Raw genomic sequence first — 285,438 nt, 5'->3', positions numbered from 1 at the left:
ATCATGGAGCTTGAAAATAATAACTCCATTAATGCAGATAAGGTAAGTGGGTATTTCTCTATTGAAGGTTCTGTAATGGGTTTACTGCAACTAGCACACATGAATTTAGTCGTCTAGTGTTTTTTTCTTTTTTCAGGTTCAAGATCTGGAAGCACAGATTGAGCGTTTATACAAAGAGAATATGATGCTCAAGTTTTCTCTTGACATCATGAGCAAGAAGTGCCAGATCCTTCAAGAAACAGCTCTTGCTGGTGTTTCCCAGAGCGTTTCAGGTGAAGACTTCAATAGAACCAGGAATGAAGTTGCAAAAACAAAGGTGTCACGACTCCTTATCAGAACCGATCCCGGCGACTTTAGCCTTGTAAGTTATATTCTTAATTATTTTATGATCTGTATGGACTTTTTTTTTTCTTTCTTTCTGTTGTGGCATTCTATCAAGTGGGTTTGCTTTTTACTAAATTTCATCAGTGCTTGCTTTGATTCCTTGTTCAAACTCATGGAATCTGAACCAATAGAATTGTAGTATATTAAAAGTTAAATGTTTGATTAGTTTAGTTTTGTGAACTGATTTAATCTTGGAAATTATCATGATTATGTAAATCAAAATTCTTCTTCATTCAAGTCAACGTAGAGAAATTCATCTATTTAGATCAAACCAATAATTTTTAATTTTAATTTTAGAAAAAAATTCATAACTCCTCGATGATCAATCATTTAATAAAAGTAACCAAATGGTTATTAAAAATCATATTCATGATTCAACAAAATTTGAAATCTCCAGTAAATTTTGTAGTGAATCTTTTTTTTCTTCTTCTTCTACTTTTTCCTGTTCTCTGTAATGCAATTGGAAAATGGAATATTAACTGTTAGTTCATTTGTTGTTTTAGGTAGTGAAAGATGGATATCAGTGGAGGAAATATGGACAGAAAGTTACTAAAGATAACCCATCACCCAGAGCTTATTTTAGGTGTTCCATGTTTCCTACTTGCCCTATCAAGAAAAAGGTATGAGAGAGAGAGAGAGAGAGAGAGTTTTGGTGAGTTTGAGAGTGATTACACAGCAATATTTAACAAACCCATGTCTGCTTTTATTGTGATTAGGTGCAGAGATGTGTAGAGGACAAGTCCATATTAGTTGCAACATATGAAGGAGAGCACAACCATGAGGCTATTGAATCATCAACTGGTTATATAGATTTTCAAGATTGCACAAGCATGGTCACAACTGCTGCAAATTCCCGTACTTCTTTCCCTAATGATCTTAGTCTTTCCCAACCCAATACAGCTCTTGGTTTAGGTCTTCCTCAGGTTTATGAAAGCAGCAGCAGAAACCCTAGCCATGATTCCAGTGATAACTACAAAATTGAAGAACATTTGGCTTCCTTAACAAGGGATCCTAACTTCACCTCAGCGTTAGCTCTAGCAGTTGCAAGATCCATTGTGCCCCTCTCAAATCATTCTTCTCAAATGTAAAATTTCCTCAGCAGAAACCCTTGTATGACTTTCTTGCTAGCCAAAAGTGACACTGTTAGAATCAATTGAATGTAGAAGGTAGCTTGAAAGCTCAAAGTGGGTATTAAGCAGTAATCCTTGTAAGCCAACTTGCAGTATTATTTTTATTTTGCGGCAGAAAAGCTGTTTATTTAGGCAGAGAGACCCAAGCTACGAAGCAAATATCTTTGAGCCAAGGAGTGGAAGGTGAGCAAACAGACAATATTAGTTGATTTATTATGAATTGATAAATTCATATATCTGCCTTGTTATTTATTTTTTATTTATTCTTACTACACTCTCAAAAGTTTTATCTCTGATTCACCACAAAAGTGAAGTCTTACTTCTCATTCTCTTAATATTTTAAAATGGTCAAATTATCATTTAATTTTGTCCCTTTAGTCGATTAAAGCAATTTTTTTTTCTTTTCTTAATCATTTTTTTTTATTCCTTCCTTTACTCCTTTTGTTCATAAGTCCATTATATTTGATTAGGGGTGTTCTTTCTTTCTTTCTTTTTTTTTTTTTAGAAGTTTTTTAGTTTAGATTTTATCTATATTTTAATTTTTCCTTTTTCCAGGAAAAAGGAAAAATTAAAAAGGATACATCTTATCATGTTTAATGGACTTTGATAAAAAATGGAGTAAGAGAAAATTAATTTTATAAAAGAGGCTGAAAGAACTGTAAAAAAAGACTATTGTCCCCCTATATTTTAGTTTTATTACTAATTAAACCTCCTTATTTATGAAATTACTATTGTCACTCTCACTTCCAATGGTGTTAAGTGGCTATTAACATTAAATATGTAATGTCTACTTTATATTTCATTAAAATTAAGAAATAAAAAAGATGACATTACCCTCGTTTGTAAAAATTATATCGAATGCCAATTATATCCTTAAAATCTTATATTCTATGATCAATTTTGGATTTGAAAGAGAACCACTCGTCTTCATTTAAAAAGTGATGAAGATGAATCAAGAAAGTTTGTGAATAAATTACCTTTTGAGATCTTGCTTCTTCGTCCCTAACTCCATCAAAATATGCATCATGGTAAAAACAAATTATTTCATAGTATAAATTTAAGTTTTAACAACATGAGAAATGATCTGGGAGAAAAGAAATGAATCTTTGTGTGTGTGTGTGTTGTAATCTTGAAACTTACACAAAAGAACAAAACAACAATGATCTCTGCTGCAGCGTGATACTTGTTGATGAGGGCCTTACTATTACACTAAAAAAATATAAATCATATTGATTTTTAGATAAGATTCATCTTTAATGGGAGTGCTATTATGAAATTATTTATTTATTTATATTATTTGTTTTTCATTTGAGAATTTAATTCGGGGATTGGTGCGACCACACGCTTATGGATGTTGAAACTCTCATGTTCCATTTAAATTTTCCATAATCACAATGATGGATGTTTACAGACAAATTAGTATATAAGATATTAATTGATAGAAAATTTGGTAGCATGCACAATGGCTAGCATATATTAAGTGATTTTCAATTTTCAACTTGGAATTAAATTTGGTATTTCCTCATATTTAGTTTATATTTTTGTTAACATTGAGTTTCGTTCAGTACCTAGTTAAATACATACAACCTCAACAGAGTGATATACATTTCATAGTCCAGTTTAACAAAACATCAGTGGCAAAAAAAATTCTCCTCCTTTACTTTAAATTGTACTATTGGATGCCAGTACCTTTGCCCTTGTCATGTATTTGTGGACCTGTCAACATTTACAATAATAAACTTTGTAGGCCCAACAAGCGAGATAGACAACCAATTAAGTTAACAGGAAAATCATCATACATCCATTATCACATCAAAGTCTTATAACATTATGCATTCCAATTTTTTGTTTCATTTTTTTTCCTTTTTCTTTACTAATCTAGACCTAAGCGCTACCTGGAGAGAAAACACCTTCAATCTAAACCACAAAAGTGGCATCAATCTCAGTTTCAGTCTTAGAGGTTCTCATTAAGAGATTCTCTTTTCAATCTCTTGACACAAAGTTAGGTGTTTTCAACATGAGACCATCAACGATCTAATCTATCTTTCCACTTTTCAGTCTCGCTTCATGTCTTCCCATTTTAGTACACTAGGTACCATGACTTACAAAAGCCATTAACATTTTATTTATTTCTTTAATCTTATTATTTCCCTTCATTTTCTTTCCTCACATTGCATTATTATACCTGGTTCATTTTAATGTATCTCTTGCATTTCAATTATCACTTAGCCTTATTTGAATAAGACTTGACACAATTCATACCATCTCATTATTTAAGTAAGAAAACATGATAATTCTAAATTTAATAACCATAAATATCATTTCAAATTCCTAATTTAACAGTTCAAGAATACTATCAGCATTTCAATTCAAACATTTCATGTAATCAAGGTCTTAAGCTGTCATTTGATCCCATGCACTTTTGTTCTATTCACAAAACAATATATCATGCACTTCCATAAATTGCATAAGTGAATAACTAAGATAAAATTTATATTAACATGTGAATGTTACATGTTTACTAAATAGAATCACTCATTTATAAATATACACAGATTAATCAATATCACTTACATATTATGGATATCTTGATTTTGACTTAGTTAAAGCCCACCCTTTCTCTTGTATTTAAGATGATTATCACCTATTTCTGAGTACGCGGGAACGAAACAGCTTTTATGTTCTCTCCTTTTTCTTCTCTTTCTCTTCTCTTTCCTCCTTAATGCTTTTATGTTCTCTATCTACTCTCTCTACTCTCTCTCCTCGCCACTATTCCTCTTTGCATTATGTCTCTCCTCTTGCCCTTTTTCGTATGCTATGTTTTGTCTCTATGTTCTTTCTTCTCTTGTCTTTCAATTCACTCTTTTTACTTCTTCACTTTCCTTGTCTCTTTAAAATCTCCCTTTCCTCTTTACTTCTTTTTCTATTTTTCTCCTTCTTTTCCTTTATGTTTTCCACGCATATGTTGTCTTTACCACTCCAATCTTTTATTTCACTTCTCCTTCTTTCCTTTTCTCTTTCTTATCTCTTACCATATATATATATATATAAATAATAACCATGACATGTGTATGCAATTGCTTTCTTGACCATGTTGTTAATGCCACCACCTCCTTCTCTTTCTCTTTCTCTGCCTAAATCACACTTCACTTCTCTTCTCTCTCTCTTTTCTTTATTAAGGTGACACCTCTCTCACCTTTAATGGGAGGGAGAGAGGGAGGTGTACCTTCACCTTCTCTCTCTCTCTCTCTCTCTCTCTCTCTCTCTCTCTATATATATATATATATATATATATATATATTTTATAGGCTTGTGGATCCACTCTATTTTTTTATGTGGAGCCTACACAGGATGTAAATATTAATACCTCTAGGTTCAAACAATTATACTGATCATTTCCTCATTTTTAGTTCAATCTAGTTTCATTGTTGTGGGACCTACAAGTGATGTCGGATCTAAACTAAAATACTAATTGAAATCCAATTCTATTTAAGCTATCATTTAATTATACTCGAATTATTTGGTTAACTATATTGACACATGGTCCAACCACCATGATCCTTTAATTATCTTGATAATTGAAACATTCCAACACAATGATAAAATAATAATATAAAAACATGCAAGGCGTCACAACTCTAGATCCCCAATTGCTGCTACGGTTCTAAGGTTTGCTATGTTATAGGCCACGGCTAAAGGACTGGAGAAAGTAATATTCGAAATAACTGCAATGACCTAATACGTGTGCTTCAACCCCCCCCCCCCCCCAAAAAAAAAAAAACAAAAAAACAAAAACAAAAGAAGAAGAAGCTGACAATGGCCCACTAGATGCGAGCAGTCTTTATTTGAGCTTCACCCTTGAGGAATGTAATTTTCAATTTGTTCCCAGACTGATCAATGTTGTAGCTAATCACCTAGCTAGGAAGGTCAAGTTGGTTGCACACATGACTTCTTGGCATTTATTCCATTTTTTTATCAGAGACCCTTTGTTATTTTGTTTTCTTGGCTTTGCCACTTCAATAAGATTCCTCTTATGGAAGGAAAAAAAGTTTCACTCAGAGGCAAATGATGCCTAAGGGTGTTAACGATGCGTTTCAAATGATGGTCAAGTTTGTTTTGGTTCGGGCTTAACAGTTTCGCATTGAAAAACACCAAGCCAATCACAACCCATTTGCAAAATAACAATTTCACTATAGTGCAGCTTGAATTTTAGTTGGTTAATGGTTTGTGCTAATTGTTGGATTCGGATTGTGAGAGTTTTGAGACCATTACAAAATATTGTTATTCACTCTAACAATAAATTTTTAGTAAAAATTTTGAAGCAAAATGTATTCTGATGGCACTCGGTGTAAGTAAAACTAGAAATATATTAGAGAACTGACTCAAAATTTGAACCTTTGAATGTTATATAAATGTAGTTGCTCTTGGATAGAAAATTCTCTATAAAACTATATCTTAGTAGAAAACTAAGACCACACCCAATAAAAAGAAAGAAGAAGAAGAAAGGAAAGGAAAACTAACGGGCTAATGGGCCATACACGGGCTAGCCTAAACTAGCTCAAATTATTCGAGCTTTGCCCTCCTAAACCCAAACACAACTCATTAATATTTGATTTGAATTTGGTCAGGTTATAATTATTGGATCCACCAGGATCTATATATTATTCATATAATAATTAAATCATAGTTATGAATATAATCACAAAAGCGTAGAAATAAATACTTGTAGTGCGTTATTGTTATAGATCCTCCTTTTGTTCTCCTTGAATTTTTTGTAGCCTTTCAATCTTTGGAATCCTTCGTTTGAGTGTATATGGAAACAACCTCAAACCCAAATGTATCGTATGACGGCTACGAGAACCCAAGAAGTTATTTATAATATAAAACCCTACCATTTAACCACTCCTACAATAGTAAAGGTCAGTAATACCCCTGAATGAATATGGATCCAGATAAAGAGACCATATTAGTTAAGCTCACAAAACCCAACAATAACTAGTGGTTTAATTTGATTTTACCGATTCAGGTTGCAAATTGACGCGCGTAATGATCCCTTACAATGTCGCTTCATTCCATTTTCTTTTTCTTTCCTGGAAAAGCCCCAAATGTCATTGTTGGTACTCTTTCCTGATTTTTCCAAAGTATCAACCACCATTTCTTGGACTCTTGTGAAGACTAATGGGTATTTTTGTATATTTATATTTAATAAGACTTACCTACGTTAGCTTGCTGAGGTAATCATACCAACATCATCAGCACAGAGTTTTCAAAGTCCGTGAGCGTCATAAAAAGCCCGTACCTGTTACCAGACTTCAATGATTCTGTCTGAAAGTCTCCATCTCTGTCTCCCTATCGAACACGTGTTAAGACTAATTTTGCTTCAGTCCTACGCTTTAAATACATAAATAATCATGTCTTTTATATTGGCCATCGGATTTAGATTTTGACCAAAAATCTTAATTTCGCTGTTAAATCAAATGGTTAAGATCGAAATCTCAGTCAAAATCTTTACCAATTCCCGATCAGACGGCTGACAGTACCGTCTGGTGTCATTATAGTGCTGGTCTATTTTTACAAGACTTGAGCAGACTCAGTGAAGAAAGACTACCCAGCCGCCTTGAGGAGCTGGAATGTTATATTCAGCGTGTATCAGACGGTCCTTGGAATAACTTTTCTTTTGCTCAGAATTCTTCTTTTCTTTTCTATAAATCTTTTATCCGTTCTTCACTCATCATCTAACAATCATGGAGTTTGAAAAATGGAGTTTGAATAAGGTAAATGGGTATTTCTTCATTGAAGGTTCTGTAGTGGGTTTAGTGCAACTATCACACATGAATTCAGCTTATAGTGTGTTTTTTTTTTTTCTGTTTGATTTCTTCAGGTTCAAGAACTGGAATCACAGATTGAGAGTTTACACAAAGAGAATGAGATGCTTAGGTTTTCTCTTGAGATCATGAGTAAGAAGTGTCAGATACTTGAAGGAACAGCTCTTGCTGGTGCTTCCAAGAGTCTTTTAAGTGAAGACTCCAATAGGAGAGCCATGGATATTGCAAAAACAAAGGTGTCTCGAGTCCTTAGTAGAACCGATCCTCGTGACTTAAGCCTTGTAAGTTTTCTTCTTATTTGATGATTGATACAGATCTTTCTGGGTGCTAACTGTTTATGGCTTCCATTCTTTTCTTGTTTTAGGTAGTGAAAGATGGGTACCAGTGGAGAAAATATGGACAGAAAGTTACTAAAGATAACCCATCACCCAGAGCTTATTTCCGGTGTTCCATGTTTCCTGCTTGCCCTGTCAAGAAGAAGGTACAAAGAGAGAGAGAGAGAGCAGTTATATTTAACAGAACCTGAATTCTATTCAACTAACCCATGCTGCATTTATTGTGATTAGGTGCAGAGAAGTGTAGAAGACAAGTCCATATTGGTTGCAACATATGAAGGAGAGCATAACCATGAGGCTAATGAAGCATCTAGTGGTTATATAGATTTTCAAGATTGCACAATTATAGCCCCAACTACAAACTTCCATAGTTCTTTCTCTAATGATCTGAGTCTTTCTCAACCAAATACAACTCTTGGATTATCTCCTCCTCAGGTTTATGAAGGCAACAGCAGAAACACTTGCCATGATTTCATAAATAACTGCAAAATTGAAGAATATGTGGCTTCTGTAACAAGAGATCCTAACTTCACTTCAGCTTTAGCTTTAGCAGTTGCAACCCATAAAGAGAAAATATATTAGATACAAAGAAGAAAACAAGATATTCAATCGTATTCATTCAGTTGAGTGCATTACATATTTATAGTAGAGGGCATCTCTCATTGAATACAATATATGATTCTTGCACACATAAGATATTCTTGATATGGAACATAGATTGTCGCCCAGATTGAGGTGCATAGATGAATATTACTCCAATATTGTGTATGAGATGGTTGTGATCTTCACCAATATTGCATCCCGAGGTAATTGAGATCTTCAATTGGAAGTACAATCTCTTTGGGGTAATGGACATCCATAATAAATATTATTTATAACACTCCCCTTGGATGTCCATCAATAGATAATGTACCTCGTTAAAACCTTACTAAGAAAACCCTTGGGAAAAATCTTAGTGAAGGAAAGAGTATACATATCTAAATAATACGTATTGGTAGCTGCCTCATTAAAAACCTTACCGGGAAACCCTGGGACAAAACCTTGGTTAAGGAGGTGCGCGTATTTTACTCCCCGATGATAACATCATTGAGTATCTTTGAATACGTACATTCCATTATCATATACCAACTTCTCAACATTTGAAGTAGGCACGCTTCAATAAATAAACCTGTCAAGTTATCACTTGACGAATTCAATGACATATATTTCACCATTTCATTGAAGATCAAGAGTGAGAAGAATTTCGTGAAATATGCTTCGTTCTATCTTCTTTGATGTATCATCCCTTCAATTGGCTTTGCATGCGCATAATCTTCATATAATATTGTTGAAATTCCTTCTTCTAGTAGAGCTCATGCTTCATGATTGTGTTGTATCATTGATCTTAACCAAATATAAAATAGTTAACATTCACTTGAAAATAAATAGCATGTTTGAGATCTAGTTTTATGTAGATCGATAAATATCCCGCATCCGCAAAACTAGTAAGTTGATATCCACATTCATAAAATAATATCATGTCAATAATTTCTCGAATATCTGAAATATATGTTTTATAACATTTCAGTGTCTTCGTATTGGAGAATAAATAAATCTTGTTAATACACTTATAGAATGCTACATCCGATTGTGTATTATCAGCAAATACATTAATGCCCCAATAGCACTAAGATATGGTACTTCGGACCAAGAATTCTTCCTTGTTTTCTTGGGGTCGAAATGAATCTTTCTTTATATTGAGCGATCTCACAACCATTGGGGTACTCAATGGATGTATTTTATCTAGATAAAATCTCTTCAAAATATTCTCTATATAAGTTGATTGATGACATATTTCATTCGTCAAATGCTCAATTTATAAATCAAGACAAAACATTGTCTTTTCAAGATTTTCATTTCAACTTTCTTAAAATAATCTACTACTTTTGGAAACTCTTCGAGTTTCGATGATATTTAAATCATCATCATATATACTTACTAAAATTAGATCCATATCCTTTAATAAAGGCACATAATAAATTGGATCATTTTTATGCTTTTCATTTAGTAAATATCACTAAGGAGATTACCATATTGCCTTGATAATCTTTGAAGCCTTATTGGCAAACTTCCTAGGAATTTTTATATGCTTCTTCATTTTGAATCCTTCAAGGATTTTCATATATATATTTTACACTCGAGAGCCATATAAATAGGCTTTAATAATATCCATTAGCGCATGTCAAAATTTTCATATCTCTGCCGATTAATAGATATCTCAGGTGATTGCATCCACCACAAGAGAACATGTTTCCATGTAATCAATGCCGCATCTCGCAAATTCTTGTGCCATAATTCATACTTTATATATCACGATTTCATTATTTTCCTCATTTCATTTTTCGCAAAAACTCATTGTCCCCCTGGCTTTATACCTTCGGATGTTGGACTCGGGTCCAAACTTTAATTTTGCGCAAATTCAATTCCTTGAATTGCGTCTCTACATTTTGGCCAATCATTTCTTGATTTATATTCATCAACAAATTTATATTCAAGATCCTCGTCTTGATGTATTATTTCAACAATAACATAATTGCAAAAATGTTGTCGACAACTTTATCTTTTCGGTTCCATCTTTTTCCGCAATGACATAACTAATCGAGATCTCTTCATTATTTTCGTGACCTGAACCTCTTCCGGGGTTTTATGAAAGTTATGTCTTCGGATCTTCTAATCAATTGTCTCCATATTATGACCATCTTGATCATTTGCTCCTTTCATTTTCTAGGATTTTATCCTTGGAACCGATTGATCTTCCACGTTTTAACGTGGTTTAATTTCATTTGCACCGATAGATTATCCTGTTGGGACATCAATTCTAATTGGAGCATTTACGTGGAATATGAGATTTAGTAACTCTTGCGTCCATCGCAGTTGATTTATAATATTTATTGCATTATCCTTTGAACTTCAAGTTCACGTCTCTCCGATCTAATGAGATAATGATAATGCATACAATCAATCTCTTTTCCAACTGTTTATTCTCTCCCCCTCATGTTGGAACTAATTCATCAAAATAATACTTAGCAAGTATTGCATTATTAAATCTCCTATCCTTAGCAATATATTGAATTATATGAGATTTATATCCAACATATATTCCCAACTTTATTTTGGGACTCATCTTTGTCTGTGGTGGAGCAATTGAACGTGCCGTACATCCAAAAATTTTAAGATGAGAATATTTGCTTCCACCATAGCCAATTGTTGGGAATTTATGCAACCTTTTGGCCTCATGCATACAATGATGCTTTGTTCTCATAAACATGGTTTAGCAATTAATTGAGACAATTAATAAATAATTTTACCAAACCATTTTGGATATAAACATGAGTACAGGCTATTTACCGTGATCTCGGTTGTTATACAATAATCATAGCCCGAGATGTAATTCACCATTATCAAGACAACTGTCTTTATCTTATAATTCATAAATTATGCTCTTAATCTCATTATTTGAGCAAACAATCTCGCAAACACCAAATTGCGAGTTCATAATGAACATACATGTCCACTTTATAGATGCATCTATTAAAATCATATATTATCTGAATGGTCCACATGATGGGTGAATGGGCCCATACATTTCACCCTCTATACGTTTCAAAAACGTAGAATGTTCAATCTCAACTTTAGCTGGTGAATATTAATAATAAATATTTCTTGAGAACAAACAATACAAGAAAATTCACTTAATTGAAGAATCTTCGTTCTTCAATGGATGACAATTGAATTTTCAATAATTTTTCGCATCATACTTGATCCGGTATGGTCCAACCGGTCATGCCAAATAATAAAATTATTGGAATCAATGTTCATTTGATTTACCCAAGCATGTGTTTCAACCATGCGATATTCGTGTAGTACAAATTGGGAGAAATATCTAATAACTTTGTATAGATATTTACTTATACCATTATTTGTAGTCTCAATCCGATAATAATTTTGGCAAATAGCTTTGAAACTTAATAAGTTTCTTTGAGACTTACTACAAAATAATGAATTATTTATAACCAATTTTATCTCCCGATAATAATAATAGATTAGCTCTTCCGGAGCTTCCAATCAATGTTGTACTACCGATTTTATATGAACATTGGCTTCCGTATCATCAAATAAGAGAAATATGTATATTTTTCTCTCAAGATAATATGCGTCACAAAGATATAAGAGAATATTCACATTCTTCATCAAAATGAAACAAAATATATTAAAAGATATATAGAAAGTCAATAAAAAAAATTTATAGAAGAAAAAGATTAAATTTAAGATAAACTAACATATGAGATGAGATTTGAAGAGAAAAGAATTACATAATCAAATCTTCAACTATTATCTTCAAAGAAGTTTGCAGCATCTAGATATGTAGTACATGTGAGGCCATCAAAATCATTCCTTTTATAGGCAAAAATTGCTCAAGTATCATGATTTTGGAAAATCTAATTTATCTCCACATTATTTTTATTTCTTTAATTAAGGCTTGACAAAGCTTAATTAAATATTGTGGAGTATGATAGATACATGTCTAATAGCTTTCATACCAAATCGGTAAAAAATATTATCTTCACTTCTTGAATTGTTATATTGAGAATCCTTATTATTCTCTTATTTACTTCCATAATAATGACGGTAATTATTCCGTCTTTTGCCTCATCCTCTTCCACAGTCATGACCATAATTTTAATTTTGCCTTCTTTCAGGCATATCATGAATTGTTGCATTCACTTCAGGGAATGGAACAGAACCAATAAGACGAGCTTCATGACTTTTCATTAATAGTCCATTATTTTACTCAGCCACAAATAGGCATGATATCATTCAGAGTATTTCTTAAAACTCCTTTTACAATATTACTATTGTAACAACAAATCTGAAACTTGAAAATTTGTCGGGATATTTTCATGAATAATATTTTCTCCTTATAATTTCAAAAGAGAATTAATTTCAAAACTACAGAACCGTATTTATTTACGGCTTCAAATCTTGCACTTCATGTGCATCTCAGAGAACGTATTTATTTACGCTTCAAATCTTGCAACTTCATGTGCATCTCAGAATCGTATTTATTTACGCGGTTTCAAATCTTGCAACTTCATGTGCATCTCAAGAATCGTATTTATTTACGCTTTCAAATCTTGCAACTTCATGTGCATCTCAGAACGTTATTCATTTACGGCTTTCAAATCTTTCAACTTCATGTGCATCTCGAGAACTATATTCATTTACAATTTCAAATCTTGGAACTTCGGATGCATTTAACAATCTTTGTGGTGCAAAGCTAGCGGCCACTATATACAATAAACAAAACCACAATCATTAAAGCAACATAATATCTTATTATTTGATTGATTCTTATATTCAATAAAACACATACCTTTTATCATGATGCACTTACATTTCAAGATGGACAAGGTAAACTCCATTGTTTACAAAACGTGCGAGGAGATCGATCATTATTTTCACTTTGGAATAGAAAACATAATGATACATTGTCTCCTGTCTTTCTTCTCAAACGCAATACTTCGAGCGGATTCGTTCTTCGAGCGGAATGGTGCGATAACGTGTTATAAAATAAAGAGAAAATATATTAGATACAAAGAAGAAAGACAAGATGAGTTCAATCGAACTGATTCATTCAATGAGTGCATTACATATTTATAGTAGAAGGAGCATCTACTCTGATATGGAAATACAATATATGATTCTTGCACACAATAAGATATTCTTGATATGGAAACATAGATTGTCGCCCAAGATTGAAGGTGCATAGAATGGAAATATTGACTGCCAATATTGTGTAATGAGATGGTTGTGATCTTCACCAATATTGCATCCTGAGGTAATTGAGATCTTCAATTGGAAGTACAATCTCTTTGGGGTAATGGACATCCATAATAAATATTATTTATAACAATAAACAAATAAAAAAAAAAAATAGAAGAAAAGCGGGGGGGGGGGCGGGGCCCAGGAGGGCCGGCCCCTTTTTTAGGGGGGTACGAAATAGGGGGGGGCCCACCCCCCAAGACTAAGCCCAGCCCATACTGTAGAAGGCCCAAAAGCGTTTTAAGCTATGTATGGTAAACTAGTGATTGTGGGCATCACTTTCTGGGGGTAAAGAAGGTTAGTTTTGGACCATTCATTTTCCTTTGGATGAAGGACATATGTCCATCAGTCACATTCAAAGGTTGAGATAAAACAAGAAAATGGACCATCCATTCTCTCTGGATGAAGGACACATATCCATCGATTACATCCAAAGGTTGAGATAAAATTTAAAAGATATAATTTATTTTATTTTAATTTAATTTTAATTTTTAGATATGTTTTTTTTCCCTCTCTCTCCATCTCTTAATCAATACTTTTCACTAAATAGTTTTTCGTTTGTGCAAATAGGGTAGGTCTAATTTAATTTTATTATTTATTTATTATTATTATTTTTTTTATTTTTTTTGTGTTGGGGTCACTCACAAATAGGGTCATGTCATGATGTAGTTTCGCGACTTCGCAAATATTGGCCGATTGCGAAACGAAACTAGGGGCGAACGAATCATATACGCCAATCCGGCGTTCCCCGATATCGCGTTCGGATACATTTTTTTTTTTTTTCGATTTTTATATTAATCTTGCCTTTTGCGTTTCTCTCTCCATTCTATCCCAATCTTACCAATTCTATTCAATGATTCAGACTCAAGTTATGTGTTAATGTTTTGAGGAGAATCTACATAGAATAATTTATGTGAAGCATTTTATAGCAAATCTTCAAGATTAATGAGCTCTTCCAACTATATTCTGTGTATATCCTCAAAGTCAACATGCCAATGTGGTTGGGTATATCTGAAATAATTTTGGAACAATTTAAATTATGAAGGTTTTGTAATAGTCGCGTTAATCATTCCAATTATGTCCGTGTTTGGTCTTAGGGTACCGTTATGTGGTTGGCGGTTTTGGATATTTATGAATAATTTAAATTCACCACATCTTTTTATGGAACATTTAAATTATTATGAATCTTGTAATAGAATATTCGAGTGAGGATAATCATTCCAATTATGTCCGATGTGTGGCCTCGGGTAACATATTATGTGGCTGGTGGAGTTTATAGAATATTTTAGAATAATTCAAATTTACCACATATTTGCATTAGATTAGGATAGGCATCAAATTTACCAAATTATCGAATTCCCCATCGGCCTTTTCTATTGGGGGCGGATCTCGGCGTCGGTCCGGGTGCGACCGGCCTTTGTTCCATGGTTTTGTTCAAGCAAAGGAGCCTTTTTTTTTTTTTCTTTCCCCCTCCGGGTGAACATCACATAAAAATCATTTGAAAATCTGAATGTAACAATGCATTTACCATTATTTTCTCATTCAAATTCAATTTCTAACCCTGAACAACTAAAGCCAACGACTAAAATCTTTCATCTCCTTCCTTAATTTTTATTTTGGGATGCAAGCAACCCTTTCTTCTACCCTAGATAACCCTCTCATAGGTAAACTTATCTGAAATTCAAACCTTTGACATGACACTGGCTTTGATACCAAATGTTAAGTATCTGGCCAATGCATGCCAAAAACTATGAAGTTGATGGAATAAGTTGAATCAAACCCTTTAACCTATCTCATACTAATTACTAACACCCATATACTAAACTGAGTCTCATTGGTACGTAACAAAGTGATGGCCCATATAACATTATACCCTTGAAAAGACTAACATGTTGGCTATGACAAAGAAAATTAAATCTAGTGAGCAAAGCAAAGCAACCAGTGAAAACCCCTAGCCCATCTCTCTGTCCATAGCTTTAAGCTTTTAAGTATCAAATACATTCTGCCTTCACAATGACATATAGAACTGGCTAAGTTTCCTAGATATGGGGAAACTTAAAAGGGAGTACCAAATACATAAAGCTTCTACCATTGTGGGTTCTCAGAGAACTCTATGTGGCTTTTATCCTGCTTTCTTTATGTGTCTATTTTCATACTCAAATCCATGGCCACTTGATTACGACACCCTCTATTGAGAACCAAACTCTCGATAGCAAAATCTGGAAATACAGTTGATACCGGCCCAACTATCCATCTGAATATATAAAATCTTCAGAGACAATGCTTTTTTTTTTTTTTTTTTGGAGGGGGGAGGGGATAAAACTGAATTTCAAAATTTCTATTTCAAATGAAGATGTTGTTAAGGTCCATATAATTAAAATAAGAAACTGAAAGGTTATTTGAACCAACAGTCAATCTCAAGCTGTGTTTGGGTTATTAAGCGTATTATGTGTATATATAAAGGGTTGGGTTTGTAACAAACCTTATCACAATAAAAACTAATTCAAATTGGTGTTTATTGAATTTGAATATAGTTGACACCATCAATTATTTTCTTCATGCATGTTACCAGTGCCTTCAATGTAGTAGGCATTCAACAACTGGTTCAACAGAAGTTGCAGTTCCATGTACAGAATCACAAAAAGAAACTGTCTTTTCTCCTGGATTTGTACGTCTCAGATGAATTTCCTCCAAGAAGATATCTTGGCAAGGAACAGTTCGGCTACATGCAAGATGAATGGCAACTTTTGTATTGGAAGACCCATTTATCCTACTGAACTTGACATCCCTTACTTGAACAGCCGATGTCTTTGCATTCATCACAACACAACCGATCACAGAACAACTACAAGTTAGTGAAGAAGAATAATCCTCCAGACATTGAAATGCAGGAAATATTCATATCATCAGCTTAAAAGGAAATGGGGGGAGGGTTAGGAAGTAGTACTTAATTACCTGGTTCTTACATACTTTGTGTCCTTCATGATCACAGTAGTACTGATCAATGACTATTGGATTATCAACTGAATTCATGGTGATGTTCTCAAATGATATTCCTCTAGCAAAACCAGATCCACCCTACAAAATATAAACCAACTCAGGAAGATCATCTCTGGACTTAAAAGTGTAAAATTTCAACAACCCAAAAGCAAAGCACATCTGCAGATGTGTTACGGTGTTAGTAATGAACATTACAGCTAGCTAGCAGTTAGCTTATCACAGTAGTAGCAAAACAAGGATAAGCATGCAAGATTTTGTATCTTGTTACCTGCCATGTCTTAATCCGTGCCCCATTCGTTGTTCCATTGAATTGACAATTGGAGACATGAACCTCTCTTACTTGAGCTTCTGATGAATAATCCCCTAAGCTTCCAATACTAGTAAATACAGTGGAAAGATGATTAGAATCTGACCCTAGAAAAACCCTATTACCATAAATTTTCAAAACTCATTGTCACACTATAATTTGTTTAAACATTTTGAAAATAAAGCTTGTATGATACACCTTATTCCATGCCCAGGGCCACATTTAATTCCAGTGATAACCACATGAGAGCTCCCGGTTTCAATTGAAATACAGTCATCTCCTATAAGACAAGATTGAGCAAAATTATAAGGAGATTTGATACATGGGTTCATTTCATCCTTAGAAACATAGTGAACATTGAGAATGAAGCAGTACCAGTTCCTATGATTGAATCTCTGATCACAACATGGTCAGAATTTGATACATGTATACCATCTGTGTTTGGACTGTCTCCATGTGCTACAATATTAACATTTGAAACATGAACCCGAGAAGAGTATTTGATCACCAAATGCATTCTTGGGCTGTCTATGAACTTCAAACCATTCATATGAAGTTCTCTAGCACGAGCGATTACCATTGTCTGCAACAGGAGAGTAGAAAGTTAGGGCATAATTAAGGAGAATCAAAACTAGACAATTGTGTATTTTAGGACTTGGAAGAGATAACAGTTGTAGTACTTACATTGGGCAAGTTAGAGCATTTCTGCACAGAAAATTAATAAATGAAAAGAATGCGTTTGATCAGTCACTGCAAAGAATTCAAAGATTACATTTTAAAGATTGGACAACATAAGCAGAAATTTACATTTTTTCTTTTGCAATTCCACCAGGACAAGCCACGTCCATCAACCTGGGCAGTTTCTGATCCAGTGATTATTAATCCATCAACAGAATTAAATTCAATCCAGGAATCTGTTCCAGAAGCTTTCCATTCTGATGCTTCACTTGGAGCAGTTACCTTTCCTGAAATCTGCATCTCAGCATATACCATAATTAAGTTAGAAGCAGAACTAAACAACAGAAAAGAAAAAGAAAAGAACTTTGCATGCATGGTTTGTTAAGTACCTCAACAGTAATTTTAGATGATCTACAAGGACCAGAAAATTTGACTGGATTCAACAAGAAGGTCTTGTCTGGAATGCTCAAGGTGGAAGATGTAGTACTTCTGCAAGCACTAGCCCATGCACCCAAGAATGCCTGCAAGTAAAATATGGAAATATCAATAAAAGTAATGCCTCAAAAACAGATGATTATATCCTGCAAAAACTTTGAAGACAGATGATTTTATCTTCAAAGAAGATCAAAGAAAGAAAACTCTTAAGTTAACAAATTTTACCTGTGAGTCATCAGTGTGGCCATCTCCAACTGCTCCGAAGTTCATCACATCAAAAGTAGTTTCTGCCTGGCGATGTGAAGGGACAAATCTTGAACAAGTCCATGCAAAGATTGATGCCAAAGACAACAAAAATGTAAGAATGGAAACCCCCTACACAGAGGAAAGAAACACATTATATAATATTTAAAACCACTGAATTCCATTTCAATGGAGAATTTCTAGCTGTGAATAATAAGCGACTTATGAAAAAGAAAGACATGACAGAGAGAAATGATTTTTTGTTTGTACAGTGAAGAGAAAGAAGAAGAAGAAAAGAGCATCACAAATGGATAGATAAGGAGAAAGGAAGAAAACGCACACTGTTCGCCATGCTTTCTTCACTAGATTATGAGTGTTTGGTTCTATATATTTCTTTGTCAAAACTATTATGAACCTATGATGTGAACTGATAACTAGATTTCTGTTCACAAAACTATTTGTTATGATTTTGTTTTATTTTCCTGGTCGATTCTATTACCACTTCCACCCTCTCTTTATTCTTAATTTCAATATGTTTCTTCTTATATGAAAGATTCCTCATTTAAAGTCTTAGAGATATAGTAGTGGGGCTTTCAACAACTAATTGTAGTGCCGTACAGTATAGTATTTATGGACCATGTGCATACAATAAACCTAACTGTATAAATACAAGAATATAATACTACGTATTCCTAACACGCCCCCTCAAGTGTTGACGATCCATGACCGCAGGCTTGTCACGTAAGAGGAGGAATCTGGGCCGAGAGAGAGAGAGACTTAGTGAGAACATCTGCAATCTGATCAGGTAGAAATGAAGCGCACCCCCAAAAGCTGCCAAACAATAAGTTTCGACATATAATGAAAATCAATCTCGATATGTTTGGTAGGAGAGTGAAATACTGGATTGACAATGAGAAAGGTAGCAATTAATTATCACAATACTTTAGAGGGAGAGTGGCTTGAAAGACTCCAAGCTCATACAAAAGTGATTGAATACTACCAAAAAAAGGGGGATTATTCTCAATGGCATTATTTTGACATGTCTGCTTTGAGTCTATATTGGTTGGAATATATGAAGGAGAGCATAACCATGAGACTATTGAAGCATCTACTGGTTTTATAGATTTTCATGATTGCACAGTCATGGATCAAGTATAAATTCTCATGTTTCTTTCTTTAATGATCTGAATCTTTCTCAACCATATTCAACTCTTGGTTTATCTCTTCCTCAAGTTTATGAAGGCAACAACATAAACCCTTTCCATTGTTGGTGAACCTCTACGAGTCCCACAGGGACTTTACCACAAATCGCAGAGCTCAAGCTTGAAGAGTTAATTTAATGTCAAGTGAATTACCTCAAGTTGTTTCAATCAAAGGTGGAGATCTCCTTTCAAATAAATTCAAATTTGAAACTCAAAATCAAAGAATACCTCAGCAATTGACTCTCTCAAACGATTCAAAATTCAAATCTCAGCAGTTGGACTCTCTCAAACAATTCTCACTGTTCTCCAATAAAGATTCGAAACTCAAATCTCATTAGTTGGAGTCTTTCAAACAAGATTCCGAATTCAAGAGTTGTAAATTAGTTGGAAACTCCTTATGAATCTTTTCATGTACATACCATTCAATATCAATATACGAAATCACAACCACTTTACCATCGTGGATGTAAGTTGAATCAAGCAACCGAAACATGTTAAAACCTCACATACAATATCAATTTCCAGTAATAACTAAAAAAATTTGAAATTATGTGGCTTACTTAACAAGAGATCCTAACTTCACTTCAGCTTCAGCTTTTGTAGTTGCAAGATCAATTGTGCCCCTCCCAAATCCTTCTTCTCAAATATAAATTTCCTCTTCTTGGACCTGCTGCTGCTAACTGGCTGGACCAAATAAGGCCAGGGCTTCCAGCTATGGGCCAAGTATTGATGTCCTGATTACTGACACCTATGCTGATCAGCTTATTGATCTTATATTCACTTATTAGTTGTTGACCCCAAAAAAATCTTAGATTGAAGAGCTGGTCCTGAAGTGGACCCAATTAAACCAGCCCATGCTTTATGGGCATATGAATTAAGAATAGGCCCAAACTCCGAGTCTAAGCCCAGCCCATACAGTAAAAGGCCCAAAAACATTTAAATTCGTGGTTGTGGACATCACCTCTTGGGTGTAAAAGGGTTATATTTCAGCCTTTCCATGGAGGCAAGGTTGCAGGCTCAGAATCCTTTATCCTTGAGGGTTGAGGATATTAGTCTCTGATGCCCATTCCACCACAAATTTAAGAAGAGAACTAAACATGTATGTTGGCGGAAGGCAGAGCAGTATTATCTTCTACCCTCGAGAGTAGAAGAATCGCACTCAAGGTTGGAGTTTCCAAAGAGGCTGTTTCCAAACCTTGAACTTGCTACGCACCGTTTAGCAAGTGAGCACTTGACCAACATATTAAATTAAACACCGAAAATCTTATATAATTATCGGTTAACATTTCATTGAAGAATTAACTTAAGAAAATCAATAATGTGTAGGTTGTTAATCAACTTTAATGTTTGGTGAACTAGATTCATCTTCAACAAATGCTTTAGCAAGTTCTCTATATCTTGGTCAATATCTTTTATTAAATGATTTTTTGTTTTTTAAAGAGAGACTAGATTTAAAAATTCATTTCATGATGTGGCTTTGTTAAAGCAAAACAAATTTTTTTTTTTCCTCTCTCATTTGGGTGATAATCACATAAGAAACATGTCAAACTCTGAAAGTAATCATGCATTTAGCATTATTCTCATTCAAATTTAATACCTAACCCTGAACAAATAAAGTTGAAAAAAAATCTCATTCAATCTATATATTATTTTAATATGGTATTTAATTGTTTCTTATTGTTGTCACAGAATCTCCACCTTCCGCTTCGATCACCTTAATCACTAGACTAGTTACCTACAGCCAAGTAAACGAGTGAGAGTGGGCCGCCTCAGGGGGCAGGAAACCACCTTCAAAATGTAAATCAGTTTACGGACCACATAAACCCTTCCAGAGACCTTCTCTGGAAGGGGAAATTGAATGAACTTGAGAATGTTTCTTTTGATAGGTGTAGAAGTTAATACCTTTCTTCGTTTTTGGTTTACCGTTATATAGAGGAAGTTGGACCCAGAAAATGCAACATTCTCTCCTCCTTGGAGCAATCTTCCAAAAGAAGCTTGGTGCTCGATGGCTCACTTTACAAGGGTGGCAGAGGGTCTTGCCAGGTGTCCCCTTCGAACGTGACTTCTCTTTGTGAAATGACCAAAAGCTAGATCCGTAGATCTTTGCGCAACACGCATGTCCTCTGATAAGTGTTGCTCATTTAATGTCTATGTACGGTGCATTAAATGCCATACTTAATGCCTAGGCACACATGTCCTTATTGGGGGAAGATCGGGACTTGTCACGTCCCATCCGTGAAGTGGGTGTCGACAAGTGCACCGAAGATTAAGGTGGGACTTATCCCCGCCAACTGGCGAACACATCATGGTGGGTCCCTTCTCAGTTTAACCAATCCTCTTGAGCTGCCTCCTCTAACCAGTCTTTGGTCCAATTGGTTCAGAGTTCCGGTTTAGACGCATAAGGAATTTCTTGACATAACACTTATACTTACATAATAATAGACCTTTGTTATAATTTCCCAAGTACACTTAGAGTTCAATGGATTGCTATATGTGTCAATTGAATTGGTCTAGTTCCTTTGTGGTTTCGATTCCATGACAACCATACTGGATCTGAACCAAGTTTATTGGCCTCAAATATGAGACTTTGAAACTATTGACTGATTTAGGTGCCTTTGTAATTCTAATTAATTCAATACAATACTTTTCCCAAGCTCCCCCACCCAAAAATAATAAATAAATATAATCCTACTGGCAAAAGCTTCCACTCAAGTAAAATTCACAACAAGGGCTGAGCCAAGATTTAACATTGAGAGAGGGAAAAAAGGGAAAATAAGGAAACCACATAAAAAGACGGCCTACTGATAATTTTTCACACATGAAAAGAATGTCACAGGAGTCTCTATAGAGAAAATGCAAAAAATCAAAGGCAAAAGAGAGGTTAAGTTCTAAAGGAGAAAAAGAAAAATGTAAAAAGGACGATAAGGGTTTTTCCAAACAAATTTGAAAAAAATCGGGGGAGGGGGCCATGGCCTCCCTTCGCCCCAAGGTGGCTCCTCCCCTCATCCGAAGCAATTTTTATTTGCAATTTTACTCCAACAATTTTACTCCAACATTTTTACTTAGAGACTGTTACGATATCTTGACCATCATATCATTATCATATATTTTCAATAGAAGAAGATGATTGTTTGATGGAGGTAACATGACAATGTGCATCAATTGGAAATTATTTTTCCTCCTCTGTGAGTGATGTATTCCTCCTCCGTGAGTGGTGTTTTCATCCTTTGTGAGTGATGCTTAGTATCATTGTGGTGAGTATTTTCACAAGTGAAATCTTACACTATCTCATCAACAGTAAACTAGTATGAAATAGAGTTAATTATAGTAATTTTATACTTGAGATAGCTTGATTCAAAAGTATCTTCTCTTTGTTTTAGTGTTAATTCTCATTAAATTTTGTTTTAGTGAGTCTTAGTGTTTTAAATCTTGTAAATGTCTTTTATGTCATTTATGCTTGAATTTCCCTTGGATTAATGGATGGAATTGATTAGTCTTCTTTTTTTTTTGCGATTGTAGGAAAAGAACTATAAAGGATGAAGAAATGACAAGAAACATAGAAGAGGAACAAAGAGCAAGTCTTCTCAGTTTGCTGTAAAGATGTTGTAACAATTGCAATAGCATTTTTTCCCAAATTGAACACACTTGGCATCATCTAGTGAAATTACTGAAAATAGCTAACTAATTAGATATTCCTCTTGTCATTACATGAAGGATCTCAGCTGTTGATATCAAAAGGAAAATTTATAATCCTACAATCCATTTCAACCCTATCACTTAAAGAAAGTTTGGGGGAATTGAAAAGGAGGCAGATGAGCTACTAAAAAACAAGAGAAAATAGAAGAACCAGAGAAGGAGAGGGAACTCATGCATGAGGAAGAGCTACTGGAGATAGGGAGCTGGAGCATTGTGGAAGCATTCTCCTAGTTCTATTTGGTTTTATATTTCCTACTTCTTCATATCCTAGTTGAACTCTATTAATGGCTGCATTTATTTCTCTGTATTTGAACTTTAATATAAGCTAATTCCTTATTATATTGAGATGATAATAGTACCCAAACCTATGATTTAAATTATGATTATTCAGTTTGTTATAGTTCTGTTGTAGCATAATTTATTATCAATGTATTCAGCATACATGTTTTTGAGTAATTTCATTTATCAATTAATCATCTTTGAGTGAATGCTGTGGTTTTAATTAAATGAAAAGTTAATTAAAGCTAGATCAATGTTGAATAGCGTGAGTTAGCTTCATCCTTATGTGGGTTTAGCTAATCACTATTGGAACTCAGGCATAATTTGCATCCTCAATTCAATTCTCCATAGGAATATGATGGTTTTGAATTAGCATGTTAACGCATATGTGGATTGGAAGATACCCATGTGCAATTTTGTTCCAGGTTCTTTGATAAGCCTTGTGTTACAGCTTTATTGTAGGATTCACAACCCAAATTCAAGGGAGAGGAAATTGAATTCCAACATTCATACCACTTATTTTAGTTCTTTTTGTTGTGTGCTCTCCATTTAAGGTCTCTAGTTTAATTCATCTATCCTTCGTTTATTTAGTTCATTAATTACAAAGTAACTTTTGTCAATCTTGTTTAAATTAGTCTTCTTTTTACATTGATATTTAACGATAAATTTTTCCGTAGAATCAATATTCTACTTATTATTTACTACTTGATTGCGACACGTACACTTGCGTAACATTTTCAAACACAAACAAACAGTAGTCCATTAACATTGAGAAGTTTTCATAGAGAATTCACTACAATGGCCGATTGGATGAAGACTTGGGCAGATTTACAAACACTAGAGAAGAAGGAGAAAAAGTGAAAAGCCTAATGTCTTTCATCTTATGGTCCTTGTGAAAAGCTTGAAATTCAAGGGTAATTGGCGAAACTTTGAAATCACCAATTAAAGTAATGCTAATGGCGATTCAAGCTCACTCAGAATTTTGGTCATCAGTCAAGAAGGTAAATCAAAATGCCATGAATGAAAAAAGAAATATTGTGGAGAAAAGAATGGCATGGAAACATCCAAACCATCCTTTTGTTAAGATGAACACCGATGTAACCTATCAACATAATAAGGAAGGGAGGCATGGGAATCTTCATTAGAGATTGGGGAAAAAAACATTTAATGGCAACATCTCTTCTCAAATCATTCTCGTTTGTGATCGAAAGGAAAGCCAAGGCCATGCGAATAGGGATGTTATAAGTTATAGCAAATGACTTCGAATATGTGGAGATAGAGACTGACTCTCAACTTCTAGTGAATTATTTATTTGAGATAGCCTTAATTACCCCTTACTCTTATACTACCTATAATTTAAGATATCAAATTTATAGGTAGTAAATTTTTGAGCTTTAAACTCATTTATGTTTCTAAAAAATCTAATTGTATTACAAATCATCTAACATGGAATGCCTACTCGGTTCAGGGCCCAAATTATTGGTCATGTTACTCTGATTAGTTACGAGTTTATGTTCAGTTTCTCCTATCTTTTTATGAAAGTTCAATTACCAGAAGAAAAAAAATTAAAAAAATATCACTATCATGCATTGAAATACACCAACTTATTAATTAAATGCATAATTTTCCCTTTTCTTTCACTTTCTCTTTCCCTTATGTTACACAACTGATGGGAGCCAGCAAAAATCAAGGAACCAAAAGATGCTTGGCTCATCAAAAAAAATGCTTTTCTTTCTCTCCACAAAAATGTCTCTCCGCGTCATAACCACATGCCATGTATGGTGTGGCCAAGGTTGTCAAAGTAGCTCCGTCATCTTCGGTGGCTAAAATGCGCCGTCTGCTCCTTTTTCCATGGCACTTCGACGTCTCTTCTCTTCTCTTCTCTTCTCTTCTTTCAGCAATTCCCACTACTGCGGGCCCCCTTAGACCCTTTGTCTCTGTCCCATCAATCTCCTTCCCTCTAACTGGAATCTTTTCTTTCTTTCATCTCTTTCTCTCCGCAATCCTCACTTGATTGTGATTGTTGATGATATCGAACGGCCACGATCAACATGAATACTGCACACAAGATGAATAATTGATGCATATTATCAATACGACTCTCGAATTTACTTAAATAGCCCTCTCTTGTTTGATATGACAATGATGTCCTTACCTGCCCAAATGCGAACCACGACTGAAGAGAAATACCACGTGATAATAAAAACTGTTGTTGCCACGGCTTCCTTGTGGGTGCACCAACGCCAAGCGTTTCTACACCGTCCGATCCAAAGCTTCCCTACAAGCAAAAAAAAAAAAAATTATAATTTTTTTTTCATTGAACAACACCTCAGTAATATGATTTCAAGAATTCTAATTTTCTGGACTAAAACTGCATATTAAGACCATCTGATTGCTAAGTGTGTCTGGAAACATTCTCAAAGAACAGTTCTGATATTCTTTTCTTCTCAAAGAAGAGAAGAACTAATGGAAAGTATTTGTTAAAACAGTTTCTTCCTCAGGGAACCAATGAGAAAACTGGCCTCAAGAACAATTTTACTTGTTCAGAGACAAGATTCTATTAATTAAATTATAAATTTAATTTAAAAAATATTTCCACAACCGACTAACCATAGGCTCATTTCCAAACACATCGGCTAGTGGGAAATCTATGGATCCACCACATTGCTTCCATTTTTAATAGGTAGACCTCATAACTTTACAAACAGCTACAGCAAAAAGAGAGGTTAATGATTTCACTTGGTTCTGAAATATCCATAATCTAACTCTGTGGCACTGACCGACAGAGTTATCATCATTGGGTTTGGGAAATTGGGTGTGAACCAATGAAGAGTGGGTCCATCATATCCCATTGATTAGTCTCCAGGTCTGTTCTTGACTATTGAATAGTCTGCATCAGCAGATATTATAAAGAGAGAAAAAAAAAAAAAAACAAAATGGGAGGCAATAATAGAACCTCATTACCATGAGCTGTGAGTTGATAGCCACAGCAAGACCAAAATTTGGGGACTGTCAAGGCTGCAAAGAAACCTACACAAAGAGGAGAAAGTGAAGAATAATTAATACAGCAACAGTAAAAAGGTTCTTCTTTGGATAGTTCAACTGTAAAAGTTTTGAACAATTCAGAAATCTGATCTTACCCAGTTTGGCCATCCCCCAAATGGTTATGGAACTTCCATATCGAGCCAAAACAAACAGCAATATTGCTAGCTGCCATTATCAAATTTTTATCTTTCTTAGTAAATCTGCTTCCTTAGAGAGAGAGAGAGAGAGATGTTTATTTTACACTTCACCTTCATTGTAGAGGCAGGATCCCCTGATAAGAGGCCCTTGAGATTCACTAGAAACTCGTTCAAGTAAGGAAGGATTCGTTTTAATAACCTGATTGCTTCTTCTTCTTCCACTTTACAATCCTTGTTTGATATATCCACACCTATATTTCCCCTGTTACATTTGGTTTCTCGTATAAGGAATACAAAATCAAAAAGACAGAAACAGGAAAAATGGGAACTTTTTACTGAGATTTGTTGTTTGGGAGGATTACCTGAATAGAATTGATTTAGATAAGAAGTTAGTAGCAATATAGACAAGACCCAGGTAGGAAATTCCAGAAATCAAGCTGTAGAAATCAGGATTGAAAATAGAATTCAGTCATGGGAAGTGATAGAAACAGCGATTATTGGAGAGTTGTAATGACTGTGGCTTGTAATGTTTACCTATAATTAAACTCTCCTATGAAGGATGATAAGAGCAGGAGGAAAATTCCCCCTCCAAAAGCAAAAGCTGATTTTGAAACGTCTCTCCACATCACCAAGTCCACTAACATTGAAAGAACCACTGTAAAATTGATGGTGCTTTTAAAGTAAATAGATAAACATAATCATATCAATTTAGCCAAGAAATTGGTAACTAACCCATGTTCTGCAACTTGTGTGATGTATACGGAATACTGTCGAACACCTTTGAAGCTGAAGCTGAAGCTGAAGATGCAACTGAGGAAAGACATAATAAAGAATTGAATACCGAAACAATCAGAATCAGGAGTTGAAATCTCTAAAATGGTACAAGAAATAATTTACCAGGCGCTGTTTTTCTGAGAGAAGGATCGATGAGAGGAGGAAATCTAACAGGGCTTTGCTGTTTATTATTCACCTTAGAAAAAATGTGCTTGGGTTTTTCTCGATTCTGATGATGAACTTTCTTCTCTTCATTCACAAATTTCCTGGGTTTCTTCTCTTCATTCACAACTTTCTTGTTCACATTAACAGAGATAGGTATAGTCATAGGCTTTTCATGAATCTGGAGAACCTTCTTTGTTTCTTCTCCTATTTCTTTAGGTTTTTGTCCTGCAAAGCTGACTTCCTTATCATCATAAATCTTCTTCTCAACCTCAATCTCTAAATTACCCACTTCATCCTCTCTTTCGTATTCACCATCAGCATCAATACCTTCATCATCCGTCAAAAATTTTCGAGGAGAATCAAATGAAACAGAAACATCAAGCTCCTTTCGAGACGCTTCATCGCTTAATCTCTTCAATTCCGATTTCGTCTTCCTTATCTGAGATGGGTTTCTGTCATTCCAAGTTCTCCTCTTCCCAGAGGTTCCATCATTGTGATTCCGCTTCACCCGGTCGTAAAATTGAAGCCCTTTATCCTCACCAACGTCTCCTCCTGAATTCTCTGCTCCACTGAACACCTTAATCCCACCATTGACTGCATCGCTCTTCATTCTAATTTCCCAAACAGACCCAGCAACCACAGAATTTTTAGCTGCTGGTCTTCGTTTAATAAAATCCATCTCTGTTTCTTCACTCTCTTGCTATGATTTGCTTCTTTGCTAAGTTTGCATCAGAGATTATGCAAATTTCCTCCTTCGAAGAACACCCAAAAGACCCAGAGCAGACTTCTCCTCTCTCCCTCTCTTTCTCTCTGAGATAAGCAACATGCAGATGAAGGAAGCTAAATTTAGGGGAGAAAATGGGGGAGAGCGAAAACGTGGGGAAAGATTCTCCTCCACCGTCTAAATTTCTCTTATTCTTTTCTGAGAAATCCTCAACTGGAACCAGGCTGTTGGGACGCGTTAATGGATACCTAGAACGAGCACAAGGTAATACCTTCCGAGTTTTTTTTGCTTCTTTTGACAAGTAGTGGTGGGAAGGTCACATCCAGGAAGTTCCAACTCCAGATCCCTAGATGAACAAAAGCTTAGCGTTAAAGTATTATTTTCTACGGCATCCATCGTTTTTAAAGAGTAAATGAGAAAAATATGTGAACGCCACTTACAATGGAGATGACTGATGAGGAACACAAAAGAAAAGCAAAGAATTTTGAAAAGCAAATGTGAGACTCACTTACAGCAACGGAGGTGAAGAACAGAAAAGAAAAGCAAAGGATTTTGGACTTCCAATTAACTTCTTGATGTTTTTGAACCACATGTAGCAGGTGTGGATGATTCCGAAAGACTCTCTTAATATCTATTCCTTCGCATTTGTTTTTTTAGTTAGTTTCTTCAGCATTGACTTTCTTTTCATATCTATAGAATCTCATGGGATTCTCGTTCATTCAAAGATCATTTGTTTGATGGAATAAAATCAGGGGAAGAAAAACAAAGAATCCTTTCCAATGAATATTAAAATCTAGTTTAGTTTGCTTAGGTGAGGTGAGATTAAGGATGTCAATTGCGTATTAAAACTGTTTGAATTGGTTGGTTCTTCTGATTCCCTTTCCCCATCGGCTTCTTCAGCGGACTAAGGTGGTCCAGACTCAGCATCTTTAGCATCTTCCACGGGTAGTGACACAGGGGAGTGATCAATCGAATCGGGTTCAGCAGTTGGCCTTCAATCACTTTCCAATGGGTGGAGGTCTTGACAGAGCCTTTGCAGATAGATGGGTCGTGCCACCCGGAATGGTAGGGTGTATACCGTAAGGGATATAAATTCGGTAATTTTACAATTAAAACACTTTACCTTTACTCGGTCCTTTCCCTATTTCAGGTACTTATACCGTCGGTTTTCTTGTAAACCAACTGTCATAAAGTTAACCGTTTTGGTTAGTTTGACCTCTATTAATCAGATTCATCTTAGATGTGAATTATTGGTTTTTCTTTTCTTTTTTTTTTTTTTTCACCCCAAGGTTAATTTGGAGGAAACCATGGATTTAATTTCAAATCATGAAATCCAAATAATTTCAATTTATAGGAAAAATACATTCCTCTAGTGATTCTTGATTTTGAAGCAAATCATTTAACAAAAGTAACCAAATGGTTATTTCAAATGGATTCATGACTGAAAGGGTTTGAAATCTCTAAAATAACATAAAAAAAATACACTACTAGCGTATAGGAGACAAGGCGGACCCAGGATTCAATATGGGGGGGGGTGAAGAATGGAAGTCGAAGCACAAATGCTTTTTCGCCACACATATTGTGTGGGTCCTAATAAGGCCCATTGAGGTCCCACCTATGAATTATTTTAAGGAATATGCACACATATATTTTGTGGGGCACACACATATTTGACAAAAATAGCTAAATTGTTGATAATGATATTTTTTTTTCAATAAAATCTAAGTAAATTGAAGCATCAGTACAAAAAAAATACATATGCTACCAACCCTAAAAAGTCATAGGCAAATCAAACTTTTTTTAGATAAGAGATGCAAACCAATGGTAGTTAGTTACTTACTAATTGTAGATATTTTATTTACAATATAAAATCCAATAACAAAAATTGCAAAAGAAATAAAGAAAATTTGAGAAAGAGAAAGAGTATCTTATTGTGGAGAAGATTTTTTTCCAAATTTTTCTTAACCCACGCCTTATAGAAAGGGAAGAATAATAAATAGGAAAAAAGAAACGGAACAGAATAAACAGAAAAGAAAGAGGAGAGAGGAGAGAAGAGAGAATAAATAAGAATTGAAGAGGTAGTTTTTAATTATGAATGAAATTTTAACTTTCTAATAGGATTATTTTTCAAAAATTTCCTTTTAACCCACATTTATAGAAAGAGAATAGAATAAATACGAATAAAATATGTGAGAGAGAGAAGAGAATAAATAGAGATTGAGGAGTTAATTTTAACCAAATATGATATTTGATCCGACCCATTATTTTACCTTTAGAAAAAATTTGTTCTCAATATTTAGAGGGCCAAATAGTGACATTTCACATGTGCGAAGAAAAAAAACTGAAAAAATAAAAAATTAAGAAAATTATAAAAAAAATTTAAAAACTCCGGGAATTGGCCATAAAAAAGCTCCCAAACCCTTAGTGGGTCCGCCCCTGATAGGAGACTCTGCAGGTTGTAGTTTGGTTGGGGATTTCACTTCATTTTGTTACAATGTTTCCATTTATGTACCGAATTTATATTGAAACCATATCATACAATTTAATATCATACACGTACCATTTTTACATACCATTTTCAAACTGAAACCATATTGTATCATCGTGGTATATGATAATAGTTTTATAAATATATATATATATATATACAAAACGGTATGGTACAATTTTAATTTTCGATATTGATTTTTCGTAACCATGTACTATTTGTCATCTTTATTTGGTACTGAGTTTCCTTTTTTTATAATCGTTACCCCGTAGACAAATAGACATTCAAATCTCTAAACCATTAAAATTTATCCATAGCATCATCACACATTCACACATAATGTGTTGTTCTATTCTTAGAGAAAAAAACTTTCAACCATGATATAACCAATCTAAGTATCATTATCAACTTTTTGTAAAATTAAACCATGATGTAACCAATCCAGAATCACTATCAACTTTTTTAACTAGAATTTTTTTTTACTTTTTTTGGGATGTGTGCGAGTCCAACTTGGGTGCTGCATATTTCGTGCAGCGTAAGGTGGAGATCGAAATGAGGGTCAAGATTTCAATCTTGACTGCTCGTTTTGCATAAAGTGGTTCAAAGCAACTTTTGCAAAACGAGGTCTCAACCCTCGTTTCGATCTCCAACATACCAGAACCCACGCAATTTAACATGCATGAAAGGGGGGAGATTGTTTAGGAGTCCGAATCCTCTATCCGTTGATTGTACTCTCCTCATACCATACGTTTAATGAGAAACCTCTGAGCGTTTATAATCCACTTTATTAATGTTCAGAAGTGAACTACATTCCAATGTGTGATGAAAGAAAACCGCGGCGGTCTTGTCGAGAAGTCGACGGTCACCACTTGGCCTGAAGCTGTCGGATACGTTTTTCTTGCCCTCCTACTAAACTTTAAAAAAAAAAAAAATACATGAGATCAGGCAGTATATTCCTATATTCCAATGGATAAGGAATCCCAATGGAATTGAGGGTTTCATCCAAAACCACATGCATAACAAGGCTTGTTAGGTAAGGGAACAAATGAATTAGGGCAACATTTGGTAGCCAACAAAAAAAAGAGAATTGAAATTTGAAGGGTGAAAGAGATTAGATACCTAAAATAATCATTGCATCACCATATTTTGGTTTCATTCTTTTATCTTTTTTGTTACACAATCAACCCTTTGCAAACCTAGAATTGTTGGGTTATATTTAGGGTTTTTTGCTTTTTACCAAAACCACACCTATAAAAAAGGATTTGAATTCACAAGTTAGGCTGGCGGCTCTCACCAACTTCCTACGTTAGGCTGGCAGCTTCTCACCAACTTAGTTGTTAAATATCTTATGAATATTCCCCCTCCCCCTCTCTCTTAGATCAGCTTTTTTATGAGACTCCTTACATCAGTTGGTTTACTGGAAAATAAAAAATGAGTTTAGGCTACCCAAGTTGTGTAACTTGTGTTCCTTGGGTTTATTGTCTCATTGAGAAGTGTTCTTTTATGAGAAACAGAAATAGATTAAACTACAAGAAACAAAGGTTCAACCAGTTCTCTTGGTAAACAGACTAGGAGACCTGCTGGTTTTTCCAAGAGGATGAACTGTATCAGGTACTGATAAGATAGAACATCCAGAAAAACACAAAAAGACACATCCGAGATAGATTAAGCAAGGACAAACAAGATTGGTATGTGTTAATAGTAAGGCCAACTCCAACCTGATGGACTAGGCAACAGTTCTGCATAACATCATAGAATTAGATAAAACAGCAGTTAAAGAAATACCCGTTTCAGCGGCTTTACGCTGTCCCTACCCAACCCCCTCCAAAACCGGTTTCAGCTTTGTATCATAAGACAGCCAATAGCTTTATGCACATATCGTCCTTCATGGACCAACAAGAACCCCCATGACTAACTTGCTAACCCAGTGGTGTACGCACCTGCAACCATTAAGATAGAAGGATCAAAGTTACACCAAGTTGGAGAAAGAACACAATAGAACTAAGCCTTCGTGGAGACTCGATGCTACAACAGAGTACTTAATCCTGACACCCTATATCAGAGCAACTACTCACAAGGGGAGAAATGTTAGCTGTTTGAGCCAAAAATGGATGCATTCAAAATACAAACAAATTATGAGCCCCTCAGGTATGATAAAATGAGATAGCCAAAAGTGAGAAGACCCAATTAAGAGTGGAAATCTCCCATTTAAGGCAAAAACACCAACTCACAGAGACACCTGAAATATATGCAGCTGTAATAAACTCAAATCTAATACGCACAGGTCCTGTTGCTAAAATTCTCTTAGAAAAATCATACCCAAAACAAATGCCAAGTCAATTCATGAAAGGCATAACACATAACACAACTGGTAGAAGAATACCATTTACCAACCAAATCCCCAATAGGTAATCCATCATGCAAAACCCTCCATATATCCGTACCTGTTTAGAAGAATCTATATATAAAAAAAGAAAAAAAATTACTATCCGAGTATCATACGAATCCAATTGAATCCATCCAAAAACCAATAGGACATATATCCAAATCCTTCTGAATGCAATAAGATGTGGACATGATATTACCACTATCCTATCCATCTACACCCCAAAAAAACTGCAAAGGGAACCATCCTAACAGGAAGTTATAATAGACCTAACAAAAATGGATTCTAAATTGTTGAATTATTGCAGATATAAATACAGGTAATTAAGCCAATGAAAAAGAGCGCATTAGAAAAGCAATCTAAATACTACCATGATGAACCGCTACATGCTCATCTTCCGAAGCGTGTTCACGTAAGTGTAACTGGAAAGAGACACAAACAGCTTTCGAAACCTGAAGAAATAGTATCAATGATTATAAGAAACTCAAGGAAAATAAACCCAGGACCCTGTTTTCGTTTTTGCTTTTTTGTGATAAAGGAAGTGTCCTGCATATTGAATGCTTAAATGCTGCCTAATTTTTACAGAATGAGTGCACACTGCAGAATTATCAATTTAGTAGTTTTCACGGACACAATGAATCACAAGTTATTATGTACTGACCCATTAAATATTAGTGATTCCACAGTGTATGAATCTTCTAATTCCTCTGAACAAATGAAAAAAAAAATTCCTGATTTGTACAGTGATCACATGTTGCTATATCTATTGATTTTGCAATTAACAATCTGTAACTCTGTCAAAGAAAGGATGTCAGTTACTTCTCACAGCAAAGCCATAGTGAAGTAACAATATATCCTATGCCTTTAACAGCACTTTCATGAAAAGTAGCAAGACAAAATACATACCAAACCCATTGGCTCTGATGTTGCGCCATTGCAAGAAAACTTTTATGGGGATGCTCATTTAGCAAACAGTACATTTGTCCTCTTGGGTAACCGAAAGCACATAGGATAGATAGCCAGATATCCAATGGTCCGCTGTACTTGCGTATTATATTTGTACTGATCTGGAAGTTAGCAAACACCATAATTATATCATGATAGCTTCAGATTATTTAAAAATTATATTGACTATCAAAAGTAGTACATTGCACATTAGAAGAGTCTTTAACTCAAGAAAAAAATATTGGATTTCTAGTTCTATTTCAGCATGCTGACATGGGCAGTGCCAGGCAGAGGGAGGAAAACCCCACTATGAAGAGGATTTTGCAGGAGTTGAGGATAATCATTGGTCCCATTGCCAGGAATCTAATGAACAACCGCAAGGAAGCTAATGAACAACCGCAAGGAAGCCTTCTGTAAGAGGCTTACTCAAGAAGCAAAGGGAAATAAGACCACTACCTCAAGATAGAAAAATGAAAAGAGGGGCCAATTCCTGGTCAAACTTAACCACTGGTGATCGTAAGAATTTGGTCAACATACACAGGAATTTCATAAAATGTTTTGGTCAATTCTATGGGAATACCATTTTACAACCAAAGATTCCATCATTTCAATCTTTTCCACACTATTTTGAGATTTCAATCCTTTCCATACAGAATTCTATAACTACAAGAAAAACTCAAGTTTCTAGTGAACTAAGAACTATGGAGCACCCAAAATAGCATTTTGGCTAACCAAAGCAATTTTTTTTGGTAGATAAAAATATCAACAACAAAGGGGGGGGGGGTGAACAGCCTCAAGTCTGGATGGAAGGATGCAACAACGAAGAACTATAGGCGTGACCACTGAGATGCTAGGATTGGGTAGTGGGGCAAAGAGTTCTCCAAACTGTGTAAGCATTATTTTTGCCAGGGGAGGGGATGGTTTAGTTGGCCCTATAGTTTGAGCAAAGTCCCAAGTAGAATAGGAGCAAAAATATCATTAGCGGAGGCCAACGAGTTGGCTTTGATGCAGTTCAGTATGTCCAAATGGGTCAACGTGGTCTCAGAATACATATTTTGGGAATTGGTGGGTTCTATACATTTTCAAAGCGTCCGCCTAAGCGGCTGCCTTGTCGCCTCTGCCCATTTCTGGGTCAAGGCGATTTTGTGTCACCTAGGCGATGGCTTGTCGCCTTGGTTTTTGTTGCCCTCGATCACCTAGCGTCGCCTTGACAACCATGGTTCTATAGACATTAGGCTTCTTGTTTCTGAGCTTATTGGTATAATGGGCCTAAGTTATAAATCCCATAAACTGGAACTAGCACAAGGGATTAGCAATTAAATTTAGTCTTTAGGTCAGATTAGGATATTAAGTAGCTGATTAACTTATGTTTTGATTTTGTTTACCTTATTGAGTTTTGTTGAGTCTTTAAAGTGATCAGGTTTCTTTTTATAAATCAAATTAGGAAGGTCGAAGGTCTACATGTATGCAATGCTTTCCCCGTCAATGGTAACTCTTTTACAAGAGTTCTGGTGCTGTTAAGGGGACTGAATCCCAAGTCTAATTCCTCTTCTTTCATTATTCTTCCTTCTCTTCCTTCCAAGAACATTTTCTATCATTCAAGCAGTTGTTCTTAGGATATTTTCGAAAACAGTAAGTTGAATAATCCCCAACCCCAATTCTTATTCTCTAATCTTCTAGTACTACATCATTCCATCAAATATTATTATTATAATCTCAGTCCAAATTCTACATATGCCATAAAGCATCCCATATACCCCAACCGAATGAACCTAAAACCTATATTTTCATCCCATCTAAGTTGGTTCTTCAAAGATCCTGGTTAATTGGCTATCCTTCATTTGAGGCTACATCAGAGTGCTATCAGAACTGAAACTTCCTATTAACTATGTCATTCTCTGGGCCTACTACTCATTGGGAGTGTTAACACAACTTTTTTGTTTAGGAAGGTGAGTGTTAACATAATTTTTTTGTTTACAAAGGTCTGTCCAGTATCAAATCAAATTTTGGAGATCTTCGATCGGACTAACAAGATCTTCAGTTAGATATGCAAAAGTCTAGCGCAAATATCAGGCATATATGCTTTAAATGTGCAGTGTGCTCAAAATCTCAAGGGATGAAACAGTGGTGATAGAAAAGGTAGACACAGGAAATGGTGGCGAAGCAGAACACATTCCAACCAACATTACAATTGAAGACTAGAACGACGACCCAACTTTACTTGTGAAGCCTTATGGTTAGATTCCCATCAAAGAGGTGCCATTTCCTATTGCCGTGAAAAGATTGCAAAGGCTTATTGTGAGATGCATTGGATCATCTTCCCTCCAAAGCAGATCTTGTGGATGCAGATTGAGTGGTGATGATCCTCTCATTTTTACAAAACTATTGGTCCAGTTTTCAAGACTGGAGAACTGATGCAGTTAAGAATTCTAAATAGGTCAATTTGGCCAACCTTGGAATACTTTAATTCTTACCCACAGTGGGTTCTATAGGCATTAGGCATCTTAACTTTGGGTTCATCTTCCCTCCATTGGATGAACCCACTTTGGGAGATGCATTGGATCATGTTCCCTCCAAAGCAGATCTTTGTGGATGCAGATTGAGTGGTGATGATCCTCTCATTTTTACAAAACTATTGGTCCAGTTTTCAAGACTGGAGAACTGATGCAGTTAAGAATTCTAAATAGGTCAATTTGGTCAACCTTGGAATACTTTAATTCTTACCCACAGTGGGTTCTATAGGCATTAGGCATCTTAACTTTGGGTTCGTTGATATGATGCACCTAATTTGTAAGACCATATAGTTGAGGTAATCCTAGCACATGGGATTAGCAATTAAATTAACGTGAGTTTTTCGAGTTAGATTACAACATTTAACAACTAGATATAATTCTGTTTTGATTTTAATTAACTTAGTGAGTCTTTTATAGTGAGTTGTATTATGAATCAAATTAACATTTTTGGAAGGTCTACACAAATGTAATGCATCACCCATCCATTAAAGATGATTTGAATAAATAAATGACTTTCTATGAGAGTCATGGTGCTGTTGAGCAATGCATATTGGTTGGGATTCCACGTCTGATTTCTTCTCTCCTATTTTCTTCTTCACTTTTCTTCCTTCCAAGAATATCTTCTATCATTCAACCGGTTATTCAAGAATATCTTCGACAACAATAAGTCTAGCTGTCCCCAACCTAATTCTTCTCCTATAATCTTCAACACTATGTCATTCCATCAAATAATACTCTTTTTACACCCCATAAGGTATCCCATATACCCTAAGCGATTTAACATAAAACCCTATATTTTCATTCTGTTTGAGTTGGATTTTTGAAGATATTTGGTTAATTGGCCTCATTCAATTGCGGCTATATCATATTTTGCTTGAGAGGGTGGGGATTAGGGACAGAAGAGAGGCAAATTGAAGTATTATTTGGCCGATTTTTCTCAAGTTTCAAAATTTCCACCTATAGGACTTTTGAAATGGGCTATGCAAGATTCTTCAAAAGAGGTGGCTACATGTCGTACAATCTAGAAGATGAACTACCAAGTTGGGTCTTCATTTTTGCCTTTTTGGGTGGGTGAATAAAATTATCATCAACAAACCCCAAGAAGGGGAAGAGGGAAAAAAGGGGGTGCAATGTACAAGAAAACCAGGGGCAAAAGGGTGGAGGGAGGAGTCTGAAGGGGTGCTAAGCGGCCAAAACCGAAAGAGAACTGCAATTTAGTAATACTACGACCCCAGGTAAGATAACCATACGCTTGTTTCTTGGGGTGTATAAAAGATTTTGGAGGGGGGGGGTAAAATCCGCATGCTCGAGGTAGCATAAAAAAAGATGGCTATCCAAATCAAGTTTACTGTCCTAGAGTTGGAGGTCCATCTAACATGACTGTGCTCCATCCAAATGTGAGCAAGCATAGCCCCAAATACCAACTTGCCAATTGTGCGGTGAATAGTGTTACCAACAAATTTGCGGGCAAAGCTGCAGATGACTTTGAAGTGAGGCCAAATAGAGAAAAGACATTTCTACCAAATGAAGCAGATCAAGAGAAAAATAAATTATCACTTTCTTAGGTACATTCCAACAAAGGGATCCAATTACAGGGAACAAGGATATGGTGGTGAAGAAGAAAAGACTAAGTAGGGATGCAAAGGTTAAGGGCTCTCTATATAGTGCTGACAGTATGATGTTTAAACGTGATGGCACGATAGGCTAGAGGTGCGAGCTAGGCTCCAAGCCAAGGCCATAATAAAGGAGCCAGAGGGGGAGAGGAAGTGTTGGGAGGGAGGGGGCCCACCAGTGAGATGAGTTAGTGACAGAAGGAGAGGGTGGTAGACTTCGAGATCCTAGAGTTGTAGACGACTGTTAAAGGGGATACCTGACAGGTGCCAAGGATCCATCTAGAAGAAGATAGAGGATCCATTAGAGATGGAGAAGGCAGTAGCTGAAAGGCCAGAGGCCTAAGAAGAATTGGGTTGCTCCAGACCCAATAGATGGGTCATTAGGCATCTCAGACATTCAAAAGGAGTTGGACTGAGGAGGTAAAAATAAACCTGGTTGACCCAGATAGATTCTCTTTCAAACAAATCTTTTTAATGGTTCAAAGATATGCAAACATGCTTAATTGACAATCTCTATCAATTGTCTATGATGACACTTTTTGACTTTAGCATATGATCAAATGGTTTTTCCTAATACAAAGTTCAATTTCTTATGTTGAATGTTAAATTATAATTTTTACTACTAAATAATGTGTAGAATAGATTATATAAGAGAAAGCAAGCTGAAATATACGCCATTCAGTACTTAGGGCCAGAAACCAAACTACCATGCTAGGAATTATTTTGACTAATGTTACAGAACAATATGTTTGGAGATTCTTTCACTCAAAATGTTGTCTCGTCAGAGAAAAACACCCAGTCCTGACATCCTTTAGCTGGATGAGAAATATTAGGAATCTTGCCATTGCTGCACTACACGTCCCAAAATATGAGATATTACTTGGGCGTACATGGGTAGGAACTTTTCTCTGGTGGCAGAGGCTCCATTGCCCTTTTCAGGTGCTGTGCTTGAGAGGTGCTTAGGTCTGCCCCCTTCTTTGTACATTCTGCCCATCCCCTCTGTACACATATATAATAAAATCAAATATAATGCTTTGATTACATAACCGATACCAGAATACTTGTTGACCTGGTTTATGGAGACTGGAGAAAGCGACAGCAATGGCGTCTACCATCTGGCATCCATCACAGAGTCCTACTCCTAAATCCCAAAGTGAAGTGCAACTCAGACCAGGCAATAAGGTTGGCGCTGTGACTCATGATGCCGTGGGGTCTCAGTCCCATATATATATATACATGACCAAGTGTACCATGGGGGTACACTTTGTCATGTACACGTTAGTTGTAGTTACTAATTTGCCCCTCTCCCTTTTAGCTTCGTCAACAAGCAATCCCATATCAAGGATAGTTTCTATTTTTGAGGACAATATTTACTTTCTATTTCTGTGTAAACCTGTTTAGGAAAGTTTTCCTAGACTATCTTTGATTGAGATACTATAAGAGTAAGTGGGTGAGGTGGAAGCGTGGAGCCTAGTTTGCGCAGATCTCCATCTCCTCTTCTCCTCTCCATCTTCTCTCTCATTCATGTCTACCCTTTTCTTTGATTCTGTTCATCTAAACTGCAGTAAAGTTACATATGTATATAGATACACACAAAACGAAGACAGAGACCTCAACCACAAGAAGGAAAAATACAAACAAATGCAAACAACAGCAGGAAGTTGCATAAATACCAACGAAAGGGAGACTAAAGCAATTACGACTATCAAAAGGAAAAGAAAAGGATACCAGTTCCCAGGCTTCAAAATTTCTTTGCTCATATAAGGCCATGCTGTTCATAAATCCAAAATAAATGAAGTTACGATCATAGATTACAATAAAGCAGTCACAATTATTGATTGCTGAGAGATTCATTTTGAACTGCAACAGATTAGTATATCAATGGTAATTCACTGTTATAAAAAGCCATGGTGGGCTTTTAGTTAAACTGAGATAATTAAACAGGAGGACAAACATTATATTTGACAGTTTTGCCTTTAAACAGTTTTGTTTTTGGATACCCCCACTCATAGGGATCTGATTACAGCCAAATTCACCATTAGAATTCATTCAAACTCAACCAACACTACCCCCATATCATAACCTACATTCAGTCTACCCAGCTGCACCAGCTAACTACCATATATCCAAGCTTCAAGTTCTGTAATTGTAAAATCAACTTTGCATCTTACCATTAGAATCTGTTAAGAACCCGCTAATCCAATATGACAAAATACAAAATACAGCAAGAAAATATAAAGATAATACTGGTTTTAATGATGCCAGTCACCCTCTACAGGACAGCTGCCCTCAGCCAAAGGCAACATTCCTCCAAATTTCAGCATGTGTTTGGTTAATTAAGAGGGGCAATTTTTGTCCTTACTCCCCCCCCCCCCCCCGATTAATTAATTTCTAATTTCAGCATGTGTTTGGTTAATTAAGTTTTCACTTCAGCATATGAATCTTTCGTATTTAATTCCAGCATATGTCAATTAAAGTCTTTAGTTATTAGGATTTAGTTTCAGCATGTGTCAATTAGAGTTTATTAGATCTTTTTTTTATTTTTTGTTTGGTTGTGATTAAGTGTAAGGGGATCCTAAATCTATAATGGAAACACAATTAGTTTAGGGTCTTTACGTAGGCTATAAATAGCCTATTCTTTCTTTGTAAGTTTTTAAAGTCTGATTACTTATTGGGGACCATGGTTTCTGTTTGAGGAGGCCACAGCGGATTTTAAATTAAGTTCTTCAAAGATCAGCACCTTTCTTCAAGAATTCCAGCATTCTTCTGTCAATTTCCTGCAGCCATTAACAATCTCAGCAAGCTCCAAGTAAGTACAGCAATCCCCACCTTTCTCCCTTCAATTCCAGCAACCCTCAGCCCCTCCCTCACCTTCCCCACCACCGCAAGACCTCCCCTAAGCCTCCACTGTTCTGTGCTACCACCCCCTTTCCCTGCTGCCGCACCTGGACAGCAGCATGCTCTAACCCCTCCCCTGCCCCCCCCTACAATCCCTTCAGGCCCATTCCCCACCCCTTCTCTTCCCTACGACACCCCCCCCCTCTCTCCTAACTTTCTTGGCCCCTCTCTCTCTCTGTCTCCTCTTCCTTTCAGCAACAGAAAAGAAAAAAGAAAGAAAGAAGAGGAAGAGTAAGGAAGAGATAGAAAAGCTCTTGCCTTCTTTTCAAGATCAACCCATATTTCTTTTGTGAAGCCTTAAACTTAATTCCCTTCCCTTCCATCCCATCGAATTTTATTAAACCCATAACCTCTACAGTTGAATCTCCGGCTTTATTTAACTATATCATCCATCCCCCATTATTTTGTTACATCCCCATATTGATACCCTACTACCAAATAAACCATCCCATCTTAGATTTTGTTAAAACCCTAACCTCCCCATATTTTCCAAATTATTCAATCTGAATTTAACCATATTATTCATTAGATTGCTGGAAGATTCTAGGCAAACCTTAATTTTAGGGAATCAATTCAAGAAAACATAACCCTAAAATTGGGTTTCACATCATCAATGTCTTCAAGAACAAACCTCCTTGGAATCCAACAGATTCTATGCCATATAACTCCAAGCAGCCCATATGAAGAAAATCCTTGGAGTCTTCAGCTGCTGGGAAAAAAACACACTAGGAATAGCCATTGGAATTGGGTTCAGCTGAGAACCAATAACATAAGGATCCATACAGAACACAACACCTGCTGCACTGAGTTTTGCGGCAATATATGAAACAGGGACTTCCAGTAGATTGGCAGCACTGTTTTCCATATTGTCATTGGCAACCATTTTCCCGTAAAATATTGAAACAATGTGTATATTTTCTTCAAATGTGCATAGCTTTTCCATTTCAAGAAAAGGATTTGGTGGCCAACCTTTGCTTCCAGAACCCCAAAAAGAGGTTCCAACGACATAAAAGAGAAACATCTTGATGCAACCATAGTACTACATTTTGGCGAAATGAGGCAAAATTTTGCCAAAGTTCTTCGAAAACGAAAAGTTTAGAATTTCACCGAAATATCGGCGATATATCACCCAATGTTCGAAATCTCGGCAAAATTTCGACCGTTGGGCGATATATCTTGAGAAGGTCAATTTCTCAGTGTTAGATTGCTGAGATTTCAGCTATAAAAGGCAACCAAAAATTGAAAATTTTCCACTTTTGGGCAAAATTCCAATTCGGGTTCCAGAGCTTCTCTCTCTTAATCCTGCTTGATTTTTGAAACTTTTTAGTTGATCTTCCACATTTGGGAATGACTATGTATTTTTGTTGGAGAGACGATCATAGAGGCAAACTTGGGCTCGAGACAGAGGATGGATCCATCAAGGCACTCATCTTAGAATTGAGATGATGGAGCCACCACAGCACATCAAGCAGCAACATGTCTCAGGTTATTCTTATTTTATTCTAAACTTGACAGTTGTATAGTTGTACTTGACTACTTGTATAATGAATTTTAGTTTTTTTTTTTTTTTCTTGCAATTAATTGAAGATCTTTGTGTTCTCTTGCATCACTTGCATATTTACATTGGTTTAAATTCATGTTCCAGACTTCCAATTTCCCCGCAAACAGCCGGGCATGTACCGATCAAGAACACTACTTTAGGTTAGGTTTTAAGCAAAAATAACACTCCCAATGTGTTCAGGACCTCAAATTAGGCTAAAAACAAAAAACCAGGCCAGACGGACCCCAAATACCCCCGAAACTTGGGGTCGATATCTGGCCCAAACATTCCAAAATTTCATACGTTGGATGCAACTTCAAAATATCCAGCCTTCCCTAGCATATCAGCCTCGAAAGCAGTATCAACTTTCAGTTTTGCAATATTGGCAGCCTCAAAAAAGTTCCCACCTTCTTCCGCCAACAGCATAACTTCAAGAGATAATCCCGTGATCACATAGAATTAATGGAGTGAAATTCCCTCACAAAATTCATCAAACTAACTTGCACAGTTGTCAAGGAAAGTTTATTTGATTTCATCTAGTCTTTGAATTTTTTAAACCATATCAATGGCAGGATTTACATTTTCTTTCTAGCATTCAATGGTTTGCAGACCCATGCCAAATAGGTTTCCATTGGTGCAAGTAGCCAAGCACTTTGAGAAATTGTTTCCCTTAGGGCACGTTTGGTAACAGGCCAAGGAACAGTTTTTGGTGTTCTTTCATTCTAAGAATGCCTAAAAGCGTTTGGTAAAATGGGTCATTCTTTCATTTTCAGGAAACAAACCAGTCCAATTTTCGTGTTTGAGAAGGCTTTTTGCAAAACAACTTTGACTTGTTTCATCGTTCTCAAAAACAAAAAAGCATGTCAAAATTACGTCAAAGATGGACACTGAACCCAAACTTCATTCACGCGCAACTTCTAACTCCTTCCTACGTTCATAAGCATTTCTTGTTTTGCTTTTTTTTTATAAGTCCCCATCGTCTCAAGTGTTCTCAACACAAATTTTACCAAACGGTAAAAATTGTGCTCAGACCACCGTTATTTGATAAAAACTCAAGAAAACGATTCTCGCAAAGAACATTGTTCTTAGAAAAGACCGTTACCAAACGAGCACTTAGCATATACATTAGCAGCAAGATTCCAACAATGTACCAAGGAAAAACAATTGCTAGCATCCTCAAGACTTGATTCCCCACATTGCACCTTATAAATCATTCTTGAGTTAGGTAGCAACCCAAATGCTTCATATGTGGATAAGATGCAGAAATACGATGGCAAGAGACCTCCAGATCAGCACCCATTATATATTCCAAATCATCTAGGACATGTGAATCCAAAGAGGATGAGTCACTTATAATACAAGCCACGAACACGCCCATCTTCTTTCGGGTTGAGTTTTAGACCTTCTAATGGTCCTTGTGGAAGTCGCAGTTGGTAAATATCCTTCTGAGGTCGTCTTTGACAGCGAGAAGCCACTCTGCCGCTGTCTAAATCACTATAACCATCCTTAACCCCACCCTTGACTCCTGTGGCCTTTGGTTTGCAGCACTACTCATGGCGGTGAAGGAAGAAGAAAATGAAATAGAGGGCTTCCAAAGTTGCCCCTGTTCGCTAAGTCTTAAAGATGGGCCGACCAGTTTCTGGGCCCAACTTGCGTCACTCCAGGCTTGTGCATTGGGTTGTGCCTAAATCGCTTTCTAAAACCCAAATGTGGGATTCCATAAAATCGGGCCGATGCAACATCCTTAGGGCCTGGTCTTTAGTAAGGCCCTTCAAAGCCCACTTTTTGTTTTTATACACTGACCCATAATCATCGACCGAATCAGGGTGATTGATCCAACCACGTCTTCTCCTTCTTTTCTCCTGTGATATCTATATCTATTATGTGAATCCTAACCACCTCTTTCATTATCTCCGATGACGTTGTATGATAAGAACCCACGAATCAAATGCAAAACTGATATTATTTAATTGATATAATAACGAAGAACAATGATAAACTGGGTACAATGGTGCCAGTCACCCCCACAACACATTGCTGCCCCTTACCCTACGGCTGCCCAAACACTCACCTAAATAATCCTTTTTTACTACTCACATTGCTGCCCCTTAGCCTACGGCTGCCCAAACACTCACCTAAATAATCCTTTTTTACTACTCACATCTAACCCCTATTTATAACCCCTAATCTCCCCAAATCTCTCTCATTCAATAGTGAATATTCTACAATATTCTGTCTATCCCCAAATCTCTCTTATTCAGTAGAAAATATTCTGCAAGTCATTCACAATATTCTATCTGTCCCCAAATCCCTCTTATTCAATAGTAAATATTCTACAATATTTTGCAAATCATTCACAATATTCTGTCGATCCCCAAATCCCTCTTATTCAGTAGTAAATTATTATGTAGTATTTTGCAGATAATTCTTTATTCAGCAACCTCCTTCTTAGGACCAGATCTGATTTCTTTCCCTAACTGTTGTTCGCCAAATATTCAACAAATCATTCATCTCTCAATATAGCATAATACTGTGATCCCAGGGCTCTATCATTGTAACTCTCAACTCTTCTTAATCATGGCACAAGGACACTTGGAATCAAACGGTAACAACCTTCACTGCACAACGTGGTGCCTCCAATTGCCAAGTTTGCAACCCAACAAGTGATGCGACATTCGCCTCCACCTTCATAAAAGGTGGTTTCGCCGAGGATCTAGCAACCCAACCAAGAGTCTCCCTGATCTGATGTTGCTTCCCCATTTTCCATTCCCTTCGACCTCTTTTTCCTCTATGGGAAACTCAAACGGAGCTTCACTGCCACTATTTCGATTAGCCTTATCCTCCCCCTTAGTTTGAACACATCTGAAGTTTTTTTTGGTACTGATGCTTTTTTAATACTGGAAATGAAATTTCGTCCGCAAGGGTCGAACCCAAGACCTCTCCACTGAGAAGCATGGATCTTTACCACTCAACCAACCCTCCATTGGCTACACATCTGAAGTTACTCATGACATCATCTGCAAGTTCAGCCTTCACTATTACAATGGTTATGCATATTGATGCTTTATGTACAATGATGCAAGAAGTGCCCTAAACCTGTAGAACCCTATGTCGTTGGCCTCTCCCGCTACCATAGTCCTTTGTTCAACACTAAAGTCCAATTTCAAGGCTTCCTTGAAGCTTGACCAATTGAATCCCGGCCAATTTCTCTAGTAAACCCAATCCAATGTTTCCCCTTCTGAGTGTTGGAGAGCCACAACCAATCAATCCTCATACTCGATCTGGTGTGCCCAACAGAAGAGTATAACCTCTGAAAACAATTGTTGCACATTCTTTGCCGACAAATGTGGACAATCCAAACTCCATCTTCCTTAACTCAGTTTGAAACGTGCTATGATACCTATTTGTTAAGAACCCACTAATCCAATATGACAAAAGACTACAGCAAGAAAATATAAAGAAAAATGGTGGTTTCCAGATCTTGTAGAAAATGCTTCTTTTATGCCTCAGGTATTAGCCATAGCTCATATTCACTCAATAATTCTACGCCTTCTTAATTCTTGAACCTCGCTTCTTAATATGTGACTCTTGCATGTTGTGTCTCAGGAACCTCTTCAATACAACCCGGTTACCTGTTTTGATGATGTTAGTTACACCCCCCCCCCTATAGCATAGGCTGCCCTCAGGAAAAGGCTGTTGATGCTCACATAAAATTATTCATCCCCTTTCCCACATTTCCCCTTACAATCCACCAACCAATAGGTGGTTCCCCCTCTCTCTTCCTCATGGCGTGATCCCAAGGCCCTAACAAATTGGTATCAAAGCACATTTAGATCCGAGGGAAGGAAGATGGAACCAGATTATCCATGTTTTCAGTAAGCAGAGTGTGAATGCATGGCTTATGGAGATTACACTCTTTGTTGGCAACACCAAGTTGAGTATGGTTATCAATTGGGCGTGCCTCTCCAACACCTGGAAGGAGATGCCTTAGATTGAGTCTACCAAAGAGTCGATTGAGCAACCTTCAAGGAGGCCGCCCTGCAACAAGATTTTGGTGATGGGAAGACGACACAAGCGAGTGTGGACTAGGAGCACTGAAGTGAGCCTTCCTTCCCTCATAGGGACCCACTTAAAGCCAAATTCACCATTAGAATTCATTCAAACTCAACCAACACCACCCCCATATGATAACGTACATTCAGTCTACCTAGCTGCACCAGCTAACCACCACAAATCCAAGCTTCAAATTCTGTAATTGTACAATTACTTTGCATCCTACCATTAGAATCCTTCCTCACTTGAACCACATCATCCCCATACCTCCTAATAAAACCATTCAAATTTGTTGTCAATCTGACTAGCTGAAGCCCAAGAATTGGCTCTTACCAGTCTCTAGTAGGAAGAATCAATTTTCAAGTCTTAGAGTCTAACCATCCATTTTGGCTGATTTTTTGTGCGCATAAGCATAACCCTTCTCCACCCATTAGAACTCAACCGAAACCCAGCTCCAAATTCCATCCATAAACCCTTTGGCCCCAAATATTGGATTTCACAAACCATTATCCAAAGTTTCCAGAATCCAAGTTGGTTCTTAGTTTGGATATCTTCGCAAACTGGCTCTTAGTTGATCATATTCAATCTAAGGCTACATTATTAACTGTCCATAACGTTTAACCTCATTCAATATGCCATGTGGAGTATGTCATCAGCTGAAACTTCAAGGCTTGCTCTTGGTTATGAAGGGAAGTTAAATACTATTCTAAGGATACTTCAAGGTCTTAGAAAGGCATACAGTAGGCATACAGAAAAGTTCATCATTAAGGAAGAGCTCTTCATATTTCCTCACTCTAGGCATCCCCACCATCTTCTTACCCTCAATTCTAGGCTCGAAGTTCCTCATCTTAAATTCTGTTTCTTTAGCCTGTTGACATGTCTTAAACCTCTTTCTTGGTCTTAATGATTATGTGGGCTCTCTTATCCCACCGCCAAGTTTTTCTAGCAGCCAACACTTACCCTTATAATACCCCAAGTACTTCTTTGGAGACCCTCTTAATACAAATCATCATCTTCTTCCACATCACATTAGTGTCTCCTTCCATGCTTCCTTTTTAGCACAAATAATGAACTCATTCTACTATAAAACAAGAAAAAAGTTTAAAACAACATCACAAAAGTTTGACATAATACCTTAGAAGAGGTCAAATCAAAATAATAATAATAATATCATTAATGCACTTCAACAACAACAACAAGCCTTGTTCCCAACTAAATCGGGTCGGCTATATTGATTCTTGCCTTCCAATCAGCTGTATTTGAGGCCATACTACATACAAGGCCTGAGCTATGCATATCCTTTCTCACCACGTAAAGTGAATTATTACTACACTTAAAGTGAAAAAGTCAACTTACCGTACGCCATGATGGACATCACGGTGATTCTTATGACCAGAAACTCCATGATTGTCAAAAGTAATTATCTAGAAACCATCAAATGAAGAAAAATTAGGATACAAGATATGCTACACATTCCATTATAAATACAACAATCACAAAATGGCATTGCACAAGCAACAATGGAACCTCTTATAGAGTCATCAGATAATATCTAACCAAGTCAATGCCTTTACTTGAAACCTCCTCTTTAACAATATTCGCCAGTAGTCTATGGCTCCAGATTTTGTCAAATCCATCCTAGTAGCAATAGGTACCAAATTGTAACAACATAAGCTCAGAGGTCATTATATCAATCAAACACTACGACCTTCTGAAGGAGAAAAGAGGAAAGCCTTATCATTTCACAAGGATTCTTTCTCATGTGGTATGGGCATACCTGTAAATCCGGATGGTCCAAGATCTTCACATGTTGAACTGGAACCTGCATAACTATCTAAATTATAATGAAATTGACAACAAACTATCCAATGCTGAGAAGATGTTCAGTACGCACAGATATATCTGCTCTTTGAGGTTCAGATATACAACCTAGTAGTTCCAAATTACCAGGTAAACACTGTTTTTTGATGCCTATGACATCACCACTAAGAAGGAAAACCCAGTTATTTGTGTCAACCTAGATTCTTATCTGATTGCAAAGTAACGAAAACTGAGTTTTAAAGGCTTGAATTCTACAAAAACAAATTTGCATCACCTTGAGAACAGCACACGCTTGGTAAAGCTCTTCCTTTCTAATATTTCCCTTGCCATCTATATTACCTTCATGTCAGATGATGCAATCACAGAACAAGTAAATGTCAAGAAATGAGTAGTTAAAAGTTGAAAATACTGACTCTTAAAGTAAACAGCATTTAATATGAGGACTTTTGGAAGGAGAAAATTGAAAAGAGCCATCTCACAATGACATAGTTGTCACCAGGGTTCGAAAACTCATTTCATCTCAATGTTTCAGTCATTTATCGATGACCGAAATACTGAAATTCCAGTGAGATTTTGAACAAAATATGGTATTTCTGATTGAGTCAAAAGAATTGGATCCAGGGATAGTAGTATATTCTTGATCCCCATGTATAACTACATATTTAGATAATGTCTAAGCTCTAAAGACGAAGAATAAATAACCAATTTAAAGTTCCAATCCTATTGAGGTTATGTATTTTGCCCTCCTATTTCAACCACTTCAGGTAAGAAGGTTTGCATACTTTAAAATCAACCACTTAAACTGTAGATAAAATGCAAAATTCTTATCCACAAGTCGTCTATTTCTCCATTCAAGTTGGATGTTACATACATCCAGAGTTATTGTTGAATTATGGTTGCTGCATTAGCATACCTGTTGACATGCATAGTAGGTGAAGATTATGTCCTTTTGATGTCAAGTAAAGAATTACTGGTAGGAAAAACCTGCAAAGATGAAATATAAGGGAAAACAAACGAAAAAGCCTAACAGGGTCCTGCTATATTCAAAGAGAAACTACAGATTATAAATAAATGTTGAAGTTACTGAACAAAATGTGCATGACAAATGACCAATACAATGCAGCACTTTCAGAAACAGAATACAACTGTAAGGTTTAATGCCTTTAAAGAGAACAGAAATTTCATATCTATGTACATATAATTGACTGAACAACAAATGCATGACACAGGGCCAATACTGATGTCAGCAATTCCAGGAACAAAACACAACGGGAAGTTTGATGCCTACAAATAGATGGCAAGAATATTCATATCTATCTAAATATAAAAGACATCATAGGAACTCTTCAAGTAAATGTGGGGATGAACTTCTTCCTGTGGGCAATGCTAACACTAACAAAAGAATTATGGGGTACAAACTCTATTAACCACTCCTCCCAATTACTAAAATGAGCCCTAAATGTTTACCAGATATTTCCACAGTTTTAAACCCCATGTGTCAGTGGGAGGCTTGTTCATTGTGCTATCCATTCATAAGTGCCAGCATTACGGTCATTACCATTCATTGCCAGTAAACTTATCACATCCATATATTTCACTTTTCAAGCTTCATTTTATCTTTCACCTAGTGCCACTAAGTCTCTTCTATTCACAAGAAGTTCTGTCTCGCCAATTGCCTCCCATTTCTATAAACCACATAAGTTGTCATCATCTAATAATGATTGTGCACAGACTGATCAGAGTTTTTTAACAATGCCTGACAAACTTCTTTTTAAGTGTGCTGGAATCCATTAGATCAACACCCTGTTTCTTTACAGGTAACATTTTGGTCCATTACAGCCATAAAATTTTTGGCAGAATGAACAATACATTTCACCCTCTACAGAATGCCGACCATTACAGCAACCAATGGGAAATTCATGTTATCATTTGAACTGGTTATCACACTCAATATTTCTTTGGACTCATATGGTGTTAGAAGGCTAGCAGAAGGTTTTCCTTAGAACAAAATTTACTGCAAAAATCAATCAAATAAGCAAGTTTTAATGTAAGCATCCAGCACATAATAGATAGGGACTTCATCATCGAGGCAATATAGGGATGAAAATCCAATTTAAGATGACTGGGGTAAGAATGGAATAACGATGTGCACTCCTAAAACATAAACTGGGACAACTTGGAAGAGTCAAATGGAACTAGAGACCTGTACAGTTTGGTAATGTTAATAACTGTTCAACGAGAAAGAGTAAGGACAAAAAAATTCATATAGCCAATCCCAAGTGATTGTGAAGAAATTGGAGAAAGAAGTTGATTGCAGTGAATGAAATTTGGTTGTACCCCACTTAAAAAAAAAAGGCAGAAGATAGACAACAAAGTTCTACAATAAACACTACACTGAAAGACAACCACAATGACTACCAACAGAAAATAAACAGCCATAAAAAAATTTAAAAAAAATTATAAAGGAACAAATAAATAAAGTCAGCAACTTCAACTTACATGGATTCATCATCTGGGTGGGCTATGACCAGCAAAACCTTTTTCTTGGAAGCAACACAACCTGATTTTCACATATCACCAGATAGTACTAGTCAGCAACATAATGGTATACGGCATCAAATTTCAGAGAACAATCCACTTACCATTAGATAGAAATGCATCTTTGACTGGAAAACAACATTTAAAAATAGCGATACATAGAGAAGCTACCCAAATTGAAATCAGTAGGATGATTATCAATAACCAACCCATGTAAATGTACCTGAAAAAAGATTTAGGATTGCCATAAAATCAAGACTGCTGTCTAGCAACTCAACACATTAGAAATAGTAGAGAAAGAGAACGAGTTGATATAAAAATGCGAAAACAAATTGGAGGAACTTCTAAATTCCTTCCTTGACTAGAAAAAGAAAGGCTGCATTACCACGAAGAACACCCTACGACTGCATCCCCTAACAACAAATTCACCAGCAAACCAAACCCCACAACTGTCCCACCCGCGGATCCACTTCTGCCATCGACAACTGATCTCTCATGCAATTGAGAGAAGAGATCAAAGTCTGCCAATTCCAGAGAACTGGCAAAGATTGTAGGTTGAAGATGATCGAAAGGGTACTTTGGACTTTCTCATTAATTTATTGTGTATCAGTTATAGTGTATAATGTGTATTCCATGTTAACCCCAAAAAAAAAATAGTGTGTATTCCATGGTATTTTTTGCGTTTTCAAGTTTCACTTTCATGTACTATATAGGCAGAATTACTATTTTATTCCTTCATGTTTTAAAATTACAAATCAAATGCTGAACTTTTACAAATTTTAAAAGCTTTTGTTTTTTTTTTGTCGCACACCTCGCTGTGGTGGGTGGGTCTCCCAGCGGAGAAAAGCTTTTTTTTTAGGCAGCAATTTTATCTTCATAGGGAAGGGGCCATTTCATATGTTGTTCACAAGTGTCGAATCCGTAGCCTCTTCACTAAGAAGTACTAGTATTTACCACATCAACCCTGTATTGTTAGAGTTGAGATCTTTTATTATGATATTCTACCCAAAGAAAAAAAAAATCTTTTATCCTTGTAGATAAGTAGAAGACTATTCTTCTCTCACATTCTTCCATTATATACATATGTTTTTCACTCCTGAGCATTGATAAAGTGCACTATAAGTGTGCAATCATCCATTTACCTCCTAAAAATGTGCAAATGTGTGAAAAGCATAATCTTCCACTTGTTGGTATAATAAACAAGTGATTCAGTTACTTCAAAAGATGTGATTCAGCAAACACAAAAGGCAGTTGTGGAGTACATCAATGTGCAGTTTGTAGGTCATACCGTTTAGTCCGTTAACCATTTCCAGAGACCTCCTGGAGTAGGCATCTCATGGTATCCTCCTACACAAGGAGTGATTAAAATTATTTCTGATGCAGCTCTCTAGAGGGATAGATCGGCTGGTGGCATTGGTTTTGTAGCAAGAAATTGGAGAGGAGATCCACTTTTGGCAAAATCAATTCCATTAATCTTTGGTGAAGCTGAGGTAGGTGAGGCTCTAGGACTCAAACACAGCTTATGAATGCAATCAAACATGGATGGCTACAGGTTATCGTTGAAACAAATTGTCTCTCTGTGATACGGTTACTTCAGCAACCATCACTCCCTGTGCCAACCAATTTGCAGAATATCATATCTGATATTCGTCACCTTGCCAATGCCCCCATTTCATGTATCTTTTCTTTTACTCCAAGGGACGCCAATACTGTGGCTCATTCCTTGGCCAAGGAGGCCCTCACGCTTGAGACGGCGTTAGTTTGGCCAATTTCCACTAATTGGTTGAAGGAACATGTTCCTCAATCAGTTCCTTTGTCTCCCATTAACTAATCTATCTTTCTACCAAAAAAGAAGAAGTATAAAACCATGAACCACTAATCCTACATTCCCTAAGTATTGATGTAGATTACATTGTCACGCGGCTTAGAAACCTTATCCCTTAAATTATTTGGCTAAGGGAAAAAAATAAAAAAGGAAAAGAAAAAAAATCCACATGGTTTTCCTTTGGCAATCTAACCATGCAAATGCATTGGGTCTCCAAGGCCAAGAATATACTATTGAAAATAAAATGAAAATATGATGGATGTTTCAATGATGCTTAGTGATGAACTATTGAGTCCACAATACACACTACCAGCCCAACCTTATGTAAAGAACTCAACCGTTCTATCACATGTTCAAGAAGGAATCCACCTCTTATCCATCTTGTCTAACACAATATATATTACATCAAACGCTATTCATATTGTATCGTTGGTGCCCTCTTCTCAACTTGTCCTTAGAAACAGGCCACAGCTGATTAGTACTGCAATGCCCTATCAAAACAAAACACTCCCAACCCCCCAACACACCCCCCCCAAAAAAAAAAAAAAAAAAAGGAGAAGAAGAAGAAGAAGAAGAAAGAAAGAAAGAAAGAAAGAGAAGAAAGCCTTTTGGGTGATACCCATCTATAGTTTCAATCCCCTCTCAAACTGATAATTCCACCCTCAATTTAGATAAAAGAGGCCATTTTTCTGTCAGTTATGCCTTAAACAGGTTGGGTTCCCCCCCCCCCCCATTTTAAAACCGCAACTCAGCACTAAATCTCAACACTGACCTGACCAATTCAAGCTGGGGCTATGTAATACATCCTTTAACATTATTTAGAGCTTTTGAATAATAAAAAAATTAAAAAAAACATTATTTACAGCAAAATCTCAAGATTTTGGTTATCAGATACGATTGGTGTAATATGAAGAACACACACTAGGTATAAGAAGGTGTTCATGCTATAAATTAGGAGTCGGGAGAGAAGGGAGGGGAGGCCTTACTGAAATAAGACAAAAAATTGATGCTAGAGTTCCAGAGCCTGTCAATGAGGTTCCTCTCCTTCCTTTGCCGATTTCCTTTAGTTCTTTGGAAACAAAATTTGCAAAAGATGGGAAGCAGAAGACGAGGAGAAATCCCTAATAACATTTTTGAAGAATGCTTCGTGCATTTACTACTGGGTTGTTGGTATGATCGTTCCAATGTCTTGTATGCTCTAAATTATATGTCACAATTAATTACAGGTAATAAAGATTAATGGATATCTTCTATCTTGTTCGACGGCTTTGATTACTCTTTATGATTATGGTTTGGGCATTGACCCTCATTTTTGTTTTGATTCGCTAGGTGAACCAGCCTGAACGAGACAATTGGGTATCTTATCCATAAATCCATAACAAGTAGCAATACTCAAAAAAAAAAAAGCATGAAAGGGAGATTATTCAAGTGACGGGTTTGTTTGTTTTTTATTCTTTTTTCTTTTTTTAATTCATAGAAAATGGAGGGTGATGTTAATGTTTTTTTTTTTTTTTTTCCCTTTCCGGGAAACTGAGGTTCATCCGGGCCAGCTTGTGTGCACCTTGATTACATCCTCGAAGGGGGAGACACAATCAGCAAGGATCAAACTCACGATCTTCTCTACTGAAAAGTATGGATCTCTACCACTCTACCGCAGTCCTACTTTGGTAGGGTGATGTTAATGTTGAATCACTAGAAACCCAAAGAGCAATAAAAACAGAACTGGGTTTGCACCCACTCGGTGCATATATATAATATATATATATATATATATATATATATATATATATATATATATATATATATATATATATATATATATATATATATATATATATATATATATATATATATATATATATATATATATAAGTAATTTAGTTTCCACCCCATAGTAAAAACTACCTTAAAAAAAAAAAAAAAATACATTTCCATAATAAAACACTTGAAAATGTCCTCAATTTGAGATCAGCTGGGACAACTTACTATTTAGAATCCGTCACTATTATATAATATTTTTGCCTGTGGTGAAGCTCTTCTGAATTCAAGCAATTTTTTTACAAAAGTCAAGGGATCAGTATTCCTGCATTTTAGATAAACGATTTGCATTGTCTCAAGCACTGGAGAATTTGCAAGGAAAATTTCCATTAGAAGTAAATGGATATGCAAGCCAATGAATCCAGCAAACTTTACAACCCGAAGATTGTTGAATGTCATATTTTCCAACCGATCCTTTGTATGTTGCAGCAGATGATGAGTCTCCAAAACTTCAAAAAACTGGAAGGATTGAATCAGTTAATGAGTGTAAAGGAGAATATATAGGAAAGTAAAAAAGGAAAACACAATACATATATGTATACTACACCTTACCCAAAATCTAAGCTTTTGCAGATTAGGGGACCCATTAAGTATACACAAAGCAACTGAAAACGGATCCGTATCAGAGTTGGACCATCTGTTTATATGGAAGGTTATGCTCTTCAAATGATGAAAAGTATAAGAAAGTCTCCTTGGCACATCACTCAGAGCAAAAGACTGTAGTGAAGAAACACAAGAAAAAAACCAAAACATGCATTAAATATTTTCTGTATTAATACTTAGCTGAAGTGAATAAATATGGAAACCAAAGTGTTGTATGTATTTTTTACCTTTAGAAAGTCTGTATCCAAGCGAAGCTTTTGAACACCAAGCATGGAGCCAAAAATGTTGTTGAATTTGTTTTTCTGCATCTGAGCAGAAGAACATGTTCCTGTAAAAGTTGCATTAACCAAAAGTTTCGAGTCTTTGTTAAGGCAGATATCGTTGCACTCTCCATCTATATAGAGGTAATTCAACATTGGACTGCTAACTTGGATATGTAGTGGATTACCATCAAGAGATTCGAGTCCAGACAATTTTAGACTTTCTAGTTCATGGCATGAAGAAACTAGAGATTTCAATGCTGCATTCGAGAGTGCAACACTTTTAAGAGACAAAGTTCTAAGACTGCTAAAGCCTTTGAATGACAAAGATGGAACAGGAATAATACAGCCCACAAGTGCTAGGCTAATCAGGTGCTTAAAGGAGAATAAACTTGGAAGAACACTATGACGACTAGTGTTTCTACAATAAAGTCGAAGTTCAAATTCTGTCAAGGATAATAATGAGAGTGCAAAAACCCAGTTGTCTATCTCTGAACAGGATTGCAGACATGAACTAGAGATCCTAAAGGATAGAATTGGGCGTTTATGAGTTAAGAGAACTTGATTCACAATTTTGACAAGTTTTTCATGTCCAGCCGAACCATCTAAACCTGCAGGTATGCATTCATCGTTGAATACGAGATATGGAGATGAAGTCCATTTGTGTTTCCAACTAGTTGACAGAACGCTGGTTCTCCCAACTTCTCTAATTGTCATTCTCGAAAATATGCTCTCTAGTAAACAGTCTGGAAGATTGCTCAATCTGTCTTGGCTCGAATTTGGATCCATTTTCAATCCGCCCTGGTCAATAAAAACTTATTCATAATTCAAACAAGAACTATCATATCATACTATAACATAACACACATATCATAAAAGCTTCTACTACTACAGTAGGAACGCAAATTATAGTTGGTTCTTAGGAACAACTAACAAACCTGGTAACGCTTTTTTTGAATCTGTAGGTATTGTAATAGAAATTAATGACCTGATCTTGCAAGTAATTGATGATCGTTTGAATCCAAAGTTCCCTTCGTCTTCCCTTGCTGATGATCTTGCAAGATTCATTTGAAAGGTCACCCAGTTAATTTACTGGCTTCTGATTTTCCCAGAGAACCCTATTGGTTATAAAGATTCATGAATGGTTGAAGGATATGAGAATAGGATTCTTGTTTGGAAACTTCTTAATTGATTCGGATAGAAGAAGAGTTTTTTCTTTATAATACTTTTCAGGTATAAACTCTAAATAATACAAGTCCAGATATGAGACAATTTATTTGAATTTGAGTTTATAACAAACTCTAGAATTCAATGTAATGATAGAGTTTGTTTGAAATATGCAATCTATTTGAATTTGAGTTTGAGTTTACAACAAACTCTAGAATTCCATGTAGTGACAGAGTTGTTTGAATTTGAAAATTATAATCCCAACATAGATTGTTGCTAGAAAATTTGAATTTTAAAAACACTGAAATTCAAATGTAGGTTTTTCTTTTTTTTTTTTTCCCTAATTGTTTTTTGAGTAACAGGCGTTTTATATGGTCACCAGAAAAACGAAAAAGCTATATTAGGTGACGGGGTGTTAGATAAGGTAGCAGACCGTGGTTAATTGAATTTTAATTGGATCATTTTTCCGTTCCCTTCTTTTTAAGATAAACTATTTTTTTTTTTTTTTTTTTTGATAAATCAAAATTACTAGTAACTCTTTGAGTTGTGATTGAATAGTAAATAGTACCAAGTTATCCAAAAAAAATAATAATAATAATAGAAAGAGTAGCCATATACGTGTATCACTTAGTATACCTCCACATCCCGTCCTGCATAACGACCATAATGCTTGGTAGAAACCATCATATTACAACAACCCTATGACAGTACCTTATGCAAGGTTCTTTTTAATATTGAAAACCCTAAATTTTGTATAACCATTTGGCAAAGACATATAAACTTCCTCATCTAAATCACCCTTAATAAAAGCATTGTTAACATCCATTTGAAAAAGAGGTCAACCTTTAATTGAAGCAATGGCAAGGAGGCATCGTACAATGACTAATTTCGCAACAGGGGAAAATGTTTCTTGGTAGTCAATGCATTCAATAGAGTAAAGCCTTTTTGTAGCATTCAATAGAACCATTAGCTCGATATTTAATTTTGTATACCCATTTACACTGGATAGCGACCTTGCCAGGGAAAAGAGGTTGCAAGCTCCAATTATGGTTTAGCTCAAGAGCCTTAATCTCATCAGTCATTGCAACACACCATTTGGGATTGTGGGAAGCCTAAACAAAGGAACAAAGTTCAGAATCAATAGAAATACTATAAAAAAAGCACGGTGAGTAGGGAAAAAAACTGAATACGAGAAATAATTATTGAGAGGATAAGGGCAAGAAGAAAGAGAAGCAACATTGCACTGATAGTCGTGGTTGTTTGAGTTAAACTTGTTTGATCAGTTCTGTTTCCAACATACTTTTAGACACTGAGATTAGGCTCTTTTAATCTAAAGGAGTATGCTTTAATGGATATTTATCAAGTAGAAAAGATGGATCTGATTTTGATTATAGAATGAAGAAGAAATGGAAGTGACCCTCTAAGATTTGGTAAACCCACTTTTAAACCCAACCCTATCTTTAGTGAATGAAAATGGTCATACCACCCCATCATTACTCTTTGGCAATTGTCACAAAAGTATTCGAGGGGTGGCTCAATTGGTACAAGACCAACACCTCCAAGCAAGAGGTCAGAATTCAAAGTTCGAATCCTATCATGACCAAGGGCAAATCCGGACTTTATATTATGTAATGCTCCCATTCCCGACACAGAAAATTTGTTACATTAGGATTTCTCATTTCAGCATAATAAACCCAAAACTTAATGCCCATAAAGTGAATGCGATTTAGTGGAGGAAATATAAGAATTTTTAAATGTTACCAGAACATATTCATTAGAGCTCTTCGTGAAGAATTTGTTTCAAGATATGGTATTCAAGTTGATTGAAGGTGGAGTGTTTGATGAGATACAGGATCCTAATCAAACAGGAGATCACACCAATTCAAAAAGTCCAATGAATTTAGTGATATTCTGCAAATGATCATCAAGATTATTATAACAATAATACCCAAATGCTTGAGTGGGGGATTTAACACCATGAATGTAGATTCCTTCTTCAGCGGAACAAGGTCATATCTTTTAATATCCTGCAACCCAAAATGTAAAACCCAAAGGAAAAGGAGAAAATTGCTTTTGGAAGAAAAATGCATTAGATACCAAGATGACATTTACATCACTATAATTCAAATTTATACAAAAGAAGATTCATTTCAAAAAGATTGGAAACAAAAAGAGATTAATCAAGGCCAAAAAGGTGGTGGGAAAAAAAAGAATTATATCCCAAAAACAATTTTACAAATCACTGAACATGAATATCTTACAACTGGCCTAATTGAAATCTAAAAATGACTGAAACGGCTCCCGTTACCCTGTTCAAAAGACAAAAACCAAATTCAGATAATAGCATGGAACAAAAGAACAGCACAATCTTTCTCTTAGTTTATCTTTTTTTCTTTCCTTGGGTGGAAGTGGGGCTGAGAGTATACCTTTTAAAATACAGGCTGAGCCTTCATATTTGGAGCTCACCATTTAAATCTTTTCCCATCCGTTATGCAAAGTCATCAACTATTCATTCCCTTGTTATCATCAACAACAGCCTATGTACTGCCACTGTCTTCTATCTTTCTGGGTCATACGGAGTGTTTTAAGTGATGACGAAGACTAACATTTTTCTCATAGATGGGGAAATTGTTCAAGCTGACCAAATTCACTAACATATCAAGACCATCAAATCATTTGATGTTGCCACTTTCAATTCAAGTCCATAACAAATGCTGCTGTTCTTTTTTCGCACCAGCAGTTTTCGTCTTTTCATTTTCCACTTCTTTCTGTTCTCTCTTCCTGTCAAGTTCAACCTGTAAACTTTCTGCTTCCTTGTTCATAGCAGCAGTTTTCGTCTTTTCATTTTCTGCTTCCTTTTGTGCTCTCTTCTTCTCAAGTTCAATCTGTTTAGAGTTCTCTCCATGGGCTCGTCCAAACATCCTTACAAAGTTGAGTAGAGTAGATATAACTGAAATAACATATAAGAAGAATGTGAAGGAGAATAGATGCAAGCTTCGAACCAAATAAAAACTAAAAAGGAAAAAGAAAAGACTTGAAATTTGATGGGAAAAGCATAACAGATATTGCACCAGAGTGCAAAGGAAAATCCAAACTGATGAAAATGATTGGGTTGATCACCAAAATGTTGCTGGATAATAGGATTCAACAGTAATATTGTGCTGATTGTATCAGCCACATATCCACATATCCTAAGATCCCAGAGTCAACCAGATGCAACTCCTAGACACCTCTATTAAGTATTACATTTCCTAATTTGCCTATGCATCGTGTTCATCAAAAAATACTAAATGGTTTTCCGGCTGAAACTCTTAACTGCCCACTTAAGTCGAAAATATTTCAGATTACCGACTTTATGCTTTTTGAAAAATTACAAGCTACCCACAGTTACTTTCACTTAACTTTGAGAATGAAATGACCATTATGCCCATGGGGTGAAGGTCCATTGATTATGAGAGTTAATTACTTCACAAACTATGGGGTCTTTCTTTTTGTTTGTTTGTTTTTTTTGTTTGTTATATAATTTGTTTCCTCATGTTTTTTTTTTGGGTTTTTTTTTTTTTTTTTTTTTTTTTTTTTTTTGGTTTTTTTTTTTTTTTTTGTCTTTTTTTCTTCTTTTTTTTACTTTCTGTCTTTTCTTCTCTGTTTTTTTTTTTTTTCTGCTTTGTCTTGGTTGTTTGTCGTGGTCGTCTTCCGTTGGTTTTGTCTTATCCTTCATTATTAGTCATGGTTTTGGGTCCTGTGTTTGTTGTTTTGGTGGCTTTTTTTCTTTCTTATTGTGGTGGTTGGTTTTTTTGCTTTTTGGCTGCTTTTTTTTGTTTTGGTGTCTTTGCTTAGTTGTATTTTGCGGGGGTCTTTTTTGCTTGGTGTTCTTCATTTTTTTTGGTGTTTTTTTGTGGGGTTTTCCTATTTCTCTAGTTTACTAAATGAGCATTCTTCAACACTTATGTTTCCGATTACACTTTTCACCAAGCACCAGGTCCGAACTTATATCGTATTTGATGTCTCTTTGTGCTCCCCGGTCTATTCCTTGGTATGGCTTGCCTGGACTGTTTGTTGCTTTGTTTTTTATCGGTGCATGTTGGGGGTTTGTGTTCCAATTTACAAAAATAAAGGAGATATTCAAAGTTGTAATAACTATGGGGCTTAATTGATGAGCATCGTTTATGGGTTTCTTAGACACTTAACTCATTCAGCCTTTGGTTTATGGGAGATCTACACGGCTATTTACTTTTGAGTCTTTGGGTATGATGTGGTCTTCTTGTATTTATTGACCTGCTTATGATAGTCCCTGGCTTATTTGGGTACTGAAGTTTGTTATATATATAGTTGGTTTGTATGTGGTTTGACTGTTTGGCTGGGCGTTGAATTCCTCATTGGCTACATCAAGGTCAACTTTAGCCCATATCTATTTGCACTAGTAATGGATGAATTAACCAAAGACATTCAGATGAGGTCCCTGTGTATGCTTTTGGTGTATTGTGTTGTTGATGAGTAGTGGTTTCCATTAGTCTGATTGCTTTATCGCTTTACTTAGTAGTCCGATTTTAGTTTGTACTTTAGTCATGTCGGCTGATGGGTGTTCTTGCGTGTTTCTGTGTTGTTTTAGGTCCTGGTTCAATCTGTGGTGATTTGGTGATTTCCGTTTAGGGTGGTGGTGAGTCTCCTCTTATTGTCGCGTATTCCATTAAAGCTTAAAGGAAAATTTTATAGGACCGTTGTTCGACCAGCTATGATGTACGGTGCGAGTGTTGGGCTGTTAAAAGAATCATATAGATAAACTCGGTGTAGCGAGAAATGAGGATGCTAAGATGGATGAATGGCAAAACTAGGATGGATAAGATAAGAAACGATCATATTAGAGTTGGGCTGGGAGTTGCTCCCATAAGTGATAAGCTTAGAGAAAGTCGTTTGAGGTGGCACGGCCACGTTCAACGGAGACCTATAAATGCTCCTTTACGGAGAAGTGATATAATCCATATTGAAGGAACTAGAAGAGCTAGGGGTAGACCTAAGATAACCTTGGAGAAGTGGTGAGAAGGATATGTATGCTTGGCCTTGATCAGCATGGCCTCGAATGGGGGGGGGGGGGGGGGGGGGGGGGGGGGGGGCGGCGGTGGGCGGGGGGGGGGGGGGGGGTTGTTGTTTTTGTTGTTTTTTTCCTACCCCCCCTCCCTTTTTTTTTTTCACAAACAACCCCCCCGCGCCCGGTCCCGGCGGGGCCCCCCCCCCCCGCTTCCCCCCCCCCCCCCCCCCCCCCCCCTCCCCCCCCCCCCCCCCCCCACGCGCCCCTTTCCCAAAACGGATATACGAAATCCATTACACACCCACTTGAGCTCGCATATGGCGCGAAAGCATATAACCACCGTGCTTACCATGACCTTCAAAAGATAATTTTACAAAAAAAATGATGAATTACGAACAAAATCAAATCAAGCACCAAAACAAGACCCTGGAGAAGTTAAAAAAGCCCTAATTTTTCAAGGAAATTACACACCAAAGTTGCAAGAGAGAATTCCTTAGCAATGGTGGTGCGGTGGTGGAAAACATGAACATCCCCCAATAAAACCAGAAAAAATGAACTCTAAAGAAACACAAAAACGTAGCCGACGATTCAAAATAGACGAGGTTGTTAAAAAAAAAAGAGAAATGAAAAGACTGGGGAGAACATTTTGGGAGGCGTAAAAATTTTCATTCATCTTGCTCATAACAATTGCCTTGCAACCTGTGTAGCGCATCTGTCGATTGACAGAGGAAAGGATAGTTACTCTTGATGAGAGAAACTATAAGTTCATCGAAAAAGTGTTGTTACAGGCTTACATTCACAGCTGCTTGCTTTACTTAAAAAGAGTGGAGATGCAGAAAAGGAACCTTGTAGGCGGCGGAAGTCGTTTGAGCCAAAATAACCAAAGTCACGGGGATCCGTGATGAAAATCCCTCCATCTTCCAACAGAACCTACGGCATCTGACTTCTCAAGCTTCTTTTCCTTCAAAAGATCCTTCTGATCCCAGTGAGATGGCTCTGGCGGCATGAGAAACGGCCAATAGCATCGGCAAACAGAATAAATTATGCAGAACACCACAGCTACCTCTGCCTGCCCCTTCAACACCCTCGAAGCCACAACACAGCAGTTTCCACAACCAAAGCTGAAGAACCTCTCGTTCTAGGGTTTCCAGTAACAGATCCAAAGAAAAAATTACTGAGCTGCTACCTACAGTTAAATTCTTCTATCTGGAAACAATTTCTCCCCGTACAGAGTGAACCCAGGGAGTTTGTTTGTAACTTTGAAAAAATTGAGGTTTGATAAAATAATAAACTTATATTTCCCTTCACCCCATGGGCAAAATGGTCATTTCATTTTCAAAGTTACAAAAAAGTAACTGTGGGTAACTTATAAGTTTTCAAAAAGCATAAAGTGGGCAATCCGAAATATTTCCCACTTAATTGGGCAGTCAAGTGCAGTCAAGAATTTCAGCCCAACTTAAGTGGGGGCCCTGAAAAAAACTCTAAATATAATTTATGATGTAGTTCTCTCCTAAATACTTCCAAATGAAACAGCTAAACAAGGAAAAGGCCAAGTCTAGTCCTCACATGAATTCAACAATAACCTCTATTTACTCTTTACGCAGCCTATTTGGGTTAAGCTACACAACTACTATACCTATCCAATCTAAGGCACATCCCCCATATTAACACATGTACCATCAATTCTCTTGATCTTAACCGTTTACCTACAAATCAATGCTACCTCATACAGTGGCTAGACCAGCAGCATCAGGTCTGGAAACCCTAAACCAAGGAAAATGAACCCAACCCAGAATAAAGGAAAACGAATATTGATGATGAACATGTGCAATGTATAGTATAATATAGTTTTTTGAGAAAAGAACATTGATTCTCTAGGACTGTCATGCAGCTATCTATGAAGTATGTAGTGGAGTTTTGGGCTTTTCAAAAGCATCATATATACTCAGTGTCAGAAATGAGAATGCTAAGAATGATGAGTGGCAAAAGTAGGAAGGATAAGGTAAGGAATGTTCATATTAGAGCTGGTCTAGGAGTAGCCTCGATAAATTATAAGCTACAGAAAAGTCGAATGAAGTTGCACGGCCATGTTAAACAGAGGCCATTATATATGTACATAGCTTAATCCAGATCAAAGAAACTAAAAGAGCTAGGGGCAGATCTAAGATAAACTTAGAAGTAGTGAGAAAGGACATGCATGGCTTAGGCCTTATACCTAGTATGGCCTCAAATAAAGCTGATTGGAAGGAAGGGACGCATGCAGCTGACCCCATTTAATTGGGATAAAGCTTAAAGTTGTTGCTGTTATTGAGTTTTGAACATTAGCGTATTCATAAATAAAGCATATGATGTGTACAATAAGTTTTATAAGTGTGGAACTTCAGAGCAGGGGTTTTAAACTTGGAATCACAAGGGGACTGACATATACAGTTGTTTTCTCATCAATCTGGTCCCCACTCTGTCTAGAAGACCAAAAATAGGTTGGACAGCAAGTCATAGCCCCAAAAGACCCTATAAGTCACTGAGTTGGCAGGAAAAAAAAATTCACCAACTCACCAAGACCCTGGTTTTTGGCCCAGCAAGATGGCTAGCAAGTTACAAGTTCTCAAACCATGGTCGGAAGCACATGAAACTGAAAGAAGCACTTTCATAAGCTTCTGTCACTCTTTTGACTGTTAAAAATCAAATTATAACAGCAAGTCAGGTTGATCAAAATTATCCAAAGAAATACCTTGCTCAAATGGACAACGAGCTGGATCTTCGCCAAAATAAAGGGCCAATGCATCAGCATTCCTACCCTGTACAGATATTAACTCAAAAAGATGTAATGCAAATTCATAAAATGTGGAAAAATTCATACACCACTATTCTGAAGTTTGAATTTTACTCTTTGAGGCCAAAGAGAAACATACCACCCCAGAATATAGTGAAGCCAAAGACCTAACATCAGCTTCGGCAAAAATAAGAAACTCTTTCAATGTCTGCAAAATCATAAAAATTTTGATTAGAATGGAAAATGGGGGAATATCAAATGCACAAATGGACAAATAGTTTTCTCCTTTTTCCCCAGTTGAAGGTAATAAGTGATAGTTAGAAAAAGACTAGTATAAAACATCCAAACTCATATGTCAAATAAGATCAGTTAGTACTGGGTGCTCAGTTTCTAAACAACTGAACCTCCAAATTCTGAAGTCACCATTTCTGTAAGTATCCAACTGTACATCCCATATGTTGAGGCGACTATTTTATCATTATACATGAGGCTTATGAATATGTAATTCCATCACGATTATTTTTTTAAGAAGTAAAGTTGTTTGTAACTATGGCAGCTACAAGTGATGGTAGTAACCTTCTTTCAGAAAAGGGTGAAGTTGGTGCTCACAGCTTCTGCACAAGCAGTGTACAGGGGAGAATTTTTTTAAAGCAGTAGTAACCTTTTTTTTATTTTCCTTTAGTATCCTTGAGTGTCTATCTTCTTAATTTTTCCCTTCCACTTCTCTCCATTGTCTCAGATGACTCCTCTTTCTGTCGTCCACCTCATCTTCTACCTCTCCCTTGTCTCACCAGTACTAGGTCCCTTTCTCCGTCTGCAACTCTCTCCTTTCACCTTCCCCTAACAAATCCACCCCAGCGACACACCCCCTTCCCTTAATGCAAGACCAACACCAAAAGAAGGCATTTGCACTTGCTGCTGGGCAGCAAGTACTGGCAGGAAAATATTCCCAATGGAGGACATAATAGAGAAGAAAGAAGGATAAAGAAGATAGGAGGAAGAAGGGGAAACCTGAGAAGAATCAGACTCCTCATAAGGAAACAAGAAAAATAAGGGGGAAAAATAAGTTGGGGGGGGGGGGGGGAGCAGTGCAAACGCACATACAATACTTTTTTAATCCATGTAACATTCCAGCAGCTCAAAAACCCAGAAACAGAGAAACGAGAAGATGGACAGGAGAACGTGGAGAGATCTTGCACAAACAAGACTCTCCCTCTACTTCTACAGAAAAATAGGATGTAACCATTGTTTGAAAAAAGGAAACTTTGTAAAACAAACTATCCTAGATATGATATGATCCTAAATTGATCTTGCTTGTCAACCAAGCAAAGGAAAGAGGCAAGCTAGTAAAAACAATCAGCATCTGTACATGACTAAGTGTACCCCGTAGTACACTTGATCATGTACCCCTTTACATAGCACGACTTCTAACACTCCTCCTCAAGCTAGTGTATACATATCAAAGGCTCCAGCTTGGAATAACAAGAACTTATATCAAATTTTTTTGTTAATTTTGATCACAAGTAGCAATAACAGGCACCTATGGACATTGAGAGAACTTCACCCATAAGATAGTCAACTATTTCAATAAAAAAATCTTCATGTCAGATGAATCATCCAACAATGAGAACGATAGTGCAGCTCCAATGTCCACACTATATAAATCTATAACTCCAATGACCACACAAGTAGACAAAAGTGCAGCTCCAATGTTTGCACATGAGCTCTTTGCAAGAAGGCAAGTAGTAGGTAAAGAATGGATAGGTGAAAAGGCGGTATGGTTACTACAAACCAAGTACGTAGGTAACAGGCAACATGGGTTACTATGGACCAAATAAGTAGGGTAAAGGTATTATGGCTTACTACAGAGCAAATATGTAGGTAAAAGGTAGTATGTGTTACTATAGATCATGTAGATAGTCATTGTTGTAGAATATCATCTTAAGATAAAAGTTTTGAGCAATGCTACGATACATAACTTCTACCATAAAAATCAAAATTTAGCCACATCAAGCCGTCGAAAAGCAATATTAAGTCAATCAAGCCATCAAAAATCAACATCAAGTCATAGTTCAGAATTTCTACAAAAACTCATCAGCCCGAAACGAAATATACCTCAACAAAAAAGTGCAAATATTTCAATTAAAATTTAGGAAATTTTAAAGTCTTGGAATTTCAAAAATTTCAGTTTACATCTACCCAACCCACCAGCCATAAATGCAACAAGGGGCATAGTATGACTTGTAACGCTATGGATCAGTGGGTCTCATTATAGTTTGGTTATCCATATCCTATAATACGTACTCAAAAGAATGACACACACTAACACAAGTTCTACTAGGCTTTTAAAAGTAGTAAACAGTATTAGAGCTTTGTTATTATGGCGTCAGCTAGGCGCTCAGTTTTTTGACCATGTAGGCACTAGCTTTTTTGACATGCAAGATTTCAGCCACTTTATCACCTAGGCACTACCTCTTTCTCCCATTATGTGTCATATTGCTCCCTAGGCGCTAAAGCAATCATTGTTATGACATGTACCTAAACTTTTTTTAGGATTTTTTTTATAAACATCAAATTTTATTCTACAAAACTATACGCAAATACAACAGTTATTCATTTCGCATTCGTGTTCCTTATATGGAGAAATATTCGGAACAATGAGATTTATTAATCAGTTAGGTCAAAAAAGCGGTAAAGAAAACAGACAATTTAATTCGGATTTGGATTCGAGAATTGTTCATTTACGTAATAATATAAAAATTGGATGTTTAAGTTGAGCAACACGCAAGGATCGAAATGTCGGCAACATTTGCAAGGATTTCGGTCAACTTTCTTTTTTTATAAATAGCAATTATATTAGGAGATACAAATATTACCTTATGATTTGATTTCTAAATATAAATTTTTAGATTTAGTCAACCTTACTGAAAAATTTCAATTACATATTTGCTTCCAATTAATTTTAATCAAGCTTACATAATTTTAATTACATCTTTGTTTCCAATTATAATTTCAATCAATCTTGTCGGTTTCTAATTATGCATTTCAAATTTTCAATCAACCTTACCTTACTTTGTGTTTCGGTCAATCAACCTTACCTTTCGCCCTAATTTTGTATATAAAGAAAAAAAAAATCTTCAAATAATTTGTTTGACCCAAAAAAAAAGGGAAAAATCACTACCAATTTCTCGGCCATGTATTGCCAACATTTGGCAATTCTTATGTCAGGGTCTTGTGTCATGTCAAGTCCCCATCGACACGGCAATATATCGCCGACATATGGTACCATGGCAACAATTCAATATATTGTAGACCACATCATACATTCCTCCCCAATACAACAAAAAGTATTTTTCCCATACTTCCATTTTTCTATTTATAGTTTTATATAATTCATAATCATATGCTATAATGTTATTACATTATGTTGCTAATAGCCATTGTATATTTGTATTATGATGAGATGAACCTATGTTTGTTTTTTTATGATAGTCTTTCATAATTATGATTGTTTGATATTTGTTTAGCTTATAGTAAAAGTATATCAATTTTCGGTACTATTTGTGTTAGATAAAATAGTTGTATTTAAAAAATGTGCCCCAACCGCATAGGTCACTTTGTCACCTTGACAACCTTGATTAGGAATATGACATGATGAAGTCCTCATAAATTACGTACTTAATTATTATAGCATGCATTATTGATTTACTTCGTTACTTGTTTATAACTTTAAATTGCTCATCATTTATATCCATTAGTACTTGAACAATGTGTAAATGTGTAATTATACATGAAGATTAAATCATATACTACCAATTGAGGCACAAATATAAAACTCCAATTTATGTAACTATTTTTGTCATATGATCATTTGAATGTATCAATAGCCTAAAATAGGGTTTCCACGAAGTTCAATGCATTTTCCGAAATTATCCACTCGAAATTATCCACCAATTGGTAGAAAAATACCCCATCTTGGCAGAATTTCACAACTTTGATCATCTTGGTAGGACTGAATGGTCCAAAAGACCAAAACAAAATAAAAATTTGAACCTTATCCAGTCATCAAACATCAACATAAAACAAGAAGATAATAAAAATTTAAAAATAAAAATAAAAAATAACTAAAAGTTCAAAATAATTTCACTGTTCTTGGAATTGGCCATTCGCTTGTATACTCAATCCAACATTTTTCTTATACTATTCTCAGAAAACAAAATCTTACATACAAATGACTAAACTGCTCTTGATTCAGAGATTTGCCACTTGAAAAGTTCAGATGGTCAAATGACTTTACTTTTACATGATATTTTTGTATTAGGTAGAACAAAACACTAGCTCCCAACAAATCTGAGATTGCGTAAGTCTATTTATATTAAAGGAGTAAATATATCAAGCAAGTTTGAACTGAAAATACATAACTACTCCATTAGCAAAAAAATTCAACTACCACCAAAAAATCAAGTTTTGTCCTTAACCTGGGGGTTTGATTTTTTTTTTTTTTTTTTGGATGATTAAATAATTCATTACCAAAGAGAATAAAATTAATTACAAGAGCACAAGGGACAGAGCCCAAACAAAGCGAGAAAGAGGCCTCAACTAACAAGCAACCTAAGAGGCAATGAGCCTAGCAGTTACCTAAGAGCAACAATTAAAGCAGACTAGTTTCACAAGCAAAGGATGCCTAAACCAAACTAAGAAATAAACTAAGCGATAACGAGCCAAACAACTATTTAAGGGCAACAAAAAGCAAGCTCTGAAGGGAATAAGTCACAAGCCAAAGGTTTGGTAGCGTGAGCGATTGCTGAAGACAGGAAAGAGGGGTTGGAGGAGGAGGGACAAAGGTGGAGAGAGGGTGGGGATTTGAGGAATGGGCCAAGAGATCCCTACCGGGGAGGGGGAGGGATGAGGAGAGGAGCAAGGCCCATGGGCCATAGGGCCCAAAATGGATATAATGGGTAAAGGATATTGATCGTGGAAGAGTGAGAGAGATGGTTTAGAAGCAGTGGAGAGAGGCTTCCTGGAGTTGGTTACCGAAATGGAAGGTTTGAGAGGAGGAAAGTGGTTGACAGAGTGCTCAAAACAAGAGATTTCATGGAAGAAGGAAAGCAGAGCTCGAGGGTCATGGTAGAGAGGCAACACCTCCTGAAAGGGAGGACCAACTGCAGCCGATGAAGGTACAGTATTCCAAGCAACGACAGGGGAAGTAGAGGCTTTGACTGCAGAAATCTGACAGAGAACCTCGAAGAGGGGAGCTGTGCAGGGATTTGTCACAATCGGAGCAAGCTTTGGCCAAGATCTACATCTCCAGTAAGAACTAGCTACCGGCGGCAAGCGGGAATCAAAGATCGCTAAAGTTGAAGAAGAGGGATTAGGCTAAGCTATGATGGTAGTAGACTAAGCAATAGTTGATGAAGAAGGAGCTGAAATAGGAGAAAGAGAGATTTCCCTTAAACCAACAGAGGGTAAAGGGAGATGAGCAATAGCGGTTGCAACAGCTACTTGAGCAGCAGAGACAGCATTGGCTTCATCAAGATTTTGAGTGGTGGCAGCAATGGTGCTTTTGTGGTTTTGAGCATCAGTGGTGGCAACAGCTTCAATAAGGTCATCGGCGACGGAGCCAACATGGTCTTGAGCATCAGCGGAGGCGGCAGCCTCTACTGGGTCAGCAGCAATGGCGATGCAAGTGGAGAGGCGGCATCGGGCTTCTACTAGATTTTGAGCAACAGTGGCAGCAACGGAGCTTTCGAGGACTTGAGCAACAGCGGTGGTGACATCTTCTTCAGGGGCAGTGTTAACAGCCCATTTGTTCTTGAGCAAAGTTAGTACATCTTTCTCCGCCTCCAGAGATACCGGATGAGGAGAAGAGTGAGAGAAGAAAGAGAGGAAGAGAGAGGAGGAGGCGGAGAGACACAGCGAGGACCGCAAGCATCTCTACACTTCCAGAACCGCCGGATTGCAAATCTTCCAAGCCCTCTTTTTTCAAGAACCGCCGGATCAAACTAGTTGCAGTATCATTGTTCATGAAGACTTTTGTGGGGGTTGATTTTATATCCTTTTAAAATTTGAATTTTAACTGGATTCAACTAAAGGGGAGGGGGTATCTGCCAATTTATGAATAGTATCTTAAGTAAAAGCCATTTACTTCTATGATATTGGGCATAAAAAGAAAAGGGCCAAATCTAGGTTGTTTAACACTAAGGGCCAATCGTTCACTTTTGATGATTGAATAAAATAATTGAGTTCAGGATCAGGGTTTCCTAGTAAAGGTGGCCCTGGTTGAGCAAAATTTCTACAAGATCAAGACATTCACCACCAATTAAGAGCAGCTTCTTCATTCCAGCCTTCTAAAATCAAGAAACAAGCAGCCCAGTCGACTACAGCAGCAATCCAAGTGAGTACAGAGTCTTCCCTACCCTTCCCCCACCTCCCTCAGGTCCCTGCCCTCTCCCTGCCCCCCCCTGTCTGCGCACTTCCCCCCCCTGCCCTGCTGCCGCCCGTGCGCGCACCCCGCCCCCCACCCGCCCGCTCCTCCGTCCCTCCCCTACCCTCCCCGCCCTCTGGCCCCTCCCTCCCTGCGCCTACCCTACGACCTCTCCTTTGCCCCTTCCTACCCTCTCAAAACTCTCTTTCGGCACGACAGCAGAAACAGAAGACAGATGAGAAGAGCAGAGAGAGATTGGCTGCCCAGTTTTTCAAGAACCCTTGAACTGTTTTCCCTCCAAAGTTTCCCTAATTTTCCCCTTTCAACCCATATCCATATGGATCCAAAAATTAATTAATTTCTTCCTATCCATCCTAGGAATAATAGTTTCTCTTACTTTTTATTTTTGTTACATCCCACAGAGATAGAAATAATCTAATTTTACCTTCCCTTCCAAGTTCCAATTACCTACCCACATGGATTTTTGTTAAAACCCTAAACTTTCCTTTTTCTCCCAAAGCCTTCCCATATAATTTTAGGTTGATCCCTTCCAACCCATTATAGTCTTAAATTCACCCTTGGTTCTTTAGATCTTTTCATTAAATTGCTGGAATATTCTGGGCAAATCCCAAATTTTAGGGAGATCCACTTAGAAACCCTAACCCTAGAATTGGATTTACATCACAAATATGGTATGTATTGATATGGAATAAACATTGATCATTGAGAAAACCCAAAAAGTGATATTTTAAATACAAAATGTCAAAAAAGTAACTGCTTAGCACATAAGGCGTCATATGGCATACAAGGCATTGCCTTAGTGTAGCCTGGAGACACAACGCGTACATTTTTTTTTACATACACCAAAAATGGACGTTGCCTTGGACCTCCTAAAACGCCTCAATGCCAAGGCATTGCCTTGGCAAAACGGCAAAACTTTGATAACTATGCTGAAAACTTTCAACTAGCTTATGTCTACATCTGTACATAGGACTCATAGTACCTTACTACGGACAAACTTATTCCTTATAAGTTGATATATTTCCTAAATGTTAAGACTGTGGAGAAGATTTAGCCAGTAAATTGTTTGATGCCGGAAAGCCTTAGTGATGTCTAGGACTTTTTGATGCGTGAAAGGGCATTTTGATGTTCAGCTATCAGTACTTCTACATATTTAGGAAAGTTCCAAAATGGAAAAATCTGCAGCATGCAATGGTTATTATTCATGAATAACTAAATATTTAGCCCTTAGGACTTATTAAGTATTGGAAGTCAGCCACCAGTAAGTACTACATTTAGAATGTTTTATTTGTACCACTTCCACTTGTACTTATGTGAATGTGTAGGACCATGATTACACTTATCCATTGTTAATTGTTATCCCTTTGTCGTTGATACAAAGGAGATTGGGACCTATCACCTAGTCTAGGTTCCAGTCATACCTCCAGGTCTAGATCAACTACAGTGCTTTCTGTATTTGATTTATATTCACAACAATCACAACTGAAATCTTTCAGGGTAATAATGTAATGTTTATTTTTAGTCAATCGTACTCCCAAGCAATCATGCATGCAACTAATCAACATCTATAACTAAAATCAAAAGGCACAAACAAACTTCGAACTGTATACTCACAAAAACAAGAGAAGCATGGGATCACATGAACAGCAACCAAATGAGACAGATGGCACATGCTGATAGGAAGATGGTCACAAACATGCACAAGAAAGCAGACCAGAGCTGAGACACTGAATGTGGGGCAGCTGGACCACTACAATTGGAGAGAAGGGAGAATTCATTAAGAGAGTAACTGCTGTATTGTGGGGAGGGAAGAAAGAGAGGGTATGCTGGCTATTGCAAGGGAATGCAAGGTAGTCTTGCAGCGGGAGAGCTGATGCTCTTAGGTAGCTTGTAGGAGAGCAGCTCGGTTGATGAATTAGTGGAATATTATTGCTGAATTATTGTATTGTTCTACTTTAATGGATTGTTAAAGAAGCTATTTCCTCTACTTTATATCTAATGTTCTATACTGTTTTGGGCAGTGTACATGTGGTGATTGCTGAGTGAGGAGTGTGAATGCATAGCCATTATCAAGCTGGGATTTGGGAGCTTAACAGTACTCAATCATAAAAATCTGAGAAGTGTATCATGCTCTACAATTGTACATCAATCAACAAGGATGCACGATTGAAGGAGAACCTCATCAACAAAAGATGACTATTTGATAAGGGGCACACAAAGCATCTTATGAGAAAAGAGGGTTTACCTTGCGAAAAATATCTGATACAGGCCCATCATTTTCGGAGGCAGTTAATTCCTGTTCAACTTTCTCCAATCCTTTGCTAATGGCTTGCATCTCCTCTGCCAAATATTTCAATTGTATCTGTAAAGAAGTCAATAAGAAGAATCAGCATGTGGTAATTGTATTGTCCATGACCCAATTAAAATTTCCCAAAAATTAAGACGTTGAGTTGCCACAAGGAGCCTCCACCGCGGAGTGTAATAGGTTTCTTAAAAACATGAGATACCAAGGAGGCAATAAAGATACAAGACCATCTTGCCGTGAAAAGGTTAACCAAAGGTCCTCCATTTTCAAGAAAACAATCCCCGTAAACCATCATGATACAGCAAGAATACCTTTGACGCAGCTTCCATGCTTACAAGATCCTTTTGAAAATCAAGAAGTTCAGGTAGCTTATCAGCAAGAACCTACAGCTTGCCAATGAAGAAAGATGAGAAATCATCATATCACATGAAAACTCTCAGAAAATTATCAAGGAGCAATGCCGCAGGATGATAGAGAAACAAAACATATTTTTTTATTACAACAACATAATATGAATTGTTGTTGTTTTTTTTTTTTTTTTTTTTTTTTTCTTCCCGTTTTATAAGGTAGTCAACTTCACTGAAAATCCAGTTAGCATTGATGATAGGCAAGATCCCTTAGTGGGATAGCTTTTTATTTCTAGGTTCGATTATAATAAAACAGAAATGAAGAGACATTGCCAAAGAAAAGGGACCTTGAAAGCAACACAGCAAGCAATACGTTTGTCAAATCAAATTCTAGAGGCATTTGAATAGATTTTGCAGAAACACGTTTTTAAGTTTTTAAAGGCATTAATATTGGAAGTTCCTTTCTGCAAGAAAACCAGAGGAAGATAGCATGCCTATCAACAACAAAATGCAGGTATTTGTATGAACTATCTCAATACACAGAAACACAACTAGGATAACTCCACATAAGTAGGCAGAGATGTGCACCTATGCATCAGAAAACACAAACTTTAGATAGATAACAATCCAATTTGAAATTATTTTATGTCAAATATACAAGTCAGTTATAACTTAAAACAAAGCTAATTTATTTGATACTACAAGAATAGGCAACCAATCTTGGAGAACAAATAATTGCCGAGACAAAAGACTTGTACCTTACACAGATAATGCATCAGAGTCATCTTGTTATTCCTGGCACGTGTATCAGTGAGTTTAAGGAGGCTGTCCAATTTAAATCCAACAGCAGAACCTGCAGGAGTTAGATTGGCTTAGTACAAACACAGCATATATAATCAGCAAAATCTACAAACAGGAAGAGTAAGCCTTTCCAATGAGATGTGCAAAACATGGTATAACAGTAGAGAAAGGCAGATTGAGAGGAAGAGGAGTTGCAAAAAACAGAGGAAAGAAGAAAAAGAAGACTGAGATTGAGAGGAGCCCTCAATCAATTGAGTCACTCCCATGAAACATCTTCAATATTTATAGTATAGCTGCAGTACTTACAATCGAACTCAAAAACAGAGAAGGAAGAGTCCAATATGGACTCTAAGAACTAAAGCTCTCAGCTCAAGATTTAGCGGCCGCTAAATCTCAAGTCTACTTTTTGTTGCCTAAAATGCCCTCAAAGAGTCCCCCTCAAGCTGGAGAATAAATGTCAAACATTCCCAGCTCGTTACAAATATACCTCACTCTTTCTGGCCCTAAGGATTTTGTAAATAAGTCAACCACTTGTTCTCCAGTTCGTCCATGATGAGTAGAGATCAGTCCTTATTAAAGCTTCTCTAGAACAAAATGGCAATCAACTTCTATATGCTTTGTACGGTCATGAAAGACAAGATTCAATGCTATGTGGATAGCTACCAATTGTCACACCACAGAGACACAAAAGACTCGTGACTAAAGCAAAGCTCACCCAAGAACTGTTTGATCCACATTAGTTCACAAGTGACAAGTGAAATAGGCCAGTACTCTGATTATGCACTAGATCGAGCAACTATTGTTTGCTTCTTACTTTTTTAAGACACAAGATTTCCTCCAACAAAAGTACAATAGCCTATAGTGCACCAGCCCAATCAGCATAAAAAAAATCCTACAATTCTTCTATGACCATGATCTGTATAGAGGAGCCCACGTGCAGGAGTTTTCTTAAGATATCTCAATATGTGCACAACTGCATCCCAGTGAGTGGTACGAGGACTCACAACACTGACTAGAAAAGCAATTTCAAGTTGAATGACTCGAATCACAACCAAATAGTTTAACTTTCCAATCAACTTTCGATACTTCGCCATAAGTTTTATATTTGGATCCATTGGAGTATCCAAAGGCTTTGAGCCAAGCATAACTATTTCAGATAGTAAGTCAATCACAACAAATGCCCTTCTTAGACAGGGCCCCTTCTATCCCCAAGAAGTACTTAAGTTTTTCCAAATCTTTAGTTTGAAATTTTTTTCTATAGGTAAGTCTTCAATACACCAATACCAGCTAAATCATCTCCAGTAATGATTATATCATCCACATACACAACTAAAAATATCCTCCCTGTACCAAACTGACTATAGAACACAGAGTGATCACTCATGCAATGAGACAAACCAAACTCTATCACAACTGAAGTAAACCAGCCAAACCATACACGTGGGGACTATTTTAGTCTCTACAGTGATTTCTTCAAATGCAAACCAAACCATTCTCCCCCTGAGCAACAAACCCTGGAGATTGCTCCGTATAGACTTCTTCATAGAGATCCCTGTTGAGGAAGGCCTTTACATCCAACTCAAGCATGGGCCAATGATATGTAGCAACTAAAGAAATCAAAATTCGAATAGAAGCAAGCTTTGCAATGGGAGAAAAAGTATCCAAATAATCCACACCATATAATAGAGCATATCATTTTGCTACAAGTCTAGCTTTTAATCTAGCAAGTGTACCAACAGGATTTACTTTCACTGCAAACACCCAACAACATCCAATAGGAGTTTTCCCAAGAAGTAGAGGAACAAAGTCCCAAGTATAATTTTCCTCTAGGGCAGCCAACTCCTTAATCATTGATGCCGTCCACCCAAGGCTAGACAAGGCTTCAGACAAATTCTTAAGCAGGGTGAGTCTAAATGGTAGATAATCACGCGCGAAAAGTAGGAGAAATATTCGTGTATGAAACAAAGTTAGAAACGGGATACTGAACACAACATCGAGTTTCTTTACGAAGAGCAATCGGAACATCAAGGTCAAAAACAAAGGGACGTAACACAGAATCCACGAGGGTGAAGGGGTGAGATTGATACCAACTCACGCAGAACACCAGTGAAGGTTCGTGCAGAGCAAATAGGGCATCGAGTATATCGATTCTCCAGCAAAAGTCGACCAAAATATGATGTTCAAGCAGTTTGATCGATACTACTCAGTGCATTCAAAAGATATCCCTCAAATCTATCAAGAAACAATATTAAAATAAGGCTCTTATCTCTTAAAACCAAAAGACAGTGCTCTGCAGCCACTCTTTCATCAAAACAAAGACAAAAAACAAAGCAAACGAAGCTCTGGGTGCTTCTTACTCCATCGATTCCACAAACTTTCAGAACTACAGCGTAAGGTGCTGTCTCCCCCTCAAACGAAGCCCTAAATCTCCTTCAAAGCAGCAGCAATTGGTCTCCAGAGATTGCAGGTATGTGAGTGAACTTTAATGATTTTGAAACAAAATTAATCTAGAGAACTTGGCTCTGATACCATGTAAAATATGGTATAACAGTAGAGAAAGGCAGATTGAGATGAAGAGGAGTTGCAGAAAACAGAGGAAAGAAGACTGAGATCGAGAGGAGCATCAATCACTTGAGTCCCACCCATGAAACATCTTCAATATTTATAGTATAGCTGCAGTACTTACAATCGAACTCAAAAACAGAGAAGGAAGAGTCCAATATGGACTCTAAGAACTAAAGATCTCAGCTCAAGATTTAGCGCCAGTCTATTGTTTGTTGCCTAATGCCTTCCAACAAGATGTAACAGTGTTGAAAATTCAATCCCAAGGGAGTAGCTCAGTTGGAAAACGTTCAAACCTTAGGAAGTCAAAGATTCAGGGTTCAACTCTCCTTCACCCTAGGAGCTTATTCTCTTTACTATTCTTAGTTAAAATAAGAATCAATCCCAAGCGTTATCTAAAAATTCTTTGTGCAGTCAACCAAGATCCTTCTTAGGTTGTGGTATTCAACCTTCATCAATCCAGTCCAGTTCTTCCATAGTTCAAGACAGGCTCTTCCCTACATGTTGGCTGGACCTCTCGCCTTTGATGCAGATCCAACCCCAAATTAGATTCTTTTTCCTAGGATTAGGCCTAAGATTGGGTCATACAGGTATTGAGCCTCCATTGGATGGGTTTCTTTTGTATCGACCCTTAATGGACTAAAAACATCAGTACATGAGTTGAGCACGAAAATTACCTTTACTCGGCTTTATTTGTGTCTCGTCCATATTATAGCTGATGTATGTTGTTTAATTAGTCCTTATTGAGGCTGATGGAAGTTATCTTACTCCTTATTAGAGTTCATAGGGAATCCTTGTAAGGGTTCAACTATAAAACCCAAGTCCTTAGAACTTCTAACTTCAGTTCAAGTCAGTCAGAGTTAGTTTCTAATTCAATCAAGTAGTTAGCACTAGTTACAAATTTTATGATGAATAAATTCAGCTTTTAAGCTCAGGGTTGTGTTTACTATGTTGATCCATCAAGAATAGTGTTATCAGCATTGCAAGGAACCTCCAAGTGCATGAGATTAGGGTCTCTTGTGAAGCCAAGCAGGGATTCCTCTAAGGCTGTAAGAGTCAGCCTTCACTGAAGTCATTCCATGTCCTCCACAGTTCAAAGCAAGGCTCCTACATCTATGTAAGTGGCAGCCAGCATATCCCATCCCCATTCCCTCTCAGTTTTTCCTTCCCCTTGAATCCTTGGACTTCCTAAAACCCTGAAAACTACATCCAAACCCAACTAAACTTGGAGGTTCATTCCCTGCTACATTCCCTCCCAAGTTTCTGCTCATCTAACAGCCACAGACACTAGTTCACATCTCCAATATATTCATCCCATATCTCTAAGATTCAGCACATAAGTCATATCCAAAATTTCAAGTCTTTTGGATTGTAAAAGGTAGGTTTTTATAAGATCTTAAATGAAATAACCTTTCATTCAATTGAGGCTACATCAACCTTTTTATGTTTTTTGAATTTTAAAACTCCAACCTACAAACCCCATAACCTCCAATTTATCCATCTAAAACCCAACCAAACTTAAGAGGATCACATATCCCTATATCACTACCAACGATCCCTCCATGTTTCAGACCTCTCTACTATCCAGATCCCAGAAATATCACACACCGATTCCCAAAATTTCAAATTCTAATATCTTTAGGATTGAGCTGTTGGAATTCAACCAAACTCAAAGCGTACCTTCTAGGCATTGGAGCATAGGCCTGAACAAAGTTGCAGCCCCAATTGAGAAACCTGAATCCCCAAAACCTAACTTAGGAAGTTTCCTCCTCCAATGAGGAACATTTTTCCCCATTCACTAGAACTGAACCAAACTTTCACAATTGCATTCCCAACACCATCAAACCCTAGCCCAAAGTTCCACCAATGACACAACCTTAAGTCCTAAAGCATACTCATATACACCCTAAGTTGAACTTCAAGCTGGTTCTCTCATTCAATTGAGGCTACATAAGCCAATACTGCATGGGATATCCAAGTAGTCCCACAATCCCAAGCCTCTATTTCAATCGCAGTGCAAAATGGCAGTGCCTCCTTCCACTAAATTGTGGTCTCCATCAATAACCAAACATATGGAGGAAACACTCGTTGCCAACTTCTGAGTGCCTGCCCATGGAATACCTGTCTTGGTCATAGTTTTCAAAAACAGGAAACCGCAAAAAAAGGGAAACTGGACATACATGATACATGTTCTAAACAGAAGAAAAAAAAAACAAATGAATAGCCAAATAAACTGTCAAACAAGCGGAGAACAGTAAAAGGAGCAAACAGACTGCATGTACTTAAATGTGTAGGCCAATACTGCACACAAAGCCTTGCCAATGACAGCTTTGTTGATGCTTACGGCTCATCAAGATGCTATTCTAGTAGCCATATACCCAGGGGTGTGAGACATACCAAAAACCCTCCTCAAGGTAACTCTTACACTTATCCTGGATTTCCAGAAGATACCATCATTGGAGAACAAGAAATCACTAGGCAAGGGACTCTCCCTAGTCACCAATAATGCTTATTCCAAGCTCCACTATAAAACACCTTCAAGCTACCATATAAGCCTATGGCATGCACACCAACTTGCCACGAACATAACATTTTTCCCCACTTGAGAATGTTGAGAACCTTGTCAACACTTCAGCACTTCAGCTCTTCAATCCACCTTCATGTCTGTATCCCAGTCAAGCAACCACTCCTTGTTAAGGACAGTTCTCTTCCATTTCCAACTAAATTCAACGAAATTTTTAGTAAGACTTAAACAAGATGGACCACCACACCTACAGAACAATCTGGTTTTTGCCTGAATCAAACCACTGATGTAGCCCTAGATTGAATAGTTTCTGTTAGCTACTCTCTCAAAATGCTAACAAACAAGCTAGCAAGGGGATCTGACTTGGGGTTTCAGGACAGTAGGACAAGCTATAACTTGTATCAAGTATGGAGGTACGCACTAGGTGCATGTGGTTTGAATTTCGGAAGGCTCCAATGATCAGATTGGGTAGATTTAGGTTAGAAATCAGGGTTTATTGAGGAATCAGAAAATAAAAGAAAGGGGCTGAATCTAGGGCTTCATTACTCAGATGGGTTTGTGAATTAGGTTCATGTTGTACAAGCCCTAATGAAGAACTGGTTGAAGTTTGAAGGTGTTAGGAAACCTCCTAAAATTTAGGGGTAAGATGAGTGAGATGAAAGATGCAAGGTCAATGGGGTTTTTATGGGAGTTTAGATAGGGTTTGTATTGAGTGTAGGGGCTACGATGGTGCTAGCTCAAACTTAACCTGCCCTAAATCAGTCCTGATGTGAACCAGGATCTAAGGTTTAATAGGATGATCCACCCTCAGGATCCTATTCAAGTGAATCATCAGCAAACCAGGGTTTATAATACCCTACAGTTGAAGGAATTGTGCTGAATAGTGAGGGTTTTAGGGTTGGGAATGGTATAGGGTTAGGTTCAGCTAGGTTTAGAAGCTGGGATCATGAAATCCAAGTCTGAAACCTTGCTGTAATCTTAGGTTCAGAGCCGAATTCCAAGTCTAGGGTTTAGGAAATTAGGGCTGCTTAAGATTCCAGGGTTTTCAGGGTTTGAACTGACGTTAGGGTTAGGGTTAGGGTCAAGTGTCTCGTAGGGTTGAAGGAAGTTGATTCTAGAAGGGCTTAGGCTTTGGATGAATGGTTGAAAAGAATTAGGAGTTTGAAATTGTCGGGTTTTACAGTTTCTAATGAAGAAGATAAAGAAGAGTAGGGATTTCTAGGTTTTAGACTTTTAGGTGAAAGGGAAGTGCGGAATTGGGAATTGAAAGTAGATTAGGGGGAGGGAGTCTAGCTCCTAATAGGGGGTATTGGTTAAGGGAAATCTAAGGTTTTAGGTTGGGGAAATTCTGATTTAAGAAGTCTAGAATTTCCAGGAATTATCAGAAGAAGGAAGGAAGAAGAAGAGGAAAAGATAGAAGAGAGGGGCTGACATTGATAACCTAAGTTTGGGAAGGGAGGGGATTAAGGGATTGAGGCCAAGGGAGGGAATAGGAGCTATAGGAAGAAGAGGAGGTGATTTGCGATGGGGAGGGGGCTGCAACTACAAAAACTAGGGCTGGGAGGGAAAGGGGAAGGGTGCGGATGGGAGAAAGAAGAAGGAAGGGGCAGGGGATGAGATTAGTACTTACTTGGAGAAGGCTCACGGAATTCAAAGTTTCACAATTCTGCAGACTTCTTTGCTCTATAGCTGTTACAAGTTCCTCTCTATGGAACCCACGACTCCAACTCTTGCTCCTTCAAACCTCAGTTTCATCCATTAATCATAGTCTGAATTTTTACAAGCTAGAGAGGCTTATTTATATCCTTCAAAAGGATCTCACACTAGGACTCAACTTTAGAAAATCAATCAAACTAGAACTCCTACTTTTGATTAAGACTCATAATCATACAAGGACTCTTTCATATCTTACCCTAGAAAATCCAAATTGAAAAACAAAGCAGATATGGAATCCTTGTGCGAAGCAGACTGCAACTAGGGGACTCCCTTACTACTTAAGAATCCCAATCTAACTAGGACTCTTCAATAACTAGACAAATAAGGACTCAAATTCAAAAAATAAAAGTAGAACTAGGATCCCACAAACATACAAGACCCAGTGAAACCCTATGTTGACTCAATGAAAATGTAAAGTTACCAAAATACCCCTGGTTGTACTTTGGTTGCACTAGAGGGTCGTAGGGTATGGGGCTCTTGCCCTACGCCCTATTTCGGCCCAGATTCTGGTTCCATCAAGTCCTGCATTAGGTAGTGATGTCAATGATTAGTCTCATTGATTTTGTCCAACTTCAACTTATCATTTTCTATATTTTTGGGTAAAAGAGAAATTGTTGTTCCTCAAGGTATACATTTTTTTATGACTCTAACCTAATTGCCCAAGTCAACTTTATAGTTTGGATGTAAACCAAAAGGATTAGGATACAAGGAGACGAAAAATCATCTCTGTGTGGATCTGAAGCATACACTACTATGCTGCAGTTTCAGTGTTACCTAATTTTTCTAACTAGCAGAATTTTAATTGGAGAAAATTTCATTCTCTTTTCCATCTTAAGTCGTCAAAAACTCTACATCAACCGGCCAAATCATCCTTCATTGATGCAGCACAGCCTCAGGACAATCCAAACCCACTTGGGTATCCAAATGGAGATGAAAAGCTTCCAACTAAATTGTAAGTTTGATAGGATATTTAATAATTTGAGGTTTATCCATTGAGCTAATCTTGTAATATTTGTTTTGGTATCCTGTTTGGGTTTTAATCAAGTATTAGGGTAATTACGGTTTTAATCATCACTTATTTTTAGATTAGGAAAGACTGAATTGAGCTGACATGCACTTGCACTCTCTTCTTACCCCCCCCCCTTCTTCTTCTTCTGTGCAAACTCTTTCTCTCTCTTTTCTCTATCAGTTCTTCAAACCCCCCCCCAACCCCCAGGGGAAGAAAAAAAACCGTGATCCTTCTCAGATTGCCGACTTCTGTTCATCTTCTTCTTCCCTTCTCCACTTTTCTGATTCCAAATGGTCATGGCTCCAGGATGTTAGGGCTCACAGCACTGTCAACAATTCCTTGAAGGGAAGATCTCCTGCTCCCAAGTCTGACTATAAAACCTTCACGCGCGCTCCTTCTAAGAGAAATTTCTAGCTACTAAGAAAGTCTTCAAACCATTCGCAGCTCTTAAATGAAAAGCAAGTTCATTCTTGTATCAATCCCACTTTGGCACATTAACCACCACAAGTGTTTCCTTTCTTTCTTTCTTTTTTTTGCGGGGGGGGGGTGCAGGTTGGGGGAAGGGGATGGCATCACAATATGTTCCCAGATTCAAATCATACATTTTCATTGCAAAGTTTCTATATCATTCAAATGCCAACTCACCCCTTGCAGTGCCTTGGTTCAGTGCATTTCCCAGTTGAAGAATTGTTTGCATGATCCTCTTCAATTTAACAGAACCACGTATCTGATAAACACTTAAGCACAGTGGCTAATGAGATGTGAATCTCAACAAGAATACCAAAACTAATGGACGGTGGAAAATGAATGAATGAAGGGAAAAAACTTGCCTCTTCTGATGCAGAATTGACAATGTTTAAATTTTTTCTAAGGTCAGAAACCTGAAAAAGAGAAAAGCGTAAGCATATTGTTGAATGATGCCATTACGATATGTACCCAGAAAAATATTGATACCACTACAAAATATGCTGACCTGGGTACGGAACTGTATCTTAAATGAAAAAACCCTAAGTTTAGATTCCACCCTTGGTACTTTCATCAACTCTAAAAAAAACTGTCACAAAAATACGTTCTGTCAATATAAACAAAGAAGTCAAACAATAAAAGTAAGGATACTAATGAAAGAATATATCTCAAACCAGGTAGAAATGGAACTCCTGAGAATAGGCAGGCAGTTTAATGTTTTAACTCTTGAGTGTATAAAGAGGCAACAGAGGTTCACCACTCAGTTGATTAGTCAACTCCAGAAACATCAAAACTAAATATATGAGCAAGGTGAATATTTGCTCTAACTAAAAGGGCGTACCCAGTGCCGAAGCTCCCACACTGTGGGGTTTGGGGAAGGGACTTTCTAGGCAGCCTTACCCCTGCTTTTTGCAGAGAGGCTGATTCGAACCCACGACCTCCAGCGCACAAGGTGAATATTTGCTCTAACTACAATGTTTAAATAATTGAACCCATTTTGCTTCATTCCTTCCATATATTGTCTTCAACATCTACTCCTTAACCCATTCTGATTTCAACAACCAGCATCTTCCCAAAGAAGTCAAGCCCAACTAATTCATCAACAGTGGGATGTTATTCCTACAGAATGACCAACCAGGCAACCAGAAGATGATAAGGAAAAGAAATGGAAGCAGAAGTCCACTAACCTGTTCACATTTCCCTAGGTTTTCTTTGTCTCCACTGTAGCCCTGAGCATGGAAGTGTAAGCACATTATAAGTTAAGAGGAAGTAAGAATTCTATTTAGTCTACACCAAAAGTATAAATGAAATAATAGGTGGAATTGATACTTCTACAAGAATATCAAAATTTTAACCATCGCTAATCATGATAATAATCTTCAATAATACAAAAAATGATGATGCAACATTTAGCCAAGATTCTCCTCACATGCTGAGTTGTGCCCCCTTCCTCTTACTTTCACTTTTATCCTCCATTTTCCCTTTTATCATCCATTTTTCATTTCTCATCCCTCTTTCCCATCTCTGTGTTCCCCTTGTTGTATCTGTTGTTGTTTGGATCCACGTAGCTGACCCATTTAACTGTGTTTGTTGATGCGGTGGTTGTACTATTAGGAAATGCACATCTAACTCTCATGTTTATGATTTTACCTCTACTTGTATTGGTTACCCAAGGAAAAGGCACATTGTTATCTCTTTGAGCCGTTGTTCCTACTTTCTTCCCCCCCCCCACACACACAAGAAATAAACCCTTCTCTCACTTCTAAAGGGTTTTGACATACGTGTGTATGTAATATCTTTCTCCTACCCCTTCTTTAGAAGGCTGCAGTTTTCTTCTTCTCTTTGGTAATGAAAATTAAATTAACCCAAACAATGATGATGTAATAACAATAGTAAGTCAAAAATTGCTCCCACCTTAAGTAGCTCCATGTCTTCTTTTGTTGGACAAAACTTAATGAGGTTATCAACCTGATCAACATCTAATGCTGAGTCATCCAACGTAAGCACTGAACTCTGTAAACACCCATAGAAAGGAAAGTGAGAGAAACCATCAATCCTATACCACTGCATAATGCATTAAATAATTAAACATAATTTCTACCCGTTCAATCGCAACGGTACACATCCCAGGTAATGAAGACAGCATGTGCAAGAATAATGAAGTAAAATGGAGATAACGACCATATCGATCAAGACTCGAATTACTAAATCTTTGAAGTTAAAGAAAAACTGTTCCTAGCTTTTCTATAACAAACGTGACTAACTTTTACATTACATGAATCCCAATTCAAACTAGAATAGTAAACTCATCCAAGTCTTACGAAATCTATGTAGACAAATAAATACATGAGCAAAAGCACTAGTCTGAAACACTAAAAAGAATCCACTTTCTTACCAACAAATCAGGCAGTGGCATTTTAACCTTTGTAAGCATGATTTCACAATTGTAAGCTCTCCTAAGTTCAATCTGCAGGAAAAAGTAGACAGGGATTTGGTTATAAGAAAACATGATTCACAACTGCTGATAATAATTAAGAATAATTTAATCACCAAGACAAACAAAAAAAATAAGAATAAGAAATGAAGTAAAACAAATAACTCAATTACCAGTTGGACTTTATCAGATTTAGGGCCAGAGGCACGCTTGGATTTCTCGCCTGAACCTCCACGCTCAGAGCTTGGAACTGCTGCAGAGAAGAGAGTTTCCAGTTCTGACATGTCTATCTCTGGAGCCCTACAATAAAAGAAAGAAAGATAAGAGGAGACATAAAAGGTCTGTGAGGTTTAGAAGATGAACCAGTATATTAGTAATAAGATGAACGGGGGCATATACATCCAGGAAAGTAAAACATACTTGACAGCTTCACCAGATTTTTGTGTCTCCTCCCATAAACTTCCTTGCATTGCTCGTGTTAACTTTAACCAATGATATGGCCTCAGAGAAGCCTTTTTGGGTTGATTCCTAGGAACTGTAGTACGTGCTAGACTTCGACTCTTTGCACCAAATGGAGCACTAGGAGGTGGTGGTCCAGGAGGTTGTGAAGAAGCACTGCTGGTTTTCTGAACCCCTGCAGGAGGAGGGGGCACAGGTGGAGCATGAGGAGTATTCTGGGATGCAATGCCAAGACTCTTGGATGCGAACCCTGGAGGCGGAGGAGGTGGTGGCGTCGAAGATGTGACAGTAGAACCTCTGACCCCAGACTGTAAAGAAGGAGGCGGAGGAGGAGGAGGGCCAGCTGCCACAGATGTTCTCATAGGTGGGGGAGCCGGAGGAACGACAGCAGCACCCTTCATTGGCAATGGAGGTGGAGGTGGAGGTGGGGGTGAAGGTGCCACAGAAGCAACTGGACTCTTTATTGGCGGCAGGGGAGGAGGTGGATAAGCAGAAGCCGCTGGATTCTTAATAGGTGGTGGAGGTGGCGGTGGAGGAGTCGGATAAGCAGTTGGGATCTTAATAGGTGGAAGTGGAGCAGGGGGAGGAGAAATAGATGGTTTCATAGATGGTAATGTAGGAGGTGGTCCAGGTGGAGAGGGTATTGAAGAAGCAGCCACAGGTCGTGGACAAGGAGAGGCAGAAGGGATTAACAATGAGTTATTGACAGTTGCACCTGTTGACTGGGTCGCAGGTGGAGGACAAGGAAGATTAACATCTAAATTAGCAATGGCTGAAGAAGCTCCTGAAGAGGAAGGTGGTAGGGGTGGGGGAAGAATCGATGACCGACCACCTGCTGAAGAGGTTCCAGGATGCTGGGTCAATGAAGAATGTCCTTCTGAAACTGACAATTGATGAGTTGGAGGTGGTGGAGGGGCATTTGCAGAAATTATATTGCTTGAAGCAACTAGAGTAGGCCTTGGCGGAGGAGGTGGTGGAGATGGCACTGGTTTTGAAATATTATCATGTGCCATAGATTTTGGTAAATGTAGAACAGTGGAAACTGAAGGAGATGGTGAAGATGGAGAAGTTGCCCTTGGATTAGTGCCTTCTGCATTTCCATATGAAGCATGATCATGCAAGAGAGCTGTGATGCCAAGAGCTGAGGAAGCACTCTGATATCTTGATGTGGGCACTGGTGAGCCTTGCGAAGAATTAGGCGAAGAAACTGGACTCGAAACAGAGGTCTGAGGTTTTCGTTGGGATATAATCTTAGATTGACCAGGCCGTTGAAGTGCAACCTGCAGGTCCTGGGGCTGAACCTTCTTTTTCATTGAATTTGAATCTGTAGATGGTTTGACTGAAGGCATGGACTGTTTCTCCGCATCCATGGACAGGGAAATCTTGACATTATTTTCTGGCGCTCCCTGCTTCACTATCTCAAGAATTTTCTGAGGATTTTTCTGTGAGTCCACTAGAGCATTCTGGAGAGAACCAGTCTCCAACTTCTCCTGGATGATGTTTGATACAGATATTTGCTGAAGCACATTTAGGGCTACATCTGCCTTTGGATCTAACCAATCTACACTGTTAAAAATCTCTTGTACCTTAGCAAACGCTTCAATCGGAAGGCCATCCCTTTCCTCCAAGCCAGGTGAATCCACCGTGATCAGTGAAGCCGCAGCATCCATTTCAGAGAAAAGAACCTTTACCAAGACGCAATGATATGTTTAACATCACGAAAATGCTAAATGAAAGCTACTCATTGAGGAGAGGGAAAGATACATACCTCTGCCCTAAAGTCCTTAGGAAACCTGTCTTTGGTATCCCATAATATGTCAATTTCATCACGGTTAAGAATCAATATGTTTGATCTGATAAAAGCAGTATTAAACATGACGCGAAACATCATCTCTTCGCGCACAAGATCTTCATCCAAACTAATACACTCAAGCACAACATCACCTTGAATATGGCAGTTGATGTCAATTTTAACTAGTTCACAGTCTGCCTGAAACAGAAGGATATAGAAAGTCAAAGTTCAGCTTGCATGAAGGAAAGCAGTTGTTCCTAAACTTACTTCCCATCCCAGAAATCTCAAAAGAAAGAATCAGTTTCCTGCAGGAAGTAGTATCTTGACGTAGAGAAATGCTGTCACATCAGCCTTATGCCTTTTGGGTCTTCCAAACATGAATAATCAAAACTCAGCTAAGTTTTAACTTTTAACCCATCTAAAAGGGATAATCTACTTGGATCCTACATTGCCAGTCAACTCTAAACAAGGCTTCAAGTCATAACCATCCTTTCAAACATGAAAAGGAAAAACAAATGACTAACAAGTTTTTTTCTTTTTTGGGGGTGAATAAAATGACTCATAAGTTATTAATATTAACCAGACATCCCCTTTTCTACTTGTTTTGTCATCAAAAGCCTGCCAAACATAAATGATATTATGTTTCTATCTCCATCATTATTTAAAATCGATAAATAAATAATGCTTTGGTTATTCTTAGTCACAGTTAGCGAACCCTACTAAAGCAATCTCATGAGTACAAGTTGGCCGAAGGGGCAACCATGCCAATATTGTGCACAATAGTGACCTTAAAAGGCATTGAATAAAATTCATGAATGGCACAAATTGGGAAAATAACACATAAACCAAAGGCATGTGAATGCATTCCATGTACTCCAAATTTAAACTAAATTTTGGTCGAAATAAAAACTGAGACAAAATTACAACAACAACAACAATAAGCCTTGTCCCAACTAAATGGGGTCGGCTACATGGATTCTTGCCCTCCAATCAGTTATGTTCGAGGCCATGCTAGATACAAGGCCTAAGCTATACATATCCTTTCTCACCACTTCTCCTAAGGTTATCTTAGGTCTACCCCTAGCTCTTCTAGTTCCTTCAATATGGATTATATCACTTCTCCGTACAGGAGCATTTATAGGTCTCCGTAGAACGTGGCCGTGCCACCTCAAACGACTTTCTCTAAGCTTATCACTTATGGGAGCAACTCCCAACCCAACTCTAATATGATCGTTTCTTATCTTATCCATCCTAGTTTTGCCACTCATCCATCTTAGCATCCTCATTTCTGCTACACTGAGTTTATCTATATGATTCTTTTTAACAGCCCAACACTCTGCACCGTACATCATAGCTGGTCGAACAACGGTCCTATAAAATTTTCCTTTAAGCTTTAATGGAATACGCCGATCACATAAGACCCCGGACACACCTCTCCACTTCATCCACCCTATTTTAATTCTTTGGGAAACCTCATCTTCCAAATCACCTCTTTTACTTATGATTGAACCTAGGTACCTAAAACAATCACTCTGAGAAATCTCTTTATCGTCAAGTATCACCACCTCATCATTTGGCCGATCATGACTAAAGTTACAAACTAAATATTTTGTCTTCGATCTACTAAGTTTAAAGCCTTTTGATTCCAAAGCTAATCTCCATGATTCTAATTTGGTATTAATCCCCACTTGGGTCTCATCAATCAACACAATATCATCCGCAAAAAGCATACACCAGGGGACCTCATCTTGAATGTCTTTGGTTAATTCATCCATTACCAGTGCAAATAGATATGGGCTTAAAATCTTCCCAGGTTCTGACCAGACTGGCCCATATACACTTTAAAATCCCCAATCTCACTCGAGTTCTCCAAGATTTCAATGAGATCAAGCAGTACCATCGTGTTTTTTTGTGATTTGTGTTTGTTTCAACCCCATTTCACCCAAAATACAACACTCCTTTGTCCTTCATCACATTCTTTGCTGCTCCTTTGGGGATTAAGATTTTTGCAAGGTTCATCTTTTGCAATTTTGTATCAAATATTGAAGAGTAAATTACAGATTGCACGCTTTAGTGTGGCTTAAACTCTAGGTTGCACACTTTAGTGCCCTAAATTACAGATCACACTCTCTCAAATTTACAAGTTGCACGCTCATCACTTTCCCTCCAAGATTCTGTTAAGTTAGGAGTAAAATGTCCATATTGCCCTCATATGGTATAACAACCAACCTACCCCCATTTAAATTCTCTCACACCCAACCCTTAGGACATATTTAGCCACCTTTTTTATACACAGCCATCTCATTCCACATCGCATTAGTGTCCCCCTCAAAATTTAACTTTCCTTGTTTGACTATTTCATTAGCAAAGGATTTCAAGAACTCTCCTTTAAAATTCCACCATCTTATCCTAGGATAGTTAACCTTGCACCTTTTATGAGTTTTTGAGGTTAGGCACATATTCAAGACCCCAAGTCTATGTTGTGCAATTAAGCTTTCCCCTGGTATCACCTTGCAATCCTTGCATAACAATCTATCAGTCCTTCTAATTAGGAAGAAATCTATTTGGCTTCTATGATGTCCACTTTTGAAGGTAATTAAATGCTCATCTCTCTTTTTAAAGTAAGTATTTACAATAAATAGATCAAAAGCAACAGCAAAATCTAAAATTGAGATCTCTTCCTCATTCCTCTCTCCAAAACCATAACCTACATGAACACTCTCATAGCCTCTTTGATCTTTTCCAATGTCTATTTAGATCACCCCTATGATAATCTTTTCTCCTTGACGAATTCCTTGCATTAATCCATCCATATTTTCCCAAAATTCTAACTTCAGACTTTCATCCAATCCTACTTGAGGTGCATATGCACAGATTATATTTACAATCTCTTTCTCCATTACAAGCTTATTAGCAATAATCCTATACCTACTCTTTTAACATCCACCACATCATTCTTAAATTGCTTATCCACCGTTATACCTGCTCCATTTTTATTAGTTTTATCCTCAATATACCAAAGTTTAAAGTCATCCAATTCTTTAGCTTTTTTACCCTTCCATCTAGTCTCTTGAATGCATATTATATTAATCCTTATTTTTCTTATAACATCTATAATTTCTAAGCCTTTACCTATTAAAGATCATATGTTGCAAAATGCCAATATAATCCTACGCTTATGAACTAGCTTCTATACTCAACACTAGTCCACGGCACGGGAACCCTTGCCTACTTATCATCGCATTCGAGCGCCGATGTGACGGGTCGCTTCCAAGGGACACCCTAGCTAACCATTGCCCACTTATCACTACACCGAGGTTATAGTGTAGTGCGTCACTTCTTTCGTCGAGGGACACCTTAGCATAGCATTTATCATATAAAGTTGAATCCATGAAATGGGTTTGGCTAGATTTTTTCCGATGCCGACTGTCGACCTAACACACCAACCCTCCTCCTTTACCCGAGCTTGGGACCGGCAGCAAACACTGGCGAAGTTTATTAGTGGTGACCAAGTTCAATCTAATTAGTTAAGACTGTTTTATGTCCTAACTTGGAGTCTTAGTGGTTGAATAATTGTGGTACTTGTTTGTCTCCTTTTTTGCTTGAAATTCTAGATTGGCAAGAGTCTTGTTGGGTTGTTTAAATTAGGAAAAAAAGAGTTATTTCCTTTTAAGAGTCTTCAATAAGTTTTTTCAAATTAGGAAATGGTATTTGAGTCTACTTAGAGTTGGTTGGTTATAAATGGCCTAAGTCTTTCATGTATTTGGCCGTTTTGATTATTGAACAAACCTGAGTTTGAGAATTTGGCTTGTAGAAGCCGTGGGATCCTAAGGAACACCTTGTGGCTGGCTATTTGAGAATTGTTCTTCAACTTCAAGGTTCTATTCACAGCTTTAAGCATTCCAATCACAGAATTCTGCAAGACCTTCATCCACAAGTAAGTAAGAAACCCCATCCGCAACCCTAACCTACCCTCTCGGCCCACAGCCTTCACAGCCCATTCCCTCAATCTCAGACCTTGGTCCCCCACCCAAACCATCGCAAATCATCCTCCCTCCCTTTCCCCTTATCTCCAGTCCAACTCTAGACAGCACTAAGCTACCATGGCCCTTCCCCTTCATCCCTTTCTTCACTGCGATACAGCAGGTTTCCCCACACTAGTAGAACTCAAATCCCAGCCCCTTTCCTCCCCCCTTTCCACTTCCTCTGAGTCACCCTTAACCTTAGACTAAAGTCCTAGTCTCTAATTCCCCAAAGCTGCCTGATAAGCATGCATTTATCATTATTTATTTGATTTAATTTCTCATACTTAGTTAATTAAAAGAGAGCTAATTGATTATTTTTGTGTATTTTTCAGGAATAAAGTGATTTTGGTTATTAGAGATAATGTGGAGTAAAGTTGGCAAATATATTAGATATTGGTGGATTTTAAATCATGGCATTCAATCTTGCTGCCCAAGAAATCATGAAAAGTGAGATCTTAGCCAAATTGGAAATAGGTGGAGGTCTAAGGAACAAAATTGGTAATAAATCTGAAAATCGGGTAACAGACCCACCTTCAGTATTTTGGGTATATCTCTCTTCTATGAGCTCGGATTGTTGTGATTCAAGATGCTATGGAACGATATCGAAAATATCTACAACTTTCTAGTTTTGAGTTTTTCAAAAATCCGAAAGAATAAAGGTCGAATTGAAGGGTAAAGAGAGGGGATTCATTGTGTGCAGGAGACATAAAAGAGAAGCCAGCCACAGAGAAGAGAGGAGACGGCTCTCTCTCTCTCTCGTTTCATCTCTATTTTTCTTATGAACTTTGTGATAATGAGTAGCTAGTTTCTTTTCTTTGGGATGTAGATGAACCATGCTTATTTCATTATTTGATTGTTCTATATCTTCTAGTTGATTGTGTTTGAGTTTGGCCAAAGATGTTCTATAGCTCAACAAACTAAGCATGCCAAGCCTCGGCCAAGGACGATAGTCTTGCGAAGATAGGGTATATCTAGGAAGACCATCCCTAATTTGCTTTGAAGTGTAGAGTTATATCGGTTAGGGAAAAGCATTGGGGATTCGAAATCCCAAAGATCTTCCCGTATTCATAGTTAAAGTTTTTGCAGTAATTAATAGATTTAATTTAAATTTAGTTTGTTGAAATCTTAGTAATTTAGCCTTTTAGTTCCCCATAGTTCGACTCTGTACTTTCTGCTAGCTAGATTAGTATAGAATTTTATTTTTGATTGGTTAGCGACCGATCACTGTCCTGTTTCTGGAGTTGAAAATTTCCTGCACTTCACCTTCTTCATGGAGAAGTTGCAGAAACTTGAAATTTTCCAGAAATTCCTAAAACTTCCCAGACCTCATCCCTACTTTCTAATTCTGTTCTGGACTATAGATTACCCTCAACAGTACCTATAACCTACAGAACCAGCAGCCTAGCCCCTTTTAGAACCCTAGCCAAGACCTCAAGAACCCTAGTTAGTTGCTGCAACTCTATTTGAAGATCCTGGAAGCCAACCCTAAACCTGGGTTTACATCACTCTAACCTTGGACATGAAGCCTTCATCATTCCCCTTGGTTCTTTGAAAAGAAGACTCCCACACTAGAAGATTACATCACTTATTTTGTCACTTTCCAAAAGTTCTATCTTTGAGCAGTCATAGCAGCAACCACTTATTACTCCCTCCCCACCACAAGATGCAGCGACGAGTCCATACTAGACATTTCTAGAAAATCAAACTAGGAGCATTCTATGAGCACATTCATCAGGAGATGAATGCTTCCAAGAAGGGGATAACTGATTTGAACAGAGCTGACCCTTGATGTGAACACAAAGACCCCCTAGCCAAATCCCAATGTGGGCCCCAAGATCCACCTAACATGCTGGCTGAACCTCATTTAAAGGATATTTTGGTCATTTTCCAGCCTTTTGGAGCTCAAGATAGCTACGGTTGGAACCCCTTCGATCCAAGGGTGATGGATCTATCTTTTTCTTTTTTGGGGGTGGGTCAATATTTTGTGAGTTATGAAAGAGTCCCAGTCCATTGTAATTTCTTAATTTAGTTGAGTTTGGAATGGTTAGGCTGTGGATAAGACAAGACTCTTTAACAAAAGGGGTTCTTATCTTTTAGGAGCGTATCTAAGTCTTAGTTGAGTTTGATTCAATTTCTTCTTTCTTTGTAAAGGCTATAAATAGTCAAGTATTCTTTGTAATTCTTCAGTTTTGATGATTAATAATATTGTTGCGTTTGGGATCAGGGTTTACTAGTTGAGGGGGCCCTGGTTGAGTAGAATTTGTTCAAGTTCAAGCTTCCCCTTCTCCATTCCAGCAGTCTACAAGCCATCAGCAAGCAGCCAACAATCATTCACAGCTTCCTACAAGTAAGTACCAACCCCAGCCCCATTCCCCTCTTCCTCCTCTCATGCAAACCCTTCCCCACCCTTCCCTGCCTTGTGCAGCCCTTCAAGGACCTCCTCACCCCATCGCACCCTCTCTCTTCCTTCCCATTCTGTTCCAGCAGAACCCCAGCCCTCCTCCGCCCCTTTCCTTGCAGCCGTAGGTTTCCCCCACTGCTTTTCTCCCCTGTGATAGCAGTAACCCCCCCCCCGGCAATCCTACTTCCCCAGCCCCTTTAGCTTTCTTTTCCTAGGATCACATCTACCTCTAGACAGTAGTCCAACTGTTAATTACCCAATTGAACCCTATCTCCCTAGCTTTAGAAAATTCTGCATATCATCTTCTTCCTTAGAAAATTCTGCAGAAATTAAACTACTGAAAATCTGAACCTGTTTCAATTTCAGACCTTCCTCAAGTCTCAGAATCCTCAAAAACAAGTTCTGAAATTGCAGAACAGCAAGGCAATCAATCAATTCTGAAATTGCAGAAACAGCAAGACAGTTTTCCCTTCCTAGCCTAGCTGAAATCCCCTCAAAACCCTAGATTTGAATTTTAGTTAAAGACCTAAAAGTTCAGACCTGAATTACTGTTACAGCAGGGTTTCAGAGCTAAAAAAATATCCCAAACATCCAGAATCAACCCGCCTCTTTGCTGGAATTCCTGGGCAGCCCTTAGATTTAGGGAAATCCCAAAAACACCCTTAGCCCCAATCTGGGTTTGCAACAATCCCTAGACTGAAATCCCCGAGCCACTACTAAGGTGTTCCTAGGGCTGGAAAGCCCTATAGGGGGTATTTTGGTCAATCTAGCCCTAATTTTTGCTTGTTTGTTTCTCAGAATTTTATTTTGAATTTTGTTGAAGAGTTTATGTCAGTCAGGAAGTCCAGTTTAAGTTAAGTAAGAGTTCTTAAGTCTTGGGACTCTTCTTTAAAGATAAGATTCCCAACAGTTTTTATTTGCAAGAAAAGTTCCTTCAGTATTTAAGTCTTATGGGAAATCTATTTTCAAAAAGATTCCATTAGATCTTTTATTAATTAATTGGACGGTGGTGATTAATGTGGTGGGATCCTAGTCTTTAAAGGAATCCCACTTAGAGTCAGGGTCCTTAGTAGGTTATAAGTAAGCCTATTCTTTCTTGGTAAAGTTAAGTCTGATTATTGAATAAAATTGAGTTAAGTTAGGGATCATGGCCGAGGGGGCCACAGTTGAGTAATTAAGAGTCTTATTCAAGGATCAGAATCTCCACAATATCCCATATGCAACCGTACACATATGGAATACCATCAACCTCCCTCACAATTTATTTTGAGGCAAGAGTTCTCTATGGAAGGAGCATGGGGCCCCTACATGTGCAAGGGACCAATAACCGCCGTGTGCATGGTTGCATCAACAGGGCAGTCATTAGCACCTTTCATGGGGTTGGAGGGTCATTTCACCCCGCACCCAAAATCCAGTGTCTAGCACAGAGCAGTCCACCTCCCACAAAACATTTCTCCAAACATACCATATATGATTTTACAATGCATACATACATACAAGCATAGATGGATGCATGCCTACATACATACATATATGTATATACATAGCCAAAAAAAAAAGGAAATATACAAACAAGCATTATGCCTCCTCTTGAGCATCTGAAAATTTCTTGATATTTAATAATAATAATAATAACTAATAATTACAGAACTAAAAGAACAAAAGGTCCAAAACCATGAAAAAAATTCAAAGTGAAGTTCATATGTCACAGAGAAAGTGAATTATGAGTATTAAGGGGACAAAAATGAAGATTTTATTTCTAACATGGCAGAAACAAGAACGACTTACGAGTAAGAGCAAAGGAAAGAGCTAATGAGTAAGTGCTTATATTCACCTGCTTGTAAAACCGAGCAAATTTGCCTATTTTTGGTGTTGAGAACAAAACTTTAGGAGTCCGATCGGTAGTAATATAGGGATCCTGCCCATATAATCGAAATATTGGCCTGCAACCTTCCTCACCATCAAAATTTGGAATTATTCTAAGAATAATGCAATCCAATGTAAGTGCCCTATCCAAAGGAGGCCATTCTGAGGCCACATTCCTCCTTGAGATATACTGGAGATATCTAAGCTGTGATGGTAGTGGATTCAGTGCTGAAAGCAATTGCAGAAGCTCACGAGGGGCTTGTTTATAAATCATGTCCAAGGTTTTCTGCTCCCCAGTGTACTGTTTCCTGTAAATCAGAAGTCCAGCTAGCATGAAAGCCAACACTGGCCACCCACCTCGTTCACAGTGCATTAACAGCACATTCGTCGATGCAAGAGAAAGCCAGTTTTCACTAGATCTCAAAAAATGATGGATCACCTCCATTGTAAGTAATGGACAACCTTCATATTGCCGGGGGTAGTCCATTACAGTCATATCATACTCAGACAAAATGTTGGCAATCTGACTTTGCCGTTCTCCCTCCCGAAAGTTGAACACCATATATGAAGCATCAGGGAAGTGGCCACGAAGTTGTCCAACTATGCCATCCATATAGACTTTATAGTCATCCTCTTCCAAAACATCCGTGGAAAAGCAGGAGTCAAACACTGCATGTGGACAAAAGTTAAAGAACATTACATACATGAATACCTTTTGTGGATGCAATTGAAGCTAACAATGGTCTCATTCATTACGAGCCAAATTAAAGAAAGTTTCCATATCTATAACAAAAATTTTAGAATACATACAATGATCTGTTTGTTCTGAATTAAAACCAGAACATCATTACCATATCAGGCAAACAATCTGAGTGGGTCAAACAGAAGATTTTCTCATAGGTTGGTAATCTAAAACTCACCTCATGAAAATGTGCAATTAGAGCAAGTGATTCTTATCCAGTTATCATAGTATCAAACATAAGATTCCTAATGAACACTAGAAGATAATAGTTTATAGTTAAGCATTACAAATATGGTGCGAAGTATCTAGGAAAAACTGATATTCTTCACTGATCTATATTTGTTGAAACCCCACATACCCTGTAAGAATGGTGCAGGGGTACATCTAGCACAGCATAGTTAACCACTGGTGGCTGTTAGAGTTCTAGATTCTACCCTTCAATAAGGAACATCAGCTCTCTGATATAACCCCCAAATGGAGTGCCAGTCTTCAGGATCTTATTCAAGCAAACCAGCAGTAAAACTAGGGTGTTTTATACAACCCTGTGGTTGTAGGTTTAGGGCTGAATAGGGTGGTTCAAGGGTTGGGACCAAAGTCTGTAGGGTTTAAAGGTCTAGGTTTTAATGATTCCCAGATCTAAAGCTTGCTGTGAATTAAAGCCCAGAACAGAATCCTAGGTTTAAGGTTTAGGAAAATTTAGGTTTACCAAAGACATTCAAGATGAGGTCCCCTGGTGTATGCTTTTTGCGGATGATATTGTGTTGATTGATGAGATCCAAGTGGGGATTAATACCAAATTAGAATCATGGAGAATAGCTTTGGAATCAAAAGGCTTTAAACTTAGTAGATCGAAGACAGAATATCTAGTTTGTAACTTTAGTCATGATCGGGCAGATGATGAGGTGGTAATACTTGACGATAAAGAGATTCTTCAGAGTGATTGTTTAGGGACATAGGTTCAATCATAAGTAAAAGAGGTGATTTAGAGGATGAGGTTTCCCAAAGAATTAAAATAGGGTGGATGAAGATGAGAGGTGCGTCCGGGGTCTTATGTGATCAGCATATTCCATTAAAGCTTAAAGGAAAATTTTAAAGGACCGTTGTTCGACCAGCTATAATGTACAGTGCAGAGTGTTGGGCTATTAAAAAGAGTCATATAGATAAACTCAGTGTAGTAGAAATGAGGATGCTAAGATGGATGAGTGGCAAAACTAGGATGGATAAGATAAGAAATGATCATATTAGAGTTGGTCTGGGAGTTGCTCCCATAAGTGATAAGCTTCGAGAAAGTCGTTTGAGGTGGCACGGCCACGTTCAACGGACACCTATAAATGCCCCTGTACGGAGAAGTGATATAATCTATATTGAAGGAACTAGAAGAGCTAGGGGTAGACCTAAGATAACCTTAGGAGATGTGGTGAGAAAGGATATGTATAGCTTAGGCCTTGTATCTAGCATGGCCTCGAACAAAACTGATTGGAGGGCAAGAATCCATGTAACCGACCCCATTTAGTTGGGACAAGGCTTATTGTTGTTGTTGTTGTTGTTGTTGTTGTTGTAAAAATTAGGGTTTCTAGGGGGTCACAAGGGTTACATTATTGTGGAAGGTCAAGTAGGGGTTGGGGAAGGTAATCCTAAAAAAAATTAGGTATAGGATGAAGGGTTTAAAAGATTACGTGAAAAGGAAGGCTAGGGTTTCTAGGGTCTTGGAAATCTATGGAAGCAAGGAATTAGGGTTAGAATAGGGCTAGGGTTAATCCAATTGGGTTGAAATTGAGAGGGAAGGTCACTAAGGTTGGGCAATAAGGTTCTTAAAGTTTGGGATAGATCCAACGGATAGATTGCGTACATCGTACCTGAATTTTAGGTTGTAGAAAAAGTCCTAAAATTCCAGAAAATAGAAAAGGTGATATGGGAATCAGGGTTATGGTCTTAGGGTTTTGGGGGATGCATAAGGATGCTTCTAGGATTCAATTGTAATGCATTGTTTCCTTAATGAATTTGAAGTGGGGTGGAAAAAAGTTAACTTTTCATTGAAATCCCAAAGTATGGTTTGTTTGGTTGAATGAGGTGGGAAAGTGGGCAGACACTAACGTTGTATGTCACTTTTCCCACCCCACCCTCTTCTAAAGTTCCACATATTTAGTGGGGCTTTGTGGAAAAGTGAGGGATATAATAAAAGTGGGACCCACAATTACAACTTTTCCACAAAAGCCTTTCCTTTCCTTTCTTATTCCCCCCTCCCAAATACAAGTGGATTCCATATGTTCATTTTTCCCAACTCTTTTTATCTAGCACACAAACAATGCTTTAGGGAAGGGAGGGAGGGGAAGACTTCCTAAAGGAATTGGGATTGGGAGAAGTGGGGTTTGGGGATGGGGAGGCATTGCCGCAAGCTAGGGGGAGGGGAAACAAAAGAGCTGCAAGTGAGAGAAGAGTGTAGGGGCTGGGTGGGGGCTTCTTGTACTTACCTGTGGAAGAGGCTGGGAGCTGAAGAACTTTCAAATTGCAGAAACAATGAACACAATACAGCCACAATTCTCCCCTCCTAGGGAAACCCACAACTCTAACCTTGACACATTCAACTCTCAAATTTTATTCATCAATCATAATCTGTTTTTTTTTACAAGTAATGGGATATATTTATAGCCTTTAAGAAGGAACTCGCACTAGGACTCAAACATAGAGAATAAATCAAACTAGGACTTCTATTTGGACTAAAGACTCACATGCAAACAATGACTCTTTCATAACTCAACCTAGAATGATTCAATTACATAGGTATAGGTTCCTTGTAAGAAGTGGACTCTAACTAAGGGAATCACTTTTTAATTGGGAATCCTAGCCTACTGGAACTTTTCAATAACTTGTCCTGAACACAACCAATTTCAAAAACAAAAGTAGATATGGGACCCCACTAACATACTAGATCCAACTAAAGGAATACTTCTCTAATTAGGACTCCTAACTAGACTAGGATTTAGACTCAAATGAAAAAGTAAAAGTAGATTTGGATTCCTGAAATTATGCTGCATCTATTAGACTAACTAGGACTCCAAGAAGGAAGGAAAATCACTACTTTGCCCCAGGCCAGGTTAGACTTCCTGGAGGGGCCGCAAGAAAAGGGCTTCTCAGAATCTCAGGAAAGGAGGGTCCCCCTGGTTTTACATCGCTCTCCCAATTTCATCTCTGTCAACCAAAACTACAGCAAATGTTTCAAAAGAAAGCATGCCTACAGCATATAAAAAGCTGATGTCCTGCATCTCTAAGAGACTTGTATAGTGTACCTACTTTGAATTTTAAAGAAGGATATTATCATCAAAGATCAGACCATTTTATACCAAACAGAGATATATTCTATCTCCTTAGAAGGAAACCAAATCAAGTAAGTTATGTATTCTTCGACTTATATATATACGTTCAGGCAGAAAGAGGAATCTCAAGCTGATGAAAAAGGAATGTAAGTAGAAATGGTCACTGATGTAGCTCAAATCATGAAGAAGAAGCATCAGTAATTACTAAGCCAGCTTCAAGGACCCGCCCAACAGGCCAGTCCTTGGTCTAGCCAGATTGAAGCCCATTATTATGACTTAACAGGTGCTTCCACAAAGAGATTCTAGGAGATCAGCATGCTGATTGCAGAAAGCATTTTTTTTAGATGATATGGGGCCATCGAATCTGCCACACAAGGTGACGGACAAGAAGAGATTTGACTATATATTTGTCCATTACACTTATAAGACATTAATGAGACTTGAGTTGCTAGATTTTGTTTAGTAGCCTCAAGAGCTGTAAGTCAATTCTTCAGGTTGGTAATGAATGCCTATACAAAAGGATGCTCCAAAGTGCATATACCTAAAAAGATTTACATAAGGCTTTCCTAGTATGACAATATGAGAAAAGGTTCAGTTTCCAATCATAGATTCCTAACAATAGAGCTCTCCACCATATCAAGTATGGCACAGCAGATCTGAGAAGTTAATAAGAGGATTGTTGTGGCCTCCTTTCACTCAATGGAACCAAAGTTTGAATTTTCACATTTGCCAAGAAATGCAGTGAATATAATATATTCATCGATCTCCATCCCTCGTGGAATTGTATGCCAGACATTAACAGACTTCGAGTTTTTACAACGCATACAAATTTCAAGTAATGAAATATTATGTTCTGACTGTCAAGTACAAATGCTTCAGTTAATTGTCAATGGGAGTTGAAATTTCAATTTATTTCCCTCTTCATTTCTGTGTTCCAGAAGTAGATTCTGCCCTACAATACTGACTTTTTGTCATCCGCCTATTACTGCCAACCAACAATATATGCATTATGCAAACCTGTCTGTTCAGAATGAAAATAGATGCATACCCAATTAACATAAATACCCAAGGACAGTGAAAAATAGAAGTCAACAGCATAATGCTAAGACTTATCCTGTGTAAAGAAGATTACAACAGTGTCAATATTGATAGCATATGCAAGGTAAAAATACCAATATCACGAGAATCAGACTGTGTTGAAAACCATCAACGGTTGAAAACCACAAAGTAAGAAAATTCGCGACTACCATCACACCCAATCAAACAAATGTAGAGAAGAAACAAAAATTCGACGGAAGTCAGAGGTCATAGGTGAATCAAAAAAAACTAAACCAATTCCAACGTACCAAAAACTCTCTCAGTTATCTCCAGAAGTCCTTCGGGAGGTTTCCGGTAGAAAAATTTACGAAACAACGCCATCTCAAAGGAGATCCAATGATCCTTCTAGCCGAAACCCTAGCAAGTGAAATAAAGATTCAAGAGTTCCAACGGTGACCACATTTAATCAACACTTTCATATACCAAACTGATTCAACAGTTCCAGCTCAACTAATAAAGAAATGGATATGAGATGACACTTTGAATCAATAGAATCATCACAGAAGGAGAGTGTAGATTCAGGAACCACAGAAAAAAAAGGATCAAATGAAATAGATTTTGCTGCGGCTTTACGGGATAGTTTTCTCCTTTCTTCTCTCCTTTACACTTCTCTCTTCTGTTATCTTTATTTTTTTCTTTTTCTCCTTTTCCTTCCTCCTCACCAGAAGACTTCGCTATCAATCACAGAAATGAATGAGAAAAAGAGAGACAGAAAGAGAAGCTTGTTTCCTTTTCATTCATAAAGAGAAGTCTTTCTGGTTTGTTTCATTCTCAGAAAAAAAGGGTTCGTTAGTAATTTGGATCCGAGGATCTGCTCTTTGTTTTGTTCTCTTTCACCTTCTTCCCTCCTTCTACACTTCAGAGCTCTGCCACGTGGCCTTCAGAACGTGCTTGTTCTTCAAGACATTTTACTCATTTGGGTCACTCTAGCTAACTATGTGGGACTGTCTTAAGGGTGTAAAACGATACGATACCGGTACCGTAACAAAATTCTGATTTTGCTTGAGAGCAGCGTTGCTCCCAATTGAGTGAAGTGTTCGGTCCAAATTTGCTCTGGACCCCAAAATGCATCTAGACAGTGCGTTGCTAGGAGCGACGCTGCTCCTACACGATCTAAAAATTTCGGCATCTAAAGTGAATATCGTATATCAATGGTATGGTTTTAATATGAAAATTCAGTATGAAAATGGAAATGTTTCAATATGTAAACACCAAGGTTTAAAGTATCCACGATACCATGCGATAATAGCATATACGTATCCAAATTTGATCCAACCGATGCGATACATCTCAATACGTCTCTCCATTGAATTACACTCAAATACATTGCTAGAGGCGATACAATCGATACAAGACGTTACGTCTCTTAAAATCACATGACTGATATGATACTCGATACCAATACTTAAAACCTTGGTAAACGGTATGAAATGAGTAAAAGCGTCGCAAAAATATGTCATTGGGAACTGATATCATACCTTACCTAATTAGAAACCGTTTTTTAAAGTCCTATGAGACCAGTTTATGAAATGATTTCATATGATATAGTTTTATATGGTCAAATTTGCTTTCGCTATATTGTTTCGATACCACACTCTATTACATATTACCATGGAGAGTTGAACTTTGACTTTTTTTCATTAAGAGGTGTTGATAATTAGCAATTGAACCAATTCACCGACTTGTTGATGATTATATGTTTATAATAATCTTGTTTTGCAATTGGATGTTCATACTAGGAGAGATACGTCAAACCTGTGACTTCTTCATTAAAATGTGGCGATCATAACAATCTGAATCCTTTGAGGGTATAGATTTATAGCAATCATTTGAAGCTTTTGTTAATGATCCAGACTCCTAGAATCTAGTAATGTTTTGATCCGTTCAATTGGTATCTAAGAGGAGTGATACTAAATGATCCAAGCAAACAAAGATTAATGTCGATTTTGTCAATGATTAGAAAAAAGATTAATTTTTGGATTAATTAATTATGACAACATGAAATATGGATTATGGGGCCCACGGAGAATTAAAAATTTAAAATCATAAGTTGACTACGTAATTTGGAGCCAAAAGCGTGTTCGTTGCAGTCATGATGGCACGAACTAACATATTTCCCCTTTTTCTTCATTTTATTATATTCATTATTTCTTTATTTTATTTTCTTGTCTTTTCAGGTTAGATTGCGGACACGTTTCCTTTGCAAAGGAGTCCTTATGGGCTTGTTTGCTTTTGGGGAAAGGTTTGAAAACTCTCAAGCAACGTGGTTCCGGCCGTCCGAATCTAAGAATCATAGGTTCCATAATGCTGCCACGTCAGATTCGTCATTTGCATGGGAAATTCTATTGAAGCGGCTCGACCGCGGCAACCGGTTTATCACAAAATTCTCTTAAATCATTTTTATGGTAATATGGTCTTTTCTTTTCTTTTCTTTTCTTTTTTCTTCTTGTGGGAACAACTCAAAAAAAATTTGTATTCCAGGATGGTAAAGTTTACAGGAGCACATTTACAAACCTACAGGCCTTACTTACATTTCATACTTGTCTAGCTGTCCTCCCCATATTCATGTAGCCGTACGACAAGATCCTGAGACACTTGTTGTATATCCCAGAGGACAAAAGACAGTAGACACACTATCAACCTAGAGTAGGTTATAGCTAGAAATATTACATGACTCAATTTATGAGATAGCAACTTAGTTAACTTGGTTTTTACTGTTAACATATCATGAATAAGTCTCCAAAAGAAACATTTATACCTATGATGGAGTGGGAATTTTTTGATGAAATTCCACCACTTTAATTAAGATACTTAACTCATCAATGATTAAGATTAAAAGCAAGATTCCTAGTAGTGAATTTGTTAGTCCGAGATAACACACATTTTCAAGAGTCCTCATCGGTTGTGATCCTAGTTCCAATAATCTTATAAACGAAGTGAGGAGGAATCAAATATGATAAAAGATCAACATTCCAATATCCATTAATTGTTGCTTGATTAACCCAAGTTAACCTAGAATTAGAAACACAATCTTTAGACAACTGATGGAATCCAGAGATCCACCCAAAAGTGGGTTGTTTTTCCATTCCCAAGCTTCCTTATTACCACACTTTTCAGTGTAGGTAGAGAAGAAGTGATGTCGTTCCAAAACCTAGACGGATACAGTAAAAACCCAATCAAGTTCATGTTTGCACTAAATGTGCACTATTTGCAACATATTCACTCCTCTCTAAGTTGCCTTAACAATTTTCATGGCCAATGGATGAATTAGTCTCATTTCTCTATAAAAAGTTTTATTTTTTATTTCCTCGAGTTTTAGAGTCAAACGTGGCTGCTTAAATCTAAAATACCTTGAATGTACAATATTAATCACATTTTATGTAGTTTGTAATAACTCTAGGTAGTTTTATAACACACAAAAAATGTTTATTTTGAGATAATTACTATTACCCCTTTGTACTTTGGTTTTGTTACTAATCAAACATTTTTCTTTATGAAATTACTATTGTCACCTCACTTCTAACAGTGTTAAGTGGCTGTTAACATCAAATATGTAATGTCTATTTTGCCATTCATTAAAATAAAGAAATTAAAAATATGACATTACCCTCATTTATAAAAACTATATTGAATGTTAATTATATCCTTAAAATCTTATATTTTAGAATCAATTTGGCTTTGGTGGGACCACACACTTATGGTTGTTGAAATTCTCATGTTATACTTAAATTTTTCACAATTACAATAATGAAAGTTTTACAAATAATTTAATATATAAGATGCTAATTAATAGGAAATTTGGTAATATGTATAATAGTCACCATATATTAGGTGAGTTTCAATTTCCAACTTTGAATTACATTTGATATTTCATAATATTTTAGTTTCTATTTTGAGTTTTCTTTAATCACATATTTATTTTTAGGCGATTTCTTTTTAGGAAAAGAAAAATCAAATATTTCCTTTATTGGGTAATTTCTTTTTAGAAATGAAAAGTTAATTTTTTTTCCTATAGTAAATTAAGGATAGTATTATAACTTGACAAAAGAATAACTAAGTAAAGAGATAACTGCAAGGTTTTTTTGGGATTTAAAAAATATATAAATGCCACATCATCAGTAAAATAATGGACTTTAGCGGTAGGGGGCATTAGTAATTTTAGACAAAGTTAAAAGTTGGATTAGCAATTTTAAAAAGTACAAGAGATAAAGTATTAATCAAAATTAGAGTACACAACAATAATTATCCCTTTATTTTTCATATTGAATTGTACAAGTTCTTGTTATCTTTTACATAATCCTTATTTTTCCTGTGTAATTATACATGATTCCGCATTTAGGAACAAGTACAAAGAAACAAGAAAAACTATTAATGCGTTTGGTAACGTTTATGTTATGATAAACCAGTTCTTATGCAAAACCGTTTTTTAATGTTTATGTGTTAAAAGACCATTCTTTCCTTGAAAATGGCGTTTGATAAATCCGTTTTGAAAATATTTTCAGAACACTAATAATAGAATAAGTTTGTATTTTTTTATTTTATTTTTTGGATTGAAAAATAAAGTTGGTGTTTGATAAACTCGTTTTAAAGCTTCAATTTGAACCATTTTTATCACTTTCGTTTATGTTCTTTGGTAAAAACAATTTTTTGATGTTCTGTAAAAAGCGTTATTTATAACACTTTTTTGTCCGGTTCGTTCTTAAATAACAAAAGAACGAACCGTATTATCAAACGCCTCTAACCCGTTCTTCCGTTCTCAAATAACATAAGAACGCCAAAAACACTTTTTAAGAATTACCAAATGCGCCCATATGTCTAGGAAAATCAAATGGAAACATTTTCATACAACCACTAGTTAATGAGATGTGAGAATTAAATTGGTTTAATTAGGTTCCTTTTTTTGTCAAGGGCTTAATTAGGTTCTATTGGTGACTTTTCGCCTTTAAAGAGGTGTATCCAACCATGTGATGCCAAGTGGCACTCCAATAATATTCTCGTTGCCCAAGTGAAAGAGGCTTATATGGGGTTTGAATCTTGAATTAAAAAAATATAAAGAATAAGGTAATAATTTAAAGATAATACAAGGGAAAGTAGTAATTTTTCTTCTGTAAAAAAATATAACTATTTATAATGGTTATCATGTCGCTATTGTAAGTAATTATAATGTCGTTATTTGGAGTATGTATTTTTCTTTACACTTAATATTATTTATAGTGCTATAGACTTATTTGTAAATGTAATTAGCACACTTATTATTAATTCTATCATATCATTTTCAATTGTTGTTGTTATATTAATACCTTTACCAAAAAAATAGATTTTTTGACAAGTTACCAAAAAATAGATTATGATATCATTACAATTTTAAGAACCTATTTCAAAGCAAACTCATGGACAAATTGCTTGTTTACCAGTAGACAAATTGTTTGGTTCACATATATTATCCCAAAAAATAAAATAAAATTCATTAGATATAATATTTTTACACAAGAGTTTAATAAAATAATATTAAAGCAAATACGTGCTCACAAAATAAAATATGTCAAATTATCTAGAAAATAATAAAGAGTTCTACATTCGCACGAAATTCCTAAACTCATATGGATAAACATTCTTTTAGTGTATGCTGTTAAAGTAGGGAGAACTCTTTAATTATAAAAAATAAATTATTTTTTTAAGAAAATTGGTGGCATGCTCAGTCCTATTTCTTTTCTTTCTTTTTTGTACAAAATGGCTTTATTAAGCCGGGTGATGGAGATATTTAGATTTATTTAACTAAGAGGTGTTGATTTTTTTTTGTTGGTAAACTGATTTCAATTATCAAACGGGCAAGAAAAAGCCAAGACATCCTGAGTACAGACTTCAATGAGCCAATGAGCGGAATTAGGCCAAACAGTTCTACTTGCAACGGACTGGGCCTTCCTAGCTAGACAATCAGTTACAAAGTTAGCCCATCTAGAAACGAAATGAACCGACCAAGCTGGTTCAATAGAGAGAAAATAACGAATGTCCTCAACCGCATGGTAAGCATCAAGATCAACCGGGAGGAAGGGATCCTCAAAAAAGTGAATTAAGACTTGAGAGTTCGATTCAAACAGAACACTTTTCAAGCCTTCTTCGATCACCCAAATGCAAGCTTCCCTCAACGCCATCGCCTCTCTAGCAAGAACAGAGCACACCGAAACTAGGATTGAACTCGCATACAAGCAAATACCTTATGAATTTCTCCGATAATAACCGATCCGAAAACCGTGGAGCTTTTTCCTTTTATTAAAATTCCCGCCCCGAATCCGAGACCGAACCGTATTATATTTTTTAAAGAAAAATGTTAAATAATTGATCTTTACCAACCGATAAGCAATTCCGCGAACCGGCGCGGCGGACGGACCGGAGTGGAGACCAAAACCTAGGCACTACATCATGAGTAAAATCAATCGATTTTGAGGCATTCCAAAAATAAAATTTTAACTTTTATTTTTTTGAGTAATATTTTTAACTTCCATTTAATATTTTAGAAAAAAAATTAAGTGAATGGGAAAAAAGAAGAAAGAAGAAAGAAAACAAAGATAATTGGCCTTCTTATTTCTTTTTCTACACTTAAAGAGTTTACTCTTATAGTATATTACGTTGGGTAATTTAAAATAGGAACCTTTATACACTAATATTTCACTTTATCTTTTACATGATTTCAACTTTCAACCTCAACGGGTTGCTTCAGTTGGCAACAGAAAGATAAAATGCAATAATAGTATATAAAAAATTAAAAGCTTCTATTTTGGAGTGCCGGAGCAATTTCTTCTTAAGCTACTGTTGTTTACAAATTTTGGCAATTAACCTGAATTTATTCATGAGACAATCCCTAATTCTAAACGTGAGTTTACAATCTGTAAATGGAATAATGAGACTTGTTATATTATGTTTTTCTTGTTACCATGTAATATTTTATGGAATGTTTTATAAGGACAAAAAATATATTTCCATGGTCATAATGTCACATAACTTAGTATCTAGAAAAAAATAAAAGGAAATTCCCAATGCTACCTTTTAAATTATTTTCTAATATTAATGCAATTTTTGAGTTATTCAATTTATTTTTCAGTGAGTTTTTACTTATTAATTTTCAATATCACCTCTACTTCATTCAGGACTATTGTTGTCCTTTTGAAGTATTTAACTTGTTTGCATCAACACTTAACTGCAATTTTTTCAACTGCTGAGGAGGCATTTGATATATTTTTACTTTATAGGGTCTGATTAGTAAATTGAATAAGACAAGGGTGGAAAATACTGTCAGAGAAATGGCGGAAGCCCTCAGGATTTAAATTATTTCATTCCCGCATGAGATTTTTCATTTCGGTTAGAGCGCAAGATATACGGTGTCTGAAGAATTTGCAGGTGACAGAGAAAAGTTTGGTGGGCGACTTAAATTCAATAATTTCTTTTTACCAGGAGACGAACTTCTCATTGAAGAAGAAGATTTGATTTTGTTGTTGGGTTTTCTTTCATCTTGCGTTATTGCCCAATCATAAATGCAATATGATAGAGATGGATCTAGTGCAGCTTTGGAAAATGAGTCAGAGACGTCAATTTCTTTATCTGTGCCTCCTTAATCTCCCAGATTTTAAATGTGGAACGTCTGGCAATCTTCTTTTATTAGTTTTATAGGAATAGGATCGAAAAAAGGAAGAAATCAAGAAAATGAAGATTAAGAATATGAGGATCTTTCGCTCCCGCAGAGAGCGAAAGCATGATATGCGAATCGCCGATATCCTTGATTCTGGTGGGAAGAGACGAAGAAAAGGTTCTTCTGGTGGTTCTTTGTGTTCCTCTCCGAGACGGGTTTTGTCTCGTTGCCTGTCTTATCTCAAGTCGGGGTCAAGGGAGCCAAGCAACTCCGAAAGCAAGGTAGAGCTAGTGGAGGCAGAGGAGAGGAGAACAGACGAATCGGGAAGAGGAAGGGAAGATGAGAGCAAATCGATTGATGGGTCTTTATTATTAGGGTGCCAGATAGATGGAGAGAGATGCGAGTCATCATCTTCTCGCGTGGAAGATTCTTCAAGAAATTTTAAGATTGTTGAATCGTCAGGTAATTTTTTGATCCTTAGTTTATGTTCTAATTTTGCCAATTGTTTGTGGAGCTCTCTATTCATATACAGCATTTGATTTGGTAGTTTGTCATTGTGGTTCTCAATCTATCCGGCTTATGATCTCTTCTGTTTTGCATTTCCTGCTTCTAGAAAATTAATTATTGAGTAGAGTTTCACATTTGAGCTAAACTGATCAACTTGGTCCCTATTAGTTGAGTTAAAACCATGTAGATGGTTTGCTATCTCGGTGCTTGTGAGATTTACAATCATGAACTTGTGATACTGTCATGGGTATTCAGATTGATTTCAATGATCTGAATTGCCCCTTAGATTGCACGATCGGACCAGGGTTTCTTCTCTTTCCTTTGAACTCATAGGGGAATCAGAAAGATAATATTTAGATTTCTTGGATTGTTCAGAAGGAGCCGTTGCAAAGAAAAAAAAGGGGGGGGGGTTGGATTTTCTGATTTGTTATGCAGAAGTGATGAGGAAGTTTTGGTAACTGAATGAAGTTATGCAAGCGGAAAAAGAATACTGCTGCATTTAATTGCCACTGCACCAATTCAAATTGCTGCCGATACTGCACTAGCTAGATCGAGTTCCACTGGAGCGTTGATATGTGTCCGTTCTTGTTTGCAGCCATGGTGTTGCATGTTGTTTGGGCGTTTTGTTTCCGCCAGGTTTGGTCAACTTACAATCAGTAATTGCTGTTCACGTGTCAGCTGTTTGATGTCTTTTCCTTTTCATCTTTATGCTGTGTTTCATCTTGTAATGTTCATCTTCTTGGGCTTCTTTGTTTCTATTCTTCCTCTGTTCTTGTAATCCAGTTGTTGTTTTATGTTTTCATTTGGTTGTTGTCGTTAAACAAAATGAGTGAACTTTGTTCATCTTCACCATATTGTTTTATGTGACTGTACACGCCGTTTGCTTGCTTGATGTCTTGTTGTTGTTTGTTTTTTCCCCTTTTTGAGTAGGTTATTCAACCCTTAAACAATGTGACGAACCATGATGTCAACCTACTCAAGCTCAGGGTTTCATGTATTTGGTGGTTCAGGACTCATTATCTTGATAAGAGGTTAACAGCGCCCTTGCCATCAGTATCTTATAATCATTACCAATCAAGCATTCTAAAAGAAAGCAGTTTAATGTATGGCGATATTATTTTTCTTTCATAGATCATTTTGCATGCAAATGAAATGGGAAAGGAGACATTGATTCTGCATTTTTTTTCAGCAGCCACATTAACTTTTTGTATTTCTTTTGCTTGGTTGAACATTCAGGAATATGTACAAATGAGCTGTCTTTCAACTTGGGTCTTGGTGTTGGCCTAGGTTTTCTTATTGCTGAAAGCAAAAATGAGTTCAAGAGGATGACAGAGCTGCGGATACAAATGGAAATACTTGTCAAAGAAATTAAAGGTGGAATGCATAGGAGAGATCTATACTCTGTTGAGTCTGAGGCAAATAATGAGCTCTCTCATTCCCCTGGAAACTCCAATGGTGTTGGTAGGATTAACTACCATTCTACCATTCCAAATCATCAAACATCTAATGCTTTAGTAGAGACTGAAATAAGAAAGGATTGCAATCAATCACCAAAATGTGATTCACGGAGAAGAGAGGCATGCCCAGTGGCAATTGGTCAACTGGAAGCAGAACTTGAAGCTGAACTAGAACTTTTGCAGTACAACTTTTGTAATCAAGATTCACCAAGGGATCTGCTCCCGGAAAGGGGAGAGGTATGTGGCATGCTGAGCATTTCATTAGTCATATACTCGTACATACAAGTCACATTGTTGCTTTTCGATCCAAGTGTATTAATATTATTTTCTTCTTTCGTTTATCAACAGCCTTCTGTGTCCATTTTGAATTCAACTGAGGGCAATCAATTGATGTTTAACATTGACTTCTGTTTGTTTTTAGTTGAGGGACCATTTAGTATATCTGCTGGCCACCTCATGTGCAGCGTATATTTGATCTAGAGCAGCATGAAGAAGACTGAGGCAGAGTTCACCAAAAAAAAATTAAAATTAAAATGATTGATTCATGGAATAGTGTTAGTTCACATGAATGGGCTCAATTTTTGCTGCAGAGTGGGATGAGATGCTGCCAATTTCTTAGAATACGATCTGTTGGTTTTTATTTTTTTAGCATTGGTATTGAGTGAATAGCTAGAGTTTCCATTTTACAGCAAGTTTATTTTTTGGCTTCCAATCAACCTTCCTATACTTGGGAGTTGCTAATTTTGCAACCATTGATGGGATGATTATAATAAGTGTATGTGGCTGAGCAGAAAGGGGAGAAAGACTGAAGAGAAGAGAGCTATGGTTGAAGATGTGAGAGGCAGTAATGGAGATCACGGATGGGAGGCCCTGGACTGAGAGAGTCTCCTATCACCACTTCTATTTCTCCTTTTCTGTCTTCCTAACCTTTTATGTTCTTTCATTTGTGAAGAAAAAAGAGTAACAAAATTTTGGTTAGTTAATTTTATCCTTCCTTTTTCTTTTTTTGCATTTGATCTCCCAATGGTTTTCCCCTGATTTGAGGTCAAGTTTTATTTCCATTACAGTAGTTAATTGTTGTTTCCTTCATATTGTTTTTGCCTATCTTGTTGCTGTATACCTGCTCATTTGATGCAAACCAACAGTTAAGTGTTCTGCCAGTTTACCTATATGAGTTCTGTCCCGGTTTGACGCGGGATAGGTTTATTTTTTATGGGTTTATTACTTGTTTTAGAACCTGTCATATTTGTGTTAGTTGTTTACATGTTTTGCTATGTAAAATACAGCACTTTAGGCTTTATCAAACTTACATGATTGGTAAGGTATTCACTTGAGAACTTATGGAATTGATGTTCCAAACACAAATTTCGTACTGCAAATTTTCTTTTCAACTGCTATCAATATCTTTGTATACTAGAATGACTTGCAAATCCTGGATTCATCTAAACGTGAAGGATAAGTTCTTAAGTATTTTAAAAGTAAATGCTTTTTAAAGACAGAATGAATGTTACCAGCTCTTTTTCTTGTAGATTACTGCTCTCTGTGATTTTTAAGGCTTTTAATTTAATATCACTCATGATTCCAAAAAGTAAGTTCTTGGTTAAATCTTGGGCTTAACGATCATGTTTTCCACTTAACCTTTTGTTTGTAATTGGTATCTTACTTAAACCACTAAATGTTGATAATAACAGGTCATCGTTGAGAACGATGCGCTGGTAAGCAGATGTTTTGAGGAAGTGAATGATTTTCGTGATTCAGATACCACTGAGCACAATGGAATTTGTCCATTTGAGCTTGAGAGGAGATTACATGAGGTATTGGAAGCAAGACAGCAAGAGAGAATAGCTGAGCTAGAGTTTGCTTTGGATTGTTCCCAGCACAACCTCCTTGAGAAAGAAATGCAGATCTCTTGGTGGAAGGACACTGCAAAACTCATTTCTCAGCGTGTTCCAAAAACATGCTTGTCAAGGTAAAAGATGTCGGGAAGTTTTAGGTCATGCCTCCTTGTCTTGAAACAGACGATAGTCTCAAATGACTTCGATTCTTTTACTTCAAACACTACATTCTGGATCATAATTGGCACAGATGAAGAGTGAAAAATGAGAAATACTTGTAAGTTATGAATTGGCTATTACTTGGAAATAGTGTAGCTTGTTGACATATGAATATCAAATAATATGTGCTTTCATTTACGTGTTATTTTTTTTCTATTGCACTGCATAACTTTTATCTTCTATTATTATTATTATTATTATTATTATTATTATTATTATTATTATTATTATTATTATTTGTGGATGTTGCATAATGTGTCAGTTGGGGTGTCTTAAGTACCAAAAACTTTTGGATGAACCTACCTAAGAAATACTAATTTGTGTGAGTTTTGAAACTTAATTGGATACTTCCTGTCTCAATCAAGAGCTGGACCATAGCAAGCTAATCTAGATATTATCTAACATAAATTCATGGACCTTTTTCCTTTTCCTTCCCTTACAAGAACCAGATTTTAATGGGTCCCATTGCATCATCCAGCATAGCTTGCAGGCATCCGAGGGGCAAATGGAAGCCTTCAAGTTCTCTGCTGACTTTCATCTGTAGTTTTGCTGGTACTTCCAAATGTTAGTATGCCTAGAAGCAAATCTTGTGTTGGTGCAAAAAGAAAAGGCTTAGGGTTCATTCCTCTACATTGAAACTTGCTAGTTGTTTTTGTTAAGCCCCAGAATCTAGCTTTACAATGGCAATCCCACCTCCCACGTACGGTCCACAATCAATCTCAGAAAATGCAGTAAGCACATAACAAAATTAGCTTAAGAAAATGTTATTACTAGTTTTATTAATTACTGAATTGAGGAACAGAACAAAACACAGCAACTTGAGGTAATAAACAGCAGTAGAATCTCTCCTACCTTCCTGAGAGCAGCAGCTCTCCCCCTGCAAGGCCTACCTTGCAATTTCGCTAACAACGATCAGAGCTTCCTAGCTTGCTAACGTCCCCAATATAAATAGTAAATAGTTTCCTAGTCAGATTCTCCCTTTCCTCTCTAATTCAGTTTTATTTCCATTCAAGAACAGCAATATCTGTCTTAGATCTGATATCTTTCCTTTCTTGCTGCACACAAGATCCCTTTCTTCTCTTTCTATATTTGCAAATATACACTTGTGATACAAGGGGCCCATCAGTTTTTCTTTTGGTGGGCCCCCAAGTCTAGCTTTTGCAAGGAGATAAAATAGGAGAATGCTGTTCTGTATGCAAGTTTTAAAGATAATGAGGGATTTTATCATTAATTTATTGGGATAACTGTGTAATCAGATTTTAAATTTGGGTAGGATATATAGTATCAGTTTTAGTTTGTTTTAAATTGCTAAGAGTCTAATAGGATCAGTTTTAGTTAGTTTAAATTGCAAAGATTCCTACTATAGTTGTTTTCTTATTGATGTATGTCTATTTTATCATTTAAACACTTGTAATCAACTTATTGACGATAACCTTGAAAGGATGAATTACAGCTTGAACTTTGTATGTTCACAGCCCCCTTCTCTTCTACTGATGAGTGTTCTTCTCCCCCTTGTCCTGATACAACTCAGTCTTCTTATGTTTCTTTTTTATTTTTGTCCTCTCTCTTCTATCCCCCATTATATCTCAATTCAATGCTCATTAGTAATTTTTGGGTATTGGATAGTTTCTTATCTTTATTAAGTCAGGAAATTCTATGACTGCATTAATGACAACTAACAAGGGTAAAGTGTCACTGAGCTGCCACCTGCTCCTCTTTCTATTTCCTTTCTCACTTCTCCCCACACCCTACTGATGAATCATCTGAGCTCACCCTGGTTGGTTTTGTTGGCCTGTATGACCTAGCTCAGGCCTCAGGGGACCCTCTTCTAACAATAAACAACCTTGGCAATTTATTGTGTCATTTCATATGCAAACTGATCTTTTGCACCCATGCTATAGGTTGGGACGCTGAGGTGTATCTACTATGATTGGTTTTTTTAGTCCAATCCAAGTTGTTCCATACTTGAAACTTACTGGCTTGAGTACTGATGTAATCATCAGCGACGTTTTTTTCTTTGAGCCATCTAATCTGTGCCATTGCCATTCATGCAGTACACACCTCAGTACCTTTTGTGAACTGTACTGGTAAGAGTCTCTTGGTTTTGGTTCTGTAATGTATCAACATCACTGTTTGTATCGTAATCCCTTTGAATGATTCAGCAAAGATAGAGATTCAAATATCATCCCTGTAACATAATTGCGTCATATTGTGAGATTTCTAACAAGAATGAGTCTGGGTTCTTTACTCACAAGGATATAGGTGGGAAGAGATCTCCATGATTCGTGAGATAGACGATTCAACTGTGAGATTTTTATCCCATGAAAGGTGGAGATCTGCTTCCCTCTATACTCATATGGGTAGAGACTGAACTCAGTGAGAATTTGGCACTATGGTCATCTATAATTATGTTTATAGTTCCTTCACTTCTTAATGACTGTTCTTTTTCTATTTTTTTTGGGAGCTAGAATGATCAAACTGATGTTTCACACTTCCAAGCCTCTTTTTGACCCAGGTTTGCACCCGACAACTGATGTTTCTGGGTGCAACTGAAGACACATTTACAAAATCTTCCATACTGAAATGCTGTAGAATGCGTGTGGCACACCAAAGGTGCTCTCCCTTGAGTGATCATTATTAGTTTTGTTTAATGGTGATTCCTATTTTAGTCTACTTCATTGCCTTAGTCATTAATCTCAATGAATGCCTAAATTTAGCGAAAGCTATCCCTCCACTTTCATGAGTTCCATCTTGTTGGTTATTATCAATATAAAAATAATAATAATACTAAAAAAAAATTCCATCTTGTTGGCCAAATTAGAATTTGAAACTTTATCGGATATCTGATAATAAGTCAAATTCGAATATGCACAACAGATACTTGATCTCCAAACATGGCGACCGCCCCCTTCCCCTCACCCCATTTGTATCTCTGCTTGATGAGTCACAAGCCCATGGAGCTTACGTTGGTACTGTTTCCTTGCTACCTCAATTTTTTTACAGTTGAAACCTTACTATCTCATTTACTGATAAATAATTAGTCAATTGTTTTGTCACATTTACTTTTGTTTCTTCCGTATTTTAGGACCAACAGTCGCTTGAGACTATTACGTAGGAGTGTAAACGGACCAGATTCGGATCGGATAGTGGCAATACCATATCTGCATCTTATTATATTTGAACGGATTCTAGAAAATATCTTATCGGTTTTTGGATGGATTTAGTCGGATTCGGATGATAATCGGATAATTATTTTCTTAAGTAGATTCTTCTAAATGGGCATGAATACATATTGAATATAAGCTTTCAACTACCTGTTTATACAATTATATCTTTACCATTTTATTTGTGAGGGCTAAGTTTGAAATTTAAGAATTCAACAAATTTGATAGCTATTTTAGTAGAAAATCTAGAAAAATAATCACATATCACGGGTAAAAAAATTATAAAAATAAGAAAAATAAATCTAAATAAATAAGTAACTTAATTGGATGATGTTATCAGACAGATAATAATCGGTAAGAAAAAGGTATACTATATTCGTATCCTATTAGTAATCTGACGAATTCAAATACCCCTAAATGGATGCTGATACGAATTTAAAAGCGAACTTCTCTTTCACTTTTTGCTGCCTTTGTTGTTAAATAGTAAACACATTTTTTTTTGGGTAAATAAAAAGAGGGGATGCAGTAGCGGCGACCTAGCGCCTCCCGCTACGCAATGTTCTGACTTTTTATCGAGTGCGACCTATGCAAGCATTAGCCCTGTGCACTACCAGCGCAAGCACTGTCCCTGTTGGTGGAGCCCCACCGGAGGCCTAGTATAGTCCACAGAAGCCGGTAGCACTCATGCTCAGGTCAAAGAGCACAAAACTGTCCAATGCAAGAAACAGAACAGAGGGGATTCGAACTTGGGACATGAAGTTTTTTACCAAACCACTTGAAAGTGAGCATGGAACCACTAGACCACCACTCCGGGTTCAACCTTTGGAATTTGCGTTTGGGCCACTTTAGTCTCAGTTCAACTTTTCTTTCTAAACATTTGGACTCTAATATTTTATTACTAAATAAATGCACTTGTTATTGTGTGTCATTTGGTAAACCACACAAGGCACAAGCCTATCGTTTCTACTCCATCTTAAATTTGAACCATAATAAGATCTTGATATAATTACCAAAAAAAAAAAAAAAGATCTTGATATGATATGATATGTGGGTCGCATATTACTTGCCTTTTATTTTGGGTGCTCATTATTTAATAGCTATTAATGATTACGGACGACGCGTCAATTATGACAACCGTTGGTCATCTTCTTTTTTAAATGCTAGGCTTGTTGGAAAGAAGTATCACTTCCAAGGGTTGAATTTCAACAAAGAGGATTTTTAAAGTCTATAGATTTCCGGAATCCCTTCTCTTTTTTCTTGTCCTTGTCGTTTACATGTCATTGTCAAATTACCTGTTCCGGTGTATTAGGTACAAAATTCCTTTAATCATGTCCATGACACTCAAGCAAGATTTTGTTCTCTCATATCCAAAATCTTGGTCGAGATTACTGTTGAATTTTAATAGTCGAGCAAGATTTTGATCCAACGGACCAAAATATTTCGCTTGATAGTCTTGCGCATTAAATACATTGGATTGGTAATATAAACTAATTTAAAATGAGCAAATTGCTTCCACATTTCCACAATGGGTGAAGAGTGTCTAGATAAAGACGATGATGCTCGCTACTTTTTTCTTCTTCTTTGTTTTTTGAGAAGGGCATTCAGGTTTTTTATATCATTCAAAGTATAGTTGTGGAATTTTAAAAAAAAAAAACAAATTACATGTAATTACATCTACTACCTTTGAAAAAAATTAATTACAAATACTCTTTACGATTAAGAATTGAAAGTCATAAATGGATAGCTCTGTTGAACTAGTAAGGGGTATCTTTAATTGATTTTTTCCCCCTAAGAATAGTAGATATAATTGATTGCAAATACAAGGGGTTTATATATAATTTACCCTTAAAAACCATGTTAGACAAAAATCAATAATAGATTGAACTAATGTCTCCAATGAAAGTGCAATTTTAAAGTACCTATGCTTATAAATGGACCTTTATTTTTAAGAATCTCCATTGTAAGGAATAAAAATTGTCTGTTGGGCACAGCTATGCGTTACGCCACACGAAGAAAATGCTAAACAAAAGGTTGAGATTAAAAGAATGATTTTTGAGAATCCCCTTCTTCCGGCACGTTGTTTCCTACTCTCTTTGCCTTTCCCTTTTCATTGTTCCTCTTCTCGATTGATGGGCAAATCTCAAATGAAATCATGGAAATTAGTTTTCCAACTGGAGTTTTAGAAATAGGCAGGTATAAAGTAACGGGGATTCCGGATCATCTCCCCAACGTCTGCTCCCGACATCTATTTTATTATTTGTAGGCCCCACATAGTTTGTGGTTGTAAACGAAGTATTCTGTGCTCCCCGTCAGGGAGATGATCCACACTCTGTACACACTCTGTAAAGGGTGTCCAAAAGTGAGTTTTTTTTTACTTAAAATCATTCTTTTATCTTAATAATTTATTTTTAGTATATTTCACGTTTTCCATTGTAGACAAGTATTATTTTAACCCATTGTGGAATGTGGAAGCGATTTGCTAATTTTTAATTAGTTTACATTACTTTTCTGTTTTTCTTTTTCCCTGAAAGTTCTCTTAAACAGAACTTTTTGTTTCAATCTTGAAGGAAACTCCAACCAAACTTTCGTGTGAAGTCAATGTATCTTTTCTCCTTCCCACCGAGCCGAAATCATATTGATTGTGAACATCGACAGTGTGGTCCATTTATTCCATTGGATATAAATCTCAAATTGGTTTCGTACAAAGTAACTGAACCAAAGAATAACTCTTCCTGAGTTCTTCCTCACCTGAATCATTGCTCATCTAAATCAGTGGTCCTTCTGCTCGTTTAATGGCTACAACTCGTTTTTCTTTTGAGGGCTCTACTGGGTTTGTTTCTTCGTCTTTCCTGAAACTTAAATTCTCAATTTTGTTCTGTTTTGATCATTTTAATCGTTTTCATTCATCTGTTGTTGCAGGTACTCAAATAATGAGACTCCTAATTCTTCTACTGATGCATTGACTTTAGAATCGATTAGACAGTCTTTGATTAGGCAGGAAGATACAATTGTCTTCAATCTCATTGAGAGGGCAAAATTTCCGCTTAATTCTCCTGTTTACAGTGACTCTTTATTGAAGATTCCAGAGTTTAATGGATCTTTGGTTCAGTATGTCGTCAAGGAAACAGAGGCAATACAAGCCAAGGTCTTTCAAGCTTTCTTCTCTTCTATCTTCTTTATTTTTTTTTTCTTTCTCTGTTGCAAGGTTTTCAATTGTGGAATTCGGACAGTGACGATTCTCATATTTAGAGGTTGTTTGTAATCTTGATTTTCTGAAGTGGGTTGTATATGTTTAAAGGTCCACTCTTGATTGTTGTTTTTGATCTGGGGTTTTTCAAAATGATGGTTCATATGCTTCCTTCTGATACTTTAGATCGGTTAAGTAATTCAGCTTCCTTGTGAACATGTTGTTGAAGCTCTTTTCCTTTCTAATTGCTTATGTTCCCTGCATTGGTTGTATCCCATCCATAAAGAAACCACCCTTTTTGTGATTTGAATGGGGAAACTGAAGCAGAAGATGTAGAAACATAGAAGAGCAAAGACTTAGAGAAACATGATATGCTATGTTTCTTTTATTGCTTCATGTTCTCTGTATATCACACAGGAAAAAGTAACAGTGGCAGAATAGAAGAAAACTTTTAGCACTGTGAGCTTAACCTGTTAATGATTGAAGCACCAACCACTTTTAAGTTCCTGACAATGTCTTTATTTTCAGGCCAGGAAATACTTCTTTTGCAGTTTCCTTCTTCTTGGGATACTGATAGACATGGAAAATAAATAAGTTAATGATCACCTTGTAGATGAGTTACCTGTGTCCTATTTCCATGTTTGTCTTGAGTTTGCAGAAATGCTAAAAGACCATTAATATTTAATAGTATGTTCTGCAAAAATTTTGTAATTGGGGAACACTGATTGATGAATTGGATGCCAATTGAGCTGCAGATAACATATGCAGGGTTTTTCTAATATTTTCAGATTGGTAGATATGAAAGTCCAGAAGAGCATCCTTTCTTCCCAAATGATTTACCAAAGTCAGTAGTGACCCCTTATGACTATCCACAGGTCAGCCTCTTCTTCCAAACATTAATAGAAAGGGTTCCCCTGGTTGAATCTTTTAGGCAAACTTGGTTTTTGCAATGTAGGTATTCCATCCTGCAGCTGCTTCCATCAACATCAATGAGAAGATATGGAATATGTATTTCAACGAACTTCTTCCTCTATTCGTCGCTGAAGGCGATGATGGAAACTATGGTTCCACTGCAGCATCTGATCTGAATTGTTTGCAGGTATGAATGAGTAAATCATCTAAGGAACACTTACAAGTGTGTTGAATGTTACTGATTATGGATGTAAATCTGTCAGGCCCTCTCAAGACGGATCCATTATGGGAAATTTGTAGCCGAGGCCAAGTTCAGAGAAGCTCCACTGGAATATGAACCTGCAATTCATGCTCAGGTACTGCAACTAAAGGGAGTATTAGCAAGCATAAAATCAGATAGCTTCATTTGGTGGTGCTGATAATTGGTTTTGGTTTTTCTTCCAGGATAGTGATGCTTTGATGAAACTTTTGACATTTGAGAGTGTTGAAGAGATGGTGAAGAAGAGGGTTGAGAAGAAGGCCATGGTGTTTGGGCAGGATGTAAGCCTCAATGAAAATGAGGACAGTAGAAAGTACAAGATCAATCCATCTATAGTTTCTCTATTCTATGGAGAATGGGTGATGCCTCTAACCAAGAATGTTCAAGTTCAATATCTCCTCCGGAGGTTGGACTGAAATCCTCCTTTGCTGTACTCCTTGATTGTATCCCAGAACACTCTAAGATGCCCTGTACTTGGATGCCTTATTAAGGCTCTCTTTGGGATAATTTTATTTATGTTTATGATGTATTTATGAATAATCAATTATTGTAATAGGTTATGAGTGATAAAGAGTTTTCATTTGGTTACTTCTAGATGTAATATGCTATGTTATATAACAAGAAATAAGTTTGGTACCATTAGGTAGATAATATATTATGTATAATCAGTTTGGTTTTGATGCCAGCTGCAAGAGATCAACAGTTCCTGCGCTAATCCCTCATTTAATCTCAACAAGACAATGCAAACTTGAGGCTTACGTGAACTCAAACATGTTTCTTGCCTGTTTTATATAAAGATAAACATAATTTGAAGTACAAAGGTGAAATCATACTGTCCTGATGCTACTCTTTCTAGTCTTCCACATAACTGTTAGTTCTGGGAAGTCTAACTTAGGGAACAGAGCCTCTCTGGAGCTCAATCTGGTTGGCTCTTCAGCCTGGTTTCTTGGCTCTTGTATGTTGAAGTACTCTTCCAAGAGTAGGAAAAGTGGATTAGTTAATCGCCTAATCCTGAAGGTAGAATTTAGATAGATTAGAAAAGGGAGGCTGGAACTAGAGACTTCTCAACTAGAAGAGATGAATGGATAAATACGGACCGTATGGCTACATTTGATGACAGGAAATGGCCTAGGAAATTCATGGAGATAAAGCTGGAAAGGATTCTTGTGGTATCTTTAAGAATAAGGGCAGACAAAGTTATGCTCAAGGAAATTCATACAGGGAATATTAGGTGCTTGTTGTGTCCAAGAACACTCATGATTGATTCACTGCAAGTAGGATCCTGCACGGAAGAGAATCAAGCGAATGAGCATTAACTAAATAATACTGAATGTTAACCTTTCTGACTACGCATTCTGATTACGCAGTTCCTTATGATGTGGATCCTTTAGTGAAATTGGATTCACCATACATGTATGATCCAAATCCCCAGAAGGTAATGATCAATGAGAGGATCTTGAAACTACTCATAGGGTCATTGAACAGGATGACTGCAGCAATGCTTGTTAAAGGCACCCTCACTGCATTTAGAACACCAGCCAGCACAGTGGAAGCCAAATAGAGCACAGCAGTGCCACCCAAAACACCAAGTTGGAAAGTGATAGCAGCCCAGACGAGAACCATGTAATATGAGGCTTGTCCATGCTTGAAGCTCCTAGCTTCCTCTTTCATGTTCTGAAAATCTCTATTGGCAACGACTCCAATCGTGGTAAAACAAAAGGCAATCAGAGAAACCATTACCTGTTGCTCCAACACAACATGGAATGATCTTCTCCCAAGTAAATTCACAAATACTAGTTCTGAAAGAGCAAAGATGAGTCCATGGAGAGCAGAACCTAAGATATCCCAGATGAATCCCATGATATACTGTCTATTGCTGACACTGCCATATCTATCTGATCCTGAATCCAATCCAATGATAACCATGGCAGCAGTAATGATAACTATAGCATTTACTGAGTCACTGTTTAATTTGTTGCCCACCAGAAAATATCCAAATATGGCTGAGAACACAAGGGAAGACGAAGCTAGAAGAGCAGCAGTCGATGCTGGGAGGTAGGCATAGGCCCATGCATACATAAGGTTGTCAGCAGCACTTAGAAAACCCAGAACAATGTAAGACAGACTGAGTTTGCAGGTGAGAGCAGTAGGCTTGTATTTACCCAGAAAGTACATGGGAGCTAGGAACAGAGCAGTTACAGGCCAACCTGCCACTGTCACCCATGAGATGATCCACTTGCTCTTGCCCCCATCAGCATAATAGAGACGGGATAAGAGGCTGGAAGCAGGAAAAGCCACAAGCATTGCTCCACTGCTTATAAATAGCAGAATCCAATATGAAATTGGTTTCCTTCTATATGTTTCCCAAGCCATTCTACCAAATTTGGAGAGCTTGTCCTGAAGGAAAACTGAAGGTCTTGCTGATTCTTCATCCTCTGTATTATTTTGCAAATAAACAAGTCAAGTTATGCTAGGTTTGATAAAAAAAGATGCATTAAGTCAACTAAAAAGGGTGAAGCCTGCCGAAGGCTTCCGCACAAGCAGAGTCTGGGAGGGTAATTTTCCTAGTCCCCTCACCCTAACTGTGGTGCATCAAACATTGTGCCAAAGGCCTGCCCCTTAGATGCAATGCTAATAACTGAGAAGTAGATTAAGCTCAACTAAGTTACAAATTGATCAATCGGATTTTTCTGTTTACAGTGCTAATAATGGAGAAGTAGATTAAACTCCACAGAGGTGTTAGCCTACCTAACAACTCTCTGTAAATAAGCCCATAAAATGAATGCCATTGGAGATCAAACCAGGTGTCAGTTAAAGAGCTTGTCCATTTTATTATGTATGATATGATCCAGATCTTCTTCGTGCAGTGTTATAAAGACTCGAAAAGACCTTTATTTGAGTATGATTACTTCAAAATTACTAGATAACAGAAAAATTTGAGGATGGCAGGCCTAGGATAGAGCTGAACTCCAACAATGAATTTATCTATTTTGTTAAAACTTTTTTTTCTTTCTAAAATTAACTGTGTTTTAGAATAAATTAATCAAAGAACATTTGGCTTATACCGAAGGAGCTATTACCACAATTGACAATAATATCTGAAACAAATACAGATCTAGTTGCCTGGAAAACTGAGTTGGTTGGAACTGAATACCTTCTAACATCATCTATTAAACCCATTTGATAATTTGTTAGGAGTAAGAAACAGAAACTAATCCCTTATTTTGTAGTTGCTTTTATTGATTTTGTTGACAAGTTGTTCAACTACCATATGATTGTTCAGAACAACTAATTAACAGTAACAAATAATTAGAATCTAATTAAATAATAGGTCAGAAATAAATAGAATATGCTAAAAATTAAAAACTACCATTACAAAAGAAAACCCAGTAGTTTTTAGATTCACTAGAATGCTTTCACTGAACTGGACTAATTTTGGGGATGAACACTATAGACTTTCCAGAGTCCCAGCCCACCTGATCCAAACTATTAAAACCAGTAACTGAGCTTTTCTTATGACACCCAAGAAGAAACCAAAGTCAAGAGTCCTCACAACACAAAAAATGGGAGCAGAAGCAACAGAAAAATCAAAATTTGAGTAATTTTCAAAGATTATAACACTAACCTTGCACAAATCTCAAAAAAGATTTGAGAAAAAAATCCTAAAAAGAAAGGCAAACAGTGAAGAAATGCTAAAAGTGGGGATTGTAAAAAGAAAAAAAATTAGAAAAGAAACAGACCTAATCTGGAAGAAGAGTCGACCTCCATGGGAACTGAACTGAAATTCCACCTCAAGCAACAATGGAGAACTTCTTTCTGTTGCCGCTTGTTTATAGAGACTTACCCGACAAACCCAATTGCGGAAAATTTCCAAAATTACCTGTAAAATGGATTTTAAATTCCAAAATGAAAATTTTAATATTTCGCTGAGTACCATTCACAAAAGATGTCAAGCCTCCAGATTTCACGATGGCTGTAAAAAGAGCTAGGAACAAAAGTCCTTGTCAAGCGGAGTATAATAATGAATGGGTAAATTGAAAACTATTCAGCTCCAAAGCTGAAATGAATGGATCACTTGTTTATATGGATTTTACTTCCAATTCTCGAGATAGTTAAGTGAAGTCTCGATCTCTGTCGATGGTCGTCCGATTGTAAGATTTCTTATCAATTGCGGTAAGATTTCCCAGATCTTACTGGATTGATAACCAAAATGCGACGCCTTTATGATCATTTAATTAGAGTTTGGTGGGTCCCAGTTACAGTCTAACCTGGCTGAAGATTATGAGCCCAGTCTATGGGTTCGGTGCAATTTTTCTCGTATCAGGTTATTAGAAGTTACCTTACGCAATTCGTAGCTCTCTCCTCAGCAACCGTGGCTGTGGCGAATTTATGGCGCTCTTGGGGTTTCTTGCCCTCAGGTAACACATTCTGTTGAGGCCCACGTGGTATAAATGTATAATAGCCTTTTTATTTTATTTTATTTATTTTCTAAGGTAAAACTATAGATAATTTATTAGTATACATGTTACATGGGAACATACTTTGTCTCCAGGGGCATCACGAGACGAGCATTATTTGTTTGAAGGAGAAAAAGAATGTCAAAGAATGTTGTCTGCCACATTCCATGGGATATATTCCATGGAATTAAGTAATGCCCATAAAAATCTGAATGGAAATTGAGAGTTTGAGAGCACAAGAACCTGATCAAGGTTCAGCAGGGGATGGATTTTATTCTCAGAAATTCAGATTGCTCAATGGTCTTGGCTACCTCAGATTCTCAGAAGTCAGAACAGCAGCAGTTTTCTTCCATTCTTGGAGAGGAAGCTGTAGCAGTAGGGTTGGGGCTCATCAAGCTATTGGAGAATGCTATCACAGAGCTGAGGTGTTCCATCTCCAACAGCAACAGTCCCTATTTTCAAGGAATGAAAGTTTGCCCGGTTCGCGGGTTCGCTACCCGGCGAACCGGGTGAACTGGCGAAATATTTCGGCGATATTTCGCCCCTCAATTCAAAAAATTCGCCCCTTGTTTCGGGACTATTTTGGTCAATAATTTTGATAAATTTGATGCTAAATCATAATTTGATGCAAATATGTGGTAAATTTAAATTATTTCCTATAAATATTTTCATTTAAATCTCCTGCCTAGTCACATTTAACGTGTTATCTTCTAAGACCTAAATCATTCGGACATAGTTGGAATGATTAACCGACGATTCTATTACAAAATTCCTTCATAATTTAAATTGTTTCCATAAATTATTTCATGTATATACTCTTCCCTGACCACATTTGGCATGTTGACTTTTGAAGACTAGATCATTAGAATATAGTTAGTAAGATTGCTTATTAATCTTGAAGATTTTGCTATAAAATGTCTTCCTATTTATAAATTATTCTATGTAGATTATCCTCCTCCTAATTACATTTAGCACATTATATTTTGAGTCTTGAATCATTGGGATAGAATTGATAAGATTGTGATAAAATCGGGAGAGAAATTGCCTAAAAAGTGCAAGAAATAACATAAAAATCTGAAGAAAAAAATTTTCCGATATAGCACGAGATATCACCAGATATTGCCCGTGTTCCATCTCCAACAGCAACAGTCCCTATTTTATTGTTCGAAGTCAATCTTGTTGTAGACATCCCTAGCAAAAGGGTCTTGTCTTGTTAGAGAAGGTGATTAGCCAGATTCCATTACTTGGCCCTAGAACCTTGTCTCAAAAATGCCCTGCCCTGTTTTACTACATTTCCAGTTCCTACCCAAAAAAAATTTAAAAAAATGATTCCTACCAGGAAAATAAAAGAATCTAATCAAGGTGTAAGGTGACTATTAGGCTTCTAGCTGTCCCTAATTTAAATTATTTCACTATAATCTCGTCCTTCCTTTCATTTAGAATTATTTTCATATTATTTCATCATTCCATATCATTAGTGTCCTAATTTGACTTGATTGATTTTTTTATTGAAACATTTTTATACATGTATTTCATTTAAATTTTTTTTTTTGTTGCCAACCCCGGTTTCCAAGGCTTTGCCCGACTAATCCGGTGTTCGATCCGGGTAGCACACTTAGTTGTGGTGGGTGAGTCTCCTAGCAGGAATTTTTTGCATCCACAAGGTTTTGATATCGGAACCTTACTTAAGCGGACCAAGTTGCTTACTACTTGGACCAACCCCCGATGGTTCATTTAAACCTTTTTATATGTTGTATTGTAATGTTTTAAACATTTCCTTAATTATTCATAGTTACCTACCAGCATAAGATGTATGGTGTCTATTCATTTGAGAAGTCATTCAACCATTTTTTCTTTTGAGATTTTATCTTGATAGTGATCTTAAACTACCATAAAATGATTGACAACAATTCTAGCATCGCTGCGTTGTCTTTGTCCACCTTCAATTGATTTTTTTGGGGATTGACACGGGCGTGCCCTGTGATGGGTCTTAACTCTTACGTGTGGGAGGATGGTGGCACGGGAAGGTTGGATGGAAAGAATTTAGATACATACACATGAGTATACATGTATTGTGAAAATTACGAAACATGCAAAATACATGAAATCCTCAAAATAACGTTAGAGACATAGAACTATTGAAGGGACATGGAATCATATAGTATAATGCATCAATAATGAATCAAGAGAGTCAATGAAGAGGGGATTCATCATTTATTAATATAAATTCAACACCCATGAAAGTAAAGAGTGGAGTGTGACCACCATCTATTTGGAAGATGGGATCTCACTCTCAAAAGAGAAGATAAAAAAGCAATGAGAAAGTGACTAAAATGCATTTATAATATGAATTGAAAAAGAAGGGGAAGAAAATCATTGAGCTAGTTGAAGGGGAGAATCAAAATAAATATAAGAAAAGTAGAGGTTGGAGATGTCAGGGATGGTGCCAGCCTTTCTCTTCTTGTTGTTGCTAAGCACAAGCTAACTCCTTTACAATCCTCTTCCTTAACATAATAAGGGATGTGTTTAAATATATACAGAGAGGTCTGTTTGGTATCGAATTCGTATAGGGAGAGTTGGGTTGATCTAGATCATGCATAAAGGATTAGAATAGGGAGTTTATGATGTAAACTAAAGATTTGGATGTGAGATTAGGCGATAGGCTTAAGTGTATATCTCACCTAGATGGCTAGACCCTAACCCAATGTTTTTATGTAAGACCCAAACCTAGAAGATCAAGAATGAACATGTTATGGTCCATCCAAATGGACAACATTGTACCAGGATCCGTATCCCCGGAGATTGAAGTGGAGGACTTCATAGAGGTAGTTATGATTGAAGAAAAGAGGAGGAAGGGCCCCAATACACTAGTATGGGAAGGCACATTGCATATTTCTAGGGAATGCATATCGACGAGGCTCATGATCTGGCAAATTTATCTATTAAAAACATCGTTGATTGTAGGTCATTTGAGTTCTAGGACAAGATTAGGGTAGAGGCTAGAGCAATAATTGAATCTTGAATTCTTAATAAGAAATTAAACCCTATAAGCCTAGAAATCGATGCAAAAAAAGAATAAGATCAATCAACTTTGCAACAAGGGAGCAGTTATGGACCAACTAGTGTCTAGGGGTCACTCCTTGTTGCTAGCAGAAAGTGGGTGGTTGGTTGGGCCAGTCGATTGCCAAGCAGCTGCCCAGTGACCCATTAGATTGAATTAATGCACGGAAATTAACCCAAAATGACCTAAACACCCCTAGAGGCTACCCTAAAGCCCTACCTAAACCCTCAATCTATTTTGGGAGGCTAGAGGCAAGGGGAGTTGGAATCTTGTTGCTGGGGCTCCAAGCTTTATGGAATCCTTCAATAAACCGAAAAATCAAGTAACCCTTGCTGTTTTCATGACTAGGTACTACATTTGATGAGTTTGATGAATTCTAGAGGTATCCAAGCAAGTTGTTTCCTATACCAAGGTGAGGGGAATTGTAAACTAGATCCTAGAATTTGTATCTTCTTGTTTCATTATACCTATATTGTATGATGTAGCTAGCCAAAAGCAATAGCTACATCCATGAGGGTTAGTGATGCGTCTAAAAACTGTTTAGTCTTCGGATCCCTTAATGCTTGTCTATAAAACAAGGTTAGATATGGGTCAACCGCGCGATTGGGAAGCCACCTCGGAAGGTTAAATTAACAATGGATCACCATAGTGCTCTAGTTGATTACAAAGCTTAATTGACTAACATTGATGGATTAAATACCTTCACTGTGTGCGATCCCTTAATTTATATAGGGGTTACCTACTATTCTCGACCATTGGATGATTTCATGCTCTTTCTTGGTGATCATCCGATTGTAGGGTTTTTATTTATCTTTCTGAGTCGGTTATAACTTTGTTGTATGATACTATTGTATATTCTGAATTTCACATTCTTTATTCCTTATGCTACTTGATGGTCCATCTTTTGAACCAGGACTAACGTGGCCAAACCTTGTTCGGTGTTATTTTATCCTTATCAATTAGTATCCTCTAGTCTTGAGTAGATGACATATGCATAGCTAAGTATTTCTAGTGTGATAAAATCTACTCAGGTGTTTCTACTTTGAAAAACACCGAATCAATTCTAATTGTTTCTAGGAGTATAAACACGTTGAATTGTTTGATTAAACTTGATTTAGAAGCAAAATACTATTAGCAGGTACTTATATTTAGAATGTCAAATTTCATAAATACCCATTTCTAAACTCTTTTACTCAAATCTAGCCCCTCTAACTTTCCCTTTCAGAAACAAAGGCAACAAAGTTGTTGCATGATTGCATCAAAACTATTTCTTGAAATATAAATTTAATAAATTTCAAATTACATTTTGAAAATCACCTGAAACAAAATAATTTTTATCAAATGATTTTCATTCCATTTTTTTTATTTCTCAAAGCAGGAAAAACATCAGAAAGTACCTATTCACAAACGGATCCTAAATAATGTACTCAAAGCATTGAGAACGGAAAGATCACAAAATCATCAATCAGATTCTGTTACTGTGTACGAGTCAAAGCCAGTAATAGACGGCTAACTGCACCGTCAGTTATCAAACGTCATCACAGTATCTCAATTAGCGGTGAAGCCCCGTTTCGAGTTCCAACGCAATAAGTAAAGTAACCTTAAAAGACAAACAAAAATAAAACATTACAGAAAAACTAACGGCGTTAGTTACAACTTACAACCTAAAACTACCTGGTCAATATGAGTCAAAGAAGTTCTCTTCAGTCTTCTCTCTGTCAGAAGTTAGAACTCCTCTCTCTCCTTACAATCTCTTCTCCCTGAAATTTAAAACAAAACCGATTTCCATGCAATTGCAGAGGTTTCATGGCGGATTGTAATAAGCAAAGTATCAAAGCTTCCAAGGTTGAAGAAAGTAAAAATATAGAAGAAAACATAGAGAAGATAGAAGAAGGTAAAGGGGAGGAACAGAAACCTCAGCAAGAGTTTGAGGGTTCTGTGGGTTCTCCTTCTGAACATGATAATTCTGAGTTCAGAGACCATAATTCTCTAGTAGAAACCCTAGTGGTGCCTACTCGTATTCCTCCATCGTCAGGCACTGATCATGAATCCGATTGTCGTTCTTTCTCTCAGTTACTCGCTGGTACGATGGCTTCTTCTTCTTCGGTTGAGAATTCGACAAAGCATCTTTCTGAGGGAGTAGATGTTAAGACAATTGTTACTGATTCAACTGGGTTCCCAATGGTTTGCCCGGTAGCTTCGTTCAATCCAACTGGATTCAAGGTCGTTTACTTTTCCACTGCGAATTCTCTCATTTTTATGTTATTCTTTCGAGTAATGGATACGTGAATGTTGTTTTGATTCCGAATGGTTCTATGTATTGTGATTCTTTGGTTGTCTGAGCATATATGCTTGAGTTAATAAAGATTTGATCTTTTTCTTTTTAAGTTTTCCCCTTCCATTTAAATTGAAAATGCTTTACTAGTCTTACGAAATTTGGACAGATCGCTTTATTGCTTGTTGGTAAAAATACGTTGGTTCTGTATTGAATTTTATACTTATTGCCATGAGAAAGTTGGTAGAGTGGTCTGACTTTATCATCGGTTCTCCTCTGCATGATCGCTCATGTATATATATATATATATATGTACACTCTGTTTCTTCAGTTACTATTTCGTGAGATTGATTCAAGTAAAATTCTTGGGTACCCGACTATTTTAAGTTATTGAGACTGTGGCATTTGCATAATCACAGTTGATTTGGACTTGCAGAAATTTGCTCCGTAACAGTAAAATCTTTCAACATGCTTAGTGTTTAATTATATTCATCTATTCTCTAATATGATTCTTCCTTCCAAGCTATGTTTAGGCTAGCGGGTGATTCTGATCACACATATAATATATTCATCTAATTCTCCTATTTAGTTTTATCTACAGATAAGGAAGCCATTTTGAATGGTTTTATTGTGATTACTAAGGATCAGGTTGTGGGGTTGGATGTGAATTTTCTGGGGTACTGTTATGGTGATACCCATGTACTTCGACTGATTCTTGAGTTTCCAATATTATTTTATTGATGTGGATAAGCTGGAGAGCATTGAAATCCTTAATACTGTCTGTGAATCATGTTGAGACAATTACTCTGCTACTTGGTTTAGGCTGAAGAATATGGATACAACAAGCCATGATTTTAAAATTTAGATGCATACATTTTAATTCTGTACCAGCCCACAAATGCTTTAGCTGCAGGACTACATCAATATATGTTGACAATATTTTCTTGTTTCATTATTTTCCCCTTTTAGGGGCAATTTGGAATGTCCCATCAGGAAGCCTTGGCAAGTGTGACAGCTCAGGCACAGAAGCAGCTTAAACTTGAGTGTATGCCATCTACATCAGAGTTGTCAACTGTTTCTCCATCAAATGTTTCACCATCCTTGGTTTTGAGCCCACAACAAGAACCAGCAACAGTTGCTCAGGAAAATAATATTTCTACTCCAGAAGTGGAGCAGCAGCATTCCTCTGATGAGAAAAGCAATGCTGCTCTTGTTGATTCAAAGACACCTGCTAGTGATGGGTATAACTGGCGTAAGTATGGGCAGAAGCAGGTGAAGAGCACTGATAGTTCTCGAAGCTATTATAAATGCACATGTTTTGATTGTCATGCTAAGAAGAAGGTTGAACGTTGTGATCACACTGGCCGCGTGACTGAGATTATATATAAAGGCCGGCATAACCATGAGCCTCCTCAAAAGATAAGGTGCACCAGAACAAGGAGACTTGTGCCATCTGCTGGGCCTATCACTGATAATGAAACAATAGATTCAATTAAAACATTTGATAATTCTGAGCCATCTACATCTAGGGTAGAACCTAGTCAACCAACAGTACCTGCACCTGTACGGAAACATCATAGCCCAGATGCTTCTAATACAGGTTCTGAAACTAAAGCTATGGACAAAAATGGTGATGAACCAGAGCCAAAAAGAAGGCAAGGAAGGATCCAAGAGAATGTTTTTGTTGAAATTTTTCCCCATTTAAAATATATTTAATTAAATTTTATTTTTTATTTTTTTTGGGTTTTCAGGATGAAGGAAGACAATGTAGCATATCCAGGCCCTATATTAAAAACAATCAAGGAGCCTAAGATTGTTGTTCAAGCTGCTGTTGATGTGGGGATCTCAAGTGATGGCTACAGGTGGCGTAAGTATGGGCAGAAAATGGTCAAAGGAAATCCTTTTCCCAGGTGCCTCCTTCTGTCTATATACATTTGGCTTCTCTTATATTGAAGTCATAGGCTTGAAAGTTCTAGTTTTATTATTCTATATAGCTGGTATTATGGGTGTGTGGAAAAACTAGGAAGGGTAACATAAGGAATAACCACATTAGACTGGAATTGAGAATTGTAACAATATAGGATATGCTTTAGAAAGCCATTCAAGGTAGTATGACCATGTTCACCTGAGGTCTTGTAATGTGCTAGGAGCAGGTCTGAATGATCATCAGAGAAATTTTGAGGAAAGACCTGCATAGTTTAGTTTTTTTCTCTAGTATGAGCTCATCTAGAGCTGATTAGAGTTGAAGGATCCATAACCAAACCCCTTAAGGTGGGTATTGCTGAGTTATGATGTTGTTTTGCTCTTTCTTTTTCATTTTTCTTTTATTATTTTCATTTTTTCTTTGCATGGATCCATGTTGCTGACTCCATTTAGTTTGGATAAGGCTCAGTTGTTGTTGATTCTTACTTTGTGTTGTTTCTTTTTTCAGTTTGTTTCCTGATAAGCTAAAAAGCATTCACTTGGGAAAATGTTTTCATTCTGATACTACTATCATCGTTGTGTGACCTAGCAAGAACCATCTGTAGATGTCTTTCTCTCACAGATTCATTCTGCTGAAGATTATTTAAAATTTTGTTTTACGCGAATATATGAAAAATAATTTATTTAGCTTAAAGAATGATGCTTAGATGGACTCGTGTAACATTAGAAAAGGAAAATGGAACAAATTAGAGCTAATTTAGGAGTGGCTCTGATCTTGATGAGTCGTGAGAAAGTTGTTTGAGGTGGAATGGACAACAGTGACCTTTGAATGGTTTAGTACGGTTAGGGGGTTTAATTCAGAAGAAGCTAAAGGGCCAGTAGTGGTGCATTACATGAATTAGATTCAGGATTTCCTTGTAAATTTTGCAATCTTTTATACCAGGAGAGTTTTCATATGCATATGGGATTTGTTAATTTTTCTTTTAGTGTCCTACCAAGCTTCACCTCTCCTGCAAAGTGTATTAGGATGCTTTTTTCTAGTATATAAATGAATCCCATCATTAGAGCACAGCTTTATTTTGGATGAATTTTGAAGGATTACTCCATGACTCCATGTCCGTGGATGTACTTCTCCCTCATCTCAGTTAACCATATCTATACACTCTCATCATGACTTTCTTCCATTGAACCTTTTTATCTTTCCATCATCCTTCTTTCTTGCTTATTATTTCAAGTTTCTTCCTTCATTCTGGCTGCCATTTTTCCTCTGAACTGCTAAGGACTACTTTTTTTCTTTTTCTTTTTTTTTTTGGGTACAATAATGAAGGACTACTTTGCTCAGATCATTTCAGTACAGATTGCACTTTTCATTTGTGACTTGAACTAGAGTGTTTCGTCTCCTAGTTCATCTGCTATTGTGATTTGTTACCATGCAACCAGTCTGGTTGTTACAGCTACAGCTTACCAGATTTCTGAAAAAGGGTGAATGACACCTCCCTCTGCCTCCATATGACAAGTACCTCCTATCTTGGTTTGAGAAATTGACAAATACACCCTGCCATTAGTGTTGGATGTGAAGTGGTATGAAATGAAAAATTTACGCCTGTTAACCTTTGAAGACTATATTCCTCTTCACTTAATATTAACTGAAACACATCCTCTTTATTTATTTTGGTGGTTGAAAGATGTTCATCTTCTTAAAATGGGCAACATTTTGACTGGGTATGCCAAGATTTGAACCAGCAATGCCCCCAAAAACCTCCTCATTTGTAAGGGAAACTCTTAATTCTTTTGTACTTGAGTTTCTAATTGGTTGTTAAGTTATGAATGAGTCCAAGTCTAGCTAGGAGTCCTAATTAGAGAGGGATTCCTTTAATTAGATCCAGTATATTAGTAGGTCCCACATCTACTTTTGTTTTTGAATTTGGTTGAGTTTAGAACTAGTCATTTGAAGAGTCCCAGTTAGGTTGGGAGTCCCAATTAGTAAAGGATTCCCCTAGTCAAAGTCCACTTCTTACAAGGAGTCCATATCTACCTTTACTTTCTAGTTTGAATCATCCTAGGATAAGCTATCATAGAATCCTTGTATGAGAGTGAGTCCTTAGTCCAAGTAGGAGTTCTAGTTTGACTTATTTTCTAAAGTTGAATCCATGGATGACTTCTTTCCTAGAGGCAATAAAAAACCTCTCTAGCTTGTAAAAAGTCTGATTATGTTTTGATAAGAAAATTTGAGATTGAAGGAGCAAGAGCTTTGTAGTCATGGGTTCCCTTGGAGGGGACTTTTGGCTGCTACTGTGTGAAAAATTCTGCCAAATTTGAGAATCCATTGAATCCTTTGCATTCTTCAAGTAAGACACCCCTGGTCTCTTCTCCTAAAGCAGCTTCCTCCATCACTTTTTTGCCAAATTTTTTGCTGGAATCTTGCTGGATTTTCACCTACGACACTTCTAAGGAGTACTTCTACAACAATGCAACATCAATCAAAGGGCATTTGAAGGTGTTCTTTATGCAAGGTGAATTTTTCCCCCATGGATGCATGGCAACAAATGATCAGTTGTAGCTACTGCAGTAAAGTTCTCATCGGAGGCAAAGTGAGGTGTAAGCAACACTTGGTTGGATATCATGTGGATACACCTAGGTGCCTCACTATCCCTAATTTTGTGAGGGATGGTATCGAGTTGGCTGAATGACGTAGGGCCAGTGGAGGACTTGCAGGACGTGGTCGTGGTGCTGGTGGAGGAGCTGCTTAGTTATCCTTGGGCCTAGATTGATTTCATTTCACCTTGTTCTTATTAGTTATGGAGTTATAATGCTCATACTACTATATTCTCAAGACTAATGACGTTGTATTGTTTTATTGAGTACTGAACTACTGATATGGATGGAATTTTGAACAATTGAAGTTATTTGATGTATCTTATCACTTGGTTTCCATTTTTATCAATTAATGGTTCTACATTCCATGTTTTAGAAGATTGCATATTCATTCCTGCAGCAATTCGGTTTCAAACTTAGGCCCCCGGTGTGTTTAGAAGGCCTAAAATAGGCTAAATACCATGTTTCAGTTCAACCTAACCCTTAAAACCCCCTGAGATGGGCCCTCGAGTTGGATTTTACCATATCTCGGCTGATATCTCGCAAGATTTAGGTTTTCTGGCTGATCTAGATTGGCCTCAAGACCAATACTTCTTACCATTGACTTGCATGAACAGGTGTTTCTTAGGTGTTGAAGATGATGATGAACGACTTGCAAACGCTCAATAATTCTTTATTGTTAAATGCTCCGAGATTAAGATGATAACTCATAGGAGCACCTGTAAGTGTAAAGCATAATATTCATATCTTAGGTAGAAATTAAAGCACATACTGTATGATGAGTGACTTCAGTGCCTAAGATTTGCAAATGCTCTGGTATTTCTAAGGTATTGAAGTCATTCATGGTACAGTATGTGCTTAAGTTTCTACATAAGATACAGATATTATGCTTTACACTTATGGGTTTTTCTATGAGCCATCATCTTAATCTCAGAGTTTTTAATGATAAGGAATTTGATTTTGAACTTCAGCATAGGAGACTTGTTGGAAAACCTGTATACCCAATTGTTACTTGGCTGGGTGTTCATTTATTGTGGGTATTATCTATCAGTTCAGAGAAAATCTAGTTAGGTTCACTAAAATGTGGTTTGTGCATTTTGATATATCTTAAAGGTGCTTCGGAGAGGTCTTGCTTATCTGTGTCATGTTTGTACTGATACTATGGGTAATATGATGCTTTTAGATCTACCATTGAATATTGTGTGTGTGTTGATGGAGTCTTGTTACCTGAAGAAGTAATGAGTAGATTATAGTATTTGATAGAGTGCAAAGGCTGGATAGAGATCTATGGGACATACAACAACTTAAATGATGTTGTTTCAGGAGTTGGGATTCTCAGTTACTAAACCTGTAGAAATTTATTATGACATTCAAGCTTTGATTTAAGTTGGAAGTAATCAGCTTATCATGAGGAAGAGTAAGCATATTGAAGTCTACTACCATTTTGTGAGGGATGGTGTTATGCAAAAACTGATGTCACTCCACTTGTCAACTCAAGCATTCAGCTTGGTGATGTGTTCACTAAGGCATCATTTAAGCTTGTGTTTCTTGGTGGTGGTTATGAGCTGGGTAGGGGATATATACATGGTTTAGAGTTTATCCTTCTGCATCCACCAGTACTAACTGATACATATCTTATTTTTGAGGTATTGGTACATTGCTTAAAAAACAGGTATTAATACATGTGAGAAACCGCACTTTTATATATAATCAAAATAATATCTTGCCTCTCTTTGAAATGATATGATATGTCCGCTCACTTACACAAGGTGGAATAACTCAGGAGGAAAAAGGGACTTTGAATAAAGTTGAATAAAAACATACATTCTACCGCGGGTGATTCCCGGCTCCCGGCTGGCTCTCCTACTTCTCTCTCTCCTGTCTCTTCTCTCTTCCTTCCCCTTTTGCTTCGTTCCTCTTTCGATCTCCCTTCTGGCTCTTCGTCTTGTTCTGGACTCTTCGTCTTGTGTAATTGACTCTTCAATCTTCCTGTACTGAATCTGGACTCTTCATCTCCTCGTTTCCTTCCCTGTTTGGTTTCTTTCCCGTCGTGTGCTTGTGTTCTGGGCCTTCTCTCCCCTCCGTTCCCTTGTCCTCGGGTGAATCTGTCTCTTCTGGGGGTTTTGGGTGGGCTTGCCCGGGGTTTCTTTGGGGTCTGCGGCCCTCTTTGTGTTGGGTTTGTTTGGGCCTTGTTTGAGCGACATCCGTTGGGCCCTCCTCTTTGGCTCTGGGGTTGGCCCCCTGCCGGTTTGGGTGCCGCCCCCCCCCTTCTCCTCGTCTTCTTCCTTTCCGGCGTTTGCTGCCCCTGCTGCCGCCGGGTTTTGTGGCTCTTCTTCTTCGATTCGGGCGTCCTCGCGCCCCGCGTTATCCGGTGGCATCGCCCCGCTCTCTTCGTCGCTTGGTTTTTCCGTGTCTTTCTCGCTTCGGCTCGTTTGTCTCGCCCCTCGGGGTTGTCCGCCGGTGGTTTCTTTCGCTCTCTCTCTGACTCCATTCTGGCCTCCGTGGTTCGCCCTCCGGTTCGGCCCTCTCCGGCCCAATCTCGCATCATCTTCCGGTGTTCGGTGCTACTCGCCGGTTCTTGCTGATCGTGTTGCGCGAGGCTTGACTTCAATCCTTTCCTCCGCTCTCTTCGCGGAAGATCGCTGTCTCTCACTTCCCGGGTCGTGTGCTCGATCCATTTGTTGGTCCGATGGGCTCTTACAGGTGGTACTCGAGGGGACTTTGATAGTTGAATGACATCATTCTCCGCGGGTGTTCCTCGGCTCCCGGCTGGCTCTCACTCTTCTCTCATCTCAACATGTCTCTTCTACTCTTCCTTCCCCCTTTTTGCAATTCGTTCCTTGTTTTTCGATCATCCCAATTCGTGGACTCTTCGTAACTTGTGTATTGACTCTTCAATCTAATCCTAGTAACTCTGTCATGGACTCTTCATCTGCGTCGTTTCCTTCCCTAGATTTGGGTTTCTTTCCCCGTCGGTGTGCTTGTGTTACTGGGCCTTCAATTGTCCCTCAAATCAGCCTTCTTGTATGATACCTGGTACTTTAAACCTCCTCTCTCTCTCTCTCTCTCTCTCTCTCTCTCTCACACACACACACACACACACACACACACACACACACACTTTTTTTTAGCTTGAGGGAAGTGTGTAATTGAGTTGGACCTTGATAAGGTTGTTAGTGGCCTCTACTACAGCAGCCGACTTTGGACTACGGAAACCATCGGGAGATCGGTTGTAGTCAGGAATCAGGATCAACACAAATAGGCTGAACAAACTGAATATAACTGAATTTTTTTACTTTTTTCCTTTTAAACATAGTAAATAAGAAAGAAATAAAAAAAGATAAGAAGAGAATAGAGATAGTAGGCTATCTCAGCTTCTGCCTTCACCTGCAGCTCTCCCAGCAAGACTTCTCAGCCCATACATTTGCAGGCAAGCCATAAAATTCTAGTTATCAAGTCTTTAGTTCTAGTACAACTGATGGGGCCTATCAATAGCTTGGCATAAGCTTCACAAAAATAGAAAATCTTCAAATATAGAAACTACTAAATAAAAGCTAAGCAACAAAATTAGAAACATCCTATAGATCTGGTTGCCAAATTCAAAATAGAAACTTCTTAAAAAAAAAAAAAAAAAAAAAACAAAAACAAAAGCAGTGATTTTTAGAATTAGAAATTACATAAGATTCTGGAAAAAAGGGCAAACCCAGTGCCAAGGCTTCCACACAAGCGGAGTCCCCTGGGGGTGAGGTGTTGTGCAATTTTCCTGCACAGCCTTAAGCCCAGCAATTTTCGCTTAGTGGCTGTTTGTTACCTTCTGCTACTGAAAATAGAAAATAAATTTTGGTAGTCCACTTTATGAACTCACAAGAATTTTCTAGAAAGCATCCCCAAAGAAGGCGTCTTGGCTGTGACGCTGTTCATGTGAACACTGTTTTGCTCTCTCTCTCTCTCTCTCTCTCTCTCCACAACCGCCCCCCCCCCTTTTTGTCCCCCCTTTTCTTGATATCTTGATCTGCATCAACTAAAATGAAAGACATATATCTGTATATATTGGATTGCCATTTATGATGCTCCATCCAACCAACTAAAACCCCCACACCATAAAACTTGCTGGGCTGGCTTTGGGGCTTGTTCTTGTGGGTATACATGGACCTGTGATATGCATCAGCCACGGTTTTGAGTTGGGGAACAGCCTTTTTGTTAAGCTAGGTAAGTAAGGCTTTGTAATTTATCACCCTCTCAAGGCCTGACAGGAGGCTTATGCACTGGGTACACACTTTTTTTGGGGAGATTATCAGTATGTTGAGTATGCAGTTTATCTTAGAGTTTGAGGTTGAGTAGTAGTTTTGCTTTTAGTCTTTTCTGTTTACTTTTGAGTTGTCTGTATTAGAATTAGACTTGGGCGGGCTTTTAATAGGTTTCTTAGGATATTTGTTTTATGATATAATCTAAGGTGTGGCTAGACGAATATATTCTGAATCCTTTTGTGGCCTTAATTCTCTCTTCATCTTGTCCATCATATAGACATATACCACTCTTCCTCTGTTTTCTTCTCCCCCTAATCACACGTGTATGTCCATCAGGTTCTTGTATTCTTACAGCATCATTCATATTAGAGCTGAAATATGAAGAATCTGACCATGATATTACCCTCTCCCACATCAGCTCTACTAAGTCTTACATGAAAAGTATTTGAGAAGTGAAGCAAAATTTGACATATTCATCAAAAAATCTTTCTTCTACTTGATACTTTATGGGTTATGGATGTGCCTTTGAGGCAGTAGTGGAACTAGATTTTCTCCAGAACGTCACATGGCAATTCTTAGGGATTATGGGATTGGTGTTGAGCATCCCAAGTTCAAAACAAGAAATGTTCAAGGATTTCCTTGACTGGCTGAAAAAAGTTGAGAGAGCATACACAAATCTTTTCCAGAAGATGAGAAGGGTGAGCTCATCCTCTCCAGGTTTATTAGTTATGCTTGTTCATGGTGGAATGACATGCTGCAGTTGAGATTCAAGCAAGTTGGATCGTCACCAATTGGGAGGTTATGAAACAAAGATTGAACAATAAATTCATCCCCCCAATTATGAGAAGGCAGTCTTATGCAAGCTGGTTACCCTCCATCAGAGTAATAGAAATGAACGCTTACACCATGGAGTTTCACAAGCTACTGTCCAATTGCAAACTTCAAGAGAAAAGGCCAGTACTTGGTATTGGGATCCACTAGGGCTGAACATTGAGAACACAATAATAATGCTTTCTAGTGGAAGTTCCTATCAGTCAACATGGATGCTGCATATGAGTCTAGTTTTTGGTTTTAAGGCTGGTTATGGCAGAGGTATCTTAAGTTTCAATTGAAACTGGTCAAAACTTGGCATTCTTTTGGGGCCAATCAAAACCTAGGTTTTAAAGCCTAGAAAATGGTCTGTTGACCAACGTTTTTTTTGGCTGCCACAATTCTATAAGCTTCATTGCCAAGTGCATTTCTTAGGCCACATTGTGAAGTTCTCTTAGGGAAACGTTGGCAATAAAAGGCTGACATGCTTTCTATGATGGTGAATGGAACACCATCAGGGTGAAATGAGTGTAGTGGACATTTTTTGAACTCACCTCATGCATCCACAGTGGTTTTTTCTCCTACTGCACTGTTCTAGTCACCCTACTCATGAAGCTGTAGTTCAATTAATTTTTCCAAGGTATATATGCCAAACCAAGGAATAGATAAAGATAAGGCAATCTTGGGTTTGCAACCTTGCTCTACGAAGTTCAGTTCTTGTAGGAGACTTGGGATTATGTTATAAATTTTACAAAATATCATGGTAGTTGGATGTGTATGAGCTTTTGTTAGTAGTTTCCTACTTAGTTTATGGTTTCTATTTCCATTAAAGGTAATTAGGTGTTTGTCAAGGCATTGCCTAGACAACTGCCTAGTGCCTAGTTTGGGTGGAATCTTTTGGGGTCTAGGTGACCATCGCCATAGTGATTCCTGGAATTTTGGGATCTAAGTGATTGTTACCTAAATGGTATCAAACCAGGTTTGGCTCTTATTTATGTCAATTATCATTTTAGTAATTTATTATTTTGTTTACTTAACTATGTGAATATAAGGCACATATGACGGATGGTGACGGGTGTCAGAACTACAGAGGGATAAGTTAGTGACTTCCCAATTACAATTAGGCTACACCGAAGTTCAGCACTAACCCTTATTTGTTTGCACTTATCATGGATCATTTAACTAGGCTAATCCAAGATGAGGTCACTTGGTTTATGCTTTTCAGTGATAATATTGTGTAGATGGATGTGATAGAACCTTTACATATTCCTCATTAATCTCCACCAGTAACAAACATGGAGGAATTACTACTGAATAACTATAATTTCAGAACAGTAAGAACAGCAGTGAAGTAACAGCTGAATTCATTAAGCAACACTTAATAGTTAACACTGATGAATACAAGCTGATTCTACTAACTAATAGTTGATTCTGGAGATAGGAAAAACAAACTAAAACTCCCTGATAACCAAGAACAGCCCAATACCTAGACCATTGCCGAGAGGTTCCCCTCTCCCACAAGCACCGCTTGCTACTTCTTTCTTACCCCTACCCTCTCTCCCCTCCCTTACATAACCGAACAATCCTAACAAACTCTTACACTTCTTCCCAATCTTCTTCTGCCACCTGGACTGTCCCTTCTGCACCTCTGCTGTGAGCAGAGTAGTGGTTGCTGTCCAGTAGAAGGTTGCCATCTGTCTTCTCTTTACTTTGATCCCCTGCAGCAGCTGGAGGTGATATTGTGTTCTTCCCCCTATTCTTACGCCTGTACACCCGAATGATGAGGGGCTTATCAGGATGAAACAACTAAAGGGGCTTATGTGAAGCTCAAATTATGGGGATCAAGTCTGGAGTCAAGAGGTTTCATATTAATTAGAACAAAGACAAAATATATGAGGTGTAACTTCAGCCAAACCATGATAGATGACGAAGTGGTAAAGCTTGAGGAACGAGAGCTAGCACAATGTGAATTAGATACCTCTGGTAAACCTTTAACAAAGGGTTATGTGGAAGATGATGTTCCCCATCAAATTAAAGTAGAAGGGTTGAAGTGGAGAGGTGTGTTGAGGGTGTAACATGACAAATGCATGCTAGCCAAGCCTAGGCAGTAGTTGTACTTGTCAGTAATAAATCGACCATGACATATAGAGAAGAATGTTGGGCAGTTAGAAGATCAATATAGATAAGATGAGTGTAGATTGGATGAGGAAGTTGAGGAGGATGCGAAGGCAAGACCATGAGAGACCAAATTCAGTTTGACGGAACTAAAAGAGGTAGAGTTAGGCCTAAAATGACTATTGCAGAAGTAGTAATAAAGGATAGGCATGCGGTGGGACTTGGTACTAACCGTGAATAGAGCTGTTCCTAGGATGCTTCTTTTACTATTGTTTTGACTCCTCCCCTTGTTGTTTTTATGTTACTTTGTTTACTTAAGATATTACTAATAAATAAAACACCCTATTTTGCTCCAATAATGGTTGAAATTCAAATTCCATGAGGATAAGAAATCAGACCCCTAGTTCAAGAATAAAAGCTGGAGTTCCAGAGGTATGTGGAATTTTTAGAGTTTTTCCTGAACTTTGAAAGTCCATAAGCCTTAATATTGAAAAGCATGGTAAAAACCAAAAGAGCAATAAAGTATTCATATGTTCTGAACATAATTCATTCTATAGAAATTACATAGCTAAATTGGATTTTTTTTGAAAGCTGATTTTATGTTCTGACTTGAGTCTCATGTAAAAATAAGATCATTTTACTTGTTTTTCACTTGTTAGACTTCTTAGTGAATAAGAAGATTTCTCACACATGAAGTACTACTTAAAGATGGAATGTAAAACATATGATAAATGTGATAGTAATTCTCACAGTTGAGGAATGAAGAAATGGATAAAGTTCAGTTAGATGAATCAATTCATCTAGCCTTTTAGTATATCATCTATAAATATTCATCTTCTTTTTTATTTTCACTATTACTTCCAGAAATGTTTCAAGAACATGCCTTGTGGTCAACTGTCGACAAAAGGGTTCTCATTCTATCCCTTGCTTGGTTACACACACTACCAACCTAGATTATGGCCTTGGATTTGATACGGTCAGTACTTCAGTTCAATGCAAACCTTCAGAATCATCCTTACTAAAATAGTTTTGAAGTGTCCTGTTTATAAGGTAGCATTACTATTGAGATGGCTGGTCTCCTGGGTTGGCCATTTTAGTCAGTTTGTATAGGATCACCATTGCATCTTCTAGTTCATGCCATATTATTTGCACCCATTGCAAATCACTACAATGGAACGTCTGATTATCAATTCATCAATCAAATCTGTGAATGTAAAATTCAGTTTTAACACCTCTAATTTGCATGACTTGTGAAATTATTGTTTTTATGCTAAAACCCATAGATAGTCCATTCTCCGATGCTGATCCTTGTTAATAAACTTTCAGGAGCTACTACAAATGCACATCTGCTGGATGCCCAGTTCGCAAACATGTTGAGAGAGCTGTAGATGACTCAGCAGCTGTCACAATAACTTATGAAGGAAAACATGACCATGATACGCCGGTACCTAAGAAGCGGCACGGTCCACCAAATGCTGCACTTCTTATAGCTGCTGCTGCTGCCATGAATGGTCCACAGTTAAAGAAACCTGAAGCTTTACCAAACCAAAGAGATACTGGAACCAAATGGTCCATGGATGTGGAAGGTGAGTTTCCTGATGAGAGGGCAATAGAACTTGAAGGTGAGAAGGCCTTGGAGTCTGCCCGTACCCTTCTAAGCATTGGAATTGAACTGAAGCCTTGTTGATGTCAGTTGAAGTTTGGAACCCTGAGGTTATCCATGTGCCCATGTTATTCAGAATCATGGAGTTTTCTCGGGCTAAATGAATTGATCTATAGGTTTGCAGAGATTTATTTTTCAACCCACATTCTCTTCCATGGGTCTTTCTGCAAACAGCTCCTTATATGTGATCTTGCACATTCTTATAGCTAATCTAATGCCATTATAGGATATGTGAGCTGTCTTCTCAGTATTTTAGCCTTAGAAAAGTTACAAGGAAGGGTTGAACGGCAAGATAATGTCAATCTAACCATCTAGGCTGTGAGAAGGTTTCATGATCATTCTACTCAAGATCTAGTGTGTCTTGGGCTATATCTCACAATCACACCATTATTCTTAAATATAAATTATATATAAGAAAAACCAATAAATCATAGTAGCGGAAGGAAAAGAATTACTACCAGTTAGGTGCTTTTTTTTTTTTTTCTTCTTTTCTTTTGGGGGTCATATCAAACCTGTCAGAAGGACTGGGAACCATAGGTCCAGGAATGGAAGGAGGTTTATTTTGCCTCTATATACGATGTTGTCACCTTTGTGCCAAAAACACATTAAGCTATTAAACCCAGGAAGGTTGTCAAATGCATATCTTTTTGGGTTTTGAGGTATCCAGATAAATATGGTATGGTATTGCCATATTGGTATGATATAGCTACACTGTACTGTTTGATACTTTGATAACTGGTAGTAGTATGGACAAAATTATACAAATGAACCACACTCCATCGATATTGTATCAAATATCAAAAAATTTTTATACTGGTATGACATAAGTTTACTATTTATATTTTATACAATAATGATATGAAGTAAATTTATTTGATACTTCATACCGAATATCGATTCTATACCAAATTAACATGAAGTTTAGTTAGGACCCGTTTGATAATCCACCAAGTTTTTGTTCAAAGAACACCACAAACAGTTCCGATTTCTTGAAGCAGAAACATTTTTTTTAGGCGTTTGATGAAACTTGTTTTTGGAAGTGAAAATATTATCACTAGGATTTTAGTAGAGCTCTTATGTTTTGAATATTAAATTTCATAAATACCCGTCCTAACTCTTTCACTTAAACATAATCCACATCCAACTTTTGCTTTGAAAAATAAATGCAGCAAACAAATAGTTGTGTTAAAACTGTTTATTTGAAGCAAAAATTTTCATAAATTTTAATTTATAGTTGAAAAATTACCTGAAACAAAACAGTACAATCAAATGACTTTGATTTGACTTTGATTTTTGATTGATTCTAATTCTCGAGAAGCACTAGAAACTGTTTTTTCAAGGGGTGATTATCTGTAAAGGATGGATTTAGTCCTAATCAGATTTTGCTTCAGTTCTGTGCAATAAATGTGTAGTGCAGTCATCAGATCGAGATCTCGATCAACATTTTCGATATCGACCGAGATCTCAATCCTACGGCTACAAATTTCTCTGAATGTGTCATGCATTTACTGCATAGGACTGGAGCTCAATCCATCTAGCCAGCGCCCAGTGGCAACGGTTGAGCGGGCTGTGATAAAGTAGCCGAGCACTCACACTGGTGCTGACGACTGCGCTTACGAGGTTTGCTGCTTATCATTTGGGTTGTCAATAAATATATTGACTTCACTGACCATATGATGGCTGTTGCCTTTGCCTCACTTTTTCCTTCTCTGCTTCGTTCCTCCCCTCGAATTCTTTTCAAACTAAACCCTTCTCCGATCTTGCGTTTTTCTCTTACTTCCCGTGTCAGTTCTGGTAGACAATTTCGCATGGCCCATGCCATCACTCAGGCCGCTCTCGGCCTCACTAAGCCTGCTAATGCTGAATTCCCCAAGGTAACGTATAGGGTTCATGAATCTGAATACCTGAATTTAAGTTGGTTAAATCTGAAATGGGTTTTATGTGTTTATCAAAATTCCTTACAGATTGATTTCTCTGCGAAAGATGTCGATTTGGTGGAGTGGAAAGGGGACATTCTTGCAGTTGGGGTCACAGAGAAAGATATGGCCAAGGACGAGAATTCCAAGTTTGAGAACTCGATTCTGAGAAAACTGGATACCCATTTGGGTGGTCTTTTGGCTGAAGTATCAGCGGAGGAGGATTTCACTGGGAAAGCTGGGCAGTGCACCCTTCACAGGTTTCCTGGTTTGGGATCCAAGAGGATCGGTTTGATTGGGCTAGGTCAGTGTCCGCCTTCTTTTTCTGCTAGTGTTTACAAGAGTCTTGGTGAGGCTGTTGCTTCTGCTGCCAAAACTGCCCAGGCAAGTAATGTGGCCATTGCTCTTGCTTCCTCTGAGGGGCTCTCTGTCGATTCAAAGCTTCTCACTGCTTCGGCCATAGCTTCCGGTACGTACTTGATGCTTCCTGTGATGGACGCTGATTTTATTAGATTCAAAATTTTGGAATCTCATTTTGGTTTTTAATTACAGGAACTGTGCTGGGAATTTTCGAAGATAATAGATTTAAGTCAGAGTCGAAGAAGCCTTTACTGAAGTCGGTCGATATTGTTGGTCTTGGATCTGCTCCCGAATTAGAGAAGAAGCTCAAGTATGCTGGTGATGTTTGCTCTGGGGTAATTTTTGGAAGAGAGCTAGTGAATGCACCCGCAAATGTACTTACCCCTGGTCCGTAATGGTTATCAAATTTTTTTTTTTTTTTAAGTTCTGATTTTTTAATGTTTTCTTAAACATAGTGTACCAGAAAATGTACCAAGGCAACCATCTGCATCATCGATATGCATTGTTTTAGGGTTGTGGCCAACTGTTTGATGGATTGAAGAGGAATGTGATTCTGCTATTATGAATTTATCCGTTGCTATTTGGGGTCAGAGTTAGTGAGTTTTCTGATTGTTAATCGCATCTGTTATCTCAGGTGTACTGGCTGAGGAGGCATCCAAAATTGCTTCCATGTACAGCGATGTTCTTACTGCAAATATATTGGATGTGGAAAAGTGCAAAGAGTTGAAAATGGGATCTTATTTAGGTGTTGCTGCTGCTTCCGCAAATCCCCCACATTTTATCCATTTATGTTACAAACCTCCAACTGGGCCTGTCAAAGCCAAGTTGGGTCTTGTTGGGAAGGGTTTAACTTTTGACAGGTACTTGTTTCATTTCTAGAACTGCATTTTGTATTGCCATATTGGTTTCGAATTTCTTAAGATGTAAATTCTGGAAAGTGTATGCATGTGTTGCCCAAAATAAGAAACTCTTTGGGTTTCAAATGCTCTTCACATCATTCAATAAATACTAGGTTTTTGACATTTTGATGTTTCTGTTTCCTTTTGAGACTTTTTGTGAATAGATTGTGGTGTAAATTGGATGTTTGCTTGACTTTTTTCCATTAGTGGTGGCTATAACATCAAGACGGGACCAGGCTGTTCAATCGAGCTTATGAAATTTGACATGGGAGGTTCTGCAGCAGTTTTAGGTGCAGCAAAAGCCCTTGGTCAAATCAAACCTCCAGGAGTAGAGGCAAGCCTAACTGATCCTTACATATTAACTGAAAATTGGAGTATGTGTTTGAAAATGGTTGAGGGTGTTCTACTTCCAGGTACATTTCATTGTTGCGGCCTGTGAGAACATGATAAGTGGTACAGGAATGAGACCCGGTGACGTCATTACAGCCTCAAATGGGAAAACAATTGAGGTAAAACTTTCTTGTATAAAGAATTTTCTACAAGTTGTTTATGTTAGGAAGGACTATGATACTTTGTTATGTATACATGTGAAATGACTGGATTTGTGCTCATTGTAGAAAAGTGATGTGATAACTCAAAGTTTTAGATAATGGGAAAGAAAGAAAGTTATGTGATAACTCAAGGTTTTAGATAAGTGACTCAAAAGAGAAGATCAGTGGCAAATGAGTGACATGAAGAACAGATTCAAGGAAAATAATAAGATGTAATAGAGATCCTACCCTTAGACATTCAAGATAAGATTACTTGGTGTGTGCTTTTTGTTGATGATATTGTTTTGGTAGACAAGATAGAAGAAGGGATAAATACCAAGTTAGAATCATGGTGAGCAACTTTGGAATCAAAAGGCTTTAAATGAAGTAAAATGAAGATAATATCTTGTGTAACTTTGCTCATGCTTTGGCCATAGTTGTCACGGCGATGAGGCGATGTGAGGCGATTTAGGCTAGTTGAGGCAATGAGTCGACAAGGCGCCCTCCAAGGCGCTTTTGAGACGGTTGAGGCGTTTTAAGTGAAATTTTTAGCGTACATCTCATTCACTCCAATTCATTCTAAATCTATCATATCTTATATAATAAAAAACTAATATTAGCCTACCTCAAGTCATCCAACATACTACAAACCATACATAGTAGGTCCTAAATAAAAAGTTGGGGAAGAAAGGAAGAGAAGAAGTCATTTGTCGCTGGCCGCTGCTTGCCAGAGTGTCGTCGCGGGAATGGAAGAGAAGAAGAGAGGAAGAGAGAGAGAGATTAGGGATTAGAGTGAGAATGAGAGTGAGACTGTGAGACTCGAGTCAAGAACTTATTCTCTTTCGACTTTGTTTGTTTTTTTTTCTTTTTTTTAACATTTGATCACATGTTGTCGTTATAAATATGCATATAGGTTCAAACAATAGATACTTTACAATTGGAATCTAATAAGTAATTTAATGTATGCCTTCGATTTGACATCTTTCATGTGATTTAAAAAAAAAAAAAAAAGCGGACGCGTTGGGGTATAAGGTGTCCGAGGCTCTTGAGGCGGCGTCTAGGCAATGCCTCATATCCCAAGGCCGTTGCCTTATTGCCTGAAAATGAGGCGACACCGATTTGAGGTGCTCCGAAGGTGCCCAGACGCCTAGGCAACGCTTAGGTGACGCCTTAACAACTATGGCTATGGCAAATGATGAGGTGTTGAAACTTGATAATAAGGAGACTCTTAAAAGCGATTATTTTAGGTACATGGGCTCGATCATAGATAAAGAAGGTGATTTAGAGAATGATATTTCCAAAGAATTAAAATAGGGTGAATGAAGTAGAGAGGTGCGTCGCAGTCTTGTGTGCTTTGCGTATTTCTTTAAAGCTTAAAGGAAAATTCAAGAGGACCATTGTATGACCAATTATGATGTATGGTGCAAAGTCTTACGCCATTAAGAAGCATCATATAAATAAACTCAGTTTAACAGAAATGAGAATGCTAAGATTAATGAGTGACAAAACTAGGAAGGATAAGGTAAGGAATGATTGTACTAGAGTTCTTATGGGAGTAGCTCCGGTAAACAATGTAGAAACCCAACCTTGGCTGACCCATATGTAACCAGGTTTCCATACCAAGATGAACCGAATCCGAGTTTGGGGATATAATGTCTTTGTTTATTTTAATTAATTTATTATAGAAGTTAGATTCATAGTTTATTTAGTTTCTAATTACTTTTAGTTTCCTTATCTGAATTGGTTTCTTAGTTATGGAATTAATCTTAATTTTTGAGGTTCTTTAATCTTCTTTATAAATAGGGAAAATTTTAGGGACACCCCAAGATATATGGCAAAAAGCAAAGACACCCCAAAATTATCTCAAATTGGCATAGACACCCCAAAATGGCACTTGAAATTGCACAATAGCACACTCTGTCAGTATTTTCTGTTAGGTCATCGTTATATAATTTTTTAAACCCCTAAACTACCCCTTTATTCTTATGAGCTTACCGTCTCGCCCTTGACAACATTAAAGAAAGGGTACAAATGAATCACACACACTGGTGGTTGATCTGGCCGAACTCAAACCACTGCACATGAATCTCACCTTGTATTCTGGAGGCTCATCCCTTGGTTGATTCTCCCAATCGATCTCACACAATCTGAAGAAGAGTCACTGAAGTTACAGACAGGAAGAATAGGAGTGATTCTCAATCTGCAAGAAATAACGAAATGCTTCTCCCATATAGAATCCACCCATTTTTTTCGAATCCAAGAGCTGAAAGAGAAATTGCCTAGAATCTTCAATGAAACAGGGAAAATTTTTCTAAAGCTCTTGTTTGGGTAATTGAATTCTCAGATAATATTTAGAATGACACACCCACACATCTTCTTCCTCTACCCAAGACGTAATCCTTAGTGTAAACTGCCCAGCTCTCAGTTTGGCTCCTCCACCATTGCTGCAAGCATGTTGGGGGAACCCTCACTGTAATCTCATTTTTTTAATGTTCTTTTATAGGCATAATTGTAATTTTGCTTTTAGTAAATGGATATAATTAAGGGCATATATATCTTTTTATCTAATCAATTAACGGTTCTAACAGAAAAGGGGGTGATTGCCACTTTTGCATACTTGTGGGTTGTCTCTCTGCTTTTTGCCAATTGTATTGGGGTGTCTCTGAAATTTGTAATCTCCCATGGTCAGACAGAAACTGAAAATATGAATTGAGTTTATGGTTTTGAAAGCCAATGTGCACCCTTCTCCCCCCCCCCCCCCCTCCTCTTTCTCTTGTGCGATACTACTTTCTCTTCTTGCTATTCTTCTAATTTTCTCTCTGTGAAGGCTCACCATAGCAGCCTATTCATAAGGTTTACATTAAGAGGGAGCCGTCAGCCACCCTTACTTTATCCTTACCAGAGTAAATGGTATAAGATTCATAGTAATTGGATATACTAGTCATATGGTTGGTGGCACACAAGTCAATGATCCAAAAGGAGGCTGTTTAGGAGTAACTATGGAGACTTACAAAGCTGATGATGATTAGGAGTCAGCCATTGTAGAGGATGGACTGCTCAAATAAGACATAACTCTTTGGGATGCTGCCAAGTCCTCCTTAGTAAATTAATTGGAGTCTGATGCCTATGAACTCATCAGGGACTCCAAGTGTCAGAAACAACCATTACAGAATGTGCGTTAGCTCCCCATTATGATCCCACGAGCAGTAGTACTTCCACCACGTGTACCAGGAGGATGTCCATATAAAACACATCACTTGTCCTTACTCCTTGGTATGCCAAAGTTTTCCACAACAAGTGCATCTAAGCTTCTCCTGGTCGTTGCCCTAACACTGTCTTTTGTCAACATTACACCAGTTATGCTGAAAACTAGAGGAAAAAGCTGATGGCTCAAGAGAGAAAGTAGGTCCCCTAGCAGTCTCTCTCGTCTCCTCACTTTGTAAGTGACTGCATACTTCATCCAGTAATGAAAGAGGAAAGTCGTGCAAAGTTTGTATACTGATGGGCTCAAAGTTGGGGTTCAATGCTCCAATGAGAAAGCTGTGCAGTGCTCGTTGTTGTGCCAGCATCCTTGCATAGTTGCCAAGTTGGTGAGGCAGCTTAGGTGTTTGGTGGCTTCCTAAGCACCATGGCTATTAGGTGGCCACAAGGCGCCACCTTAGTGAACAGAGCATTTTAGCGTACATTTTATTTAGCATGATCTTTTTATGTGGCACAAATAGCACACTGAAACTTACGTAATTCTACTTATAAGCTAAACAAACATTAAGGAGTCATAATGATGCAAGATTATCAACAAGAAACAAGAAGAAGAAGAAGAAGAAGAAGAAGAAGAAGAAGAAGAAGAAGAAGAAGCCTTGTCCCTGACTAAATGGAGCTGGCTACATGGATCCAGAATGCAAGATAGCATAAAAGATAATAAGTTTATCTCACATAATACAAGTATACAATAGCATAATAACATATGATTATGATTTGAAGAAATATGAAAATGAAAGCAGTAGTTAGACAGGGGGGGGGGGGGGGGGGGGGCTTTTTTTTTAAAATTATTATTTAATTTAAAAAAAAATTTAAAACAAACCCCCCCCCCCCCCCCCCCCCCCCCCCCCCCCCCCCGTCCCCCCCCCCCCCCCCCCTCCCCCTTTCCCCCCCCCCAGTCCCCTTTTTTTACCATGTTAGACTTACCTCTCTGATGAAGTAAGTCCTAACCGATTTGGTCTCTTTTACAATTATGAGTTTATTTTTTTATTTTTCACCCATTAATCTTCAATTGATCCCATGCTTCTTGTTACATGGTAACAAAGCATACAACCAATAATATGTGGTGCCATGCAATAAATTTTGATCATTTTAAAAAATCCAAAAAAAATAAATCTGAGTACGAAACATCCAAACGTCGACTGCTCAGCCCAAAAGCCATCAATATCCCATACAAAGCCTTGTCTAGAGAATAAAGCATAGAGTTCTTTGCTTGTACAAAATGGAGATCATAACCTTGATGCCCATAAAACGCCTTGCAACACTTTGATAACAAAGAATTCTTGTATCAAGAGGCATTAGTCATTTGGTTCTGATACTTTAAAGTTTAAACTAATTTCTATTTGGGTAACTGGTCATTTATTGATGATGACTTGGATTTAGTTTTAGTATGGACAAAACTTTGATGGGAACCTCAAATCAATCATTGGATTAAATGGGTAGAACCTTCGAATGAACTCCCACTCGTATAGCAGATTCACTTGAACGCCAGCTCATGGCAACAACCTGTAATGTGTTCACTCCCACACACACACACACATTGCAGTTGAATAGTACAGACAGGAAACATAAAGGGAAACATTTAGTTAATTCAGCACTACAAATGACTGGATTAAAGTTGTTATACAATGCTTCCTGATCCCTTGAATACCCTATTCAAGTTCCCCCTAACCTGAGAGTCCTCTCCCCACTGGCAAGCTTGCCCCAAATAATAGTATTCAATCCCTGCCCCAACCAAAAAAAAAGAAAAAGAAATCACCTGATGTCCCTCTAATACAGCTCCAACAAATCCTAATTAATTTCTTTCCACACAAGCCAGCATGGGAGTGGATGCTTTCAATAGGACCCTTCCAGCTGTGCTTGTCCTTTTGTGGCTGAATTTGTCACCCATTCCCACCGCACATGGTTATTTGGATTAGACACCCTACAGCCGTTCTATCCCTACACCCTCAATGATAGTGTCTTAAGAAATTTGTTTCCTTCTTTCTTTGGATTCTGCTTGTGTTGGTGTTTTGTTTTGGACTGTCATTGCTTTACAACATCAACAGAACTAGTATTTTCAACCTACCAATTGTTGGCGGCATCTGGTTTCTTGTCAATGTGTGCTTGGTACTTAACATTGTCCAAGACTACTGATTTGACTAAAGCATTTTCTCCCCCACCTTTGTCCCTTATCCGACCCCAAATATTTAGGTCCATATTTTGTCAAGAATTTATACCATCAGTATTTAAACTTGGGTGTCCAGAATTGCTAACCTATGAGTTTTGAGGAAAACAAATTTGTTGTTTGGGGATTTCATTTGGCCTTCTTAAAATGTCTGGATTGTTTCTCAAAATCTTTTTTTGTGGCAGGTCAATAATACTGATGCTGAAGGCAGACTCACCCTTGCAGATGCTTTGATTTATGCGTGCAACCAAGGTGTTGAGAAGGTAAGATCGTTGTGATTTTGCATATTGTTGCTTAGAACAATGACGACAACCGTTGCCATTCCTGCAGTATTGCTGGAAAACTGCAGAATTTTTTTGCCCCTTATAAATGTTTAGATATTCTGTACTCATTTTTGTTTAGAAGTGTTAAAATTCAGTTACTCTTTGATAGTGCCTGACAAACGTATGGTAATTTGGCTCCTTTAGTATTTACTTGTTTGGTCTTTAACATTTTACAGTTTTCCTTTCTGATATCCCCTTCAGTAAATATTATTTTGATTTTTCTAAGGTTTAGATTTCTTGCTAACACCTTCTAAACCTGCTATCTTCAGATTGTTGATCTGGCAACATTGACTGGGGCCTGTGTAGTTGCCCTTGGGCCCAATATTGCAGGTAAATCCACTTAATGCTTCTCCCACTGTTATCCGTTGCCCTACTCCAAATATTTGGGCATACTCTTGTTCAGAATTTATATGACCAGATGTTTTAATGTGAAAATTGTGAAATCATTTTTATGACAAAGCATAATGTGGCCTTGTGACTTTATAAATGATCACCCTTTGAAAATGCTAAATTTTCTGGATAAAATTATACTCAGAACATTCAATTCTTAAACAGGAGTCTTTACACCAAGTGATGATCTGGCAAAAGAGGTTCTCGCTGCTTCAGAGGTTTCTGGGGAGAAGTTTTGGAGAATGCCATTGGAGGACAGCTATTGGGAGTCCATGAAATCAGGGGTCGCTGACATGGTGAACACAGGAGGTCGTCAAGGTGGTGCCATCACTGCAGCTCTCTTCCTGAAACAGGTATAGACATGTTTGATTCTCTTCTCTTTGAACGATGGTCTAATTACACAGAAAAAAAAGGCACCTAGCATTATGATAGTGATGCATCTATGGTAATTCCATAAGTTAACAAATCTTGCCATGGACTTCAGCAAAATTCACTCTCAATTGCTAGTCTTTGAGGAGAGGGTACCCAAGTACCTATTAACACACTCACATGGTTATTCATATTTGATATGAAACTATCATCTTTGTCCATCACATGGAACCATTCTGAGATCTCCCCCGTCATGTGGGATCTACATAGATCTCTCATTTCCCCCTCCACACAAGACTATTCGAGATCAAGTTGGGTACTCCACGCCAATTGGCTTCCCCCAAGTGTGGCCATTCCCACAACCTTAGCTCTGATAGCATCAATATGACTTCTCTGTTCTGAATTGATCTGGTTTTTGGAGGGCTAGCCATGGATCAATGCTGTCCACCCATCCCGCTCCTCCCCAAGTAGTGGGTGAAGGAGATATTGATCGAAAAGTAGAATGCTGAGGGTTATGATTTGATTCTGAAACTTAGTTTTTTTTTCTTCTTTCTTTAATTGTTTCAGTTTGTGGATGAGAAAGTCCAGTGGATGCATATAGATATGGCTGGTCCCGTATGGAACGACAAGAAGAAGTGTGCAACAGGGTTTGGTGTCTCAACTCTGGTGGAGTGGGTTCTGAAGAACTCTTCTTAGGCTGGGTGAAAAATTACTAACCCAGATACGTGATTGGTTCCCAGTAACAGGTATGGGAATGGTTCAATGCAACTATAGATAGACCAAGGCCAATTGACGTATTTATTGGAACGATATCTGTTTGGTGTTTTGGTAAAATTTACTGGAAGAATTAGGAGATGCTTGGGGTGATTATTGTGAAAATTTTCCTTTTGACTTACTGGGATAAGGAACCTCATTTCAATGTTAATTCGTCTTGTTTGAATCTTTTGATTTTCTGAGGTAACTTGTCTAAAGAGTAACACCACCCCCTTCCAACTATAATTCAATCTGATTATCAGAGAGCCACTCTTGGGAGAGAAATGGGTATGAAGAATCTCTCCCATTGCTCTCTCTCCATTCCCATCAAGGATACTTATACTTTTCCCATATGATAGAACACCAAAAATTGAACTTTGTAGTAAGAAACATCATTCTGGGAGGGAAATTCTTACATTTTTTTTTTTGGTAAAGGGAAATTCTTACATTTCAGTTGCAACCAAAGAGAGAAATTTTCATACAATCAGATTCAATCTAGGGGTGCATGTCTTGGCATAAAGTTAAATGTTCAAATGGCCATGGGTTTGAGTTTTGAAACAATCTTTTTGCTAAAGCTCGCTAAAGACTGTGTACTTTATACCCTCTCAGGTCTTGTAACATGTAATAGGTATGCCTACTTTCTAAGGCTCAATCCAGGTTGGTTAGGTTTTCAAACATTTGAGGGGTGGCAGTGGATGTTTTCCGGCGGGCGGTGGGTGATTTTTGATAGGTATTTTCATTTTCCGGTGGTTCATCTTAACTAATGAAGCAAATAAGGGATTCCCTTTTACCCATATATGTAAAACTAAATTTTAAAAATAGGGTTTAAGTTATGAGGCATTTGAATCATTTTAACAAGAAGACTATTATAGTTTATTAAAAAAATATTGGACTTCCAAATTCCAATCACGAATTGGAAACACTGAGTTCTCCTCTGTTCTCAGGTTTTGAGAAAAACTGAAACCTGATCAAACCAATTTGGATTAGAAGAAGACCATTCCTATTCGAACCTTTTTCAGAAGCCAAATAACAACCCTTCTCTGGATTTATTTATTTTTTCTTAACTTATTTTGGTAGTTGATCACTACATGAAACTTATTATCTTCAATGGTAACAAAATGAAATCAATCAACTCAACAAAGTACATATAAATGAGCAATGATATCCTTCTTCTTAGCAAGCTGAGACTCTTGATTAGTCTCTGCTTGACTTAACTTTAATTTCCTTATAATGGTTGAACTGGAGTCGTATAAGGTGAGTTCCAATCTGCATCAAATACTTGTTGAAGCTGTGATACAATGGCAGGATTATATGTACCAATGCTCACACCTGCAGTGTTATAGAAGTAATCCCATATAAGATTGTTGGTTCCAATGTGAGCTCTCACACCACTAACCACATATTTTGCATGGTTCACTCTGGTGAAATCTGGATAAATATTCCCAGTGCTTTGCCCATTCTTCAGGGCTGGACCAGTCATATTATACCCTGGAATAATAGAATACTTGATCTCCACTTTGCCACCACAGTTGTTGTATTTTGAAGATGAACAGAGGACATTGGAGTATAGAAGGGACTTCAGGTACTGATCTGTGCCATTAAGGTAATGCGCCCAGTAGGCTGCTATTACCCTGACTGTTGCATTCTTGGAGAAGACAACCTTACATACAGAAAGAAAAAAATTTAGAAGATGCAAAACTGATCAGGTAACATTACAAGAACTCCTAGAGATAAACAAAAATTGAAACAGGATCGTGAATTACCTCTGATATTGCAGATGAGAAAGATTGCCAAAAAACTGGTGGATTGTAAAATTGACTTTGACCAAGCCAGTCCATGGTATTAATTCTAACAGTTCCTCCAACCCCAACAGATTTTATTGTATCCAACCATCCTTGTTCATCTGCTTGGTAATTGCCAAATAGCATCTGCATGGAATCAATATTTCAGGAAAGATTAGAAGCCATAGATAGACATGGTTTAGAAATGAAATGAAAGTGAATTGGATCTATAATGGGGGAAGACATGGTTAAATTCTTGTACTGGGAGACCAAAATCTTTGAATGTTAGTTCTTTGGGTGGAGGAAATTTTGTAAGAAATAGAAATATGATTTTTCCTTCTGTATACAAGAATTCACTTTGAAATTTCGGATATTTTTGTGTATCTTTGTTATAGTTCCATGACTTCTATCGTATTACAGATAGGTAAGAGTCCACATGGTAATATAATTGGAGAAGGGAGAAACTCAAGAAGGCATGTCAACATGGAGTTGGTGTCTTCCATTTGAATGATCTCTTAATCCTGAGGCTCCACGGGTTCACAAAGATCATAGTTTGATTTGGAAATTTTTACATGGTTTTAACTTTGAACTTTACAGCATTAAAGATGCAAAGATAACTGCAATTACCTCTGGAGGAGAAAAGGATAGATAGGTAGTCTCATTCTGTGAAGTTGTGTTAGTGTAACCAGGAGTATCGATGGCAACTGGAAACGTGTAAGGGTTTGTCAATGGTGGATAGCCTGCTACATTGGGGGTATCCACATAATATGGCAGAGGTGAACTGCAAACAAGAAGAAAAATTAGATATTTGCTGAACATAATGAAATTTCAGGAGTTTTCAGCCTGTTCTTGGAGTGGAATAGATAATTTGAACTCATAACTGAAGATGAAACCATACTCCAGAGGCAGAGGGGTTTAGATCTAAAACTTAATTAGTCTATCTTCTATGAAGAAACATGGAAAACAGAGATGAACGCAGTCTATATAACATACCTGCACCTCTCTTGGATGGGGACAAAATGTGACCAACAAGGAACTTTTCTCTCAATTTGCCATTGCTGATCCCACACTGTCTTTGTATAAGCTGAAGAATTAAGGAATGCAAGCTTCAAGAGGTTGTTAAAGTATAATTCCACCTTTGTTGCTACACTTGAACAGTTAACAAGATAAATCCCAAGCTCTTTTACCTGTTAAGTACAATTAGTTATTGAAAACAGCATTAGAGTACAATAAACCTAGCTTTTAATCACATACTATCTTGCCTTACCCCTAAGGCACTGACATGATACAGCAAGAGTCCATTAATATAGTATTTGAATGTTCAGATGCTGGATGCCATTGGAATGCGAGACATAGTATTTATATGATTGCAGAAAAACCAGAAACTAGTTAAGAGAACATTTATTTTTTGAAATGTCCATAATCAACTAAACAGACCATCTAGATCAGTGGTTGACAAAATAAGCTTCTTCTTCTTTTTTTTTTTTTATAGATAACACCGAGTTCATAGAGGAGGAAAAAAAAGTTATGAAATTACCTGAGTTAGAGATTTCCAGTCATTGTTGGCAGATCCAATATAGATGTCTTTGTTATCTGATATCCAGACCTTTGCATGGACAATGCCTCCACCGATACCAGTTGCTAAGTGGTAAGGTGATGTTCTGAACATTTGGTCTTCCTGCAGCAAGGGCTGCTGATTCATTGTCATAATCAGGGTAAAACCCGGAGTATTGTACAATCCTGAAACACATTTGATTCCACAACAAAGACAGAATCATAAGTTACTGGAATAACACTCTATAGAACTTATTGTGGAAGCAATTGAACCCTTTGAAGGAAGCTTGATATTCATGCCTTTCTGGTTTTTACTGAAATAGGTCAGTCACAGGTTTGAACAACCATGAGTTGTTCTCTACAAGTGATGTAGGCAACCCAACTTGGTAATGAATGACTATGGAACTAGCTGACCTCAATGCTCTCTCAATCCTTGAAACTTCTTAAATACACTATACTCAAACAAATGACAAAAAATCATACATTTAAACTAGAAAACCAGCAGCAAAAGAATTCATATTAAAGCAAACTCCAGCAACCAAGTTCTCACTCATGAATCACCAAGAGCTGAAAGCTGCAGCTAGTGGAGGAAGTTTCTAGCCTAGCCCAATCCCACCCAGCCTTTTTTGGGTATCACATATGGCCTAGGCTTGCTCTCTGTCTTAAGGTTCATGTGAGAAAGAGGTGCATATTATGGAGGAGAAGAGCTTCAAACCAAGTTACTCATCTCATGCTTGGTATAAATTCGAAAAATAGGCTTTAGGTCTAGAATTCATAATGAAAGCCTACTCTTCACCATTTTCTGATATGTGATCATCTAGATCCAAAAAATATTTCAGATATAATGCATATCAAACACAGGCAACGGGTGTATTCGGTCGAATTGGAGGGGGAAATTGCTGTTCGACCGCATAGATCGTGCATCCAAAGATAGGAGTACCCAAAATTACCACTTCACCCCCGGCAAATTACCAATCATAATCATAGAGTAGTCGGCTATCAACCGGTAGGTGGGCATTTGAGAAAGGTGCCCAACATTTTCCTTGGGATAACTAGCAAAAAAAAATTCACGGGTTGGCTTAGTTGGCAATGACTACCCCTCTTAGTGATTGGGTTCAACTCTCTCTTAATATATATAATAGTCCCCACCCCCACCCCCAAGGAAAAAAAAACCCCATAAAAGCTCCCTTGAAAATAAAATATTTAACTGGCAGAAGGAAATAAAAAAAAAATTAAAGGGGGGCTCCTAGACATTTTGTAGGCCAATCAGCTCAGACTTGTTTCTGACCTGATATTGACATTGCGATCAGCAGCATTTTGTAGAGACTGATAAACTTGAAGACCCTCATTAGCACCGAAGCTCTGCAACTGGGCTGCAGTGTATCCATAGTCTCCTGATCGAGGATCGTTGGGGAGGGCTAAGAGCTCCCAGTACTGTGCAAGTATGTCCAGATTTCTAGTTGAGTTCCCAGCCAACCACCGGAACACATCCGCTGATGTGTGTTAAGAAATGTTAGATTTCGTGTTCACTGATTGAAACTCATCAAAAGACACAGAAAAAAAAGAGAGAAAGTTACCTGAAGAGAGAACGCCTGGAACAAGATGGAGTTCAGTCATGTTGGTGGGAATAGATTGGACCAGCCATGCCTTGCACTGAGATTGAGAGAGAGATGTGAGAGGAAAAAGAGCAAAGCAAAGACTGACTAAGAGAAGAGTAACTTGAGAAGCCATAGCAGAACAGGGCAGAACAGGGCAGAACAGAGCAGAGAAGTGGATCAGTAGTGAGTTTCTTCCAATCCTGCTAAATATAAAGAAAGTCAAACGAATCTCGAAACTGGGTTTAGAGTTTATTCCTCCACAGATTTCCCAACTACGTGTTTCGTGCTTTCTTTTGACATTTTCTCAGTCATTTTCTTACATTTTGAGTGAGAGAGAGAAGCATGCTTAGAGTTGACACCAGCGTTCCTAGCCTGGTTTTGTACAACGAAGAACAGCATTATTCTTCTTATATACTTGTTATCTGCAACAAATTTTTCTTAGAGAAAAATAAGAATATTCACAACATATATATATTTCTTAAAAGAATAAAATAAAAATGCACTACGTATTCTATTTTATATATTTTTATCATTTTCATTATTTTATTAAAATAAATCTTTCTTATTATAGTTTCAAAATTCAACTTTTGACTTGCTTCCTAGTAATCAAACCACAAGAGGCAGGCATTTAAGAAGCTTCATGTATTTTTTTAGGGGGAGAGGATATTCTTAACAACGAGATTTAACTATTCTCTCTTAAATATGCAGCGAGTGGAGTTTGGATTTTTTTTTGTGTGGGCCTACAAGTAAAAAATAATAAAATATTAAAAAAATCCTATCACCATAATCCTGTGGGCCTCCCTGTTATTCATGATCAATAGCCATCAGGGGAACACAAAGTGCTTCTTGTCGGGGAGACTATCCAGACTCCTACTCACTAGGAAAGAAGTTGTACTACCCTCCACATATGGGGTCCATTGGAAATCCTACCTCTGATTATCTTGTTGGCGCTGAGAGGTAGACTCTACCTTTAATTTGTGGTGGAAAAATATATAAGGAATATACTTCTATCCTAAGTAGAGGATCTTGATTCAAGCAAGCAAGCTATTCTCTCTTAAAAGACTCGGCCATGAATACTTCTGTGATGGAAAGGATCTATCTTCTGGTGAGTGGATGCATGTAAAATTACTGACCTAATCGTTCCTAATTAATGCATGTTGGTTTGTCTTGTTTAAGGTCTTTGGCTGTTTAGTTTAGAACTGAAGGGTAAAATTTTTATTTTTCTGTCTTAAAATTCTTAACATAGCAAATGTCACAATATTTTAAACTCAATCCTGGAAGAAAATTGGTTTACATATCCTGTGCCTCTAAGCTCTGGAAGTCTCTTATATTTGAAATCCATCAACAAGAAAAAGGTGAACTTGAAGCTGAAGGTTTCCACACAAGTAAAATTTAGAAAATTGATTTTCCTACATATATTTCTACTCCAATTTTTTTCCAAAAGTTTTTTTGATACCTTGACTTTAAATTACAATGCCTTATTCACCAAAACCCACCCATAATTGGAAACCCATCAGTTCAATCCCAAAACACTTCCCTCATGGCAGATTTCCATCTAAACCAGCCATCATCAAAGGGAGGGCACTTTTGAGTTTCTGAAATATCCTTCGGAAACCATGAGAGATGGATAAGATAGATACGTATTTTGATACTTCTAAGAATGACATCATCATTTAACCCTAAGTAGGAATAGGGTTATGGATGTGCTTCTAGCACGGTGATGACACTTTCCCATTCCGTCGGCTTATGAATTCCCAATCCTCATGAATGATTTGACAATGTCCATAAAAAAACAGGTTGAGGGTAGGTTGCAGTTGAATTTTTTCTTCAGGATAATAAATATAATTTTTAGCAAGTCTTAAGGGTGTAATAAGTTCGAGGGTCAATAATGAAAACCTATCAAATCCAGTTTTCCCCTTCTCTTGAGGTTCACAATTCCAACAAAGAACAAGCTACAAAGATGGGAAACCCCCCCCCCCCCCCCCCCCCCCTTCTCCTTTTTTTAAAAAATTAAACTTGACCACAAAAGATATCAATAAGGTCCAAGATTACACAAAGGAATGCTCAGTCCTAATACAACAAAATTTTCCTTCTGATAAAGAATGCCATTTTCCTCCAATAAGAAAGAGTTGCTAATTGAAGAAACAACCATTATCAAGGAAGCAATCAAGCTAATGGCTTTGCACGAGTTGCTGGATCTTCGTTGGACTCTACCCAAATCATAAAAACATAACCCAGAACCCATAGGAAGATATATAGGAAAGGAACCCAGCTCATACATGCAAGCAGACTCATGATACTACCTATATATTGTGGATCCTGTATATACCCAAAGGGAAATTCTGTCACCCAAGGTATATTCTTCCCGAAGCGCACGCCGTAGTAAGTACCCGACTCACCAAGCAACTGATATACCCTGTAATTTGAGTGTTTAAGCATATCAGAAGATGACACATGATAGTTAATATATTCAACACATATAAGTCAGAAAGAGAAGCTCAGAATTGAAATGCAGAAATATAGAGCTCTGCAAAACCTAATCTCATAGTAAACAAGTGCTTAAGAGCAAAAGTTCAAAACATTTTGGCAGACTCATCAAAAACAATTGACAGAACTTTCACTCAGTTGGATCTTTGTGAACTTCTGACAGGTCTCAGTTAGTCACCCTACTTTAGTTATCAGACTCAAAAAGGCATCCTCATGTTAAGGGTGTCCATCATTGGTTTCCTACTCCCTTCAAAGACAATGAGATGCAGAGCTTCCAACTCTTTTTCTTAGAGATTATTGAACCTGCAAACAGAGATATGGTTGACTTTTCTGAGATATCCTAGAATATGAGCAAGTAATGCTTGGAGCTGGAATGCACTTCCAACAGTCCTTTTTCTTGTTCCAATAACAGTTATGAACACATGTCTGGAGCTCAGTCTAGAATACCCCATAGAGTCTGGCCTAGGATATCTCAATAGTGCCTTTAAGGAGATCAGTATAGGACACCTCTAAGGAGGTTGACATAAGGTGTAACCAAATATATCACCAGGCGTCCTCTAATGACATCGGTCCAGGGCATCTTAACATGGTCTCAGCTAAGGCCAAACCGCCAATGTACAAAGTCGGCCCTGACATGTTCCCAGATGTAATAAGCTGGGTCATTTATGCTATATCAGGATGCGAAGCCAATAACAAGGAGAATTAGTCAGTGAAGCATTGAAGATAGATTTATCTCAAATTTAAGCATCATAAGGTGATCATCTATGCAAGCAGAATTAAGCAGCATATTATGCCTTCATCTCCTAACTTCTATTCAATACACCCCAATATCCTTGTTTGACTTTAGTTCAACTGTTTTAATTTTAAGGATTGTATGCTTTCTCAAGGCTTCCACTTCCCATGACAATGAAATGCTTTAAGCAGTGTACATGGTTTATAAAACTGATTTGCCATATAAAAGCATGTATAGTATGACATGAGAATCATGATAACAACAGAACTGTGAAAGATCCAGACCATAATCAAGCACCATCATATGAATGAGAACTGACGAGACTTGTAGAACAAAAAAAATTGTTGCAACTTACAACTCCCTTCAGCCTCTTCTCTCTAACTTCTCTATACTCTCCCCCCAAACCTCTTCATGGAGTGACACAGAGCAGATATAAAAGGAAAGGTTGATGACTCTTACTATCAAGAGAAAAAGACAAGCAAATAAGAGGAATAACAAAAAATAGCAAATAGGACATAAATCAAGATGTAGACAACATAATGAGTATGAAAATACTGAAATTCATCCTTGTAGTTACTCTCCCCCTTTGCCCCCCCCCCCCCCCCCCAAAAAAAAAAAAAAAAAAAAGAAAAAGAAAAGAAGTGATGATAGCCATTCCAAAAGGTATTAAGCTCTTTGGAAGATGATGGAGAGGCAACAGACTTGGACATCCTGAGAGGTAGTTCAATGAAAAGGGCAGTCAGCAAAAAAGGTGTCAATTGGCTTGGGGACTTAAAAAGAAAAAGAAAACAAACAGCTTCAATCCTATTTCAGGCCAACAATATGCCATTTGTATTAATGACTATAAGCACTGATTATGTGATATTTCTTTCTTGAGAAAGGATAGGTAGTAACACAGTGAAGCATATTGCACTGCACATAGTTCAAAATTTTAGTTTCCAGCCTAATTTCCAAAATAATTTACAGAACATTACAGAGTTGAAATCTAAAAGATCCCTGCTGCAAGTTTCAGTGTAGGGCTCTAAGGCACAAATAACCAAACTAGGTCCTCAAACTTCTAGGAACCCTATTTTAGGACCTCTAAACATAACCCTTAGAAAAATCCAAAATGTAGGATGTCTCAAGACCCTTATAGTACTAAATGTTGTAAACCATGGTTGGAGAACTTTTGAGATCTCACCCAAATCTTGTAAGATATCTCTCTTTTTCCATTTAGGAAAACGAGATGTGCGAGACGAGACATATGCTTATAGCGCATGGGGTCTCAAGTCTCAACTCTCAAGTTATAACTTTGATGATTGGATTATCATTTGAACTTGGTAACTTGAACTATGAACACGTGTAATGCATTAAACTTGTTTGAACTTTGAACATCAAGCATTAATATATGAGTAAATGATGTGTACAATAGGCCATTTTAAGGTTTCATTTCAGCATAGTGGTTTCCCACTTGAGGTCTGAAGTGGAACTCACATTTACCCCACTTTTTTCATAAACCTGAGATCAACAGTGTGCTTAGAAGTGCTGAAATAGGCTGAACAGCAAGTTTCAGCTCCAAATGACCCCCTAATTCCCCTTGAGTTGGAACCTCAAGTTGGGGTAAAAAAATTCCGCCAACTCAGCGAGCTCTAATTGAGATCTCAAGCCAACTCTCTTTTTTGAGTCGGCAAAGATGGGCCTTGAGATCAAGTTCTAGAACCAAGTCGTCAACTATTGAATACATTCGCTAATATGACATACTTTCATAGTTTCACTCAATACTGGGCACTAGAATGCACATAGTTAAATTAAGACAACTGATTATGCAACAAATTGCTCCATGACTGTGTGGGAGTTATTTGGCCAAAAACCACAAATATCTGTTTTTTCAATTTCCTACCAAAACCAGCAAAATGGATCCAAATTGCAACCGATATCATTCAAAATATGGTGTTTATAAGGAAGCTATAAGATCATTTTATGTAAAAAAAGTTCATGAAACAATAAATATTGTAGGAGTTTCAGTAAAAAACTAAAATTTTGTATTCCTTCAGTAACACAGTATGTTTCATATGAACAACTGTTGAAACTGAAATAAATTTGCAAAAATCTTGAACCACGAAGGTGCATGCTTTTTCATCGTAACACAGGAATTAATCTGTGGTAGCTCAGCCCATGAATCTGTATTAGAGAAACAGATGATATATTGATAAGCATCAATTAGGGTGTGATTGTTTGATGGAGAAGAGTGGGAAAACTAAAAAGGGACTGGAAATATGTTCTTGTATCCAACAAATTGCAACAAATGAGATTGCTTGGTTGGTTGGGCAGGGAAAGTTACTTTTGAGTCCCCCCCCCCCCTCTTCCATTTTCTATTATTCCCACAAAATCCCACCCCATCTCCATTTCCCGTCTCTCCAATTAAATCCCACCCTAATCCAGAGTCCATAATCCATTATTTCCTATCCCTACCTTTTCTAGTCATCCCAATCCACAACATGTGACACACCCTCATCAGTTTCTCACACCTTTTTAATCTGTAAAAACATTTCTTTTAGGGTGAGTGGGTAAAGTTGAGTATAAATTAACTTTTGTATAATGAAGTTTTCTCTGAAATGTAGAATTATATTCAAATTTCAAACTATCTGAGATTAAAGAAGTGAATACTTCCTAAAGGTACAAACATTACAGACCAACCCAAGGAGCAAAAGACCACATTTGATATTTCATTCAGAGTACCATAAGCACCCTTTCTCATCCTTATACAACTTCCGCATGCAGCATTCCATTCTCAGTGCGTCAATATTCTGGTTAACAACACGTGGTAACCGAGCTCCCGCAGCAGGAAGCACACGGAACAAACCGCATTCAAAACTAATCAGAAGCAGAAATATTATTTCATGATAAACGACAATATATTTCCGAAATAAATTGAGAACATAATAAAAATCTGCTCTTTCAGTGATAGGAAATCAAACTGAGGTCAAAGATAGCCCAAATTCAAGCAAAGCAAGCAACAAAGACGCGTATTGGATCATGGGTTCAATATTTCTAAGCAAAGTAGCAAAAACCCGATGAAATTTAGGTAAAACTAGAATTAGATTTGATTTCGAAAGAAATGGGACTGTAAAACTTACCTGAAGTTAAGGAACTGACCCAAAACAAAGAGAGGCCAGAAGTAGAGAGGAGGAGGCCAAGAGATAGAAGCTACAGAGATGAGCGTGAGAATCTGAAGGAGCTTTAAGAGATGAGAGACATAAGCCATCACCTTTGAAGGGTCTCTCGCTTTCCCACACAAATCCACCCATGTCTGAGGATATCTCCATAGCCAATAGTAGAACGGGAAAGGAACTAGCACGCCTATGGAAGCAACAACACCCATTCTGTAAAATGGTTTCGATCTCAGCTTCAACTGCCAAACCTTTCCTGGCTTAAATATGACCGTTTAAATGAATTACTCAATTAGCTGATTAGGTCTTTCTTTTCTTTTCTATATTTTATTCATTTTTTTTTTTTATTATTATTCTTTTTAAATTGACCTTCAATGTTTTTCCCATGACTTCTTTGGCTTTGAGGATGGTGTATCCCTTCCACTCAAACAATATGTAGCTTGTTAATTAAAACAGTCAACCATATTTTGTTCCTCAATGCCTGTACAATCTAAATCAAATGTGAAGTTATACAAATTCAAGCTCTATATGTTTACTATCAAAGTCTGCAATCCCCTCATTATCTTATCTTATGATATCAATTGTTAGAACGAACACAAGAAAACATGAATAGAAACAGAAACAATAACATAACACGCTCTCAATACAATGCAACTAGCTTACTTTTCCTTCTCTCTTCTGTTCTCTTGCTTACCTTCTCTATCCCTCTCAAATCTCTCTGCTTCCAACACCAGCGCCCCCTGGGGGGCAGGTATGTAGTAACCATCATGTCGGGTGAAAGAGAGGAGCGCTTGGGTACCCAGTGGGTTGACGAAAAGGTAAGAACGGTCCTCTATAGCTAGCTCATGGTAAGTTCATATCTTCCCTTTTAAAGTCCAGCCAACTTTCAGATCCTCATATCTGCCATTTATGGCATTTACTATCCCCCACCGAACCCACTTCTCATTCTTTTTGTTTCTTACCGTACCTTTTGAGCTCTGAACGAAGCTCTTTTATTTCTTGATCCTGTTGGTCTATGTTTTTTCACTTATCTGCAATTTCCTTTATGCGATTTACTGTCTTTACAATACTCTACATCTTCTCCTTCCTTTTTGCCTTTTCCTACTCCATTTTGTTCTTTCCATTATAGGCATAAGTATGATGGGGCATCAGCTATCGTCCTCACCCTGACCGAAGCAGCAAGGCATTTGCAGCCTAGGATGTCTACACCTTTTTGGAGGCTGGCAAGAAGGCCTATTTCTGATTGTCCTCCTGAAAGAATCCTATTTGGGTATGCACTGGGTTTTCCTTCCATCACAATGGCTTTTCTCTGTGGTTCCCTTGCTGAGTTTTGGAAAGAAATGGGTGCTCTTAGTGTTGTTTGTGGTGGACACGATAATGTATGAACTACCTTCTCCACTCATGAACTTAGGAGCAAGGTGATGTCCTTGTCACCCTGGTGGGTTGGGAATCACCTTATGCACCTCTCCGTTGAACCCTTTCCTAAGACAATGTTGCCTCCGATTGTAGTCTGGATACAACTTTGCGATGTCAGACTGGACTACTACGCTTTTGAACAATGTTTCAACGCAACATCTGCGATTGGAAACATGCTTGATGTTCAACTGAATTTTCATGATTTGGGCCTACCAATCAATTGTGCAAGGATGAAAGTGCTGATAGATATTAATCATCCGATTAAAGTTATAGCTTCTATTAAAAACATGAAAGGGGCGAATGGTTTAGTCTCAATGTTCTATAAGAGTTGTTGTTTATTTGTACTAACTGCAGAAAGATCACTCATGAAGTTGATTTCTATGACTTGTATGAAAGGTGTGCCACTCTAAACCTCAGTCTTAACTCTGATGAGTTTTATAAAAACGTCATCACTGACCCCATTAGAAGGGGTGCCCCAGTTTTGGGAGTAAGAACCACAAACACGTCTAAAAACCCAAGTGAAAGAAGGTTCTAATGAAGGGATTTCTGAAAATCTGAAGGCTGAGATCCTCGTTGACCCATCTGTTATGAAACTAGTAAAGCTGCCAAATAATAAAAAAGGAGGAGATAATAGCAATGTCCAAATCTTCAATATTCATATTATAAATGTGAAAAATTGTACAAGCATGGACAAAGCCTTGAGTGGTGATAACATTTCTAGGGATGAGTTAAACGATGGGGCTGCTGCTTGTGTTTTATCGTTGGGAATGGAGGATGGTGGCACCCAGAGTTGCAAACGCCTAAGAATGCCCCTCCACAGGATATCCCTACCCCTCTTGATTCCTTTCAGTTAGCATTGAACTCTCTCCTTGCAGCATCACCTGGCCTGTAGCTCAATTCCTAATCTTCTGGGAGGACATGAAAGCTCGCCATTTCAACTTCTTCGGATACATGTCGGCAGAACCAATGTTTGCTCCAACCTTTTGGACCACTAATTTGGGAACTACTGCCATCACCCCCTAGGTCTTTCCTTACCATTGCTATAGTGAATTTATTGACTTGTGCTTTATCTACTTCATTTCAGTTGTGGCTATCCTTTTTAATTGGTACAAAAACAGTGACCAAAAAATGAAGTAATCGTTCTCAGCCTAGGTCGGTTGGTTCTTCTTTACTAGCTACAAACACTTACTTCACGAATCCTACAAAATGTCCAGACAAACAAGGAGTATCTCTCTTTCTCTCTACCACTACAACTCAATTTTCAATAACCTCACCTTTCATCTACAGATAACAAATGGGTATCAACGATTTCATCAACAGGCGATTTCTCTGCCAAATTGGCAGGCAAAGCATTGATAAAACAAAAACAATCCATGATTCTTTTGGAAATTACCAATTCACCCAACAGTTTATTTTTATCCTTCTTTTGGCGCCTAATAAATGCAGGAATACCAATTAAAGTTGTCTTATCACAATGGATGGCAGTGGACTAATCTGCAAGCTCTGTAAAAACTCAAAAGAAACCACATGGCATGTATTTATTTGTTGTGAGTGGACCAAAAGGATTTGGGCAGCAAGGAGGCTTCACTCAGAACAGAATCATTAGCACAAAGTTCACTCACCCACTGGTACAATACAGTCTTAAACAATGCACAATTAGATTACAAAACAAAGCAGTGGTGTCTTTTCCAAATTCATCATAACCTGCTATTTTATTTTGGATAGAAAGGAACAATTTGGTTTTCAAAAAACAATTATGTACCCAACCCCTATAGGATTCTCAACAATATTAACACATGGATAGCTAGTTTGAAGTTGGAAAATGGGTTGTTAGAAATGGTAGAAGAGACAAATCATAAACACCCTTCTATTTATCAAAATAGTAGCAATGATTTAAATGTGACTTGCACTGTTAACAACTTTATTGTGTGCAAGGGTATATCACAAATCTCTAAATAAAGCTACTTGGAGTGTGGAGGTTGCTATGGAAGCTGATATCATAAAATTAAGTGATGGAAGAACAATGGATGGTGATGAACTAGAGGCAGCACTCATGGCAATTGGGTATGGCTTGCAATAAGCAAAAAAACTACTGATTAGCATCAACGAAATATTGTGCAATCGACCTATAGTAGTAAACCTACTATCCAAACCAGATCAGTCCACATGGCATCTTATTTATACACCACTCTTGGTGAAAATTCTACTTGAAGCAAATTGTGTTTTGTTTTGTAATTTTAAATCCCCCAACCTCTTGCAAACCCTAACTACAAACATATATAGTAATAGTCAAGTATCTATCTCCACAAATCTTGGCTATGGATCTAACCAGATGCCAAATTGTAATAATGCATTATAAACAAAAAAAGAAGAAACAGAAACAAATCAAAGCAACAGAGATAAACACAACTCACACACCAACTCAATGTTTTACATCCACGAGTAGAGAAAAATAACTTTTACTATTAGGAAAGAGATTACAATAGAAGATCTCTCAAGCAATCGCCAAAAAGATGTTACAAACAATCGTACCTAAGATCCTAAAACGAAAATCTCAAATCTCACAATGACTCTATAAGAGAACATACATTTCGTTTGTCCAAACGTAATATTTGGTTTGGGTCCATCTTCAAAATCGGATAGAAGAAGATCACAAATAACACTGATTTCATGGTGGCTTCAGTATATGGGTTCAAACATAAAATCACTAACTCTTGTTGCTGTTTCAACCAATGAATTTATGTTGGCATACCAGATCTCAACTAATGAGTAATAATCATTCAAGACAGGGAAGTGAAGAGAAACTTCCCATTAAAACAAGATAGGGAATAGTGGAGGATAATAGAACTAATTACATTTTTCTGTAACAAAACCTTCTTTGTATTACTATAGCACTATAGCAGGAAGAGAAGAGAAGAAGCAAATAAGCCTCAGCAGAAAACCAACACTTTTTACACTTAAATTTGATAGTATACTATACTGCACTAGGACATGGTACAGCTTCAAATACTTCAGGATACAGAATGCCTTGCGTTTCTTGGGGTACTAAAAGATCTGGTCTTTCCAGGATTCGGGGAAGTTGGCTTCCGAGAACTCCCCGGTTTCGCTGAGCTCCCATTTTCACCATGCCCCTTGCTTCCAACCCAAAACTTCTCAAAGATTTTTCTTGACCCTGATCGAAGCACCACACCAGCACCTTTGTGTTTGCTGCCCTTCTTTTGTTTGTTCTCTTGAATATCCCAATGCTGCTCATCATGGATCTTCAATGGGCTCATTTGTCTATTGGAGTTATCTGGCGTCATAGTTTCCCATTCTTCTAGTGTCTTTGCACTAAAATGTGTAATCTCAGTAGAAAAATTCTGTGGGGTGTTTAAGCCCCCAGTTGAAACCCTGATGTGCTCAAAGAAGAGGAACTTTGCGCAGAGGACCTGGACCACTACACGAAGTGGGAGACATTCATTTTGTGCTGCATGCATGCATGCTTCCATTGACAACTTCTTGACATCCATTAAGCTGCAAATCCTTTTCTTATCAACTTTCGTCAAATTAGGGTGCTCCTGAACACAAGAAAAGCAGTTCAGATTTTCTGTTCATCTAGACTCATCAGCTTTTTTGAAAATCTGATATCAAATAGATTGTTGAAACATTTAACAGAAGAACACAAATCATATGCTCAGGAGAAAGTCAAACCAAAAAATAATAATAATAATAATACTAAAAGAAAGAAGCCATAAAAAAAGATGGAAAAGAAAAATAGAGCAGGACCTAAAAGAACAAAGTTTTGAACTGTGAATTTCTTGCCTCCATGACACTAGAAAATTTATTAATTATAAAACAGAAAAAGGAAGGATGATTTGGTTCAAGATTCATATTTAAATTGACATTTAAACCCTATCACTGATGGTTCCATTACAAGATTCCTTAATTTAGTATTGTTGGTGTACACAGCAAAAGTTTCTGATCTAATTGATATCAACTGCATGTTTAAGGAAGAAACCACAAAGCAATCTGTTTTTGAAAGATGTAGATACCCAGCAACTAGAACTGTGCCAAGGACAAATGGACTTCTTGGAACGGAAGTCTAAAAGATGCATTACAAGTAAAACCAAGTGATAACAAGCATAGATTAAAAGGTCCATTCGCACTAGGAGGGGTGAGTTAGGAGACAGTGATAATCTATGGAATTTTTGCATAAAGTGAGTGCTCTCAATACTCAAACCTGGGCATTTGCCCCTGGCAGTCTTTTACCATTTCTCAAGTAATGGCCCCTATAAGTTGATATGATGTACCACACAAAGTCTTACCTTAAGGTAGCTGTCTATAGCCTTGTATAATCCATCATGAAGTGGTCTAGCTGATTCGGGGATCAATTGTGAGAGATCAATGAAACTGGAGACTGGAAGATTTGGGTCACAGGCAATTTTGGTCAGATACCCATCAACAAGTTTGCCAACATTCAGCCATGAATCTTTCCCCAAAACAAAATCATCTGTAACCTTCTCCTTATCCGAATCTTGAGTATGCGAGGCTTGCTTTACAAATCGATTCACAATGTCCTGCACCAGTTTCACATCATAAATTGTGGTATCTGGTGCTTGTGCCAGAATCAGTAGATCCGAGACAGTAGCTTCATCCAACTGCCAAGAGATCCTCTTCAAAAGATCATCCTTTGGTGCATCACCAGCTCCGACCAGGATGACAACTTTCAACAACTTCAGTAAGAAACTATAAAAACGTTCACAAACCCTGTTCGAAGGCAACAACCAGATAATGGTCTCAACTAAAGTCCTGTTCTTCTGTATACAGTCAGGAGAAACCAGATAATCAATAGACTCCGGAAGCCATCTGATAGCATATGCCCTGAGTGCCTCACCAATCACATCAGTGGACATTGTCCCCTTTGACCTTGCAGTAACCATTACTCGCGTGTAAAGGTCAATATCCAGCTCACATATATCTTCGACCCACCAATCTTTGGGAGCGCATTGAGATTTTTGGTGTAATCTTTCTCCAGTCTCACAAATCTGATCTGTCACTGCTAACTTGCGGTTGTAGGTGTATGACCAACTGACATTTGATGGATCTACTGAGGCTTTAGAAGCAATAGAATCTACGCATCTCCCGACCACCTTCAAATCCTCAGACCATGGTAGAAGAGTCTTGGTACTCTGAAGGACAATGATAGAATCTTTCCAGCTGTGGAAGATAATTGAAGATAAGAATACTTCAATTCTGAAAATAAGGTTTCCACGATCAATATCCTCTGTCATTTCCAGGTACTCAGCAGCGCATCGAGAAGAGACAACATTGTAAGAATTGAGGGTGATAGTGATTCCATAACAGAATTTGGCACATATCTCGAAGGCTTTTGGTCCACCAGGAAAATCAACCATGCGGACTTCATCAGAGTTATCCTCATTGGCGCTCTGTATGAGCTTTTGCAAACGATTACTCTTGGACAAAAGAGGAAACTGCACATACAGTTCAATATTTTAGAGTTGATCTCAGAAATTTATTTAAGAGTGGCATAAAAGCCAGAATACAGCAGTATGTCAAACATGAAAGCAATAAACTGGCTCAATAGAAGCAAATGTAGTTGTTCCAGTTGGTCAGAAAGTTCTCTCTTTATGGGATCACAGAAGCCTGTAAGATGTCTCATGTCATGATAGAGAATGAAAAAGCAACACCAAGATATCGAAATAATGACATTGCTTACTAATTGGCATTAATCTCTATAAACATTGGTTTATTTTGTGCAGGATACTATTCTAATAGTTCTGAATGCAAATCAATTGAGATCTACAAGCGAGCAAAATGTGCCGAAGACTTGATTATCAGGTTCCAGGTTCTACTCATTAAAAAAATAATAAAAACAATAATAATAATAAATTCATCATATCAGAGTGCTAAAAGATTTTAGATAATTTGGCGGTCCATTGTGTAAGGAACAAATTCAGATCACACAATACAGTTCACACTCCAATATAGATCTGAAAGCAGGAAAGTTACCTTGTGCAGATAAAATTTCACTTCCCCCACAATTATGACAATATCAGAAGGAAGCTCAGATGCTACATACCTGCATTAGTGAATGAATTATAATAACTCAATAAGAAAGAACCCACCAACTGATTGAGAAGAAAAAATATGAGATAGATCAATAGTGCATAATGTGGAAGGAAAGACACAATGGGGGAAAGACAACATTTTTAACCTTATGAGAACAATAATTTTGGAGCATATGTTTCAGACTCATCTAGTGAGAAACAAAATTAAATAACTAATCCAGTAGATTACTGAGACACTGTAACAGAAACAGATAAAATGAACATAAATAATCAGAAGGAAAAAAATGCCCAAACTGCTAAACAAGGTTTGCACATATATTCAATTTCAACATCATTCAATACTAAACAAAATGATATGATAAACCCAAATCTGATAGTAAATATATTTTTCAGAAAAATCTTCAGCAGAGAAGTTGCAAAATGACACATACCAAGTGAGATTTTTCTTTATTTATTTTTTTGTGGTTGGAGGTTGGGGGGGGGGGATTGTGGGTTGTGGGAAGCACTGCTATAAGAACTCAAAGAAGCAAACAGCAAGCACACAAAACCCACCTCTAATTCTTGACTCCTAGCTTTTGTACTTCTCAAGTGGGGGGATTCTTGATCATTGCACCAAGAAAAAAGTCAAACCTGTTCTCCCATGATTCATTTATTCCTCTGCTTTCACAGACTTCAAAAATCACATAGGAAGTATCCTTCAAAGGATTATGAATTCATTATTGTTAATGCCACCAAATAATATACTCCTCTCAGAGGTTGCAGTGCAGATTTATTCCGAAGTATGTGGGGGTATCAAGTTCTGTTATTCTTAGTACCTCCAAAAAATAAATAAATAAAGGGGTATTCCTACTAGTGACTAGTTATGATGTCCTTTCTAAATCTCAACCATGATGTTTTCCTGGTGGGTATTTCAGGAAAAAAAAAGAACAGAAAAAAGCTTCAGCTCCTGCCTCCTTGTCCAACCCCTCAAAAGGCATATAGCACTAGTCTATCACATGGAACCAATAGGAGACAGTTTTCACCAGGCTACATTTACAAAAGAAGAAATTTATGGATGTTTAATTTACTTTTAAGATAATCAAGGTATTAGGTCACAGAAAATTTCAATACACTACTCATCAATTACATGATATGCAACCAGTTAGGTCTGTAACAGGATCGAGCTGGGCTGGGCCAAATTAGATCTTAACCCTGACCCTAACCACAAAACAGTAAAGCAATGCATATTTCCATATCATGGCCCTACTTTTACCGAGAATAACCTACAAGGTGGTAGGGTCAGGCCAGGCCAAACCTATAGAAACACCCACCCCTGACCTCCCTCAGGGCCAGAATTTTGAGCCTGAACCTTGTTTAGGCTCAGGGCAGGCCATGGCAGGTTTGGGCCATCAAGGCCAAACTTGCACCCCTTCTATTAGTATCAACTTCAAACCTTCTTGAACATTTTAACATCCTCATCAAATTCTCTGCATGCCAATGCAACACCATGAAACCTTAATTTAAAAGCCTGTAACAGATTGCAAGACCAGTAAGTGTAGACTCTTTCTCATACTAAGCGTTTCTAAAACCTCATCCCAAACCAACAAGAGGATCGGGCTCCAACACAACAAAGCACGGCCAACAGAGTCATTATCTTATTTGTAATTGAACAACATTGTACAGCCAAGGCATCATATATTACTCTCTAGCTACTATGCACGACCCAGCATCTTAAGGTTTTCTTCGGATGAGTTGCCTTCAACATTGTTGAATCAAAATATGCACTGAAATGCTGTCACCAGTGGATCAGAGTAAAAGGGTAAAATTGAAATTAAACATTGAGTAAACGGGGGTTGGTCCAAGTGGTAAGCAGCTTGGTCCGCTTAAGCAAGGTTCCGGTATCGAAACCTTGTGGATGCAAAAATTCCCCGTTGGGAGACTCACCCACCACAGCCAAGGTGTGCGACCTAGGTCGAACACCGGATTAGTCAAAGCCTTGGAAACCGGGGTTGGCAACCAAAAAAAAAAAAGAATGAGTAAAATTGAACATTGCATCTTAAAATCCATTCCATAGCACACCATTTGATGCATTGCAAACTTGGGATCCACTGCCACAAATCGGGTCTAATCAAACATAGGAAGGAATTGCTAGTTAGATTGTGAAAAGGCTAAAAAACCCTTTGGATTTACAACCAAAGAACAAAAATAACCCCCAGCATCAGTCCCATGCCTGCTGTAGCTTATTTGGATTAAGGATCTTGAGCCAATAAGCATCAAAATCAACTTGAAAAATAATCCAGTTCTCCATTTTTCTCTGGCAAGTTTGACTAAGTTCGATGTGCAATCCTAAACAGTGAGACAGTCCAGAACTTAGATGGATTCAGATATTCCAATAGGTTTGAGTACTAGCTTCTAACAGGATTCATCTGCTAGGCAAGTGGACCAAGTGAAAGCTGGCTTCTCCCTTTCCCTCTAGGGAATATGCTTCACATGTGCATGTTGTTATAATCTAGTGTCACAGCAAACTTAAAATATATAGCATTTGTAACTATTAACAGGCATTCCAAACACCCCCCCCCCCCCAAAAAAAAAAAAAACAAAAAAAAACAAAAAATTCATAATATGTTGGCCCACTATTTCACCAATCAGCAGTTCATGAAAGGTTGGTCCATGAACCATTATTTGACTGGATCCATGTCTCAGATCTGATCCTTAGAGTTACTATAAAGCTAAAGCTGTTCACTACAGATTTTCACCCAAGAAAACATTATAAACAAACAAATAGATACTTCTCTGCTGCTTTGAAAACTTCAGAATTCCCATATGTAAGAACAAAGAGATGAAACCATGCCTGTAACTCCCCATCCATTTAAGTAAGATTTGGAAATACATAAACCCATTACTTATTATTAAAGAATTAAAAAACAACAATATAATTTTTACGAAACTCACCACCCATCAGAAGATTCATGATCAGAATATATAACCAGTAATTACCAGCATTTTAGGTAATCTAAGAAGTGATTGGAGGAATATACACTAGAAACTAAACAAATAACCAGACAATCCAGCGCAGAATGCAACGACCAGAAAATGGAGAAAAAGAATAACAATCTCACGAACGCAAACTATACAAAGTGGGAGGAAGAAAACCAAGAAAATATGGATAGAAGAAATGGGAAATTAGTGAACAAGTTTTCAGAGAAAGAGAAATGAAACAGAGTTCAAAAGAGAGAGTTTTAGAAATTCAAATGGAAATTTCACCTGCTATTGTCGCCATCAGCTTGAAACGCATCCGGTTTTGATCCCAGCCTCATAAACTTCATATCTCAATAACCCAGAAACGAGAACAACAAAAAAATCAGTAGAACGCACCTCGAAGGTCCCGAAAAAACCTCTTAACAAAATTTATCAACTTGCAGAACGGTATTAAGACGCAAAGCTTTCATTAAAACCACTACCAGCGCATTCCACAGAATCGAACAACGCCATTCTTACGTTGCAGCCTCGCTCCACAGAAAATTTTCTGAGAAAGGCTTACCATTTCCCACACAAAACTGACTCAACACAAAACCGAAGCAGTTTTCTTGTGCAAGCCATTCTCCCCAACATTTAGCTGTTGAGAGAGAATCGTCCAGAGTTTATCCTGGTATGAACACCAAGTGCCATCAACACCAAGTGCCATCCATGGATAATCTCTGCTCGTCTACTTTGGTTTTCAAATCATTTTCTTTCTTTTTCGATTTCAATATGCAGAAAAGGTTGACGACGGTGTATTCTTTTAAAAAAGAATACAATATCAGGCGCCCACAACCAATTTCCGCCTTTACTTCTTTTTATAATTCTCTGTCGCCGCTTTGCTTTAAATCACTCTGATTTCTTGGTGTGAAATCTCAGTAACTTCTCTACCCGTACGGTTTTCCCTTGTAATCTCGTTGACTTCGCTGTCTTCTCTCTCAAAATAACTTCTCTACCCGTACCGTTTCCCTGGTAACCTCTAATCGCTCTCTCACTCTCTCTCTCTCTCTCTCTCTCTCACACGATAACTTCTCTACCCGTACCGTTTTTCCTTGGTAACTTCTCTACCCGTATCGTATCCCTTGTAATCTCTCTCTCTCTCAATAACTTCTCTACCCGTACCGTTTTCCCCCAGTAACTCCTCTACCCGTAGAGTTTTCCCTTTACTCTGTGTTCTTGTAGGGGACTATTGCAGAGAACCAAGGTGGCTTTTTATATATGGGGATAGGGGTATTAAACACCTAGCCCAAGCACGGCCCATTGAACCCATTTACTCTGTGTTCTTGTAGGGGACTATTGCAGAGAACCAAGGTGGCAGGGTAATGAAGCTTTGAAGGTATGCCACCTAAAGGTTTAGAATTGGATGACCGTTGGATTACCTAATGCCATGTGGCACAATCTTAAGAGAGAATTACAGGAAAAGAAATTACACAGGATGTGAATCCTAGAAATTTGCTATTCATTTGTGATCTCCAGAACTTAAACATCCAATAGATAGGACCAGTTGATCTTTGAGAATCTGCACAACTATTTCTCTCCTTAAAAGTATGTTGGATCCTACGGTCCAAAAGCATAGGTCTCAAGTGATGAATGTCATGTAGAACACGAAAGAGCTCCGGGGGACCTTGTGGGCTTGGAAAAATTGCATTAACCAGCTCTTGGCAATCTGATTCAAAAATTGTCTTATCATAACACTCACCAACAGCCCATAGCATAGCATCTCTTAGAGCCAACGACTCCGGACTAATATCCAGTCTAGTTCTAACAAGGAAATAGACCATCGATTTTCTTGTAGATGTGTGACATGTGTGTCAACATCACATCAAAAGGTTGAGATCTATTTACAAATAATATCATTTTTTTTTAATTTAATCACAATTTTTTAATGTGATTTATAAATGGATTTCAATCATTTGATGTGATGTTGGGACACATCTCATAGCATCTATTGACACCCCTATTTGAAGCTTCCCCCCGTCGGGTGGAAAGGGTATTCAGTGACTCCATCGCTAGGCCACCACAAAATCAGTGCCATGGTCAAAAAGACTTTTTTTTTTTTGGGTCGAAAAGTTTTCTTCACCGTGGGAGAGGTCAAGAGGTCACAAGCCCGTGGCCTGATCCAAGATGGAGGAGCCAAACCGCCTCCCTCTCCAAGTGCCCGTCGCTGAGGTCCGGACTCTACATCTACAAGGTCCATTTCCTTGTTAGAAATGGACTAGATAAATTTCCACGCCTCCGCTTCAAACATCAATTGGCCTTTGTTTTTGTGGGTGGATGAAGTTTGGCCCACGGGTATCAATGATTCATGGGTACTTTTAGTGCATTATGTTGCCCAGCCCAAACTAGCTAGGTTTAAAATGGGCTGGTTCATGGGTTGGAATTCCAATGCAGGCCCAGCCCAGATGACATTCTCTTTTGGGCCTTTGATTTTGTGGATGGATTTAGTTTGGTCCATGAGATTCAATGATTCATGGGCATTTTAACTGAATTATGATTCTCAGGCCCATACTAACCTCTCTTTTTTGGGGTCATACTCAAGGTTTAAAGTATCCCACGATCTTCGATCAGCCGTCGTATCCATTTTGACCCAACCGATCACGTCATCTCGTCGTCCCTTCATTGAATCACACTAAATACATTAGCTGGTGATCATTCGTTGTGAGGACTATTGTCTCTTGAGATCACCGACATCGATATGATTATACTAACCTCTCTTTTTTGGGGTCATACTAACTAGATTTGAAATAGAAGGACGGGCTTGGCGCAATGGTGGAATCTCTCCATTGTGTGCTGGAGGTCGCGGGTTCGAATCAGCCTCTTTGTAAAGCAGGGGTAAAGCTGCCTAGAAAGTCCCTTCCCCAGACTCCACAGTGTAGGAGCTTCGGCACTGGGTACATCCCTTTGTAGGCTCTGTGATACTAGTAAAGAGACCCTCTGACCTTTGGGAATACATTCTGACTTCTTTGCTGCTACTTCTTTTCTAGATCTATGCGTTGAATCTGCTTCTCATTCAATTGGAGTAAGGAATGGTTAACTTAGTTTTTTGTCAATCCTGAGTGTTTCATATTATCTTCGGAAGTTAAGGAACGACTCTGTCTTCCAGAGTAAGACAACCTAGCCTCGTCACCTAGTCAATCACCCCAAAGTGCGCCTTAGACTGTGTTGACACCCCCTAGTGGTTGGATAAAAGTAAATACAAATGCAACATTTTCTCTTGACCAAAATTGGGGTGGCCGTGGTATCATAAGAAGAAACCATGCTTGTGAAGTTGCCTTTGCTATATTTGAATTTGTGAACGTACTATCTAGTATGATTGGAGAGGTGGAAGCTATTTGGGATGACTTGTTTCGTCTCATTGGCTTTGTAGTGTTTTGGACTCTAAGCCTTTGCCTTGTAAACCTGCTGTTTAGGAATGAAATTGTGCATCATAGGAAAAAAGAAAAGCGAGAGACCAATCTTATTCATATAATGACTAGTTCTTTATTTGATGGGAGAGGTTATGCAATCATTCATCATTTTCTATTTGATTTCTCTTTGTATAAATCGATGAAATTGAAATTAGTAGAGATCCTCTCCATCCAACTTGTCCATCAAATCATCATTCTGCACACAAAGACTTGATATGGACATGCCCTAGTTGATACGGGCAAGGTTTAAAGTATCGGTATCGAGTATCGTATCGGTCAGGTGATTTTAAGAGACATATAGTCCTGTATCGAGTATTGTATCACTCTGGCTAATGTATTTTAGTGTGATTCAATGAAGGGACGTATTGAGATGTATTCTATCGGTTGGGTCAAATATGGATACGTATCGGCATGTATCGTATAGTATCGTGGGATACTTTAAACCTTGGATTGGCCAGTTGCACTTTTTCTTTTTTTAATTTTGTAATTTTTTAATTTTTGTGATATGAGGTTCATCCAGACCAACTTACACGCACTTTAACTACATACTTAAAAGAATTTTTATATATATTATACTACTATTATAAAAACATGAACTCAAGGGATATGACTTTATTTTTGTTTTCCTAAACATAACAACATCTATTAGTTTACCCAAAAAAAAATCTATAACCAAAATCTTTGAATTTATTATTATTTTTTCCTTATTTTCTTTAAAAAACCTTTAATATTCAAATTCCTCATCGGATATTTTTGAAGGCACGATTTACAATAAGGTATTCAATTCCTTACTTATTTTTCTCATGCCTTTCTTGGAAATCTCCTTCGATTTTAGATATATGTCTCTGAGTGGTAGGAATTTGATTCAAATATGACTGTAAAAATTTCCTCTTGTATACCACCGAAGGCAAATACATGGCACAATAAATATTGTCTCAGCCACTCAAGTGTTTCACTTTGGTTCTTCTACCTTGTGTTCCAAACGCAATTGTTGAAGACTAATTTTGTAATGTTGTCAACCCTGCAAGGCTGCACTTCTCTGTCTTTTTTCTTTCTCTATAGAATCATGTTATCTCCTTACCTTCAGCCATCAACCACTCTCTTAATTATGTACGTGTTTTTTCGTTTCCTAGGGCCTCCCGGGATTTCAAATCTCGGATTCATGAATCTTTCCCGTTTGGTTGTAAAACTCTTTCATGAATCTGGTTCCTTTTACACTAACGTGATCGGTTTTGGGTGGGTGTCGGTTAAGCTCTTGTTCCAAATCCGTTGTCATGTTTTTGGTGTCTCGTTTCATTCCACAACCACATCTAATTTTACAAATTTCTCCTAGATTTGAAATCTTGTTTGATTTCTATATTTGTTCTTCAAACTCTGTTCCCGGCCCTAAGTTAATTCCTAAGCACATGTTGTGTCTCCTCTCAGGCACAGTTTGCTTTTGCTTTACAGGATCAGAAATGGTTGGTTGTAGCATTAAAGCTGGCTAAAAGACTAGACTGAAAGCATTAAGACTGAACAACCTGATCCTCCAAAGACCACCATCGAAATGAAATCGACATAGAAATTTGGGTTCCAAGAAGAGAACAAGTTTGAGAGTTATAGTTTTTCCATGTTGAATTTGGACTCTAAGTTGAACAAGCCTATGAACAAAGGTGGCTATATGAATGGCATCTCTATGACTAAGATGTTATATAAAAAAGGATTAGGGAACATCAAAGTAGTCGTTGGAGGCAATGGTGATGGGTGATTTCCGGCAGCGGGAGGCGGTGTGGTGGTTTCTGGCAAACTCACGAAAAAACGAGTGATCTAAGGGGTTGGGTATAGAAGGATAATTTGGCCATAACACTACACTTAAGCAGTCATTTAATCTCAAATTTTGAATTAGTTAACAGAACCAAACCCATTCTCCAATGGTTAATCAGCAATTTTGAAATTGTGTTACTAATAATATTTGGCATTTAAGGGGTGCCTAGAGTTTCACTTTCACCCCACTTAAGTGGTCTATTAGTATTGATGCGTCCAAAATCTGCTCAGTCCTTAGATCTCCTGTGGATGACCTGCAAAAACAAACGTTAGATGTGGCCCGACCGCTGGGGTCGAGAGTCTACCTCCGAAGGCTAATTCAGTTGATGAACTGATCATAAACAGCTCTGCTTGAGCACAGAGCTAAAGAATGAATATTGAGAATACGATTCAGATTTTGTGTGTATATCTACCTTGTGGGCAGGTGATGTCTTATATAGTGTGTACCTTCGAATCTCCTTTGTTGGATGTATTTGAGCCTTCTTCGGATAGCCCTCAGATCTTAACGAATAGATCCGTTTGAGGTTGGGCTAATAGATAACTCCTTTGATAATATGAGCGTTATATGGTAGTTATCCATATAATAACGATCAGTATCTTCTGTAAATGTTGCTAACCGTCTTCTTGACCATTAGTCTACTCTGATTATAGCGGATTCGGGCATTGCTTGTTGGCTGAGTTAGTTTACTTCCTCAGCAAGCTATCTTTTGAACCCGGCCCGCTCGAAAGCGAGTCGATTCCTTTCGTCCTGACCGGGGTCGAGGGTCGAACCAAGGACGAACCTGGTTCGATTATATTTTCTCCGTATCAAGTATAAAAAAATTTATTGTTATTTTTTATATTGAATTAATAGGTAGTTTAGACTTTAGAAAGAAATTCACCAGGGAAAAATAAAGGAAATGGAAAAAATGTAATATCAAATTAATATAATTAATTTAAGAAAGCGACAAATACCTCATGTGTATATACATAAATATGTGCTAGTATAATTTAAATGTACGATAGGATTTTGCCCTGATCCAAAGAAATCTTAACTTTTGACTTTACACTATGAGACATTACTCTTTTACCAACCAAACCTATCCCTCAACCCTTTTGAGGAAAAACAGCATAACCAAACTATGGGTAAAATAGTAATTTCAGAGCCAGGAAAATGGAATTAAGGAAAATGAAAATCAAAAGTTGAAAACTTTCGGATCTGAGTTCCCATGGCTGGAAACTCGGAAAGTCGGAAGTGTAAGAACGAAGCAACTCAGAACTCACCAACCCATGAGACTCGAGAGATTTTTTTTTTTGTTTTTTTGGGGTAAAAGAAGAGAGATCTTCGGTAACCCCACATTTGGTGGGCGTGGTGCAGCTTCCACTCTCGTTCTTACCGTGTTATATAATTAAATATTTGATTACAAAATAAATAAATTAATTAAAAAACATAGAACATCAAATACAATACAAAGCGTAGTATCATAAGATCGAAGAAGAGAGAAAGAGGGAGAGATCTGCGGATCCAGATCTCCACTTTCGTCTTCATAGTTCAAACCTTCTTTAGCTGCTAAATCTCCCTCTCTCTCTCTCTCTCTCTGTGATGCCATGGAGAGTCGTCGGGTCTTAGCGTTTAGTCTCTGGATCTCTACGCTTCTTCTGTTCTTCATCCATGGAGATTCCTTCTATCTTCCCGGTGTCGCCCCAGAAGATTTCCAAAAGGTCAGTTGGGTTTCGTATTTCTTGTTTTTCTACAACTCTGCTGTCAATTAGATTCCCTCTGTTGTCAATTAGACTGTTTATTAGTGTTTATTCGGTTCACTGTTCGGGTTGACCTAGTGGTAATGATTCTCATTCATGATTAAGTGATTGATTTGTTGGATCTGAATTTTCCTCTTTAGATCTATGTGGATCCCTGATTTTGTAGTATTTAGTTTAAGTATATTTGTTGATTTTAAGGAGCATGCATGCTTTTTTTAGTTGCTCAGTGGATTCAGTTTGCGAGCGATGTTCAGTTAGTTAAGAAGGATGGAGAATTATGGTTGTGTGGTTATCTTTGTTATTTGTTAGTCTTATTTCATATTCGAAGTGGTTGTATCTTATGGAGCTTGAGCTGGAAAGAATTCGGACTCCCTTGATGTTTCGGGTAACGGTGGAATTGGTGGTTTCTCGAAAGTTTGTGGCTTTTCTTTAATCTAATATGTGGTGAATATTTGTAAGATCTGAACTTCATGAATGCTGCTACTGTTAATTAGGTTGGAAGAGACCTGTTTTATTATTTGTTCGAAGCTTGAACCTCCCTTGATAGGAACCTAGGCACCACGAGTCAGTAAGAAATGGTGGAGAAAACAGTAATCACAAGTGACAGAGATGGTGAAGAAGATAGTAACTGTAAGTGATTTGCTGTGCCAGGCAGCCAGGAAATGTTATTAAGTCTGGACTGTGGAAATGCTTTCAGTGGCCTGTATTGATTTGCTGAAGTGGACATTCCTTCTTAAGGATGAGCTCGTGTGTTTCAATTTCTCATGGGATTCATATAATGGGAAAACATTTCCTGGGAACTCCTGGTTTTCCAACTTTGATTTGTTTTCTATTCTTATCATCAATTTTCTTTTTGATCCGATGCAATGGGCATTGGTTGCATTCAGAGTTGTCATTAACTTGGTGAGCCAAATAACTGGGTCGGTAAAAAATAAAGTTGTGAATGGTAAGGCAATCAAGGTGCCCAAATGCTTAGGCATTACCTAGGTACCTAGTAAGTGATGCATTGACAGCTATGGTTGTATTGCAGGTGATTTCCTTGGACCTAGATGAGCCTACTTGAGAACCCAGACTGAGAACTGGGTCCTAAATTGGTCTGTGTTCTTTTCTTTTTCTTAAGATAGAGTTCCTTTTCTAATTTTATTCTTGGAGTGATTCCATTATAGTTTTAGATTTTGGTTCGACATTTAGAAGAAAGAGTTAGGTTTTACTTCTATTTTACCATTAAACTATAAATAGGAACTTTCACTTTTGTTTTTATGGATCTGCTTGTAACCTTATTCAGTGGATAGATTTGATTATCAAATGATATTAGTATTTATTTTAGTGCTTGTGGTTTGAAGCCATCTCTCATCCTTCCTCTCTCGTTTTTCTTCTTTAGTACACTCTCCATCTTTCCCTCCTCCCCCCCCCCCCTCTCTGTCAAACTCGGGTTAGAGTTACTCCTCCTTTGGGCGACCTTACCCTTTGAATCTCAGCCTTAATCACTGACTTATTATGATATGATAATTGTTGATGTTTACCTTTAAGCTGCCCTTCCTTAATAGTTCATGCTTTTAGGGGAAACAGTACCTAACATGGTTTTAGAGCAGGGAAATTGAGTGTTTGACTTGTGGGAGTACAAAATAAAAGTTCCTCAAATTATTGTCTCTCAGTCATGTATGCTAACCGTATGTGTTGCATGCAAGGACCAAAAAGGCCTCCATTTGTGGGGGGAGTGTTGGTATATATCTTTAAGTTGCCCTTCCTTAACAATTTGAGCTTTTAGGTGCAAAGAACCAACGTTTGCTTCATTGTTTAGACTGCACCTGTTGCCTGGTGGTAGTTTCAGATCCCATTATGTTCTCCCCTTCAGCGTGGGCTATATAACTATATAAGATGATGTCTAATTGCTTGTCCTTGGTGGTATCACTCTCTTCATCAAATCGTAGGAACAGTTGAAGCATATTAAGCGAGTTCCCTTTATTTGAAGGTTGCAGTTCTTCACCTTTGGTTCATGGAGAGGTAGGACATGATTAGTTTTCTTCCCCATTTGCCAGTGTGTTGCTTTTACTTGTTTCTTAAAGCACCTTCCCGTTATCCTTCCTTTTGAGTTTCGTTTGAATTCTTTCCTCTTCCTTTAATTTCAAATCCCCTTTATGTTCTATACTTCTATTCCTTTACAGTCATTGAGATTCCCCCTAATACAATTCTGCCATTTCTCATAAACTTATGTTTATTTACATTGTTGTACTAACCCTTTGATTTGTCTCTTGTTATTCTGGGTGGTCCCATAGCAAACCCAAGTAGGGTTTTCAACCCTCGGATCACCAGCAGGTTAAGTTTGATTCTCTATCTTTTGTATGCATTGTGGGTAATTGGTCCTTTTGGTAATCAGAACAGTAGTGTTGCTGCCGATTGTGTGTAGTGAAAAAATTGAAAGAAAGGAAAAAAATAAAAGAAATGAGAAGATGAAAGACAACCTGTGAATGCACATTGTTCAATCCATTAAGGCAGTGAAGATAGAAGAAAAAAGAAAACTCCATTATGATGTAGTAGTTTCTCTTTCATCTGCAAATTGAATGTCCAACTTGAGAATGTCATGGAAGTTAAAACTATTCTACAGTATCTGCTGAGATCGACGATCAACCTTATAAACCAAGGTAAATATTGGAAGAATGAAGTGTAATTGACAGTGTTATCTAACTGCATTAGTATATTAAACCTCATCGGTGTTAGATTCGTACAAGCATTTGTAAATCAACCTAAAGATTGGAGCATTTTGTTAATTGTTTACAATAAATAAGTGTTGGAATGAAATAAGTAAAACAAGTAAATAATGAACATGGTATATTTTAGTGGTTTGACTAATTGCAAATGTATATCCACTACTCCTAACCCTTGAGAAATTTTCATTATTGAATCCTCTAAAACTAGGTGGGGACACCACCTTCTTAGAAATTCTTTTAAGGATAGAGGATTCTTGCACTCTCGGGGGTAAGAGGACCCATCCTCTTCATTCATAGACAAGAGGATATACCTTTTTATTCAAAGGCAAGAGGACCTAGTTCTTGATTCAAAGGCAATACGACCTACTTCTTGACTCAGGTTAGAGGACCTAAAATGAATTATTCAAATTTATAATGTTTGAAGATATGATACCTATCAAGGTTGGATGCCTTGCCCTTGAGTGTATGATGATGCAAACAAATGATTAACGATGTACATGCTTTAATAAGACCTTCTATAGTCTTGATGTTCAATCCATCTTGAGGAGAGCATAGTTGCAAAGCTTCGTCCTTTGTGGGAACACTCATTTGGTAGCACTTTGATCACAACTTGATCTAGTCAAACTACGTGCGAGTAATTGCACAATGTTTAATGATCACACAATGGGGGGATTAGCTGTGGTGATTATCATGTTAAGAGTGCATTAAAAAGGGTCATTTATATAGCCAAAAAAATGAAGCTGGATTTGTAGTCTAATAGATAACAGTGGCTGAGTTGGGTTTTGTTTTGTTTGTGTTTTGTTTTTGTTTATGTTTTTGTGTTTGTTTTTGTCACCCAGCATCACTATTGGCATCTGGTGTTGCCAATTGGGCGTATAACCATTAGAATATGATTGTTGGGAGACCATGCAACCCAAGGTTTAGGATTGGATTTCAGGATCTTGTAAAGTAGAAGCAGCACACAATTAGGGCCTCTAGATGTTTCGGCAAATGGGTATTGGGGCCAATAAGGCTACTGGGAATGTCAATTCAGGCTTGAAATTGAATAGGATTTCCAACTCAAATTTGAAAAATCCAAACCCTAGTTGAACTGGGATTCAGCTAGGGTTTGAGGAATTGGGTTGTTGTTCTGCAGTTTAGCACTGTTGAAGGGCTATTCGGCAGTTCAGAAACAGGTTTAGTCATGTAGGGAGGGAGTTTAGGACGTTTTAGAAAATTTCTGAAATTTCTTAAAATTCTGCAACTTCAATTGAAGAAGATGAAGTGCAGAAGTTTCAAAATAGGACTGGTTTGGGGAAACAGAGGTTAGGACTTGGTTCTATAGGTTTGGGTGACTCTAGGAAGGGTATAATGAAGTGTTTTGGGGCTCGAATGAGGGAGTCCTAGTTGGGGTGGGATCTGAAACGTGGGAAGAAGAAGGAGAAAAGGAAGAAGCTATGGTGGCTTGGGATGGGGTGGGGAATGGCTGAAGTAGGGGAATGGTTGGGGGATGTTTAAGCTTACTTGTGAGTGGTTGTTTCTGCTGGAGTAGAAGGTGGAAGCTTGAAGAGAGGCTGAAATTTTATAATTGAAGAAAAATACTACTACCCAGCCGCAGGTCCCCCTCCCAAGGACCCCATGACTTCTCATGCCAAATTTTCACTCAATCAATTCATTAATCATCAAAAACTACTAAATTACAATAAGACTAGGCTATTTAAGCCACTTAACCCAAGTAAACTCAAACAATGGAACTTGGTTCCCAAGACTTGGTTACCTATTTAGGACTCAACTAATGAAACTCCCTACTAAGTATGAATCCAATTACTTACCAAAACTAGACTTTCTAAAATTAAAACCCTATCACACCAACAAACAGATAACAAAATTACTCAACTACTAAGACTCCAAATGAGAAAATAAAAACAGAATTAAAAGTGGACTTGGTCAACTAGTTAAGCTTGATCCAGGGGTAGGAAGATTACCACTGTACCCCTGGACAGAATTCGGCCCCCTTTGGTTTTGCCCAACTTCTGAATGGGCTTGGGCCCCTTTCTTGGCTCTTTTGGGTTGGTGGGGGGCTGGATACATCAAGAGGTACCCTAATCCAGTGTCACTAGATGGTGTCTGACATCACCGATTGAGGTCATATGGAATGTTACTGGTTGGTCCCTATGATGAATCCTCTTGGTATTACCAGTGAGGTCCTTTGATCCACAGGCACACTGGTTGGTGGTCTGACATATTGGTTTGCAATTTTGGATCTGGTTGGATTTGTTATGTTGTAACTAATTGTTACATGCTTGCTTTGGTCTCTTCTAGGACTCAGAGCTATACCTAAGGTCTTAGGCTTGTGGATGAGTGCAACATTGTATGCTGATACTTGTGCATGAATACATTGATGCTTTGTTCAGTGCATATGCTCATTTGGAAAAGGTTGGGCTTTGGACTTGGAATTCTCCACAATTTGGAGCACAGTTTCATACTTCAGCAATCTTCATGAGTCCGCAAATGACTTTCCATGCACAAGGGGCTTGTGTGGGCTTTAACTCTATTATATTCTTGGCTTTCTTCCTCACTTTCTTAGTCTTGGCTTTTCTTCAGAACAATGTTGCTACATAACAGTAGTTTATACATCTGTATGTCTTATCATCTAAACTTCAATGTGGAGGTGTGTCATTCCTCAACATCATGTGGACTAGATAAAATATAGAATTAGTTGACAAAAGAAGAGATTGGCCCTTCAACATTATGAACTAATTGTTTTTTGGAGTCTTGGTAAATGGTAATGCTGTAGCAGATCCAATTTACTAAATTTTAGGAAGTAGAATGCAGGAAGAATTCCCAAAAAACCATGTGCTCAGCTAAGACCATAGAAGTTCTTTATGCATTTAGCCAAATTGGACAGATGATATTGTTCAGAGATCTTTGAAGATATATAGCCTTGATTACCTGACTACATCTGCACTTGTAAATATAGCATTGATTATCCAACCGCATCCATCATTGTAAATTTCCCCACCACATTTTTCAAGACCAATTGTTGTTTCGAATTGACCAATAACGCTGTTGGCCTTTCCTGATGTAGAATTCATTGTCCTCTTTGACAACCATATAAGTGCGAATATAAACAGAGGCCCTGTTTGATAACCTACCAAAAAATAGTTTCTGGTGTTTCTTGCTTAAACATCGTTCAAAAGCCGTTTGGTTAAACTGTTTTGTATTTGGAATTTTTGCTACTTAAATTGAAATTTATGAAAATTTCTGTTTCAAGAAACACTTTTGATGGAAAAACAAATTGTTGTTGCATCTATTTTTTGAAGCAAAAGCTGGGCAGAGATTGGGTTTAAGTGAAACAGTTTGAAAGAGGGGTATTCATGAAATTTGCCGTCCTAAACATAAGAACCCTATTTAAGCCCTGCTGATATTGTTTCTGCTTCAAGAAGCAAGTTTTATCGAACACCTATACAAGTATTGCTGCTTCTAGAAACACTCGAAACTGTACTTATGGTTTTCAAAGCAGAAACACTTGGCGGGTTATCAGACGTGTTCATAGTTGACACCAAACCACATTATGTTTCTTTCCAGTTTGACTCAGTCCAGTATAGGCTGTTCAGGATAGGGGTGTCAATGAGTTGGGTTGGGCCGGGCCAGCCTTGAACCCTAAAGCTACCCTAGAGACTGAAATTGAAATCCGAGCTCAACCCAACCCTGTCAATGTTTAAAAATCCCCAACCCTAACCTGGCCCTGACAGGGCCCGACCCAACCCAGCCCACCCTGATTAACCTTGATAGGGTCGGTTTGCCCCTGATTAACCCTAACCCTGACCTTGATTTTAGTGGGAAGAAAAATGGATAATAATATTGCCACCAAGTAGAGTCGAACCCATGACCTCTTTGTTGAAAACTGTTAGTGTTTCCAATTGAGCAATGCTGTGTTGGTAAATTATGCTGGTATTAAGTAGCTTTTAACTATAACTTTAATTAAATTAACTGACATAGGGGTGGGTTGGGCTGGGTCAGGTTGGCCCTAGGGTTAAACCCGAACCTAACCCTGCCCTATTAGGGCTCTTTATTTTTTAACCCAAGCCGGCCCTTTAGGTTGAAAAAATAGGGCTTGAATTGGGCCGGGGTCAACAGGGTTTTATTGACACCCCTAGTTCAGGAGACCACTTTGTTACAGGCCACATGTCCAAATAAAATTTCTATTTGTGCTGCCAAATTACTTGTCATATTTATGTCTTCTGCTGCTGTTGGCAAATAATATTCCAGTTATTTATCATTAGACTGGGGATACTCTTTACTTGATGATAATTCCCAAAGATAGGTTCCTAAAAGAGGTACGAGTTAACGAGTTATTGTAATTGAGAAATAGAAAGCAAAGTAAATATTAGGTTGGATGAAAGGAACTTGATGTAGAATCTGTGCTGAATAGAACTGGTTTCCAATGACAATTGGGCCAAGTCAAATAAGCTGGTCTTATAAAAAGACCAAAAAGAGGCCAAAAGACTGTTTAGAATGCACATAAAACTTGGTCAATAGATGGAATCAACACTTTTGTATTGTAATCTTGTAAGCATGAGTAAACATAACACCAAAAAGTGAAGGAAAAATGACTTTTCCCCCTTCCCCAGATCAAAACAAAAAATTTGGAACCCTTTATGTCAATTAAATAGCTTTTATCTTTTTTTTTTGGGTAAACAGGTGATGTAAATCATTTCCAGTGGCAGCACAAGGCCTGGGGTTGCTTCGGTGCTTCCCCAACCCCTACGGTCCCTAATCCCACCATGGGTATTTTGGTCACTTTCCACTCCTCTTTGTGGGTCAAAAGTGGTCTAGTTAGTTTGTTCATGCTGTTATACTTCTATTTTCTTAATTGAGTTAATGGTGAGTGTCCTGATGTAATTAGGAGTCTTAGTTAGAATCTAATTTCAAGTAGGATTTCTCATTAAAGTTGATATCTTATTTTGCAAGTTGTATTTGTTTAAGAACTCTTACTTAGATGTCCATCTTTTTGTATGGAGAGTTGTACTAGAGAATTCTAATTCAAATTGGATTCCCTAACTTGAGGCCAAGTAGGTTTCCTAAGTTGAGTTCAAGTTGATTTTTCTTTACAAGCGTCCTAGTTTCCTTCAATGTAGTTAGGCTATATATAGCCCCTCATACCTTGTAAACAATTCAGACTTGAATAAAATCTGAGATTTGAAGGAAGAGTGAGTCATGAGTTCCCAAGGGAAGTCCCACGGTTGAGTGTGTTTTAATTTCTGCAGTTCTTCAATTCCCCCTCCTTCAAGCCTGCGCTAGCAACCTATCTTCAAGCAACACAGTAGTTCAAGCCCATTCAAGTAACAACCCAGCCCCTCCCTACCCCTACCCCTTCCCTCCTCCCCAAGCCCCACACAACCCTTGCCCCATACCGCCCTTTCTTCCCTATGGCAGCATCAACGTTCCCCAACCCTGTTCAATCTCTCCTTTCCGCTATAGGATTACTCCTTCTGCTGAGCTCTATTCCTAAATTTTGTTTCATTATTAACCCTTCATTCCATTAGTTTAGAATTTTTCTGCAATTCATCTTCTTCCTTGAGAAACCCTAAAACTTCCTAATCTCCGAACCAACCTTTGAACCCTAGAACCTTTCCAATTGACCCTAGATTCCTTCAAAACTTAACTTACCCAAACACTAACTTTATTTACAGATCTGAAACCGCAATTACAGCTTGGTTTAGTGATTGAAAATCCAGAGTCCTAAGATCCTAAGCCTGGCCGAGTCCTCTGTAACCCTAGGCTAACCCTTACAAACCCTAAATCCATCCACCAAAGGTACTTTCTGCCCTATAAGACTGCTAATTCTCAAGGAAGAGGATCATGGAGTGAGCTTGGTTCTAGGGCAACAATTAAACAATTGAATCCTACACCCTGGTTCATCAGCATGGTTCAAGTTATTGCTTTTTATAAAGGCATATGACCCAAAATATCAATAGCTTGCAAAATCTCAAGATTTCGTTGAGATCTCAATCGAGATATGATATTTTCATATTTCATGTGCTATCTTGTCTTGACCAGGTTGAGCTTCTCAAGTTTCTTGATATCACATTGGAAATTTGAACCATGGGCTTTAGGAGTCAAATTTGGATATAAACTAATAATCTGGATGGAACTCATTCTTGCCCTCACTGGGATCAATTATGCTTTGGCTTTGCGCCCACCAAAAAACACAAACAATTGCATTTGGAAATTCTTACCTTCAACGTTTTTCCAACTCTTCTCTTGGAATCACTGTGTGGATGAGGTTGCAAGAAGAAAGAAGACAAAGGGCTTGTGATCCTTGGGGTTTGGATTGCAAAGTGGATTGTTCTTCTTTTATTTTTGGTGTTTGGGGGAGGGGGGGTTGTGGAAGGAGATTACATGAAACAATTGTTTTAGGTATCTTGGCTGAATGATAAATAAAAAAGGTGATATATAGGATGATGTTTCCCAAAAAATTAAAATAGGATGTGAATGAAGTGGAGAGGTGCGTCAGGGGTCTCATGTAATCGACGTATTCCTTTAAAGCTTGTAGGAAGATTCTATAAGGCTGTTGGGCGACCAATGATGATGTACAGTGTTGGGCTATTAAGAAGCATCATATAAATAAGCTCTGTGTAACAGAAATGAGGATGCTAAGATGAATGGGTGGCAAAACTAGGAACGATAAGATAAGGAATGATCATATTAGTGCTGGTTTGGGAGTAGCTCCGGCTTTCGGTAAATGATAATCTATGAGAAAGCCGTTTGAGGTGGCATGAATACATTAACCGGAGGCCTGTAAATGTCCCTATTCGTAGAAGTGATTTAATCCAGACTGGAGGAATTAGAAGAACTAGGGGCTGACCCAAGATAACCTTAAGGGAAGTGGTGAGAAATGATATACATAGCTTAGGCCTTATATCTAGTATGGCCTCAAACAGAGCTAATTGGAAGGCAAGAATCCATGTAGCGAATCCCATTTTGTTTGGACAAGGCTTCTTGTTGTTGTTGTTGGGGTGTGTTGGATGGAGATAGGGTGTGTTGTAGAGGCTTGGGGGGGGGGGGGGGGGCATGAAAAAGAGTAAGTGGAATAAAGGGAATTGATGCGTTTACTATTTCCCATTCAATTTTAAATAGTAAAAAGGACAAAGGGTAGGATCATCAACCTAGGCAATATTTCCTTGCTTTTGACTAACTTTACAACACTTATGGATTGGTATTGAGTACAATGAAGTTTGCAATATGGGGAAGGTTTGGGTCGTTTTCAGAAAGGCATGGAAGGGTTTTTAAGTTGTCAGATTGGTTAAAGTGGTCAGCAAAACTTACTCAATGTTTTATAATACCATACAGGAAAGAGACTGCTACTCAATGGGTAGGATCATCAATTAAGATTATGTCTCTCCTGCTTTCAACTAACCTGAATGAAATTTATAAAGTAGGAAGTTTTTGGTCATTGTTAGAAAGGTAGGGTAGGTTCTTTTAATTGTTAGATTGATCAGGGGAGGTCAGCAAAATGTACTCAATTTTTATAATACAAAACAGGATAGTGAATGCTACCCAGGCCTCTAGGGCCTGCACATGAGAGCATGCATGGAGGCATCATTGGAGGGGCAGGACTTCCACCTTTCCATTGGGGCAGGGTGGTTGTTTTGCACTCCCATGAGTCCAAGTGCTGGCCCAGTCAGCATTCCTTTCCCCTTTATATGTATATTCTCCTTTTTGCTTCTAATTTGTGTTAAAAAATTCTTCTGGGTGCAGGGGGATCTGTTGAAGGTGAAAGTAAACAAACTGACCTCCACAAAGACTCAGCTTCCCTATTCCTATTATACTCTCCCATATTGCCCTCCAGAGAAAATAATTGACAGTGCTGAGAATCTTGGAGAAGTTCTTCGTGGTGACCGTATTGAGAACTCTCCTTATGTGGTTAGTTAAATATCCTAGATTTTCAGTGGCTCTGATATTTTTAAAACTTGATTGGTGTGTAATTTTTCCTTCTAATTAAAGTGGTGCCTTTTCAGTTTAAAATGAGGGAACCACAGATGTGTAATGTGGTCTGCCGGCTGGTACTTGATGAAAAATCTGCAAAGGCCTTCAAGGAAAAGATAGACGATGAATATCGGGTGAACATGTGAGGCTCTTTTTTATCCAGTCTTGGATTCTATATGATAACTTTTTTCACCTCACTATTGTAAACCTTATCTATTTGTGGAAACTATATTGCATACTACAGGATTTTGGATAATCTTCCTCTGGCTGTTCCTATGCGAAGGCAAGATCAGGAATTCCCTACAGTGTATCAACATGGCTTCCATGTTGGAGTTAAAGGAGGATATGCAGGAGTAAATATCACTGTTTAGAATAAAAACGTCATTTTTTTCATCAGCCTTAGTGATATGTTCATTTACAATTGCTTATTCTATTTTTCTTATTTTGAAGGTCAAGGGAGAAAAATATTTTATCCACAACCATTTACAATTTATTGTGAAGTTTCACAAAGATTTACAGACCGACTCTGCAAGGATTGTGGGATTTGAGGTCAAACCATTCAGGTCAGTTTATTATGGCAACCGTACTACTGATTCCTCTTTGGAGATTTAATTTATATTTATGATGTATTATTTGATTCTGTTGACATGTCCAGTATTAAACATGATTATGATGGTAAGTGGGATGGCAAGAATCGTCTAACAACCTGTGACCCACATGCAAGACGAACTGTTACCAACTCTGATTCTCCTCAAGAGGTTGAAGAAAAGAAGGAAATTGTATTCACATACGATGTTGACTTCGAGGTGAGTATTAACCATTTCTGTTTTACTGTTTACATCCTTGCTTGCCCCCTTTTGTAGAGTGGTTGTGGCGTCGTTGGTTCCTGATATGAATTATTTCTCTGCTCCTTTTTGTAGTCGAGTGATGTGAAGTGGGCATCACGTTGGGATACCTATCTCCTTATGACTGATGACCAAATCCACTGGTTTTCAATTGTCAATTCTTTGATGATTGTTCTCTTCCTCTCCGGTATGGTTGCTATGATTATGTTGAGGACACTGTACCGTGACATCTCCAAGTACAACCAACTGGAAACCCAAGAAGAAGCCCAAGAAGAGACAGGATGGAAGCTGGTCCATGGAGATGTTTTCAGGCCCCCAGTGAACTCCGATCTTCTCTGTGTCTATGTGGGAACAGGTGTTCAGTTCTTTGGGATGATACTCGTCACTATGATCTTTGCTCTACTTGGATTCCTCTCCCCCTCCAATCGGGGTGGGTTAATGACAGCCATGCTTCTACTCTGGGTCTTCATGGGCTTGTTTGCTGGCTATGCTGCAGCCCGTCTTTACAAGATGTTTAAGGGAACAGAGTGGAAGAAAATCACTCTCCAAACTGCATTCATGTTCCCTGGAGTTGTCTTTGGCATTTTCTTCATCTTGAATGCTCTTATTTGGGGGCAGAAGTCATCCGGGGCAGTTCCTTTTGGGACCATGTTTGCTCTCGTCTTTCTTTGGTTCGGTATCTCAGTTCCACTTGTCTTTGTGGGTAGCTACATCGGGTTCAAGAAGCCTGCAATTGAGGAGCCTGTAAAGACAAATAAGATTCCAAGGCAGATCCCAGAGCAGGCCTGGTACATGAACCCAATTTTCTCAATCCTTATTGGTGGGATACTCCCATTTGGTGCTGTCTTCATTGAGCTGTTCTTCATTTTGACGTCCATCTGGTTAAACCAATCTTACTATATCTTTGGCTTCCTCTTCATAGTCTTTGTGATCCTTGTTATCACATGCGCGGAAATCACAATCGTACTCTGTTACTTCCAGCTCTGCAGCGAGGATTACCTGTGGTGGTGGAGAGCATATCTTACCTCAGGATCTTCCGCATTCTACCTCTTCCTATATGCAGCCTTCTACTTCTTCACAAAACTTGAAATCACAAAGCCAGTATCTGGAGTGCTGTACTTTGGTTACATGCTGATTGTCTCATATGCATTCTTCGTGCTGACCGGCACAATTGGTTTCTATGCTTGCTTTTGGTTCTCAAGGCTCATTTATTCATCAGTGAAGATCGATTGATACAATTTCAGATGAATGGCTGATTTTGATTCTTCTCTTGGAGGAGTAAGAAATTGTCTCATTCCAGGATTGGATATGGATGGCAGGTTACTCTACTCTGGGAGTTCATATTGAATTTTGCATATTAGAGGCCCCTTAAATCTGTTTTAATAGAAATTGTTTCTTAACCTCTTGATACAGCTTCCTAGATTCTCCTATTCTTCTCTTTTCCCCTCTTCTCTTTACACGGATTCTTCTGATTAATTTCTTTGTTGTACCTGAAAGAATTGTAGAAGACACGTCGCTATCTTTTGCCAAACTGCATTTAGAAATGAAAGAATTTGATGCATCAATACTGATTCTGCTAGGTTATTGTTTAATGTCAGGCTAGAACTGTGGTGCCTGTAAAACGTTAATCCTCTCTTCTACGCCAATTTTAAGTTGTGGAAAGTTGAAGTAGTTTCCAATGAAGAGCACCTAAAAGAAGTGTTAGTTGAATTCCAGAAAGCAGAAGTTGGGAGTGTTAACATTATAAACCTCGAGGAACCCTTGTTTACTAAGAAGAAAATTAACTCACAGGCGAATAATATCATTAATAGAGTCATTGTTATAAACAAGTTTTATTGAATGAACAATTGATCTAAAAATTCTTAGATGCAGATTATTTTTTTGTTGACTAATCCAAGGAAAATTTCTTTTTGCTGCAGAAATCCTTGTATGGTTCAAGCGACAAAGGCTAGACCAGGCTCAAGCAAACCAGCCCAATAACTTCTTAGGCCTAATTATATGGTTTTTATAGGTAGAGGCAGGAAGTCCAAAGAAGTTTTAAATTCGAACATCTGTCCCTCCACACTTTTTTTCCTCTCCCTTCCACCATCTTTTCCCACTCCTTATGCCTATGGGCCTTAAGTCCTTTTGACGGGTCTCAACTCTCAAGGTGACTAGGAAAAAGAAGAAAAAAAAAAATATTAGGTTCTAATTTGTTTGTCCGCAAAATAAACTCCTCGATTAAAATCCTAAATCCACTACACAAGGGAAGTGACAAGAAAATTCTATTAGTGAAGAGGAGGGACCTTGCTTGGGTCCTGCGCTATAAATGCGCAGGACCATCAAGCCATACACTTTGGGCGGTGGGATCGGAATTTCAGTCGAAATTTCAATCTCGACGTTCGAAATTCAACGGTCGAGATCGAAATCTCGACCAAAATTTCGTATCCTAAGGCTGAAATCTCGGCTTGATGATCCTGCGCATTTATGGCGCATGATACAAGCTTTTTCGAAAGAGGAGAGAACAAAATCACAAGACAGCCTCTTGGCTGCCTAATGAAGTTCGAGTGTGATTTGAATTTTTTTAAAGCTTAGTGTGATCTAGAACTCCTAGTTTAGCCAAAATAACGATGAAATATAATCTAAAATTGAATTTATAATTTAATATAATGGATTAAATGTATAAAATCAGTTAATTACTTATCTAAATGTATATTCCACATAAATAGTTAAACATTGCATTGTTTTTTTTTTTGGTAGGATTAAACATTGCATAGTTATGTACTTGCAAATAAATTATGTAGAAGATCTTATATTTTCCAATATTTACAAAAAAGAACTCTGGATAATTACTTACATAGAAAAAAAATGTTTTATAAATGGGTCCCACCTGCTGTTGTGGTGGGACATGCTATTCCTATGAGTGCAACTTATTATGGTATGGGATTCTTCATTTCACGTGCACTGCACGGGATCGCATGGGATCAAGTAGAATTTAAGGTGGCAAAGTAATAATTCACTCTAGAATGATAGCTTAACGAAACAATGATGTTACATAAGCATGCCATAGCCGAAAGCCTTATTATATATATAGTGTCTCTTTGCATCTCTCTCTTCACTTACTCATTCTTGATTTCTGTCTTATGACTATAGTTCCCCATGGACTTTTAGGGATTTGACCAATGCTCTAAAAACTTTGAAGTTAACGGAACGAGTTGAGTTGAGTCAAGTCTATTAATCTATTACATAATAGACTGGTCTAATAAATGAAGGTCACTTCTCACTAGACCTGTAAATGGATTGGATTCGGCTCGGAGACACCAGTATCCAAATCCGAATCCGATTAGTAAATCCGCTATCCGAATCCGAAAAAAATTTAGAGAAGACATCCGAATTCGAATCCGAAACTTTATCGGACATCCGATAATAATCCGATCCGATAAACTATCCGATTATTAATTGTTAATCGTCACTTTTTTATATTTTTTTATTATAAATTTCTAATTTCCGATTACCGAATACCGTTATCCAAATCTGATTACTGGTGTCCGAGTCCGATTATCATCCATTTTTAAAGAAAAAAAAGTTAAATATTTTACTCTATCCGGATAAATTTTTATCCGAATATTATCCGATCCAATAAGCAATTATCCGAAGCCGAATCCGGTCACTTAGCGGACGGATACGGATATTTTCCGATAAGAAAAATTCCGGATACGGATATCCTTAAACAAATACGAATGCGAATTCGGAGGCGGATTTCGACTATCCATTTACAGATCTACCTCTCACAACCTATCATTTTTTAAGGAGGTTCTTTAGGTAGGTTTGATTGTTAGTTAGTTTCTTCTGTTTATCTTGGGCTGTTAGTCCCGCCAATGATATATAAAAAAAATAGAAAAACAAAAATAGTGAGATTTTAATTTATCCCTTCCACTCTTTTATAGTATCAATGTAGTCAAGGTGGTAAACTTTAGTTAAGAAAAAAGAAAAGAATTTGACTTGGGCTTTTAAAATTTTTCTTATTTCTTTTTTTTTATTATTATTTTTTTTTTTGGTAAAAAAAATTTTCTTGATTCATTTGTTTTGAAACCTGAACATTACATTAAGATACACAAATTTTCTTGTCGAGGCTAATTTATAAAGACCTATCACTTGGTGGCCAATGTAGGGTTGCTTGATTAGTAAAACCAACACCACTTAATGAAGAGGCCGTGGATTAATAAGAGATTTTTATGTTTCGGGGGAGGTATATTACATATACCGTCCTCAAAGATCGAACCCACAATCTTTCTACTGAGAAGTATGGATCTTACCTCTCCATTGAGGTCGTGAATTTAACTCTTACTGATGGCATATATAATATCTCCATCTCTTATATATAAAAAATACCCTTATGAGAAGAGTAGAATGAATTAGAATGACATTTTTTTTTTCCGACAAAAAGAATGACATCTTTTGACTGCAATTGGCCCAAAAGAATTTGGTTTGATAGGGAATGGAAAACGGATTCTATCCATCCTAAATTGATCATTACCTTAGTTGTGAATTTCTTTTAAGATTCTCAATAGCCAAAAATAATGAACAAACCTATTGGTTTTTTTTTCTGTATTTGCCACCACTTGTTACTATATTTGGCAAGCACACAACCAAGCTATTCATAAAAGTTCAAAACCTAACCAAATTGAAACATTAAAATTAGTTTCTAACTAGATAGTTTGAATGTGTGCAAGGAATAACCAATCCAAAAAGGAAGGCATTCTGCAAAATCTATAAAGGATAATGTCTCAACTAGAGAAATAAGAACAAAAATCCTCTGTTGTGCACAACAGTGCACGTATATGTCAAATAACTGGTTGAGAAAGCAAAGAAATTTCAATACCATTTTGAACTTTGTAAATTTGAAATCAAGTTCTAAATCTCAGCTAGTTATTTGGCATATATGTGCATTGTTGTGCACAACAGATGATTTTTATTCCGAAATACAGAAGAATCAGAGCGGGGAACAAACACTATGTTACCTTTGAATTATTGTTTTCTTTCTTATTAGAAGGAAAAATAATTTCTTAATTCCCAGCTAGTCATTGTTTCCTTCAAGATGGAGAGAACCAGAGATTGTCTTCTTCAAGCTTTTACCTTTAGTCAAAAGCAACTTCCACCTTGTCCTTCTTCCATTTCTTTACAATTTAAAAATAAAAAATTGGAACCCCATTATTTTTAATTTTTTTTTTGATTTAATTAGAATAAACATTTATGCTTTTTTTTACTGTAAAGCATTGTACACCACCTCTGCAACAGAGATGAAAATCTCCATTACCTTTGTTCTCCTTGTCCTCCTTCTTCACCTCTCTTCTGTAACCAATTCAAGAAAAAAGAAAATTCTCAAAGATGCCTTCCAGGCCTTTGAGTTCAAATCCAAGCCCAAGCCCTGATTCGATTCTCAGAGCCAAAGGATTTTTACTTGCTATTACTATCTCAGCTGTTGTTCTTCTCCTTCTTGGTCTCTTTTTCTTGCTATACTACCTCTGGTACTCTCTTGTTAATCGTTCTCGCACCAGCCCTGTTGACATTAGTAGCCCCTTGAAATTACAGAGGTTCTCTTTCGAGGATCTCAATTCAGCTACCAATAAATTCACAGGTTCTTATGTCATCGGCAAAGGTGGATCAGGAACTGTGTTCCGAGGGATACTTCGTGATGGAAAATCTGTCGCTATTAAGAAGCTTGATTCCATTTCGTTACAAGCCGAAACAGAGTTTCAGAATGAGTTGCAAGTTCTGGGTGGTTTGCAATCGCCATACGTGGTTACCCTCTTGGGCTCTTGTGTGGAGAAGAAAAAAAGATGTTTGGTTTATGAATATATGCCAAATCGAAGCTTGCAGGAATTGCTGTTTGCAGAGGGGCCAGGGGCTTTTGTTCTGGATTGGAATCAACGATTTGAGATCATCGTTGATATTGCTTGTGCTCTTGCTTATTTGCATCTGGAATGTGTTCCCCCAGTCATCCATAGTGATATAAAGCCAAGTAATGTTCTTTTGAATTCTGATTTCAGGGCTAAGCTCTCAGATTTTGGGCTTTCAAGGATTAAATCTGATGGTGAGTTTGGAGTTGGGTTTAGTCAGGAACTGGGTCTGAGTCAAGAACTGCTCTGGAAAACCCATGATTTTTCGGGAAATCTAGTTAAGCTTCCTCCTGAAACTCCCACAGAAAGCAATACAGAAGAAGATGTTCCACTGGGCAGGCAAGCTTCTTCTTCTTCTTCCAAGAACAATAGAATTGGCTTCAATGCGAGATCATATCCTTCAACTCCTAATGCGAAGGGGAAGGAGGTCTTCCCCATGGCTGGAGAAGCCTTTGATGATGACCTTATTAATCAGGGGAGAGATTTAAATTTCAATGCTTATTTGTCCATTAATGACACAGCAACAGGTAGAAGAAAGCAATGGGGGAAGGACTGGTGGTGGAGACGAGATGGAAGTGGTGAATTGCGTAGTAAAGATTATGTTAGAGAGTGGATTGGAACCCAGATTTACCCATCAACGAATTCTGACTGGGATGAAGAGAAGAAAAGCTCTCCCTATTTGAATCGTTCCATGACATTGAAGGATCAATTTGAGAATGTGAATGGAAACCAGTTTCATGAACAGGGACATGGGCATCCAAAGAAGAAAGGAGACAAGAAGCACATAAAGATGCATGAATGGTGGAAAGAAGAAAATCTTGCAGCAATTAGCAAGAAAGGGAACAAATCAAGAAAGCTTGAACTCAGTTTCAGAAGGGCCTTCAAAATTGCTCTAGGTCCAAAATTTGGTCTTAGAAGAGCTCATACTTTGGGGGAACAGATGCAGAATGACTCTGATGCCAATGTAGATTTGAGCTTTAAAAAGGGCAGGAAGAAGAAGAAGGCTAATTCTAATGGTAGTGAGATATGGAGTGGAGATCAGCTTAGCACTACAACCAGTGTAAGAGGGACTGTGTGTTATGTAGCACCAGAATATGGAAATGCTGGGTATTTGATGGAGAAAGCTGATATATACAGTTTAGGAGTTTTGATCCTTGTGATCATATCTGGTAGAAGGCCTTTACATGTTCTGTCTTCACCTATAAAGCTCAACAAAGCCAATCTGATAAGCTGGTGCAGACAATTGGCAAAATCAGGGAATGTATTGGAGCTTGTAGATGAGAGATTGGGACAGAAATACAACAAAGATCAAACAAACTTGTGCATAAACTTGGCCCTCTTATGCATACAGAAGACACCTGAATTGCGGCCGGACGCCGGCGAGATTGTAAAGATTCTCAGAGGGGAGATGGATATCCCTCCCTTTCTGACGGAATTTTCGCCTTCTTCGAATAAGCTCTTAAGCAGATCAATCAAGAAAGTAATGGCAGAAGAAGAGTAAGTTTTCAAGTTCATTTTTTTTCTTCTTCTCTACTTAGATTTTTGCAGAGTACAATAAATCTATGTATTTTGTTCAAGTGTAAGAAGAATATAGTGATGTTCTCATTAATGTACAGTAGATTATTTGTAGCTCCTTCCAGTCATCTGAAATTGTAAAACTGGTTCCTATAGTTCTTAAATTTTGCACCATTACATAGTTCTGTTCTTCTACCTTACCATCATTTAATCCATAGACCAAAGCAGGATAGTCTGCTTCACATTTGTTTCAAGGTTGTAAGCAACAACCCTCTTTATAACATCAAAAAATGATGCAATTTTCATAATTATTGCTGGAAAATTTTCAGTCTCAACCTTGAGTTGCCCCCTAATTAAGAGTGTGGATCATCTCCCTGACAGGAACGGCATTACAACCACAAATTATGTGGGCCCATAAGTAAAAAAAAATCCATCACCCTAAGCTTGTGGGCCCCTTGTAATTCTTGGTCAGCAGCCATTGGGGGAGATGATCCGGACTCTAATATTAATGCCACTCCCTAAGTTACCCAAGTTATTAGTCAAACTCTCTATTACTAAAACTGTTAATCTTAGTTACCTTTTAATTATATATTTTCAATATTATCCTTATATTCTAAGTTTAGAAGAGGGAAATCATAGATGGTTGAGGGAGATGAAGAAACACATCAAGAGTAGGATTTTTCGTTCAAAGTTATTCTTATCCTTTCGAAATATTTAATTCGTCTCCAACTACACTAAACTTAGGGGTTTCCTGACGGTAAACTATGTCTTTGATATATTTTCATCTTATTAGAGATTTGGTCGATAAATTGAATAAATAAAGGGATGATAATAATTTTAGGAGTAACCAAGGTGGTCTTGTTTTTGAAAAAAAAAAAATATATTGAAATTTTAGTTGCCATCTTCTTTTGAGTTTTTTTCAAATCCTATTGAGCTCTTTATGGATGATAATTTAAGAGATGAGTGTGTGAATGAGATCATTTTTATTTTATTTTTCTTAAAAAATTAAAATTGAACCATATATAGACTTTCTTTTTTCTTAAAACATGGAATGATTCAAACCCATAAAAAAAATATTGAAATTATTTCTGTGAATACTTTTTTAAAGTTTAAACATTTTACTTTCCTCCCTTCTAATGTCAGAATGAATTGAAAAACCACTTAACTAATACTAAAATTAGAGAGTCAGAAAGGGATATTATAATTTTCTTTTATTCACCTTTTATAAAAAAAATGCTATTCTTACATCAAATCAACTTCAAAGATTCCACTAAAAAAAAATTAACTTAAAAAATATTATAATATAGAGGAACAATTTTGCTCTTGTCATTTTTGAAATGAAAAATCTTGTTTTAATGAACTATTTGAATTTTGTAGATACGCGAAAGATTCATCATCATATTTAATACTTTAATTCTCACCCAATATATATTTAAAACCTTACTTTTTCTTACTCTATTCAAAATTCAAAATTATTTAAGATATTTAAAACATTTTTTTGTGTAAAAATAATATATTCAAATGTTTAGTTAGGATCCTTTCTTATACTCTCACTTTGAAATTCACACCTTTGTGTCCCTCTTTTGTCCTATTAGGTTTCACCAATTTACTTAATTGAAGCTTAGCATGAAAGAATGTATACTAGTTAAAAGAGGAAAATTTTCTAAGCCACTCCAAAATAAATAACTTAAAATACAGACACTCCAAGAGTATACAAATTAGCAGAGACATCTAAAAATGTCTGTTAAAGGTACACTCCACTAGCAAATTCTGTTAAGTCATGGTTAGATAATTTCATAATTCTTAAATTATCCTTAATGTCTTGTTACTTTATAGTATTACCCTTAACCGGTTACTTATATTCACACATCGATAGAGGATCAGAAAGGATTTTAATGCAAATTTTAAAACATCCCAGGGGGCAGAGGGGATCGTAGCCCCCTTGGCCTTGGGGTAGCTCTACCCCTGAGTGAGAGGTGCTGATTGATGTGTTACTTGTGGGTTTCCCAAGGTGATGGTTGAATCTATGAAGAGTCACAAGATAACACCGGTATACTGATCACGATGTTCTAAGGGCTTTTCAAAATGACAGCTCTTCATGCCTCGTATGTTGTCACTAAAGTATTGACTCCAAGTGACTTAGTAGTAACGACTTAAAATTAGGTCTTTTCTCGCACTACCCTCCTTTTCTGCAAAGTTTTCCACGCCATAAGAATGAAATCCTCCTAACTAGCATCAAGCATCCTACTCCAAAGATAAAATTTTGTTTCAACTCATAGAAACACTCATAACCAATATTAGAGGTGAACCCTAATATCTTTTTCCTAATTTCCTAAGGTTTTTTTTTCTCTAGGTGGGGTGGGTTGGTGGACATGAAAATTCTACCTTTTACACTTATAAACTTTCTTCGAAGAGTGTCTTTTTTTGGGTGGAGCACCATGATCTTGTGAGTTGAGGTGAAACTTCTAAAGCATTTTTAAGGAACTCAACCTCTTATCTAAATGAACCCACTTGTATGCTCAAAAAGCTTACCTTTAAAAAACCCAATCTTCAACTATATAATCTTAATGTAAGTTTCAAAGATATCATCTTTGTTTTCAGTGGAGTAAATGATAGTGATTATCTTTACCTTCTACCAAGAAAAAAACTGTCTTTACCTCAAAAACAAAATGATAGTGATTGTAGTTGTTAATTTTTGTTTCCATACAATAATCAATGCTTCCAGAAGATCAACAAACCATAATAGACTTTATCAACAAACCATAATGGACTTTATCAAATTTAAATTCACACATGTCATTCAAGCAGTGATGGAATGAAGGCTTTATTCCACATAACAGTTTTTTAATAATTCATTGACTTAATTAGCAAATAAGATTTTAGTACAAAAATATAAAGTCTTTATCTTAACCTTTTTATTAAACTAATACAGTTGCCACCAATGAAAAATAACATTAAAAAAAAAAATTCCAGTTTTCCTCTTGATTTGTTCACCCCAAAAAAAAAAAATTCCTTGGCCGGCTAATGGTATCAATTCTTATTCTTATTTTTTGATACTTTTCTTTTTATATGTTTAATATTAATTTTAAATTCTATTTTTTCTAAAAGAATATGAAAATACCCAAAAATTCATTCTATTCATTTTTGAGTAAACTATTTAAATTCCAGTGCAAATTGAAAGTATAATAGTAAATATACGTTCTTTTTATGAAAAACATATTGTTTCTCCTTTTTCTCACTCTCAAATGCGAATTGATGGTGCTCGTCAAATTCTACAAGCAGTATTGTCGCCGGTGCCCACAGATCTCTTGCAAAGACTTGGTTGACTTTGCATATTTGATAAGAACCATATTCCACACAAGTTGATAAAGAGATGTTAAGTAAACTAATTATTTTCTAATTGACTAAGAAATTTAGATAAGATGGATGATCTCAACTGTCAACCAGCCTTATCTTCTGTTTCAGTTCATAGCTTTCCATATTTTCTGAATTATGTCTTGATACCATTGGTTTCTCTCTAGACAAGCATGGATATAAATCTTGGGTCTTACTTCATGGATATTATTATTTATTTAATTTTTTAATTTAATTTTCATATTGTTCAGCCAATAATTGGTGTGTCATGATCAGGATAAGAACTTTTGGTTCATCTTGTTCTGTTTGGCCCTTATTAGGACGATTCCTTTTGGGTTCATTTGTTTTTGGTACAGGAATTGACACCCTTGGACATATACGTTAGATGCCCAGACTCACTAGTAGGAGGGAGAAGGGAAGTTTATAACAGTGAATTGGAATATCTGTCAGCAAATGAATATGTAGTAGTGGATGATTATTGATGCCAACAAAAGCCCATCAAACCATACAAAGCCTGGATATATGAAGGGTGGCTTGCCATAGTGAATGTATGCTGTTGCAGATGAATCAATAACAGGATATACATATGAATGCTCAGGAACAAGCAATGTCAAATTTGGGAGAAGGGGGAAGGGGGGGGGGGTAGGGAGGAAGATTTCCAGGGTGCAAGAGTGCAGGGTTCCCATCAATAAGCATGGTAATGTGGAATGGAGAATGTTTATGATAAGAACCCTCAAATCCTCTAAGAAATTCAATGGCATAATAGAAGAATTAACAAGATAAACGCTGGTTTTAATGGTGCCAGTCACCCGCAACACCTCACAGTGCCCCTCAGCCTACGGCTGCCCAAACATAACTCATATAACTTTCGATGCCTTTCCTCTCCCTTTCCCCTCTTTTGTTAACCCTTAACTAACCCTAACCCTCTCTTCCTCCACCCCATGGCATGATCCTGGGGTCCTATCAGTTTAGTTTCCATGTCATGAAATGTGAGAAGATGTGGGACAGAATCTGCACAATGGCATCATGGGGATCCTATTCTCGTGGAATTGGGAATGTTTTCTATTTACTACTCTTACAGTAGACTTTTTCTTGAGTATAATACACTATACCTTCACATTCCTTGAGAAAAAGAACAGAGTTCATCTCAGACTACCATTTCAGCTTCTTTGATATTGCTGGGGATTCCAACATCTAATCTCATTGTTGATTTATACTGTTCAGGCACTTCTGCACCACCCTGTACACAAACCTCCACCACTGCAGGGGCCTGCCCATAGAAGCTTCTAAGCTCCAGTTGTAATGGTGGGCCATTGACATCAGGAACATGCCAGACATACCTTGGAGGTATCAAGTCATCAAGTAATGCTGCCTGCCATCCATGCTGTCCATTCCTTTGCTGGTGCTTGTGTGCTCCACAGTTCTGGGCTTTGTGCCCACCAGTTCCCACATGCACCTCTGGGCAATATCCACATACCCTCACTGAATACCTCTTCATAAGCTTCAAGGCTCCTCCTCTCATTGTCTCCCATGCTTTAAGAGTTTCCTCAGCAAGCAAGGCTGTTTCTTCAGGATTTGATGGTGGCACTACTTCTAGATCAGGCACTTCACTTAATATGGGTCTATCAACCTCCACTGTGGGGTCTGGCAACTCACTTTCATCTGCATCAATGATCTCATTTCTTCCAATGCGGATGACAGGCTTCCTCCTCCTTTTGGTTGGGAGGTCCGGTAGATCGACTCCAGCTTGGATGCAGAGCTCAACAACAGCCGGAATCCGTGGTATTGAGAACCTCTCTTGGTGGGTGATACGCTTCCCAAGTCTGTCATACAGGTGAAAGGCATCAACTGGCAAGAGCACATCATGAATATTTGAGTTTGTCCACTCGTGAAGACCCCTGCGGACTTCAGTCCGAGGGCCTTTACATGACTTGAATGGATGGCCCACAGGTCCAACATGGATTTCGTTGCACCATCTGTCCAGTAGAAATGATGTCACTAGAACAAGTTCAATAAGCACTGTTGGCAAAGATGGAAAATAAATACTTAAAGTTTACAACAACATTGAAGGACAGTCAACCTATTCCAAGTTAGAGCAGAGGACCATATTAGATCATCACTACCTTTTGACAAAATTTCAATAACTGCCGCTTCATTTCAAAGGAGTGTTAATTCCTTGCTGATTCAAAGCCTATAAATGAATTGTCAATGCTTCATTTACAGTTATGTGGGGGGTGGGGGTGGGGAGGGCAACCTAGTGCATGATACTCTCGACATTGCAAGGAATGTTAGGGTAAATATGCTCATTACTCTCTGTAGAGAGTTTGCAGACTTGAACACCCCCCCCCCCCCCCCTCTCAAAAAAAAAAAAAAAAAAAGGTTGCAACGGAGCACTCTTATTGTTGTACACCCTCATTAATGATTTGAGAACAGAAGTTGAAAAATAGTGAAGGGCATTTGATCCATGTTTTTATGAAAACCATTAAATAAGGAAGCTGCAAACCAATTCATTCATTTTTCATAGTCAGATACTCCCTTTTTGGCAATCACTCATTTCAAACTTCGACGCAAGAGGATGTCAATACTTCTAGGGGATTTTGATCCTCTGCTGCCCCCCCCCCCCCCCACTCTGATGCCTATCACTCAAATGGTGCCATCTCTGCAGCCAAAAAATAGAATCCAATGGTCAACTAAAAATTGACCCACAAACCCATGAGCAAACCAGTGACCACTGAATTCTTCTTTTCTGTCTTCTTCTTCTTCCTTTTTTCTTTTTCTTTTTTTTTGGGTGGGGGGGGGGGGGGGGTGGGGGTGGAGGTTGCATGCATGGCACTCTGAGTGATGGGCAACCAAGCAGCAGGGGTTGTTAGGCAGCAGATGATCAAGATCCTGCTTTGAATGAAGCAGCCATTTCCAAAAATATGTACACTTACGTGTGAATATAAAAATAAGGGAACCCGTAGAAAGAGGGGCAGATGATTACTTGCAAGCCTGTACAGGCACCACTTTCATTAGCTTCTTGAGGTTGTTAATCAATGTAATTCTGGCATTTAACACTTCGTATGCAACTGGTATCAGTCTCTGAACTAACAACCCATTTCTTGGAGGAGCAATTGGTCTCCTAGGTTGGCCCATGCTTTTCTTCTTCCTCTCTCTGGCAGCTCGCCTGAGCTCCAGTACTGGTATTGGAAAGGGCTTCTTCTCCTTTTTTGAGTAGTAACGAGGAAAATCTGCATTTTGGGGATAATTACCTTTCACAACCAAAACATTGGCTGAAGTTCGGAATGGAATTTGAGATGGAAATCCAAACATCACTTGAAATTTATACTCATCACTACCATTCTGCAGAGGGGGATAAACACATTGCCAGGCAAAAAAGAAATATATTATTAACCCATCTATTGCAAGGGGCAAGACAATTGAAAGGTAGCTTCTTGAGTTGATATGGGAGGCAAGATAATTGATGTCCACTGCCACCATACAGAAAGGGGGAAACAATTGAATGGAGAAACTTTAATGACAGTTCAGATGCCAAAACCATAAAATAACATGTATCTTCTACACAAAGCTGTGATTCAGGTTCAGGTGTGAATTCTGAAATACCTTCAGTTTTTTATGGCTGCAGTATGGGACACTGTATCTACTGAGGGGCTTCATGTTGGGATAGCAGCATACGTCGTCTTTCTTGAAGGATTAGTTTATAGTTGACCATGTAGAAAAAGGTTGGTAACTTGGTAGTCATTCCATGGATTAGATGAGTGGTCACAGCCATGTCACATTTTCTCTTCTTTTCCTGATTCTTGAGAAGTTGGTGCTTTTGTGTGCACTTAATTTTCAATTAGCAAGAAAATTGTGCAATCAGGAGATTAGGTACCTCATTTGTATTAATACATACTTGATAGAAACATTAACATCTGTAAGATGGTTAACTCTGCAAACCTAGTACTGACTCATGCAGATTCAAAGACCTACATCCAGAAGAAATCCAAGAAGCTGCCCCTTAGTACTACAAACAGGTACTAAAACATAATGAAGTCTGCTTTATACTGGGTTTTTTTTTTTTTTTTTTTATCTTTCAGTACTTCTATTATTTTGGTTGGACCAGGTTTTGTTTGCTTCAATTCAGTTATTGGGTTTATTTAAGTGATCATGTGACTAGTTAAGTGAGTTGCATGACCAAGTTATCAGTCTCTTATGAATGCCTCCACTCATGGGAAGGCACAAGCAGTCCTAAATCAGTTGTAAGTTTGTTTTACATCCAAGTCAAGACCTATTAGTATAGGACATATTGCAATAGCCCCCCATAAATTTCCATCCGCACGATGAATAGAACTGTTCGAGTTTAAGTAGTGTGATCTCTTCTTGCATGAAGAAGCTGCTGCTCTGGTGTTTCAGATCTAGTACTCCCTTGTGGTTGAAAATCCAGGAGGAATCTCCTTGGGTGCTAGGTGGTTAAACGCTAGTTCCTGTTGCTGTGTATGGAATCAGTCCTCACATTGATGTGCCATTACAAGCCTCCTGAGTCCTGACTTGGTAGGCAGATCACCTCATCCATTTTCTTTTTGATTAAACATCATTACTCCATTTGAGTATTTCCCTAACCCTAACCTGCCATAACTTCAGTTCCAGCAGATTCCACCATAGAATTGTTCCATGTTTGGAGAATAACCTCATCACAGCAACCCTACTGTCCAATCCAAGAGCCCCCTCTTATTCTACCCACTAAAATTCTAAGATCCCCTCTGCCCTAGTTCATATTGACGTAAAAATTTTGCAGATTTAAAGCATCCCTTCCATCCGAATCTGCATAATCTTGATGGAAACCTCTCCCTCCATCTCCTTACCACTGGATCCCAATTTCAGCCCTAAACCCTAAACCATTACAAAGTTCCTTCAAACCATAGAATTCCCCATAAACTCTAATTTCAGAATACCTCTTCCCCACCATAAATTTTTGCCGTAATTTTGACTGTTACATCAACAGGCCCACCCACATGATGTGGTTAATTTCTGTTGAGCAGTTATCAATAACCAATGATCAAAACTTATCTTCACCCTAACTTACCAGCCTACCAGGGGTTACCTGCCTATTTACCAGACAAAAGGTAGATGCAAGCTAAGCAGTAGTATTACAACTCTAAAACCCATAAAGAACAGCTTGATTCTTCAGAATTAAGTAAATGCTAATTGAAGGGGAGTGAGGCTTTTGAAATTTTGTGAACATAGCGCCATAATATCAATAGGCAAAAGTTTCCCTTCCACCATCAAGTGATAGGAATCCCTTTCCCACTAGTGATGTGACCATATGATGGGACTCGTCCCATCAACAAACTACCAACCCAATTGACGAATTCAAAATTCCCTTCCCTTAGTCATCTAACAGAACAATAATCATGAGTAAGAGATTCTTCCTTCTCACAAACTCGGTGAATTCAAAAATTCCCTCACCTTGGTCATCTGAGGATATCAATGGTCATGGGTAAGGGATTCCTTCACCATAGGTGAAGAAAAACTCAATCCTCAAATAAACAGGGTAAAGAGCATTTCCAGAGGAGTCCTCCCATATTGTCAAACTGCCAGTTGGTTGGGGATTCTTCCTTTCCAACTAATGAAGGAAGAGTCCTTGCACATGGCCATTGGGACTGTCAAATGACAAAGACAAAGGGCATCTTCAAATTCATCCGCAGGGGGGGGGTGAGAGTTTGTTGATAGGACTAAAGTCCCATCACATGGTCACATCACCAATGGGGTAGGGATTCTTCCCACTCAATGGTTGATGGAAAACCAAAACACTTCTGCCTAAGGAGAGCCAATGGTGTTCACCCACGATGAAAGAAGAATCCCTCACCTATGGGCATTGTTACCATTAGATGTCTAGGGGAAAGGGAATTTTCAAGTTCACCAATAGTGGGTGGGAGTGTGTTCATGGGACAAGCGTCCCAAAGTATGTTCACATAACCAATAAGAAAGAGATTCTCCACACACTTAATGGCTGAAGGAAAAATTTTCCATTGAGAAATAAGTTTCACTTCACCAACAATGAACGAAGAATCCCTTATCACTGGGTTTGGGGGGTTGTAGGATGGATATCAAGAACAATTGAGAGGGCACCATTGATTAGTACAGTAGGTGATAAGAGTATTAATATCATATATGTGTTTCCTTCTGCTACATCCAAGGCAGGGGAAAACTATCATTTGACTGTGTTTTGCTTTACCCATTATTAAAGAAGAATCCATTGCCTCATGGAAATCGGCATAATCAGATGACCAAGAGGAAGGATACTTTTTATATCTTCAACAGAGGTGGGAGTATTGATGGGACAACAGTCCCATCATATAGTCACATCACACCACCAGTGGACAATTGATTCTTCCAACTTGATGGCTGAAGTACTTGCATATTCTTATTATTGTTGGGAATGGTACCAAAATGATTGGGTTTGGGACCCTAGGCACTTTACGATGTTGATCAATGGGGTGCAACCAGCCACAACATTTACCTATCCAGATTATTAACCAGTTGTGGACCAATAATCTGAAATTAGTCAAGTCTAGATATCAGGCCCTACTGGTTATCGACCAGCTGGAACATTGGAGCAGATTTGCACTCTCATCCTTGAATTGTTTGGAGATATTTTACTGGTAAAATGTTGGATTGCAAAAAGAGTAGTTTCCAGCATTTTTAGAAGATATTTATGGGTCCCATCCCAGATTGCTTGTAAGAAAATACTAGGTGGTTATTGTGATTTTAACCTTATTTGAGTGAGAGACGTTCAGCCATATAGTCATTCCCCCCCCCCCTTTGTTTCTAACTTAGTCCTGAATCTGCAGCAGTAAGGTTTTCCTTACTTGTTTTATCTATCGAATCATTGCATTATTGGGAGACAATACCCGTGTTTCTTCCATCAATTTGATTCATCTCTTGCGTCCAGTTCTGTTGCAGACTTTAATTATGACTTGTTTTAAGTTGTTTGTCACATGTAAGTATCAGATGATCTTCTTCAAGAGATATTTTTTATATTGCTCAAAGGGACTGCAGACAGGTTTCACAACTGCCCTCAAATCTCTTGAAACAACCCCTGACTCCTGCTCTCTGACACAGACTTAGTTCTAATAACTTGTTAACCTTTGCTGCAAATTCCAATTTCAGTTTCCAGTATCTAAATGTTTGTATACGTTGTTCAGCTTCTGATTTCTGAGTTGCTAATTGCAACTGTTCTCTAAAACTATTTTTTGCCCGGTAACACAATTCTTAAACCAACAGCTTTGTTGGACCCATTTCTAGTTTGTTAGCCTTGATCACAGCCTCATTAAATTGTTTTTAAGTTTTAATCTGATTTACTCTTTGTGATCTTAGCTTTCCCTGAGAATCCTAACCTATACCATCTGGAGCCCTAAGGTTCCATCATTCTTTTGTATCATTACGATGTATAAGGGTGAGCTAAAGAACACAAACAAGACCTCTCAATTTCATCACAAGGAAATATGAAATATTTATCAAGCCAGAATGACTGTAAATGAGCAAAAGTTTGAAGCCAACCTCTGCCTTCGACACCCAAGGAACACTATCATGCTACCCCAGCAGCCATTGAAGATGTGAAATGGAAGAACAAGTAGAAGACCCTACTGAAGAGGTCTATGTTGTAGACATCAAAGTCCACAAGAAATCAACATGAATCGTGTGGCTGTCCGTGAAGAGATGGAGTACATATCTCAAATCTTTGAGGAGGCAATCCCCAATGTCAAAGACTCTATCAGCAAAATACTAAACTACACCTCCGTATGAGAAGACAAAGCATGCAAAGTTTGTCATCTGATCAAAATATTATGAAAAATGAACTCTTAGCCATGAAGAGATTACATCTCCATTTCCAAGAGTTTTTGAAGTTTTGTTGAGGACTGAAGCTTCACCTTCATCACAATTCACACCAAAACGACCATTCGAAGGTTTGAAACTCATGTTTGAGTTTTCCTTGAACTGGGGAGGGTTGATGTGGATTGATGGGGTAGAACCAACCACACCAACAACCTGTCCAGATTCATAACCATCAAAACAGTATATCATGGGCTCATATTCTGATATTAGTTGAGCCCATATACCAGGCCCAATACTGTTGTCGACAAGAAGAATGGTGAAACAGAATTGTGGGTCTCGTCCGATACTTGACGAGAAATAGCTTCTGGAATGAATGTTGGGTTGCATCGAGCAGAATTTTGGGCCCTACTAAAAGCAATTCTGTGGGTTGCCTGTAGCATGCCAGATTATCTAGAAGAAGAGATGATGTGAAGATCTTTAAAATTTATTCAGTTTCTAGTTTCAGTTTTCAGAAGTAAACTTCACATTTTATGTAGCAGCAATATTCAAACCTTTGTTCTAATTTGTGATGTCTTCAGAAATAGGTCCTAGAGAAGGAGTAGTTTTCGTTTGTAAAGTTTCTAAACTTGCGATAGATGCTCTCGTGTTTAATAAAAAGAAGAGCCACAAATTGAAGTTGAGAAAAGAATGACTTATGTTGCTATACTATGACATGCAGGTCCATAGGATGCAGAAATAGCGTAAGTTTGAGTGAATTTTCAACCATATCCTCCTACTCTTCTTCTTCTTCTTCTTCAACCCCCCCCCCCTTTTATTTTCTTTCTCCTCTGTTTCAGATTGGTAAGACTGTCCTCCTTCAACCAAAAAAGAGGTTTTCCTCATTTGTTTTGTACATCGAATTACTGTACTGTTGGTGGACTATACTTTTCTTTCTACCATTAGTTTGATAGTTCTCTTTTCTCCAGTACTGCTGCAGACTTCGAATAAGATATGATTTCAATTTCTACATAGTCTCAGATCTTCCCCAAGTGACCTACATATTCTTTTCATAAAGGAACATAAGCATCAAGCAAGCTTCACGACTGCTCTAAATCTGTTGCATCAACCCCTAATTCTTGTGCTTTTAATTTTGACTCAGTGTCATAGAAGGTCACGCTTGATGCATTGGTCAAATGCTCATCTGTGGAAAGTTTGGTCGTGAGTTCAAGTTTTAGAAAAAGCCTTCTTTTAGAAATAGACTAAGGGTGCATATTTTTTACCATTAAACACTGGAGCCTTGTACATTGGGTTCGACCTTCTTTTTTTTTTTTGCTAATTCCAACTGATTCTGAACAGAAAAGTTGCTATTTCTGCTTAATGCCACAATTCCTTATCCAATGGATCGGACCAAATTTATGAGAACTTAACCCACGGTTTCATTCTGTTCTCCAACCTGGATTACAGCCATGTTAATTACTTCATCTTGAGTTATATAAGATTTCCCAGTTCTAGTACAATCCTGGTATCCTTGAGATATTATAATCTAAATTACTGGGTGCTCTCGGATTCCATTACCTTGGGGGAGGGAGAGGTGCATAACGTTTAATGCAATTCAGACAGTTCTAAGTTACCAATCTTCTTCTATGAAATAATTCTGCTTTCGAAAAGCATACATATGAAATTCAAAGAAATCTTTCCAGGTATCTACCCAGAACATCAACTGAGCATATACAACACCACATAAACGCAGGAAATAGTTAAGAAATGTCAACATACCTGAGAAGAGCCGACCCAACTAAGACGTCGGTACAGCTTCAACTTCAGATTTTCCTGTCTCAGATGGTAAGGAACTCTACTTGAACTCGAGTTGAAAGGTAAACCCCCGATTCTATCAAATGCCAAATCCTTGATCCCAATCGGGCACGGACCCAAAGCACAACCCATCCCTGATAACATATACCCAAGATCTGCGAGAACGAATATTCACGAGAGAATCATCTTACACTGACTCGAAACCATCAGAAAAAGGTAGACGCTGAACTGCACCAATGAGAAAGCTCAGTCGAAACCCACCAATATTTAGCAATACAAAATTAAACGGAAGCACACAAATTGCAGAAAATATCTAACTTTCTCATAGAAGAAGTAAACCATTATAAACGAAATGATACAAAAACCGAGTAAAATGGGAGACGCATCTTGAATGGCAAGAATTCCTCGAATGCTTCAGGCGTGTTGGATCTACTTGAAATCAGTGAGACTGACAGGAATAATGAGGAATGGGCAGAATCGATTTTGGACTTCTTGGAACTTCGAAAGATGCAGGATTTAAAAGTGAAAACTGGGAAGACATTCGGGGTTCCTCGATTGAAGAAATGGATTAGTTGAAGGAGGATTTGGGACAGTAAAGGGAGTTAACCAGAGATTCTGTAAGTGTGGGTTCAAACGTTTCATAGTTTGAAGATGTAGCTGGTTCATGAGACAAGGATTGGGGCTTCTGCGATAGGGAGTTTCAAAGCTTCAAATTATGAGAGGATGAACACCAGTGAGCAAGAAACACAGAGCTAGGAAATGTTCTCACCTTCATCAATGGTGGTGGAGCTCAAATAGACCAGCTGCAGCTTTAGAGTTTCACCAGTCAGCGAGTTCACAAAGCTCAAAGCTTTGAGTTCGTTTCACTCTTTTCCTCCCTATCCTACCTTATCTTCTTTCACTTTAGGGCCAATTGAACGAAAGCTCCAACAAATGGGTCATTTGGGTCCAGGGTTCCACATCTTCTCCACCAAGCTTGCCCTTGCCCGTGCCCCCATCTTCCAATCTCACAAAGGCCTGACACAGGTAAGCCTTGTGCTAGGAGTCCGGATCCTCAACCCGTCTTTGTGCTCCCAGATGGGTTTACCACCACAAAATTATAGGGGCCAGGGGTTGGGTGATGGGTTTTTAATATTTTTTACTTGTGAGGTCCATCGATTTTGGTGGTAGTAATCGTCGGGGAGCACCCCTGACGGGATGATGATCCGGATTCTTGTACTAGGGCTTATGTGAAGCGGAGGATGAGGCCACTCTTGCGTGGAGCTCCTCTCAATCCAACCCATCCGTGCTAGGCAGGCCTTGTGTTTGGCTTTATGTGAAAGGGAGGATGGGGCCACTCTTGTGTGGAGATCCTCTCCACCCAATCATGCCCTCATCCCCCTCCCCCTACTATCCATCTATCCATTCCACTCTCGCAAATGAGTATAGTTCCTCTCCATGAGGTAAGCAACCCTTTGATGGTATGGAAGAGTCGTTGCAACTCGAACACAATAGAAGTAGTCATCATGCAACTAGTATTACTAGTTAGGTCGTGCAATATTTTAGTCTAATGATACTCATTGGATTTATCCAAATCCTTGGATTAGAATATTCTACGCACATAGCTTTTATGACTCGTGGAGCTCTTAGTAGGTGACCCCCACCAATGAGATGATCCAAATGAACTTTTGACGACATTGAGGGTGAAAATTGAATTATACCAAAAATAAATAAATAAATAAAAAAGGGCGAAGATTGAACCAACTAGTTCGATATATTGTCAAACTGGGTTTTTTAAGGATGCAAGTTTTAAAATACATGGGCATACAAGCTCTCCTCGATATAAAAATAAAAAATGTTTTGACCCGAAAAAGAAAAAATTTCAGTGCTGTCCCTTGAGTTACCCCTAATATCAACTTATCAGATAGATCTCTATTACTAACACAATTAGTCTCAATTTTTACTTATCCATTTTCAGTATTACCCCTACATATTAAGTAAAAAATACTATATATATGATGCATATCTTCGAAACTTTGTGAGGATTTATGATTGAGAGATGAAGATGCAAATGATACAAGGAGACAAAAAAGGGGCTCATGTGCGGCTTTTTTATTAATATTATTCTTATATTTTTGAAGTATTTAACTTAATTACATTAATATTTAACTATAATTTTCTAACCATAAGAAATATTTTTGATAAATTTTTATTTTTGGGGGCTGATTGATAAATTAGATAATCCAGGGCATAACATTAATTTTAGGGGGCTGATTGATAAATTAGATTACCCAGCATAAGTGCATAACATTAATTTTAGGGGGCTGATTTATTAATTAGATAACCTAGGGATATCATTATTTTTTAGGGTAAGTTAGAGGGTGGCGCTGTAAATTTCCCAAAAGAAGAAAAAAGAAAGAAGAAATCGATAACGAAGAAAAGGAACTGAGAGTTTCAAAGGGTTTATTTTTCATCAGAATGAGAGGTTTAAGGATTGAAGCTTGGAGAATCGGAGAATTGAAGTAGTTGACGGCGGTGGGTCGTCTCGGTTAGGTTTCTGAGCATTGGGTTAAATCTCTAAGCTCTGGGTTTGCAATTTGAAGAAGTTCATGAGATGGCGTATACCCAGTGTGGTAGAAATGTTCTTCGTCAGCTAATCAAGGAAACGAACTCCCGCATTTCTGATCCCATGATTCATCCATTGTTGTTTGGTGCTCAGGGAGTCAGATACAGAAAGTTGGAAGTCATTCTGACTACTGTGAGTAAATTAGATTTAAAAGTCCTTTGAGAGTTTTTTCTTTTTCATTTTTGTCTCAACTTTGGAATCTGATATTTGCCATGGACATCAGAGCATAGACAAGCTTGGTAAAGCTGGTGAAACGGTGAAGGTTGCTCCTGGATATTTTCGCAATCACCTGATGCCCAAGTTGCTTGCCGTCCCCAACATCGAGAAATATGCGTATCTCATCAGAGAACAGAGAAAGGTTCGGTCAGTTGATCTTCTACTATTAATTCAGTTTCTATAGAAATGGCTTATGTTTTATTTGTAACATATTAAGGTGATACTGGAATTAGGAAGCAGTTTTTTTGTCTCCTGTTTTTTAGTTTTAATAGCCAAAGCTTTTCCCAAAACTTAAGATAGGCATAAGAAGGACATTTCATCAAAGCTAAAGCCTCCACTTTGGTTGAATGTTTCTCATGAAAAACTCAATTTTCGGTTGTCATTGGAAGTAAAATATACATGCAAAGGTGCTAAAGTATCGTTCCAATGTATTGCTCATGCTCATAGACGATTTTTTTTTTACAGAAAGGAACCCAGGTTGTGGGGAAAAAGAGGGGGGGGGGGTTGGGGATTGAAAAATCTCATGAAAATAAGTCAGTGAGTAGTTGGTGATTTTCTGGGGGATGTGTATTTTTGTAGCAAAATAAATTTAAAGCTTTTTAGGGCCAAAAAATGTATTTCTGGGTGCAATGCTCCAAGAGATTCCTGAATTTGCTTTTGCTTGCATTCCTTCAGTGAAGTTTATCTTATTTTCTTGGCACTCTCATGCATTCTTAGTATGACTTTTGACTCTTCTCTATCTTTGAGAAATTAATTTTCTTTTCAAGGAGGCTAGAGAAAAGAGGTTTCATCATCAAATAAATAAAATTTTATAGGTTCTGTTGAACTTGTTAGTAGATGGTTCCTACTTCCTTAAATTTAGGTTGTGAATTAACAAATTCGATCCATAAGACAGGATTAGTCAGAATTTTGAAGAATTAGAATATCGTCTTAGGTGTTTCATTTTTGTTGTTAGAAAATCTAGAATCTGATTTGTTGAAAGATATATTCACAATGTGTTTGGGAATTAATTGGTCTTGTAGTCTTAGCAAAGGCAAAGACCTATTTGCACCAGGTAAGAAGAAGATAAAGAGCAAACAGAGAAGGGAAAGAGGAGATGATTCAGAGATAGCAGAATTGAACCTAGAAGATGATACAGGACAGAAGAGGTCTCGGTAATAGGTTCAGTATGAATTACTAATTGAATTGGAAACTGAATATGAGAAACACTAGAATAGTTAAGCAAGCCAGTTAGATATTTCATGCCAACTCAAATAGGACTCTCTCACCGTGTGGACATACATCCCATCACGAGTGGCCACCAATAACATACTCCAGCAACTCTTATGAAGTCCATTAGGAGTTCACAATTCCTGTAGGACAATACTTCAATACTCATCCTCAAGCTAGGGTATACAATCTCCCATGCCCCTGGAACAACCATTGAAAAGCTTGGTCAATGAGAACCTTGGTAAATAGAGCAGAATCAATTTGAAGAATGCATGAATGGAGTAACCTTTGGCTTCTTATTCCATATAAAGTGGCAATCAACCTTAGTATATTTTGTCCTCTCATGAAGCACTTGATTACTAGCAATGTAGATGGCAGCTTGATTATCACACTGCATCTTCATAGCAATGTTACCTTATTTATTTTAAACTAGAAAGCTAGAACACTACATCTTGAAGAAGAGATGTCAACCACATCATCTCTACAGTAGTATGATCCTATTCCTAGTTTCAGCATTGGAAAGCCACATTTAATTCCTTCTTGTTGCACCACAGGACGGGGTTACCAACAATGGAATTACAGTAACCTGTGATCAACGTTGGATCACTATCAATGTTGATCCAATCTGCATCCTGAAACCCTACTAGAATAACATTTTGATGCAGTTTGTAGATTAACCCCTTTCTTGGAGCTCCCTTTAGTTACCTTTGGATATGTCAAGCTGCTTCCTAGTGAATATGCGTTGGTGATTACATAAACTGGCTGATCACACCTACAGAGAAGAAAATGTCAAGACAAGTAACACTTACATAATAATCCTATTGTCAAGGCGTCGCCTTGGCATTTTGGCCTTTTTTTGGGTCAAGATGACTTGGTGTCACATTGGTTTTCGTTGCCTGCTATCAAGTCTCCTCGCCTTGTCGACAGCTATGCATAATTAGCTTTCCAATTGTGTATTCTCTTTGATGAGGTTCTTCAAACACCTCACACTCGTGTTCCACAGTTTTGAGGAGGATCCGCTAGAGTATCCAATGCTCTACAACCGTGCACATCGAAGACCCAACACATTTTTTTTTTCTTTTTTCTGGGATGGACTATTCGCTCTCTTGCTATGGAGAACTTCAATGCTGAGGGAAAAAAAGAAGAAGCTAAAAGAACCCATCTTTCATCTGAAAATATTGATGTAGAAATTTTACTCTCAATGATATCAGATGTATCATTCTCAAATGCAATATTATCATCAATATAAACTACTACGTCTACCACCTTTGGGCCTTGACAATGAACCAAAATCAAGTGATCAGAACCACACTGGTAGAGGGTGAACTTAATTTTTCGAATGAAGCCCTAGGTGACCATTTCAAGCCATAAAATGCTTTGTGGAGTTTGCAAATGTTATGTGAATTCTCCCCGCATGCAACGTTTCCTGGAGGTTGCTCAATATATACCTCCTGTAAATTACCATGCAAGAAAAAATGCATTCTTATTATCTGGTTGGTAGAGAAACCAGTCAGAATTCACTGCTAAAGAGATAATAATACAGGCTGGATTGAGAGGAGCAGTATGTAAGAATATCTCAAAATAGTCCATGCAATACGTCTGAGTGAATCCCTTGGCAAACAAACAACCTCTCAACCACATAACTGAATCATTCCGATTATTCTTAATATTATATACTAGTGACAGTGTACCAGATCTTTTCCTTTTTTTGGTTATTTTCCCAAGTTTCCCTGCTGAAGTCCCATGCGTCCACTTTATCCTAAAATTTCCCTAGTTCCCAAGCTTGCCCCTCTCCTATATTTGATGCTGTTCCTTGGATTTGTTTTCCTATTATTGCAATTGTGCCATTCATTCCCAAATTCAACTGTTTACTGTTTTGCCATTAACTGTTGATTTTAATTCTCACTTTATTCGGATCCATAACAATTCCAAATACAACACTGGCCATGGGCTCTTCTGTGTTCGAATTTTGTGTGTTTACCCAATGAAAAGCTTGTTATGTTGCTGATTGATGAAGAGCAAACCAACAGGTTTGCCTTGTGATACTTGTGATGTTATCAAAGAACGACATATCATTATTCTCCCTGAGGATGCTGTCAAGTCCTGTCATTGCTTCAGTTTAGTACTCCTCACTGTATTAATTTGTTTTTGCTTTTAGATTTACCAACCTGTGGAAGAGGAGACCGTTACAGTGGTTCCAACAACCAAAGAGGACATAATGAAAGAATACCAAATGGCAGCCAAGCATCTGGATAATGCTCTCTTGGTTTGTAGCTCATCTTTGTATTAAGTTTTCTATAATTAAATTCCACTGGACCTTGTGAACAATCTCGAGCATCTTCTCTGAATCCAGTCATTGCAATTCTTTTGGAGTTTTGGACAGTTCATCACTTCAATTTTATACTGCTGGTAGATCATGCTTTTCTTTTTGTGGTGCAAAATGATATCATTTGTTAGCTTCTTGTTTGTAACTCACAATACAGTACATTCAGCAACGTTTTCATTGTAGCTTTTCTCCTTGATATGTAGAAAGTAACCTTGCTTGCCCAAATAGAATTATATTGGCATGCCATTCAAATCTATTTTTTGCATGTTCTGATTTGATAAGCAGATTCACTCCTGTTTGGCAGCAGGCAGTGGCAGACAAATTTGCAAAATTTGTATACTCATTTTTGTGTCAAATTTAAGTTATCCATGATGCAGCAGCCTTAGCCTGGCTTGCCTGACATGATCCACTATGGAAACCTAGATGAAGGGCTGGTCCAAAATTGGTTCTCTGTCGATGCAATATTTTATTTACTTACTTGGGTTGATTACTTAAGAGTTAGGTAGTTTCCTTTTCTTAAAGCATGGGTTATTATGGTTAGTTTCCTTTTTGAAGTTTTTTCTGTTCTGGTTAAATTTATATTTTTATGTGGCAGTCTTTTCAATTTATTCACTGAAGTAAGAGGTTGAGTTTTGTTATGAATCAAGTTCTGCAGCAGCCTTGTTGCATGAGTGTGTGACATGATTTCCCCTTCATCCGTTCTCTTTTGCAATTCTGTTAAGTCGACCATAGCAGATTACCCTTATGTCTGCACCAAACCAACTCCAGGATTTTTCTACTGAGTAGCCTTCACAGCGTTTCCTATATATGAAAATACAATAGGAACATGTGTCTGCCATACAGTTTTTATCCTTTCACATTGGTTCTACATTTCTGAACCTTATTCCAGGTGGATTTGTCAAAAAACATTAGTCCTATGGCAAAACCATTCGATTCTGTATATGCCCCTTGTAATTTTGAGGCATTACTTTCTTAGGCCTGTCTAAAATTTCCTGCAACAGAAAAGTGTCATGGATGCTGGACCCCAGCCATGGTTTTAAAGTTTCGTCCTGTCTCGTCTTGTATTGGTATCATGGGCATCTGAGATGTCTCTAAAAGGTGGCTTTTCCAACTCATCTCTAGCTATTGGTATCTATTCTGTGAGATGCTGAATAGCCTCCAGCTTTAACTCAAGAAGATGAGATATGACTCAGATCATCCAAAAACATCTTTAAACTCTTTCCTTTAGTTTCTTGAGTGCTTTTTGATTGTTAATGTATTTCCTCCAACTCTTCAATTTTGTATTCTTCATTTTAAATCCATTGGATCTCAACTCTTGTTAGGCAGTTGGCCTCCCCCCCCCCCCCCCCCCCAAAAAAAAAAAAAAAAAATTCCTCTTATTTTTCTTAGATTACATGCTTATAGCTGTAAAAAAATAGAAGCAGATGTCTTAAAGTTCCAAGTTTTCCTGTTAAGAAACATAAATATGTGTCTCACAGGTCTTCCAATCTCTTAACCCTGTTTCTCTTGAGGTTGGCAAAGGGCCAAATAGGCTGAATGTGTGATCAATTAAGAAAACTAAGAACTAGATACTAAAATCACTTTGTGATTGATGTGCCTATCAAGTTTAGTACTGAAGTTCTTAACTTGAAACATGTTAACATACTGTGCATAGCCAATTCTAACCATCTATTACTTTTGTTTTTATTATTAACTAACCCCCCCCCCCCCTTTTCTTTTTCCTCCCCCCCCCCCCTTTTTTTTTTTTTTCCCCACCGCTCTCCTTTCCTTCCCCCCTTTAAACCCCCCCGTATATTTTTTTTTTTTTTTTTTTTTTTTTTTTTTTTTTTAAAACCCCGTTTTTAATGAGTTACTTAACAAGGTGGAATAACTCAAGAAGAAAAACGAGACTTTGAATAAAAGTTGAATAAGAAACAATATAATCTACCAGCGTGGTGATTCCTACGGCTACCCAAGGCAATGGCTCTCACATAAACTTCTCTCTATATCCTTTCTACTCATCCTCCCCCTATTTATGCATTCATTCCTATCATTATTACATCGCCTCTTGAGTGGACTCTTCAAAAACCTACTGTAATGTAACTCTAACCTGATGTTTATGACTCTTGACTCTCTAATCTAATTCTATAACCTTCGCGGGCTCTTCATGCTTCAATTTGCTAGTCGCCTGATGCCTGGACTCTGCTGACGCGCTCTCTTCACTCTTCAAACTGTCATCGTTTCCTTGGGAGTGCTTTCCTTGTCGAATATAGACTCTTGATATCGGGGGCTTATCAATACTCCCCTCCAAAGTTTCACCTTGTCCTCAGGTGAAAATCTGAAAGTGGGACTGTATTTCAGCATAAGATTCCCAAGTATTTTCACAGGCCTCCTTTCCATTGAATCAAAACCTCCAGCACCCTTGAGTACGTGTTGGCGGCTTCGGTGTGGCTGCCTCGCCATTTCCCTCCGTTCGCTCGCTTTGTCTGCCCCGTGCCCTTCCGTGCGTGCACCGGGTGGATCCGTGTCATCGGGTAACGTCGTGCGCTGGTCCCACGCTCTGATCCGGTCGCCCTGTGCGTGGTGGTTTCTCTTGGGCCGTTTGGCGGTTTCTGCGTGGTTGTGCTTAGCTTCATCCCCACTTGATAATGCACTTCCTACGCTTTGATCCGCGGTTGCACATCCTATCTTGGCCACCCCGATTTGTTTTGGATCTTCCAACACCTGTTGCGCTTTCGGGGACACATCACCTCATCCACTTTGTCGCCATCCTCCCAACACGGGGGGTCTCGTCCTCCACCTGGGGAGTCATTTTTGTGGCTGAATGGCGTCGTTTGAACCAATATTCGGCCCCGGTCCAATTATCCAGTCCTTCGGTTGGCGGCGCAAAACATCGTGGTAATTTCAAGGCTGCGATTTACCACCTCTGTTTGACCATCCGTTTGGGATGGTGGCCTTCTGAACTTGGGTTGGTACCCGCTATTTAAAGCTCCATCCAAAATTACTAAGGAAGACACGATCTCGATCGGAGCGATGGTTCGGAACCCATGCGCGGATAACCTCCTTGCTGAGCGAGATAGCCACATCCTTGGCGGAATAAGGGTGTGAAAGAGCGATGAAATGCGCGTCTTGGATAGCCGGTCAACTACAACAAGCACGGTATCTCCACTCTTGTCCTGGGTAACCCACCAATAAATCCATGCTAATGTCTTCCCAAATGCGATCTGGATTGGTAGTGGTTGAAGGAGTCCGCGGGTTTCATGGCTTGATATTTCTCGTGACAGCATCACAACTAGCCACATTCGGGCCCCTTCATTCCTACCCGGTTACCACGCTGCTATCGCTTGTAGTCCTCAAAACCCTGATGCCCACCGATGGGGTGATGATACTCGAGTATTTGGGATTTGGTGACCCATCGGGGATGACTAACCGATTCTTATAGGTAGGTGCCCTTTTGGCTGGTGCTGGGGTGTCCTGGATCCCTTCAGCGGCTTGACGATCTTCTGTAACGGTCCGGGCGTGTACCGCTGTATCTAGTCCCTCACTTTCCTGCCGTTCTTGTTGTCATCGAATAAAGCTGCTTATCATCCTGCGACCTTCAGAGGCATCCGCTTTGTTTTCCTACCCGACGATACAATATCTCAAAATCAAATCCCAAAAGTTTCAAGACCCACTTTTGTTGATCAGTAGCCACAATGCGTTGTTCCAGCAAATATTTCAGACTTTTCTGATCCGTTCGTACTTTGAAATGTCTCCCCATCAAGTAATGACGCCATTTTTGAATGGCAAGTACTATTGCCATTAGTTCTTTCTCATGACAGACTTGGTTTGTGCGCGAGGGACAACACTTGGCTCCAGTAGGCAATGGGATGGCCCTCTTGCATCAAAACCCACCCAGCCCAAAACCTGAGCATCGGTCTCTCTACCAAAAACTCTTTCGTGAAATCTGGCGTCACCAATACTGGAACGGTTGTCATGGCTGTCTTGAGGGCATTAAACGCCGTCGTTGCCTCGTTACCCCACTGAAATGCATCTTTCTTCAATAAGTTTGTGAGTGGAGCGGCAATTTTACCATAATTTCGGACGAATCTGCGGTAATACCCGGTTAATCCTAAAAACCCTCGCAAGGCTTTAAGATTGGCAGGTTGGGGCCACTCCACCATGCACTTAATCTTCCGTGGGTCCGCCGTGACTCCGTCTTTAGATATGATATGTCCTAAATACTCCAGTGTAGCAACCCCAAACATGCATTTTTTCGGTTGACTACAAGGTGGTGCTGTGTGAGAAGTATAAAGGTGGTTCGCAAATGGGCCACATGTTCCTCCATGGTCTTGCTATACACCAAAATATCGTCAAAGAACACCAAAATAAATTTTCGCAAGTGTTCTCGAAATACCTCATGCATTAGTGATTGAAATGTGCTGGGCATTCGAGAGCCCAAACGCATCACCAGGAACTCGTAATGCCCATTATGTGTCGAAAACCGTCTTTTCTTCATCACCTTCCGTCATTCTAATTTGGTGGTATCCTGCTTTCAAATCAAGCTTGGTAAATACTGTGGCTCCGCCTAGCTCATCCAACAGTTCGTCAATTGCAGGAATGGGAAACTTGTCAGGAACTGTGAGTTTATTCAGGGCACGATAGTCCACGCGAAACGCCATCCGCCATCCTTCTTTCGAACCAACGATCTTGGACTGGAGTAAGGACTCACACTAGGTCGTACCAATCCTGCTGTTAACATTTCTGTACCAATCTTTCGACCTCGTTCTTTTGAGAATGTGGGTAACGATAGGGTCGAATATTAGGTGGGTTACTCCTCTCGCTAACCGTATCCGGTGGTCTTGCTTCCTTCTTGGCCTTCGTTGGTTCCAAATAATTGAGCAAAGTCGGTTAATAAATGTGACACTGCTTGTACTCTCTTGTACCTCTATATCGTCTCCGACGGGATGCGAGTTGTAGCCGTATCCATCACCACCTGCTTGAACCGACCGTGCCACTCTTCAATGTTGTTTCTAATCGCAGCAAGGTTGGATCCCCATTTAGTTTCACGGGTCGTCCCCGCCACTCAAGCTCTGGTTCTCGCGCCAATTCTGCGTACTTCCCCTAGTGTCTGCGCCATTCTCGCCCAAGATTATATCAATGCTACCCAAATTGAAAGGGTAAAAATTTTGCACAAAGACCTCGCCGCCTAGCTGAATCGAATCGTCGACAAATCCCCGTACCTTTGCTAATCGTCCCATCGCCCAAAGCAACCTGAAATTTTGTTTTCTGGATTTCCAATCCCACGCTCCACCAACTCTTGGCGACAAATTGTGCGTTGCTCCACAATCGATCGAATGATGACTTCATAGCCATTTATTTGTCCCGTTAGTTTCGGTGTGTGTGGTGAATCGATCCCCACCAAAGAGGTATCGAGTTCCGTCTCAACACCGGCTCCATATCGTCATCATTGATCACTCCTTCCGCTGCTGCAACTTCGGACTATCATCGTCGTGGAGTCCAACCTTAGTTGCTTCGGGCATCATGGCCTTTGGAGTATGGGCCTCACACCTGAAACATATCCCTTTGTCCATTTTATCTTTGATTTCTTCCTGGGATAACCAACGTGGCGTCCTGGCTCCCGTCGCGCTGTGTTCTCGGTTGTGGAGCCGTTCACTTATTTGGTTTCCCTGCCGTTGCTTTGGTTCATTCCGGTTCCCTGAACCGTATTGGTTCCTTTAATATTGGTGTTGGGTGGGCTGAGTTATAACACTGAGGTTAGATTTTGGGCTGATTGGTGGGCTGCCAAAAGAGGTTTCTTATTTTTCCCCACTCCATTTTTGTCCTCCTGGCTTCCTCCTTATTTGGCCCAAATTGGTGAGCCCAAATAATCGAACTTCAGCCCTTACTTCTTCATTTAAACCACAACACCCCTTCAACCATTCTCCATCTACCGCTCCCTCTGCTGCTTTTCTCAACCCTTCTCTATATCTCCGTTCCACTTTGCTTGTGATTATCAATGCTTCTTGGGTCTTCGCTGTCTGAGTTAAATCGATAGATCATTGATTCTTTCGTTTCTCCATGTGCTCTCTCTTCTCCTTCCATCCTGTCTCACCTTCACAGGTTCTTCTTTCTCTTCATCCTTTTTCTCGTACCTTTCAGCTCTCATCCATCCCATCGGATCTTCCCCGTAAATTGGCATCTCAGATGTCTGGAGGTCTCTCGTTTCTCTGTTCTCGTCCTTCTTCACTCCATCGTTCTTCCCTCCCATTGTTGCTCTCCTGTTTTCCTTCGATACTACCTTATTCATCTCTAACTCGTCTTGGCCTTTTCTCCTTTCTCTATGTTTTGTGCTAGAGTCCCACTTGACCTTGATCTCTTTCACGATACTTTCCATTCCTCTACCCTCTGCTCCATTCACTCTTGACCATTCCCTAGATCGTGCTCTCCATTTGTTGGTACCGAATGGGTTCTTACGTGGAATAACTCAGAAAAACAGACTTTGAATAAAAGTTGATAAGAAACAATATAATCTACCCTGTTTCCTACCTACCCAAGCATGCTCTCACATAAACTTCTCTCTATATCCTTTCTACTCATCCTCCCCCTATTTATAGCAATTACATTCCTATCATTAATTACAAAATCAGCCTACTTTGACTCTTCAAAACCTACTTTGTAACTCTACCTAGTGTATTATCTCTTGACTCTCTAAATCTAATTCTTACCTTCGGACTCTTCATCTTCTTTCTTCATCCTGGACTCCTACCCTCTCTTCACTCTTCACTCTCTTCCGGCTTCCTGTCGAATATAGACTCTGATATGGGGGGGGTAATTATTTTTTTTAAAAAACACAAAAAAAAAAAATAATAAAAAAAAAAAAAACAAAAAAAAAAAAAAAAAAAAGGGGGGGCGGGGGGGGGGGAGAAGGGGGGGGGGGGGGAAGAGTTGTGGTTTCTTTTTCGCCGGGGAAAAAAAAGGGACAACCCGCACCCCCACATTTTTTTGCAGGAAAAAGGGGGGTTTAAAAAAAAAAAATTAAGGAGGGGGTTTTTTGCGGGGGGGGATATTGTTTTGGTAGATGAGTCCTAACTATGTAAGAATGGTGGTGGCCAAGATAGTAAATTCCCAATTACAATAGGGTAACATCCATGGTTGTTAAGACGGCAAGGTGACCAAAGTGGTTGGGGCTCCGCGTAGGCAACAAAGCGGAAAGTGGCAAGTGGTTGGGTAAAAAATTTTCAGTACAACTATTTTTAAACCATTTTTCAATACAATTACTTTCTATAATAAGATGAACAAATATTCAATAATAATCATATTCATCCAAAAAAAAAAAAAAAAAGCATTCAAGAATCATAATTATAAAAAATTATCCAAAAAAGAACACAAATATAAGTTCATCTAATATATGATATTCATATATGATTTAGTGAAATTATTTGACCAAATTGTTTTCAACCTGACCTTTTTAAAAAACAAATAATTTTTGAATCGGAATTGGCATTGATGTCCCATTTTTCCACATTTTTAACCCAACACAGTAAATTAATAGATCACATTATTCCGATTTTCAAGTGATTGTCCATTTAATGATTCATGATTCTCGATTTTGAAATGACTAACTATTAAATTTATATATGGCTTCGTAGAATAATTTTTTATTTTAAAAATAAAATTAAGGAAAAAAATTGTTTACAAAATGTCAAAAAAGTGGCTGCTTTAGTGTTTAGGTGGCAATAAGGCGCACAAGGCCACAAAGCGGTCAAAAAGTTGTACGTCAACTAAGCGGTTCAAAATAAGGCGGTTCAAAAACCTCCTTGCCGCGGCAGACGCTTTGACAACCATGGTTACATCAAAGATAAGCTTTAAGCCGTTATTTATGCATTCATCATAGGTGATTTAACCGAAGAAATTCAAGATGAGGTTCCTTGGTCTATAGCTGGGATTAATGCCAAGGTAGAATTGTGGAGATACATTTTGGAATAAAGGTTTTAAGCTAAGTAGAACGTAGACAAAATATCTGGTGTGTAACTTAGGTTATGCTAGGATGAATAATGAACTTGATGAGAAGGAGATTCCACAAATTGGTTGTATAGGATCAGAACATTTATGTAACCTAGAAAACTACAATTCACATAGCATGCTCCTGGTTCAAACCTCCTCAGATGATGGCTCTGTAGTTGGGATCGCGTAATAACAAACTCTACAACAGCTTTTGAAGGCTTAATTAGAGATGGAGTGGGAGAGCCAAACCTAGCCTATATAGGGGAAGAGAAAGAAATGGTGGTTCTAGCCATGGAAATGCTAGCTGTGCTAAGAGGGCTCCAAGTTGTATTGGGAAAGGCCTCTTTTCTATTTCCATCAGATGAGATTCTAAGCTAGTCATTGATATAATTAATGGGAAAATCTGTGGAAGGTGCAAGCAATAAAAGGAGCATCCAAGAGGTGGCTGCAGGGCTTTACGAAAGGAAGATCGACCATGTGTGGAGGGATCAGAACCAGCCAGCAGATTTTATGACTCGGTTCTAACTGGTTGAACTTTAAGTCCAATGGAGTTTACAATTTTAATGATGAACTAAAGGATCTAATTCAGAAGAATGCAGGGGATCATGTTTATCACATAATGTAATTGAGTTTTCTTTCCTCTATAGAATACTGGTTGGGCAGGAATGCCTTCCTTGGTTGGAATCCCCTCCCCTATTTGGGTTCTAGGGGATTGCCTATTCTGTACTCTCTTCTATAATACAAAAGATTACCTATCACGGAAAAAAGTTGATATAAAGGATGTTTCCCTGATAATTAAAATAGGATGGATGAAGTCAAGAGGTGCATTTGGGGTTTTATCTAATCAACATATTCCTTTAAAACTGAAAAGGAAACTTTTGTAGGACCTCAGTACGATAAGAAATTATGTATGGTGCAGAGTTTTTCGCAATTTAAAAGCATCACAGAGATGGTTTAGTAGAAATGAGGATGTTGAGGTTGATAAGTGGCAAAACTAGGAAAGGATAAAGTAAGAAATGATCATATTAGAGCTGATTTAGGACTAACACTTCGATACATGATAAGCCATGAGAAGGGTGTTTGAGGTGGCAGGGCCATGTTCAATGGAGGCCTTTGAATGCCCTATGATAGAGAAGTGATTTAATCCAGATTAAGGAACTAAAAAAGCTAAGTGCCGATGTAAAATTACCTGGGGAGAAATGGTTGGAGAAGACATGAGTGACTTAGACCTTGTATCCAGTATGACCTGAATGCAGCTGATTTCAAGGCAAGGATCCTTGTAGCTGACCCCATTTAGTTGGGATTTGGCTGAGTTATTGTTGAGTAATGAGAAGGTCAGTTCCTATTGGCTCCATGACCTGCCCTTATGTAGTTTATTCTGTCTTTCTGAAAAAATTTGCAGTTACATTCATTCAGATTAGAAAATTTTTAATCACTGCCTATTTAATGAAGCTGTTGATATATATTCACTTAGAGGTTGCATTACACAGTTAAACATCCCCCTCAAGAAAGCTTGATGTCTTCTCAGCATCTGGAAGCTATTCCTTCTTGCATATCTTATCAGTTCTTTAGGATATTGATTCTTATGAATCAATTCCAGAAAATAAAGGTACTCTGAGCAAAGTATGTAAATTTTGAAAACCATTAAGAATAAAGATGATGTAGCTTGTGGGACCTATGTTGTTTATGTGATGATAACTTATGCATGCTAGCTTTGTCAAAGTAGTGAGACTCAAAGTTTGTTTTCAGAGTTTAAACAAAAGATAAATGCATTTTTCCCCCTTTTGATTTTGATGTATGGTAAATTGTCTATTGTAGCTCTTATATTATTTTATTTATTTATTTACTTTTTGTAGTCACTGAGGAGGCTTGTCAAGGTTGACAATGATTTGCGCTCTCCTGTTACGAAAGATGAGCTTGTAGAAGAGGTATGCTGGCTTTATCTTTTGGACTAATTGACTGTCTCCTCTTAAATATGCAATCAAATAAGCCTTGGGTGTTTGATTTATGTGGTTCCACTTTCTAAAGGGCTGTATATCGTGATCCTGGTAATTAATGGGTGGAGTAGGTTGGAAAATCCCTAAAATCCTTGAAAGATAGGATCCTAAGTCAATACCCCACTTGGAAACATGAAAACTGACAAAGAACTCAAATACCTCAAGATCACAACCAGCTCTGGAAACTACTAGTTGATAGGAAGGATATGTTCCCATCAGGATATGGGAATGATCCGATGAGCGGTTTAGGGGTAATTTGGTAACAGCGATCTGAGATCTCAGGAACAGTAAAACTCAATTTAAATTCAATCTATCCTTCTGATTTGTCTGAATTTGGGACAGATGCCTAGTTCAATGGTTTAAAAAGAAGTTCGGAGGTTTCAATGCAAAACATTGACAGGATTACAAGTGATTTTCAAACCCAACTTCTGAAATAGAGATACTGGGAAAAGGTGAAATATTAGTTGGTCACAAAACAAAATTAAAACATCAGAGTTGGATCGAGTTAGGCTCTAGGGTGGGCCTTTAGTTCCCAGGCTATCGCAACATCCCAAGGGTTTGCATTTCAAATATCAACGATATGCTGAATGTATTCAGTAAACTGAGCTTATCCCAACTAAATGGGGTCGCACAGAATGTCACACCACACTCTGGCTTACCCCAAAGCTGGATGAAACTGGAGTTTTTCAACTGCAAGGGAATAGCCAGAATCTAAGATGCTAGGCTTACTATGACCACAAGTAGCAACTTTGGGTATTTCCTACAGAACTTGTTCATATGGATGCCTGCATTTCATTGGTGACCTTGATTGTATAAGGACATTAATTGCTTTTACAATATTCATCTGCTTGGATTACAAGATGTTTCAAAGTTTTACTACGAGTATCAGCTTTAGTTACAAGGCCAAGTGGCTTATTGAGGACCGGCCAACCAACACAACCTCCAAATGTGTGACAACTCTACTCCAATATAAATGTAGAGCAAAACACATAACTCATATTGTCCATCTCTTGAAGGCAGCACGTGGATTGCAACGTAAGTATCAAAGTGGTGTGGGTGTGGGACTCTGGTACGGTCTCCAGGATCATATCTACTACTGGATACTTTGTGAAAACTCAAAGCTTTATTTCCATTTGTAGTTACTAAATGACCTAACACAAGAAGTGAGCTCAGAAGCTCAGCAAGCATAATGAATAGGATGAATACAACAAAAATCCAAAACACAACACGCATGTTTGGGTATGTACTACCAGCGCCCGCACAAATCCAATACACAATGCATGCTTTCTGATTCCACGGCCAAAATAGAGCTTGGACTTGAAGCACCAGGATCCTTCCACATATGACATTAAATACTAGCAATTTTTTATTTTTTTTGGGGGAGGTTGGGGGGAGGCAGAGAATCCTCTGCCAATAATTTTACTCAAAACACTTACTGAATATACTATCGGGTTAATACTGTGTAGGAAAACTGCCCCTGGACTCTGCTTGTATGGAAAGCCTTTGGCACTGGGTTTGCGCTTACTGAATATATTATTCCTCGATTGGGCAATTATATGGCTTGAGGGCATGACAAGCAAAGAATGGACAGAAATCTTTAGTTAACTTATTCTATTAGAACTCAGGCTCCAGCCCCATGCATTAAGCTTTTAGACACCTAAGACTGGTAGTTAACTAAGCTAACAATGCCTCAACAGCTATGCTTTATACATGTACTAGATCCAATAGTCGATAACAAATTATTTCAATTTAATGATTCTAAAACTAGGCTGCGCAGAATGTGCATTACCTATGCAACTGAGTAGAGTTCTTTCTCCCTCTCTTGTGTGTGTGTGTGTGTTTAAGTGCCAATTAATGTTTTCTTTAATATTACAGGTGGCAAGGCAGCTTTGTGTGAGCATACAGCCCGAGAACCTTCACCTACCATCTCCATTAACAACCATAGGAGAGTATGAGGTGCCACTCCTTCTGCCCAAGGCGATTCCCTTGCCTGTGGGGAAGCTCAACTGGACCCTGAAGGTTAAAATTAGAAGAAAATGAATGATGGGGTTTGTTTTCTTCTCTTTCAGATTCCTTTTAGCAAGAAGGTTTCGTGTGCTATATTTATTGACTAATTGTAAAACTTTGCTGAAACACATGGAAATACGAAATAATTCCGTGATTATTTTGACTGGTAAGTTTTTGTTGTGACTCGACATTTTCTCACACGCTGTCTTCCTCTGCATGTGTGTCTGGGCAGTGAAGTTTCCATAGGTTATACAACAGAATGCAAGTCTGTTGCAGTTACCATACAAGGAAGTAGTAACCCAAAAAACAAGTTGGTGGTGTCTGAATGTTGTAGAAGTAGAGTTCCTTAACAGTGGTGAAGGCATATTCCATATGCAAACTTGCAAATGCAAAGTATGTTAGTTCACCTCTTTATTGATATTGCTTCTTCAATGCAAACTCTCATTTGGCTTTCATGCCATTACCTTGTCGTGCAAGAAGAGTTTTGTTTGAAGCTCCCCCTTTGTGCTAGTGGCCTTTACCTTTTGTTCTTTGCTCTTAATAGTGGATGTAGCATTTATTGACAAAATCACTTATATTGGCAACTGTACAAAGGTGGTTGAGCTGTCTTGAAGTTCAAAAAGAATCTACATTCAATCTGGTTGATTTTTTTTTCCTGTTTTTGTTTGGTTCTTGCACTCAAAAATTGGTTGGTTTATATGTGTGATTCTGGCATCTAAACTACCATTAAGATCACAGATGTAGTACAATTATGTTCATAAAGAAAAATCCGAATGACATGTAGAGAATAATAGCTCAGTATTTGTGGAAGTATTTAGTCCTAGCACCATGATGGTACTTTGAGGGTAGTAAATTTATTCATGCTTTACATCAATTGATTCTTTGTTTGCTAGAGAAAAAGGAGGTAGAAAACATCAAAAAGTGAGACTAACTGGCCACTGGTAGTAGCTCAAATATTAAATAAAATAACATATATTTTTCATTTTTCTCTCTTTCTTATAAATTCCTACATAAAAGTATAAGATTTTTATTAGAGATGGAGTGGGGAAAATCGTTTGTCTTGTAAGCAAACAATTCCTTTGGTTGTCTTTCCATTATTCTACTCCAACAAAACAAACAAACAAACCTTATTTTTGGTATATAAAGAAAAAAGTTACTTTTTTTTTTTTTTTGCCACCTCACTTTGTTTCATTCATTGTTATATTATACTTTTGTATGGATCAATTAAGGGTTTCATTAAACCCAACTTTGCATCATGCTTTGCTCCTACAATTGGATGGAGACTTTAATGCATTGGTGGAGAAAAATATGTCCTCCCCTTTGATCCCATGTTTGTCCTGAATGAAAAGTACTAGTGGTTCATTTCAAATTATTTGCATTCTGACTCTTAAATACATTCCAGTAATAGAATTTTGATGAAGAAAGGAAGTATGAGAGGGAAGTACTCAGTTATCTATAGTTAATGTGTACTTTGGTTTCTTAAATGAATAATATAGAAAATTGACAGAGACCATGCAATGAGGCTTTAATTTATGTTTTACCCAAAAAAAAACCCTTTAATTTATACCTCAATTTTGGATGAGATGTGATAAGCATCAATTCCAAGAAGCAATAGCCTAGACCAAAATAACCTAGATCTTTAATTACAAAGCAAGTTAGCTTATATGCTATAGCTTCTTATTACATATGGAAACTATGGGCGGCTTGGGAGATTTCAAGAGTGACTGATCACTAATCACTTTCACCTAATCCTTCCAACCCCAAAAATCTTGTGAGCCCAAAAGATGAAATTGAAGAGCTCAAAATAGAAAAGATGAGATTTAAAGGCCATGGGACAAAAGTCAAGCTTTCATTATAAGTTTCAGCTCTAGTTAGTAACTTGATGAAAACACATTCACCTTGAGTTAAAGATTTCTAAAAGTTATAAAAGTTGCATCTCACTGACGATTTACTCTTTTAAGTAATTAATAAAACTAAGAGTTGGACCCCTTCAGGTGGACTGTTTTTATTCCTTTCACACTCTTTCTCTTTTCTTCTGTCATTTTCCATATTTCCTTCTTATGTAAAATCACCATTAAAGGATTGTTCAGTTGGTAATGTTTAATATCTTGCTTTGTTATGTAAATAGATATTTTTGTCAATTTAAGGTTTGATTAAACCCAATAAATTTTAGTTTTTCTTATTAATTCTTAAGCAAATAAATAGATGGAAAGTGTGGAGGAACTAAGTCTCAAACCCAAAACCTACCCCCATTATGCCAAAAACATATCTACCAAAAGGAGTGAATTGTGATTTAAATAAAACAGCCAGAAGCTATTTAGACCAATTTTTTTTTTTTTTTGTTGGGAAAATGTGCTTTATACCACCATCATTATGCCCAAAAACACATCCACAAAAAGGAGGAATAGTTATTTGAATAAAACAGCTAAAAGCTAGTTGATTCAATTTTAAAATTTTCTTTTCAAAAGAGTTTGTTATATCACCATTATGCCAAAACACATCCACAAAAAAAAAAAGGAGTGAACAGTGACTTGAATAAAACAGCTAAAAGCTAGTTAATTCAAAAAAAAAATATCTTTTCTAAAGAGTGTGTTATATTCACCATCATGCCAGAAACACATCTGCAAAAACGGAGTGAAGAGTGACTTGAATAAAACAGCTAAAAGCTATTTAAATTTTAAACCAAAGTCTTTTTTTTTTTAATCGGTCCTTTGTATCACCCTTTATTCTTGAAACAAATCCACAAAAAAGAGTAAATAATGATTTTAATGAAACAACTAAAAGCTATTTAAACCAATTTTTTTTTTAAAGGGTGCTTTATATTTACTTACTCCGTATGGAATATTACATATGCCATCAAGGAGGAGATCTCTACATTGGGAGGTGTTGGTCATTACCAATTATGCTGAACTTTAATGGTTAAACCAAAATCTTTAATAATTGGATTTTTAAATGTTCCCTACTTCTCTATATTTTATTTTGTATTGAACTGAACTATATAAGTATTTATAAATCGTTTGAGACCCTTTTTCCATAGGCAGGAAGCATTACTATTGAAAAAGACATTTTAATAAAAAATAATGTCACATTATTGTAACTTGGGGATGTAGCTCAAATGGTAGAGCGCTCGCTTTGCATGCGAGAGGTACAGGGTTCGATCCCCTGCATCTCCAGCTTTTTTCGTCCTTATGAGAAATCATTTTCTAGAATCATTCATGGAGGAATGAATATTGATAATTAATTTTGAGTTAATGTTTTAAAATTTGATTAGAAGTCATTGAAATTGAACCCAAAACAAAAATTAAAGGTCCAACCTCCCACGGGGAGGTCTTGGTTTGGCACCCATTTGGAGGCGTTAATATTCTCATTCCCGTATATAAGAAGTTCTCAATCCAAAAAATAAAGGCCAACATTATAATTTTACCTTTTTTTTTTTTTTGATAAATCCACCTTCATTTCAAAGGAAGAGAACAAGATAAGTTCGAGTTACAAAGCTTGAATAACTAAGTGGTGGACATAGGGCCAGCTGTCAGCACAACTATTAATCTCCCTACGACAAAAAGAAACATTACAATCAAAAAACTTAGTCGTTAGATGTTTAACATCCCGCACTACACTACTAGTCGAACTGGACGCCTCTAAGCTTCCAAGATGGCCTTCACTAGTGCTAGATCATGATTTGGCAACTACATTTGATCTCCAAAAAAGTCCTGATTGTTTCGAACTTTCTATTAATTCCCATGAATAGGATAGATTTTTCTTTCTAATTTTTAAGCAAGCCCCTAAGAGGGTTTAGTTGATCCTCGATTTATGTTTCATCTTTCGTTTGTGTTAAGTTTATACTGTACTGAATAAATACAGTACATTGGTATGGTATCGAAATGATATAACATATTTGTATCGTTTTGATATTTGGTACAATAATGATCAATGTGCAATGTCATTCACTAACTTTGTAATTATCCTTTTTAGGGCAAATTTTGAAATTACTCAAGAGTATTAAAAAAAAAAAAAAAAAAAACTATTTTGCTTCTTTGCTATCCCCTTTTCCTAATCCCTTACTATTCCTTAAGCTAAGTCTGCTAGCCAAGAAAAGATGGAAACTTCAAATTTTTTGAAATTTGAGGAGAGATTATATAAACACATTAAATGATCATTATCTTTTTCCTCATTGACTACCAAATATAGCTTTAGGTGAGTTTCCTGAAAGATTTAATTATTTACTTTTGCATTTCCTAAATCTCATTAGTTTTATTATGCAATAGCAAAACCATCCTGAAGACTAAACACCCAACCCATCTCAATCTCATTTTTTGAGCTAATAGGCTTTGATCTTGATATTTTGAAATCTAAACCACTCAAAAACTGAATCAATAACCAGAACTAGACCAATTGACATCTCTCTTCATTTCCCAAAAAAAGAAAAGAAAGAAGGAAAGAAAATAAAATCTCTCTCTTTCTGTATCAAAATATAGTCACAGATCACAATGCTACAGATTCATGTTCTACATTGGAAATATTGAAAAAGAGAAAAAGGAAATTAACTATTAATAAATGAATATGACAATTTTATTTCATCTCATTCCATAGAAAGCTTTCTATTGTAATTTTGTTCATCACATACAAGAAATGAAAACCCTTAGAGTACAGCTAATGCCACCAAACTCCAAAATACAACCAAAGGAGAAGCATCTATGCTACCCCTCCGACCACCAGGACCACCATTCTTTTCCGGCGCAGGCGCAGGCACCGGTGCATCATAAACCGTCGGAGAAGGCGGTGAAGCATGAGGTGCCGGCGACTTGGGAGATGGTGAGGGTGGTGGAGTTTGTGGAGGAGACGGCTTGGGAGATGGCGATGGTGGAGTGTGTGGAGGAGACGATGGCGGAGAAGGGTTCTTGGGCTTATCATGATCCGGTGACAACACCACAACTATCAATTTCTCACCCTTCTGGCAATTCGATTGCACTCCACTAATAAAATAAAATGGCCCAGATCGTTTCAGCTCCACCTTGGTCTTCCCATCCTTGTGTTCTTTGATCGGATTCGTTACATTGCATTGCTCGTAATTCTTTTTGCTCACTTCCATCACTGAATCCTTGCTGTGATCATATTTCCATACTGAAAAAAAAAAACCCATCAAAGTAAGAGAAACATAGATAAGAAATAGTGATTTCATATGATCACCTTCACCCTATACTTTTCTCTACCACACAATATAAGTAGAGAAAGCGTACAGACTAAGAACCTCACTTATATTATGTGATAGAAAAACCTCAGAAAACACAGGGAGAAGACACAAAGAGAGGAGGTGATTCAGACTCAGAAAAAACTTTAGGCTCCTGCAACTGCATGCTTGATCAGTTGGTAGGAGACTGAAGCCCAGATGAGTAAAACCCTAAAATTGATCTATAAAACTTTATCTATTCGTGATTAAAAGACTGAAATTTACCGAGATAATCTCCGATCTGGAAACGATTTTTTTCAGCCCAGTGATTCAGACTTTCAGCTGAAGAAGATGGTATCTTCCAAGCATCTTTCTTGCCACCGACCCAGAACTCTCTACCCTTTGCTTCTGAGAATGTGAAGAGACAAAGAAGAAGAATCAAAGAGGAAATTGAAGATATTGCAATCGAAGAAGCCATGGATTTGCGGAAGCGCTTGTAAGGAGATTGGTTTGCAGTGTGTGAACGACTCTGGTTGTATTTAAATAGGGAAAAGCGAGGTAGATAGCCGTTGTGGCATATTCACATGCAATAGTTATAGACCTATTCCTGTTTCATCAATCATATGCATTGATGTGGAATCTTGTAGATTGGTTTAAAGACAGAAATACATAAGAATATATTTGTAGATAAGTGAAAGAGACTTATTCCAAATCAACGTGTATGATAGAGGTTAGTAGGAGCTAAGGTGTAATGTGAATTGCAGCGGAAATTTTGGTGAATCGCGTATTCGGATACCAAATTGGCTACTTGGATGTCCACGTGGCATTGACGGTTACATGTCTGAGCTGGTTCCCTTTGGAAGATTGTCTGTAATACATAGAGATTTATAACGTTGGTAATGAAGAGTAAATTCATATTTGAAATGGGCCGTTTGTGTTGTGAAGTACCGAAAATGTCCTCACTGTTTATTCAAAATGACAAAACAATGGTGCTGATTGAAAGTGGAAAACTTTTGGTGTGTAGGATAGCTCTGACATTTCCGTATTCTATGTTAAAAGTGTAGTTTTGACGTAGCAGAATCAGAATGCACGTCAAGCGTTACACTTCTGGTTCTCTTGTGATGAGCGTAGACAAATGGGCGTGTGAGTCGTGGCAGTTAATTTTCCACCCATATTTACAGTTTTGTCCTCAGCTCCTCGCGCGCGCTCATATATATATATATATATATATATATATATACACGGCCGAGTCAGGATTGAATATTAGGGAACGAATATACGTGGGCTAATGTGGGACCCACAGTGGGTCTCGTCCCATAATATTTTATTATATTTTGACGTGTTGGATCTACTTAAAAATTTAGGTAAATTAATAGGAATACTAAAATATAAGTAAATTATAAAAAATATATTAAAATAAAATAGGGGCTAAAATTATGGGAGAAAAACTTTGAAAAATCATGAAAGAAAAAGGTGAAAAAGAAATTGTGGGAGAAACTATAAGAAAAAAAGATACATTCTTAACAAAATATGGAATAAACACTAAACTTATCATAAATTAATTAAAAAAAATCAATGATTATGATTAAATGTAATAATAGTAATGGCAGAAATTTAAACTTACATGATCCAACTAATAAAACTTAAAATTTAAATTGCTATTAGTAGGAATCGAAACTTTATAAGAAAGTTTAGCGATTCAAAAATAAAATTAAATAATTACGATTATATATGATAAAATTGATGGCTGAAATTCTAAAAGAAATTTAAATTTCCACTAATAGGAAATGAAATTTTAGGATTTAAAAAAAAATCAATGATTATGATTAGATCTGATAAAATCAATAGCTGAATTCTAAAGAGATTTAAATTGCTATTAGTAGAATCAAATTTTAGAAGGAAGAAAGAAAGAACAACTAAATAAAAAAAGTTTATGATTTATGAAAAGAATACTAGAAAAATCATGAGTGAGAGAGAGAGGAATAATTTGATAAAGAGAGAGCAAATACCTAATAATTGTGGAGAAGATTTAGGAAAATTCCAATGTCTACTTGCTAACTACTCCAATATTTTGTGAGACGTGTGAGGAAAAAAAGAGAAAAAAAATAGGAATAAAAGAGGAGATTCATGAGAGAATAAATAGGACTGAAAATATGAGAGATAATATAAGGAGAAATTCATGGATTGTGAGTTAGTTTTTAATTAAAATTTAACCTTTTATTTCTTAAACTACGGGTTTAATGATAACCATTAGATAATGATTAAGAATGACATTTGTACTCATCATCTTTGTGTGTGTGTCTTTTGGGGGTGTTAGCTATTGAATTTTGAATTTGAGATTGGCTATCGACCATTGAATCCTTAACTATGATGATATAATTTTTTTTATACCATTTTTCCCCCCCTTCCCCCCTTTTTCCCTTTTTTGCCCTCCGCCCCCCTCCCTTTTTGGCCCCCCCGCCCCCCCCCCCCCCCCCCTTTTTGTTTTTGTGGGTTGGGGTAACCCCCCCCCCGGGGTTTGGGCTTGCATGAAAGACTAATATGAGGCCAATAAACACATTGGGGGTGTTATTTTGACCTAAAACATCACCTAACCTAAGTGTATAATTGGCACATGTCCACTTATGGGAAGTTTGGAATTCATATAAACTATGTAATGCAAAGAGAACCAAACCGTAGTGGTGTCTAAGTTTACAATTCATTATACAACTAGTTGGGTGGGGGGGGGGGGGGGGGGGGGGGGGGGGGGGGGGGGGTGGGGGGGGGGGGGGGGGGGGTGGGGGGGGGGGGGGGGGGGGGCGCCCCCCCGGGCGCGCTGCCCCCCGGGGGGGGGTTCCGCCAACAAAGAGAAAACAAAAAAAGAGGGGGGGTTTTTTTCTCCCCCCGGGGCCCCACGGGCTCCACATTCGGTCATCACCTCATGGCATGGGCTTTCTAGTCCATCGGGTTATACACGATTGGGGCTCCACATCAAATCGGGATGATAGCCGACTAGATTGATCGAGGCACGATGAACGCTCGACTAATATGGTACCTTTCTCTATCAAGAAAGTCAACTCCATCGACGATTACATTGGATTAATAATAGGAAGGCGTGATCTCCCGGGGATAAGACACCCCCATCGGACAAACTTACCAAATGCATATAAGATAACATAATCAGTATAAGATAGAGAACATACCTCTCCGGTAGGTATCCATTATACTCTGAGTATAATCTTGTGTAGTTTTTGCACGAGACCTCACTCTGTTCATTATCTGACTTTGCCATCGGAGGCGGCTATCCGGCACAAGCTGGCCCGCATCAAACCTTTCTTGCAGGACTCATCGTCCCGGATACGAGAGGAGGCTCAGTTGGATCCAAGAGTTTAACAGAGACCTATCAAATAGTACTCTATTTTCTCCATTTAAAACCAAATAAAAAACCATATTAAATTTCCTTCTTGTTGTTGCAAAATCATATCGAATTCAAATTTCAAACCGGTTCAATAAGGAATTAATTTCAAAGGCAATGTAAGCCTTTTGGAAGAAAATGATTTATGTTGGCAATGCAATACGTAGAGTCTGATTGAGCTTTTTAAAACCTTGATCTTGACCCTAACCTTACAAAGACAACTAGACAAGGCCAGGTTAGACATTTGGCTCTTGATTTTGGCTTTGACCCTAATCCTAATTCAATCCTGACTTTAACCGTAATCCTAATCCGATGCTAACCTTGACCTTTAAATAATAGGAAAAGTTTTAAGAACACCTAATGATAATTGACAAAAAGTGTAGACACCTCAAAACTATATCAACTTGGCAATGATTGGCGTATCCTTTACAGTGATGTGATTGTAAGGGTTGTTCCCAGGCAAAGTTTAAAGTAACCTACGATATGATACTATATGATATTAGCCAATATGCATTCATATTTGATATAATCAATACGATACATATCGATATGCCTCTCTATTGGATTGCATTAAATATAGCGGCCAATACTATATAATACTCGATATTAGACGATATGTCTCTTAAAGTCACCGACTGATACGATACTCATACCAATACTTACTCATACCAATACTTAAACCTTGTTACTAGGCTGAAATCAGATCACCATATCTTACTGATTGATCTGATTCCTATTAAAGGAACTTATCAAATGCATCCTTTGAGAACGAAGGCAATGTAGATGACTGACAAAGAATTTCCTGAAAGTATCAAAGAAGGTAGGAAGACTTGAGTTGAACATAGCATTGAATAACCTTCAGAAACATTTGATTGGGTGGAACAAATCCTACATTGGTTTGAATGGAGGCATCAAAAAGGAGATCATATGTGAGGTTGGGAAGGACTCAAAAGAAACAATAGCTTTAGCATTGGTATAGTATCAATATCATATCTTCTGTAGTAAGACAATCAAACCGCTTATTACTAACACCGTTAGTCTCAGTTAGTTCTATTTATTCATTTCCAAAATTATTCTCACATTTTAAATTTAAAAATATTATTTATGAATCATATTTTTCAAACTCAATTTGTGAGGATTTACAATCGGGAGAGGAATAAATCACAAATAGTACAATGGCCTAGGGTTTTTTGTTAAGATTATTCTTGTCCTTGTGAAAAGTTTAACTTGCTTACTTCAACATTTTAATTGTGATTGTGACAACATATGTCATTGATATGTTTTCATTCTATAAAGGGTCTAATTGATAAATTACATAACTCAAGGAGTGTCATTAATTTTTTGTGATGACTCATTTTTTAAGGAAACTAGTACATATTGAGCTAATATTATATGGAATATCTAATTTTATTATCACCACCCGCACCAAATCAGGTACTCTCGTGAATGTATGATATGATGGATTCTTATACCCCAAAAAAGAAAAAAAAAAAATGTATGATGTGATATGATGGGTGAATAAACGCTTAGAAGTTAGACTATTATTTACCTGTCACGATAGAAGATCCGAACTTATGACGGAGATAGTTAGCTATATGCCCTACCCATGAACTCAACAAATCCAATCCTTCTATATCCCCTACCCCCGAACTCGATAAGTCCAATCTTTCTATCTATTAAGGTATAGGTTTGTGCTTCTTTTACATTTCTCTACCACACATGTTAGACTACTTTTAAGTATTGACAAAATGAAGTAAATGTCGGACGATACTTCTCACTAGGCCCCATATTGGTTTCAATTCGTTTATAATATGTGATGGAGAAGTGTGCGAATAGTACAGATAGACCTCAACCCTAACGTGTAGAGCAGGCTTTAGCTAACTCATGTGGGTGGAGGATCCGGATTCCAAAGACCTTCCGTGTATGGATTGAAGGAGTGGAAGCACGAGCATATTGGGTGGAGAAGATTAGAATCCTACCAACCACTTTGCCACGTCAGTGAAATTCAAAATCTCACTCCAGCTATGACTAAAGCTGGCGAATTTGGATCATCACCCATGACAGGGAGCACAGAGTGCTCTCCGACGGTTTTTCCACCACAAAAATGGTGGGGCCCACCATTGAAAATATTTATAATAAAATAAAAAATTAAAAAAAAACCCTCCCATCACCACCCTGCCCCCCCCCTTTTTTGTGGTGGTAAACCATCGGGTGCTCCCCGACTGGGTCGCAGATCTGGACTCAAAGCTGGCAACCTTACCCCCACCAAAATTTAAAATCCCATTTTACCCCCTTTTCCATTTGTTTTTGTACGAGGAAAGATTGAAAACAGAGATTTAAAAAGATTCAAGATCTCCCATCCCAAAGCATGTTCAACATGTGTCAAAACCAGAGAAGCTTCACCAGAATCGCGTCTACCGTTTCTATTTGTCTGTGCTCGACAGATAATCCTGCAAACCTGTACAGCTACGCTAATCTCGTGAACCCCAATTCCCTAAACGCCAATTAAACCACATTTATTGATAATTAATTTGCTTTAATGGGATGGGTTTTAATAGATTTATACCTCAAAAGCTTCACATTACTCGAAATTTGCAGTTTCTTTACCGTTGGAAATGAAACCGATGAAATCCATGTCGTCCTCCTTTAGCCAGGAGGCGAAACCCACTATCCAAATTGTGCTTTAAAACCAGCTTTGGCATCTCCGGACCTTAAACCCGAGCCTAGGTCCGAACCTAACCCAACGGCTACTTTTCCCTTTCCCCTGCTTTATATACGGAGGGCAGCACCTGCTCTGTTTCTCATCTCAGCCTTCTCTGCTACTCTTGAGTCTCTAACTCTCAGCTTCTCTCGCGACTCCTTTCCTCTCTCTCTCTCTCTCTCTCTGGGTTTGAAGTTTGGAGTTGTTTGATTGAGCTTTGGATAGCATCCATGGCCTTCTCAAGAGCTCTCGTTTCATCTCTAGTGCTTGTATTTCTTCTCTTTAGCGTTTCAGATGCTAGAGACCATCTGGTTGGAGGCAAGACCGATGCATGGCAGATCCCAAAGTCTGATTCTGAGTCTCTGAACAAATGGGCTGAAGCAAATCGTTTCCAAGTCGGTGATTCACTCGGTAAAAATCCAATCTTTAACTCATGATCAGCTTTTTCTTTCTTCTCTTTTTTTCACCTTGTTTCTTGACTAATATTTTGTTTTCTCTGCAGTTTGGAAGTTAAACCCACAGAAGGATACAGTGCTGGAAGTGAACAAGGAAGATTACTTGAACTGCAGTACAACAAACCCAATTGCTCAATACAAGGAAGAGAACGTCAAGGTGAAGCTGGATCGATCTGGGGCTCATTATTTCATCAGTGGAACCAAGGGAAACTGTGAAAAGGGTGAGAAACTGGTTGTGGTTGTGCTGTCTTTAAGACGTGGCATCTCTCCTGCTCCTTCTCCAACTGAAAACGAAGGTCCTGCCATGGCTCCTGCTCCCACGAACGGTGCTTCTGGTCTGAAAGGTGGTATGATGATGGTGATGCTGGGAGGCCTTTTTGGAATGCTTTTGATCTGAGAAAGTGAAGTTAGAGATTTGGGTTCAGATTCATTTTATTTTATTTATTTATAGTAGGGGAAATATGGATTTTCCATTATAGGTTTGCTCGGTTTATACTCTTGTGTTCTTCTGGGGTTTTCTGTTTGGTGTGTATATCGTATCATATCATCTCAAGCCCTGTAATTACCTGATGCCGAGAGATTAATTTAAATTAGTTTTATTTATATTAAACTTATTCATTCTTGTTCTTTCTTTTATACGGTTTTTCCCTTGCCAAATCCTTTCGCTTGTACTTTTTATGCTCATCAAAAACGCGCACAGAAAGGTTATTAAGAAAATGGGAAGAACTTGACAGTGGCATGATCGCATCAGTGATCGAACCAAACAATTAAAACGCCCAACCTGATAATATAATGGTCATTCATAAAATTTGAGTTTGTGGGCTATATGGGTTATCGGTTTTGTTTGATTCCATTCAGGATCATAATATCCAATTCAAAACCAGTTATTTTCTGATTCGATCTGGAAACTCAAACAACCCAACACCTAGGAGAAACCCAAGAAACTTCTCGGAATGTAAAATGGCATCAAGAGATGGTTTTTTTTTTGTTTTTTTTGGGTTAAGAAAAGATTTCTTCAAAGAGAGGTAATGAGGTGTTGGCAAGCGTTGGACAAGAAAACAACATTATTATTAGTTATAAAAAAATGTTATTACTTTTCAGAAGACATTGCATCATTTAGAAGCACATTTCGATGGACTAGCAATTGGCATCTTTCCCTCCCATCAAGAATCTTTTTTCTCCTTATGGAAGGTTATTTATGATAAGTTATCAAATAACAGCCTTATTGAGTTCACAAGGTTGCAATTAGGGCTGCAACTGCCCAGCCCAGCCCTATATGGTATAATTTGAGCCCATTCCCGCCCTGGCCCTAGTTCAGGGCCAATAATTATTGTCCCTGGCCCTAATTGGCCCTGTCCCTAGCCCTGGCCCTAATTGGCCCTGTCCCTGGCCCTAATTGGCCCCGTCCCTGTCCCTGGCCCTAATTGGCCCTGTCCTGGCCCTGATTAGCCCTGGCCCTGATTGGCCCTGACCTTGATTGGCCCTGTCTCTAGCCCTGATTGGCCCAGTCTCTGGCCCAGGCCCTAATTGGCCTTGTCCCTAGCTTTAATTGGCCATATCTTTGGTCGTAAATATCAAATGTAAGACAGGTAATAATTAAAATACATATTAAAAAACTAATAGGAAAAAGAAACCCTAGGATCAACTAACATGTCTCCGCCCTCCGGCGTGTCCTCTCTCCGTCCTCCGGCGTGAAACTCTCTGAATCCACTTAGTCTCAGTTTCAGTTTTCTTAGAATTGTTTGCTCTGTCTCTTGTTACTTTATTTCCTCTTCTTAAATATCTCTCACTGTGATTATCTCCTTCGAATCCCAAATGTCTCATCTGGATCATACCTTGTTAAACTCAGGAACTCTGATCCCCATCAAAATTCCTGAACATGGATCTTCATCCTCTTCTTACCCACCCTCATCCCACAATGAATCTCCAAGAACAGAATGGAACTCGGATGACTCTGATAATGAGGTATCCTTAGATGCTGCTGATGAACTGCGGGTGATTAAGTCATGGGAAAATACCTTAGCTGGGTATGTGATGGAAGGTAAGGTATTCAGAAGACAAGCTGTTACAGAAGGCTTACTTAGTGCATGGAATACTTGTCACAAAGTTGAAATCATAAACTTGGAGGACAGGAAGTTCCTATTTCAATTCCAACATCAGCTAGATAAAGAGAACGTGATGAAAGAAGGTCCCTGGACAGTGGCTGGAAATCTACTCATTCTAGAACCTTGGAATGAAAAGAAGAACTGGGAGTTCAAGTACTGCGATTTTTGGATTCAGGTACACTCACTTCCGATTGAGTTTTTGGATCCTGTTATTGTAATGAAGATAATACGGAAATTAGGGGAAACAAACTCTGTTATGGTGATTGAAGGTATGCAGTTTGGTACAAAAGTTTCATATGTGAGAGCCAGGGTGTGCATCAATGTTTGCAAACCTCTTCGAACGTGTATCAAGATTAACAGTCCCCAAGGATCAGGTATTGAAGCTCCAGTTAAGTATGAAAGATTACCAACTTATTGTTGTTTCTGCGGAAGAATAGGCCATGAAGAAGGAAGATGTATAAGAAGATTTGAAGAGATGAAACTACACCGTGACAGCCATGGGTGCAGTGAACAGAACATTTGCAGGGAGAGACCCAAACCTAAATGTGTTTCAGAAATTAGAGGGGCTGTAACTGAATCAAGGCTGATCAAGAATGCGAAGGTGATTTTTACTAAGCTTTACTCGGTAGAGAATGAAAGTGTCACCTCTGAAACTACACCGGAAAGAGGAGCTCAGGCCACCGGAGTTAGCTCGGAAAATCAGGGCTCAAGCTTTGAGGATGCTAAGTCAAAAAGAAAAGCAGGGAAAGAGCAGATGGTCAGCCTGTCTACGGCTGTGAGCAGCCCTGGAAAGAGAATGGCAGAAGATGCAGACGTTGTCAATACACACCTGCAGAACTTCCTTTCTGGTGAAAGGTATGAAAACACTTTTGTTGATTGCAATTTCAATAAAACCCAAACCAGCTCTGTTCATCCATCAATCAATCCACCTGAAGAAATCCTTCCAGAGGCTTCAAATTTCAGCTGCCATGAACAGCTGCCCTCTCCCATTCAGGAATACCTGCGTATGTGCCACTGACCACTCCCCCGCCATTGTCTCTCTCCTAAACCATATGGCTAGTTTTAATCGACTTCTAAAGATAAAGGTAGTCCGGAGACTACTAAGTCAATGCTTATCCCACTTCGCCAAATCAGAATTTCACAAGTAGTGGCCAGCTAACATCCACCTCTACCCAGAATGAAGCTTTCTTGAAAAATCACAATCCATTATATAATGGGCCTCCTTCTACCCAAGCCCATCTAAACTCAATCATGTTACCATTGGAGACTTTGATGAACAAAGGGCCTGCTGATGCTTTAACTTCAAAGCCCAATCAGGATATTATTGAAATTCCTAGGCCTCCACCTTTACTGATAGCTGATGTTCCAAAAGCCCAGCCCACTTCTAGAAAAAGGAACTCCTTGAACATTGCTGAACCATCTAGGATTCTCTCTAAAGGCAGAAGAGGTCGGCCGAAAAAAAAATCAGTTGGTACCACTCAAGCTAATATTCTTCTCAATGATGATGTCGGTCATTTTTTAGGAGGTGGACCCGTGGAGACTGGGTATCAGTCCCACGGGGAATTATGAAAATCCTAAGTTGGAATTGCCAGGGGTTAGGGAGTTCCAGGGCAATTCGTGCATTAAAGAATCTCTCTAAATCGGAACTTCCAGACTTGTTATTTTTGGCTGAGACCAAAAGTCATCACAAAAGAATGTTAGAGATAAAGAAAAAAATCAAATTTGAGGGCTGTTTTACAGTAGATGCAGTGGGATCAGCTGGCGGGCTTGCTCTATTTTGGAAGCATGGAATCCAGGTAACCACTTTCTTTGCAAATAACAGATTGATGGATTTTGAAATTACTGTTGAAGAAAAAAAATTCTATCTATCTTGTGTTTATGGTGATCCCATTAGAAAGCAGCGTCAAAAAGTATGGGACCAGCTCATTAATATCAGTAGGCAAAGGGTGGGTGCCTGGATATGTATGGGTGATTTTAACAGCTTTCTTAGTTGGCGGGGAAAAAGCGGGGGCAACAAAAAAGGGAGCAAAGACATTAGCCAATTCCAAAATATGATTTCACAATGTGCCTTAATGGACCTAGGTTCAAATGGGCCGTGCTTTACGTGGAATAATAGGCGTAGAGGTGGGGCCAATATCCGCATAAAATTGGACCGTGTGCTAGCAAATGCGAATTGGAACTACCTCTTTGAAGATTCGGTTGTCTTCATTAAACCTGCATTCAGTTCGGATCATAATCCAATTCTGTTGGATTCGGTTGGAGAGCAAAGTGAATGGTTTTCGTCCGTTCCGTTTCGAAGCTATGTGGTTGAGACACCCAAGATGTAAAGAAGTGGTTATTCAGGGCTGGAGAGTACCTAGCAGCGAAGTGGAAAAACACCCACTCTTTCGAAAATCTGAAAATTGTAAAAGAGCTCTTAAGAAATGGAACAAGCTGGATTTTGGTATTGTGCAAGACAAAATCAAAGATTTAAAAAATCAGATTGAGATCATTCAAAGTAAGCCGAATTACAAAGAGTTGATTGATGAAGAGGAGCATTTGAAGGAACTACTTGATGAAGAGCTTAAGAGGGAGGAGATCTTATGGCATCAAAAATCAAGAGTAGAATGGATCAAACATGGTGATCAAAACTCGGCCTTTTTTCATGCTTCTCTTGTTCAAAGAAGAAGAAATAACAGAATTTTGAAGTTGAAGAAATCTGATGGTAGTTGATGACAACAAATGAAAACCAATTGGAGGAGCTATTATTGAATCACTTTAGTGGTGCTGTCACATCAGAGGGCATCTCCCAAGCTGCAATGGACCTTGCATTAGAGAAAGTACAACCATTGGTAAATAGTGAGCTAAATGGGCTTCTATGTAGCATTCCAAGTGATGAGGAAATCCTTTCGGCACTGAAAGCAATGGGCCCTCTTAAATCCCCGGGTCCTGATGGGTTCCCCCCTCTCTTTTACCAGAAATTTTGGGATATCACGAAAGAAGAAATTTGTAGCTTTGTTAAAGATTTCTTCACTTCGGGTATTATGCCAAGGGAGCTGAATAGAACCTATGTCTGCCTAATTCCAAAATGTGCTAATCCGGAGTCTCCAGGACAGTTCAGGCCGATTAGTCTCTGTGGGGTGGTGGTCAAGCTCATATCAAAAATCTTTGCTGATAGACTAAAGGATTCTTTAGCAGGTATTATTTCTCCCTCACAATCGGCTTTCATTCCTGATAGACTTATTTCAGATAATGTCTTTATGGCCCATGAAATATTTCATTATGTGAAGCATAGGAAGAAAGGGAAAAAAAAATTTCTTGTGATGAAATTAGATATGCAAAAAGCATATGATCGATTGGAATGGCCTTTTATCAAAGCCACACTTCTCAAATTGGGGTTTTCAAATAAATGGGTGGATATGGTCATGGAGTGCACTACATCAGTTTCTTACTCCTTGTTGGTTAATGGGGTAGAAAAAGGCTCCTTTTGTCCAACTCGAGGCATTCGCCAAGGCGACCCTCTTTCTCCTTTTATATTTATTCTGGGTTCTCAGGTTCTAAGTGCCATTGTGAATGATGCAGAAGGCCAAGAATTAATTAAAGGAATCAGTGTGAAAAACAGAGCTCCTCGGATATCACATCTTTTATTTGCGGATGACTGCCTAATGTTCTCAGAAGTCAACCTTCATCAGATTTGCCAACTCAAAGCATGTATGGAGTTATATTGTCAAGCGAGTGGACAAACTATTAATGAAGGTAAATCTTCATTCACTTTTAGTCCTAACACGCCTATTCGCTTTCGAAGATGGTTTTCTAGAGTTCTAAAAATTAAATATGGTGAAGGGCCTTCGAAGTATCTCGGATTACCTTCTGATTTTGGAATCAAGAAATCTGAAATCTTCAAGGAGTTAGGAGAAAAAGTTGGCAAAAGAACTCAAGGTTGGAAGGAAAAGCTACTTTCTCAAGCGGGACGCGAAGTTCTTATAAAGTCAGTTGCTTCTACCATATCATCATATTCGGGCTCCCACTTCCTTCTTCCAACATCAGTTCATAATGATACAAGAAGCATTATTTCCAATTTCTATTGGGGGCAAAAAGGGGAGGAACATAAATTGCACTGGATGTCTTGGTCAAGATTGTGCAAATCTAAGGAAAAAGGGGGGCTGGGTTTTCGTGACCCGATTTTGCAGAATTGGGCTCTTCTTGCTAAAGTGGCGTGGAGGTTATGGTCACAGCCGGATTCCAATTGGGCTAGATTTATAAAATCCATTTATTACCCCAACTGCACCTTCTTAGAGGCCCGTAAAGGTTCTACAGCTTCCTGGGCCTGGCAGAGCATTCTCAAAGGTAGAGAAGTTCTTCAAATGGGCATCATCTCCTCTATAGGTAATGGAAGGAATACTCCTATTTGGGATGAGAACTGGATTCCCAGTCTCCCCTCTTTTCGGATTTCCTCTCCTAGACCAACATCATGCAATTTACTAAAGGTTTCTGAGCTGATCGAGTCCAATTCTAATACATGGAATAGAGATCTGCTACAACAATTATTTTCACAGCAAGAGGTAAATGCTATACTGAAGATCCATCTCAGCCACTTACCAGGGGATGATGCAGCAGTTTGGGGAGGAACTTCCAATGGCATTTTCTCTGTTAAAAGTGCATATCATATTCTCTGCAATCGGCGTGATTCAAGAATGAGCATGGCTCCCTCCTCCTCTCGGCTGCACAAATGGGAAGAAGTAAGCACAGGAGCATGGAAATTGATCTGGTATGCTAAATGCCTTCCAAAAATCAGATCCTTTGTATGGAGAGGTTTGAATCAGGCTTTAGCTACAGGGGACAATTTACTGATCAGACAAATTAATGTCGATCCAATATGCAAAAGATGTGGAAAGGAAACTGAATCATTAGATCACCTATTGTTCGAGTGTGATCATTCTAGGGCCATATGGTTTGGTGTGGGACTTACCGGAATTATCGAAGCACACTCCCAAAACTCTCTGATCAGGCTGCTGAATATTTGGAATAACATCTATTTCCCGGAGAAGAAGATCAAACATGAGATGTTGAGTCTCTGTTTCTTCACTTGCTGGAGTTTATGGCTGGCTCGGAATGACCTCTGCTTCAACAATATTAAATGGAATCCAGATCAGATAGTAGATCGAGCAAGGAAAGCATTCACAGAATTTTGGAATGGATCGTCAGAGACTCTGCAACCTTCACTTACCTGTTCTAGGGTTTGGGAGCCTCCGACAGCAGATGGGATGAAAATAAATTCCGATTTCTCTTGTTCTCCAGCCGATAACAGAGCAGGATTTGGCTTTCTTCTAAGAAATTCTGATGGGATTTGTAGTAGAGCTTTCTCGATTCCTGGAGATTGTTGCAGCACCCTCGCGGGCGAAGCCATGGCTCTCAGAGAAGCGCTGATGTGGGCTCGAGAGGAAGGACTGCTGAATGTTATCTTCGAGTGTGACTCGATGAACCTGGTTCATCTTGTGGAAGATCCCTTTCTCCCATGTGATTTGGATGCTCATCGTGTGGTAGATGATGTCCGGCGTCTCATCATGTCTGAACCGTCGTGGTCGGTTCGTTTTATCTCTAGATGGGCTAACTGTGTAGCCGATTGTCTAGCTAGGAAGGCCCTATCCTTGACAAGTAGGATGGTTTGGTCTAATTCCACTCCTTGGCTTCTTGAAGCTTGTACTCAGGATGTCTTGGGCTCTTGTCCCCCTCTTAATTAAATCTCCTTTTACCAAAAAAAAAAAAAAAAAAAATACATATTAAAGTAATTAAATACTTAAATTCCAAACTCAATTCTGGAAAATAATATATTAAAGATGTCAACAAATAATCCAAAACTTAGATTCAATATGTATTTAACTATTTATACCCATTTAGATTTTAGAGAAATAGAGAAATCCAAATTTTTAGGGTTTTTAATTTGCTCTCTCTCTCTTATTCTGTTTTTCCTTTGGTTTTTCTCCAGCAGCAAATAGTTAAAATTATTCATGAAATATAATAAGTAGAGAGAAGAATTGTAATTAAATTTAGGCATATTTGAAAGTCAAGTCAATTATAGAGAATGTCACACAAACTCTTTTTGTAAACTTAGAAACATCAGAGATTCATAATTCAAAAGGAATCTGATAAATGAAAATTTTATCTTCAAAGTCAAGAATTTAAGCCGTAGGTATGTTTTCATTCACAACTGTTCAATAAATTGATATCTTTATTCAATACAAAAAATCATATTCAAAACCTTGTTAACAAATAAATCGACAATAATTTAGTATTCAACAAAAAAAAGAAGTATTTTTTTCATAGTTAAAGAAAATGATGTTTTAGTTACAAACATAGCTATATGTTTTTAATAATTTTTTTTTGAAATATCACAGTAGATTTGTTAGATATTCATGATGAGAAGTTAGGGTATAGATTTGTTAGATATTAATTCTTTATGTAATAGTTTTTATTATTTATAATATATTATCTCGCCTTTGTCAAAAAACAAAATCCATATTTTATTGAACTAAAAATTACTTTGTTGGAAAAATAAAAAATTACCTTAAAAATAATATAAAAAGTGAATTTATAGTCTAATATGATCAAAGTGACTAAATATCAAAATCAAGACTCATATCAATGTTAGTATGAAGATCAGGGTAAAAATCGAGTACTGTAGTACATGATCATCGTCAAATTAATATTAAGATTATAGCCAAAATTATGGTCAGGATCAGGGCCAAAATCAAATAGATGCTTATTACATTGGTAATAAGGTCATAATTTATTTTTATTAATTTTCTACAAAACATGATCATGTTTTTAAAATTTGACACGTGTCAAGTATCCACCTATATGTATTACAATTAATTCCTCTCCATGTGGGTGGAGGGTCCAGAGTCTTTAGACTCAAATCAGGGCTAGGATCAGGGTCAGAGCTAATATCAAGGCCAAGATCAGGGCCAGGATCAGGGCCAGAATCAGGGCCAAGATCGGGGCTAGGATCGGGGGCCAAAATCGGGGCTAGGATCGGGGCCTCGGTCGGGGCGAGAATCGGGGCACTGGGTCAAGGCCAAAACCAGGGCCTGGGTCAGAGTCAAGATCAGGGCCAAAATCAGGGCCAAGATCAGGGCCAAAATCAGGGCTTGGGTCAGGGCTAAAAATCAGGGACGGGCCGGGATGGGCTGGGCGGGCCAGAGAGTAATCCCAAGCCCGCCCTTGGCCCTAGTTCAGGGCCAGAATATTTTGGCCCTAACCCGCCCTTAGGGCCAAAATCTTTAGCCCAAGCCCTATTCGGGCTCAGGGCGGGCTTAGGGCGGGTCAGGGCCGCCAGGGCTAAACTTGCACCCCTAGTTGCAATGTCCCTTCTTTTTTTTTTTTTTTTTTGGTAAACAAGGTTGCAATGTCCCAATGTTTGTATCGCATGTGGTTTCGAGCCTTTCTCAGCTTAGCATATTTTCACAAATTGCCCCTTCACTCAACAGCTCTGGCATACTCTCCAACTCCATCAATGGGACTCTTCCACTTCATTCACGTCACAACTATCCAAACAGATCCCTTACATACCCACCCTTACATACCCACCATTATTGGTCTTTGGGCCCTATGGACTTACTATACCTCCACATCTCACTCCTCTCACCAACCCCTGTTAGCCAAAACCCAACAGTACGGCCATCAAGCCATTACTGAATTCTCACCTCCCCTCATACCAAAGTACGCATCTCCTCCTCATACCCTCTACTGTTGGGACCCTCCTCACATAGGAATAAAAAATTTGAATGTGAATGGATTTTCATTCTAAAACCCTAACTCTTAGGCATTGGTAGCATAACTAGGGCTCACAATTTGCAGATGCTTTTTGCTTATGGACAAGGTATAGGGAAACATGAGTCTGTTACTAAGCGCAGGCGATCCACAAATGACTTCTACCGGCTCTCAATCTTTAGATCTCCCATATTCATGTTGAGAGTGATACTAATGTCCTTCCTTACACACACATAGTCATGCCCTGCTTGGAAAATATCACACTTTATCACATGGATCTTTCATCTAGCCTATTTTTTTGATGTATGCATTTTCTCGCATATACATCGAAATGCCAATTATGCAGCTGACGAAATCACCAAAGAAGCAGCCAAGACCCCATATTGGTTTGTCTATCATCATTCCCCGCCCCCTTTTCTATCATCGGTTTTACTATTTGATTCTCTCCGTTGTAAGTTGCCTTGGGGTTTTCTTTCTTTTAAATAAATAACACTTCTTCTTTACTCGTGTTCAAGGGTGTAGCTACTATGGGGCTAGGGGGGAGATTTTTTAAGTTTCCATATTCCTTTTATTTTTCTTAATCTCTCTTTGTATATTTGAAATATATTATTTGGTCTCCCCTTCTCAAGAATCTCTAAACTTTCTCTTCAAATTTCATTCCTACTAACAACAATTTAAATTAGGGGTGTAAATGGATAACCGAAGTTCACTTTCGAATTCGCATCCGCATCCGTTTAGTGGTATCCGAATCCGTTCGATTACTAATAGGATGCGGATATGGTATACCCTTTTCTTACCGATTATTATCTGTCCGATAAAATTATCCGATTAAGTTACTTATTTGAATTTATTTTCTTATTTTTATAATTTTTTTACCTATGATATGTGACTATTTTTCTAGATTTTCTACTAAAATAGCTACCAAAGTTGCTAAATTCTTAAATTTCAAACTTATCATCACGAATAAAATGGTAAAAATGTAAACAGGTAGTCGCAAACCTATACTTGATCTGTATTCATACCCATTTAGAAGAATCTACTTAAGAAAATAACTATTCGATTATCATCCGAATCCGACTGAATTCGTCCTAAAATCAATAGAATATTATCTGAATCCGGTCCGTTTACAGCTCTAATTTAAATATTAGATTTTTGAGTTTTTCTCATTTTACCCACATGTTCACTCGATTCAGCTGAATCTGCTATTTGTGAAATTAGGGCAAAAGAAGTAAGTTGAATCACTGAATCAGTGAGGAGAAGAGGGTTAACATGCTGGAAAGTTCCAACAGTAAGCTCCAGTAAAACTGGTTTTCTTGATTGAGAATTGGAACTTTTTTCCCCCTCTGTTCCTTTATGCGTTCCTATAATCCTTTTGGTTATGTTTTTTTAGCCGTTCTTGTCACAATCTGGGAGTGTTTTTCTTTCTTTCTCATCTAGATTGAGGACAAAAATTAGTATAGTTTGAATCAGAATAAAATGAAATTGAATTTTTAAGCAACAATTGAGTTCTTTGTAAATTTGGTCAGATGGACAAACAGGAATTTGGGCCCAACTTGAGTTGTCAAATTACAAAAAATCCGACATTTGGACATTTAGAATTTCAGCTATGGAAATTGACTGTTTCCCATATTTAATTAATAGACTTCAAATCTATATTTTCTTTCACAAATTTTCCCATAGGTTCTTTCTTTCATGATTTTTAAAGTTTTAAAGGGTAACAAATGAAATAGTACAATTTTTGTTTTATATCAATATATTTTTAATAATTTACTTATAATTGTGTTATTTATGCCTTAGTCCTATATATTTACCTATATTTTTATTGTGAGGCTCATATGGAATATGATAAAAATAAATCAGAGGTAGGATCCACCGTGAGTCCCATATGGATCCACCCAATGTGTGGTAAAAAGATATTAATGCTCGCCTGATGGGGGAGTTTGATCTAGACTTGTTATTCTGCCCTCCACCCCCGCTCATGTTCGCCTTCTATCCGCATTCCCATCAATGCCTTAACTTGCCTTACCAACAGGGAATTTTGATACCTTGTAACTTATACTCAGAAGAGTGAAGTCATCTGCTCCTTTATGTCCTTCCTAATATCAGCAACCAGCCGTGCAGCCTGGGTTCCAGGCTTTAATGCAGTAATGGGTCAGTGACATGGATGCAAGCTTTGATGCATTAGAGTGGGTTACCAGGTCTTTGCACTTCTAGAAGACATGGCCAAGCTTCTGGTTCAGAACCAAGTGCTTGGTCTGGTTCCAGGATTTCAAGCTTGGCTCCAGAAAGTCTGGGTTTGGCAGCGAACTGGGAGTAAGCCCAGATGACCTTCCTAGCAACCAGTTTGAATAACCTGATAGCCCAGATGTTTCTGTAGAAAGCCAAAAGAACATTGCACTCCCAAGATGATTTCATTCGTTCACCCTAACAGGGTATTAATAGATTCACAAATCATCCACTGTAACCAACTTAGTGGGAATTTATTCATCCAAAAAATATATATAAAAACTTAGTGGGAATAGGAGTAGAAAACAGATTATGGAAGATATAAGAAATAATGAGAAAATCCTAAAGACATAAACAAGAGGAGAGTCTTATTTCTAATTAGGATTCCCTCTCACACAGCAACTGACCTTCAACAAGTTTTGGAATATCTGAAAGAGCCTTAAATTGCATGGACACACAGAACTGGTGAGATAAAAGGAAGAACTTCATATCACGAACTGGTGAACATCAACATCCTTCTCGTTTCTCAGGGTTGCATTCTTGGTAAATATACTGGTCAATGTTGGATACAGACATGCAACTCCTTCTGTCCAGGGACATAGTTTAGTTCATAACTCAGTTTAGTTTCATAATTCTAACTTTGAAGCATATAGAAACCTTGCTGCAGAAGACAACCTGAAAAGCAGAAAACCTACGTCTGTCTGAGACTGGGATTATCTTGGAGACATAAAGCATAAGAGGACCATCTAGATCACAGTTAAAAACTAGCATTAGCATAAATGTCATCCACAGGACCAGGACCCTCATACATGTTGTTAATAGAATACCACAGGGCTGAGGTGAATGATCATCATTTCAGGTAGCAACTACTACTAGCTTCGAGCCAGGTCTCCATAAAACTCTTTATCAAAGCCTTCCCAGACAATTCTTTCACCTCAGACTTCATGGTCAACTCAAACATCTGCAACATTGGCCAGAGCTTGTCATTTTGATCGTTCATGCAAGTACTGATGATCTGCTTTTCGTGAAGAACTGAAGACAACACTTCTTGTGCACTGCTGACAATATTCTTGTTGGTCTTTCTTTCGCGGGAGGGTCAGAAAAATTCTCTCCCCACAGGCTCTCCATCATCTTTGCCTTGTCTAAACCAAACCTGGATGCTACACCTTAGCAAAAGTAGTCGAACTGAGGGCCCAACCATGCAGACCAGCAGAGAAGATAACTGAACCTTTCACAGGGCAGGACATCTTCAAGAAGTGGATCCTTGTATGTGGCCATAATAACATCAGCATTCTCAATGACCCTCTAAAAGGTGTGATAAGCCTCTTCTTGCCACCTAAAGCTCAAGGAAGCACTTGTCCATCGCTGATCTTTTCATTCTTGCGCTGTCTCTGGATTCTCCTCCTCCTAGTTTTATCCCTGCTATGACTGGCCTGGATATCATCACTCTTCTTTTTCTCTTTCTCCTTGTGAAAATCATCACCTCCTTCTGGATCCTTCAAGAGCTTTTCAAGCCTAGGATCTTCCAAGAATCCTCTTGATCTCATCTCAGAATAGAATTCTCCAGCCTTTATTATACATCCACATTTTGCCAGGCCTTGAACCAGTGCAGTGTAACTGGCAGAATCAGGTACTATCATGTACTTTTCCATTTCCACCCAAATCTTCACTGCATTCTCTGGCTGCTTCAATCTGAAGAAGTTGTTGAGAATAAGGAGAAAGGTATGATTGTTAGGACCACAACTAGCATCTCTCATCTGACCAAGCAGTTCCAAGGCTCCTTCTATGTTAACCCCTTCAATAAATGCATGATAGGTAATAATTGTAGGGTTAATCCCTTCAGTGACCATGTCAGCCAGTAAGCGCCTTGCCTCTTCTGGCTTTTGTGCTTCACAGAGAGGAAGTATCATGGAGTTGTAGCTGGTGGAATCTGGTTGCAGTCCTGCTTCTTTAATTTTGTCTAAAAGCTTGAGAGCTTCTGTCAGGCAATTTTCTCGAGTTAGTACATATATAAGAGAATTGTAGACCTCAAGGCTTGGGACCCAGCCCCTTTTCTTCATCTCATCGTAGAGTCTCAATGAGTCAAACAGATTCCCGACTTTTGAGTAACAGGAGATCATATGAGTATAAGAAGTGGCATTTGGAGTGACACAACAGCTTGACATTTCTCTCCAAACCCTCTTGGCTTCAAATATGTCAACTGAGATATTACACCACCCATTCAGAATTACATTGAAGGTCTGAGTCTCCAAAGGAAAAAGCTTCTTGTTTTGAACCATGAACTCTTCTGCTTCTTCTATATACCCATGTTTACAAAGAGTCTGGAGGAAAGTGGAATATGTTTTCGAACCAGGGGTTATTCCAAACCTGTCCATGGCAAGGAATGCTTTAATTGCTTTGCCTGTATTGTTGGCAGCTGCATACCTAACAAAACCAGAAAAAGGATCAAGCTAAAGAGACATAATCGAAATTAAGAACTCTGAATCTGTATTCAGATGTCAAGAAATTATATGACTATAATCTACTCCTACTTCAGTAAGGGCAAAAATCAAGCAACATGAAAAACAGCAAACTCCTCACCACCTTTCTCCTTGAGTTACAGAGTTCTGGACAAAAAAAATCCAAAAGCTCCTATAACCCCCCTCTCACCCCCCCCCCTCCCCCCAAACCACAAAATAAAAAAGAAAACACAAGAAGACTAAGATTACAATTAAATGAACCTGTTTTTTGTGGGTGGGGAGAACTATATAATTATGTGGTTTTCTCCTTCACATAACTAGTTCACGGTCACAACCATAGACTAACAAAGACTAGGCAAAAACTGGAGGAATCCTATATGCAATCTCAAGCAGAGGGTTCTTGTTTTTTACTGCTAAAGCATAAAAACAAAGTTTAGAAACACCAAGACAGTGAACAAGAATAAGAAGAAATTGCAACAGTTTTGAATTTCACATAGACAAATTAACAGATTTAGGCTTCAACTAGCACAAGCATCCTCTCCCCTTGTTTTAACTTTTGTTCTTCAAGAGTGTGGAAGCACTAAAACAATGCCACAGCTTTAAAATAAAAAGCAATTGCAATAGAAAAGTTTGAGCCTCGCTGGAGAAGATTTACAAACTTAAACTAGTAGCGAAGATAGCAAAAACACTACACCTCCATTTTCTTCATTTTTTTTCCCACATCAAAACTGATTTGCTGCGAGTTTGAGCACAAGAACTCCAACAGGGAAATATAGTCAAACAGGTAAAGTCTACTAAACAAAAAGGATAGTTGAGCCTCTTTTTATCCCGGAGGTAATTGAATTAGTATTACCCACAAAAAAGTATTTGGTATAGAACTGAACTCACCCGTCAATCATGATTAGTATCGCTCGCTCCGTGGCCATGGAAGATCGATGCATGTCCTTAATCAAGCTCCAAGCGACACTAAAACTCCCCTGCTTGCCCAGTACCCAGATCATCAATTCCCAAATCCTTGAACTCTTAGAACCCCATTTCTGACCCCAGTTGAATGCCAAAAACGCTAATTCAGGTTCGCGTTTCAGAGCCCAAATTGTTGAATAAAGCAACCCTTCACTGGGTTGAACACCCGACCGGTCGAGAAAAACCACGGCATCTCTGTCTGTGGTGAACTGTTTAGCCTGCTTGAGTATTTCAAGAAACCTATCAAGGTCTTCCTCTTTTGGGTACCTGGGTTCATTTCCATCTGCCTCGAAATCGCTTATATCGTAGCAAAGAGAGCAAGCAAATGATGAAAGATGGTGTTTGTTAAGAGGGGACCGAAATGGAAAGAGCTGATACGGTGAAGTACGATAGTAGTTAGAATAGATAATCTTCGAAGAAGTGGATGGTGAGTGAAGAGCAGAAAGAGAGATAAGTGGAAGGACGAGTTGCAATTGGCTTCTTCCGATCCTTGCAGCGAGCCTGATGAATGCCATTAGTGAATTTTGATGGCAAGGAAGTTCACGAGGTCTGAGAAGCGCTTTCACGTAATGTAATCTGCTGATCTAGGGGTTAAAGATAAAAACCCACTTTTCTCGTACTTTATTAACATAGCTATGTTCTAAAATTTGGTTTTAATAACAGATTTGACAACTCTTTTAAATTAATTATACATAGGTCAAGTTCTGGTATCGAATCCTTGTGGATATAAAAAATCCCCGTTGGGAGACTCACTCACCACAGTTAGGTGTGCGATTCGGGTCGAACCCCTAACCGGGGTTGGCAACAAAAAAAAAAAAAAAGGTCAAGTTCGATTTTTCTTACTCATCTCTCATCTTCTGTATTACGAAGCCTATAAGATTGAAGCTTCTTCTTTCTAAATGCGAGCTTGAATGACCATCCTTTAAGTATGTTTTTAATTTTACTCTAAAAATGTTCTATAATGCATTATTTGTTTGTAACTGTGGGATCAAAAAAAAATAAATATGTATATTCATATGCAATGGGATGAGGGAGAAAGAAATGAAAGGGATTTGTAAAAAAGTGTTAAATGCAGGTCTTATTTTGATATTTTTCACATTTTTGCACAAGAGTTTATCCATGTTATAGGATTTTGAAAATAAATAAAGTGAAAAAGTTAACATAATATATCAGCAGAAAAAGCTTGTTTGTCAATTTTCTAACCACAGTAAACAAAACAAGTTATACTTTAAAATTTGATAGAAATATTTATCTTTTTAAACTTTTTTCTACCCCACCTTTATTCTAGAAAACAAATGGTGCTTAATAGGTTTTCAAAGCTTTTGTTTACCAAAAAAAATTTTCAGAGCTTTCAAGTGAATATTTCTGAAAATATTTTATATGCTACTCAACTTTTCTCTTTTTGCAAGCTAATATTTTAGCAAGTTGTCATGCTCCAAAGTTTCTTATATTTTTCTCAATCTCATTCATCTCTTTCTAAATTCTATATACTGGGAGGTAATGAGGAAAACAAGATTCTGCAATAAGGAAGAATTCATCCCTTTTCATCAAAATCTCATCTTTTGCAGTCATCACAATGAGGAAAAATAAAACCCTACTAGGTGATTTCAAAGAAAATAAAAATTAGAATTCAAATTAGTTTTCAACAGATGTAATCAGGTTTTTGCAAGTTTCAATAAGAATAAAAATGAATGTTTTATCTTAGCCTTTAGATTAGTATATTACAACTGCTTAGACCTCATTAGATTTTCATTGGGAGATTTTCTCTGAGGAGAAGAGCTAGACCTTCCTCATCCTTGGGGTTTTCTGTAAAGTATCGGCCGATCCAACATGAGATATAAAGCTAACTCGGCTCATGGATCTTTAAACAAAGAGTTACTTGAAACCCTAATTCACTTTCACAACTCCAATTTGCAAACCCTTTTGATTCCAATCCCTAAAGGGCTCCATGCTCCATCTGATCTTCCATTATTTTGATGCAATAGAAAAACTATTCCTTGCTAACTCTGTTATTGGAACCCTATTCCATATCTCCATTAGCAAAAATGCAGGAACATACAAAATTACAAATGATATATAAATCCCCACATGAGGTGGAATTCAAAATTTTTTTGGTCAACATTGGTGTCTAAGCTATTTGGTCGATTTTTCTCACAGGTCTCCATGTTGATCTTAGAATTGCATGAACCAGGCCTGCTCTCTCCATTCTTAAAATCAGAAGGACATTAACCCTCATGTACATTTTTATTAAAAAGAAGGCTTGGTGTGAAATAAATAGATAAAAAACGTTTTTGATAACATTTTTTTTTGTGGAGAAAATGAGACTTTATATTAATAGAAATAAATAGAATACAAACAATAATACATGATTAGATTCTAAAGAACTTACGACCCTGTCGCTCTTCTACAACATATTGAGAGAACTGAGTAGACAAAGAGATTTGAAACGTTTTTGATAACATTTTTGGCATTCTTAGGTAGATTTTCACATCAAAAAATTTAGGATTTTGATTAAATTCATAAATCATCATTGGAAAATAAGATCTCCATCGAAGTCAAGTCATAGGTTTGAGTCAATGGCAACTGCCTGTGATGGTAAATTCATATTCTCAAACAGTTAGGGCTTGTTTGGTTATACGAGTCTAGAGATTTCAAATATATGAAGTCATAATTTATAAAATTAACTATGTGATTTTTGTGAATGAGCAGATGTTTAGTGTTTTTATAGTAGGGATGAAATCTTTGGTTTTTACCCCATACCCATAAATCTACAGATTCACGGTTTTAGTGTAAAATAATGAATTTAGAGATTTTCACAACCAAACGGGTATAAATCTTGCATTCATGAATCCAGAGATTTCAAATCTCTCGATTCATGTAACCAAACAGACCCTTAGAAAATTTAACTCCATTACTTGTTCAATGACATTAACTCAAAATACCACTAAAATGTGGCTTTTTCTTATTTTGAATCTAAATTTTCAAATTTTCTCATATTTTCTGATTTTTTTTAATCAATTTATTCATATTTGCTATTTTATTACACAAAGAATTGAAATACATTACTAGCTTTGACCCAACTCTACTCATTAGGTTTCTCAAATTTTTTTACCACAAGTGGATGGATTTTGATGAGGTTCCGATAGAAAAATGGACCATCATTTTTTTGAATGAATGACACATATCCATCAGTCACATTCAAAGATTCACATTAAATTAAAATAAATCCATTAGTCACATTCAAAAATTTACATTAAATAAAAAAATAATTATTCTCTAAATCTTACCTCAACCTCTAGATGTGACTAATAGATATGTCTCTTTCATCAAAAGAAAATGAACGGGATAAAATTCCACAAGTTAATTCCCTTCTAAAAATGTGAGGAAAGCACAATTCTACCTCAATTTTCACACCATACACTTAAAAATAAGCAAACAATGGAGAAAAATAAAATACATATATATTTTTTTCATTTATTTATTATATGTATATATTTATTTCTTGTCAAACAAACAGACCCTGAGAAATTAGGCTGCTAAAGAAAAATTGAGCTGCGGTTTTGGTGCAGAAGGTGAAAATGGAGGGCGATAGCAATGGAAAGAAAGCAGGAGGAACTGCCGGAGGAGGAGGGTTCAGGTCTCGCATGGAATACTTTCTTTATAGTGGAGAGAAGAAGCATGTCTTTGCAGGCATCGCTATTGTAAGCGCAATTTTTGCTGTTCCATGGGTCCTCATGAACCGAGGTAACTACTGCTACAATCGCTTCTATTTTGCTACTCGTTCTTATTCTGTTTTCTCTATTTCCTTCTATCATGTATTCAAATACGGAATGAGAAAGAAAACCCATTTGATCAATGTTGCTCGTATTGGGTATTTATAGGAAGCAGAAAAATTTTCTTTGCGAATAGATATTTTATCAATTCAAACTAGTATCTATCTGGGTTTCTTTTTGTTCCCATCATATCCAATTTCTTACTCCTCTATATATTTTAATAGCGATGAACAGTTGAAGATTTGGGAATGGAAATGGTTATTGTAAAGAGGGAAGTTTGACTTTTTGTATTTTTGGAACCTAGAATTATGTGTATCTTGTAACAGCTTGTAGGAAATGAACAACTAGCTATTACGTAAAAATGAGGTCGTCTTGTTGATTAGCTTTATAGAGATTTGTCCTCCCCACCCCCTCAATAGAAAAGGAAAAAACATCGAAGGGTTTTCCTTTTGAAGTATCCTTCATGACATCCTTTCTTTTATCATGCAAGTAATGGCGTCCATGGCCGTACTTCTGAGATCTATAGAGACTATTAGGAGCTTTATTGAGTCAAAGGAACTTAAGAGTTGAGATGTTCTTTCCTGTCATGATATCTTAGTTGAAGAAGTCATCAAAATCTTATTGTCTGCATTATTACTAGTAAGAGGCAAGGGGTATTTCCATTACATTTATGAACTGGCAATACAATTCATTACCCAACAACCATTGAGGCAGTTAATTATCATCCTACTAGTGGAAAGGAAAATGGAAGTGGGACCATTAACACTTTTTGGAAGAGATATCTCTCATGAGTCTTGATATATTACTCTTGGGGTTATAACTATTTCACGCGAGACAGTATTTGGAAGAGAATTTTCCCACAAGTCATGAGAGAATGCCTTTGGGACTATAACTGTTCGTCTGAAATGCCACTTGAAAGAGAATTTTCTCATGAATTAGGTGCAACACCTTTGGGACTACAACTGTTTCACATGAAACATGTTTGGAAGAGAATTTTCAGATGAGTCATGATATAACACCTTTGGAACTTTTTGTCAAGCAAAATATGCTTGGTTCTTCCACTCAAGGTTATGTGGTGAGATCAAGGCAGATGGGACAGTGGGAAGACAGACTAAGCTTACTCTAGAAAAGGAGTTTTTGTTGCTTTTGGTTCTGATCCAACAGAAATTGGATTAGTTGTCTGTTGATTTTGATGCCACCAGGCGGTATTTATGCAGCACAATTTGAGATGGAGTTCTAGTTGCATGAATTTTATGGCCTATTTTTGAGGAATTTAATTTCCAAGAAGATGACTGATTTGAAGAGAATCTGCTGCAGAATTATTTGCTAATTGTTTGCTGATCATGTGGGTCCACTGCTAGCTATTTATGATCAAGAGTGAAGTTTCGTGGAAAAAAGGATTCCTGGTTACTATTCACACTACAGTGATGTGAAAAATGTTTTATGGGATTATTATGTAAGCAGTTTTTCAACTCAGTGAGGATACTTAGTATCAGTTTTAGTTAGTTTTAAATTTCTAACAGTCATAGTATAGTTGTTTTCTTATTGGAGTATGTCTCTTTTATTATTTAAATGTTTCTAATCAGCCTATTGAGAAAAAGAAAAAGCATAAAAAAGATGAATTGAAGCTTTAGCTTTGTATGTTTGTAGCCCTCTTTCTCTCTCTTCTCTTCTTCTTCTTATGAGTGTTCTTCACAACCTTTTCGCCTCTTAACATTTGATTCTTCTCAGATACCCCCTTTTTCCTCCTGCCTTCTTCATCCTTCTTTCTCTTTTTATTCTGTCTCCTATTAGTTACTCTACACAAGGGAGCCACATGTCTTCTTAGATGGCTTCATCAACTCCTCATCCCAAATGAATCAAAGTGGATTTTCCTTGATTCATTGGAAATGATCCAACCTACTGGTTTTTCAAGATAGGTCAAATTTTCTCCCTTCACCAAACGCCTGAAATCAGAAGCTTACACTGATTTATTTTTACATGGAAGGACAAGCACCTAGTTGGTTTCAATGGATGTATCACAATGGGCAGTTAAGAACTTGATCGGAATTTGGGATTGTTCTTAATCTTTGATTTGGCCTTCATCTTAAGAAGATCTACTTTTTCTTACTGAATTTACCCAGTTAAGGATCATTCTCGAATATCAAACGCAATTTGGGGAATTATCTGGTGAAGTGTATGTATTATCAGAACTCTTCTTGAAAAGTTGTTTCATTTCAATGTGGTTGTCTGATTGAAAAGTTGAAGGAGCATTTGTGATGCTGAATGACATTACCAAGAATTCATATTTCCCTTTGTGAATCTGGAATGCTGTTTTAGCAATATCATCTGTATGCATATGCATTTGATGATACACAACCCTTAAATCCAGTTGAGAGAAGATGTTAGCTCCATGTCACTCATAGGCATTAATCCCGTAAGATCAAGCATCTTTTTTGTATTGTATCCCACTAATTGCCGTCCTCTTTTCTTTTTTAATTTTTTTTATTTTATTTTTTAAACCAAAAGGACTACATTGGCTATTTTCAGTTCCTTTTTTTTTTCCTTTGGGGGGGGGGGGAGGTTCAGCATTGTTTTGTGGCTTGTAGGTCTCCAAGGTGGAAGTGCTGTCAGTTCAGAGAAAATATCTTAGTACTGCTGAAGGGGGAGGTTGTATGGAAGGGTCCAGCTTTTGCATCTGGTAGTAATTCACTTTGTGTTCCCGTGGCCATTTGTGAACGAATTGAATGCACCATTGCCTCAAAGTCTCTCAAGTGGCTTAGGTCTGACATAATCAGCTGGTATCCCCTGATGACCTTGTAAGTGAACCTTCCTACCTTGTCACTGAAACTCCACAATGAGAGACGATGCAGCACAACCAGAAGTTACCATGCACGCTACAATAACGTGAACAGTAACCTAGGAGATATTTCTTCGTATTTGGTGGGCCCCATATTTAGTTTGCAAGGAGATAAATTCAAATTTGGTGTTTGCCAAGTCCAGCTTGCAAGGAGATAATAGGAACTGTTTTCGTGGGAGCTTTAAAGATAATATAGGATTTTGTTATTTATTTATTTCAGATTTTTAATTCGGGGTATGTCTCTTTTATTATTTAAACACTTGTAATTACCTTATTGAGCATGGAATAGAGAAAAGAAAATTGAATTGGAGCTTTAATTTTGAGCGTGTGTGGCCCCCTTTTTCTCTCTCTCCTCCTCTTCTTCTTCTTGTGAGTGTTCCCCCTTGTCTCCTTCTTCAAATCTGATTCCTTTCAAATTTCCCGTTCTTCCCTCTATCTTCTTTATCCTACTTTCTTCTCTAATCTGTCCCTCATAATTTGGCATCAGAGCCAAACCTGGGTAAAATCTTTTCTCTATCTTGTTGGCTCTTGAACCTTCTTCTCTCTTCCTTGCTTTTCTTCTCCGTCCTGAGATCTTTCTATATCTTATGTCCCTTCCTTCCTCCTTTTTCTTTCTCCTAATTTCTTTTCTTAGTGATTGTGAGCAATGCTACAACAACCCATCAAAGTCTGTTTTTGTGGATGCAGATCGAATAAGGCAGATTTTTGTTTTTGTTTTTTGTTTTTTGTTGTTGTTGTCGTGTTTTTTTTTTTAAATGAAACTTGAGGACGAGTTTCCTTTAAGACAGGGAAATTTGATGCAGCACAACCAGAAGTTATTTTTCTCAATACAATAACATGAAGAATAATCTAGGAGATAATTCTTCATATTTGGTAGGCCCCCAAGTACATCTTTCAAGGAGATAAAATTCAAACTTGATGGGCGCCAAGTCCAGCTTGCAAGGAGATAAAAATTGGAACTGTTTTTGTGGGAGCTTTTGTAGATAATATAGGATCTTGTTGTTTATTTATTGGAATAATTATGTAATCAGATTTTTAATTCGGGTAGGATATTTAGGTTCAGTTTTAGTTGGTTTTATATTGCTAAGAGTCCTAGTAGGATCACTTCTTTGTTAGTTTTAAATTACCAAGAGTCCTACTATAGTTGTTTTCGTAATGAGGTATATCTTCTTCTTCTTCTTCTTCTTCTTTCTTTCTTTCTTTCTTTCTTCTTTCTTTCTTTCTTTCTTCTTCTTTTTTTCCCTCTTTTTTCTCCTCCTATCTAATTATCAAAACACTTTTAATCAGCTTATTGAGCATGGAATAGGAAAAATAAATGAATTGAAGCTTAGCTTTGTGTGTTTGTAGCCCCCTTCTCTTCTCTTTTTCTCTCTCCCCTCTTTTTTCTTCTTATTAGTGTTCTTCTCCTTCTTTCTTGTCTACTATGTCCCCCATTAAGAGTAGCATATCAAAATTGTAAGTGAACATTCCTAATTGGTTTTGCATTAATCAAGTTATTTTGGAGTCCTAGTTGGAATCTACTTACAAGATTCCTTTCAGATAATTAGTATTTTATTTTGTTAATTTTTGTTTTCCTAAGTTGGCAAGTAGTTAGAGTTATACAAGTATTGAATATTCTTTTTTTGTGGTTGACTCCAATGAGGTTTTTAATTTTTAGTCCAAGTTCTTTCATGTAAGGCTATATATAGACTCACCTGTCCTTGTAAAATTCCGTTGAAGTTGAATGAAATTAAAGCTTGGAGTCGTGCAAGACATCTCACGTCCTGGGCTGAAGATCTTGAGGTAGGATATTCTGAAATTTCAGCAAGATCTTCAACTCAAGAGCAAGCAGCCGGCCATCTCCTAAAATCTGTAAGTGCACCCTACCTCTTCCCCCTCCTTGCGAGAATCCCTCAGCCTCTTCCCTCCATTGCAAGTCTGCACCCTCTCCCTTCACTGTACACCTTGCGGCCACCTTCCCCTCCCTTTCCCTCTTCATTGCTCTTCCTGTTTCTTAATTCTTGCAGCAGCATCCGGAAAAAAGGAAAAAATAATTAAAAGAAAGAAAGAAAGAAGAAGAAAAGAAAAGAAAAAAAGAGAGAGAGAAGAAGGCAAGAAAGAATCAAGATTCTTGGAAAGAAGTCCAAGATCCTAACAAGAAGCCTTCCAGCCCAGCCGCAAGCTTCCCTCTTAACCGTAGACCTCCCAAACCTTTCCCACCTTATTACCTCAATTGATAAAACCCCTAATCCACCTTGACCTAGGGATCTTTCTCTTCTTGAATTATCTAGTTGTTTCTCCAAATCATCCCAATCATACCTAAACCATCCCCAGACTCCATGGTGGGCTTTCAGGGTAAGTTTGGTATCTCAAACCATACCCATATTGACACATTCCTTCTCCTACCAACCCTAGTTCATCCCATAGGATCTTTGGGTAACCCAAAACCTAGTAACCTTAAGACCACCAGCCCATCTTGGTTTTGTTAAACCCTAACCTCCCAAAACGACACACAATATATTATGTATTTTCTTCACCAAAACCATCCCCTAAAGGAAACCCATAATTATTTAGACATCCCATAACCCAAAGTTTACCCTTACCTTACCCAAAACAAACCATCAGTATAGTTTTATTATCCCATTTAGTAGTTGGTTCTAATAATGGTGGGTCCTGGAAGTTTAACCCAGACCCTGAGTTACAACACCCGATGAACCACTATGTGAACTTGCCAATGCTCTTATGGTTCTTGGTTTTTCACGTCCTAGCAGAGCATGTAGACTTATTGTTGGACTTATAACCTCATTTTCATCATAGTCACAAGTTTCATTAGCATTGCTGGAAATCATTTCTTGCACAGTCCAATGTCTCACTTCCTCTTCCCCTAATTACAGTAGAGCCATTTGGTTTCGCATTTGTGCGCAGGATGAAATTTTTTCTTACAATCAAAACATAGCCCCTTGTCTCTTTTCTGTTGAATTTCCACCGGAGAAAGTCTCTGCCTGGACAGTTCATAGGGAACGGTGACTCCGTTGAGGGCCTTTTGAACACTGTGGTTGATGTAGCTTTGTATTGGGAGGCAAAAAGAGGGCCAATGATCCCAAAATCTGATCTCAAAAGGATGGACCAAAACAGTGTTATTCTCAGCCAAGTCCGATTGTGATTGTTGGTCATCGTAGGATGATCCAATAGTTGTTGGACTTTGACGGAAGACTTGATATGTTGGAGTCTAGGACTGATTGAAATTCAGTTTGATTTGGGACAACTCCAAAAATTTAGGAGGTAGTTGACGGTTATGTTGAAATACAATGTTTGGCAGAATGACTTATTGATCCATGATCTCAAGCCCTTTATTTATAATAAAGTGGAAAGTAGACTATTACAAGGAATAGAAGTTTACATGAATGCAAACTCTAATTTAACTCCTATACAAACTCTTATTAGACTCCTAATAGAATCCAACACTCCCCCTCAAGTTGAGGCATGGATATCACACATGTCCAACTTGACCAAAAAAGTATAAAACATCTGTCTAGGTAAACGTATGCAATTTGATCTTCAAACTTATAGATTACGTCTGCCTTATAGACTTCCATTTGATTTGTCCTCATCTTTACTGCAACTTTATGTCTCCAAGGAAGAACGCCCAAGTAAAAAAGTAGAATCTTCAAATGTTGAGAAGACTAAATTTCTGCACAAATCTGAGGGAAAATATATTTTTGGGGTAACAATAGCTAGGGTAAAACAGCCAAAGTGAAAGTTTTGATTTGTAGCAATGTTAGATCTTTAAAGGGAAAGTTTGCCAAGGGACAATCTCCAAAGGTAGGGGAAAATTTGTCAAGATAAGTGACAATCTCCAAAGGTAATAGAGATCAAGTTCTGCAAAGGTCAAACGACAAGTCTTTTGTAAGGTTAGATCTCGAAGGGAAGATGTCAAGTTAAGGGGCAAATCTCCGGGGTTAACGAGAGATCAAGTTCTCGCCGATCAAAAAGATAGATCTATAGCAATGTTAGATCTCCAAAGTGGAAGATTGCGAAGGTAAGGGACAAACTTTCAAAGGAGTAGAAGATTGCGAAGGTAAGGGACAAACTTTCAAAGGTAACAAAGATCAAATTCTGCATAAGGAAGTCTACATGAAAGGCTTTGAATTGTAGACATCTTCAATCTCCCCCTCACGTGTAGCATTACACGTGAAGATAATAACAAAGGAAATTCCAATGGGGAAACTTGAAGAGGAAGAAATTATAATGGTAAGATAAAAGTATCAGGAAAACAAATCCGAGAGAAAATGACAAAATTTGAAAGGGGGTTGACCGAGCCTACGGTGCCACTAATGAAGGTACCCGATATTACCGAATGGACCGGATTAGAAGATGTAGTCAAAGCAGAAGTAGATCCTCCAATCGGCTCGAGCATATAAAGTCCATTTACCACGACCAATCTCCTTCCCCAGATCCTGAAGTAGCTAGGTAGGAGTTGGTAGGGGTAGTAGAGGAAGCAGTGGTCGAGGCTGTACCGGCAGTAGAAGACTGCATAATACGTCGCAGAGTAGCGAACTCCTCTTGTGAAAAACCAACGTCTGCGAGAGGGTGTGGTGGAAAGCTAGACGTGAAAGATTAGCCTTTTGTTTTCCCCTGTCTTTGTGCTCGTTTTTGCTCAAAATCAGCGGGCTTCCCATGCGGTTTCCAACAATTTTCCTTGGTATGATATGGTTTGTGACGGTGCTCACACTTGACAATCTCCTTAGCCGGATCAGATTTAGTGCGAAGACAGATGTAAAGCTGATTTCTCCATAATAGAAGTATGAAGCATGACTAATCGACGACTTTCCTCACACTTGAACAAGAGCATAAGACCTGTTCTAGTGTAGGAAAGGGAGAATGACTTAAGACTTGCACTACGATCGATCGTACTCCACGTTCAAACTGCCAAGAAGTCATATACTCGAATCTTATCAATTTACTTCTTATATGTCACCACATCATCTGGATTAGTGGGGTGATAATCCTCATAATGATCCAACTCTTGCCAAAGAGATCGCAACTCAGCATAATAGTGGGCCACAGTTAGTTCCTTTTGGGTAGTCTCATGAAGCTTCTTTCGTAGCTCATAAACCTGTGCATCATTCCCCAACTATCCATATGTTTCAGGAGTAGCCTTCCGAGATTTGGGCTGCGAGTACAAGTAATAGGTAACCCCAGCAATATTCGGATGCATGGAATTCAAAAGGAATGACATAATAAGAGAGTCGTTTGATATCCATTTATCCTGTAAAACACCTGCGGTAGTGGGTTTGATAGTAGTGCCCGTAATGTATCCAACTAGTCCTCTTCCAGCAATAGTTAGGTAAGTAGATCGAGACCAGATCAAGTAATTTGTGCCGTCAAATCTTACCGAAAGAGAATGAAAAGTGGAAAAATATTCGGATCCAGTGGGAGTAGTAGTATCATCAATAGTTGTCATGTTGACAAAATTATCTATGGTTCTTGGTCTTCACCCTTTCAAGTAACGAGAAATGTCACCAGAATGCAATAGCCAAACAACCCAAACAGATCTACTTTTTTTTTTTTTTTTTTCAGGTAATGACAAATATGTCCTTGAAAAACGGAATTTGCAAATAAATCTCGAACTTATACAAATTTACATATAAGTCCCTGTAAAGCAAATTTACCAAAATAACTCAAAACTTGAATTCAAAACTTAAATTCAAAACTTGAATTCAAAACTTAAATTCAAAAATTGAATTCAAAAACTTGAATTCAATTCAAAAATTGAATTCAAAAACTTGAATTCAATTCAAAAATTGAATTCAAAAACTTGAATTCAATTCAAAAATTGAATTCAAAAACTTGAATTCAATTCAAAAATTGAATTCAAAAACTTGAATTCAATTCAAAAATTGAATTCAAAAACTTGAATTCAAAAATCAAATTCAAACCATAACAGATCCGTTATGGTCTTTCACTGAGCTAAGGAGAACAACCCCGATCGAAGAACCTTAATAGCGAACCCCAATTGAAGGTTTCGGATGACTAACCAAGCTTCGGAATCGCAGGCTTCGATGAAGAATCAAAAATTGCAAAATTGCAGGGCCGAAGTCCAGGTTGTTGCGAAGCGTGAGTTGCCGATTTCTTCTTCTCTTCTTCTCTTCTTCTTTCCTCTGTTTTCTGTTCTTATTCATTGAATCGAGACGGAACAGAATCGTCTTCTTTCTTTCTTTCTTTCTTTCTTCTTTTTTTTTTTTTTTTTTTTTTTTTTTTTTTGGTTCCAGTTGGGCCACCAAGATCGATCTGAAAAACTGCCTAGAACTGAAGATTGGCGATGGGTTTGAAAAAAAATCAGAAGAAGAAGAAGGTAGGTAACCTTCCCAAATCGAATTTAGGTTACGATGCCATGTTGAAATACAATGTTTGTTCTTTTTTTTTTTTTTTTTTTTTTTTTTTTTTTTTTTGTTTCAGTTGGCGACCAAGATGGTACTGAAAAACTGCCTAGAACTGAAGATTGGCGATGGGTTTGAAAAAAAATCAGAAGAAGAAGAAGGTAGGTCGCTTCCCAAATCGAATTTAGGTTCTGATGCCATGTTGAAATACAATGTTTGGCAGAATGGCTTATTGATCCATGATCTCAAGCCCTTTATTTATAATAAAGTGGAAAGTAGACTATTACAAGGAATAGAAGTTTACATGAATGCAAACTCTAATTTAACTCCTATACAAACTCTTATTAGACTCCTAATAGAATCCAACAGGTTATTAGGTAATGGAGGTCAATAGGGTTAGGGGTGGATTTTGCGCTGAAACTTTAAGGGAATGGAGGAGACGGTGCTAGGCTATGTCTGATGGAAGGAGAGAGAATTTTAATGGTTGGATGTGAAGTTATATAAAGTTGCAGGTTTGGTTTTAATGGAGGTTTATTAGTAGAAATTTGGTGGCAGCTTTGTTGGTAGCGGCATATTTATGGGGTAAGATTTATGAATTAAAGCTTCATGCATCAATGTACAGATCTCAAATTTTATTTGTATTATTGATGGACTCAATGTGGTCAATTTGAAGCTTTCAAAATTAAATTAATGGTGGAAGAACAGGGAATGGGGTTCACTTACTTGACGAGGCAATGGGCAAGCAAGGGTAGTAGGTTGGTTACACAATTAACACTTCGGTAGAGTGAAGGAAGTCCTCTAGCTCCACTACTGGATTTCAAACACCAGCCAGGGCAGCCCTAACTTCAAAGGAGAACCAGCAGCCCACACAGGAAAAGGAGACAAAGTTGTAAGACAATCTCAAAATACTAATAGATTGTGGGTGCCTTTATTCTTTCCTTATTGGGGTATTTACGTAAGAAAAGTGATTACATTGACAGAAAATGGGACCAGGGAATGAGGTTTTGGTTTCGTGGCCGCTTTCGACCTCGCCAAAAACTGGAATCTCAAGGTGGGTACTTTTCAAGCAAGGTTTTGACCCTAGTTTTCCGGGCTTATATGGCATCCATTTCATCTGATTTCTTGCCTCCTACCTATTTAAAGCATGATAAACACAATGGAACTAGTAGTTTGCCCCCCCCCCCCCCCCCAAAAAAAAAAAAAAAAAAAAAACCCACTGAAAAGTTATCATTCAAGTATACTAACAGAGGACTGGTTCCAATAAGCATAAACTGTATTGGATACAGGCATAAAATCTTTAGCATACATGAATTGTCTGATAGAATGGTTACGTATATAAGAAGTCAACAAAATGCAGCAAGCAACTAGATCAAGTGCTGGTGTCTCACATGTATTAAGTTGAAGCCCCATACATCATGTGTACATATGTGTTTTTTCAATATACATAATTGAGAAAATAATTTTTAAAATCAGAAAATAAAAAAAAATAGTAGCACTAATTAAAAAAAAAAGAAGTTTAACAATACACAATCATAGATTATAGTCCTAGACTAAAATATATTAATTTCAAAGCAATACAAGATCATTTAGGGCATGAACAAAACAAAAATAAAAAGGGGAAGTTTTGAACTATTGGGTGTGGCTAATGCTTCACATTCTATTGCCAAAGACATGGGCCTTACATCACTTTGGGCCTCAAAGTTTCCTTCGCAGTTTGGGCTTGAGCCCATGAATGGTTGTTGTAGCTTAAGAGGTGTTTGAAGGCAAAGGAGGAGCAAAAGAGGTGTTTGAAGGTAAAGGAGTTGGTGGAAATTGGGTAAAAATCAACAAAAACCAAGGAATAACAAGTTGGAGTGTTGAAACCTAGCTGGGAAATAGAGGCAGAAATGGTCAAAACTGCGATATTTTGCAGGTTTCAACTGAAAAGCAGTGAGTGCTATAAAAGAAATGGTTCAAACAGTTCCAGTTGAAAGTTGAAACTTTTGCGAAATCTCGCAGGTTTTGTTTGGGGTTTGCATGTCGAAATTTTGACCAGTTCGATCATAATTTGTACCATGAATGGAACATGAATGGGACATACAAATCCTAATAGAAATAGAAACCTATTTGTTAACGCTAAGATCTCTCATTTGGGGTGGGAGCAGCATCTCAGGAGGATGGACCTTCAAATCCAGATCTATAGATTTGATTTGGAGAGCCATTTGCTTGGATGTCTCAGCCAGACTTCAGTCCTTCCCCACCCCCCAAATTTGTTCTCCATTTGTTTGCTCTTGTACAGTCTTTCTCTCCCCTGCTGAGGCATTGGTTAATGAATTTTTTCATTCATCCAAGAGGAGAGGAAGTTAAAAAAAAAAAAAAAGGAGAAACAAAACAAAACAAACAAACTAACCAACTAGGAGTGGTTGTTATCAACTGCTAGAAGAGAAAAAACAGCAGCCTTTTTATGGTATCTGCATTACCCCTAAAGGACAAAATATCAGCCTTTCCTTCCTATGCATGTGAGAGAAAGAGGCTTTAGTTAAGTCTACATTTGACCCTCATATGATGCTTGAATTGACCCAGCTGAACTGAAAATAAAACTAGATTGAACCAAGTGTTAGTTCAATCTAATTACTAAAATGCTGGAAAGTAAGCTTAGTATGGAACCGGTACTACTACAGCTACTACTCCTTGGGCTGCTTGGTTTTCTTGCGAATGTTGGGTGCTGCATCATTGGTGCCCACAGATTCATGAGAAAACAATTATAAATGAGAGTTCCATTTCAGACCCCTAAGTGGAATCTGTTATGCTGAAGTAGAAGCCCGAAATGCCCCATTGTGTACATTATATACTCATACAAAGTCCTTAACTTATGCATTAATGTTTAAACATGTTTGTTTATATAATACACATGTTCAAAGTTTAAGCTTCATAGTTCGTATGTCAATCCAGAGGTATAACTTGAGACCCTATGTTCATAGGTTCCATGAGTCCGAACTGCCAATATAGACTTGCCTTCTCTGTAGATGAGCTAGCATGTGGGTGGAATGAACTAGAGCTGGTGTTGGAGTGCTAAGAATCAGCTGCAGTTGCTTGTCATAGCAAGAATCTGACAAGAAAAGGATGGAAATCCGGCAACTCTAGCTTCCTACATCAAAAAAGGGGAGATATGGCTTTATCAGCAAGATCATTATGTTGACTCGATCAAGTTGGGGAGCCTTCTATAACATCATTTTGGTTGAGTTCTTGGTCCGACCAAAGTCTTGGTTTGGGAGCCTCCCCTCTCTCTCTCTATACCTATAGGTTAAAATCATTCCCTGGTAACCCAAAATACAAGTGTTCTCCAACCAAACAATTGAACTTTAACTACAATTTGTTCTCATGGAGCAGTGATGCCTGGTGTAGTTGGTGATCTGTGGTGCTCCTAAAGGCCATGCTTACCAGGAGGTCTCGAGTTCAAGCCTCGTGGCTGTTCTATCTCCACCTGTGATTCCTTAAATCTGCCAGCTCATATGGTGTCTTTGCAACCTTGGATACCATAGCATATTAGCATGTTGCTCAAACCTCTCTTCATTGTTGAACTGTTGAACCCTTTGAGTGCTTCATCGGAAAATGCTTCACACACATTATGCATCTCCTCTTTGAAATCATAAGCTGTATTAGGCATGTATTCTGGAATGTGAAGAATACTGTTTGTTATAAATTACCATTCTCAAAAACCTGAACATTTACAAGAATGAGGCTTGTTCTTGAATGCATTAAGAAGCCCACTCTGCATTCATGTTCCATAACTACACACAACTAACATACAAAAGCTGTTCAACTGCTTATGTTTGTATGGAAATAGAAGGAGAAGGTGCTTGATCAGAATTTCACTGCTCTTGTTCACAGAGTATACCATGGAGAAGTACAAGTACTGAGAGCCAGAGCAGTGGCAATTAGTTATTTTAAAAGAGATGCTGGTGGGACAGTCATTGTGTTCCTTCAGATTCATGCAAGGCTACTCCCGGTCTGATCTGAAACACGTTGCTTGAGTTTTGGATTCCTCCTCCATGTGATCTTCATTATTGTCTATAGCTTTTACTACGTTGTCAGTAGCTTCTATTCTCTCAGAAATCCTAGCAGCTCAAGGTTGGTATCATTGGGTTATCTTCAGAATCTTTAAACCAGAGTATATATTTTTTTAAAGAATTAAAGGCCTAACTAATACCATGTACATATTATAGAAAGAGAATAAGAGCGAGCTGTTGGAAAGTCGTAATTGAATGCGATCATTGGACAGGTATCAGAATGGAGAGAGGAAAATTTTTTTTTGGGGGGGGGGGGGGGGCGGCTGGTAGGATTAGTGTGTAAGGGATTCTCATCCTGATATTGAATTTAGAGTCTGCTTATTGTGGAAGGCTTGCAGAAGAGTGAGATTCCTTGTGTTGGGATTTCTTAATTCCATCAAACAAATTTCCTTTCATAGTGGTACTATTTTCTTTTGTAGGTTCTGGCTTTGATGTTGAATCTTTAGTTGCTGACTAGGCTACGCATCTTTTTTTTTTTTTTGGCTGTTATTGTTCAATACCTCTTTATTGAATTTGTGTTTTTTATTCAATATCTGCTAGTAGGCTATGAGGTATTCAATCTATGTCCAGGTATTTAAATGTATCCAAATAGTGTTTGCATCGTCAATTAAGAATGCATTCTTAAACTGGGAATGCTTACAAATAGCTGTCTAACCTTTATCTGGTTCTCAGCATTTCCTTAATGTGATCTCGTAAGTGTGATTGTTACTTATTTTGAGAGCTTGGAAGCTGTTACTGTTAATGTTAAGTTTGAATCTAGTCTTGGGTAGTTTTTCTTTAATACAAGTGGTTTTGTATTAAGTTCTCTAAATTGGATCTCACTTTCTTTGTTTTGAAGGATCAAACCATCAGTCTCATCAAGATTACTTGGAGAAAGCAGAGAAAGCAGATAAAGCAAGGGATGAAAGGCTATCTTCAAGTTCATCCTCTGCTAAATGATCTCTGAAGGATTTCTATCCAGGAGAGGACAGGAGCAACCATTTTCCTTGAAAGGTCCCAACCCCTTTTCCTCCATAATGCAGGGGTAGTTAAAAGAAAACCATGTTTGGTGTTTTTTTCTTCTGCTTGTTTTTTCACTGTTTTGAGGCCCAGTTAACCAACCCCTCACAACAATGATAAATGTTTGCAATAGTTGTTAAATGGTTATCTTTTCAGTGTCATTTTTTTTTTCTGCGGCTCAGGTGAAGAACATCCTGAATTGATGTTTTCTTTTATTAGTTCTTCTCAGCTATCTATTTCTTTGTGGTTGACAATTGGGTTGACATCAATGTAAACTATTACAGATAAAATGATGCATTACCAAGTGAGAATAATTTTGGTGTAAATATTCACATGTTTCTTCTCCATAAGGTAAGACAAGATGAATGGAAATGGTTGAAATTTATTATTAATTTGGTAAGGAGGGAAGAAAAAATTATGAATTATATGAAGAAGGCTCATTACAAATTGGGCATTTTATTTTAGCCATTTATCTCACTGTTTCATTGTTTGTTGCTTGGACAACTGACATTGACATTCGAGTTAGCCACTTCAGAGCTAACCAACTCAATCCACTCTAATGCTTTAAATTTACCTTGTAGTAGGCATTGTTTTCTTATGGGTTTGGATCCTTTACCTCCAAGAGTAGAGAATTGTGCTCTTTTCATGTCTTTCCACCACGTGTTAAGACTTACCTTTGAGCATTGCAAAGTAGACCAAAAATGAATTTCTTTCGGGGGATGTAAGGGGAGCATAGTCCTTTACCCTCATCCGAATACAAAGCAAATTATAAATTTTTGCAATATAACCTTTTAATACTTCATCTCCATTGAGCCATCTAAGTGATGGTGTTTGGTAGGGCTGAAATAAGGCTGGGTTGGGCCAGATTTTTTATACCTATTTGCATTTGTTTGCCAATGGCAGGTAACCATATCCCTCCAGAATTTATTCTGGATAAAAGAATACCAAATAATTTTTATTTTTTTTTTTTTTCTTTTTTTTCTTTTTCCCTATCAATAATGGATTTTAGTGCTCGTTTCTTTAATGGAGCATAAATGAGAATGAAAATTGATTAAAAAAAGAGCCTAAGAGCAAGTCTATTTACATGCTTGTTTCACTAAAAAGGATGGGTGGAAAAGTGGCATGAGCCTCTATCCTAGAAAAGAGAGCACCTTCAACCGACAACTTTGTTGCCTGCTCTTCATCTATAGTTTACTCTGCTTCTTAGGCATCTTCTGTCTCGTCTCTTGGTTTCAGGGAGCCAGGGAGCAAAAGTTCTCCCCCAAAAGTCGCTCTGATGGAGGGAAGTGGGCTTCATTCAATGGAATGCTTTGTTGGTTCAGCTCCAAGGGTCTGCTTGACAGTTCTCCTCTTTGATTATTCACTAAGCATTAAAACATCTCCAATTTGCCAGATTTATTCTTTTCTTTAGACCTACTAAGGCAAGAGTCTTCTGGACTTGAAGAACAATAAAAATGAACCGAATATGATAACCACTGTTGTTGCAGTGATTGAAAGAACCCACTTGTATGCTTCCTTATCTTCAAACAAGGGAATCGGGGTGTTCATTCCAAAGACCCCTGCAACCGCACCAAAGATTGCAACCGCAAATGTTGCTGTTGTAAGTAACAACTCAAATTGGATCAGCTGGTTTCGGACATTATCCTGCAAGAGTAGAAACAATTCATGTTAACATACAAATTCCATTAAATTTCTGATTCTCTCTCTCTCTCTCTCTCGCTAAAATGGTGAACAGCTAATATACCAGTCACAAGCTAACTGGTGCATAATAGGTGCATTTGGTGTGTAGAAATTGAAGTCTATTCATAACCCATGAAACAAAATAAATAGAAAGAAGAAACAATCACATACAAAGCAACATAAGAATCTGTGGTATGACTAGGTGCCTATGTTGACAGAACAATGAGAGCAGTTTCACTAGCAACACAGAAATAGATACTCCCTCTCTTCCTGATGCTTCCTTGTGTTAACAAATAAGTCCCTTAGCCATAATAACCCCCATATTGGGACAATGTAAAGGCAAACAAAGAGAGAAATTTCAAGAAATACTCGAATTAACCCAACGTAAACCGTAGGAAGTTTGGGAAACTATCATCATCAATGTCAGATCTAAGATCATCCATTCTCTTTTTCCCTGTTTGGAACCCCCTAGGAACCATCACAATGCTTCCTTTGAGAACCTCCTTAGGTAGTATGATGACCCCCTGCTGGCTGTAGTCTAAGAAACAAAGACAAACACCAAGATTGCCCAACCATGGGCATTGAACGGCTCTTTAGAGGCAACCCACAAACCCAGTCTCCAAAATACAATACATCAACTCTAAATAAGGTGTTAAGCTCTGATGGTACCAGGGAAATACAGTAATGTATGCTCAGCTCTTTTTTTTTCTTTCTTTTCTTTTCTTTTCCTTTCATGCATTTCTTGGATTTCCTGAATTTGTCCTGGCAGGTCAAAAAAAAGAAGAAGGCAGTTTCTAGGGTGAAATAGGAGATACAGACCAACTGAATGTTGATGAAGTCTTCTGTATCATCTATGTACTCCTTCAGCTGGAAAGAAACAGAGAGCAAGTGAGAAAGCATTAAATTGAGATTACACCAAGTCCCAAAATATGGAGGGAAAAAAAACAATAGTTCTACTCCAGTTTGTTATTTATTCTCCCTCCATAGTTGCTACCACAGGAACTTTATAATAGCTTTAGAAAACAATTCACTGGGAGAGAATTGAAAGGTGAAGTGTGTCCAAGCAATAGCAATATAAGGACAATGAGAGAGGGAGAGAGGGTATTTACAGATTGCAGCTTGTTAAGGGTACTATCCACAACCACAAAGTATGCCTCTAACAACATCTCCAGCTCTTCTATATTCCCAGTGGTGCCGTTTGAACTCCTCATGCTCTCAGTCCTGCTTTTGCTGCTAAAGCTCCTCTCGAGCTTCTTGGCATCAGGAGGTGACGAAACAGGAGAAACTGGAGCAGAAACTGAAAGTGCACCCTCCCTTGAGCTGTGTCCCATCAAGGACTGATCACTATATAACAATGACTCCATCCTCCTGTTCTTCTCAGTTAAATACAATTCAGCCATATCCCCATCATCATCCATTAACTGTTCTATCTCATCCCTAACCTGCAGAATGAACACTCTAATAGACAAGCAGTAAGCAACTACATGTTGCAGGCAAAACAAAAAGCACATGAATTTGGGAAATACCTTCTGAACTCTCCGTGTCACAGCAACAAGTCTACTCTTCAGGCGACGTACACTTTCCAAGTTCATTGTACTGATCTTTGAAGTCAGTTCATCTAACAGAGGATATGCTTCTATTTCTAACTCTGCAGCCTGTTAACATTATTGAATTGGAAACGGAGTTAGTAGCTTGGAGAGTGGAATGTGATTGCCTTAGAGATAGTGCATAAACCAGCTCTTCTTTTTACCTTGGTTAACAGAAAAACATAATACCTTCATGACAGTTGAGAAATTATCACTCCTGAGATGTGGGTAGGTATGTCTCATATTCAGACTTCAGACAGACTTTCTGTCATAACTTATAATAACTCAAAATTTACATTGACAACTATGACAACCACAATACAACAGGGGGTAACTAAACGTGAAATGTCCTCCTAACAGGATGCTAGTATTGAAGATTCTAAACAAGTACACACTACCATAAGGACAGAGTCAGCTCAGCCCAAGAAAGCATTATCCTTCACCCTCCCCCCTCTCCCTTCTAAAAGAAGGCATCAATCTGAGAATAGGGTTCAGCTAAATGACTGTTGTCTTCCCACTATCTAAAAGGCCATTCCTTTCCATACACACCTTCATGTTTTCTCTACCTTCCTTAAATCAGGTTCTTTTGGCTTTAATTCTCCTTCAGGGCCTTAATCTTGTGCTTAGCTCTCTCTTTCTCTCTCTCAGTGGAAGGACAGTCATTGTCCTTCATTGTATACTGAACAATACTGGCTGTCCCCATCCAAAAAACTCAACTACTGGATTCACAGTAAACAGGTAGATTATAGTTTGAGAGTTGGAGCTCCCCTCTGTAGTATGAATGATCCAAGGTTATCCACCTCCTTGAATGGCTCATTTTAGGTTGACAGCTCTTCTCATTTAAGTCACTGATATACAGTGCAGTACAAATCAGGGAATTGTTATGTTTCTGCAATCTGATATACCCATATCTGTACTTAATATGTTAGTGTAATCTGATACCAACATTCAATATTCATGTCTAACAGATGTGAACACCTTCCTATTTGTTTAAACATCCAAAACTAAATTGCCTTGTTTATGCACCCTTATTGGTAACCCTGTTTGTCTACATATCTCTAACCTCCCAAAAAAGTAATAATAAATTAAATTCTTCTCATCCATATTTTTAAGCCTCTTCCCATGAACACTTGCATGGTCACCAGTCATTTGCACGCAAAGACAAATAACAAAAGACCCACTGCTTCGTTTCATGATTCCAAACCAAAAGAAGATGCAAATACAGATAGATCACTGTCTTTCCAGTAGAACAAGAGTTTTAGAACCAGATTCTTGAAGAAACCTTGTACATTTTGATTTGAGGCATAAAACATAAGAAATTCTTCCACTAAAAATGCATTTTATTTAGCTAAAGTAGTTCCAAACAACCAACTCAATACCAAATTAAATGTCACAGTTCTAAATTCTACAGGTCTGGTATAGAGAAGAGAAGACTGAAACAACTCTTTAAGAGACAAAACTGATCCTACAGAGGAAAATAATGAAGATCAAGCGCAAGAACCAGAATTTAAATCAAACTAACCAAAAACAAAAAATTAAAAGTACTTTTTGCCAGCACACCTGGGCATCTAGAAAGGTACAAGCAGCCTCCAGAGCCACTTCAAGTGCCCTAAATTCGAAGGGAAGAGAATCCGGTGAAGTGTTTACAGACACACTGTCAAAGCTCCTACTTCCACTACTACTACGATTCAAATCAGAACCACCAGATTGCCAAACCTCACCCACCGTAGGCGTCGTCAACCTCCGCTGAAGCTCCGTTACATACCGGAGCACACAACTATCCAGCGAATTCAGGAGTAGCACTTCATTGGCAGTAATAATACATCGAATCTGCTCGAGATTCACGACTATCGCCTTCTCTCTTCCAAGAATCGTAGATGGGTAAACGAAGAGAGGGTCAAGCAACCGAAGGTCACGAGCAGGGAGATCGCAACGGCGCATTATGGTGAACTTATCAACCTCGATTAACTGAGAATTCCCAGAAGTGTCGATACGAATCCATGACCTAAGGCTTTGTCCACGCTTCTTCACGCCTGAATAATCCAATCCAGAGGGTCGAGAAGAGGATCTTCTGGTGAGGTTTGTAAGTGAACTGTGCCTCGGTGGAAGATGGCGTTCTTTGAGTTCTGCCATTAATGAAGAAACTCCGGGGTTCTCCTTCTCTGCTACTAAAAACGCAGAGGGACAGAAGATTGAATTGAATTCTGTATTGAGGATCTTGCTGAAAAAACAGTGTGTGAATTGGGTTGGAACAGATGTGGAGTTCTGGAACCGGCATTGTTCCGTTCCAGGTAGGGCAGTTTTTCAGACTCTCCCAAGCCAGGAAATCCAGGGCATGCTTGGGTTTGAATGGTAGATGAAATGCTTGTCTGATAGTATAACACCAACAACTCTTCTCTTCTGCCAAGAACACACACTACCCAGGTGATAAGTTCGATTCCTAGGCTTCTCATTGACTGTCAGATGGGTAAGGATTTGATGGGTTCTTTGGATTCTTACCCAAGTGGAAGTGGAAGTGGAAGTTGAAGTGTCGGTACTTCTTCAACCTCAATGACCTGGTTTCTCAGAGCTATGTGGATCCAGGAGGATTAACTGATATCAGAGGCTACAACAGTTGTTCAATTGGCTTCTCTGTCCAAAGGAGATTGCTTGTAGAGAAATTTTTTAAAACTGCATGAGACATTATATCATGGAACGCTTATTTTTCTTTTTTTTTAAAATATTTTATTGCATAAATTACGTCTGGGTCCTCTTCAAAGTTTCAAACCGACACCGTTCCAATGGTGTGGTGTACTGTGTAACTGGTGTCACCACTCACCAGTCACCACTGACGGTAGAGGAAATAACCATAATACCCTCGGTTTAAAAGGAATTTAAATTACTAGTATACCCTCATTTATATATCATTAAAATTATAATTATACCCCTATACCTGAGACTATACCTTTTCTGTTGTCATTGTTTCTGTTATTGGTTCTTTATCATTTTCTAGTTCATTGTGACCGGTAGAGGTTTTTTTTTGAGAAAGCATATACAAGGGGCAGAGACTATTACATATACTATCAAGGAGAGTTGAACCATGACATTTTTGTTAAGAGGTTTTGATCATCCATTAACTAAGCAACCCTCTGATAGTAGAGAGAAACTTTTGTGTCTTTTTTTTTTGATAAACCACATCCATTATAAAGAAACTAAGATGGTAAAGCCGAGACAAGAGAAGAAATCAACTCCACAAGCCAATGGAACGGAAGACGACCAATCAGTCGAAACCATCACTAAGTGAGCCTTCCACGCTAGGTGGTCTGCTACATGATTGACCTACCTAGAAATACAAACAAATTCACATGGTATTCCAAATGGTGGCGGATATCCAAAACAATGGGAGCAATATCGCATCTTAGATTCTTTTCCTTCGGGGTGAATGTAATAAGCTCCTTGCAATCCGATTCAATAATAAATTTTGGGTAAATATCACTTACCTCCCCTCTTAGCTGGACAAATAGCACTTACACCCCCTTTTAGTTGGATAATACCACCTCTTACCTAGCAAATATATCAAACACCTCCCCTATGCTTTTCGGTTAATTAACTTTCCGTTAAATATTTTCTAAAACCCCAAACTACCCTTGGCTAAATATATTTTTTATTTTAAACCCTAAATTACCGTAATCACCATAACAACTAAATACTAAATTACCCTCAATTAAAATAATTATTATAAACCAAAACACCATGTTAAAATCAAATTATCTTTAATTATTAAAGCCCAACATACCCTTTTCTTTGTTTTTTTATTTAATGAACATTAAAAACACGTCTACTATTTTGGGTTTTTCTAATTGTTTGATAAATTTATTAAAAAAAAAGAAGGTATGTTGGCTTTAATAATTAAAGATAATTTGGGTTTTAATTATGCCATTTTGATTT

The 285,438-nt window shown here is 37.7% G+C and overlaps 22 protein-coding genes, 1 non-coding gene and 1 pseudogene across 28 annotated transcripts in view; 12 read left to right on the top strand and 12 right to left on the bottom strand.

Annotated features, from left to right (window-relative positions):
• LOC148999953 (putative WRKY transcription factor 40) overlaps positions 1-1,643 on the top strand; it is a 1,672-nt gene extending 29 nt beyond the window's left edge. The window contains exons 1-4 of the mRNA XM_089140774.1: positions 1-42; positions 137-361; positions 888-1,004; positions 1,101-1,643. The exon at positions 1-42 is cut by the window's left edge and continues 29 nt beyond it. Of these exons, the coding sequence (XP_088996900.1) occupies positions 4-42; positions 137-361; positions 888-1,004; positions 1,101-1,472 (753 nt within the window). The 5' untranslated portion in view covers positions 1-3 and the 3' untranslated portion in view covers positions 1,473-1,643. The remainder of the gene's footprint in view (positions 43-136; positions 362-887; positions 1,005-1,100) is intronic.
• A 5,563-nt stretch (positions 1,644-7,206) lies between these two features.
• Positions 7,207-8,256, top strand: LOC148999952 (putative WRKY transcription factor 40). The gene is made up of 4 exons (XM_089139108.1): positions 7,207-7,288; positions 7,396-7,620; positions 7,704-7,820; positions 7,906-8,256. Exons 1-4 carry the CDS (start codon positions 7,259-7,261, stop codon positions 8,254-8,256), a joined length of 723 nt encoding a protein of 240 aa, XP_088995234.1. The 5' UTR covers positions 7,207-7,258.
• A 7,857-nt stretch (positions 8,257-16,113) lies between these two features.
• On the bottom strand, positions 16,114-18,551 carry LOC148999951 (putative polygalacturonase At3g15720). The gene is made up of 10 exons (XM_089139107.1): positions 18,540-18,551; positions 18,182-18,331; positions 17,917-18,042; positions 17,651-17,821; positions 17,528-17,548; positions 17,219-17,426; positions 17,042-17,123; positions 16,805-16,913; positions 16,492-16,614; positions 16,114-16,407 (listed from the first exon to the last, which is right to left on the bottom strand). The coding sequence occupies exons 1-10, from the start codon at positions 18,549-18,551 to the stop codon at positions 16,114-16,116; spliced, it is 1,296 nt and encodes a 431-aa protein (XP_088995233.1).
• Positions 18,552-24,806: 6,255 nt separating this feature from the next.
• On the bottom strand, positions 24,807-28,866 carry LOC148999950 (uncharacterized). The gene is made up of 10 exons (XM_089140882.1): positions 28,662-28,866; positions 27,456-28,567; positions 27,291-27,368; positions 27,093-27,213; positions 26,921-26,995; positions 26,670-26,820; positions 26,517-26,586; positions 26,341-26,406; positions 25,532-25,654; positions 24,807-25,434 (listed from the first exon to the last, which is right to left on the bottom strand). Exons 2-10 carry the CDS (start codon positions 28,174-28,176, stop codon positions 25,337-25,339), a joined length of 1,503 nt encoding a protein of 500 aa, XP_088997008.1. The 5' UTR covers positions 28,177-28,567; positions 28,662-28,866; the 3' UTR covers positions 24,807-25,336.
• A 2,824-nt stretch (positions 28,867-31,690) lies between these two features.
• Positions 31,691-51,603, bottom strand: LOC148999949 (uncharacterized). The gene is made up of 12 exons (XM_089139899.1): positions 51,402-51,603; positions 51,121-51,239; positions 50,978-51,038; positions 49,392-49,462; positions 48,753-48,817; positions 48,435-48,479; positions 48,215-48,295; positions 48,014-48,081; positions 39,895-39,937; positions 34,002-34,162; positions 33,466-33,547; positions 31,691-32,649 (listed from the first exon to the last, which is right to left on the bottom strand). Exons 2-11 carry the CDS (start codon positions 51,227-51,229, stop codon positions 33,478-33,480), a joined length of 774 nt encoding a protein of 257 aa, XP_088996025.1. The 5' UTR covers positions 51,230-51,239; positions 51,402-51,603; the 3' UTR covers positions 31,691-32,649; positions 33,466-33,477.
• Positions 51,604-58,345: 6,742 nt separating this feature from the next.
• LOC148999948 (formin-like protein 18) lies at positions 58,346-101,684 on the bottom strand. The gene is made up of 18 exons (XM_089140658.1): positions 101,042-101,684; positions 95,608-96,308; positions 87,324-87,545; positions 85,517-87,240; positions 85,270-85,396; positions 85,058-85,129; positions 84,577-84,675; positions 83,850-83,891; positions 83,171-83,251; positions 83,028-83,078; positions 82,843-82,924; positions 74,344-74,438; positions 73,550-73,621; positions 73,179-73,295; positions 64,628-64,696; positions 64,447-64,513; positions 59,116-59,639; positions 58,346-58,998 (listed from the first exon to the last, which is right to left on the bottom strand). Exons 1-17 carry the CDS (start codon positions 101,112-101,114, stop codon positions 59,386-59,388), a joined length of 3,948 nt encoding a protein of 1,315 aa, XP_088996784.1. The 5' UTR covers positions 101,115-101,684; the 3' UTR covers positions 58,346-58,998; positions 59,116-59,385.
• Positions 101,685-108,161: 6,477 nt separating this feature from the next.
• On the top strand, positions 108,162-112,569 carry LOC148999947 (protein POLAR LOCALIZATION DURING ASYMMETRIC DIVISION AND REDISTRIBUTION-like). The gene is made up of 3 exons (XM_089141094.1): positions 108,162-108,879; positions 110,161-110,618; positions 112,073-112,569. The coding sequence occupies exons 1-3, from the start codon at positions 108,492-108,494 to the stop codon at positions 112,352-112,354; spliced, it is 1,128 nt and encodes a 375-aa protein (XP_088997220.1). The 5' UTR covers positions 108,162-108,491; the 3' UTR covers positions 112,355-112,569.
• Positions 112,570-118,139: 5,570 nt separating this feature from the next.
• Positions 118,140-120,373, top strand: CM2 (chorismate mutase 2). The gene is made up of 6 exons (XM_089139763.1): positions 118,140-118,429; positions 118,519-118,744; positions 119,575-119,661; positions 119,742-119,885; positions 119,962-120,054; positions 120,143-120,373. The coding sequence occupies exons 1-6, from the start codon at positions 118,392-118,394 to the stop codon at positions 120,371-120,373; spliced, it is 819 nt and encodes a 272-aa protein (XP_088995889.1). The 5' UTR covers positions 118,140-118,391.
• A 213-nt stretch (positions 120,374-120,586) lies between these two features.
• On the bottom strand, positions 120,587-123,897 carry PUP5 (purine permease 5). Of its 2 annotated transcripts, XR_016170708.1 has the most exons (3): positions 123,698-123,897; positions 121,055-122,392; positions 120,587-120,968 (listed from the first exon to the last, which is right to left on the bottom strand). XR_016170708.1 is itself a non-coding variant. In XM_089139762.1 (2 exons), the coding sequence occupies exons 1-2, from the start codon at positions 123,723-123,725 to the stop codon at positions 121,329-121,331; spliced, it is 1,092 nt and encodes a 363-aa protein (XP_088995888.1). In that variant the 5' UTR covers positions 123,726-123,897; the 3' UTR covers positions 120,587-121,328. The 2 variants fall into 2 exon arrangements, 1 of the variants encoding a protein (XP_088995888.1); XM_089139762.1 differs by having other exon boundaries at positions 120,587-122,392.
• A 5,297-nt stretch (positions 123,898-129,194) lies between these two features.
• On the top strand, positions 129,195-143,482 carry LOC148999944 (putative WRKY transcription factor 32). Of its 2 annotated transcripts, none has more exons than XM_089139761.1 (4): positions 129,195-129,698; positions 130,744-131,405; positions 131,502-131,660; positions 142,767-143,482. In XM_089139761.1, the coding sequence occupies exons 1-4, from the start codon at positions 129,282-129,284 to the stop codon at positions 143,125-143,127; spliced, it is 1,599 nt and encodes a 532-aa protein (XP_088995887.1). In that variant the 5' UTR covers positions 129,195-129,281; the 3' UTR covers positions 143,128-143,482. The 2 variants fall into 2 exon arrangements, with proteins under 2 accessions (XP_088995887.1, XP_088995886.1); XM_089139760.1 differs by having other exon boundaries at positions 130,720-131,405.
• A 1,150-nt stretch (positions 143,483-144,632) lies between these two features.
• LOC148999943 (leucine aminopeptidase 1-like) lies at positions 144,633-154,308 on the top strand. Its single transcript, XM_089139508.1, has 10 exons — positions 144,633-144,977; positions 145,068-145,488; positions 145,572-145,766; positions 146,014-146,239; positions 146,486-146,612; positions 146,692-146,787; positions 152,419-152,496; positions 152,826-152,886; positions 153,112-153,299; positions 153,883-154,308. The coding sequence occupies exons 1-10, from the start codon at positions 144,777-144,779 to the stop codon at positions 154,009-154,011; spliced, it is 1,722 nt and encodes a 573-aa protein (XP_088995634.1). The 5' UTR covers positions 144,633-144,776; the 3' UTR covers positions 154,012-154,308.
• Positions 154,309-155,109: 801 nt separating this feature from the next.
• On the bottom strand, positions 155,110-159,329 carry LOC148999942 (uncharacterized). Its single transcript, XM_089139507.1, is given in 8 exon segments — positions 155,110-155,728; positions 155,832-155,996; positions 156,477-156,630; positions 156,843-157,036; positions 157,387-157,479; positions 157,481-157,589; positions 158,692-158,896; positions 158,981-159,329. Coding segments are annotated over 8 exon segments (1,509 nt in total). The 5' UTR covers positions 159,135-159,329; the 3' UTR covers positions 155,110-155,293.
• Positions 159,330-161,004: 1,675 nt separating this feature from the next.
• On the bottom strand, positions 161,005-165,638 carry PLMT (phospholipid N-methyltransferase). Its single transcript, XM_089140028.1, has 2 exons — positions 165,338-165,638; positions 161,005-161,417 (listed from the first exon to the last, which is right to left on the bottom strand). Exons 1-2 carry the CDS (start codon positions 165,580-165,582, stop codon positions 161,168-161,170), a joined length of 495 nt encoding a protein of 164 aa, XP_088996154.1. The 5' UTR covers positions 165,583-165,638; the 3' UTR covers positions 161,005-161,167.
• Positions 165,639-169,584: 3,946 nt separating this feature from the next.
• On the bottom strand, positions 169,585-176,630 carry LOC148999940 (phototropic-responsive NPH3 family protein NPY1-like). The gene is made up of 5 exons (XM_089140024.1): positions 176,295-176,630; positions 176,098-176,161; positions 172,796-172,865; positions 171,091-172,257; positions 169,585-170,343 (listed from the first exon to the last, which is right to left on the bottom strand). Exons 1-5 carry the CDS (start codon positions 176,323-176,325, stop codon positions 169,798-169,800), a joined length of 1,878 nt encoding a protein of 625 aa, XP_088996150.1. The 5' UTR covers positions 176,326-176,630; the 3' UTR covers positions 169,585-169,797.
• A 5,871-nt stretch (positions 176,631-182,501) lies between these two features.
• LOC148999939 (transmembrane 9 superfamily member 8-like) lies at positions 182,502-195,918 on the top strand. Its single transcript, XM_089139353.1, has 7 exons — positions 182,502-182,762; positions 193,253-193,417; positions 193,513-193,622; positions 193,725-193,833; positions 193,931-194,043; positions 194,136-194,286; positions 194,401-195,918. The coding sequence occupies exons 1-7, from the start codon at positions 182,649-182,651 to the stop codon at positions 195,556-195,558; spliced, it is 1,920 nt and encodes a 639-aa protein (XP_088995479.1). The 5' UTR covers positions 182,502-182,648; the 3' UTR covers positions 195,559-195,918.
• A 3,698-nt stretch (positions 195,919-199,616) lies between these two features.
• LOC148999938 (Protein kinase superfamily protein) lies at positions 199,617-201,959 on the top strand. Its single transcript, XM_089140133.1, has one exon. It carries the CDS (start codon positions 199,693-199,695, stop codon positions 201,703-201,705), a length of 2,013 nt encoding a protein of 670 aa, XP_088996259.1. The 5' UTR covers positions 199,617-199,692; the 3' UTR covers positions 201,706-201,959.
• Positions 201,960-206,025: 4,066 nt separating this feature from the next.
• On the bottom strand, positions 206,026-215,688 carry APO2 (APO RNA-binding protein (DUF794)). 2 transcript variants are annotated; one of them, XM_089139753.1, is made up of 4 exons: positions 215,452-215,688; positions 214,647-214,910; positions 208,057-208,415; positions 206,026-207,049 (listed from the first exon to the last, which is right to left on the bottom strand). In XM_089139753.1, exons 2-4 carry the CDS (start codon positions 214,824-214,826, stop codon positions 206,221-206,223), a joined length of 1,368 nt encoding a protein of 455 aa, XP_088995879.1. In that variant the 5' UTR covers positions 214,827-214,910; positions 215,452-215,688; the 3' UTR covers positions 206,026-206,220. The 2 variants fall into 2 exon arrangements, with proteins under 2 accessions (XP_088995879.1, XP_088995881.1); XM_089139755.1 differs by having other exon boundaries at positions 214,647-214,905.
• Positions 215,689-217,073: 1,385 nt separating this feature from the next.
• LOC148999936 (Ribosomal protein L9/RNase H1) lies at positions 217,074-233,817 on the top strand. The gene is made up of 5 exons (XM_089139865.1): positions 217,074-217,419; positions 217,511-217,645; positions 220,871-220,978; positions 230,860-230,931; positions 232,876-233,817. The coding sequence occupies exons 1-5, from the start codon at positions 217,276-217,278 to the stop codon at positions 233,038-233,040; spliced, it is 624 nt and encodes a 207-aa protein (XP_088995991.1). The 5' UTR covers positions 217,074-217,275; the 3' UTR covers positions 233,041-233,817.
• A 2,290-nt stretch (positions 233,818-236,107) lies between these two features.
• Positions 236,108-236,180, top strand: TRNAA-UGC (transfer RNA alanine (anticodon UGC)). The gene has a single exon. It is a non-coding gene; the product is annotated as a tRNA-Ala (tRNA).
• A 1,466-nt stretch (positions 236,181-237,646) lies between these two features.
• LOC148999934 (early nodulin-like protein 14 pseudogene) lies at positions 237,647-238,665 on the bottom strand (annotated as a pseudogene). The gene is made up of 2 exons (XR_016170633.1): positions 238,460-238,665; positions 237,647-238,128 (listed from the first exon to the last, which is right to left on the bottom strand). The product of XR_016170633.1 is annotated as an early nodulin-like protein 14 pseudogene (transcript).
• Positions 238,666-244,385: 5,720 nt separating this feature from the next.
• Positions 244,386-245,334, top strand: LOC148999933 (early nodulin-like protein 13). Its single transcript, XM_089140300.1, has 2 exons — positions 244,386-244,680; positions 244,772-245,334. Exons 1-2 carry the CDS (start codon positions 244,500-244,502, stop codon positions 245,119-245,121), a joined length of 531 nt encoding a protein of 176 aa, XP_088996426.1. The 5' UTR covers positions 244,386-244,499; the 3' UTR covers positions 245,122-245,334.
• Positions 245,335-257,111: 11,777 nt separating this feature from the next.
• On the bottom strand, positions 257,112-260,829 carry LOC148999932 (Tetratricopeptide repeat (TPR)-like superfamily protein). The gene is made up of 2 exons (XM_089140830.1): positions 260,152-260,829; positions 257,112-259,228 (listed from the first exon to the last, which is right to left on the bottom strand). Exons 1-2 carry the CDS (start codon positions 260,739-260,741, stop codon positions 258,148-258,150), a joined length of 1,671 nt encoding a protein of 556 aa, XP_088996956.1. The 5' UTR covers positions 260,742-260,829; the 3' UTR covers positions 257,112-258,147.
• Positions 260,830-263,754: 2,925 nt separating this feature from the next.
• Positions 263,755-278,774, top strand: LOC148999931 (GAG1At protein). The gene is made up of 2 exons (XM_089140829.1): positions 263,755-263,970; positions 278,085-278,774. The coding sequence occupies exons 1-2, from the start codon at positions 263,805-263,807 to the stop codon at positions 278,183-278,185; spliced, it is 267 nt and encodes an 88-aa protein (XP_088996955.1). The 5' UTR covers positions 263,755-263,804; the 3' UTR covers positions 278,186-278,774.
• Positions 278,775-279,222: 448 nt separating this feature from the next.
• MGT1 (magnesium transporter 1) lies at positions 279,223-284,135 on the bottom strand. 2 transcript variants are annotated; one of them, XM_089140828.1, is made up of 5 exons: positions 283,072-284,135; positions 281,452-281,580; positions 281,035-281,367; positions 280,745-280,792; positions 279,223-279,889 (listed from the first exon to the last, which is right to left on the bottom strand). In XM_089140828.1, exons 1-5 carry the CDS (start codon positions 283,642-283,644, stop codon positions 279,662-279,664), a joined length of 1,311 nt encoding a protein of 436 aa, XP_088996954.1. In that variant the 5' UTR covers positions 283,645-284,135; the 3' UTR covers positions 279,223-279,661. The 2 variants fall into 2 exon arrangements, with proteins under 2 accessions (XP_088996954.1, XP_088996953.1); XM_089140827.1 differs by having other exon boundaries at positions 279,797-280,792; positions 283,072-284,134.
• Between the last annotated feature and the right edge of the window lie 1,303 nt (positions 284,136-285,438).

The sequence above is a fragment of the Hakea prostrata genome, chromosome 11 (genome assembly GCF_041222555.1).
Source record: "Hakea prostrata isolate BN-2017 chromosome 11, UWA_Hpros_2, whole genome shotgun sequence".
NCBI classification, from domain to species: domain Eukaryota; kingdom Viridiplantae; phylum Streptophyta; class Magnoliopsida; order Proteales; family Proteaceae; genus Hakea; species Hakea prostrata.
Note: the sequence above shows the minus strand (reverse complement) of the source record. Positions and strands in the feature narration are given on the sequence as shown.

Coding starts and splice junctions, on each gene's coding strand:
- LOC148999952 (XM_089139108.1), top strand. CDS start 7,259: ATGGAGTTTGAAAAATGGAGTTTGAATAAG. Junction 7,289..7,395: donor AAAAATGGAGTTTGAATAAG/GTAAATGGGTAT, acceptor TGATTTCTTCAG/GTTCAAGAACTGGAATCACA. Junction 7,621..7,703: donor ATCCTCGTGACTTAAGCCTT/GTAAGTTTTCTT, acceptor TTCTTGTTTTAG/GTAGTGAAAGATGGGTACCA.
- LOC148999951 (XM_089139107.1), bottom strand. Junction 17,427..17,527: donor AATGCTCTAACTTGCCCAAT/GTAAGTACTACA, acceptor CTCCTGTTGCAG/ACAATGGTAATCGCTCGTGC. Junction 16,408..16,491: donor ACAAAGTATGTAAGAACCAG/GTAATTAAGTAC, acceptor CAATGTCTGGAG/GATTATTCTTCTTCACTAAC.
- LOC148999950 (XM_089140882.1), bottom strand. CDS start 28,176: ATGGATTTTATTAAACGAAGACCAGCAGCTAAAAATTCTGTGGTTGCT. Junction 26,587..26,669: donor ATCCTGCCTCTACAATGAAG/GTGAAGTGTAAA, acceptor TGATAATGGCAG/CTAGCAATATTGCTGTTTGT. Junction 26,407..26,516: donor TTGGGGGATGGCCAAACTGG/GTAAGATCAGAT, acceptor CTCTTTGTGTAG/GTTTCTTTGCAGCCTTGACA.
- LOC148999949 (XM_089139899.1), bottom strand. CDS start 51,229: ATGGGTTGGTTATTGATAATCATCCTACTGATTTCAATTTGGGTAGCT. Junction 48,818..49,391: donor CCTACTATGCATGTCAACAG/GTATGCTAATGC, acceptor TCTGACATGAAG/GTAATATAGATGGCAAGGGA. Junction 34,163..39,894: donor ATTTTGAAGCCTGGGAACTG/GTATCCTTTTCT, acceptor GCTAACTTCCAG/ATCAGTACAAATATAATACG.
- LOC148999948 (XM_089140658.1), bottom strand. CDS start 101,114: ATGGCGTTGTTTCGTAAATTTTTCTACCGGAAACCTCCCGAAGGACTT. Junction 96,309..101,041: donor GATAACTGAGAGAGTTTTTG/GTACGTTGGAAT, acceptor GTCCACATGCAG/TGTTTGACTCCTGCTTTTCC. Junction 85,397..85,516: donor AAATCTGGTGAAGCTGTCAA/GTATGTTTTACT, acceptor CTTTTATTGTAG/GGCTCCAGAGATAGACATGT.
- LOC148999947 (XM_089141094.1), top strand. CDS start 108,492: ATGAAGATTAAGAATATGAGGATCTTTCGCTCCCGCAGAGAGCGAAAG. Junction 108,880..110,160: donor TAAGATTGTTGAATCGTCAG/GTAATTTTTTGA, acceptor TTGAACATTCAG/GAATATGTACAAATGAGCTG. Junction 110,619..112,072: donor TGCTCCCGGAAAGGGGAGAG/GTATGTGGCATG, acceptor TGATAATAACAG/GTCATCGTTGAGAACGATGC.
- CM2 (XM_089139763.1), top strand. CDS start 118,392: ATGGCTACAACTCGTTTTTCTTTTGAGGGCTCTACTGG. Junction 118,430..118,518: donor TCTTTTGAGGGCTCTACTGG/GTTTGTTTCTTC, acceptor CTGTTGTTGCAG/GTACTCAAATAATGAGACTC. Junction 119,886..119,961: donor CTGATCTGAATTGTTTGCAG/GTATGAATGAGT, acceptor TAAATCTGTCAG/GCCCTCTCAAGACGGATCCA.
- PUP5 (XM_089139762.1), bottom strand. CDS start 123,725: ATGGAGGTCGACTCTTCTTCCAGATTAG. Junction 122,393..123,697: donor CGACTCTTCTTCCAGATTAG/GTCTGTTTCTTT, acceptor AAAATAATACAG/AGGATGAAGAATCAGCAAGA.
- LOC148999944 (XM_089139760.1), top strand. CDS start 129,282: ATGGCGGATTGTAATAAGCAAAGTATCAAAGCTTCCAAGGTTGAAGAA. Junction 129,699..130,719: donor TCAATCCAACTGGATTCAAG/GTCGTTTACTTT, acceptor TTCCCCTTTTAG/GGGCAATTTGGAATGTCCCA. Junction 131,661..142,766: donor AAAGGAAATCCTTTTCCCAG/GTGCCTCCTTCT, acceptor ATAAACTTTCAG/GAGCTACTACAAATGCACAT.
- LOC148999943 (XM_089139508.1), top strand. CDS start 144,777: ATGATGGCTGTTGCCTTTGCCTCACTTTTTCCTTCTCTGCTTCGTTCC. Junction 144,978..145,067: donor CTAATGCTGAATTCCCCAAG/GTAACGTATAGG, acceptor AATTCCTTACAG/ATTGATTTCTCTGCGAAAGA. Junction 145,489..145,571: donor TGCTTCGGCCATAGCTTCCG/GTACGTACTTGA, acceptor TTTTAATTACAG/GAACTGTGCTGGGAATTTTC.
- PLMT (XM_089140028.1), bottom strand. CDS start 165,582: ATGGGTGTTGTTGCTTCCATAGGCGTGCTAGTTCCTTTCCCGTTCTAC. Junction 161,418..165,337: donor GGTCAGTTCCTTAACTTCAG/GTAAGTTTTACA, acceptor CTCAAATTACAG/GGTATATCAGTTGCTTGGTG.
- LOC148999940 (XM_089140024.1), bottom strand. CDS start 176,325: ATGGCGTTGTTCGATTCTGTGGAATGCGCTG. Junction 172,258..172,795: donor TGAAATTTTATCTGCACAAG/GTAACTTTCCTG, acceptor CTGTATGTGCAG/TTTCCTCTTTTGTCCAAGAG. Junction 170,344..171,090: donor CTATAGACAGCTACCTTAAG/GTAAGACTTTGT, acceptor TCTTGTGTTCAG/GAGCACCCTAATTTGACGAA.
- LOC148999939 (XM_089139353.1), top strand. CDS start 182,649: ATGGAGAGTCGTCGGGTCTTAGCGTTTAGTCTCTGGATCTCTACGCTT. Junction 182,763..193,252: donor CCCCAGAAGATTTCCAAAAG/GTCAGTTGGGTT, acceptor TTCTGGGTGCAG/GGGGATCTGTTGAAGGTGAA. Junction 193,834..193,930: donor TTAAAGGAGGATATGCAGGA/GTAAATATCACT, acceptor CTTATTTTGAAG/GTCAAGGGAGAAAAATATTT.
- LOC148999938 (XM_089140133.1), top strand. CDS start 199,693: ATGCCTTCCAGGCCTTTGAGTTCAAATCCAAGCCCAAGCCCTGATTCG.
- APO2 (XM_089139753.1), bottom strand. CDS start 214,826: ATGTTATCAGGGATGGGTTGTGCTTTGGGTCCGTGCCCGATTGGGATC. Junction 208,416..214,646: donor GTTGGGTCGGCTCTTCTCAG/GTATGTTGACAT, acceptor CCCCCTCTGCAG/AATGGTAGTGATGAGTATAA. Junction 207,050..208,056: donor GTGCCTGTACAGGCTTGCAA/GTAATCATCTGC, acceptor TCTACTGGACAG/ATGGTGCAACGAAATCCATG.
- LOC148999936 (XM_089139865.1), top strand. CDS start 217,276: ATGGCGTATACCCAGTGTGGTAGAAATGTTCTTCGTCAGCTAATCAAG. Junction 217,646..220,870: donor TCATCAGAGAACAGAGAAAG/GTTCGGTCAGTT, acceptor TTTTGCTTTTAG/ATTTACCAACCTGTGGAAGA. Junction 220,979..230,859: donor ATCTGGATAATGCTCTCTTG/GTTTGTAGCTCA, acceptor TACTTTTTGTAG/TCACTGAGGAGGCTTGTCAA.
- LOC148999933 (XM_089140300.1), top strand. CDS start 244,500: ATGGCCTTCTCAAGAGCTCTCGTTTCATCTCTAGTGCTTGTATTTCTT. Junction 244,681..244,771: donor CCAAGTCGGTGATTCACTCG/GTAAAAATCCAA, acceptor TTTTCTCTGCAG/TTTGGAAGTTAAACCCACAG.
- LOC148999932 (XM_089140830.1), bottom strand. CDS start 260,741: ATGGCATTCATCAGGCTCGCTGCAAGGATCGGAAGAAGCCAATTGCAA. Junction 259,229..260,151: donor ATACTAATCATGATTGACGG/GTGAGTTCAGTT, acceptor TGGTTTTGTTAG/GTATGCAGCTGCCAACAATA.
- LOC148999931 (XM_089140829.1), top strand. CDS start 263,805: ATGGAGGGCGATAGCAATGGAAAGAAAGCAGGAGGAACTGCCGGAGGA. Junction 263,971..278,084: donor ATGGGTCCTCATGAACCGAG/GTAACTACTGCT, acceptor TTTGTTTTGAAG/GATCAAACCATCAGTCTCAT.
- MGT1 (XM_089140827.1), bottom strand. CDS start 283,644: ATGGCAGAACTCAAAGAACGCCATCTTCCACCGAGGCACAGTTCACTT. Junction 281,368..281,451: donor TGACACGGAGAGTTCAGAAG/GTATTTCCCAAA, acceptor TTCATTCTGCAG/GTTAGGGATGAGATAGAACA. Junction 280,793..281,034: donor CCCTTAACAAGCTGCAATCT/GTAAATACCCTC, acceptor GTTTCTTTCCAG/CTGAAGGAGTACATAGATGA.